The sequence below is a fragment of the Canis lupus genome, chromosome X (assembly GCF_011100685.1).
Source record: "Canis lupus familiaris isolate Mischka breed German Shepherd chromosome X, alternate assembly UU_Cfam_GSD_1.0, whole genome shotgun sequence".
NCBI lineage: Eukaryota > Metazoa > Chordata > Mammalia > Carnivora > Canidae > Canis > Canis lupus.
In genome coordinates, this window is record NC_049260.1 from 74,258,021 (window position 1) to 74,546,378 (window position 288,358).

Sequence of the window (288,358 nt, forward strand, 5' to 3'; positions counted from 1 at the left end):
GAAGGAACTAGAGAATGAACAATGAATAAAGCCTAAACCAAGCAGCAGAAGAAAGATGATAAAGTTTAGCAGAACTCAATAAAATAGAGACCAGAGGAACTGTAGAACAGATCAACAAAACCAGAAGCTGGTTCTTTGAAAGAATTAATAAGATAGATAAACCCCTAGCCAGACTTATTAAAAATAAAAAAGACTCAAATTAATAAAATCATGAATGAAAGAGGAGAGATCACAACCAACACCAAAGAAATACAAACGATTTTAAAAACATATTATGAGCAGTTATATGCCAACAAATTAAGCAATCTGGAAGAAATGGATGCATTCCTGGAAACCTACAAATTACCAAAAGTGAAAGAAGAAGAAATAGGAAACCTGAACAGACCTATAACCAGCAAGGAAATTGAAGAAGTCATCAGAAACCTCCCAAGAGTGGCGGGCACTGAGGTGGGCACTTGACGGGATGAGCACTGGGTGTTATTCTGTATGTTGACAAATTGAACACCAATAAAAAATAAATTTATTAAAAAAAAAGAAACCAAGACACAAAAGTCCAGGGCCAGATGGCTTCCCAGGGAAACTCTACCAAAAATTTAAAGAAAAATAATACCACTATGGAAGCTATTGCAAAGGACAGAAATGGAGGGAATACTTCCAACTCATTCTATGAGGTCAGCATTTCATCGGTTCCAAAACCAGACAAAGAACCCATGAAAAAGAAGAATTAGAGACCAATAACCCTGATGAACATGGATGCAAAAATCCACACCAAGGTATTAGCTAATAGGATCCAACAGTACATTAAGAAGATTATTCACCACAACCAATTGGGATTTATCCCTGAGATGCAAGTGTTATTCAACATTCATAAAGCAATCAATGTGATAGATCACATCAATAAAAGAAAAGACAAGAACCATATGATCCTCTCAATAGATGCAGAGAAAGCATTTGACAAAACACAGCATCCATTCCCAATTAAAATTCTTGAAATTGTAGGAATAGAGGGAACACTTCTCAAAATCATAAAAGCCATTTATGAAAGCCCACAGCGAATATCATCCTCAATGGGGAAAAACTGAAAGCTTTTCTCCTAAGACCAGAAACATGACAGGGATCACCACTCTCACCACTGCTATTCAACATAGTATTAGAAGTCCTAGCCTCAGCAATCAGACAACAAAAAGAAATAAAGGCTTTCATATTGGCAAAGTCAAGCTTTCCCTCTTCACAGAAGACATGATCCTGCATATAGAAAACCCAAAAGACTCCACCCCAAGATTACTAGAACTCATAAAGCAATTCAGCAATGTGTCAGGATACAAAATTAATGCACAGAAACCACTTCCATTTCTGCACACTAACAATGAGACTGAAGAAAGAGAAATTAAGGAGTCAATCCCATTTACAATTGCACCCAAAGCATAAGGTCCCTAGGAATAACCCTAATCATAGAGATAAAGGATCTATACCCTCAAAACTTCATTACACTTTGAAAGAATTTGAGGAAGACACAAAGAGATGGAGAAAACGTTCCATGCTCATGGATGGGAAGAACTAATATTGTGAAAATATCTATGCTACCCAGAGCAATTTACACAATCAATGCAATCCTTATCAAAATATCATGGACTTTCTTCACAGAGTTGGAACAAATAATCTTAAGATTTCTATGGAACCAGAAAAGACCCCGAATAGCCAGGGGAATATTGAAAAAGAAAACCAAAGCTGGGGGCATCACAATGCCTGACTTCAAGCTGTAGTACAAAGCTGTGATCATCAAGACAGTGTGGTATTGGCACAAAAACAGACACATAGATCAATGGAATAGAATACAGAACCCAGAAATGTGCCCTCGACTTTATGGTCAACCAGTATTCAACAAAGCAGGAAAAACTATCTACTGGAAAAAGGACAATATCTTCAATAAATGGTGCTGGGAAAATTGGACAGCCATGTGCAGAAGAATAAACTCAAAATGGTTGAAAGATCTAAATGTGAGACAAGAATCCATCAATAGCCAAACTGTGGAAGGAGCCTCGGTGTCCAACGAAAGATGAGTGGATAAAGAAGATGTGGTTTATGTATACAATGGAATATTACTCAGCTATTAGAAATGACAAATACCCACCATTTGCTTCAACGTGGATGGAACTGGAGGGTATTATGCTGAGTGAAGTAAGTCAGTCGGAGAAGGACAAACAGTGTATGTTCTCATTCATTTGGGGAATATAAATAACAGTGAAAGGGAATATAAGGGAAGGGAGAAGAAATGTGTGGGAAATATCAGAAAGGGAGACAGAACGTAAAGACTGCTAACTCTGGGAAACGAACTAGGGGTGATAGAAGGGGAGGAGGGCAGGGGGTGGGAATGAATGGGTGACGGGCACTGGGGTTATTCTGTATGTTGGTAAATTGAACACCAATAAAAAATAAATTAAAAAATAAAATAAAATAAAATGGTAAAAAAAAAAGAATCCATCAAAATCCTAGAGGACAACACAGACAACACCCTTTTTGAACTTGGCCACAGCAACTTCTTACAAGATACATCTATGAAGGCAAGGGGGAAAAAAGTAGAAATGAACTATGAAGAAGACAAACCATGTGAAACTCCTAACTCTGGGAGAGAAACAAAGGGTTGCAGAAGGGGTGGAGAATGAGCAAATGGGATGACTTGGAGATGGGGACTTAGGAGGGCACATGATGGGATGAGCACTGGGTGTTATAGTATATGTTGTTAAATTTAATTTAAATAAAATAAAAAAGTAAGATATAACATTTGTAATTCTTAAGCCACCCAATAAAAGAGCACTCAAATATATAAATCCCAATGGAAAACAAAAAAAGGAATTAATTATTAATACATAATAGTAGGGGACTTTAACACCCTACTTACATCAGTGAACAGATAATCTAACCAGACAATCAATATTAAATCGATGTCTTGAATGACACACTGGAACACATAGATTTGATGATATATTCAGAATATTTCATCCTAAAATCGCAAGATACAAAGTCTTTTCAAGTGCATAAGGAACATTCTCCAGAACAGATCATATATTAGGCCACAAAAGAAGCCTCAACATATTCAAGAACATTGAAGTCATACCATGAATCTTTTCTGACCACAACACTATGAAACTAGAAGTCAACAACAAGAAAAAATCTGGAAAGATCATAAACAAATGGCAGTTAAATACCATTCTACAAAACAATGAATGAGTCAACCAGGAAAAAAGAAAAAAAATAAAAATAAATGGAAAAAAATAAAATGAAAACACAATGGTCTAAAACTTTTGGGATACAGAACAAGCTGTACTGAGAGGGAAGTTTAGAGCAAGACAGGCCTACCTCAAGAAACTGAAAAATCTCAAATAAACAACCCATCCTTACACTAAAAAGCTATAAAGAGAACAAAAATACTAAAACCAACAGAAGGAAGTAAATAATAAATATTAGGACAAAAATAAATAAATAGAAACTAAAAAAATAATAGAATAGATCAATGAAATCAGGAGATGATTCTTTAACCTGATAAAAATTTCAATACAGTTGATAAACCTTTCAAGAAAGAAAGAGAAAGTCTCAAGTAATTATAATCACAAAATAGAGAAGGGAAGATGACCACAACAGAAATACAAACAACTATAAGAGAATGTTATGAAAGACTATATGCAAATAAATTAGAAAACTGAGAAAGAATGCATAAATTCCTAGAAACATATAAACCTCCAAAACTGAAATGGAAAGAAATAAAAAATTTGAACATACTCATAGCAAGCAAAGAAATTGAATCAGTAATCAAAATTTCCCAACAAACAAAAATCCAGGACTAGACAGCTTCACAGACGAATTCTTTCAAACATTTAAAAAGGAATTAATAACTATTCATTTCAAAGTATTCCAAAAAATAAGAGGAAGGAAAACTTCCAAATTCATTCCATGAGACCAACATTACTCTAATAACATGATTAAAGAAACAATAACTGCAAGCCAATATTCCTGATAAACATAACTATAAAATCCTCAACAAAACACCAACAAATTGGATTCAATATTACATTAAAAAATTATTCACCACTATTAAGTGGGATTTATTCTTGGATTGCAATATTTGCAGTATGTCTGGATTCAAGATTTGTAAATCAAACACATGATACATCAAATCAATAGGAGAAAGAAAAGAACCATATGACCATTTTGACAGTCGTAGAAAAAGCATTTGACCAAGTACAACATCCATCAGGATAAAAATCCTAAACAAAGTAAGTTTAGAAGGATCATACCTCAACATAATAAAGGACATATATAAGTAACCCACAGCTAACATCATATTCAAAGGGGAAAAACTGAGAGCTTTTTCCCTAAGGCCAGGAACAAGACAAGGATATCCACTCATCACTTTTATTCAATGTAATACTGAAAGTAATAGCCACAACAATTAGAAAACAAAAAGAAATAAAAGCATCTGAATTGATAAGGAAGAAATAAACTTTTGCTATTTGCAGATGGCATGACATTATATAGAGAAAACTCAAGACTCCACCTGCTAGAACAGATGAACAAATTCACTAAACTTGCAGGAACAATATCAATGTGGAAGAATTTATTGCATTGCTACACTAATAATAAAGCAGCAGAAAGAGAAATTAAGAAAGCAATCTCATTTACAATTGTGCCAAAAATAATAGATACCTAGAAGTAAATTTAAACAAAGAGGTGAAAGACCTCTACTCTGAAAACTATAAAACACTGATGAAATAAATTGAAGTTGACAGAAATAAATGGAAAAATATTATATGCTATGGATTAGAAGAACAAATACTGTTAAAATGTCTCTACTATCTAAAGCAATTAATGCTTTGAATGCAATCCCAAACAAAATACCACCAGCATTTTTCACAGAGCTAAAACATTCAATCCTAATTAGTATGGGATCACAAAATACCCCAAAAAGCCAAAGCAATCTTGAAAAAAAAAAAAGAAACTCAAAGCTAGAAGTATCACAATTTTCGACTTCAAGTTATATTATAAAGCGTTAGTAATCAAAAGAGTATGGTACTGGCACACAAAAAAAGACACACATGGTTCAATAGAACAGAGAAGAAAACACAGTTATAAACCTACAACTATATGATCAATTAATCTTCAGCAAAGCAGTAACGAATATCCAATGGGAAAATGACAGTCTCTACAAGTGGTGTTGGAGAAACTGGAAAACAACCTGCAAAAACTGGACCACTTTCTTACACCATACACAAACATAAATTCATAATTTATGAAATATCTAAATGTAAGAGCTTAAACCATAAAAATCCTAGAAGAGAGTACAGATAATAATCTTTTTGACATGAGTGGTAGCAACTTTTTTCTAAATATATATCCTGAAACAAGGGAAACAAGCAGAAATAAACTATTGGGTCTTCATCAAAATAAAAAGCTTCTGTACAGCTAAGAAAACAAACTAAAAGGCAACCTCGGAATGGGAGAAGATATTTGCAAATGACATATACAATAAAAGATTAGTATCAAAAATATATAAAGAACTTATACAATCAACACAGAAAAAGACAACTAATTCAATTATAAAAATTGGCAGAAGACATGAAAAGACATTTCTCCAAAGAAAACATGCAGATGGTCAACAGACACATGAAAATGTGTTCATCATCACTTACCATCAGGGAAATACAAATCAAATTTCAATATCATATCAGCTCACACCTGTCAGAATGGGTTAAATCAACAACACAAGAAACAACAGGTATTTGTGAGGATGTGAAGAAAGGGAACCCTCTTACGCTGTTGGTGGGGATGCAAACTGGTACAGCCACTGTGGAAAACTGTATGGAGATTGCTCAGAAAATTAAAAATAGAACTACCCTACCATCCAATAATCTTATTCCTGGGTATTTACCTAAAATATAGAAAAATATTAATTCAAAGTGATACATGCACCTCAATGTTTATAGCAGCATTATTTACATAGCCAAATTATGGAAGCAGCCTAAGTGTCCATTGATAGAGGAATGCATAAATAAGATGCAATATATACATATATATACATATATATATATATATATTCAGCCATAAAAAATAATGAAATATTACCATTAGCAATGACATGGATGGAGCTAGAGAGTACAATGCTAAGTGAGATAAGTCAGTCAGAGAAAAACAAATATACTATGATTTCACTCATATGTGGAATTTAAGAAACAAAACAAACAAGCAAAGAGGAAAAAGAGAGAGAGAAACAAACAAACCAAGCAACAGACTCTTAATTATAGAGAACAAACTGGTAGTTACCAGCAGGTAGCTAGGTACTATGGGGAGATGGTTTAAAAAGTGATGTAGTTTAAGAATTGCACTTGTCATTATGAGCACCAGGCAATGTATGGAATTGTTGTATCACTATATTGTACATCTGAAACTAATATAACACTGTAAGTTAACTACACTGGAATTAAAAGAAAAGCTTTAAAAAATGCATTTAAAAAATAAAGACACAAACATTAAAAGGAATTGAACTGATGATATATACTCCTTGAAGAATCCCAAAAACATTACTGTAAATGAAAGCAGCCAGATACAAAGGACTAAATATTATATGATTCCACTTATATGAAATTTCCAGAAAAGACAACTATATATAGGAAATCAGCGTTTGCCTGAGATTGGAGAGGGACTGAAGATTGACTGAAAATTGGTATGAGGGAACTTTTGGGGATGATGGAAACACTCAAAAACTGAATTGTGGTGATGGTTGTACAACTTTAAATTTATCATTGAATTGTACCCTTTCAGTAAATTTTATGGCACATAAGTTATACCTCAGTAACTTTATTAAAGAATTATGTACGTTTAAAAAAGAAAACTACAGGGGATCCCTAGGTGGCTCAGCGGTTTAGTGTCTGCCTTCGGCCCAGGGCGTGATCCTGAAGTCCCAGGATTGAGTCCCGTATCGGGCTCCCTTCATGGGACCTGCTTCTCCCTCTGCCTGTGTCTCTGCCTCTCTCTGTCTCTCTGTCTCTCTGTCTCTCTCTGTGTCTCTCATGAATGAATAAATAAAATCTTTAAAAAAGAAAACTACAAAATATTATTTTTTAAGATCTTTATTTATTCATGAGAGACACACAGGGAGAGGCAGAGACAGGCAGAGGGAGAAGCAGGCTTCCCTCAGGGAGACTGATGCAGGACTCAGTCCCACAACCCAGTGATCATGACCTGAGCCAAAGGAAGACAGTCAAACACTGAGCCACACAGGTGCCCTTAGAGATTTAAATGTTCTTTCAATATTGTTTAAATAATTTTGAAATGAAAATATTAAAAAACAGATATACATTGAAATTAAGCAAAACAACAAAACTAAAAGAGCATAGCTTAATTCTAGCTAAAGTATAAATAAGAAAAAACTAAAATCTGTCTCACTACTTTAAAAAATCTGAATTTTTTTGTATACCACATATTTTGGGTAAAGTGTTATATCTGTGTGTTGTCCATCTGAAAAAGCATTTCTTTGTGTCCTCACCTTTTCCTCACTCACACTTTAAAGGCATTCCATAAGTTCACAAATTTTATCTCACTTTTCTACCTTATTTAAATTTGTCATCTCCCCTCTTAGACTTTGACATTTCAGGAAGAGTGTTTTATAAAGCTTTTGTGACAGCTTGCTTTTGTCTTCTTCCACTATTTGACTTTAGATGTTCAGTTTGCCAAACAAAACCCTCCACACTATCTTTTTTCACAACTTATGATACAAGTTTCAAATGTAGGGTACTAAGAGAATCTTGTTTAATCAGTTGTTTCTTCAATCTTCCATTTTAATGCTCTAGGGCAAACTGCACAATTATTTTAATCATTCCAAAACACTTTAGCATTAACTTTCACCTACAAATCTAATACCTTACTACAGTCTTGCTAACAGAAACCATGGGATCATTTCACTATTAAAAATCATATTCCTGTGGTCAATTAATTTTTGACAAAGCAGGAAAGAATATCCAATAGGAAAAAAGACAGTCTCTTCAATAAATGGTGTTGGGAAAATTGGACAGCCAAACGTAGAAGAATGAAATTGACCACTTTCTTACACCATACATAAAACAAACCCAAAATAGATGAAATACCTAACCTATGAGACAGGAATCCATCAAAATCCTAGAGGAGAACACAGGCAGCAACCTCTTTGACCTTGGCTGCAGGAACTTCTTCCTAGACATGTCTTCAAAAGCAAGGGAAACAAAAACAGAAATATTGTGACTACATCAAAGTAAAAAGCTTCTGCACTGTAAAGGAAACAAAAAAAAACCTAAAAGGCAACCTATAGAATAGAAGAAGATATTTCCAAATGGGATATCTGATAAAGGGTAGTATACAAAAATCTATAAAGAACTTATCAGGGATCCCTGGGTGGCGTAGCGGTTTGGCGCCTGCCTTTGGCCCAGGGCGCGATCTTGGAGACCCGGGATCGAATCCCACGTCAGGCTCCCGGTGCATGGAGCCTGCTTCTCCCTCTGCCTGTGTCTCTGCGCCTCTCTCTCTCTCTTTGTGACTATCATAAATAAATAAAAATTAAAAAAAATTTTAAAAAAAAAAGAACTTATCAAACTCAACACCCATAAGACAAATAATCAATCAAGAAATGAATAGGGGATCCCTGGGTGGCGCAGCGCTTTGGCGCCTGCCTTTGGCCCAGGGCGCGATCCTGGAGACCCGGGATCGAATCCCACGTCGGGCTCCCGGTGCATGGAGCCTGCTTCTCCCTCTGCCTGTGTCTCTGCCTCTCTCTCTCTCTCTCTGTGACTATCATAAATAAATAAAAAAAATTTAAAAAAAAGAAATGAATAGAAGACATGAACAGATATTTCTCAAAGAAGACATCCAAAGGGCCAACTGACACATGAAAAAATGCTCCACATCACTTGGCATCAGGGAAATGCAAATCAAAACCACAATGAGATGCCACCTCAACACTAGTCAGAATGGCTAAAATTAACAAGACAGAAAACAACAAATGTTGGTGAGGATGCAGAGAAAGGGGAATCCTCTTATGCTGTTGGTTGGAATGCAAGCTGGTGCTGCCACTCTGGAAAACAGTATGGATGTTTCTCAAGAAATTAAAAATAGAGCTACCCTACGACTTAGCAATTGCACTGCTAGGTATTTATCCAAAGGATACAAACCAAGTGATTTGAAAGAGTACATGCACCCCAATGTTTATGATAGCAATATCAACAATAGCCAAAATATGGAAAGAACCCAGATGTCCATTGACAGATGAATGAATAAAAAATAGGTCATATATATGTATATCTATATATGTATGTGTGTATATATGTATATGTATATATAGTGGAATATTACTCGGCCATCAAAAAGAATGAAATCTTGCCATTTGCAATAATGTGGATGGAACTAGAGGGTATTACGCTAAGTGAAATAAGCTAGTCAGAGAAAGATAATTATCATATTATTTCACTCATGTGTGGAATTTAAGAAACAAAGCAGATGAACATAGGGGAAGGGAGAGAAAAATAAAATGAAATCAAAGAGGGAGACAAACCAAAGAGATTGTTAACTCCAGGGAACAAATTGAGGATTACTGGAAGGGAGGTGGGTGGGGGATGGGGTAGCCTTTATACTAGTGTTCAATTGCTTCCCCTTTCCATCCAGATTGAAAAGCGGAGGCACGTGATTTTTTTCCTATTTAAAAAAACAGGGATGCCTGGGTGGCTCAGCGGTTGAGCATCAGGGCGTGATCCCAAGGTTCTGGGATCGAGTCCCACATCGGGCTCCCTGCATGGAGCCTGTTTCTCTCTCTGCCTATGTCTCTGCCTCTCTCTCTGAGTCTCTCATGAATAAATAAATAAAATCTTAAATATAGATATAGGATAGATAGATAGATAGATAGATGATAGATAGATAGATAGATAGATAGATAGATAGATAGATAGATAGATAGATGATAGCAATTTGTCTACATATCTGGTTCTTGATTCCTGGGTCACCAGTTCTACTGTGCTTGAATTATAACATACAACTACAATCTTGGCTCTACTGCTCCATACTTGGCTCCTATCTTTCTTCTAGGAACTCTAATGAATTTTGGAGGCAGGTACAGTGACATGATGGAGGTTAGTAAGAATCTAGTGGGCCCATGATCTTCTTTCAGGTCTCAACTCAAATATTTCTTCTTCTGTGAAGCTTCCCTTGCCTCTCTGACAGGCCAGGTGCCACCTGCCACATACTCTTATAATACCCTATACCTTCCCTTTACACTATTTTAATTTTACATATATTTGTGTGATTCATTGTTTTAATGTCTACTTCCTCCACTAAATTTACATTTCTATGAAGGAAAGTCTCATATATGTTTTTGTATGCTACTGAATACCAGCACTTAACATAGTACCTAGAACATAGTATGTGCTTAATAAACATTTTTAAAAACATTTTATTTATTTATTCATGACACACACACACACACACACACACACACACACACACATACACACAGAGGCAGAGACACAGGCAGAGGGAGAAGCAAGCTCCATGCAGGGGTCCCCATGTGGGATTCCATCCCAGGTCTCTGGGATCATGCCCTGAGCCAAAGGCAGATGCTCAACCACTGAGCCACGTAGGTGTCCCATTGATAAATATTTTTGAATAAATGCCAAATAAATCAGTGAATAAATAACCTTATACTTCTTATATAAAAGATTCAGAGAAACAGAATATTGGTTCTTCATAAATGCTCTTCATCTCCAGAATGGCATCTGATCACAGCAGCAGGCTTACCTCAAAATTTGCTAAGACTGGAAACCAAGCTCAAGCTATGAAGTAGCTGTATTATCCAAGGCAGCATGCTACAAGAAGCATAGTGCCATATACATTGTTTAGAGTTTTAAAATCTTTGTTGAATCACCAACTTGGCAGACAGTAAAGAGTTATTTGAATATTGTCCAAAATAATATAAATTAAGAAAATATGTAGTACAAATTCTTCTTTTCTGAAGGAGTTTAAAAAACTGGAAAGAAAAAATAGCCTATATCCAGACTTGACATTGAGGAGTACTAAAGCAAGAACTGGTATTGGCAGAAACTATTTTCTTCTCCATATAATTGGATTTCAGCAGTTTGGGGCTGGTCTAGATGGTAAAATGCTTTGGGGATTGAGATTTTGAGATGGAATTCCTTCCCACCCACACCATCTCAGGGTACTGTGTCCAAAGTTGGAATACACATTTATTTATTTATTTTTATACTTTCAGGGATCATTTCTATAGTTTGTTACTAGAATACACATTTAAAAGAGATATAAAAAATTTTAATAGCATCTGAAAAAGAGTGACATATGTGACTAAAATATAGTGAAATAAGGCATACATAAGAGTTTAAATTCTTCTAGACCAGACAAGATAGGGCTAAGGTGATTTCATAATTGTTTTCAGAGTTTTTATTTTATTTTTCCCAGAAAAGTAACAATTGCCCATATTTATTATGGCAGATTAAAAGGACCTGCTCTAACCAGAAACATGAAAACCCTGTTCATCATAAAGATAAATTCTCTGACAATAAGGATTACTAGTTACAGAAATGAGTAAATTATGGGATTCAAGAATCTTGTTTACCAAGGATCTTTTAAAAAACAGATCAGCTCCTCATAAGTTGAGAGCCTTTGTGGTGCTACTTAAAAGCAGGAATAGGGCTGATGTGTTTGCTAGGTAGACTGTATGACCTATCAAGTCCTTTCTAGCTTTGGATATCTTTAAATAATGAAAAGTTAACCAAAGAACAGAGCAGATTAAAATGCCTAACAGATACTGCCCTCCATACAAAAACATCATGCTGGTTTTATGAAATGCTCAGATATTGCTTCTCAGCATCAGTCAATAGCAAATACTTATTGCATCCTGATAAGAGATAGAAGTCATATTTCACTATACATTGCTATAAAATATGGAGGTATTGTAGTCAAGCCTTAAAGAAATTGTATAGAACATGAACTCAACAGGTTGAACCTAAGATGTATGGCCCATTTTCACAACCTGGTCACAGTGCAAACATGAAAGAGAATATGTGATATTACATTTGCCAAATATATTACATTCAACCAGATGAGGTAACTGGATTGATACATTTCCAAAAAAAAGTAAATACGGGATCCCTGGGTGGCGCAGTGGTTTGGCGCCTGCCTTTGGCCCAGGGCACGATCCTGGAGACCCGGGATCGAATCACACGTCGGGCTCCCAGTGCATGGAGCCTGCTTCTCCCTCTGCCTGTGTCTCTGCCTCTCTCTCTCTCTCTCTCTCTCTCTCTCTCTCTCTCTCTCTCTCTCTCTTTCTGTGACTATCATAAATAAATAAAAATTTTTTAAAAAAGTAAATAGCCATAGGACTACTGTACAACAGTGAGATTCAGCCCAGACTCAGTGGCTGCTTACACAAACCATCACCAAAAAAAAGAAAATAATTTTCAAATGATCTCTTTAATGTATCATCAACAGGTTTTGATTTTTTACATAAAGATTTTATTTATTTATTCATGAGAGACACAGGAAGAAGCAGAGACATAGGCAGAGGGAGAAGTAGGCTCCCTGCAGGGAGCCTCATATGGAACTCGATCCCAGGACATCAGCATCATGACCTGAGCCAAAGGCAGATGCTCAACCACTGAGCCACCCAGGTGCCCCTAATAGGTTTTTCATGTTACCCTCAATTCACATTCATAACTTGTTTCAGTGTACACTAAGTTTCTGCCCATGTGGGCTGTATACAACATATAATCCTTATTATTCATAGCAAGGATGTCACATTGTAGTAAGTGCACTATATAAAAGCCTACAGTTCTGAGTTAAATTGCCAAAGAAAATTTATTTCGGGGATCCCTGGGTGGCTCAGCGGTTTAGCGCCTGCCTTTGGCCCAGGGCATAATCCTGGAGTCCTGGGACCGAGTCCCACATCAGGCTCTCTGCATGGAGCCTGCTTCTCCCTCTGCCTGTGTCTCTGCCTCTCTCTCTCTCTCTCTCTGTCTTTCATGAATAAATAAATAAAATCTGGGATCCCTGGGTGGCGCAGCGGTTTGGGGCCTGCCTTTGGCCCAGGGCGCGATCCTGGAGACTCGGGATCGAATCTCACATCGGGCTCCCGGTGCATAGAGCCTGCTTCTCCCTCTGCCTGTGTCTCTGCCTCTCTCTCTCTCTCTTTCTCTCTCTCTGTGTGACTATCATAAATAAAAATAAATAAATAAATAAATAAATAAATAAAATCTTAAAAAAAAGAAAATTTATTTCAGTACATAAAGGATATATGTGTATACATTTATATATATGTATATATATAAGTAATCATTTTCTCATAATTTTACACACAGTAAATGATTAATATGTATAATAAAATAAAGAAAAATATGAAATGGACAATCTTAGGGGACTCATGTAATATTGCCAAACTAAAAATATCAGCTCAGGGGAACCATATAGCTAATCAGCTCTAATTTTAGGATATTTTGCCAGTCATATCGTTATTTGGAAAGCCTCTTACAAACCTCTGCAATACTGTGTTTGAAAAATTTCCATGTGTTTATTTTTGGCCATTTGACTCTAAAACATCTCATTTTGATGAGGCCAAAGAGATCAAACAGACTAGTGAGTGAAAATGAAAAAAAAGTTTTCAAAAGCTCTAAATCTTATTTTAAGCTCCAGTAGCAATTCACCAGATCCATCTGTAATACAGAATTCCCTCTAAAGGACAGTAATATTCAGGAACATGTTGGTGTACCTTACTGGCTAATGATTTCCAGATATCTGGTTCTGAAAGATAAATTTCAATGAGGGTGATCTATGAGTGAAAATTATATAGGGGAGTTTAGGGGTTAAGTGTACATTTTCTAGATTTAACTTTTACTTTAACAGAAAAACCCATTCCCCCACACCCTTGACTTCTTAATCTGGTGATTTATTATTTAACAGGAACTTCCGTAACTGTATTAGGAATTTGTATCCACGGTTCCAATGACCTGGATCCCTTACAAATTCTAACTGTAGCCAATTAGACCCAAGTCAAAGAGGTATCAAACAGTGAGAGTACATCTGTGACCACTTCTCACCAGAATAACCCTAAGACAGGTCCATGGTATTCTAAAACACTGGGGCCTTCTCCAGGAATAAGAAGCAGCCCTATGAAGTCCTTATCTTAGTGTATAGTTTCCTGAAGGCTCAAAGGAATTAATGCTGCTTCCAACATCATTTATCTTCCACACACTGAGTAATTAATACATTTGGAGAAACCATTAGCAATATGAAAGCAAGCAATGCAAATCTATGGAACTGCCTCATCTATACTTTTGGATAAATCTTTTTAAACAAGGAGAGACACAAAGATTGGTTTAATTTAAAGACTGCAGTATTCAGTCTCTGCCATCCTTTGTTGGCAGGAGAGAAACTCAAATTAAACCAAGTTTTCTCTAAAATCCCTGCATTATAGAAGAGACACATGTACACAATTATCACAAAGACAACTTTAGCTCATCATAATCTGGAAATGTGGCTCAGTATATCAAAGAAAAATTGCTCTAGTAAACTAATGTTGTAGATCAAAATATATGAAAGAGAAGGAAGTAGAGGGAAGAATGTCAGGGTACTAAACATATAGCTCAGTGATATTTTCCCAATTCTCTAGATGTTCTAAGTTGGTATCAAATGTACCTGGAAGCTCTGATTGCCCTTCTACTGATTGTGTTTAGCTGTCTTCCAATATTTTAACGCTAAGGTCTTGGTCTCATGCTGTGCCAGCCTCCCACATATTCTGTATACCAAGAGTAATGTATGAATCTATCTATAAAGGCAATCACAGTGCATGCAAGAAAGTTTTATGTAAATCTCTAAGACTGCAATAAGTAGCTTCAATAAACTCAGTGAATGGGGATGCTGGGTAGACTCTATGACCTATAACTATTATATTTGAGCTGATTTACAAATCTCACAGATCTTTGTCTGGTAATCCATAACCTTTGTGAAGTTGGAAGACAGAACAAAAACTTTATTGGAGTAATCTCTACATAAATTTCTAGCTGCTGCAATTCCTTTACCTACTGCCTCATATTCATTAAACAGCCTTAGAGGGTGAGAACGGGCACTGGGGGTTATTTTGTATGTTGGTAAATTGAACACCAATAAAAAATAAAGTAAAAAAAAATTTTTACCCAAATTCTATTTCCTTTTGAAAAATATTCAGATCGTCATCCCAAATTTTAAAAAATAAAGTATTTTCTCCTTAAAAAAAAAAGACAGAATCTGAAACAGCAGTAAAAATGATGGCCACTATGGAATTAAGCCAGTGCCAACCAGGTGAAGCATAAGATGAAACCTCCAAAATGCCTTTGCAATTTTTCTCAATTTTACATCTGAAAAATTTACCTCAAAACTCATCCTAAAGTCCCACTCAAAAAAAAAAATGGTTATAATTTTAAGAAGTGTCCCTAAAATGGCTCAGAATGCCCTTTTAGGACTGTTACCAGTTTTTTGTTACCTGGGCCTTTTCTCACTCAGTTCCATCTTCATCCTCTTGCCATCAATGGCAGCTTAGCTCTTTCCTCCAATATGTGATCCTGCTTTTAACAGAGAAAAATTTCACCTCGAGTTACTTTGGCTCTCTCTTCTGTCTGTTCGCATCTTGTATTTAATTTTCTCTTCCATTCCTACTTTAAACTCTTTCCATTATCACCACTTACAAGTCTCTTAATGCATGTCCTGCTGCTCATGTTCTGAATACACTCTAGCAATGCACTATAGGAAAGTCCCTGTGTTTACTCTGATTTTAAAACTTTCAATACCAAAAACCTGGGAACTATTTCCACTTGGGTAAATTGCCATCAGTTAATACATACTGTGAACAAGTGCAGTACCTTGACTGGGAATTTGGTCTGAAAAACCTCCATGAGGTTAAAGATCATGATGCAAAAAGATGAATGGGTCAACCAGGAAATTAGAGAAGAATTTAAAAGATTCATGGAAACTAATGAGAAGGAAGATACAACCATTGAAAATCTTTGGGATACAGCAAAAACAGTCCTAAGAGGAAATAAATCACAATACAAGCATCCCTCAAAAAATTGGAAAAAAAACTCAAATACACAGCTAACCTCACACCTAAAGAAATGGGAGAAAGAACAGCAAATAAAACATACACCAAGCAGAAGAAGAGAGTTAACAAAGATTCGATTAGAACTCAATGAAATAGAAACCAGAAGAACAGTAGAAGAGATCAACAAAACCAGGAGTTGGTTCTTTGAAAGAATTAATAAGATAGATAAACCAGTATTCAGGCTTATTAAAAAGAAAGGAGAAAAGACTCAAATTAATAAAATCACAAACAAAAAAGGAGAGATCACAACCAATACCAAGGAAATACAGACGATTTTAAAAATGTATAATGAGCAGCTTTACGCCAATAAATTAGGCAACCTAGAAGAAATGGACACATTTCTGGAAAACCACAAACTACAAAACTGGAACAGGAGGAAATAGAAAACCTGAACAAGCCAATGACCAGGGAGGAAATTGAAGCAGTCATCAAAAATCTCCCAAGACACAAAAGTCCAGGGCCAGATGGCTTCCCAGGGGAATTCTATCAAACATTTAAAGAACAAATAATGCCTATTCTACTAAAGCTGTTTCAAAGGATAGAAAGGGATGGAATACTTCCAAACTCGTTCTATGAGGCCAGCATCACATTAATCCCCAAAACAGACAAAGACCTCACCAATAAGGAGAATTATAGACCAATATCCCTGATGAACACAGACGCACACATTCTTGACAAGATACTAGCCAATAGGATCCAACAATACATTAAGAATATTATTCACCATGACCTAGTGGGATTTATCCCCGGACACAAGGCTGGTTCAACACTCACAAAGCAATAAATGTGATTGATCATATCAACAAGAGAAAAAACAAGAACCATATGATCCACTCAATAGATGCAGAGAAAGCATTTGACAAAATACAGCATCCATTCCTGATCAAAACTCTTCAGAGTGCAGGGAGAGAGGGAACATTCCTCAGCATCTTAAAAGCCATCTATGAAAAGCCCACAGCAAATATCATTCTCAATGGAGAAACATTGAGGGCCTTTCCCCTAAGATCAGGAACACGACAGAGATGTCCACTGTCACCACTGTTATTCAACATAGTACTAGAAGTCCTAGCCTCAGCAATCAGACAACAAAAAGAAATAAAAGGCACTCAAATGGGCAAAGAAGAAAACAAGTTCTCCCTCTTCACAGAGGACATGATACTGTATCTAGAAAACCCAAAAAACTCCACCCCAAGATTCATGGAACTCATACAGTAATTCAGCAATGTGGCAGGATACACAATCAATGCACAGAAACCACTGCTATTTCTGCACACTAACAATGAGACTGAAGAGAAATTAAGGAATCAATCCATTTACAGTTGCACCCAAAAGCAGAAGATACCTAGGAATATACCTAACCAAAGAGGTAAAGGACAAATCCAAACCACAATGAGATACCACCTCACACCAGTGAGAATGGGGAAAATTAACAAGACAGGATACAACAAATGTTGGAGAGGATGTGGAGAAAGGGGAACCCTCTTGCACTGTTGGTGAGAATGTGAACTGGTGCAGCCACTCTGGAATACTGTGTGGAGCTTCCTCCAATAGTTAAAAATAGAGCCACCCTATGACCCAGCAATTGCTCTACTGGGGATTTACCCCAGATACATATACAGTGAAAGCCTGAGACACATGCACCCCAATGTTTATAGCAGCAATGTCTACAATGGCCAAACTGTGGAAGGAGCCAGAAGGAGCCTCAGTGTCCATCTAAAGATGGGTAAAGACGATGTGGTCAATATATACAATGGAATATTACTCAGCCATCAGAAGACATGAATACCCACCATTTGCTTCAATCTGGACGGAACTGGAGGGTATTATGCTTAGTGATGTAAGTGAATCGGAGAAGGACAATAATTATATGGTTTCATTCATATGGGGAATATAAAAAATAGTGAAAGGGAGTTTAGGGGAAAGGAGAGAAAATGAGTGGGGAATATCAGAGAGGGTGACAGAACATGAGAGACACATAACTCTGGAAAACGAACAAGGGGTAGTGGAAGCAGAGGTGGGTGGGTTGGGGTGACTGGGTGACAGGCACTAAGGGGGGCACTTGATGGGATGAGCACTGGGTGTTATGCTATATGTTGGCAAATCAAACTCCAAGAAAAAGTATACCAAGAAAATGAAAAACCTCCATGGGTGAATTAAGGATGATATAATAGGCTTATGTTACTCAATTGACTTTTTTTCAAAAGAAAAAATAGAGCTATTCGTACAATCAGCTTAGCACAGAAATAAACTGCTTTTAAAATACTCTTTACAAAATGACAGACAGGGCAGCCTGGGTGGCTCAGCGGTTTAGCGCCGCCTTCAACCCAGGATCGAGTCCCACTTCAGGTTCCCTGCATGAAGCCTGCTTTTCCCTCTGCCTGTCTCTCTGCCTCTCTCCCTCTCTCTCTCTCTCGTGTGTGTGTGTGTGTGTGTGTGTGTGTGTCTGTCTCTCATGAATAAATAAATTTCTTTTTTAAAAAAAGGATGATAGACAATTCAGGGCAAGTTACTGAACTCACCAATCTATTTTGTCATGGCATAATTATTGAGAAATATCACATTGTTTGTAGGGAGTTAGTTCTACTTTGGATTTAACCATGGTTGTAGTAGCAATGTAGCATCAAAAGTTGAGGCAGAATCCTCTCTTATTTTATCAATTTTAGGTAAAACATGTTGTTTCAGCAGACATTATTCTGCTACCCACTACCTTTTTGATACCTTTCTGTGCTACTAGAGAATTTTGTGTACTTAAGGCTATTCTTTTTGTCAAAGGTCATACAAAGTGTTACCCCGCATTCTTCTCCTATTCCCCATATTGGAAAGCTGGCTTATAAGCAGGCTTGTTATTCTTTTTATTCATGCTTAAACACATAATATTGTCCATAATTTTCATAATCCCAACTTCAAGAGAGAAGTCTAACTCCCCTGACGTCTACTCTCTCTTTTACTTTTACTCCTTAATCCAAATGCTCTGCCAGTATCTTATATATAGCACCATTTCAATCACAGGTTTTCCTACACTCTTTCACTGTTAAACAAAGCCAAGAGACCTATATACCGAGATTTTACTAAAATGATGTTCCAACAATTTTGATTCTCCCTCTTAAATTGCCACAGATCTAAATTTCTAAATTTTCGTTAATCTTCTCCAGATCTGGTAACTAGACTATATATATATTTGTTTTTGGAATACCACCACAAAGGTGAAATGCCATTTTTATCTTATTATATGTAAAGTATATATATACACACACACACACACACACACACACACACACATTAAGATCATTCACAAGATGTCAGTCATTTCCACTCTTGGTAAATATGTAATCATTTGTCTAAAACTCTGACATAGCACTCTTTAGTTAATTGGCTTTTTACTGTAGCTTAATTAGACAATCATCCCCTTCCTTCAGTCTGGAACAAAATTAAACTATCAGTTTTCCTTTTCTCCCAAATCTCACCTGCGTATGTGCCTTTTTTTTTTTTTTATGATAGTCACAGAGAGAGAGAGAGAGGCAGAGACAGAGGCAGAGGGAGAAGCAGGCTCCATGCACCGGGAGCCTGATGTGGGATTCGATCCCGGGTCTCCAGGATCGCGCCCCAGGCCGAAGGCAGGCGCCAAACCGCTGCGCCACCTAGGGATCCCCGTATGTGCCTTTTTAAATTGTGTTCCCTTTCCCAATCTCCTCTCTGTAACTATTGGCCCTGACTCTAGCTTTTTCTGTCTTCTATTTATTACAAACATATCACATTGCCAATATTATTCCAAAAGGAGACCATTTTCATTATCTTTCACTCCCTTCCTTCTTACCTCTTTCTACCCCTATTTCCTCCCTTCTCCTTTCTCTCCTTCTTTCCCTCTGTCTCCAACAGATCCTATCCTTGAATTTAAGTCTATAGTCATCAAGTTTATCCAGGGCCTCATTCCATTTGAGACTCTTTTTTTCCTTCCACATACTACAAGTCCTAGAAATGCTCATCATCTCAACAACATCAATTAACTAGAAATTTCATCATCCTCTCTAAGTATTTGCTTAACAGTATTTACCATTAATCAATATTCTGTTACATTTAAAAAAAGACTCAAAATTGGCTCAAAATGACAACTATGACATGTATAAAATTTATGTCTATCCTGTATTCGTTTTGGAAGACCTCATTACCAGTTACTTTTTTAAACAAAATTTTTTTGAAATAACCTTAGATTTATAGAAAAGTTGCAAAATATTGCAGATAAGTACCATTTACTCTTTACTCAGTTTCCTCTGTTGTCAGTGTCTTATATAACCATGCTTGATTTGTCACAATTAAGAAAAATCACATTGGTACATTACTACTAACCAAATTTGAGACCTTATTGAGATTTTACTAGTTTTTCAATAATGTTCTTTTTCCATTTGAGTATCCCATATAACATTTAGTAATCATGTCTTTGGTTTCAATTGGTCAATGACAGTTTTTACTCTTTGCTTGCTTTTCTTCATGATCTTGACAGTTTTGAGGAATACGTGTCTAGTATTTTGCAGTATGACCATCAATTTGCATTTATCTAACGTTTTTTCATGGTTATTTGTTTGGGGAATAACACCACAAAGGTGAAATGCCACTTTTATCTTATTATATGAAAAGTATATATGATCAAATATCTGGCTTAAATAGTAATGTGTGCCATATTTCTCCATTACATACCTTTTAACCCTTTTTTCCGTATACTACATTTTGGAAGTGAGTAATTAAGCTAAGCCTTCACTCAAGGAGGTGGAATTAAGTTTTACTTTCTGGAAGGAAAGTTATCTCCATAAATTATTCAGGGGAGATTTGTCTAGTCTTTATTGATTCATCTGTGTTTTTATTTATTCAATACTTTATTTATGTCCATTTGTTCTCATGTATACTTATTCTATGCTTCATTTTTAATTCAACACTACACTATTTTGTTGAACAGAGTTCTCTGGCTTCGGCCACTGGGAACCCTTTTAAGTTGGTTCGTGTGTTCCTTTCACATAGCTCTATTTTTTTAGCACTTCCTTAATTTATGGCATTACAAATTTGTACTGGGCTCACCTTGTATATCCTATGCCTCAGCCCTAAACTTTGCCATTTCTCCAAGAAACCATATCTATTTTTATTAAAGAACAGTATTGAAAACCAAGATCTTGCCTACCATTATTTTTTTCATTTCCTCTAATAAGCCCTGTCCTAGACCTATTCAATCTTCATAAGCCCAGTACCTTCATGTTCCTTCCATTTTACCCCCATGTCTGTCAACTCCTTTGAAAAGGTGTGCTACTCCCAGTCGTACCCTTAACATAACCAACTGGAGCACTACTTTGCCTGAAAGTAGTAAGAAAAGACCTTTAAGGGAAAGCAAGAAACACAAAATAACACATTTTTGTCCTAAAGCACAATTATAAGCAAAGAAAAGGATCAGAGGTAAATTAAACAAAAATCCTTATGGGAGAATTTTGATTACTTCATAAAACATCATCTCTCACAAGACAAATGCAACATAAACAAGTTTAACCCAAGCAGGCAACTAACACAGACTCAAATAAGCTGAAGTATTCAAATGACAAATAAGTGTGAAAACTGATAAGCAGAAGAATCTTAGATTTTCACGTATCGATAGCAATATTTTCAGAATGTCTTTGCCAAACTTTTTTTTTATCTTGTGAAAGTACAGACATTGTTGAAAGACCAGATGATCAGTAATTTGTGGTTTTTAAAAAAGGCATAGCTAAGGTTTTATTGCCATTAACACAAAGTCATGGATTACTAGTTATCCTGACTTTCATCAAGCGGCATGCCTATTGAACAAGCCTATCAAAGTATAATCACGATAGATTAATAGAAGAGAACCAAAACTCATCAGGATACTTTCTTAAAAATAGCTTTCTTTGCCAGTCCAGGTACCTCAGCGGCTTAGAGCTGCCTTCAGCCCAGGGCATGACCCTGGAGACCTGACATCTAGTCCCACATTAGGCTTCCTGCATGTAGCCTGCTTCTCCCTCTGCCTGTGTCTCTGTCTCTCTCTCTGTCTCTCTCTCTGTCTCTTATGAATAAATAAAATCTTTAAAAAATAGCTTTCTTAAAAAAAGACTTTCTTACTGTGAAAGTTCCATCTCTTTATGGAAATTTCAAGCTTTCTTTGTTCAATTTAACACCCATGGTTATGAAACAAAGGAAGATTTTTTTTTTAGGGGACACAATGTTCTTCATTTTAAAAATACTCCTCTTAGACAATTACCATATGGATGTTAACAAATATTTACTAAATCCACGTTGTATAAAAGCCAAAATGAGCTTTCATTTATGCCAAGGATCTTGATCAATCCTATGAATCTAATTTTACTTGTCTTAATCATAAAAATTAAAAACAAAAAGGAAGTCAAACCTGTTAGAATTTTTTAATAATAAATTTATTTTTTATTGGTGTTCAACTTGCCAACATACAGAATAACACCCAGTGCTCATCCCTTCAAGTGTTCCCCTCAGTACCCGCCCTCCTCCCCTTCCACCACCCCTAGTTCGTTTCCCAGAGTTAGGAGTCTTCGTGTTCTGTCTCCCTTTCTGATATTTCCTACCCATTTCTTCTCCCGTCCCTTTTAATCCCTTTCACTATTATTTATATTCCTGAAATGAATGAGGGATAGAGGGAATATTCCTCAACATCTTAAAAGATATCTCAGAAAAACCCACAGCAAATATCATTCTCAATGGGGAAGCACTGGGAGCCTTTCCCCTAAGATCAGAAACACGACAGGGATGTCCACTCTCACCACTGCTATTCAACATAGTACTGGAAGTCCTAGCCTCAGCAGTCAGGCAACAAAAAGACATTAAAGGCATTCAAATTGGCAAAGAAGAAGTCAAACTTTCCCTCTTTGCAGATGACACGATACTCTACATAGAAAACCCAAAAGCCTCCACCCCAAGATTGCTAGAACACATACAGCAATTTGGCACGGTGGCAGGATACAAAATCAATGCCCAGAATGCAGTGGCATTTGTATACACTAACAGTAAGACTGAAGAAAGAGAAATTAAGGAGTCAGTCCCATTTACAATTGCACCCAGGAGGAGGGGCAAGATGGCTGAAGAGTAGGGTCCCCAAATCCCCTGTCTCCACCAAATTACCTAGATAATCTTCAAATCATCCTGAAAATCTACGAATTTGGCCTGAGATTTAAAGAGAAAACAGCTGAAACGCTACAGTGAGAAGAGTTCGCGCATCTATCAAGGTAGGAAGATGGGGAAAAAGAAATAAAGAAACAAAAGGCATCCAAGGGGGAGGGGCCCTGCGAGGAACCGGGCTAAGGCCGGGGCGAGTGTCCCCTGAACAGGAGACCCCGGCCCTGAGAAGCAGGAGCTGCACCAACCTTCCCGGGCGGAAAGGAACCCGCAGGGAGTTAGAGCAGGACCCCAGGAGGGCGGGGATGCCCTCGGGCTCCCTGGGACACTAACAGACACCTGCGCCCCCGGGAGAGTGCGCCGAGCTCCCTAAAGGGCTGCAGCGCACGGCAGGACCCGGAGCAGCACGGAGGGGCTCGGGGGCGGCTCCGCGGAGGGGGCTGCGCGGCTCCGGGAGCAACTCAGCAACAGCGGCTCCGGCAGACGAAGAGGCTACGTGCGGAGGCGGCTGCGCGGCCGGGAGCACGAATCCAACAGCACAGGCCCCGGCGCACAGGGCGCCGGGACACAGCCCAGGATCCGGCCTCCCCTGGGACAGGCAGAGGCCGGGAGGGCCCAGGACAGCAAGGACGCTCCTGCCCCAGCTGAGCAGATCAGCGGCCCCGCCCCGGAGCATCTAGGCCCTGCAGACGGAGAGCTCCGGAGTTCCTGTGGGGGCTGAATCCAGGGCTGCAGAGCTGCCGCCGCCACTGGGGTTGTTCCTCCTGGGGCCTCACGGGGTAAACAACCACCACTGAGCCCTGCACCAGGCAGAGGGCAGAGCAGCTCCCCCAAGTGCTAACACCTGAAAATCAGCACAACACGCCTCTCCCCCAGAAGACCAACTAGACAGACAAGTTCCAGGGGAAGTCAAGGGACTTAAATATACAGAATCAGAAGATACTCCCCCCTTGTGTTTTTTTTTCTTTTTGATTTCTGATTGCTTCCCCGACCCTTTTTTTTCATCTTTCTTTATTTTTCTTTCTCTTTTTCTTCTCTTTTTCCATTCTTTCTTCCTTTTTTCTTTTTCTCTTTTCTTTCCTTCTCTCTCTCTTTTTCTCCTTTTCCCAATACAACTTGTTTTTGGCCACTCTGCACTGAGCAAAATGACTAGAAGGAAAACCTCACCTCAAAAGAAAGAATCAGAAACAGTCCTCTCTCCCACAGAGTTACAAAAACTGGATTACAATTCAATGTCAGAAAGCCAATTCAGAAGCACTATTATACAGCTACTGGTGGCCCTAGAAAAAAGCACAAAGGACTCCAGAGACTTCATGACAGCAGAATTTAGATCTAATCACGCAGAAATTAAAAATCAATTGAATGAGATGCAATCCAAACTAGAATTCCTAACGACGAGGGTTAACGAGGTGGAAGAACGAGTGAGTAACACAGAAGACAAGTTGATGGCATGACGGAAACTGAGGAAAAAAGAGAAAGACAATTAAAAGACCATGAAGACAGATTAAGGGAAATAAAAGACAGCCTGAGGAAGAAAAACCTACATTTAATTGGTGTTCCCGAGGGCGCCGAAAGGGACAGAGGGCCAGAATATGTATTTGAACAAATCCTAGCTGAAAACTTTCATAATCTGGGAAGGGAAACAGGCATTCAGACCCAGGAAATAGAGAGATCCCCCCCTAAAATCAATAAAAACCTCTCAACACCTCGACATTTAATAGTGAAGGTTGCAAATTCCAAAGATAAAGAGAAGATCCTTAAAGCAGCAAGAGACAAGAAAGCCCTGACTCTAATGGGGAGGAATATTAGGGGAACAGCAGACCTCTCCACAGAGACCTGGCAGGCCAGAAAGGGCTGGCAGGATATATTCAGGGTCCTAAATGAGAAGAACATGCAAACGAGAATACTTTATCCAGCAAGGCTCTCATTCAAAATGGAAGGAGAGATAAAGAGCTTCCTAGACAGGCAGGAACTGAAATAATAGGTGACCTCCAAACCAGCTCTGCAAGAAATTTTAATGGGGACTCTTAAAATTCCCCTTTAAGAAGAAGTTCAGTAGAACAATCCACAAAAACAAGGACTGAATAGATATCATGATGACACTAAACTCATATCTGTCAATTGTAACTCTGAACGTGAACAGGCTTAATGACCATCAAAAGGCACAGGGTTTCAGACTGGATAAAAAAAATTATAATAATTAATAAATGAATATAAATAATTATATAATTATATAATAATTAATAAATTAATATCAATGCCCAGAATGCAGTGGCATTTGTATACATTAACAGTAAGACTGTTAATGTCTGTTAATGGGTCCTAAAAAAGCAGGACCCATCTATTTGTTTTCTACAAGAGACTCATCTTAGACAGAAGAACACCTACAACCTGAAAATAAAAGGTTGGAGAACCAATTACCATTCAAATGGTCCTCAAAAGAAAGCAGGCATAGCCATCCTTATATCAGATAAACTAAAATTTACCCCGAAGACTGTAGTGAGAGATGAAGAGGGACACTATCTCATACTTAAAGGATCTATCCAACAAGAGGACTTAACAATCCTCAATAGATATGCCCCGAATGTGGGATCTGCCAAATATTTAAACCAATTAATAACCAAAGTGAAGAAATACTTAGATAATAATACACTTATACTTGGTGACTTCAATCTAGCTCTTTCTACCCTCGATAGGTCTTCTAAGCACAACATCTCCAAAGAAACGAGAGCTTTAAATGATACACTGGACCAGATGGATTTCACAGATATCTACAGAACTTTACATCGAAACTCAACTGAATACACATTCTTCTCAAGTACACATGGAACTTTCTCCAGATTAAACCACATACTGGATCACAAATCGGGTCTGAACCGATACCAAAAGATTGGGATCGTCCCCTGCATATTCTCAGATCGTAATGCCTTTAAATTAGAACTAAATCACAACAAAAAGTTTGGAAGGACCTCAAAAACGTGGAGGTTAAGGACCATCCTGCTAAAACATGAAAGGCTCAACCAGGAAATTAAGGAAGAATTAAAAAGATTCATGGAAACTAATGAGAATGAAGATACAACTGTTCAAAGTCTTTGGGATACAGGAAAAGCAGTCCTAAGGGGGAAATACATCGCAATACAAGCATCCATTCAAAAACTGGAAAGAACTCAATTACAAAAGCTAACCTTACACCTAAAGGAGCTAAAGAAAAAACAGCAGATGGACCCCACACCCAGCAGAAGAAGAGAGTTAATTAAAATTCGAGCAGAACTCAACGAAATTGAGCCCGAAGAACTGTGGAACAGATCAACAGAACCAGGAGTTGGTTCTTTGAAAGAATTAATAAGATAGATAAACCATTAGCCAGCCTTATTAAAAAGAAGAGAGAGAAGACTCAAATTAATAAAATCATGAATGAGAAAGAAGAGATCACTACCAACACCAAGGAAATACAAACGAATTTTAAAACATATTATGAACAGCTATACGCCAATAAATTAGGCAATTTAGAAGAAATGAACACATTCCTGGAAAACCACAAACTACCAAAACTGGAACAGGAAGAAATAGAAAACCTGAACAGGCCAATAACCAGGGAGGAAATTGAAGCAGTCATCAAAAACCTCCCAAGACACAAGAGTCCAGGGCCAGATGGCTTCCCAGGGGAATTCTATCAAACGTTTAAAGAAGAAATCATACCTATTCTACTAAAGCTGTTTGGAAAGATAGAAAGAGATGGAGTACTTCCAAATTCGTTCTACGAGGCCAGCATCACCTTAATTCCAAAACCAGACAAAGACCCCACCAAAAAGGAGAATTACAGACCAATATCACTGATGAACATGGATGCAAAAATTCTCAACAAGATACTAGCTAATAGGATCCAACAGCACATTAAGAAAATTATTCACCATGACAAAGTAGGACTTATCCCTGGGACACAAGGCTGATTCAACACTTGTAAAACAATCAGTGTGATTCATCATATCAGCAAGAGAAAAACCAAGAACCATATGATCCTCTCATTAGATGCAGAGAAAGCATTTGACAAAATACAGCATCCATTCCTGATCAAAACTCTTCAGAGTGTAGGGAGAGAGGGAACCTTCCTCAACACCTTAAAAGCCATCTATGAAAGGCCCACAGCAAATATCATTCTCAATGGGGAAGAACTGGGAGCCTTTCCCCAAAGATCAGGAACAAGACAGGGATGTCCACTCTCACCACTGCTATTCAACATAGTACTGGAAGTCCTAGCCTCAGCAATCAGACAACAAAAAGACATTAAAGGCATTCGAATTGGCAAAGAAGAAGTCAAACTCTCCCTCGTCGCCGATGACATACACTCTACATAGGAAACCCAAAAGCCTCCACTCCAAGATTACAAGAACTTATACAGCAGTTTGGCAGAGTGGCAGGATACAAAATCAATGCCCAGAAATCAGTGGCATTTCTATACACTAACAATGAGACAGAAGAAAGAGAAATAAAGGAGTCAGTCCCATTTACAATTGCACCCAAAAGCATAAGATACCTAGGAATAAACCTAACCAAAGAGGTAAAGGATATATACCCTAATAACTATAGAACACTTCTGTAATAAATTTAGGAAGATACAAAGAGATGGAAAAATATTCCATGCTCATGGATTGGCAGAATTAATATTGTGAAAATGTCAATGTTACCCAGGGCAATTTACACGTTTAATGCAACCCCTATCAAAATACCATGGACTTTCTTCAGAGAATTAGAACTAATTATTTTAAGATTTGTGTGGAATCAGAAAAGACCCTGAATAGCCAGGGGAATTTTAAAAAAGAAAACCATATCTGGGGGCATCACAATGTCAGATTTCAGGTTGTACTACAAAGCTGTGGTCATCAAGACAGTGTGGTACTGGCACAAAAATAGACACATAGATCAATGGAACAGAATAGAGAACCCAGAAGTGGACCCTGAACTTTATGGTCAACTAATATTCGATAAAGGAGGAAAGACTATCCATTGGAAGAAAGACAGTCTCTTCAATAAATGGTGCTGGGAAAATTGGACATCCACATGCAGAAGAATGAAACTAGACCACTCTCTTTCACCATACACAAAGATAAACTCAAAATGGATGAAAGTTCTAAATGTGAGACAAGATTCCATCAAAATCCTAGAGAAGAACACAGGCAACACCCTTTTTGAACTCGGCCACAGTAACTTCTTGCAAGATACATCCACGAAGGCAAAAGAAACAAAAGCAAAAATGAACTATTGGGACTTCATCCAGATAAGAAGCTTTTGCACAGCAAAGGATACAGTCCACAAAACTCAAAGACAACCTACAGAAGGGGAGAAGATATTTGCAAATGACCTATCAGATAAAGGGCTAGTTTCCAAGATCTATAAAGAACTTATTAAACTCAACACCAAAGAAATAAACAATCCAATCATGAAATGGGCAAAAGACATGAACAGAAATCTCACAGAGGAAGATATAGACATGGCCAACAAGCACATGAGAAAATGCTCTGCATCACTTGCAATTAGGGAAATACAAATCAAAACCACCATGAAATACCACCTCACACCAGTGAGAATGGGGAAAATTAGCAAGGCAGGAAACAACAAATGTTGGAGAGGATGCGGAGAAAAGGGAACCCTCTTACACTGTTGATGGGAATGTGACCTGGTGCAGCCACTCTGGAAAACTGTGTGGAGGTTCCTCAAAGAATTAAAAATAAGTTGCCCTATGACCCAGCAATTGTACTGTTGGGGATTTACCCCAAAGATTCAGATGCAATGAAACGCCAGGACACCTATACCCCGATGTTTCTAGCAGCAATGTCCACAATAGCCAAACTGTGGAAGGAGCCTCGGTGTCCATCGAAGGATGAATGGATAAAGAAGATGTGGTTTATGTATACAATGGAATATTACTCAGCCATTAGAAACGACAAATACCCACCATTTGCTTCAACGTGGATGGAACTGGAGGGTATTATGCTGAGTGAAGTAAGTCAATCGGAGAAGGACAAACAGTGTATGTTCTCATTCATTTGGGGAATATAAATAATAGTGAAAGGTAATGTAAGGGTAGGGAGAAGAAATGTGTGGGAAATATCAGAAAGGGAGACAGAACATAAAGACTCCTAACTTTGGGAAACGAACTAGTGGTGGTGGAAGGGGAGGAGGGCGGAGGGTGGTGGTGAGTGTGTGACGAGCACTGAGCAGGACACTGGACGGGATAAGCACTGGGTGTTATTCTGTATGTTGGTAAATTGAACAGCAATAAAAAATTAATTTTTTAAAAAAAATAAAATGTACTTGAGGTTTTAAGTTCAAAAAAAAAAAAAAACAATTGCACCCAAAATAACTTTTGTTATTAATCGATTGGTGTATTTGGCTGCTCCCACATTCTAGACATATATATTGAGGATTTGTAAGTCGTCTTGTTGGATAAATCCTTTAAGTATGATATAGTGTCCTTCTTCATCTCTCACTACAGTCTTCGGGGTAAATTTTAGTTTATCTGATATAAGGATGGTTACCCCTGCTTTCTTTTGAGGACCATTCAAATGGTAAATGGTTGTCCAACCTTTTATTTTCAGGCTGTAGGTGTCCTTCTGTCTAAAATGAGTCTCTTGTAGAGAGCAAATAGATTGGTCCTGGTTTTTTATCCATTCTGACACCCTGGGCCTGTTGATGGGGCCATTATGCCCATTCACATTCAGAGTTACTATTGAAAGATATGAGTTTGGTGTCATCATGGTACCTATTCAGTCCCTGTTTTTGTGGATTGATCCACTGGACTTCTTCTTAAAGGGGAACTTTAAGAGTCCCCCTTAAAATTTCTTGCAGAGCTGGTTTGGAGGTCACCTATTCTTTCAGTTCCTGCCTGTCTAGGAAGCTCTTTATCTCTCCTTCTGTTTTGAATGAGAGTCTTGCTGGATAAAGTATTCTCGTTTGCATGTTCTTCTCTTTTAGGACCCTGAATATATCCTGCCAGCCCTTTCTGACCTGCCAGGTCTCTGTGGAGAGGTCTGCTGTTACCCTAATACTCCTCCCCATAAAAGTCAGGGATTTCTTGTCTCTTGCTGCTTTAAGGATCTTCTCTTTATCTTTGGAATTTGCAAACTTAACTATTAAATGTCGAGGGTTTGAACAGTTTTTATTGATTTTAGGGGGGATCTCTCTATCTCCTGGATCTGAATTCTTGTTTCCCTTCCCAGATTAGGAAAGTTTTCAGCTAGGATTTGTTCAAATACATATTCTGGCCCTCTGTCCCTTTCGGCGCCCTCGGGAACCCCAATTAAATGTAGGTTTTTCTTCCTCAGACTGTCACTTATTTCTTTAATCTATACTCATGATCAATTGTTTGTCAGTTTTTTCCTCAGTTTCCCTCTTTGCCATCAACTTGTCTTCTATGTCACTCACTTGTTCTTCCACCTCGTTCACCCTCGTCGTTAAGACTTCTAGTTTGGAATGCATCTCATTCAATTGATTTTTAATTTCTGCCTGATTAGCTTTAAATTCTGCAGTCATGAAGTCTCTTGAGTCCTTTATGCTTTTTTCTAGGGCCACCAGTAGCTGTATAATAGTGCTTCTGAATTCGCTTTCTGACATTGAATTGTAATCCATATTCTGTAACTCTGTGGGAGAGAGGACTGTTTCTGATTCTTTCTTTTGAGGTGAGGTTTTCCTTCTACTCATTTTGCTCAGTGCAGAGTGGCCAAAAACAAGTTGTATTGGGAAAAGGAGAAAAAGAGAGGAGAGAAAGAAGGAAAGAAAAGAGAAAAAGAAAAAGGAAAAAAGGAAGAAAAAAGAAAAAAAAGGAAAGAAAAAGAGAAAGTAAAAGAAAGAAAGGAAAAAAAGGGTGGGGGAAGCAAACAGAAATCAAAAATCAAAAAGAAAAAAAAAGAACAAAGACACAGGGGAGAGTATCTTCTGATTTTGTATACTTTAAGTCCCTTGACTTCCCCTGGAACTTGTCCGTCTAGTTGGTCTTCTGGGGGAGGGGCCTGTTGTGCTGATGTTCCGGTGTTAGCACTTGGGGAAGCTGCTCTGCCCCCTGCCTGGTGAAGGGCTCATTGGGTGTTGTTCACCCTGTGAGGCCCCAGGAGGAACAACCCCAGTGGCGGCAGCCAGCTCTGGAGCCCTGGAGTCAGCTCCCGCAGTCACTACAGAGCTCTCTGTCTGCATGGGCCTGGAGGCTGTGGGGGCACGACCACTGATCTGCTCAGCTTGGGGCAGGAGCGTCCTTGCTGTTCTGGGACCTCCTGGCCTCTGCCTGTCCCGGGGGGAGTCCGGTTCCTGGGCTGTGTCCCCCGTGCCCTGTGCTCCCGGGGCCTGGCTGTTGGATTCGTGCTCCCCGCAGGGCAGCCCCCTCTCTGCGGAGCCGCTACCCAAGCCCCTCCGAGCTGCTCCCCGGTCAATGTTTGCCCCCTTCAGTCCTTAGGGAGCTCTGCGGACTCTCCTGTGTGCGCCGCAAGAGCTCTGTTAGTGTCCCAGGGAGCCTGAGGGCATCCCCGCCCTTCTGGGGTCCTGCTCTAACTCCCTGCGGGCGCCTTCCCCCCCTCCCCAGGAAGATTGGTGAAGCTTCTGCTTCTCCAGGACGGGGCTCTCCTTTCCTGGGGACACTCGCCCCGGCCTTAGCCCGGCTCCTCACAGGGCCCCTCCCCCTTGGATGCCTTTTGTTTCTTTATTTCTTTTTTCCCCGTCTTCCTACCTTGATAGAAGCACGAACTCTTCTCACTGTAGCATTCCCCTGCTCTCTCTTTAAATCTCAGGCCGAATTCATCGATTTTTCAGGATGATTTGAAGGTTATCTAGGTAATTTGGTGGGGACAGGTGATTTAGGGACCCTACTCTTCCACCATCTTGCCCCTCCTCTCTCAAACCTGTTATTAATTCAGTTTCCGATTGACTCAATTAATATTTCTGGTTATAGAAGCCATGAAGGCACATTTTATCTTATTTTATTTTTTATTTTTTAAAAGATTTTATTTATTTATTCATGAGAGACACAGAGAGAGAGAGGCAGAGACACAGGCAGAGGGAGAAGTAGGCTCCATTCAGGGTGCCTGATGTGGACTCCATCCTGGGACTCCAGAATCACACCCTGGGATGAAGGCAGGCACTAAACTGCTGAGCCACCCAGAAATCCCACAAAGGCACTTTTTTTTAAATTTATTATAGGCATACAGTGAGAGAGAGAGGCAGAGACATAGGCAGAGGGAGAAGCAGGCTCCATGCACTGGGAGCCCGACGTGGGATTCGATCCCGGGTCTCCAGGATTGCGCCCTGGGCCAAAGGCAGGCGCCAAACCGCTGTGCCACCCAGGGATCCCCACAAAGGCACATTTTAAAGTTATTTAAAAGAAAATAGATTTGTCCCCCTTCAGTCTTCCTGTAGATGAAACAGATGAGTCAGTAAGGGATTTTTACTTGACACCTTGTGTTCTAGGCTAAGAAATAAAGTTTCCAAGGTATTCCCCTGCTAAGAACCATAGAAAAACCTAGAGACTTTTATAAGGACAAAGGGAAGGAAACTTCTGAAAAATTGTATCTCTCTTTTTTAATATGCTTTTCTTAAACAAAAAATGGTTAAATTCAAGATGAGTTTCCCATTTCCTCTTTGAAACTACATGATGACAAGAGATGCATAAAACACAGCATGAGTTTCAGATGGCATGCTGTAAACTAATCCAAGCCAGAAAGATTAAGATGAAAAGAATAATCATGCTTTCATTGAAACCTTCTTTCTGGAAGACTGACCAAAATTATGAATAGTGTTTTGTCTTAAGGAAAAAATGATTTTCATGCTTAGATACTAATAGTGACAACTGCAATTGCAAAGGAGGGTGTAACATGAAGAAAATAGCTATATTGGAGGGAAAAGAATTGAACCTACTGAGGCAGGAAAGCAAACAAAAAGAGAGTAACAGGGCAGCCCTGGTGAAGCAGCGGTTTAGCGCTGCCTGCAGCCCAGGGTGTGATCCCAGAGACCCTGGATCGAGTCCCGCATCAGGGTCTCTGCACGGAGCCTGCTTCTCCCTCTGCCTGTGTCTCTGCCTCTCTCTCTGTGTGTGTCTCTATGAATAAATAAATAAAATCTTAAAAAAAAAAGAGAGTAACAAACTCAACCTCAGGGAAGATATCTTCTGCCAAAAGATGAAGGATTAATCCAAAAAATAATGGTTTTAGGAATAAGAGAAATGACAGTGAAAAGCAAAGATACTTGCAACTAAGTTTACATTGACAGATAACCTGGGAAGAGGATCCAAGTAATAGGAATAAGGCTTATCCTTAATTTTAGTAGCTGGACATCTTTGTTATGGATATAAAATCTAAAAAGAAAAACATCTGACAATTTCAAGGACAAAATTAATCTCTATACATAACTGCTCACATTATTCACATCAAGATAAATATCCAATAATGTGTTGCATATTATAAATGCCACTGGTATTGATATTCCAATTGTACACTTATATTTTTTAATTTTGTTGGTGTCATTTAGAATTCTTAATATAGCTTTAAAAAGTGCTTCTTAAAAAAATAAGCCTTTGAGGAAAATAATAAATATAGAAAGAACATGTCACTTCCCCAGAATTAACATCCACACAGTTCAAATATTCTAAGACCTCCTTAAAAGAATGGGAAAACTAAGTTAAATAATACATTATATTCAGAAAGTGTCATCATGGGCAATGTTTATTCATTTCAGGAGCACCTCCACAAATGTCTCAATCTTCTTCTATTGCTTTACCCAATTCCTTCCCTTACACATACCATAAATGTTTAGGACTTTTTTCTTTACTCATTGAATACAAAAGGTCTTTCTCCAAATTATTATTATTTTTTAAATTGATTTATTTATTCATGAGAGACACACACACAGAGGCAGAGACATAGGCAGAGGGAGAAGCAGGCTCCATGCAGGGAGCCCGGTGTGGGACTCGATCCCAGGTCTCCAGGATCATACCCTGGGCTGAAGGTGGCACTAAACCGCTGAGCTACCTGGGATGCCCCAAATTATTATTTTTGAATAGACAAATCATATACATTATGTCCAATTACAAAAATGTGTTCAGTTTTAGACACATACCCATCCAAAAATAACTATTCCAAACTAAGTCTTTCTAATTGGATTTACATGTCCATATGAGGTAGACAAAAATTTTAGATGTTTAAATTGAGAGACACATATAATCAGAAAACTTCAAATGTTCTACAATGTTTATAAATTTATCTATGTAATGAACATGCAACAACATGTACTTTATTACAGCCAATGTTCAACAATTGAACATTGAACATTGTTCAACATGGTTAATGTTACCCAGATACTGGTTATTATTCATTGTAATCTGTAACCCATTTAATAAATATTTCCCTTTGATGTAAAAATTTATTGTATCAATCATGAAAAGGATACTCATAAAAATACTCTAGAGAGGGATTTTCTCCCCATTGTTCAGTTTCTATTAAATGTAAGAGAGCCTTCCAGCTATTTTTAACATTTAACCTCAGCTAAATATTTCCTATGATGTTTTCCATATAGAATTGTGTATTTGTATGTATATGTGCATATCTTTTGATACACAGTCACATACACATAGACACAAACACACAAAGACGCCTTAAAAGTAGGGTGATATAGAAGGCTTGGAAGAAGGCAGAGTAAAAGGACCCTGAAGCTCATCTTGTTCCATGTTTACAACTAGATATCACTCATATCCCAGTAAATAAACTAGAGAACAATCTGTAGACTGGCAGAACAAACTCCATAACTAAGTGTAGAAAAGAAGCCACATCTGAGAGGCTAGAAAAGGCAGAAACAGTATTCAGGAGCTTCCTACAAGAGGAAGGGAGCTACCTACAACAATGGTAATGGAGAGGGGAAAACACCAGGGTGCCCACATGAAGAAAACAAATCCCCATAACATCTAGCCTTGAAAATGAGAGTGGCTAAATTCCATGAGTTTGTTTAACTAGAAAGACATGGAGCCTAGAGTTTTAAAATACAGGTGACTCAGCACTGGGCTAGTTGGGAGGGCAAGTGAGAGCCCGGTCCCCACTTTTAAAGAGACAATAGCCTGAGAAGAAGCAACAGAAGCAACAGCTTGTCCAACAGGAGGTAAATCTGTTATTACTGACTTTGGAACATGTTGGGGGACTTCTTCAGGAACAAAGGAGCTGGCAATCATCATCTTCCTCCCCTAACCCCAACCATAAACAAAGAGCCACCAGCAGGAAGTGGCTCCACACAGATACTTACTACCTAACCTGCTAGCAATGTACCCCACCCATGAGTTCCCCTGAGGACACACCCACTCCAAGCCCACTGGCCTCTGCACGGGCTCAACAAAACTTTTGTGAATGCCCATATATTCTGCCCAGCTGCTGTCCTACATACCCTGTCCCTCAGTGTCTACCACACTTTGGGGAATCAGGCTTAGAACTAGTGGCTCAGTGCAAATTTTGATAAAACCATACACACACACACACACACACACACACACACACACTGCCCAGCCACCATGCACACAAATGCTATGCACCCCCAGATGCTACCACCACAGCCTCATGCCCACCATTTGAGACCACTGGGCTATGGGAAATCTTGCCTAGGACTAGCAGCTCAGTGCAAATTTTGCTAATACTACCACCCCATGCCCGAGCCCTTCTGTGGTCATGCCCCTTCAGAGCCATCCTGCTGGGTTTCACTAACATCATAGAGAGGAAGCACTGCCAAAAACAGGCAAATAATTAGTGCAGACATCTGGAATGGAAGGAAAAGTGACTCAGACAAAATAGCAGGACACAGGCAACACACATAGGAGACTCCCTTGAAGTGCCAGGTTCTGGTGAACAGGGGACACTGCACTACAGGGTACTACAGGACCTCTTCTTCATAGAGCCAACACTTTTAAAAGCAACAGATGTCCAAATACACAGAAACAAACATAGAGAGGTAGACAAAATGAGGAGACACAGAAATATGTCTCAAATGAAAGAACAGGAAAAAAATCACAACAGGAAACAAAAGCAAAAGAAAAATGAATAACACGACCAATACAGAATTGATTTAAAGTCATGATCATAAAGATACTCAGTAGACTTCAGAAAGGGGTGGAGGACATTAGTGAGACTTTTGACAAAGAGATAAAAAATAACATACAAGAGATGAAGAACTCAAAAAAATGAAATGAAAAATAAAATAAGCGGGAAAAATACAGGAAGCAGAGAAATGTATCACTGACCTGGAATATAGAATAATAGAAAACAATCAAGCTGAAAAGGTGAGAAACAAATAAATATTGTATAATGAGAATAGACATAGAGAATTCGGTGATTTTGTTAAGCATGATAACATTCACATTATAGGGATTCAGGAAGGAGAAGAGAGAGGAAAGAGGGTAGAAAATATATTTGAAGAACAATAGCAAAAAACTTCCAAATCTTGAAGGAAAACAGAGATCTATATTCAGAAGGTACAAGGATCCCTCAACAAATTCAAACCAAGGAGGTCCATACCAAGAATCATAGCAATTAAAAAATGGCAAAAAATAGTCATAAAGAATTTTAAAGATTGCAAGAGAAAAGAAGAGCATTACATACAAAGGAAACCCCATAAGGTTATCAGCTGATTCTCAGCAGAAACTTTGTAGGCCAGAAGAGAGTGGCATGATGTGATCAAAGCGCTAAAAGGGAAGAATATGGAGCCAAGAATACTTTATCCAGCAAGTCAATCATTCAGAATAGAAGGAGAGATAAAGAGTTCCCCAGATAAGCAAAAGTTAAAAGAGTTTATGGCCATTAAACCAGCCTTACAATAAATGCTAATAGGGACTCATGGAAAACAAAATCATAAGTGAAAGTAAGAAAAATAAGCACAAAAGCAAAAAATAAATATATCTGTAAAATCAGTCACAAAAAGTACAGAATAAAAGGATGTGAAATATGATACCAAATATCTGAAATATGGAGGGGAGAAAAGTAAAGAATGAGTTCAAAATTAAGCAATCATCATCTTAATATAGATTGCTATATGTAGAAAATGTTATACATGACTGAATGGTAACAACAAATAAAAAAGAAGTAATAAATATGCAAAAAATAAGAATAGAGAATTCCAGTATATGACTAAAAAAAACCAGTGAAACATGAAAAAAAGAAGAAAGGATCAGAGAAAATTACAAAAATCACCATGAAACAAAGTAACAAAATGACAAAAAATACATATCTATCAATAATTGCCTTGAATGTAAATGAACTAAATGCTACAATCAAAAGACATAGGGTGACAGAGGGGATTTAAAAAAAAGCCTAGATCCACCTGTATGCTGCTTAACAAGAGATTCAATTCAGACCTAAAGACACCTGTAGATTGAAACGGGAAAGAGGAATATTTATAATGCAAATGAATGTCAAAAGAAATTCAAAGTAGAAATACTTCTATTAGACAAAATAGACTTCCAAACAAAGTCTCTAAAAAAGAGATAAAGGGGGAAGCCTGGGTGGCTCAGCGGTTTAGCTCCGCCTTCAGCCCAGGGCCTGATCCAGAAGACCCGGGATCAAGTCCCACATTGGGCTCCCTGCATGAAGCCTGCTTCTCCCTCTGCCTGTGTCTCTGACTCTCTCTCTGTGTCTCTCATGAATAAATAAATAAAATCTTTTAAAAAAAGAGATAAAGAAGTTACTGTATAATAATAAAGGAGGAAATTCAACAAGTAGATATAACAATTGCAAATGTATATGCACCCAACATGGGAAAACCCAAATAAGTAAAGCTGTTAATAACAAACATATAGGAACTAATTGATAGTATACAATTGTCGTACAAACAAAATCAACAAGAAAACAGTGACTGTGAATGACACACAGGAACAGATGTATTCAGAACATTCCATTCTAAAACAGCAGTATATATGATCTTTTCAAGTGCACATGGAACATTCTCTAAAATAGATCACTTAGTAGACCAGAAAACAAGTCTGAACAAATTAAAGATCAAAGTCATACCATGCATCTTTTCTGGCAACAATGCTATGAAATTAGACATCAACCACAAGAAAAAATATCTAGGAAGACCACAAATACATGGAGGTTAATAACATGCTATTAAACAATGAACAGGCCAACCAAGAATTTAAAGAAGAAATAAAAAATTATGTGAAAAGCAAATGAAAACAAAACACAATAGTCCAAATCCAAACTGCAAAGCACTTCTAAGAGGGAAGTTTAAGGCAATACAAGTCTACTTCAAGAAGCAAGAACATTTCAAATAAACAACCTAACCCTGCATCTAAAGGAGGCAGAAAAATAACAAACATTAAAACATAAAGTAGTAAATAATAAAGATAAGGGTAGAAATAAGTTATGTAGATATATTTTTAAAAATATCAATGAAACCAGGAGCTCCTTCTTTGAAAAGGTCAACAAAATTGATGAGCCTGTACCCAGACTTATTAGACACACACACACACACACACACACACACACACAGATGGAGAGAGAGAGAGAGAGAGAGAGAGGAATCAAATAAACAAAATCACCAATTAAAGGGGAGAAATAATAACCAAGACTACAGAAATACAATTAGAAAAGAATTTTATGAAAAACTATATGTGAACAAATTAGAACTTAGAAGAAATGGATAAATTCCTAGAAACATGTAATATCAAAACTAAAGCAAGAATAGAGAATTTGAACAAACCAATTAACACCAAGGAGATTGAATCAGTAATAGTAATTTTTAAAAAAAGCCACAAAAAACAAAAATCTAGGACCAGGTGGCTTCAACAGTAAACTCTACCAAATAGCTAAAGAAGAGTTAATACCTATCCCACTTGAAGTATTAAAAAAAAAAGATAGAAAAGGAAGGGAAAGTTTCAAATTCATTGTATGAGATATCACCCTGATAACAAAACCAGATAAAAAGAGCACAAAAACAAGAAATACAGACCAATACCTCTGATAAACATAGATGCAATAATCCTCAACAAAATACTAGTAAACTGAATCCAACAATACATTTAAAAAGTCATTTACCACAATCAAGTGGGATTTATTCCTGCGAGGCAAGTGTGGTTCAATAGTCTGAAATCAATGTGATGCATATCAATAAGAGAAAGGATTGGGACTCCTGGGTGGCTCAGCAGTTGAGTGTCCGCCTTTGGCTCAGGGAATGATCCTTGTCCCGGGATCAAGTCCCACATTGGGATCCCTGAGAGGAGCCTGCCTCTCCTTCTGTCTATGTCTCTGCCTCTCTCTGTGTGTCTCTCATGAATAAATAAATAAAATATTTTAAAAAGGAGATAGGATAAAAACTGCATGATCCTCTCAATAGATGGAGAAAAGACATAGACAAAATCCAGATCAATTCATGATAAAAAACCCTCAACAAAATACGTTTAAAGGCAATATACCTCAATGTAATAAGAGCCATATACGAAAACCTCACAGCTGACATATTACTAAATAGGTAAAAATTAAAAGCTTTTCCCCCAAGGTCAGGAACAAGACAAGTATGTCCATTCTCACCACTTTTATTCAACATACTACTGGAATTCTTGGCCATATTCATCAGACAACAGAAAGAAATAAAAAGGATCCAAATTGGTAATGAAGAAGTAAAAGTTTCACTACTTGAAGGTGACATGATACTACATGTAGAAAACCCTAAAGACTCCACCAAAATACTAGTATAACTAATAAATAAATTTGTGAAACTACAGGATACAAAATCAATGTGAAGAGTTATGTTGCATTTCTATATACTATTAATGAAGCAGCAGAAAAAAATTAGGATAACAATCATATTTACAATTGTACAAAAAATAATAGGATACATAGGAATAAACTTAACCAAAGAGGTGAAAGACCTCCACTCTGAAAACTATAAAACAATGATGAAAGAAATTGAAGATGACATAAAGAAATGGAAAAACATTCCATGTTCATGGGTTGGAAGAAAAATACTATTAAAATGTCTATACTACCCAAAGTAATCTACATATGTAATGCAATCCCAATGAAGATTTCAACAGCATTTTTCACAGTACTAGAAGAAAGAACTTTAAAACTTATATGGAACCACAAATGGCTCTGAATACCAAAAGCAATCCTGAAAAAGAAACTCAAAGCTGGAGGAATCAACAATTCTGAAATTCAAGTTATATTGCAAAGCTATAGCAATCAAAACAGTATGTTACTGGAAGAAAAATAGACACATAGATCAATAGAAAAGAGTAAAATATCCAAGAAAAAATGCTCAACTATATGCTCAATTAATGTTTGACAAAGCGGGAAAGAATATCCACTGTGAAAAAGAATAGTCTCTTCAACAAATGGTGCTGGGAAAACTGGACATTAACATGCAAAAGAATGAAACTGGACCACTTTCTTACACCATACATAAACATCAATTCAAAATGGATTTAATGACATAAAGGTGAGAACTGAAAAAAAATAAATGTGAGACATGAAACCATAAAAATCCTAGAATAGAGCACAGAAAGTTGTGTATTTAACAGGAACAGGAGCAACTTCTTTTTAAATATGTCTCCTGAGGCTAGGGAAATAAAACAGAAATAAACAGTTCAGACTACATCAGAATAAAAAGCTTCTGCACAACAAAGGAAACAATGAAACTAAAAGCCCACCTCAAAAATGGGGAAAGATATTTGCAAATGACAAATCCAATAAAGGGCTAGTATCCAAAATATATAAGGAGCTTATACAACTCAACGTTCAAAGAACAAATAATTCCATTTTTAAAATGGGCATAACTCATGAACAGACATTGCTTGAAAGAAAATATGCTGATGGCAAACAAACATATTAAAATATGTTCATCATCACTTACCATCAGAGAAATGCAAATCAAATTTCAATGAGACTGTTTCTTTTGCTGTGCAGAAGCTTTTTATCTTGATGAATTCCCAATAGGTCATTTTTGCTTTTGTTTCTTTTGCCTTCGTGGATGTATCTTGCAAGAAGTTACTGTGGCCGTGTTCAAAAAGGGTGTTGCCTGTGTTCTCCTGTAGGATTTTGATGGAATCTTGTCTCACATTTTGATCTTTCATCCATTTTGAGTTTATCTTTGTGTGTGGTGCAAGAGAGTGGTCTAGTTTCATTCTTCTGGACGTTTTCCCAGCACCATTTTTTGAAGAGACTGTCTTTTTTCCAGTGGATAGTCTTTCCTGCTTTGTCGAATATTAGTTGAACATAGAGTTGAGGGCCCATTTCTGTATTCTCTATTCTGTTCCATTGATCTATGTGTCTGTTTTTGTGCCAGGACCACACTGTCTTGATGATCACAGCTTTGTAATACAGCTTGAAATCCAGCATTGTGATGACTCCAGCTTTGGTTTTCCTTTTCAATGTTCCCCTGGCTATTCGGAGTCTTTTCTGATTCTACACAAATTTTAAGATTATTTGTTCCAACTGTGTGAAGAAAGTCCGTGATATTTTGATAGGGATTGCATTAAACGTGTAAATTGCCCTGGGTAGCATAGACATTTTCACAATATTAATTCTTCCAATCACAGAGAATGAGATGTTTTTCCATCTCTTTGTGTCTTCCTCAATTTCTCTCAGAAGTGTTCTATAGTTTTTAGGGTATAGACCTTTACCTCTTTGGTTAGGTTTATTCCTATGTATCTTATGATTTTCGGTCCATTGTAAATGATATTGATTCCTTAATTTCTCATTCTTCAGTCTCATTGTTAGTGTATAGAAAAGCCACATATTTCTGGGCATTGATTTTGTATCCTGCCACACTGCCAAATTGCTGTATGAGTTCTAGCCATCTTGGGGTGGAGCCTTTTGGGTTTTCTATATACAGTATCATGTCATCTGTGAAGAGAGAGAGTTTGACTACTTCTTTGCCAATTTGAATGCCTTTTATTTTCTTTGTTGTCTGATTGCTGAGGCTAGGACTTCTAGTACTATGATGAATAGCAGTGGTGAGAGTGGACATCCCTGTCGTGTTCCTGATCAGAGGAGAAAGGCTATCAGTTCTTCCCTATTGAGAATGATATTTGCTGTGGGCTCTTCATAAATGGGTTTTAATATTCTGAGGAATGTTCCCCCTACCCCTACACTTTGAAGAGTTTTAATCAGGAATGGATGCTGTATTTTGTCAAATGCTTTCTCTGCGTCTATTGAGGGATCATACAGTTCTTGTTTATTCTCTTGATGTGATCTATCACGTTGTTTTATGACTATTGAACCACCCTTGCATCCTAGGGATAAATCCCACTTAGTCATGGTGACTAATCTTCTTAATGTATTGTTGGATCCCATGGGGTAGTATCTTGAGAATTTTTGCATCCATGTTCATCCTTTTTGGTGGGGTGTTTGATTTTGGAGTCAAGGTAATGTTGGCCTCACAGTCACCCCTTTCTATCCTTTGGAACCGCTTTAGTAGAATAGGTATTATTTCTTCTTTAAATGTTTGATAGAATTTCCCTGGGAAGCCATCTGGCCCTGAACTTTATTGTCTTGGGAGGATTTTGCTGATTGCTTCAATTTCCTCTCTGATTATCCGGCTGTTCAGATTTTTTATTTCCTCCTGTTCAGTTTTGGTAATTTGTGGGTTTCAAGAAACGCATCGATTTTTTTCTAGATTGCCAATTTATTGGCATATAGCTGCTCATAATATGTTCTTTTTAAAGGATTTTATTTAATTATTTATTTATTCATGAGAGACACACAGAGACAGAGAGGCAGAGACACAGGCAGAGGGAGAAACAGGCTCCATGCAGGGAGCTCCATGTGGAACTTGATCCTGGGACTCCAGGATCACGCCCTGGGTCAAAGGTGGCGCTAAACCACTGAGCCACCTGGGCTGCCCTCATAATACATTTTTTAAATAGTTTGTATTTCCTTGATATTGGTTGTGATCTCTCCTCTTTCATTTGTAACTTTATTCATTTGAGTCTTTTTTCTTTTTAATAAGGCTGACTAGGGGTTTATCTATCTTATTATTCTTTCAAAGAAACAACTTCTGATTTTGTTGATATGTTCTACAATTCTTCTGGTGTCTATTTCATTGAGTTCTGCTCAAACTTTATTATCTCTCTTCTTCTGCTTGGTTTAGTCTTTATTTTGTGTTTTTTCTCCAACTCCTTTAGGTGCGAGGAAGGATTGTGTATTTGAGTTTTTTCCAATTTTTTGAAGGAGGATTGTATTGCGATGTATTTCCCTCTTAAGACTGCTTTTGCTGTATCCCAAAGATTTTCAATGGTTGTATATTTATTTTCATTAGTTTCCATGAATGTTTCTAATTCTTCCTGATTTCCCGGTTGACCCATTCAGCTTTTAGTAGGATGCTCTTTAACCTGTCTGTGTTTGAGTTTCTTCCAAATTTATTCTTGTGATTGAGTCCCAAAACACTGTGGTCTGAAAATGTGCAGCATACAATCCCAGTCCTTTGGTATCAGATGAAATCTGATTTGTGACCCAGTATGTGGTCAATTCTGGAGAAAGTTCCATGTGCATTTGAGAAGAAAGTGCATTCGGTTGGATTAGGATGGAATGTTCTGTACATATCTGTGAAATATATTTGGTCCAGTGTATCATATAAGGCCCTTGTTTCTTTAGTGATGTTCTGCTTAGATGATCTGTCATTTACAGCAATTGCCTGGTTGAAGTCTCCTACTCTTAGTGTATAATTATCTAAGTATCTTTTTACTTTGGTTGTTAATTAGTTAATATACTTGGAAGCTCACACATTAGGGGCATAAATATTCATGGTTGTTAGGTATCTTCTGTATAGACCCTTTGAGTATAATATAGTGTCCCTCTTCATCTCCTACTATAGTCTTTGGGATAAACTTTAATTTATCTGATATGAGGATTGTTACCCCAGCTTTCATTTGAGGACCATTTGAATGGTAAATGGTTCTCCACCCACTCATTTTCAGACTGGAGGTGTCGTTAGCTCCAAAAGGAGTCTCTTATAGACAGCATGTAGATGAGTCTTGTGTTTTTATCCAGCCCAATACCCTGCATCTTTGATGGGATCATTTAGCTCATTCACATTCAAAGTAACTATTGAAAGATATGAATTTAGTGTCATCATAACACCTATTCACTCCTTGTTTTTGTGGATTGTTTCATTGGGCTCCCTTTTTATTTTATAGGGTCCCCCTTAATATTTCTTGCAGAGCTGGTTTGGTGGTCACATATTCTTTCCGTTTCTGCCTGTCTTAGAAGCTCTTTATCTCTCCTTCTATTCTGAATGAGAGCCTTGCTGGATAAATTATTCTTGGCTGCATGTTCTTCTCATTTAGTGTCCTGTACATATCATACAAGCATTTTCTGGCCTGCCAGGTCACTGTGGAAAGGTCTGCTGTTAATCTGATAGTTCTCCCCATAAAAGTTAAGAATCCCTTGTCTCACGTTGCTTTATGGATTTTCTCCTCAAAGAGTTAAAAATAGATCTGCCCTATGACCCAGAAATTGCACTGCTGGGGATTTACCCCAAAGATACAGATGCAAGGAAACGCCGGGACAACAGCACCTTGATGTTTATAGCAGCAATGTCGACAATAGCCAAACTGTGGAAGGAGCCTCAGTGTCCATCGAAAGATGAATGGATAAACAAGATGTGGTTTATGTATACAATGGAATATTACTCAGCCATTAGAAATGACAAATACCCACCATTTGCTTCAACGTGGATGGAACTGGAGGGTATTATGCTGAGTGAAATGAATCAATCTGAGAAGGACAAACATTTTATGTTCTCATTCATTTGGGGAATATAAATAATAGTGAAAGGGAGTAGAAGGGAAGGGAGAAGAAGTGGGTAGGGAATATCAGAAAGGGAGACAGAACATGGAAGACTCCTAACTCTGGGAAACGAACTAGGGGTGGTGGAAGGGGAAGAGGGCGGAGGGTGGGGGTGACTGTGTGGCGGGCACTGAGGGGGGCACTTGACGGGATGAGCACTGGGTGTTATTCTGTATGTTGGCAAATTGAACACCAATAAAAAATAAATTTATTATTAAAAAATGAATTTTCTCCTTATCTTTGGAATTTGCAAGTTTCAGTATTAAATGTTGAGGTTTTGAATGGTTTGTATTGATTTTTTGAGGGTGTCCTCTATCTCTTGGATTTGATGCCTGTTTCCTTCCCCAGATTAGGGAAATTCTCAGCTATGATTTATTCAAATATACTTTGTGGTGATCTCTCTCTCAGTCTCTTCTGGAATCCCAATTAGACATAAATTCTTCCTTCTCAAGCTATGTCACTCACTCTCTCTTCCATCTCATTAACCCTGGCAGTTAAGACATCCATTTGGATTGCATCTCATTTAATCTATTTGTAATTTGGCCATGATTAGATCTCATTTCTGCCGTAACAACGTGTCTAGAGTCCTTTACGCTTTTTTTTCCCAGGGCCACCAGTAGCGTTGTAATTGTATCTCTAAATTGACTTTCTGACATCGCACTGAAATCCAAATTATGTGGCAGAGAGTACTGTTTCTGGTTCTTTCTTTCGTGGTGAATTCTTCCTTATAGACCTTTTGTCCAGGGCAGAGTGGCTGAATATCAAAAATATCAACCATGACTAAAGTAAAATACACACCAGATGATTCCAAAGAGGTCAGAGATCAGAAAATAAAAGAAAACAAAGATCAGAACAAAATAAAACATAAGGACCACTAACGTGAAAAGCAAATTTTATTTTTTTTTAATTTTTATTTATCTATGATAGAGAGAGAGAGAGAGAGAGAGAGGCAGAGACACAGGCAGAGGGAGAAGCAGGCTCCATGCACCGGAAGCCCGACGTGGGATTCGATCCCGGGTCTCCAGGATCACGCCCTGGGCCAAAGGCAGGCGCTAAACCGCTGCGCCACCCAGGGATCCCTGAAAAGCAAATTTTAAAACAAAGTAGTAAAGATAAAAAGCCATAAACCAAAGCAGAGTAGACAAAAAAAAAAAAGAAAGAAAGAAAGAAAAAGGGAAAAAAGTTAAGAAAAAAAGAAAAAGAGAAAAAAAGGGAGGGATGGTGATGGTGAAGAAGTGGTAATGGAGAGACAATGTAGTATACCTGAGTGGTCCTAGAAGGTGATGATCTTGGTTCCAAGTGTATTTTGTTCTGTATGTTAGAAGATGCTCAATGCCAAATTTATATAAACCAGCAATATTTGAAGTAAGCCCCAACATTAACCTCCAAAACATAAACAATAAGAAGGGGGGGGAGAATGGGAAGGAAGAGAGAATACAATCTCCCAGAATGAACCAGCACAGTATTCAACTTGTTTCTGGGTGTTTGTTGGTCGTGCTTTAGAAGGTATTAACTTCCACCATTATAAACAAAACAAGGCAGAAAAAAAAAAAACAGAAAACAAAAACTCATATCTCATATATCTACCAAAATTAAATTGAATACACTGAAGCAAATCCAGAAATGAGAAATATATTTAAGACATGTAATTGTAGAAATATGAAAGTTAAAAAGGAAAAAATAATTAAAAATGAAGGGCTGGTAAAATATCATAGGTAAGGTGGGAAAAGAGAAAAAATATTGGAAATTTTTAGTGTGATATAAAAACAAGTCATAATGGAAATAGGTAAAAAAAAGAAGAAAAGAAAAAAAGGACCCGCTAGTTCTTTTTTTTTTAATAAATTTATTTTTATTGGAGTTCAGTTTACCAACATACAGAAAAACACCCAGTGCTCAACCCATCAAGTGCCCACCTCAGCGCCGGCCACCCAGTCACCCCCACCCCCGCCCACCTCCCCTTCTACCACCCCTAGTTTGTTTCCCAGAGTTGGGAGTCTTCCATGTTCTGTCTCCCTTTCAGATATTTCCAACTCATTTTTTCTCCTTTCCCCTTTATTCCCTTTCACTATTTTTTATATTCCCCAAATGGATGAGACCATATAATGGTTGTCCTTCTCCGATTGACTTATTTCACTCAGCATAATACCCTCCAGGTCCATTCACGTCGAAGCAAATGGGGGGTATTTGTCGTTTCTAATGGCTGAGTAATATTCCATTGTATACATAGACCACATCTTCTTTATCCATTCACCTTTCGATGGACACCAAGTCTCCTTCCACAGCTTGGCTATTGTGGACATTGCTGCTAGAAACATTGGAGTGCAGGTGGCCCGGTGTTTCATTGCATCTGTATCTTTGGGGTAAATCCCCAACAGTGCAATTGCTGGGTCGTAGGGCAGGTCTATTTTTACCTCTTTGAGGAACCTCCACACAGTTTTCCAGAGTGGCTGTGCCAGTTCACATTCCCACCAACAGTGCAAGAGGGTTCCCTTTTCTCCGCATCCTCTCCAACATTTGTTGTTTCCTGCCTTGTTAATTTTCCCCATTCTCACTGGTGTGAGGTGCTCTCTCATGGTGGTTTTGATTTGTATTTCCCTGATGGTAAGTGATGTGGAGCATTTTCTCATGTGCATGTTGGCCATGTCTATGTCTTCCTCTGTGAGATTTCTCTTCATGTCTTTTGCCCATTTTATGATTGGATTGTTTGTTTCTTTGCTGTTGAGTTTAAGAAGTTCTTTACAGATCTTAGAAACTAGCCCTTTATCTGATACTTCATTTGCAAATATCTTCTCCCATTCTGTAGGTTGTCTTTTAGTTTTGTTGACTGTATCTTTTGCTGTGCAAAAGCTTCTTATCTTGATGAATTCCCAATAAGTCATTTTTGCTTTTGTTTCTTTTGCCTTCGTGGATGTATCTTGCAAGAAGTTACTGTGGCCGAGTTCAAAAAGGGTGTTGCCTGTGTTCTCCTCTAGGATTTTGATGGAATCTTGTATCACGTTTAGATCTTTCATCCATTTTGAGTTTATCTTTGTGTATGGTGAAAGAGAGTGGTCTAGTTTCATTCTTCTGCATGTGGATGTCCAATTTTCCCAGCACCATTTACTGAAGATTTTTTCTTTCTTTCTTCTGATGGATAGTCTTTCCTCCTTTATCGAATATTAGTTGACCATAAAGTTCAGGGTCCACTTCTGGGATCTGTATTCTGTTCCATTGATCTATGTGTCTGTTTTTGTGTCAATACTACACTGTCTTGATGACCACAGCTTTGTAGTACAACCTGAAATCTGGCATTGGGATGCCCCCAGCTATGGTTTTCTTTTTTAAAATTCCCCTGGCAATTCGGGGTCCTTCTCTGATTCCACACAAATCTTAAGATGATTTGTTCCAACTCTCTGAAGAAAGTCCATGGTATTTTGATAGGGATTGCATTAAACGTGTAAATTACCCTGGGTAACATTGACATTTTCACAATATTAATTCTGCCAATCCATGAGCATGGAATATTTTTCCATCTCTTTGTGTCTTCCTCAATTTCTTTCAGAAGTGTTCTATAGTTTTTAGGATATAAATCTTTGACCTCTTTGGTTAGGTTTATTCCTAGGTATCTTATGCTTTTGGGTGGAATAGTAAATGGGATTAACTCCTTAATTTCTCTTTCTTCAGTCTCATTGTTAGTGTATAGAAATGCCACTGACTTCTGGGCATTGATTTTGTATCCTGCCACACTGCCAAATTGCTGTATGAGTTCTAGCAATCCTGGGGTGGAGTTTTTTGGGTTTTCTATGTAGAGTATTGGCCAGTTCAGGTTTTCTGTTTCTTCCAGTTCCAGTTTTGGTAGTTTGTAGTTTTCCAGAAATGCATCCATTTCTTCTAGATTGCCTAATTTATTGGTGTATAGCTATTCATAATATGTTTTTAAAATCGTTTGTATTTCCTTGGTGTTGGTAGTGATCTCTCCTTTCTCATTCATGATTTTATTAATTTGAGTCTTCTCTCTCTTTTTTTAATAAGGCTGGCTAATGGTTTATCTATCTTATTAATTCTTTCAAAGAACCAACTCCTGGTTTTGTTGATCTGTTCCACAGTTCTTCTGGTCTCGATTTCATTGAGTTCTGCTTGAATCTTTATTAACTCTCTTCTTCTGCTGGGTGTAGGATCTATTTGTTGTTTTTTCTCTAGCTCCTTTATGTGTAGGGTTAGCTTTTGTATTTGAGTTCTTTCCAGTTTTTGGATGGATGCTTGTATTATGATGTATTTCCCCCTTAGGACTGCTTTCGCTGCATCTCAAAGACTGAACGGTTGTATCTTCATTCTCATTAGTTTCCATGAATCTTTTTAATTCTTCTTTAATTTCCTGGGTGACCCTTTCATCTTTTAGCAGGATTGTCCTTAACCTCCACGTGTTTGAAATCCTTCCAAACTTCTTGTTGTGATTTAGTTCTAATTTCAAGGCATTATGGTCTGAGAATATGCAGGGGACGATCCCAATCTTTTGGTATCAGTTCAGACCAGATTTGTGACCCAGTATGTGGTCTATTCTGGAGAAAGTTCAATGTGCACTTGAGAAGAAGGTGTATTCAGGTGCGTTTGGATGTAAAGTTCTGTAGATATCTGTGAAATCCATCTGGTCCAGTGTATCATTTAAAGCTCTCATTTCTTTGGATATGTTGTGTTTAGAAGACCTATCGAGTGTAGAAAGCACTAGATTGAAGTCACAAACTATAAGTGTATTATTATGTAAGAATGTCTTGACTTTGGTTATTAATTGTTTGATATATTTGGCAGCTCCCACATTCGGGGCATATATATTGATAATTGTTAAGTCGCCTTGTTGGATAGATCCTTTAAGTATGATATACTGTCCCTCTTCATCTCTCACTACAGTCTTTGGGGTAAATTTTAGTTTATCTGATATAAGGATGGCTATCCCTGCTTTCTTTTGAGGACCATTTGAATGGTAAATGGTTCTCCAACCTTTTATTTTCAGGCTGTAGGTGTCCTTCTGTCTAAAATGAGTCTCTTGTAGAGAGCAAATAGGTTGGTCTTGGTTTTCTATCCATTCTGACACCCTGGGCCTTTTGAAGGGGGCATTAAGCCCGTTCACGTTCAGAGTTACTATTGACAGATATGAGTTTAGTGTCATCATGATATCTATTCAGTCCTTGTTTTTGTGGATTGATCCACTGAACTTCTTCTTAAAGGGGAATTTTAAGAGTCCCCCTCAAAATTTCTTGCAGAGCTGGTTTGGAGGTCACATATTCTTTCAGTTCCTGCCTGTCTTGGAAGCTCTTTATCTCTCCTTCCATTCTGAATGAGAACCTTGATGGGTAGAGTATTCTTGGCTGCATGTTTTTCTCATTTTGGATCCTGAATATATGCTGCCAGCCTTTTCTGGCCTGCCGGGTCCTTGTGGAGAAGTCTGCTGGTACCCTAATACTCCTCCTCATAAAAGTCAGGGATTTCTTGTCTCTTGCTGGTTTAAGGATCTTCTCTTTATCTTTGGAATTTGCAACCTTCACTATTAAATGTCGAGGTGTTGAATAGTTTTTATTGATTTTCGGGGGGGATCTCTCTATTTCCTGTATCTGAATGCTTGTTTCCCTTCCCAGATTAGGAGAGTTTTCAGCTAGGATTTGTTCAAGTACATATTCTGGCCCTCTGTCCCTTTCGGCGCCCTCGGGAACCCCAATTAAACGGAGGTTTTTCTTCCTCAGGCTGTCGTTTATTTCCCTTAATCTGTCTTCATGGTCTTTTAATTATCTGTCTCTTTTTCCTCAGTTTCCCTCATGCCATCAACTTGTCTTCTATGTCACTCACTCGTTCTTCCACCTCGTTCACCCTCGTCGTTAGGACTTCTAGTTTGGATTGTACCTCATTCAATTGATTTTTAATTTTTGCCTGATTAGTTCTATATTCTGCAGTCATGAAGTCTCTGGAGTCCTTTGTGCTTTTTTCTAGAACCACCAGTAGCTTTATAATAGGCTTCTGAATTTGCTTTCTGACATTGAATTGTAATCCAAATTCTGTAACTCTGTGGGAGAGAGGACTGTATCTGATTTTTTTTTTTTTTTGAGGTAAGGGTTCCTTCTAGTCATTTTGGTCAGTGCAGAGTGGCCAAAACCAAGTTGTATTGGGAAAAGGAGAAAAAGAGAAAAGAGAAAGAAGGAAAGAAAAAGAAAAAAGAAAAAAAGGAAGAAAAAAAAGGAAGAAAAGAAAAAAAGAAAAAAAAGGGGTGGAGCAACAAATCAAAAAACAAGGGGGAGTATCCTCTGATTCTGTATACTGTAAGCCCTCGACTTCCCCTGGAACTTTCCAGTTCTGCTTGGTTAATAATTTGTTTTTCCCCTGTCCTTCTAGCTGGTCTTCTGGGGGAGGGGCCTGCTGTCCTGATTTTCAGGTGTTAGCACTTGGGGGAGCTGCTCAAGCCTCTGCCTGGTGCAGGGCTCAGTGAGTGATGTTTAAACTGCTTATCTGGTGAGGTCACTGTGAGGTTCAGTGGGGTTGTTTATCCTTTGAGGCCCCAGTAGAAACAATCACAGTGGCGGCAGCCAGCTCTGGAGCCCTGGATTCAGCTCCTACAGTAACTAAGGAGCTCTCCGTCTGCAGGGTCCTGGAGGCTCTGGGGGCGGGGCCGCTGATCTGCTCAGCCTGGGGCAGGAGTGTCCTTGCTTCCCTGGGCCCTCCTGGCTTCTGCCTGTCCCGGGGGGAGGCCGGATCCTGGGCTGTGTCCCTGGCGCCCTGTGCTCTCGGGCCTGTGCTGCTGGATTCGTGCTCCCAGCGGTGCAGCCGCTTCCCCGCGGAGCCTCTGCCCCGAGCTGCTCGCGGGGTGCGCAGCCCCCTCCGCCCGGAGCCTCCACCCGAGCCCCTTCCAGCTGCTCCCGGGTCCAGCCGTGCGTCTGCAGCCCTTTAGGGAGCTCGGTGCACTCTCCCCAGGGTGCCTAAGGGCATCCCCGCCCTCCTGGGGTCCTGCTCTAACTCCCTGCGAGCCCCTTTCTGTCCGGGAAGATTGGTGAAGCTCCTGCCTTTCCAGGCGGGGCTCTCCTGTCCTGGGGGCACTCGCCCCGGCCTTAGCCGGGCTCCTCGCGGGGCCTCTCCCCCTTGGAGGCCTTTTGTTTCTTTATTTCTTTTTTCCCTGTCTTCCTACCTTGATAGAAGCGCGAACTCTTCTCACTGTAGCATTCCAGCTGTTCTTCTTTAAATCTCAGGCCGAATTCGTAGATTTTCAGGATGATTTGAAGGTTATCTAGGTAATTTGGTGGGGACAGGTGATTTGGGGACCCTACTCTTCCGCCATCTTGCCCTGCCTCCGGACCTTCTAGTTCTATATACTATTTTCCCTCTGTCTTGGAGCTCTTCAGTGCTGCTTGTTCAAGAACTTGCTCTTCGGGATCCCTGGGTGGCGCAGCGGTTTGGAGCCTGCCTTTGGCCCAGGGCGCGATCCTGGAGACCCGGGATCGAATCCCACGTCAGGCTCCCGGTGCATGGAGCCTGCTTCTCCCTCTGCCTATGTCTCTGCCTCTCTTTCTCTCTGTGTGACTATCATAAATAAATTTAAAAAAAAAAAAAAAAGAACTTGCTCTTCCCCTGTTCTTCCAGCTGGCCTCAGGGAAGGGCCTGCTGTCTGATTCTCTCGTGTCTATGCCTGGGTGGAGTTGCCCCACCCCTTGCCAGGTGACGGGCTCAGTGTAAGCTGTTTATTCTGTGAGGTCTTTGTTTCCTAGAGGCCCCACCTCTCCCAGGCACAACGTTGAGCAAAGAGGAAAAACAACAATGGTGGCGGCCAGATTTCTAGCTCTGGAGTCAAGCTCCCTATGAGTAACTAACTGCAGTCTCCCAGTCCGCACTGCCCTAGATACTCCTTGGAGAGGCACACGTGCACTGATCTGCACAGCTTGCAGGGTGCCCAATGGCAGGAGAATTCTTGCTTTCCTGTGCCCTCCCTGCTTCCACCTATTGCAGGGGTAATACATGATCACCGGCTTTGTCCGCTTGGGTACCCTGGGATCTGAGGCCTGTGCCACTGGACCTGTTCTCTCGGTGACTACGTCTCCTAAAGGGAACGAGGTACAGCCACCTCTATCTGACGTTGGCCCGCCTATCCAACTGGCTTCTCCGAAATGCCCTAGAGGGCTGAGGTGTTCCAGCCGTTTTACCGAGATCTGTCTGCAGATTGTGGTAAGCTTTCCCCTGGGTGCACTTCCTCTAATAGTGACTCTGGTAAACTGGAGTCTTCTCTGCGATTCTGCCCGATTTACCTGCTACCTACTTTTTTGTCCGGGGAAAATCTGGTGCGGATTCTTAAAGTTCCTGCTTCTACAGGCCTGGGCTTTCCTGTCCCGGAGGCTCTTGCTGCTCCTCTTTAGCCCAGTTTCTCATGGTGCCCCTTCCCTACTTTTTCTTTTTATATTTTATTTTATTTTATTTTATTTTATTTTACTTTATTTTATTTTATTATTTTATTATTTTATTATTTTATTTTTTCTGCCTTCCTACCTTGCTAGAAGCAAAAACTTTTCTCTCTGTAGCATTCCAGCTGTTGTCTCTTTAAATCTCAGGTTGAATTCGTAGGTGTTCAGGGTGTTTTGAAAGTTATCTAGGTAAATTGGAGGGACCAGGTGAGTTGAGGACACCCACTCTTCTGCCATCTTGCCCCACTCCTTCACCATATAGTTTTGGCTGGAATTGTGATGGCTCCAGCTCTGTTTTTCTTTCTCAAGATTGCTTTAGCTATTCAGGGTCTTTGTGGTTCTAAAGAAATTTTAGGATTATCTTTTCTAGTTCTGTGAAAAATTCTGTTGGTATTTTGATAGGTATTATATTGACTTTGTAGATTGTTTTGGGTAATATGGGCATTTTAGCAATATTAATTCTTCCAATCCATAAGCATAGTATACTTTTCAATTTGATTGTGTCATTTTCAATTTCTTTCATCAAGGTTTATAGTTTTGAGAGTACAGGTCTTTCACCTCTTTAGTTTAATTTATTCATTAGTACTTTATTATTTTTGGTACAATTATAATTAGTGTTATTTTTTAAATTATTTATTTATTTATTCATGAGAGACACAGAGTCAAAGTCAGAGGTACAGGTAGAGGGAGAGGCAGGCTCTCTGTGGTTATCCCATTCAGGACTCCATCCCAAGATCCCTGGATCTTGAACTGAGCCAAAGGCAGACACTCAACCATTGAGCCAACCAGGTGCCCCAGTGTTACTTTTTCTTAATTTCCCTTTCTGCTACTTTGTTATTAGTATATAAAAATGCTACTGACTCTTGGGTATTAATTTTGTATTTTACAACTATGCTGAATTCATTTATTACTTCTAGTAATTTTCTGGTCATGTCTTCAGGATTTTCTATGTGTAACTATCATGTCTTCTGTAAATAGTGATAGTTTAACTTCTTCTTTACCAGTATGGATGCCTCTTATTTCTTTTTCTTGCCTAATTATTGTAGCTAGGACTTCCAGTTCTATGTTGAATACAAGTCATGAGAGTGAACATCCTTGTCTTGTTCCTGATCTTCAGGGAAAAGCTCTCAGGTTTTCATCATTTCACCATGATGTTATCTGTGGGTTTTTTCACAAATGGCCTTTATTATTTTGAAGTATGTTCCCTCTACCCCACTTCTTTTTATGTCATACTTAATAGAATTCTCCACAGAGTGATAAAGGGAGGTCAGTGAAGAGATAGGTTAAATAGTGGATGTAGATTGAGGAGTGCACTTGTGATAAGCATCAGGTGTTGTATGAAAGTGATGAATCTAAAAAAAAAAAAAAAAAAAGAAAGTGATGAATCTGTATATTGTACGCTTGAAATTAATATTACACTGTATGCTAACTAACTAGAATCTCAATAAAAATGTAAAAATAATTAATTGATTTACAATTAAAAGAATGGAAAAAGGAATGGTGGAGAAATCATTTATAATATTACAATATATGCATCAAAACATTCTGAGTTAAGCACACCAAAGCATATAAATTTGTTGAATAACTATGGTGTATACCTGAAACTAATGAAACTGTGTATCAACTATACTTCAAGGAAAAAATATAAACAAAAGTTTCTGAGGTTCTGAGAAAGAATAGAGAAGAATTGGAAAACAGGAACAGATAATAGGGTCAATCTGGACATTGGATGCATGACTTATAGGAATTTATAATGGAAAAAAGTCATTAAAAAAGAAAGAAATGAAATGCTTCTAATTTGTCTGAAAGAATGAACCAAAGTGAGGTTAAGAAATAGGAACAAGCCTTTCTTTGCCACTCATAAAACTTTTCTTAACAAAGACTTTGCCCTCTAACCAGAGATGTGTAAGTTTTTTATCATATCATATCTACACCTCTGCTCCTCACTCATATTCATAGTATCTGCTCCTTTTGTTCTACCAGAAAATAATAATTCAGGGTACATTCCTTAACAGAGTCTTCATTGCTTTTTGCTGCTATTACAAATCTTTTAAATGTGACACTATCTTTGCAAAGTATTTGGCAACCATTAATTAAATTTCATAATGCTCTTGTACTTAGCTTTCTAATAAAAAGAAATATTCATAGAGGCCTGGCCCCAGGCAAAATTTAAAAATGGACAAAGATTGTGCCCCTCCTCTGCTAGGCACAAATAGCCTATAAGCTACTCAAATATAAACCAGGGATTCTTACCACAGATCCTCTTCCTAGACCTAGAAGGTAACCATCCTTTGTTCTCAAATATCTTCTCCTCACATCTCAAAATCTAACCACTGAGGGGTTAGATTAGTGGTATTCATTTACAAAAATAAACACATTTTGTCTAACTTGTTACCAGATGCTACAGAATCTTAAGCTTAAGCTGTTACAGTAAATGACAGGAGATTTCTCATGCACTGTGATAGAAAAGTGAACAAAATCTTTTTCGGGAAAGAAGTTTGTTTCATTTTATTTTTTCCCAAGTCCATAGTATTGGTGATGAGTCTTGGGTATACAGTCTTCAAACATATAGCATAGTTATAATAGTCAATAATTCAAATGCAGGGCTCTGAACAATATGGATAACGCTATCCAGATTAAGCAGTTTGACTATAAATTCCTAACTAGAAAAGAGCTGGAAAACTGACCCATGTGTGCCCACCAACGACGGTTATCCTGAATTATCCATCCTTTGGACAGGAAGGGAAAAGCTAGTGTATTATTGCCTCACTCCTCAAACCTACACCTTCTCCTATAATTTTTATCTTACTAATAGCACTGTCATTCATACAGATGCCTAAGCCAGAAACCTGGGATTTGTCTCAGGCTCTTCCTTTTTCTTATACTTCATACACAAAAAACAAAAAACAAAAACAAAAACAAAAATAAATCCTACCAATTTTTACTGATTCTATCTATAAAATTGAAAATTAAAATTGTCAACTCTCCTTTGTTTCCTTTTCATTGTCTTAGTTTATACTATTATCACCTCTTTCCTGAAACACTGAAATGGTCCATAGGTCTTTGCCTCTACCAATTGCTCCTCTGTTGTCAGAGTAATTTTAAAACTCGAATCTGCAAGTTACTAATAACTTTTTATAACAGTTCAGACTTCACTTCCCTTATGAACTTAATCCCAATTCTTCAGGCAATTAGCCTTCTTCTTCTATGCCCATTTCTCCATTTTACTAATTAACATATCACACTGTTACACATCTACTTATATATCTGTTTCTTTTTGCTTTGAACATTTATTTGAGTATAGTTGACACATAATGTTATGTTAGTTTTAGGTGTAAAACATAGTGATTCAATATCTCTATACATTATGCTATAAGTGTATCTCTGTCACCATATAACACTATTACAATATCATTAGCTATATTACCTAGTCTGTACTTTTTATTTCTTGATTTATTCATTCCATAATTGGAAGCCTGTATCTCCCACTCCCTTTCACCCATTTTGCAACCCCCCCACACACACTTACCCTCCCTCTGGCAACCATCATTTTATTCTCTGTATTTATAGGTCTGATTCTGTTCTTTGTTTGTATATTCATTTATTTTGTTTTTTAGATTTCACATGAGTAAAATCATATGATACTTGCTTTCCCAGTCTGACTTATTTCACTTAGCATAATACCCTCTAGATCCATCAATGTTATTGAAAATCTCATCCTTTTTATGGCTGCATAATATTAATATATGAATTTATATTCATATTTATATCATATCTTCTTTATCCACTTATCTATCAATGGACAGTTAGGTTGCTCCTATATCTTGGTTATTGTACATAATGATGTAAGAGACATAGGGGTTCATATATCTTTTTGAATTAACATCTTTTTCCAAAACTTAATCAGGAGGAAATAGAATAACTAAACAGACCAATTACTAGAACAAAATTGAATCTGTAATTTAAAAAAAAAACAAAATAAAAGTCCAAGAACAGATGGATTCACAAGTGAACTCTACCAAACATTCAAAGAAGAGTTGATGCCTATTCTCCTAAAACTATTCCAAAAAAATCAAAGAGGACGGAAAGGTTCCAAATACACTCTATGAAGCCAACATTACCGTAATACCAAAACCAGACAGACTTTACAAAAAAAGAAACTACTGGCCAGTATTCCTGATAAACATACATATAAAAATCTTCAACAAAATATTAGCAATCCATAGTCACCAATACATTTAAAAGACTATTCACCATGTTCAAATAAGATTTATTCTGGAGATGCAAGAATGGTTCAATATTCAGAAGCCAAACAATGTGATATGCTATATCTCTTCATTATACTTGGAGTGTAGGGACCATGTCTTCTGCATCTCTTTATATCCAGAGTTTTGGCAAAACTCAGAAATTTATTACACATTTGTTGAATATTTGCCATTATCAATCACTCCTTAAGGTTAAGGCTTGGAAGATCTCCTTTAATTTCAAATATTACTTAAGTAATCAGCTGTAATTTGGTCAAAGCATCCCAGTAGCCCCATCACAGAACAGGACTCCAAAAAGTTGAATCCTGGGGCATGTAGGTAATAAAAAGTGATCTGGAAATATCTAGCTCATTGAATTGATGTGTGCTAGAGAAAGTCAGTACACATAACTTTCAAGGAACCAGAATCCTTCGCAAGGACAGACACAAAAGAAATAGAAAAATATGGAAACAGTGTATAAAAATGTTTCTTTTGCCTTCGTGGATGTATCTTGCAAGAAGTTACTGTGGCCTAGTTCAAAAAGGGTGTTGCCTGTGTTCTCCTCTAGGATTTTGATGGAATCTTGTCTCACATTTAGATCTTCCATCCATTTTGAGTTTATCTTTGTGTATGGTGAAAGAGAGTGGTCTAGTTTCATTCTTCTGCATGTGGATGTCCAATTTTCCCAGCACCATTTATTGAAGAGACTGTCTTTCTTCCAATGGATAGTCTTTCCTCCTTTATCGAATATTAGTTGACCATAAAGTTCAGGGTCCACTTCTGGGTTCTCTATTCTGTTCCATTGATCTATGTGTCTGTTTTTGTGCCAGTACCACACTGTCTTGATAACCACAGCTTTGTAGTACAACCTGAAATCTGGCATTGTGATGCCCCCAGATATGGTTTTCTTTTTTAAAATTCCCCTGAGATACACAGAGGAAGACATAGACATGGCCAACATGCACATGAGAAAATGTTCTGCATCACTTGCCATCAGGGAAATACAAATCAAAACCACAATGAGATACCACCTCACACCAGTGAGAATGGGGAAAATTAACAAGGCAGGAAACCACAAATGTTGAGAGGATGCGGAGAAAAGGGAACCCTCTTACAGTGTTGGTGGGAATGTGAACTGGTGCAGCCACTCTGGAAAACTGTGTGGAGGTTCCTCAAAGAGGTAAAAATAGACCTGCCTACGACCCAGCAATTGCACTGTTGGGGATTTACCCCAAAGATTCAGATGCAATGAAACGCCAGGACACCTGCACCCCGATGTTCTAGCAGCAATGTCCACAATAGCCAAACTGTGGAAGGAGCCTCGATGTCCATCGAAAGATGAATGGATAAAGAAGATGTGGTTTATGTATACAATGGAATATTACTCAGCCGTTAGAAATGACAAATACCCACCATTTGCTTCAACGTGGATGGAACTGGAGGGTATTATGCTGAGTGAAGTAAGTCAATCGGAGAAGGACAAACAGTGTATGTTCTCATTCATTTGGGGAATATAAATAATAGTGAAAGGGAATATAAGGGAAGGGAGAAGAAATGTGTGGGAAATATCAGAAAGGGAGACAGAACATAAAGACTCCTAACTCTGGGAAACGAACTAGGGGTGGTGGGAGGATAGGAGGGTGGGGGGTGGGGGTGAATGGGTGACGGGCACTGAGGGGGACACTTGACGGGATGAGCCCTGGGTGTTATTCTGTATGTTGGTAAATTGAACACCAATAAAAAATTAATTTATTACAAAAAAGGAAATAAATAAAATAAAATTCCCCTGAGATAGCCAGACATTTAATTTAATAAATATTGAGGATCCATTTTTTTTAGTTGAGCACTGTCATTCTGGTTAATATAACCTTTATGTTCATTTTAGAAAATGTTGATCAATTATACTTTTGAATATGTTGCATAAGAGGGAGAAGATAATGAATTTGTTTGGGAAGCACATTTAAAGGTAAACCCACAACAGAAAACTGTCCGTGTGACATACTGCTTCTTAATAAAGTAAATATATAAGCATTAGAGCTGCCTTTTCAGTCTTTAGTATGTAAACTTTATATCACCATCAGAAGCAAATATAGTTAGTCAAAATGTAAAAAATTTTAGTATGTTAACACTAAAAGCCTCCGTACATTGTTTTTCTTCCACATAATTGACAGTCTTGTTTATTCATACCATGAACTGAAAAGAAAACTAATGCAACAGAGTGATTTTCTATACTATTAGCTAAACAAAATATTTAAGAACTTATGCTTGAGTATTTTTGTTTGTATTTTTGTCTGAAAGTTTACATGCCTGAAAAGTTGGTAAGTATTGATAATGTGGGGCCATTGTCTCTGGGCAGAATTTTTTGTCTGTGCCACTACTGCCTATGCTTTTCTATTTCCTTCCTCACCTAGTCCATTTTTTTAAACATCATTTGCTTTTTGAGTTCTGATAATTGCAAGAAAGAACTGTGTGGCTCATGCTTCTTTTAATGCTGATCATATATATATATATATATATATATATATATATATATGGTTTGGGCATCATTCATCATGAACCTAAGGATCTTACCTCTATATGTCACAAAAGTTGCTTCATTTCCAGAGGGTTCTTAGGGTTCTCTGTAGGAAAATCAGAAAGGGGTTGATGTATTCAGTTTATAGCCAAAAGCACATCAATTAGGGGTCAGATCACCCATTAAGCAAGTTTGTCCTCTATAGTTTAAAAGTAATGCATGATTCCAAGAATAACTATTAGCCACTTAATTAAACTTCTTGGTGCAGTTTTAATTTTTGGTGTGGATTCCAGCTACCAACATTTGATGATGCTGTCCCTGGGAATTCATGTATATCCTCAAGATGTAAAAAATGAAAGATAAATGTATCTTAATTAAATAATATATCTTTATTTTTTTAAATTTTTATTTAAATTCAATTTGCCAACATATAATATAACACCCAGTCCTCATCCTATCAAGTGCCTCCTTAGTGCCCTCATAAATTTGTGAATTTTATATGCCCAGGGGTATATACAACCCATTGGGTATATACAACCCATTCAGCATTGTGCTTTTGGTGTTTTATCAAACCATAGCTTGGAGCAATTTGAGAACAGATTAGGGAATAGCTCTAAGGTATGGTATAAATAAGAAAGTTTTATTTTTTTAAAAGATTTTATCTATTTATGAAAGACACAAACAGGCAGAGACAAAGACAAAGGAAGAAGCAGGCTCCTCGCACAGAGCCCGATGCAGGATTCAGTCCCTGGATCAGGATCACACCCTGAGCTGAAGGAAGATACTCAACCACTGAGCTACCCAGGTGTCCCAATAAGAAAGTTTTAATTCCTCTAATTCCACAAGCCTAGTTCTGGTTGTTTGAGTGGCTAAAGGGAGTTTCACTGGTCTTTTTTTTTTCTAGAAATAAGTGACCTTAGAAGTGAAATAATGAATGGATGAACAAATGAATTAATAGATTATGGTAATGATAAAACTTTTATCCAGTGCCAGAGAGATAGTATAGCACAGAATGTGGGGCTATTTAGCATTAAAGAGGATAAAGAATCTAGCAATGAGATCCTTTTGGGGGAAAGAAAAGTAGCACCTAGCTGTATTAGAGACAAGCCCTGAGCATGATAGGAAAGGTGGTACAGTTTGACTTGAATCCTCTTTGACAAGATAAGAAGCTTTTGCACAGCAAAGGATACAGTCCACAAAACTCAAAGACAACCTACAGAAGGGGAGAAGATATTTGCAAATGGCGTATCAGATAAAGGGCTAGTTTCCAAGATCTATAAGAACTTCTTAAACTCAACACCAAAGAAACAAACAATCCAATCATGAAATGGGCAAAAGACATGAACAGAAATCTCACAGAGGAAGACATAGACATGGCCAACAGGCACATGAGAAAATGCTCTGCATCACTTGCCATCAGGGAAATACAAATCAAAACCACCATGAGATACCACCTCACACCAATGAGAATGGGGAAAATTAACAAGGCAGGAAACCACAAATGTTAGAGAGGATTGGAGAAAAGGGAACCTTCTTACACTGTTGGTGGGAATGTGAACTGGTGCAGCCACTCTGGAAAACTGTGTGGAGGTTCCTCAAAGAGGTAAAAATAGACCTGCCCTACGACCCAGCAATTGCACTGTTGGGGATTTACCCCAAAGATTCAGATGCAATGAAATGCCGGGACACCTGCACCCCGATGTTCTAGCAGCAATGTCCACAACAACCAAACTGTGGAAGGAGCCTCGGTGTCCATCGAAAGATGAATGGATAAAGAAGATGTGGTTTATGTATACAATGGAATATTACTCAGCCATTAGAAATGACAAATACCCACCATTTGCTTCAACGTGGATGGACCTGGAGGCTATCATGCTGAGTGAAGTAAGTCAATCGGAGAAGGACAAACAGTGTATGTTCTCATTCATTTGGGGAATATAAATAACAGTGAAAGGGAATATAAGGGAAGGGAGAAGAAAACGACTCCTAACTCTGGGAAACGAACTAGGGGTGGTGGAAGGGGAGGAGGGCGGGGGGTGGGGGTGAATGGGTGACGGGCACTGAGGGGGGCACTTGACGGGATGAGCCCTGGGTGTTATTCTGTATGTTGGTAAATTGAACACCAATAAAAAATTAATTTATTTAAAAAAATAAATAAATGTCTGGCTATCTCTGTGACCTATAAAATATATTTGGCATGGCCACCTCAAGTGCTTATTTATTGAGCCCCACATTCAGGTGTTGTGTAAAGAAAGAAGGGATGTGGAAATTAGACAAGGTTCTTTCCTTCAAGAAGTTTACAATACAGGAGATACATACAAATGTTTATCACACAGTGTTATAATAAATGTATGTAAATGCTACAGTGTTGTCACAAAAAAAGCACAATTCATTCTACTGGAGTGACAGACACTTCATCAAAAGGAAACACTTTACCTCAATCTTGAAGCATGAGCATTTTACTAGGTAAAGAGAAGGGATTACTCCGGGAAATATTATATGCAAAATATGAGAAACAAGAACCAGCATAAGTTCTTAGGGACACTGAGTACTCTTTTAAAGCTATGTCATACAACAAAAAGAATTGATGATGGTTGAGAAAAGCAATAAAGATGAAGCTAGAAAAGTATTTAAGAATTAGAGCATGATAAGGCCTGTTTAGACTTCATGCTGTAGTAAGTGAAATAAGTAATAGTAAGCCCTTGAATGATTTTAATAAGACCAGAATTAAATCTTTACAAACCTGCACCCACTCTAATAGAAATGTGGATACTGTAGTAGAAGAGGATTAAAGTCAGAAAGACATATTGTGAGACCAACCCAAGAGGTTATACAAGGGATGATGACAGCTTGAACTGAAGCAGTGGCATTAAAGATGCAGAAAAGGTAATTGGACATAGAAGAAAGTCAGAGCAGAGAATATCCAGCTTTATCCATACCAGGGAGAAAATGAAGAGATAAAATCAACAGAACTAACTTCCCAGTGACTACTATAGAGCAATTAAGTATTGCCTTAAACTTCACCTTGAGGGCCACTTTTGCTGAATGCCAATGTTTTAGAGCATTTTCTTTTTATTTTCATTTGTTTCCATGTATTTTTATTTCTTCTTTGATCTCCTCGTTGATCCATTCATTGTTTAGTAAAATTTTATTTAACCTTTGTGTATTTGTGGTCTTTTCAGATTTGTTGTTGTTATTGATGTACAATATTGTACATTATTGTATAATGCAGCACATTATTATCTTATCAATAACTTCCTCTATGTTCGTTATTAACTGTTTTAGTATTTGAGTCCTCCTATGCTGGACACATAAATATCTACTATTGTTATATCTTCTTGTTGAATTGTCTCTTTTATTTATTTTTTTAAAGATTTTATTTATTTATTCATGAGAGACACAGAGAGAGAGGCAGAGACACAAGCAGAGGGAGAAGAAACAGGCTCCATGCAGGGAGCCCGACGTGGGACCCCATCCCGAGTCTCCAGGATCACGCCCTGGGCTGAAGGCGGCGCTAAACCACTGAGCCACCCGGGGTTAACCGAATTGACCCCTTTATTATTATGGTGTCCTTTTTTATCTCCTGTTATAATTCTTGTTTTAAAATCTACTTTGTGCAATATAAATATTACTACTTAGGTTTTCTTTTGACGTCCATTTGCATGAGAGATGTTTCTCCATCCTCTCAGTTTCACTCTGCAGCTGTCTTAAGGTCTGAAATAAATCTCTAATAGGCAGCATAGAGATGGGTCTTGTTTTTTTTATCCATTCTGTCACCCCATGTCATTTGATTGGTGCATTTAGTCCATTTATGTTGAAAGTCATTATTGACAGATATGTATTTATTGTCACTTCATTACCTATCTTATGTTTGTTTCCAATGATTTTCTCTGATCTTTCCTTCTCTTTTTCACTTCATGATTTGCTGATTTTCTTTAGTGATATATGTGTATTTCTTTATCTTTACTCTTTGCACATTTATTAGCAGTTTTTGATATATGATTACCATTAGATTTTATATAATCTCTTCTGCATTCTATATAGCAGTCTATATTAGGTTGATGATTGCTTAAGTCTGAACCCATATTTGAGGTATATCTTGTCATATTTTACATTCTTTTTTTAAAGATTGTATTTATTTATTCATGAGAGACACACACAGAGAGAGTGAGAGGCAGAGATACAGGCAGAGGGAGAAGCAGGCTCCATACAGGGAGCCTGATGTGGGACTCCATCCCGGGACTCCAGAATCATGCCCTGAGCCAAATGCAGGTGCAAAACCACTGAGCCACCCAGGGATCCCATTTTACATCCTGTCATTTTATTTTGTGAGCTCTTTGACTGATTTTTTTTACAGAAATCTTCATTTTTACTGCTTTGGTGTTTCCTACCTTTATACTGTTACTTTTAGTCTCCCCTTTGCATTTAAAGAGTCCTCTTTAATATTTTTTGCAGGGCTGGTTTAATGATCATGAACTCTAACTTTTTTTGTTTGTTTGTTTGTTTGGGAAACTCTTTATTTATCCTTATATTCTGAATAATAGCCTTGCTAGATAGAGTATTCTTGGATGAAGATTTTTCCCATTCAGCACTTTGAATATATCATGCCACTTCTTCTGGCTTGGAAAGTTTCTTCTGAAATATACCCTGCCAGCCTTATGGGTTTCTCTTGTAAGTTACATGCTGACCTTTAGAAATCCAGGCTTTAAGCCCCTCTGGCTGCAAGAACTCAGAAAATTTGGCCCCTCTTGATTTCTAAGCCAAGGGATTTTTTCCCTTTGTGGGCTTTTCTGTGTGCTAGTCTGTCTCTCACGCTTCTTAAAGACCATGGCTTCCTCCCCACTACAGCAGCCATGATCCATTTTTCTCCCAAACTGTATCTCGGCACTCCCTACTTTCTTCAATATGGCCTTTTCTCTACCTTTAGTTGTGGAGTTTGTTCTGCCAGTCTTCATGTCAGTTTCTGAAGTATTTAGTATGATTTGATATCTAGTTGTATCTGTGGGAGGAAGCAAGCTTAGAGCCCTCTTACTCTACTGCCATCTTCCCAAGATCTACTTATGATGTTTTAAAGAATTTCTGCTTCTCAGTACTAGTTTCACAGATCATGTGACCATTTTTTATTTCTAAAAACTTATTATAAAATACAAGAATTGAGAATATTAGCAATATAGGAAATTTATTGGTTTTTGGATGAGGTGAGGTAGGGTAAAGTCCCAAACTGAGGAATGTAAAGGGTAAAATATATTCATGATTACTTCCTTTCATTTGAATATCTTATTTTCTTAACCCTCTCAGATTCCTGCAGCAAAACTCTGTAAGGATAGAAATGAAATCCCTTAGAAAATGACCATAAGGGAGAATTAACTGGGTCAGGGGATTTTAGCTCTAGCCAGATAATTTTAATCTGACCCAAGTCCATAATGAAAGTTGTTTGGTGTACTATGGGAAATTTGATGGTAGTCTTGGGCTAAACTTAATGGGCAAGTGTATCTATCAGCACAACATATCACCACTGAGCAATCACCATTGTGATCTCTAAAGAGTTAAGAGGGCAACAAAGGCAAAATGTTTATTAGAAAAACAGGTGGATTCTTCTCTGTCAAGGCTGAGATTAAAACCTCTTAGCCAAGATTCTATTTGCTATCTTTAGTGCTAGTGCTGCAAAAGTAAAGTCATGGACTTTTAATTTGATTAAAAACTTAAGTGCCCTGAATTCTAATGCTTTAAGTTTCCATCATGCATCATTGAGTCATAAAATGGGAAACATCTGTTTGAATTTGCAAGAAAGTTTCAAGCAATGGCTTCTTAACACAGTTCATCAAGACCCAGCAAAAGCAGAACAACCAGCAGGTCAAAGGAGTAATAATATTATGACCATCTCCAGATTAAGAAGTTGCTAGAAGTGTCTTGTAATCAAGAAAGTCATGACGCTGCTTGTCACTATAATGCAGGTAATAAGGTCGTAGGAGGGAGACTGAAGTATATATCAAACAAAGGTCTCTTTCAGATGTAATTTGGATTGGGTATTAATTATAAATAAGGCAAAATAAAGTTGGTGGGCAAAATATATTGGTGAGGATACCATAGGACTCTTCATTCTCAAATCAATATGTGAGCAAATATTATAAAGTTTCCATTATGGAATGCAGTATGGCAGGCAAGGAGGGATTGATCCATCTTTCCAAAAATTATAATAAAAGAAGCTCTGAGTTTTCCATTTCTACTTTATTAATCAGTAAGAGTGTGTAAGGAGTGTCTGCTTGCCCAAACTCTCAAATGCTCTAACACAGTAGTTCTCAATCTTGACTGCATATTAAAATTACTTGGTGAGTTTTAAAAACAGAGTCCACTGCCTGGGCTACCTCAACCCCAACAATTGTGATTTAAAGGCTCTAGAATGAGGTCAAAGTACTCATAAATTTTTAAAAAATCCTCAGGTGTTTTTCAAAGCCAGCTATTTGAGAGTGAGATGTAATACTCTCAGGCCCAAATATTAGCTCTATTTACAGGCCAACTAGGGAACGCTCAAATAGTGAGAATTCAAGTGTCCTCAAATCTCCTCCGTTTTTTTATATAATTCTGGCATCAGTGCTGCTACATTGCCTAAAATAACTATATTAGGATTTGTATAACTAGCTAAGATGCAGATGTTATCTGGGAAAGCTGACAAATTTATACCTTAGTTTGAATTTGTCATCAGATTAACTAGCAAAGGGAGCATACATTTTAATAGGGGAGCAGAAGCTCTAAAACATGAAATGCTATCTGATGAGGCAAGCTATGCCTAGGGTGACCAAACTTCCCTGTTTGTCTAGGACTGAGAAATCTTCTAGGATGTAGGAATTTCAGTTTCAAAAGCATAATTGTTCTGGGCAAACCTGTGTGAGTTAGTAACCATAGGCATGGGTTGGTGGGGGATCAAGAACTATGAGGGCTTGGAGTACCTGGGTAGAAGTAAGGAACTCTCGGGCACCTGGGTGGGTCAGTCTGTTAAGCATCTGCCTTTGGCTCAGATCATAGTCCTGGGGTCTTAGGATCAATCCCTTGTTGGGCTCCCTGCTAAGCAGGAAGCCTGCTTCTCCCTCTCCCTCTGTGAGCTGCTCCCCCTGCTTGTGCTCTGTCAAACAAATAAATAAAATCTTTAAAAAAATAAAAAAGTTTTTTTTAAAAAAGAAGGGACTCTATGGAGCAGAAAGCTCAATGAAGGACCCATTTCATTTACTTTACCATTTTGCCTGAAGATACAAAAATAGTGGCACAAGATCATTTATTGGATTATTAAATATTATAGATTATATATTTTTCTGAATTACTAGAAGAAACAAATAAGTTTTACCTGTGTTCTCTCCTGTTTATAGAAGGTAGTTAGGTCATTTTATGCCTGGAGTGGAGTGTAGTTCATGTTGCCAGTTACCACAAACAAAAAACTTCTGACTTTTGAAAAACCTCAACTCTTACTAAAGAGTTTAATTGGAATGAGAGGTCCTGAAGTAAGATCTTTGAAAATGAATAAGATGAAGCAGCAAGATTACAAGAGAATAAATCCTTAAACTAAGTAGTGGATGGTGGATTGGAATACCAAGAAAACTGTCATGCTTGGGTTGTGTGTTTGTGGTGTGTGTGTGTGCGCGTGCGCACGTGCACATGTGTATGTGTAGAAGGATGGGTGGTGTACCTAGAGATGACAAATCTGAGGCCTATTATTTGCTCAGATTTTTATGACCAGTATTGTATAGAAGCTATGAGCTTCCCAACTTCAAAGGACCAATATGAACTTTTCAGTGGTTACTGGTGTAAACCTACAATCAGAGTCTTTCTCCAATGCTATGTACTGTTGGGATGTCCAATTATGGAGCAGATTTAATTTACTGTTGGCCCAGTAGGATGGGAGCTCAGAAAATTTAGTTAAATTTAAACAAAAGGTGACATTTCTAATACACACAAAAGTGTAGAGAAAAATTCATACCCACTACAATATTTGCTATTGAAAACCTACATGTCAGATATTTTATCATGTATATTATTAATGTTTACAGCTGTGAGGCCTGTGTGTATATATATTTATATACATACATCTCATAAGTTGTACATAACATACATAAATATAAGTATATGTGTATAAGTATATAAACATACTTTATAATATATTTGTATATAGTATACACATTTTAAAAATGAAGATCATAGTAGGGTACCATGGTGGCTCAGTCGGTTAAGCATCTGACTCTTGGTTTTGGGTCAGGTCATGATCCAGGTCCTAAGATTGAGCCCCTCATCAGACTCCACTCTCAGTGTGGAGTCTGCTTGAGATTCTTTCCCCTCCTCCCTCTCCTTCCCCATCTGCTCCTTTCCCTGCTCATGCTTTCTCTCTAAAATACATAAAATCTTAAAAAAAATAAGGATCATACAGGTAAAGTTGACTTATCATACAACTTGTAAAAAGTGGCAGAGTTAGGAATTTTTATCCATGCCTTTCCAATTCCAAACCCTGTCCTTTCAACACTCATCATGTTACTTTGGTATTAGACAGAATAAAAGGAAAACAAAATCTTGAAATACTTCTGTGGATACTCATTTCCTCTCTCTAATGGAAAATGTGTACTTACAGATTGAAGAACCAAATGTGTTGCATGTTCTGTGGGGTTGGCCTCACCTCCATGGATGTCATTTTGACAGCTTTTAAACCTAAGGATTGAACTTAGCCTCTGGAATAGGCGGTTCTGTAATGGAATCTTTGGCACAGCTGTTTCGGGGTATGTCTGTGTATCTACCTGGAATAAGCTCTACTTTATTTCTAGACACTTTTAAATGTGTTTCTTATTACTTTTGACCACAATTAATTACCAAGTGATTTTTCTCTTTGCCAGTTTTTATTTATCATTCATCTTCTTCAGCAGGAAAAAAAAGAGAGCAAATCTAGAAAGTGGCATATAGACTAGTAATTATTTTGGTTTCATAGCAACTAGGAGCAATTTTTAGATAAGTGGTGCCTATTTTGGCTTCCCAAGGTTATTGCATATAATTCTGACATGGTCTTAGCAGAGTAAAATTCATGGAGACAATCCAGCTTTAGGCAAAGTTGAAACCATTAAAGATTTACACATCAAAACAAGGATTAAAGTGGATCTGGTCAGGAGTCATGTTCTTAAAGATTCTTGCTATGGTATTATGTTTACTTTACAGGAAAATGTGTTGACAGTCATGTCCTCAAAGGTATCATTAACACAAGTTAAGGGTCAGATAGACCTGGGTTTGATTCCAGCTCCAATATTTGCTCTGAGATTTTAGGTAAGTTACATAAGCTCTTTAAGCTATATTTTCTTTTTCTTAAATGAAGATGACAATATGTAACTCATAAAGCATAAATTAATTAATGTATGTAAAAACTTAGCACAGTATCTGACAAGTAGCAGTCAATAAATGTAAGCTATCATCATCATCATCAACATTTGCTATTGCTATTGCTATCATCATCATCATCATCATCATATTTATTCTGTATTGAACTCCTCACATTTGTTTTTTAAAGGAATTGTACTATTTCCACTTAGGTTTTAGAAAAGCTGTGTCTATACAGCTCTACAATTCAGTAAAAGAATTTAGTCCAACTAGTTTTGAGGCACTGTGTAAACATAAAGTGAAAATCATGTGAAAGGCTGATATTATTATAATTAAAATATTTACCTTAATTTGCAAATAGGTTGGAGGAAAGAGGAAACCTTTCCTTCTAGGTTCTTGGTTTAGCTAATCTTGCATTATTCTCAAAACATGTCTTTGACCTTCAATTCTACCTTTTTTGGTTCAACTAGAATTATTTGTTCCTCATCTGATATATGCTAGGGACACAATGATGAGACAGTCTTTGCATAAAGGGAGTTTTAAGTCTAATAACCATGTTCTTACAGTAGTACAGGGTAGCTTTCATGTGGACTTGACTGTTTATCATTGGAACAATTTGTGAATGGTCAAGCATTGACTGATCTCTCTTGATATATATCTCTATCTCACTCTCCTCTCCATTTTACAATTTTTTTCTCTATGTAAGGCCAATGTAAGAGATATTTGAGTCTCTACCAACTGGAAAGACAATGACAGTGGTCTTTCCTGAATTTTTAAATCATCAACGACTATTAAATGGTGGAAGGATTAGACTTCTCTTTAGTAGCTCCAAAGAGCCAAACTAGGATAGATAAATGTGTATCAGGGAGGCAGATTTTGGTTAGAATACAAAGAATTGCATGGGCTCCTCAGCTTGGAAATATTTGAATAAACACTGAATTACCAGAGATCTGGACGACTATGGAATTCATTCCTGTATTTAGCATGACATTGTCCTAGAAGGTCTTTCTGGTTCCTTTTAGTTCTGAAGTTCTGTGCAACATGGAGAACTCTCTAATGGGTTAGATTTCCATGCTACTAACAAAAATTATTCTTTCAAAATTTTTCTGTTGACATTGTTGAGCAGTTTAATCCCTTAAACTTATCATTTTAATATTGTTAACTATAACTTGGATAGTTTCTTATATAAAGAGTACAAGTGAGACTTTGAGAATCTACTATTTTATTATCAAAAGGAAATGTGTACAATGAGACTTCACCCATAGTAAAAAGCAGGATAGAGGGATACCTGGGTGGCTCAGTGGTTGTGTCTAGCTTTGGCTCAGGGTGTCATCCTGGGGTCCTGGGATCAAGTCTCACATCAGGCTCCTCTTGGGGAGCCTGCTTCTCCTTCTGCCTATGTCTCTGCCTCTTTCTCGGTAGCTCTCATGAATAAATAAATAAAATCTTTTTTTAAAAAAGCAGGATAGAAATCCTCTGCTATGTGCAAAGCACTTTCTCTTACCAGGGAACATATCCTCATTTTAGTTATTGCCAAGGAAAGATATTAGCTCCCACCTCATTTCTCCTGCTTCTGCTTTCTTGAATTCTCCATTTGGCCTAGTGGATTACCCATCTGCAGGCTCAGCTTTGTTCCAGTTCTTAGACCAATCCCATTTGAAGTTTATTATCTTGTGGCCTTCCTGCTGGTCTGACTCAATACACATCCTAGAATCTCTGGTGTCCTACATTGTTCTTAAGTACTCTGTATTAATTTGTATCATGTAGACTAGAGGCATATATAACCAATGATTTGCCACTGTAGTCCTGACATCTGGTTTTCTGTATTGACTCTTGGGTTCCAGCTCTTCCTTTCTGGGTACCCCAATTTGTAGATTTAAACTTTTGCTTTGGATTATACTCTGACATTATGTTCCAATAAATAATGCAGTATATCTTCTTTTTTACTTATGATATAATAATAGTAATAATGGCTGCATATCTTTGTGCTTACTATGGGGCAGCCTTACCATAGTTTAAAAATTAAGATGGAAAGCTCTAATTTTCAAAGAAAAGTAGTATAAAAGTTTAGAGTGGGTTTTTCTTTCATATGAGAACAAACTCCTGTAATGGAGTTTTTTTTAAGACAAGAAGTAATTGGAATCCCATCTTCAAAGAGTGTTGTGGGGAGAAATATTTAATGGTTTTTTTATCATTCAGAGATTAGAAAAATAGAAAAGTGATTAAAACAGAAGCAGTAGGAATTTCAATTGAACATAATGAAAACCTTTATGGTTAGCAGGGTGTAGCAAACCCACTAAGGGGAACCAGACACTGCTAATTAGTTTGTACATGGTTTAAAAATTACTTTAAAGATGTATATAGAAGCCTGTTCAATCAAAAAATAATAATCTTATACAACTGGTTTTCAGGGTCTATGTACACAGAAAATGAAAATTGTGTGAAAGATATTTTTAGAACTAAAATGCTTTCCTGATTAACTCCAAGAAGAGACTAAATAACTGGTCCTGAAATGTTTTGCTATTCAGCTGCCTGAAGGCTGGCAAATAGAACCTCTAAAGTGCATTATAATTTTCAGATTCTCATCATTTTCTGAGTCGCAATTGAGAATAAAACAGTTTTAGATCAGGTAGGAAACATTTAGTTGTTTCTCTTTCCACCAGAATCTTAAAATGCACATTTTTCATGATTTTTGTAATGAACAGGTAATTATATATTTTGATTTATCTCTTTCAATGATCATAATTAAATATGATTCATCACTGTAATTTCATCAATAAATCAAAGTAGTTCACAAGGCAAAGTTATCTGTCATATACAACCATTCATGCATTGTTTTTAATGAGAAAAAAATTATTTAAGAGGAGAAAGACTGCACTTACATTCCAGTGTCACAACATCTTACTCTTTAAGACTATTGTAGTTATTTTCTCAATATCCACCCTGTATTAAACAGACATGAATTCAAACAGCCTACCACCTCAGAATAAATACTTTCTGAGATACTTTCTGTTAATACTCTAACCCTATCAATGCAATGTTGTTTGTTCTTAGTAAAGACTGGTGGATCAAATATCATGAAGGTTGCACAAGTACCTGAATGAGCAGACCCAGTTGCAGGAAGTTAGAGTTCAGCCAGGAGGATAAAGCATTATGACCAAGGGGTGAGTCAATCTGCACGCATAGTAAAATGAACTGGGAATGTGATAGGAGAATGATCAGTAGTCCATAATGAAGCTGCATGATATTTCAATGGGTAGATAGAGTGAAAAACCAGGAAATATGAAAGAATATAGTTTATGAAAGAGTTGAGGAAGTCTGAGATCTCTGTTTTCTCATCTACAAAATGGAGCTAAATATTATCTGTAGGATTGAATATTGGGAGGATTGAATGAGATGTGTATAAAACATTTAACACGTTGCCTGACACCTAAAAAGACTCCATAAATGTTAGTTCTTATAAGACTATGACTAGTAAGGGGTGTGAATCTCTTGCCTGATGTATATTTTTTTCTGCACATTTCTGGGTTGTCTTTGCAATAGTATTGCAATATCGACTCTTAAATAGCTTGTAGTCAGTTATGAATTCCAAGGCTGTAAGCCATACTTAATTTTAGTGAGGTCTCCTTTGTATTTCTGGGTATCTTTTTGTTTTTCATTTTTAAGCTTGTTTCCTAATACTATGTGCTTTCTCTTGGTGAAAATATTCCTGCTTCATAGGACAATTTATAGTATATCAATGTTCATTTTGCAGGTTATTTCTGTTCCATAACCATGCCAGTTTTAACATAATGTGGACATCTGATTAACACATCTTAAGTTTTTTTAGTACAAAAGCCCTGTCCCCTTGTCTTTGTCCAACAAAGGTGCTGGCTCTGTTTAAAGGTCCACAGACACCAAATAAAAGACTGTCAAAGAAGATGGAACATAATAGACTTAAATTTAAAACTTAAATTTTTATCTGAACTACTTTTGGGTTCTGGAGCTCCCAGTTCCAGTCTTACCTCTATAGCTGAATTACATTGTTTATAGATGGTATCTGTTTCCCAGACTCCCAAGATTTATTAATGGAAATTTTACTCCCACACCAAGGAGACAACAGCATTCCTTGGAATGTGACTGTTATCACAACTCAGTGAAACCCTTTCATTAACATATAATAAAAAACAAATTCAAATGGGATGAAATTTAGTGATTCAGTTTTATTATTTATTATTTTTTATTTTTTTATTTATTCATGAGAGACAAACAGAGAAAGAGAGAGAGGCAGAGACACAGGCAGGGAAAAGCAGGCTCCATGTAGGGAGCCTGACGTGGGACTCGATCCCTGGTCTTCAGGATCAGGCCCTGGGCTGAAGGCAGCACCAAACCGCTAAGCCACCTGGGCTGCCCTGGTTCAGTTTTAATATCTTGGTTGAAGAATTCAAGGAAATTAATTTGTGATGTTTTCTAGGTTCTGTGAAAGGTAAATATTTTTAAATAAATATTTTTCATTGTAGATAGCTTGTGTTTAACATATCTTCTGAAATACAAATTGTTTTTATAGAGACAATAGAAAGAAATTAAGAAAAAATAATTGAATTTAGCTATAGCATGAAGCTGTCCAAAAGTTTCTCAATTCATATTACATGAAGAAATTGGGAAACTAAATGGGTATCAATTGGTTTAGCCTTCAGAGTAATTATTCTTCAGTTGATTTACCATGCTAGATAAAAATGAAAGTTAATGCCTATGCTAATTAGGAAAAAAATGTGTTCGCTTTTTTATTGAGTTTTGAAATGCACATAGATTGATTCTAAATTTTATTATATTGCATTCAGATCACTATCACACATAAGTTACCTAGATCAGAACATGTCAAAATTTAGCTATAATATGAATTAATGCAAGACACATTTGATCTATGTTAGAGAAAATAATCTCACTGGAGAATAATAAATAATGAGGGAGATTGCTTCTGAAATATTATTTAGGATTATTAGGGGCCACAGGCAAAGAAGGTGACAGTCCCACTTCTCCCTTGTGAGAAATGAGAAAATAATTGTTGGAGGGTCTTTAATTCCAAGCAAAATCCCATTTGGGAGGGCTTTGAAGATCTGCTCTTCATACCCTTTGAGAGAAGAGAGCACTAAAAAGACCCTAGAAAGATGTTAATCAAAATTGTTAAATTTCCAGCATTCTAAATCTCCTTCACTAGGGTAAAAAAAATCAAATAAACTTCCTTCTCCATACAGAATCTTATGTTGCTTGTTGAATTTGTCACTGTGGGTGCTTTGTAATGTATTTAATGTAGATCCATCTTGAATTTCCTAAGAACCTGGATTTTACTTTATCAGACAGCAGTTGACTTCTGCCTCAGCATACCAGTGTGGCTCTAGTGTTGTCCTCACAACACAACCCCTTCTACCCTAGTCCTCTCCATAGTAGAGTTGATGCCTATGTAGATGTTTCAAGAATCTAGACAACTCTGTAATTTTCTTCTCCAGAATAAGTGAAAACTTCATCTAATTCCTCCAAGATCTTTATAGAAGATTCCAACAAATGGGAGTAATTTTCATTTGACCTATAATTTTTAAATATTTTACATTTTGTTCAGTCTGATGACTATTGGCTTTGTGTTGAGATGTGTTGAAAGGGAGAGCAACTTACACTAAAGGATATTTATATATTGCAGTAAAGATTCAATTCAAGATCTCTAACAGATTTGTTTTCTTTAACTTGAATTCAGGGAAAAGAAACAAATAAGACAATAAGTTCTCATCAGTGCATTATTCTTTTTTTAATAATAAATTTATTTCGTATTGGTGTTCAATTTGCCAACATACAGAATAACACCCAGTGCTCATCCCGTCAAGTGCCCACCTCAGTGCCCACCACCCAGTCACCACCCCCCCCCCCCCCCGCCCTCCTCCCCTTCCTCAACCCCTAGTTAGTTTCCCAGAGTTCGGCGTCTTCCATATTCTGTCTCCCTATCTGATATTTCCTACCCATTTCTTCTCCCTTCCCTTCGACTCCCTTTCACTACTATTTATATTCCCCAAAGGGATGAGACCATATAATGTTTGTCCTTCTCTGATTGACTTATTTCACTCAGCATAATACCCTCCAGTTCCATCCACGTCGAAGCAAATGGTGGGTATTTGTCATTTCTAATGGCAGAGTAATATTCCATTGTACACATAAACCACATCTTCTTTATCCATTCATCTTTCGATTGACCCCAAGGCTCCTTCCACAGTTTGGCTATTGTGGACATTGCTGCTAGAAACATCGGAGTGCAGGTGTCCCGGAGTTTCATTTCATCTGGATCTTTGGGGTAAATCCCCAACAGTGCAATTGCTGGTTCGTAGGGCAGGTCTATTTTTAACTCTTGGAGGAACCACCACACAGTTTTCCAGAGTGGCTGCACCGGTTCAGATTCCCACCAACAGTGTAAGAGGGTTTCCTTTTCTCCGCATCCTCTCCAACATTTGTTGTTTCCTGCCTTGTTAATTTGCCCCATTCTCACTGGTGTGAGATAGGTATTTCATTCTGGTTTTGATTTGTATATCCCTGATGGCAAGTGATGCAGAGCATTTTCTCATGTGTGTGTTGGCCATGTCTATGTCTTCCTCTGTGAGATTTCTCTTCATGTCTTTTGCCCATTTCATGACTGGATTGTTTGTTTCTTTGGTGTTGAGTTAAATAAGTTCTTTTTTTTATGATAGCCACACACACACACACAGAGAGAGAGAGAGAGAGAGAGAGAGAGAGAGGCAGAGACACAGGCAGAGGGAGAAGCAGGCTCCATGCACCGGAAGCCCGACGTGGGATTCGATCCCGGGTCTCCAGGATCGCGCCCTGGGCCAAAGGCAGGCGCCAAACTGCTGCGCCACCCAGGGATCCCTAAGTTCTTTATAGATCTTGGAAACTAGCCCTTTATCTGATAGGTCATTTGCAAATATCTTCTCCCATTCTGTAGGTTGTCTTTTAGTTTTGTTGACTGTATCCTTTGCTGTGCAAAAGCTGCTTATCTTGATGAAGTCCCAATAGTTCATTTTTGCTTTTGTTTCTCTTGCCTTCATGGATGTATCTTGCAAGAAGTTACTGTGGCCAAGTTCAAAAAGGGTGTTGCCTGTGTTCTCCTCTAGGATTTTGATGGAATCTTGTCTCACATTTAGATCTTTCATCCATTTTGAGTTTATCATTGTGTATGGTGAAAGAGAGAGGTCTAGTTTCATTCTTCTGCATGTGGATGTCCAATTTTCCCAGCACCATTTATTGAAGAGACTGTCTTTCTTCCAGTGGATAGTCTTTCCTCCTTTATCGAATATTAGTTGATCATAAAGTTCAGGGTCCACTTCTGGGTTCTCTATTCTGTTCCATTGATCTAGGTGTCTGTTTTTGTGCCGGTACTACACTGTCTTGATGACCACAGCTTTGTAGTACAACCTGAAATCTGGCATTGGGATGCCCCCAGCTATGGTTTTCTTTTTAAAAATTCTCCCGGCTATTTGGGGTCTTTTCTGATTCCACACAAATCTTAAAATAATTAGTTCTAACTCTCTGAAGAAAGTCCATGGTATTTTGATAGGGATTGCATTAAACGTGTAAATTGCCCTGGGTAACATTGACATTTTCACAATATTAATTCTTCCAATCCATGAACATGGAATATTTTTCCATCTCTTTGTGTCTTCCTCAATTTCTTTCAGAAGTGTTCTATAGTTTTGAGGGTATAGATCCTTTACCTCTTTGGTTAGGTTTATTCCTAGGTATCTTATGCTTTTGGGTGGAATAGTAAATGGGATTGACTCCTTAATTTCTCTTTCTTCAGTCTCATTGTTAGTGTATAGAAATGCCACTGATTTCTGGGCTTTGATTTTGTATCCTGCCACGCTACCAAATTGCTGTATGAGTTCTAGCAATCTTGGGGTGGAATCTTTTGGGTTTTCTATGTAGAGTATCATGTCATTGGCAAAGAGGGAGAGTTTGACTTCTTCTTTGCCAACTGGAATGCCTTTAATGTCTTTTTGTTGTCTGATTGCTGAGGCTAGGACTTCTAGTACTATGTTGAATAGCAGTGGTGAGAGTGGACATCCCTGTCTTGTTCCTGATCTTAGGGGAAAGGCTCCCAGTGCTTCCCCATTGAGAATGATATTTGCTGTGGGCTTTTCGTAGATGGCTTTTAAGATGTCGAGGAATGTTCCCTCCATCCCTAGACTCTGAAGAGTTTTGATCAGGAATGGATGCTGTATTTTGTCAAATGCTTTCTCTGCATCTAATGAGAGGATCATATGGTTCTTGGTTTTTCTCTTGCTGATATGATGAATCACATTGATTTTTTTTCGAGTGTTGAACCAGCCTTGTGTCCCGGGAATAAATCCTACTTGGTCAAGGTGAATAATTTTCTTAATGTACTGTTGTATCCTATTGGCTAGTATCTTGTTAAGGATTTTTGCATCCATGTTCATCAGGGATATTGGTCTATAATTCTCCTTTTTGGTGGGGTCTTTGTCTGATTTTGGAATTAAGGTGATGCTGGCCTCAAAGAACGAATTTGGAAGTACTCCATCGCTTTCTATCTTTCCAAACAGCTTTAGTAGAATAGGTATGGTTTCTTCTTTAAACGTTTGATAGAATTCCCCAGGAAAGCCATCTGGCCCTGGACTTTTGTGTCTTGGGAGGTGTTTGATGACTGCTTCAATATCCTCCCTGGTTATTGGCCTGCTCAGGTTTTCTTTTTCTTCCTGTTCCAGTTTTGGTAGTTTGTGGCGTTCCAGAAATGCGTCCATTTCTTCTAGATTGCCTAATTTATTGGCGTATAGCTGTTCATAATATGTTTTTAAAATCGTTTGTATTTCCTTGGTGTTGGTAGTGATCTCTCCTTTCTCATTCATGATTTTATTAATTTGAGTCTTCTATCTCTTCTTTTTAATAAGGCTGGCTAATGGTTTATCTATCTTATTAATTCTTTCAAAGAACCAACTCCTGGTTTTGTTGACCTGTTCCACAGTTCTTCTGGTCTCCATTTCGTTGAGTTCTGCTCGAATCTTTATTAACTCTCTTCTTCTGCTGGGTGTAGGATCTATTTGCTGTTTTTTCTCTAGCTCCTTTAGGTGTAAGGTTACCTTTTGTATTTGAGTTCTTTCCAGTTTTTGGATGGATGCTTGTATTGCGATGTACTTCCCCCACCCCCAGGACTGCTTTTGCTGTATCCCAAAGATATTGAACGGTTGTGTCTTCATTCTCATTAGTTTCCATGAATCTTTTTAATTCTACCTTAATTTCCTGGTTGACCCTTTCATCTTTTAGCAAGACGGTCCTTAACCTCCATGTGTTTGAAGTCCTTCCAAATTCTTGTTGTGATTTAGTTCTAATTTCAAGGCATTATGGTCTGAAAATATGCAGGGGACGATCCCAATCTTTTGGTATCGGTTACGACCAGATTTGTGACCCAGTATGTGGTCTATTCTGGAGAAAGTTCCATGTGCCCTTGAGAAAAATGTGTATTCAGTTGAGTTTCGATGTAAAGTTCTGTAGATATCTGTGAAATCCATCTGGTCCAGTGTATCATTTAAAGCTCTCGTTTCTTTGGAGATGTTGTGTTTAGAAGACCTATCAAGTGTAGAAAGGGCTAGATTGAATTCACCAAGTATAAGTGTATTATTATCTAAGTGTATCTTGACTTTGGTTATTAATTCATTGATATATTTGGCAGCTCCCACATTCGGGGCATATATATTGAGGATTGTTAAGTCCTCTTGTTGGATAGATCCTTTAATATGATATAGTGTCCCTCTTCATTTCTCACTACAGTCTTCGGGGTAAATTTTAGTTCATCTGATATAACGATGGCTACCCCTGCTTTCTTTTGAGTACCATTTAAATGGTAAATGGTTCTCCAACCTTTTATATTCAGGCTGTAGGTGTCCTTCTGTCTAAAATGTGTCTCTTGTAGACAACAAATAGATAGGTCCTGCTATTTTATCCATTCTGACACCCTGGGCCTTTTGATGGGGTCATTAATCCCATTCACATTCAGAGTTACTATTGACAGATATGAGTTTAGTGTCCTCATGATATCTGTTCAGTCCCTGTTTTTGTGGATTGTTCCATTGGACTTCTTCTTAAAGGGGGATTTTAAGAGTCCCCCTTAAAATTTCTTGCAGAGCTGGTTTGGAGGTCACATATTCTTTCAGTTCCTGCCTGTCTTGGAAGCTCTTTATCTCTCCTTCCATTCCTAATCAGAGCCTTGCTGGATAAAGTATTCTTGGTTGCATGTTTTTTCTCATTTAGGACCCTGAATATATCCTGCCAGCCTTTTCTGGCCTGCCAGGTCTCTGTGGAGAAGGTCTGTTGTTAATCTAATACTTCTCCCCATAAAAGTGAGGGATCTCTTGTCTCTTGCTGCTTTAAGGATCTTCTCTTTATCTTTGGAAGTTGTAAGCTTAACTATTAAATGTCGAAGCGTTCAACGGTTTTTATTGATTTTAGTAGGGGATCTCTCTATCGCCTGGATCTGAATGCCTGTTTCCCTTCCCAGATTAGGAAAGTTTTCAGCTAGGATTTGTTCAAATACATATTCTGGCCCTCTGTCCCTTTCGTCGCCCTCGGGAACCCCAATTAAACGTACGTTTTTCTTCCTCAGGCTGTCGTTTATTTCCCTTTATCTATCCTCATGGTCTTTTAATTGTTTGTCTTTTTCCTCAGTTTCCCACTTGACATCAACTTGTCTTCTATGTCACTCACTCGTTCTTCCACCTCGTTAACCCTTGTCATTAGGACTTCTGGTTTGGAATGCATCTCATTCAATTGATTTTTAATTTCTGCCTGATTAGATCTAAATTCTGCAGTCATGAAATATCTTGAGTCCTTTATGCTTTTTTCTAGAGCCACCAGTAGCTGTATAATAGTGCTTCTGAATTGGCTTCCTGACATTGAATTGTAATCCAGATTTTGTAACTCTGTGGGAGAGAGGACTGTTTCTGATTCTTTCTTTTGAGGTGAGGTTTTCCTTCTAGTCATTTTGCTCAGTGCAGAGTGGCCAAAAACAAGTTGTATTGGGAAAAGGAGAAAAAGGGAGGAGAGAAAGAAGGGAAGAAAAGAAAAAAAGAAAAGAAAAAAGGAAGAAAAAGAAAAAAGAGAGAAGAAAAAGAAAGAAAGGAAAAAGAAGGGGGTGGGGAAGCAAACGGAAATCAAAAAGAAAAGTAAAACAAGGGGGAGTATCCTCTGATTGTTTACACTGTAAATCCCTTGACTTCCCCTGGAACTTTCCAGGGCTGCTTGGTCAATAATTTGTTTTTCCCCTGTCTGTCTAGCTGGTCTTCTGGGTTAGGGGCCTGTTGTGCTGATTTTCAGGTGTTAGCACTTGGGGGCGCTGCTCTGCCCCCTGCCTGGTGCAGGGCTCAGTGGGGGTTGTTTACCCTGTGAGGCCCCTGGAGGAACAACCACGGTGGCGGCGGCCAGCTCTGGAAACCTGGATTCAGCTCCCGCTGTAACTTCAGAGCTCTGTCTGCAGGGGCTGTGCCCTCCTGGCCTCTGCCTGTCCTGGGGGGAGGCCAGTTCCTGGGCTGTGTTCCCTGGGCCCTGTGCTCCCTGGTCTGCGCTGTTGGAATTGCGCTCTGGGCCGGGCAGCCCCCTCTCCGCGGAGCCGCCCCCCGAGCCCCTCTGAGCTGCTGCCGGGTCCAGCCGTGTGCGCGCTGCAGCCCTTTAGGGAGCTCCGTGCACTCTCCCCGGTGCGCTGGTGTCTGTTAGTGTCCCAGGGAGCCTGAGGACATCCCCGCCCTCCTGGGGTCCTGCTCTAACTCCCTGGGAGCGCCTTTGTGTCTGGGAAGATTGGTGAAGCTCCTGCTTCTCTGGGACGGGGCTCTCCTGTCCTGGGGACACTCGCCCCGGCCTCAGCCCGGCTCCTCCGGGGCCCCTCCCCCTTGGAGGCCTTTTGTTTCTTTATTTCTTTTTCCCCGTCTTCCTACCTTGATAGAAGCGCGAACTCTTCTCACTGTAGCATTCCAGCTCTTCTCTCTTTAAATCTCAGGCCGAATTCGTAGATTTTCAGGATGATTTGAAGGTTATCTAGGTAATTTGGTGGGGACAGGTGACTTGGGGACCCTACTCTTCCGCCATCTTGCCCCTCCTCCTCAGTGCATTATTCTAATAAGTTCCTTGGTATGTCTTGAAGTCCGTATAAATTTGGTTTAGAATCCTATACTTTTACTTATACTCCTAGACAACTAATTATAACCAGAATACTGGTTTTGAGACTCTGCAGGTTGTCAATCAACAAATACTTGTTTCACTTACTATGTATACCACTAAGATTCAAATATTTTTCCATATCCTTTATTTACTATGCTATAAAAATAGTTGAATATACATCATAATGTTATTCAACAAAACATATTGAAACAAAACAATTTCTATAACCAGAAGACTCAATTTCCTGAGCATTTCAGTCAAGTATCCTTAAATCTAGAATTCTCACCAGTCCAATTATCCAGCTTGCTGCTCCATAACTAGTTTAGATGAAGACTAATTTTTTCTGAACAAAAATTTATGATCAACATGGTAGCTGAGGTATAGGAACTGGATCTGGCACCATAAGAATTAAGTTCAAGTACAAATTTTGCTATTAATCAGTTGTGTGGTCTGGTTAATAAGTGTCCTCAAGCCTCAGTTTTCTCCTCTGTAAAATGAAGTTGAAGTACACAAGGTATGAGGCCACTAAAAAGGTTAAATGACATAATACTTTGTAAACTATAAAATGTCAGATATCATCTTATTATTCATACAACTGGTAGTTTAAAGGTTGGGGAGTTGTCATATTGTTTTATACTCTCTAGAATATCAAATCACTCTGGTGCTTAATCATCATTTTTTAAGCATATGAGCACTCTCCTTCTCAATCTGCCTTTAACTATTATACCAATTTCCATGTGATTGATAAAGATAAGGGGTAAAGAAAGATACAAACATACTTTGGCATTTGGTTCCAATTAACAAAACGCCCAAAAGATAATGTATTTGTATGTGGCAAAGCCTCATACTCCATAAAACTGCACTTTTGACTAGATATCCAGATACCACATGTGTTGGTTTAGTTCCCAAATGCAGATTTCCTACATAATTTCCTTTCTTGCTTACTCCAGAGTGCCAGCTCAGACTTCCCAATAATTTATATTTCTTAAATAAATTATATGGGCAAATGACATATAGACATTCTGTTTCTTTTTATTTGGGCTCTTTATTTGTTCATTTAGGTTTTCTTAAGGGAAATTGATTAGTTTCCTGAGGAGCACAGAAACTTCCATTGCTCCTACCTACTCCCTCTGCACAATAGCTAAGCATTCCATCTGAGCATTACTAGCCCATTGCACTGTATTCCAAAATAAATAGTTAAGACAATCATAGTCCAAATAATTTTAAGCTGGAGAATGTTTTGTAGGGAACAATGCTATACCATTATTTTCACACAAAGAAATAAAATTGATCTTTATTATGATTTTTAAACATTTATTTGAGACAGAGAGAGGGGTGCCTGGTTGGCTCAGTCAGTTAAGTGTCTGCCTTTGCCTAAGGTCAAGATCCCAGGGTTCTGGGTTGGAGCCCCAGGAATGACTCCCTGCTCAGTGGGGAGTCTGCTTCTCCCTATCCTTCTTCCCCATGTGCGTGGTCACATGTACACACGCACACACTCTTTCATCTTTCTCTCTCAAATAAATTCTTCAGCTTGTCCCAGGGAGAGTGAAATTTTTTTAAAAGAGAGAGAGAGAGAGAGAGAGAACACATGGGTGCTGAGGGGCAGAGGGAGAGAATCTCAAGCAGACTCCCTGCTGAATAGGGAGACCACATGGTGCTTGATCCCATGACCCAAGGGATCAGGACCTGAGCTGAAATCAAGAGTTGGAGGCTTAAATTACTGAGCCACCCAGGTGTCACAGTAAAATTGATCTTTAAATGAGCTTTTATGTTGTTTTCTATCTGCTACAATTTTTATTTTTTTATTTTTTTCAGGTTTTGGATCCTCAATTTTATTTTATTTTTTTATAAATTTATTTTTTATTGGTGTTCAATTTGCCAACATATAGAATAACACCCAGCGCTCATCCCGTCCAGTGCCCACCTCAGTGCCCGCCACCCAGTCACCCCCACCCCCCGCCTACCTCCCCTTCCACCACCCCTAGTTCTTTTCCCAGAGTTAGGAGTCTCTCATGTTCTGTCTCCCTTTCTGATACTTCCCACTCATTTTTTTCCTTTCCCCTTTATTCCCTTTCACTATTTTTTATATTCCCCAAATGAATGAGACCATATAATGTTTGTCCTTCTCCGATTGACTTATTTCACGCAGCATACAAGTTTTAAAGTTCACTTTCACACTGTTTTAATTCCTTACAAGTAAGTTATGATATTAAATTGTAAGTAATCTGCTGGAATAGTACTAACCTGTGTAATTAAAATCCACTGATAATCACAAAGTATTGTTTTCAGTTTATATCTCCAATATTTTTCCTTTTTTTTTTTTTTTTTTTTTTTTTTTTTTTTTTTTTTTTTTTTTTTTTTTTTATTGGTGTTCAATTTACTAACATACAGAATAACACCCAGTGCCCGTCACCCATTCACTCCCACCCCCCGCCCTCCTCCCCTTCTACCACCCCTAGTTCGTTTCCCAGAGTTAGCAGTCTTTACGTTCTGTCTCCCTTTCTGATATTTCCCACACATTTCTTCTCCCTTCCCTTATTTTCCCTTTCACTATTATTTATATTCCCCAAATGAATGAGAACATATAATGTTTGTCCTTCTCCGACTGACTTACTTCACTCAGCATAATACCCTCCAGTTCCATCCACGTTGAAGCAAATGGTGGGTTTTTCCTTTTAAATCCACTTGAAATAAGAAGACAAAATTGCCAATAAGCAGCAAAATGAAGTGCTTGTGCTTTCCTCTTTCCCTTCTCACTCTACATTGGAGATGTTAATAAACAAAGACATGCCTAAAAGCCAGGCAATCAAGAAAAGGAGAAGTAGAGGTCACAAATAATCTGGAAAATAAATAGTCAGTGCTTGATAATAAGGGGTGACTACACTCCTGTTTATGTGTGATTCTTCTTTTTTTAAGATTTTATTTATTTATTTGACATAAAGAGTTCAAGAGTACGAGTGCACATGAGTGAGAGTGAGGGGAGGGGGAGGGGCAGAGAGAGAGGGAGAAGCAGGCTCCTTGCTGAGTGGGGAACCTGACATGGGGCTTGATTCCAGGTCCATGAGATCATGACCTGAGCTGAAGGCAGATGCTTAACTGAACCACCCAGGTGCCCCTCTATGATTCTTTTTACGTAACACATGTCTTCCATTTCACCTGCTACTACAGGGATTTGATTTCTTCTTTTCCTTAGGTAAGGGAGTTATCTATGGAAGTAGGGTGTTATCTAAGTTAGAAAATGCCTCCCTTCTTGTCTCAAAATCATTCATAGAGCCAGAGAATGACAGAGATAGAAAGGATGTCACAGGTCATCAAGCAACTCCTTACATTTTGCAGATGAGGAATTAGGATCCAGAGAGAGAAAAATAACTCCTTCAAGGTAACATAAGTGGTTAATAGCAGAGCTGTGACTAAAAGCCAGGATTTCTGACTCTTAATTGTAGAGTTAATTCCATCACATCACACCTGTCACAGGCCTACCTCAAGAAGAAGAAAAATCTCAAAAAACAATCAAATGTTACACCTAAAGAAGCTAGACAGAGAATAACAAAATGTACAACCAGGAGAAGGAAGAAACTAATAAAGATTAGTGCAGAAATAAATGCTATAGAACTTAAAAAAAAATAAACAATAAAGCAGATCATTGAAACCAGTAGCTGGTTCTTTGAAAAAATCAATACAATTGATAAACCTTCAGCCAGATTTATTTAAAAAAAAAAAAGGAGAAAGGGCTCAAATAAATAAAATCACAAATGAGAGAGGAGAAATAAAAAACCAATACCACAGACATACAATTATAAGAGAATATTATGCGGCAGCCCAGGTGGCTCAGTGGTTTAGTGCTGCCTTCAGCCCAGGGCATAATCTGGAGACCCAGCATCGAGTCCCACATCAGGCTCCCTGCATGGAGCCTGCTTCTCCCTCTGCCTGTGTCTCTGCCTCTCTCTCTGTGTGTGTGTGTGTGTGTGTGTGTGTGTGTCTCATGAGTAAATAAATAAAATCTTTTTAAAAAAAGAGAATATTGAAGGAGGGGCAAGACGGCTGAAGAGTAGGGTCCCCAAATCACCTGTCCCCACCAAATTACCTAGATAACCTTCAAATCATCCTGAAAATCTACGAATTCGGCCTGAGATCTAAAGAGAGACCAGCTGGAATGCTACAGTGAGAAGAGTTCGCGCTTCTATCAAGGTAGGAAGACGGGAAAAAAGAAATAAAGAAACAAAAGGCATCCGAGGGGGAGGGGCCCCGCGAGGAGCCGGGCTGAGTCCGGGGCGAGTGTCCCCAGGACAGGAGAGCCCCGTCCCGGAGGAGCAGGAGCTGCACCAACCTTTCCGGGTGGAAAGGAACCCGCAGGGAGTTAGAGCAGGACCCCAGGAGGGCGGGAATGCCCTCAAGTGCTTGGAAAATTCTCTTTAAGGAGTTGCCAGAGCTTGGTATGTAAAGAGGCCAATGGCAATGCTAATCTGTGGGTGTGGCTAAAAAGATAATAGGGAGATTAACAATCCCTTTTACGTTGAGTTAGCTGAAAAACTGTTTATTCATTGACTAGTGGCAGCAACCACTAAATTGAGAACTAGAATTATTTGTCACTCTTTGTCTTGGATTCCTAGCCAGTTCAAATCCTTGACTGAGCTGCTTTCCTAGCTCTCATTCAAAAGGTTTGACCTGGAGGATAGAATACTTGGCAGCTTTTAATTAGTGCTCTGTGAGTGCTAGTGACAGGCAACCCTAATCACCACTTTCCAGGACATTCACCTGTTCCCCTTTTTGGACATTTACCTTGTTGAATAGACTTGGAACCCTTGCCTCGTTTAGCTATTGTGTGATCTAATTCTGGCCTTTGAACCTATAGTATCCACCTAAAAACCATGTTCCTTTATGATGAGTCACAAATACCTATTTAATTGATGGATTCGCCCATTCTCATTCTGAGCCTTTGCCCTGTTTCTTTAAGTTTTGAACCTTGCTTTAACCTGCCTTTGTTCTCTAAATTTAGCTTTTGTCATTATAATACTTGATACTTTTGTCATTATAACCTCAGTTTTCCCTTCAGTTCCTTGTTCCTATGCTATCTTCAACTGATGCCCCCTCTAAAGATTTAATCCTAAAAACCCCGAAAATAATTCTCATCTTTTGATTAGCACCATAACCATTAGTTCCTCAGATAGTTCAGTTCCCTGGAAAAGCAGAAGTTATGGATACATCTGTCACTGTATTCTCCCTCCATGTCTAAATTTATTCCATCACTTACTTCCTTGAAAAGAACTCAGGTCTTGGAGTAAAGTTACCTGAAAGTTTAAATAGTAATTCCACCTTTGCATAACTACATGGTCTTAGACAAGATACTTCACCTCTATGAGGCTGTGGTTCTGTAAAATGAGGAGGTGATTCTGTCTTATCAAGATCAAATGACAGTTTGAAATATTTTCAAAGCATCTGGTATGTTGTAGGCAATGAATAAATGTTAGTGCTCTTCTCTGAGCTAATACTATAGTATCTGCCCCACCTCTGGAATGCATGCAGACTTTAAAATTCATCCTTCTGGTGCTCGACCCCTCCACCCCACCCACAGATAAAAAAGGTATAATTCTAACACCATCAGAAACCTGGAATTTTGTAGATACTGAAGGATCAAAGAAAAGGATTCCTAACAGAAGTACACAGAAAAAAAATTGACAACCTAAGTAATGAGTTTTTATACACTGCCTGTTTGAATAGTAGCCAGCCCCAAGCATAAATAATCTGGGGAGTGTAAATAAAGGTAAGTGGGAGCAAATGGATGAAATGAAGACCTAAGAGAAAAGGACAATGATAGTGATAGTAGGAAATTAAAAGGATCTTGATACCAACTGTGTCTGGATGAGCTGAGGAGGCCCCTCTCATTAAGTTTACTTACATAAATATATCAACAGGTTAAAATTTAAAATCTTAAGTAGTAAGATAAAGTGATGATTGCAAATCCATGAACTGCTCAGTGTTAAGCAAGAATGATTATTGCACATGCTTCAAAGTCAATATATAGGAACCCTAGTCACATTACTGTTAAACCAGGGATTTTCCATTGTAAATCAAGTGACATAATTTTAGAGAGTTAGGGAGTTTTGTAAGTTATGTAAAGTTAAATTAATTGCAACTCTTAGGTTATATTAAGCTGGATGCTGCAGGAAGGCATATCTGTTGTTTGCATAACATGTATTTGCTGAACATCATAAATAAAAAAAACTTGAAATAAACAAATAAATACCTCATTATAAGCCAGATCATTCCCAACCATTCACTGGACATTTATTCAATAGATATTTCTCACAAAATTTTGGAATCTTGTATATTTTAAGCATTTAGAATGTGGCTACTTAAGAATAAATTATGACTTCTGCTCCTAACCAAAACAGAGTTGCATGTAATAAACTAACTTCCCCATTAAATATAATATAGTCAGGATATGAGGGGGGCAAAGATCCCAGAAAGAAAGGAAACTCACTGAGGTGGGACCAGTATTTTGTATGCTTCAAATTATTTGCTGATTCTTATGTTGAATAGAGCTAGAAACTAAACTGACCTGAGAGCAGTTAAGGCACTCAGTAAATTGTCATCTATTTCATGGATCTGGGTAGACAAATTTGAAATCCAATGCCTTCAAAAGAGGAGCTCTAAGAAACTCACCAGACTCAATTAGGACACCTTGAGAGAAAGACCATAGGAATGACAGCAAACCAGAAGTAGACCAAACCTATAATATTTGAAATCCAGTCTTGATTCAGCTCAGTTCATGACCAGATTAAGTAATCAGGTCCTACTCTGGCTACTAGTCAAAAGATAAAGTTTATCCTCTCTTGAAGAATATCAGCTTATACAGAACTTCTATAGTTTTTCACAAATAATGTCTAGCATTAAATCAAAAATGGATTTAATGAAAGCATGGAAGCAGCTGAATAGATTAGTGCACCAGGAGATAAATCAGTAAGAAATATCCAGGCTGAATTATGGTAAGAATAAAGAATGAAAAATACAGAAATTTATAAGAAACATGGAATATGACAAAAAGACCGAATATATACCTAATTGTCATCTCAGAGAGAGAGGAGAAAAAGAATTGGGCAGAAGCAATACTCAAAGAAGTAATGATCAGGAATTTTATAAAGATTTGGCTGAAAATATCAAACCAAAGAGTTAAGAAGTACTTCAAATTAAGCAGAAATAATACAAGGGAATGCCCAACTAGGCATACTGGAGTAAAACTGTTTAAAATTAGGGCCCGTGGGTGGCTCAGTGGTTGAGCATCTGCCTTTGGCTTAGGTCATGATCCTGGCCGGGGTCCTGGGATCGGATCCCACATTGGGCTTCCTGCAGGGACCTGCTTCTCCCTCTGTCTATGTCTCTGCCTCTCTCTTTGTGTCTCTCATGAATAAATAAATAAAATCTTAAAACAAACTATCTAAAATTAAAGGAAAAGAATATACTAAAAGCATCTAGAGAAGAAAAGCAGAGTCATTGTTTTCAAATAAACAGTAAGCCTGACTGCCAATTTCTCTGTAGAATGATGGAAGCCAGAAGATAATGGAATGTTATCTTTACAGTACTAAATGAAAATTCCCATTTTAAGATGCTATGAGCCAACCTAGAATTCTATATCCAGAAAAAAGTAGCCTTCAGAACTGGAAACAAAATTAAGAAATTTGAAGACAGGGCAGCCCCGGTGGTGCAGCGGTTTAGCGCCGCCTGCAGCCTAGGGCATGATCCTGGAGACCCTGGATCGAGTCCCACGTTGGGCTCTCTGCATGGAGCCTGCTCCTCCCTCTGCCTGTGTCTCTGCCTCTCTCTCTCTCTGCATCTCTATAAATAAATAAATAAATAATCTTTAAAAAAAAAAAGAAATTTGAAGACAAATAAAACAGGCTTTGTAACCAATATACTCACACCAAAAATTCCCAAAAGGGTTTCAGATGGCTACTCAGAAATTAAAAAAAAAGAATAAAAAGCAATTGAAAGGTTAAATGTGTGGATAATTATAAATCATATTGGATATATGAAACAATAATAGTACATTGTTGAGTTTTAAACCTACATAGAATTAAAATAAATGACAATAATTCAAATGTAAGAGAGGCAATTGGAATTATATTAGTATAAATATTAAAAGTACTATAAGATCCTATGATTGCTGAGAATTAGGCAATTGGTAAATTATATTAGAGTCTATATGATGAATGATGTAATCATAGTGTATGTACTAAAAGAACAGTAAAAGGCTATATAAATGGCAGGAATTAGAGGGTGAAATGTAGTAATAAAAATATTTAATTGATTCAAAATAAGGCAAAGAGGAATGAAAATATTATAGGCAATACTGAATAAATAAAAATATTAACAAATTACAAGATTAATATTTAAACCCAAATATATCAGTAATTACATTAATTGTTATAGGACTAGATACTCCAATAAAAGAATAGTGGAGAAATATAGGTGCTCGATATGGAAAACTATTAGTATTTCTAAAATGGTCCACTGCAGTTGTAGGTGGCCTCAGAGATGGGTCTAGGGTTTATGAAACAGCATTGACATTTGATACATTAGCAAGTCCAGTCTTTCTTATATATACGCATATGTGCACCAAAGAAATGCATATATGCAGCAGAGTTGAACAAGAATGCTCATGAGACAAAATCTGGAAACAACCCAAATATCCATAAATATCCCAATACACATTTATCTATAAATTCACTAGGGTGAATAAGTGAATTGTGGTAAATGTTAGTTACACCCAACAATATGGTTAAATCTCACAGATAATATTTGGCTTTAAAAAGCCTGATACAAAAGAGTATATAATATATGATTTATTTCAATGAATTGCAAAAAACAGACAGAACTAATCAATTGGAATATGTCAGAATAGTGATTTGAGCAGAAAGAGTAGTGACTGTGAGGGGACATCAGCTAGTAATGAACTATTTTTATTTCAGTAGTGGTTTTGTGTTTTAATTTTGCTAGGAATTCACACCCTAGCTGTACATTAATGATTCATAATTTGTCAATATGTATATTACATTTAATATGAAGCTTACTAAAACAAGAATCATTCATCATATATGGTAGGGCATTTCAACCAATCTTTTATCCTTTCAATAATTATTTATGGAGCACTTATTATAGCCAATTAGTACAATAGCATTAAGAAACAAGTATAAATACTGGTTCAGGCAATTTTATTTTTGTGATTTTTCCAAGTAAGTTCTCTAAACTTATCTTCTGTAAAAAGAAGTAGATTATGCCTAATGAGTTCTAGAGTCTTTTCCCATTTTAAGGTGCTAAACATAAGTAATATGATCAAAATTCTGGGGGTGACTGGGTGGTTCAGTTAGTTAAACATCAACTCTTGATTTTGACTCAGGTTATGCTCTCAGCATCATGAGATGGAGCCCTGCATTGGTCTCCATGCTGGATGTGTAGCCTGCTTAACATTCTTTCTCTCCCTCTTCCTTTACCATCCCCCTTCTTGTGTGCATACACATTCTCTCTCTCTCTCTCTCTCTCTCTCTCTCTCTCTCTCTCAAAAAAAAAAAAAAGAATCTGTAATGGTAGTTTTATTATATCATTAGCAACAGGCTGAAGTTTTCTATGTCCACCACTACAAAAACACTCTGCTCCTTGCCTTTCTTCAAGAGAATAGAAGGAAAAGCCACTTCCAGGGTCTTTGCTCTTCTTTCTGAAAAATTATTGAAATATCTGTGCTTCTTTTCATCCTGATAATCACCACCTCAGGCTTGTCACTGTTTCCATACAGCAGACAGTCAGTGGGTCTTCAAAGATATATATGCTCACTGGAAAGAATGCACTCAAAATATGTTATTCTTTCTCTTTTGTGTAACTAAGAAACAAGCTAATTGATTTAATTTTAACTTTCAATGGGTTTTAATCTCTGGGTTAAGACTAAGAGCTATTAAGTTTAGTCCAAATTTAAACAATGTGTTATTGGTGTGTGAATTAAACTGGTAAGCTAAATGAAACTGCCTTTATAAATGGCATTCTCATTTGTGATCCTATATCTCATGATATGCATTTGCAGCCAGACCAAACACAGCAGCATGTGTTATATACATTCAAAGCAATGGTTCCGTTAAAGAGGAGACTTCTATAGGTCTGTGGTGCCAGACTTACTTTTAGAGAAAATAGGGAACTGCAAATATAGGACAGCCCTCTATGAGAAGGTATGGGAGTAGAAGGCAGTCATTGATGTTGTAGTCTATGGGGAGGTACCTGATATGCCTAGGTTGGCCCCACTAAGAGTGGAAAATTGCCATAGCATCATCAGGGTGAAGCTAAACGAGTAGTACTGAGTCTGGATCTCTGACCATTAGCAATTCCCAGCTGTTCCACACAGACCCCACATGCAAGATGGGAAGGTCAATCTTCCCTTGGGACAATACCAGGTCAATGTCAGGCCATATATGATTTGAGGTCCCCTAAAAAAACCTTTAAATCAACTCAAAATACAGCAGTTTGAAAATAAACCCATTAACCAATCTAGAGAAAAATCTGAGGTCAAATTCAAGGTAATGGCTTACACTGGAAAAAGAGACCAAATGCAGAAGCCAAGTAATGAAGCTAGAGTAGATGTTCATGGAGCTAGACTGGGAAAGCAGAAACTAAAAGTCTCAGCATACAGGCAAGATTTGCATCAGTACAGAGTGTTTCTCTTCTAGAATACATTCCAGAGTGAGAGGTCAGACTATCATCTTTATAATCTAGTGAGATCTACTTAACAAAATAAGTAGACTTTAAAGGAAATTCAAGGGAGAACATAATGACTTAGGAAATGCCTGCCTTTGTGGCTTTTTTTCCCTAATGAAGTCATCTTTCTAGGTGGAACTGATAAGATTGGGCAAATATATGCTACTTTCTGCTGTACACAATTCTTCGTAGATATCTTGTATTTCTGCACATCTAGCAAGCAAAAGCATGAGCTGCCATTGTTCAATACTGTTTTAACATGCATGCTTGTATAGTTAACAGTGTTAAAAGACAGACTAGTGTCTCCTGCTGAAACAAAGTTAATTTATACTTACTTCCAATTTTAAAATATTTGGGTTCCCTAAGCTCAGGATTCCTCTTCTGTCACCAATCGACTATATGTGCAGATATTACCTAACTCTTTTTATATTGCCCTATGGGAATTGGGACTTAGGAAAATGGTGTAAGGAAATGTTAGTACTCTGACCACCACTATTGCTGTGAGTAATAAAATCCCTTGTCTCTGACCTAGGAATTTTGTGTCTTTTAACAGCATATATGAAACTGTAGCACCTTGCAAGTAGGATAAAATCTCAGACACACAATTCTTGATAATTCCTAAGAGAAGTCTCTATCAGTGCTGTAGTCGGGATCCATTTTACCCACCTAGGCAATAATAATAATAACAACAACAACAACAACAATAATAAAAGAAGCTACTACATTTTAAACATTTATTATATGACAGATTGGTGGCTGTGGTTCTGGCTGTGGTGGTTACTGCATGGATGTTCTTGGTAAGGTGAGTTATCTGATTAATTTTACCAGTGAACAAAACAAGATTGAATCTTATAAACAATAGAAGATAGATCAAATTAACTATTTGGGGGAGTTTTGATAAAATAACAATCCCCTAGAGGTACCTGGATGGCTCAGTTGTGTCTGCCTTTGGCTCAGATCACAATCCCAGGGTCCTGGGATGGAGCCCCACACTGGGCTCCCTGCTCAGCATGGAGTCTACTTCTCTCTCTCCATTGCTTGTGCTCTCTTGTGCTCTCTTCTCTCTCTCAAATAAATAAAATCTTAAAAAATAACAATCACCTAGAGTTGAATAACTACTAAGTGCCAGGTCCTACACTGATCATATTATATGTTATATATTATGTAATTTTATATTAGATTTTGTTTGATCTTCACAGAAACCTCGTGAGGTAGGTACTATCATTGTTCCCATTTTAAGCTTGTGGAAACTGATACTTAGTTAAATAGATAGACAAAGATCATGTAGATTCTAAGTGACAAGGATCTGACAAATGTCAATTTTGTCAAGGTAGGTATTACCTATTACTTATTAGCCGTTAATAATAAGTCAGGTGTTCAAATAATAGACTACTCTCATTTTGACTCCACTTGTTTACTGCTACATTTAAATTTTGTATCCAAGGCAAATCTCTCACTTGCCTTGCTGTGGTCTCATCATTTGATATAATTACCATTTAATAAATATTTGTTTCCTGAACAGATAAATGTATGAACAGCCTTGACACATTGGATGCATTGTCTGGCTCAATAAATAATTGTTACTGAATGAATGGATGAATGAACATTTGCTGAATGTCATGCATCAATATTGAAATTTTATATACTTTGTCCAGTCTCTTAGCCACATTCCTAAGCAACCCACTATACAGGTACATTTGTAAAAAGATCTGATCAGGATTAATGTGAGTGGTAAGTTGATATCATTTATAACCTGATATCATGTGAATAAAAAACAGCACATCACCTCTGTAGTATTCTTCTCCAAAATCCATAACTGCAATTCAATTATGGAAATCATCAGGGACCCCTGGGTGGCTCAGCGGTTGGGCTTCTGCCTTTGGCTAAGGTCATGATCCCAGGATCCTGGGTCAAGTCCCAAGTCCCACATTGGGCTCCCTGCAAGGAGCCTGCTACTCCCTCTGCCTGTGTCTCTGCCTCTCTTTCTCTCTCAGTCTGAGTCTCTCATGAATAAATGAATAAATCTTTTTAAAAAAAATCATGGAAATCATCAGCCAAATTTCAAATTGGCCATTTTACAAATTACCCTATTCAGTCAGTACTCTTCAAAAGTGTCTATCATTAAAAAAAAGAAAAGAAAAGATAGAAAAGGCCACAGATCGTAGGAAACTAAGGAGACATGATGACTAAAATAGGAAACCTTGGATATCATCCTGAAAGGAAAAAATATTGGATATCATTCTGAATGGAAAAAAGACATTGGCAGGAATACAAGTAAAGTCCAAATAAAGTCTACAGTTTGGCTAATAATAATGTACCAATGTTAATTTTTTAGTCTTGATAAATTCACCATGGTTATATAAGGTGTTAACGTGAGGGGAACCTGGATGAAGGCTATACAAAAACATTCTTTACTATTTTTACTATTCTCTTATAAATGTGAAATTATTTCAAAATAAAAAGTTTAAGGAAGGAAATAGGCAAAAAAGGACCACTTTACTAGCAGTTAGAGATTCAGGTGGGAAACATAAAGATCTCTAAGAGAGATAGAAGAGTGTATAAATCAACACACAGTGCATCAGTCTGTCTGGAGTTACTATGTTTCTGATCTACAAACTTCTGAAATCGATTTTTAGAGGGTGTTAGGCTTCCTAAACTCTCTTTTCCCAGTTCTATAACTATGGTCATCGTGGTTCTCCCTGTAGTGATTTAGTCAAAGACAAAATCAATGAAAAAGCAGACAACAAAGTGCAATCCCAACAACACCCTCCTCCCAACACATTCCTGATAATTATCAAGTTGCTCCACATTTTTTTTAGACTTTGAATGTGCATACTGGCTTTCTGAGTTCTGAGAGGTATTAGATCTTCCTGAGAATCCTAAAGGCAGTTGTAAGAAAAAGAAGCATGTTATAGAATCTCCCAATGAAGTGTGTTTTGCTTCATTTATGATACTTTGTGAATTCGAGTTGTTGTAAGACGTAATGCTCTGAAGAAAAATAAAAGGTTGGCCTGTAGCTGATTTTCCACAGTAGCTGTGTGGCCATCTGGTTTGGTTTTGAATCATCCTTATTAATTCGCGGAAAATGATATACTGAAATCACTATGTAGCAGGTAAATTCCAAATCCATGTCAGCTTTGCCAAGTGTTGTCCCATCTGTAAAAGGGAACAGCATGCAAGCAGCCTGGCTCCAGCCTGACTCAAGCTGTAGCATATTTGCCTGTGCCTGTTGACAGTTCCATTACCAAGCTTATTTTGTTAAGTCAGATTGCAACCTTTAATGTAACCCATGTCTTTCACGGCACAGGTCTTTAGAAAAAGAAATTCTTACAGAAGTAACAACCAAGACAACATTAATTATTCTTGTCTCAGGAAGTTATTAACTAGAGACCAAATCTTCTATAAACCATTCCCAAAGCCTCAGCTTGCCTGTAGCTTTATGGGTGACTGAAATGTTTTCCCATTGGCTTCCTCTTAACCTCTGATCTCCCTAGCACGAATACCAAATATAAGCTCTTCATTTCCACAGTAATGGATTTTCAGTCTCCTCCATCTTTAAAAGGGAAGAGATCAGCCCAACTTTTAGAATTTCTGCCTTTTGCATGGAGAGGCATTGCTGTGCCTACTTAAAGAAAAGCAACTTAAGAAGATGGCGGAAGAGTAGGGTCCCTAAGTCACCCGTCCCCACCAAATTACCTAGATAACCTTCAAATCATTCTGAAAATCTACGAATTTGGCCTGAGATTTAAAGAAAGAACAGCTGAAACGCTACAGTGAGAAGAGTTCATGCTTCTATCAAGGTAGGAAGACGGGGAAAAAAAAGAAACAAAAGGCATCCAAGGGGGAGGGGCCCCGCGAGGAGCCGGGCTAAGGCCGGGGCAAGTGTCCCCAGGACAGGAGAGCCCCGTCCCAGAGAAGCAGGAGCTGCACCAACCTTCCCGGGCGGAAAGGGGCTCCCAGGGAGTTAGAGCAGGACCCAGGAGGGGCGGGGATGCCCTCGGGCTCCCTGGGACAGTAACAGGCACCTGCGCCCCGGGGAGAGTGCCCTGAGCTCCCTAAGGGCTGCAGCGCTCACGGCGGGACCCGGAGCAGCTCGGAGGGGCTCGGGCGGCGGCTCCGCGGAGGGGGCTGCATGGCCGGGAGCGCGAAGCCAACAGCGCATACCGGGAGCACAGGGCGCCGGGACACAGCCCAGGATCCGGCCTCCCCCCGGGACAGGCAGAGGCCGGGAGGGCCCAGGACAGCAAGGACGCTACTGACCCGAGCTGAGCAGATCAGCGGCCATGCCCCGGAGCCTCCAGACCCTGCAGACCGAGAGCTCCGGAGTTCCTGCGGGGGCTGAATCCAGGTTTCCAGAGCTGCCACCGCCACTGAGGTTGTTCCTCCAGGGGCCTCACGGGGTAAACAACCCCCACTGAGCCCTGCACCAGGCAGGGGGCAGGCAGCTCCCCCAAGTGCTAACACCTGAAAATCAAAACAACAGGCCCCTCGCCCAGAAGACCAGCTAGACGGACAAGTCCCAGGGGAAGTCAAGGGACTTAAAGTATAGAGAATCAAAAGATACTCCCCCGTGTTTTTTGTTTTTGTTTTCTTTTTGATTTCTGATTGCTTCCCCACCCCCTTTTTTTCACCTTTCTTTCTTTTTCTTTCTCTTTTTCTTCTCTTTTTCCTTTTTTTCTTCCTTTTTTCTTTTTTCTTTTTCTCTTTTCTTTCCTTCTCTCTCTCTCTTTTTCTCCTTTACCCAATACAACTTGTTTTTGGCCACTCTGCACTGAGCAAAATGACTAGAAGGAAACCTCACCTCAAAAGAAAGAATCAGAAACAGTCCTCTCTCCCACAGAGTTACAAAATCTGGATTACAATTCAATGTCAGAAAGCCAATTCAGAAGCACTATTATACAGCTACTGGTGCTCTAGAAAAAAGCACAAAGGACTCCAGAGACTTCATGACTGCAGAACTTAGATCTAATCAGGCAGAAATTAAAAATCAATTGAATGAGATGCAATCTAAACTAGAAGTCCTAACGATGAGGGTTATAGAGGTGGAAGAACGAGTGAGAGACATAGAAGACAAGTTGATGGCAAAGAGGGAAACTGAGGAAAAAACAGACAGACAATTTAAAGATCATGAAGACAGATTAACGGAAATAAACAACAGCCTGAGGAAGAAAAACCTACGTTTAATTGGGTTCCCGAGGGTGCCGAAAGGGACAGAGGGCCAGAATATGTATTTGAACAAATCCTAGCTGAAAACTTTCCTCTGGGAAAGGAAACAGGCATTCAGATCCAGGAAATAGAGAGATTCCCCCCACCCCCTAAAATCAATAAAAACCGTTCAACACCTCGACATTTAATAGTGAAGTTTGCAAATTCCAAAGATAAAGAGAAGATCCTTAAAGCAGCAAGAGACAAGAAAGCCCTGACTCTAATAGGGAGGAATATTAGGGTAACAGCAGACCTTTCCACAGAGACCTGGCAGGCCAGAAAGAGCTGGCAGGTTATATTCAGGGTCCTAAATGAGAAGAACATGCAAACGAGAATACTTTATCCAGCAAGGCTCTCATTCAAAATGGAAGGAGAGATAAAAGCTTCCAAGACAGGCAGGAACTGAAAGAATATGTGACCTCCAAACCAGCTCTGCAAGAAATTTTAAGGGGGACTCTTAAAATCCCCCTTTAAGAAGAAGTTCAGTGGAAAAATCCACAAAAACAAGGACTGAATAGATATCATGATGACACTAAACTCATATCTGTCAATTGTAACTCTGAACGTGAACGGGCTTAATGACCCCATAAAAAGGCACAGGGTTTCAGATTGGATAAAATAGCAGGACCCATCTATTTGCTGTCTACAAGAGATTCATTTTAGACAGAAGCACACCTACAACCTGAAAATAAAAGGTTGGAGAACCATTTACCATTCGAATGGTCCTCAAAAGAAAGCAGGGGTAGTCATCCTTATATCAGATAAACTAAAATTTACCCCAAAGACTGTAGTGAGAGACGAAGAGGGACACTATCTCATACTTAAAGGATCTATCCAACAAGAGGACTTAACAATCCTCAATATATATGCTCCGAATGTGGGAGCTGCCAAATATTTAAACCAATTAATAACCAAAGTGAAGAAATACTTAGATAATAACACACTTATACTTGGTGACTTCAATCTAGCTCTTTCTACCCTCAATAGGTCTTCTAAGCACAACATCTCCAAAGACGAGAGCTTTAAATGATACACTGGACCAGATGGATTTCACAGATATGTACAGAACTTTACATCCAAACTCAACTGAATACACATTCTTCTCAAGTGCACATGGAACTTTCTCCAGAATAAACCACATACTGGGTCACAAATCTGGTCTGAACTGATACCAAAAGATTGGGATCGTCCCCTGCATATTCTCAGACCATAATGCCTTGAAATTAGAACTAAATCACAATAAGAAGTTTGGAAGGACCTCAAACACGTGGAGGTTAAGGACTATCCTGCTAAAAGATGAAAGGGTCACCCAGGAAATTAAGGAAGAATTAAAAAGATTCATGGAAACTAATGAGAATGAAGATACAAACATTCAAAATCTTTGGGATGCAGCAAAAGCAGTCCTGAGGGGGAAATACATCGCAATACAAGCATCCATCCAAAAACTGGAAAGAACTGAAATACAAAAGCTAACCTTACACATAAAGGAGCTAGAGAAAAAACAGCAGATAGATCCTACGCCCAGCAGAAGAAGAGAGTTAATAAAGATTCGAGCAGAACTCAACGAAATCGAGACCAGAAGAACTGTGGAACAGATCAACAGAACCAGGAGTTGGTTCTTTGAAAGAATTAATAAGATAGATAAACCATTAGCCAACTTTATTAAAAAGAAGAGAGAGGAGACTCAAATTAATAAAATCATGAATGAGAAAGGAGAGATCACTACCAACACCAAGGAAATACAAACGATATTTAAAACATATTATCAACAGCTATGCGCCAAAAAATTAGGCAATCTGGAAGAAATGGACGAATTCCTGGAAAGCCACAAACTACCAAAACTGGAACAGGAAGAAATCGAAAACCTGAACAGGCCAATAACCAGGGAGGAAATTGAAGCAGTCATCAAAAACCTCCCAAGACACAAGAGTCCAGGGCCAGATGGCTTCCCAGGGGAATTTTATCAAACGTTTAAAGAAGAAACCATACCTATTCTCCTAAAGCTGTTTGGAAAGATAGAAAGAGATGGAGTACTTCCAAATTCGTTCTATGAAGCCAGCATCACCTTAATTCCAAAGCCAGACAAAGACCCCGCCAAAAAGGAGAATTACAGACCAATATCCCTGATGAACATGGATGCAAAAATTCTCAACAAGATACTGGCCAATAGGATCCAACAGTACATTAAGAAAATTATTCACCATGACCAAGTAGGATTTATCCCTGGGACACAAGGCTGGTTCAACACCCGTAAAACAATCAATGTGATTCATCATATCAGCAAGAGAAAAACCAAGAACCATATGATCCTCTCACTGGATGCAGAGAAAGCATTTGACAAAATACAGCATCCATTCCTGATCAAAACTCTTCAGAGTGTAGGGATAGAGGGAACATTCCTCGACATCTTAAAAGCCATCTATGAAAAGCCCACGGCAAATATCATTCTCAATGGGGAAGCACTGGGAGCCTTTCCCCTAAGATCAGGAACAAGACAGGGATGTCCACTCTCACCACTGCTGTTCAACATAGTACTGGAAGTCCTAGCCTCAGCAATCAGACAACAAAAAGACATTAAAGGCATTCAAATTGGCAAAGAAGAAGTCAAGCTCTCCCTCTTCGCCGATGACATGATACTCTACATAGAAAACCCAAAAGTCTCCACTCCAAGATTGCTAGAACTCATACAGAAATTTGGTAGTGTGGCAGGATACAAAATCAATGCCCAGAAATCAATCGCATTTCTATACACTAACAATGAGACTGAAGAAAGAGAAATTAAAGGTCAATCCCATTTACAATTGCACCCAAAAGCATAAGATACCTAGGAATTAACCTCACCAAAGAGGTAAAGGATCTATACCCTAAAAACTATAGAACACTTCTGAAAGAGATTGAAGAAGACACAAAGAGATGGAAAAATATTCCATACTCATGGATTGGCAAATGACATGAAGAGAAACCTACAGAATGGGAGAAAATATTTGCTATGATGTATCAGATAAGGGGTAGTTTCCAAGATCTATAAAGAACTTGTTAAACTCAACACCAAAGAAACAAACAATCCAATCATGAAATGGGCAAACGATATGAACAGAAATCTCACAGAGGAAGACATAGACATGGCCAACAAGCTCATGAGAAAATGCTCTGCATCACTTGCCATCAGGGAAATACAAATCCAAACCACAATGAGATACCACCTCACACCAGTGAAGATGGGGAAAATTAACAAGGCAGGAAACAACAAATGTTGGAGAGGATGTGGAGAAAAGGGAACCCTCATACACTGTTGGTGGGAATGTGAACTGGTGCAGCCACTCTGGAAAACTGTGTGGAGGTTCCTCAATCAGTTAAAAATATACCTGCCCTACGACCCAGCAATTGCACTGTTGGGGATTTACCCCAAAGATACAAATGCAATGAAACGCCGGGACACCTGCACCCCGATGTTTCTAGCAGCAATGGCCACAATAGCCAAACTGTGGAAGGAGCCTCGGTGTCCAACGAAAGATGAATGGATAAAGAAGATGTGGTTTATGTATACAATGGAATATTACTCAGCCATTAGAAACGACAAATACCCACCATTTGCTTCAACGTGGATGGACCTGGAGGCTATCATGCTGAGTGAAGTAAGTCAATCGGAGAAGGACAAACAGTGTATGTTCTCATTCATTTGGGGAATATAAATAATAGTGAAAGGGAATATTAGGGAAGGGAGAAGAAACGTGTGGGAAATATCAGAAAGGGAGACAGAACATAAAGACTCCTAACTCTGGGAAATGAACTAGGGGTGGTGGAAGGGGAGTTGGGCAGGGGGTGAGGGTGAATGTGTGTCGGGCACTGAGGGGGACACTTGACGGGATGAGCACTGGGTGTTATTCTGTATGTTGGTAAATTGACCACCAATAAAAAATTAATTCATTAAAAAAAAAAAGAAAAGCAACTTGAATTGCCACAAGAAACAGGAACCTTTAAACTTTATTTATTCAAGACAGGAAGAAGAAGCTTTGTGGATTTTAATAAGGCGCTTTTTCCACTAATTTTAATAAACTTGTGACAAACTCCTCTTGCTGCTTCTGTTCTACTTCAGAGCCCCTTATTAATTTTTTCCACTTTCCACACTAAGAATTATAAAAAAGAAAAAAAGTCATTATGACCACCACCCATCTCAATTCAATTCCTGGATGCGCCAGTCTAAAGCTCACACAACCAGCAAATAGGCATCAAGTGACCCAAATGTGTAAGACACTGAGCTCAGTGCTAGGGATACCAAAACTTTAAAGTAGAAGTGAGCCATACTTAAGGATTAAGAAAGAAAAACAACTACCCACTTGGCTCATAGTGCTTAATTATGGATCCTTAAACGGGCTAAACTTACAGGCTGAGGCATCATTTCTCATTCTAGTAGAGTACAGGTTAAAAGCCCTCAAAGAAGACAGTGCTGATAGAAATACTTGAAGCCCAGACTTTAACTTACTATGAAGTTAATTCAAAAATAATTTTGAAGAGCCTGAAGAGGTAGTAGCAAAGAACTTGAGCTCTATAGTGAGACAGATCTGAATATTTTTCTCCTGGCTTTAAGATTCTGCTGCTGTGTATAATAACAGACAAGTCAGTTAGCCTTTATGATTTGGTTACCTCAATAGGGATAATGACTGTTACCTATCTCATGTTTGTTGTAAAGAAAAAGTGAAAAAATCCATGTGAAGTATGTGGCATGATGCTGGGCATCTACCATAGCTCACTAAATGTTGGTTTTTTTACTACTAACATTTTAATTATTAACATTGGAATCATCATTTTCATTAACAAGCCTCAAAAGTAGACTCTAGCTATTGTAGCACAAATCAAATAAAATAAGCAACATCCAAGTGAGTTGTGAGTTTCAGTTGAGACTAGGTCATAGAAAAGAAAATGAATCTGACAAACTATCATAGCATTACACTTTACGGTCAACTGATTTGAATTCACATCCTGGCGTGACCAGTTAATAACCAGTAGTATGACCTTGAGCAAATGATTTAAGTTTTCTGAGCCTCAGTTTTCTCACTTACACAGTGATATTAATAATATTCCTTCACACTGTTTGTAAGGTAATACTCTGTATGTAAGCCGTTTGGCATAAAACCCAGTGTAGAGTAGGCATGCAGTAAATGTAATTTCCCTACACTATATCACCAGCACCGTCAAATCTTTTCCACTCTCATTTTCTCTGCTCACCTCCAGATACTGTAATAATATTAGAAATTTCATCACTCGAGATTTCACTTTATATATTCAATTAAGAAGTTTATAGACTATTTATACATAGTCTTACTGTAAGACTATGTATATACACATTTATACATAGTCTTACATAAGACTATGTATATACATATATGTCCTTCATTCCAAGGAGTTGACTATTTTTAGAAGGTTCAAACTGATAAATTATATTGCAGGTACATCATACAAATCTAGCCCAATCATCAAGAATGCTCAAAGAGAAAGGTAATTTTTAAAAAAACTATATATATAATTCTCCCAGGCAAATTTGGCTTGTGATCTTACCTGGTCTCATTAGCTAAAGAGAATTAGGATTATCCAGTACTTGAAGATCACAGTAAACATTAAGATTCATTGAGTTAGAAGGCAGCAAATTTCTTTTTTTTTTATTTTTATAAATTTATTTTTTATTGGTGTTCAATTTGCCAACATATAGAATAACACCCAGTGCTCATCCCATCAAGTGCCCACCTCAGTGCCCGTCACCCCCACCCCCCACCTACCTCCCCTTCCACCACCCCTAGTTCGTTTCCCAGAGTTAGGTCTCTCATGTTCTGTCTCCCTCCCTGATATTTCCCACTCATTTTTTCTCCTTTCCCCTTTATTCCCTTTCACTATTTTTTATATTCCCCAAATGAAGGAGACCATATAATGTTTGTCCTCAAATTGACTTATTTCACTCAGCATAATACCCTCCAGTTCCATCCACGTCGAAGCAAATGGTGGGTATTTGTCGTTTCTAATTCCATTTGAAAATGTGAACTAAGCTAACATTCCAGCATGATTCTATGGATGATATTATAGGTGAGGGCTCACCTACAAGTTTTACAACCATTTGACTCAATGAATATGATAACACTGGAAGACAGTAAAATAACAAATACTAGTGCCAATATTCTAATAGGAGGTGGTTAGGCTTCCACTTCTGCTTCTCTGCTTTTTTGCTTTCGTGGTTCCTCATAGCTAAGTTCAGTAGTGACTGAAATTGCAAATCCAAGCTGTTCCAAGCTTCTGAGACAATTCAAACTGAAGAGAAAATCAGCAGATTCAGTCTCACCATTCAGTTTAGTTTAGTTTTACATCAGCCTCCCTGAGATTTAATGGGTCAAGAAACATCACCCAAAGCTTCTACATTTTCTCCTAAGTCTTTTTGCTACCAACCAAAAATAAAAAGTCAGTAGTATATAGAGGTTATATGCATGAATTCTTAAGTTAGACTGCCTGAGTTCAAATGCTAGCTCTGTCCATTACTGGCTGTGTAGCTTTGGGCAAATTATTTCACTTTTAGCTTTGTTTCATCATCTATAAAATGGGAGTAATGATAGTATCTAACTAATTAACTTCTTAAGAGAATTAAAGGTGAGAAAGATTACAAGGTTCTTAGTGGTTGGCACATAATGAGCACTTTAGGTTCATGTTCATGTTTTTAAAAATCCCAAGACCCATTTCACCAAGAAAATGTTTCCCCTTATTTTTTTGACATGAAGTTCTTTAAATCTTTCCCTTCAAACCCCACACCCATGTTGATCTGGTTCACTAGGCTTCTGTCTAAACTACTACCTCAGTCACTAATCTGAATCTCTATTCTGTTACCCAATCTAGTACCTCATTTCTATTTCAGGTTTGGGCATATCTGGACAGAAATATAAAATGATGACCACTGAGCTACCTAACATCTGACCCTTCCATAGGTATGATCCACCAGACTAACCACATCTCCCAGTACCTACAGGTTTTCCAAATTGTGACTAAGATAGAATATCTATCTCTGGAACCCAATGTCCAATCCACCTAGCTGAACTTCAGGAACCCACTATGTCTTCCTCCCTTAACTGCCCCTAGATGACAGAAAGAGACAAGTTGCCAAATTTCGGGATACAAAGCAATGTCTAGATAAAAAAGAAATCCTGCCCTCCTTATGGTAGCCTTCCTTTTCAAAAATATTTATTTATTTATTTATTTATTTATTTATTTATTTTAGAGAGAGAGCATGCATGCCAAGTTGGGGGAGGGACAGAGGGAGAGAATCTTCAAGCAGACTCCCCCCAATGGTGGAACTTCACACGGGGCTCAATCCCATGACCCATGAGACCTGAGCCAAAACCAAGAGTCAGAGGCTCGACTGACTGAGTCACCCAGGCACCCCATTATGGTAGCCTTTCTAAAACCAAACAGGAAAAAATCTTATTTGGGTATGATTCCTGCATGATTGAACACCAAAAGGCAAATAGTGATTTTATCCTATATGGACTACAAAAGTAGAGAGTACCACTCAAAGACTTGAAAAGATTAAACGAATATGAAAAATAATTAAAATGTTCTTATTTGTTGAAGAGAAATTAAGAATAGGGAATTAAGAAAGGGTTTTAACTACTGAGTCTTCAGTATGAATAGGCCTATTGTAATAAATTAAAATGTCTCATGTACATTGTGCATTTTTTAGAGCCATTTCTTTCCCAGGATCTCAAAGCACTTTGCAAATATTAATTATCCATCAGTATCTATTTATGGTATGACCATTATCAATGCCTCCTATATGATGAAAAAAAAAAGAAAGAAATTTGCCCAGAGCCACATGGGGCAAACTGTGAACAAGAACCATTTGTTGTTCCTGTGTTTATAATAATGAGCAAATTAAAAGTGCAATGATTTTCTCTGTAATTCAGGAAAAAAATCACTCTGTTAACAGTTGTCCCTAACCATAAGAAAAAAAGTCCTTTTACAATCCATGGACAAGACCTCAAGGCAGCTTCTCATTTTTCCATGGCCAGAGGTTGCTGCTATGAATAAATGATTCTCTGAAGCCCCACTTTAGTGGAAAGATGTATGGATGGTTAGAGAAATATCTGCAAATAAATCTTGTTGATTAATATTTGAAAAAGAAAAGAAAAAAGTCCTTTTAACTTTCTTTAATGTGGATGGATATTTTTTATTTTTCAGATAGTACCTAATTATGGTAAATTGCTTCATTCTCTAATTGTTACTGAAAGGAAACTAAACATTGTTATGTTGACTACTCAAAAGTGGATTGTTAATGGCGCTAATCATCAGATAATCTGGCAATATAATCAACATTACTGGGAGATGCCTTGTGGAAACAACAGGCAAAACAAGTATGAAAGATAGACTTATAAGTGCTCAATGCTATTGTTTTATGCTTAGTATGAGAGGTAAAAATTCCCACTTCACAAAGAAACAGAAGGTGATGTTAACCCTGTTTTATATGCTGAACAACCAGAACCCCAAATGCCTTGGTGTATAACGTTGGACTCTCATCACACCAACTTTAAACATCCTCTCCACAGGATATGAAACATAAACATTTTCCGAAGAGATATTTTACCAGAGGAGAACTTTTTTACCTGCATCTGCTCCTAACCTAAATACCTTAAAATGGGGGATAGCTTTTCCACACCTCACCAGCTCTTGAGTTAAAAGGATAAGAGTAAAAGCGAGTTTTATTTGTTCTTGCCATTCTTCGTATTTTGAAAAATTAATTCACATTAATAAAGATAATAGTGGGAGATGGTGGAATCTAGGAAAAGAATAACTAGAACAAAGATCATCAAACTTTTATTTTCTTGAAAAAAATCGGATATGATTGCAAGGTTTTCAGTAGCTCATGCTGGGAATTAATTCAACTATAATTAATTGAATTGAAGATAAATATCTACTTGATATATTAAAAACAGGACCACCTGGGTGGCTCAGTCGGTTTAAATTTTTATTCTCTTCCTTTTTTTAGTTTTGAAAAATATAAAACATATGACACCACAAAAGGACTCAAAGATCCAAAGCAACTTGAAAAAGAAAAACAAAAGTGGAGATATCACAATTCCAGACTACAAGTTATATTACAAAGTGATAGTAAATAAAACAGTATGGTACTAGCAAAGGAATAAGCATACAGATCAATGGAACAGAATAACAGAATAGAAAACCCAGAAATATACCCACAATTATATGGCCAACTAAAATTGACAAAAGAGGAATGACTATACAGTGGAAAAAAGTCTCTTCAACAAATGGTGTTGAGAAAACTGGACAGCAACTTGGAAAGGAATGAAACTGGACTGCTTTATTTCACCATACACTAAAATAAATTCAAATTGGAGAAAAGAGCTAAATGTGAGACCTGACATTTAAAAAATCCTTAAAAAGAACACAGGCAGTAATTTCTCTGACATCAGCTATAGCAATATTTTTTCTAGATATGTCTTCTGAGGCAAGGGAAACAAAAGTAAAAATGAATTATTCAGACTACATCAAAATAAAAAGATTCTGCACACGAAGAGAAAAATAAAAAAACTAAAAGGCAAACTTCAGAATGGGAGAAGATATCTGCAAATGACATACCAGAAAAAGGGCTAGTATTAAAAATCTATAAAGAACTTATACAACTCAACATCCAATAAACAAATAGTCCAATTTAAAAATATGCAAAAGAGATGAACATTTTTCCAAAGAAGACATCCAGATGGTCAACAGATACATGCAAAGATGTTCAATATCACTCTTCATAAGGGAAATGCTGTCAAACCTACAATGAGATATCACCTCACACCTGTCAAAATGCCTAAAATTGAAAACACAAGAAATAGCAAGTGTTGGCAAGGATGTGGAGAAAAAGGAACTCTTACACTATTGGTGAGAATGCAAACTGATTCAGCTACTGTGCAAAACAGTGTGAGGATTCCTCAAAATTTTTTTTAAAAAACTACCCTACCATCCCGCAATTGAACTAATGGGATATATCCAAAGAATACAAAAACACATTCAAAAGGATACACGTATGCTAATGCTTATTGCAGCATTATACAGTAGCCAAATTACAGAAGTAGCCCAAGTGTCCATTATAGATGAATAGATAAAGAAGATGTGTTTTATATATATATATATAATGGAATATTATTCATCCATTAAAAAAATGAAATCTTGTCATTTGCAATGACATGGATGGAGCTAGAGAGTTTAATGCTAAGTGAAGTAAGTCAGTCAGAAAAAGACAAATACTATATGATTTCACTCATATGGAATTTAAGAAACAAAATAAATGAGCAAAGGAAAAAATAGAGATAAAGAAACCAAGAAACAGACTCTTAACTATAGGGAACAAATTGTTGGTTACCAGATGGGAGGTGGGATGGGGGATGGGTGAAATAGGTGGTGGGGATTAAGGAGTGCACTTATCATGATGAAAAAAATTGTGGTTGTCAAGAGCATTTGACAGACATTTTCTCAAAAATGAACAAAGTAAAACAGTTACTTCAAGGGAAAATTAGAATTTTATCAAACTTGATGTATCTCCTTGAGCCTGATAGCTTCCCAACACTTAAAGGCCATTCTGATAAAATTGGTAGTGGTATTAATATGATTGTTCCATTGTGTAATAAAATCGGTCAATATTTAGAAAATCTGAATAACTTAATAAACCAACATTTTCCAACTTAAAAAAAGAAAAACATAAACTATAACTGGAAATATATTTTTCTATAATCTGTATTTAAAATAATGTAACATTTCATGTGGTGCATTCTATATTATTTCATAACATGAAAATGTTTGTTGGTTCTGATATAATCAATGGCTTTTAATCAATTCATCCCCTCAAACTACTTTGAATATATTAGGGTGGCTGTCAAGCTCTTCTCTATTTTGTTGTCAAGAAAACTAAGTCTGATTTGCAAAGCAAGAAAATTTTGTTCTATCGTAAACTTATAATTATTCAAATTATAAGAACTGACTTAATTCTTAAATTATGACATATTTAATCTCATTCAGTTATATCTATATCAAGAAGATTTTAGTGTGTTATTTTAGTGTGTTTATTTTAGTGTGTTATTTCATAAATTATATAATCATAAAATATTTAATTTGCTAAATAGATTGGTATTAGATGCACATTGTTCAAATAATAAAAAGAAAAAATGTCTTTCTCCTAACCCTTTCTCTCTCTTTTTTCAAGTATAAAATTCCAAGTTATTATTATATTTGTAGAGTTATATAACCATAATCACAATCATTTGTTTGTTTCTTGGTTTTGGGGGGGGTTTGAGAGCTTTGTTTGTTTCAAGTTTTTATTTGAATTCCAGTTAGTTAACATATAGTGTAGTATTGGTTTGGGGAGTAGAATTTAGTAATTCATCACTTACATATAACACCTAGTGCTCATCACAACTGCCCTCCTTAATACCCATCATCCATTTAACCCATCCCCCTACCTACCTCCCCTCCAGCAACCCACAGTTTCCCCTTTATCATTAAGTCTGTTTTATGGTTTGCCTCTATTTTCCCCCTATGTTCATCTGCTTTGTTTCTTAAATTCCACTATGAGTGAAATGATGTAGTATCTGTCTTATTCTAACTGACCTATTTCACTTAGCATGAAACACTCTAATTCCTTACAAGTCATTGTAAATGCCAAGATTTCATTATTTTATGACTAATATTCATATATATATGAATATATATGCATGCATACATACATAGTGCCACATCGTCTTTATCCATTCATTAGTCAATGGACATTTGGGCTATTTCCATAATTTGGCTATTGATGATAATGCTACTATAAACATAAGGGTGCACATAACCCTTCGAATCAGTATTTTTGGGTAAATACTCAGTAGTACAATTGCTGGATCATAGAGTAGTTCTATTTTTAACCTTTCCAGAATCCTTATACTATTATCCAGAGTAGATGAGCCATTTTGCATCCCCATCAATAGTGAAAGAGGGTTCCACTTCCACTATATCCTCACCAGAAGCTGTTGTTTCCTCTGTTATTAATTTTAGCCATTCTGACAGGTGATATATGAGGTGATATGTCATTGTAGTTGTGATTTATATTTCCTTGATAATGAATGATGTTAAGAATTTTTTCATGTGTCTGTTAGCCAGCTGTATGTCTTCTTTGGAAAAAATGTCTATTAACAGCTTCTGCCCATTCCTTAATAGGACTTTTTTTGGGGGGTGTTGAGTTTGACAAGTTCTTTATAGATTTTTGATACTAACCTTTTATCAGATATTTCATTTACAAATATCTTCTTCCATTCCAAAGGTTATTTTTTAGTTTTGTTGATTATTTCTTTCACCATGCAGAAGCTTTTTTATCTTGATGAAGTCCCAATAGTTAATTTCTACTTTGGTTTCACTTGCCTCCAGAAATATGCTTAGTAAAAAGCTGCTACAGCCGAGGTCAAAAAGGTTGCTGCCTGTGTTCTACTCTAGGACTTTCATGGTTTCCTGTCTTCCCATTTAGATATTTCATCCATCTTAAATTGATTTTTGTATATGGTATAAGAAAACGGTCCAGTATCATCCTTTTGCATGTTGCTGTCCAATTTTCTCAACACCATTTTTGAAGAGACTGTCTTTTTTCCCACGAGATATTCTTTTCTGCTTTGCCAAAGATTAGTTGAACATATATTTGTGGATACATCTCTGGGTTTTCTCTTCTGTCCCACTGATCTATGTGCCCGTTTTTGTGCCAGTAGTGTACTGTCTTGATCACTACAGCTTTGTAATATAACTTGAAGTCCAAAATTGTGATGTCTGCAGCTTTGCTTGGTCTATTTCAAGATTGCTTTGACTATTCAGGGTCTTTTGTGGTCCTACGGAAATTTTAGGATAGTTTGTTCTAGTTCTGTGAAAAATATTGGTGGTATTTTGATAGGGATTACATTAAATGTGTAGATTGCTTTGGGTAATATAGACATTTGAACAGTATTTTTTGTTCAATTCTATAGGCATGGAATGTATTTCCATTTTTTTGTGTAATCTTCAATCTCTTTCATAAGCCTTCTATAGTCCTCAGAGTACAGTGCTTTACCTCTTTGGTTAGGTTTATTTCTAGGTATCTTATGGTTTTCAGTACAATTATAAATGAAATTAATTCCTTGATTTCTCTTTCTGGTGCTTCGTTATTGGTGAATAAAAATGCAACAGATTTCTGGACATTGATTTTGTATCCTGTGACTTTACTGAATTCATGTATCAGTTCTAGCACTTTTTTGGTGAAGTCCTTTGAGTTTTCTACATTAAGTATCATGTTGTACGTAAAGATTGAAAGTTTTATTTCTTCCTTAACATTTTTTTCTTTTTTTTTTGTCAGATTGCTGAGGCAAGGTCTTCCAGTACTATGTTAAATAACAATGGTGACAATGGACATCCATGTCTTGTTCTTGACCCTAGAAGAAAAGTTTTGTTTTGCCCATTGAGGATGATATTAGCTGTGGGTCTTTCATATATGGCCTTTATGATGTGGAGTTATGTTCCCTCTATTCCTACTTTGTTGAGGGTTTTTATCAAGAATGGATGCTGTGCTTTGTCAAATGATTTTCTGTGTCTATTGACAAGATATTATGGTTCTTATCCTTTCTTTTATTAATGTGGTGTGTCACATTGATTGATTTGGTAATACTGAATCGCTGTTGCAGTCTAGGAGTAAATCCCACTTGATCATGGCGAATGATTCAATGTACTGTTAAATTCAATTTGCTGTTAACTTGTGGAGAATTTTTGCATTCATGCTTATCAAGGATATTGGTATGTAATTGTCTTTCTTTTTTTAAAAAAATTTTTTTTTAATTTTTATTTATTTATGATAGTCACACAGAGAGAGAGAGAGAGAGGCAGAGACACAGGCAGAGGGAGAAGCAGGCTCCATGCACCGAGAGCCCGATGTGGGATTCAATCCCGGGTCTCCAGGATCGCGCCCTGGGCCAAAGGCAGGCGCCCAAACCGCTGCGCCACCCAGGGATCCCGTAATTGTCTTTCTTAGTTAAGTCTTTGTCTGGTTTTGGAATCAAGGTAATGTTTTACTAGACAGTACCAAATGACCTTTTCTTAACAATAGCTAGCCCCTCAAGGCTCTAGAAACCTTGCTTCCAAATTCCTTAGAGACTTTTGGTATACCTAGCCCCCTCCCAACTTCGAAGTATATAATCAGCCACTCCTCACAATCCCAGTACTCTGCCCAGGGGTCCTATGCCTATGCCTTAATAAAGATGCCTCAAGGGCAGCCCACGTGGCTCAGCACCACCTTCGGCTCAGGGTGTGATCCTGGAGTCCCAGAATCAAGTCCCATGTCAGGCTCCCTGCAGGGAGCCTGCTTCTCCCTCTGCCTGTGTCTCTGCCTCTCTCTCTCTCTGTGTGTGTGTCTCATGAATAAATAAATAAAATCTTTTAAAAATAATAAAAAATAAAGAAGCTTCAAGAATTCTTTCTTGACTACTCACTCCCAAACCCCAACATTTTCACATCATTGGAACTCATCAGTCTCAGTAACATATATTCCTCAAAACCACATGTAGAAATTGCAGTACTATAGATTAAATACACCCTAGGTCCAACAGTTGGTCCTAGGAAGGAAACAGCTGTAAAGTGTCACCAGAGGTCCCTCTGAATTTACATGGGCAAGAAACACATGTTTTTGTTCAGCTGTCTAGAGGAGAGGAAGATGGCAGTGGAGTAGGAGCATCCTAAGCTAGTTTCATCCCATAAACACAACTAGGTAACTGTCAAATCATCCTAAATACCACAGAAATTGGCCAAAAGACTGAAGACTGACAGAACAAATTCCCCAACTAAAGGAAGAGAAGAGGCCATATCAAAGAAAATAGGAAGTATGGAAATAGAGTTTAGGAAAAAATGGATTGTGAGTGCTGCAAAGAAGAGGAAGCCATGGACACAGAGAATGGCAAAAGAGATAAGAGTATACCGGGGAATGCACAAGGAGAGTTTCCCAAAGCCATTGGCTTGGAAAATGAGAGGCCTGAATTATATGAGTTCTTTTAACCAACAGGGCTTAAAGCCTAGAGTTTTAAAGGTCAGCAAGCTTTGCTGGGATAGAGCCCAGAGGGCACTGCACTGCTCCTGGAGAGAGGGAAAGCAAACAAACCAGGAGGTTAATACTGCAGAAATGGCAATCTTGGAAAAAGTTGGGACACACAAGAGGAAATTGTTTTCTCTTCTTGAATTGTGTCCTCGAGAGGCAGCATTCACAGAGATGCCTCTCCAGGAGCATAAGAGTTGGCTGGGTCCATTTCCCTCCACCACCCAACAGCATGAACACAGAGCCACCAGCAGGAAGCAGCACAACACTGGCACTGGCTGCCTAACTTGCTTACACCAAGCCACACACACATGGGCTCTGGTGGGACTGCATTTTTCAGACTGACCTAAACAACAGAGCAGCCAAAACACAACAGTAGAGCACACACAGCACACACCAGAGATATCCCTTAAAGCACCAAGCTTTTGGCAACACTTGGCCTCTTCTTCATAAGACCATTACTTTCAAGAGCAGGAGACATAACTGGTTTTCTAACACAGAGAAGAAGGTAGAGACCTAGACATAATGCAAAGATGGAAGAATTTATCCCAAATGAAAGAACAAGAAAAGGCTGTGTCCAGATATTGAAGCAATACAGATATAAGTAACATACCTGATGGAGAAATTAAAGCAACAATTATAAGGATACTCATTAGGATTGAGAAAAAGTAGAAAACATCAGTGAGACCCTTACTGTAATGATAAAAGAGTTAATAAAGAATCAGAGATGAAGAATGCAATAAATGAGATCAGAAATAGGCATGATGCAATGAACAGCAGGATGGAAGAAGGAAAGGAAAAAATTAGTGATATAGAAAACAAAATAATTGGGGTGCCTGGGTGGGTCAATCAGTTGAGTATCTGCTTTTGGTTCAGGTCATCCCAGAGTCTAGGTATCAAGCCCCACATTGGGGCTGAGTGGGGAGCCCACTTCTCCCTCTCCCTCTGCTGTTCTTCCTGCTTGTGCTCTCTGGCTCTCTCTCTCTCACTCTCCTTCTTCAAATAAATAAATAAATAAATAAACAAATAAATAAATAAATAAAATCTTTTAAAAACCCAAAATAGTGGAAAGTAATGAAGCTAAACAAAAGAAAGAGGAATTATGCAACACGAGAATAGATTTAAGAAACTTATGACTTCAATAAATGCAATACATTCATATCATAGAAGTCCCAGAAAAGAAGAGAGAGGAAAGAGGGCAGAAAATTTATTTCAAGAAACAATAGCAGAGAGTTTCTCTAATCAGGGGAAGGAAACAGATTCAAGAGGCACAAAGGGCTCACATCAAAATTAACAAAAGCAAGTCAACACTAAGACACGTCGTAGTTAAATTCACAAAATACAGTGGTAAAGAAAACTCTTAAAAGCAGCAAGACAAAAGAAGTCCTTAACTTTCAGGGGAAGACCCATAACTTGCTAGAGAATTCTCAACAGAAACATAGCAAACCAGGAGGGGCATGATACATTCAACGTGCTGGGCAGCTCAGGTGGCGCAGCGGTTTAGCAACGCCTGTGGCCCAGAGTGTGATCCTGGAGTCCCCGGATCGAGTCCCACGTCAGGCTCCCTGCATGGAACCTGCTTCTCCCTCTGCCTGTGTCTCTGCTTCTCTCTCTCTCTGTCTCTCATGAATAAATAAAATCTTTAAAAAAAACAAAGTGCTGAATGAGGAGATTATGCAGCCAAGAATATTCTATCCAGCGAGGCTATCATTCAGGATAGGAGAGATAAACAGTTTCCAGAAAAAGAAAACTAATGGAGTCCATGACTGCCAAAATAGCCCTGCAAGAAATACTAAAGAGAAATCTTTGAGTGCTAAGGAGAGACCAAAATGACAAAGATAAAAAATATGAGAGAAAATCCCCAGAAACAACAACAAAACAAGTAACAAAATGGCAATAAATATATATCTTTCAATAATGACTCTGAATTTAAATGAACTAAATGCTCCAATCAAAAGGCAGAGGGTGTCAGAATGGATTAAAAAAAAAAAAAAAAATAAGGGGGGAGGAGCAAGATGGCGGAAGAGTAGGGTCCCCAAATCACCTGTCTCCACCAAACTACCTAGAAAACCTTCAAATTATCCTGAAAATCTATGAATTCGGCCTGAGATTTAAAGAGAGACCAGCTGGAATGCTACAGTGAGAAGAGTTCGCGCTTCTATCAAGGTAGGAAGACGGGGAAAAAGAAATAAAGGAACAAAGGCCTCCAAGGGGGAGGGGCCCCGCGAGGAGCCGGGCTGAGGCCGGGGCGAGTGTCCCCAGGACAGGAGAGCCCCGTCCCGGAGAAGCAGGAGCTGCACCGACCTTCCCGGGCGGAAAGGGGCTCGCGGGGAGTTGGAGCAGGACCCAGGAGGGCGGGGATGCCCTCGGGCTCCCGGGGACAGTAACAGAGCAACTGCGCGCCCAGGAGAGTGCGCCGAGCTCCCTAAGGGCTGCAGCGCGCACGGCGGGACCGGAGCAGCTCGGAGGGGCTCGGGGGCGGCTCCGCGGAGGGGGCTGCGCGGCCCCGGGAGCAGCTCGGAGGGGCTCGGGCAGAGGAAGAGGCTCCGTGCGGAGGGGGCTGCGCGGTTCCAGGAGCAGCTCGGAGGGGCTCGGGCGGCGGCTCCGCGGAGGGGGCTGCGCGGCCCGGGAGCGCGAATCCACCAGCGCAGGCTCCGGAGCACAGGGCGCCCGGACACAGCCCAGGATCCGGCCTCCCCCGGGACAGGCAGAGACCGGGAGGGCCCAGGACAGCAAGGACGCTCCTGCCCCGAGCTGAGCAGATCAGCGGCCCCGCCCCGGAGCCTCCAGGCCCTGCAGACGGAGAGCTCCAGAGTTCCTGCGGGGGCTGAATCCAGGTTTCCAGAGCTGGCCCCGCCACTAGGGCTGTTGCTCCTGGGGCCTCACGGGGTAAACAACCCCCACTGAGCCCTGCACCAGGCAGGGGCACAGCAGCTCCCCCAACTGCTAACACCTGAAAATCAGCACAACAGGCCCCTCCCCCAGAAGATCAGCTAGACGGACAACTTCCAGGAGAAGCCAAGGGACTTAAAGAACACAGAATCAGAAGATACTCCCCTGTGGTTCTTTTTTTTTTGTTGTTGTTGTTGTTTTTTTGTTTTGTTTTGCTTTTTGATTTGTTTCCTTCCCCCACCCCCTTTTTTTCTCCTTTCTTTTTCTTTCTCTTTTTCTTCTTCTTTTTTTTTTCTCGTTTTTTTTCTTTTCTTCCCTTTTTTTTTCTCTTTCTCTTTTCTTTCCTTCTTTCTCTCCTCTCTTTTTCTCTTTTTCCCAATACAATTTGCTTTTGGCCACTCTGCACTGAGCAAAATGACTAGAAGGAAAACCTCACCTCAAAAGAAAGAATCAGAAACAGTCCTCTCTCCCACAGAGTTACAAAATCTGGATTACAATTCAATGTCAGAAAGCCAATTCAGAAGCACTATTATACAGCTACTGGTGGCTCTAGAAAAAAGTATAAAGGACTCAAGAGACTTCATGACTGCAGAATTTAGAGCTAATCAGGCAGAAATTAAAAATCAATTGAATGAGATGCAATCCAAACTAGAAGTCCTAACGACGAGGGTTAACGAGGTGGAAGAACGAGTGAGTGACATAGAAGACAAGTTGATAGCAAAGAGGGAAACTGAGGAAAAAAGAGACAAACAATTAAAAGACCATGAAGATAGATTAAGGGAAATAAACGACAGCCTGAGGAAGAAAAACCTACGTTTAATTGGGGTTCCCGAGGGCGCCGAAAGGGACAGAGGGCCAGAATATGTATTTGAACAAATTCTAGCTGAAAACTTTCCTAATCTGGGAAGGGAAACAGGCATTCAGATCCAGGAAATAGAGAGATCCCCCCCTAAAATCAATAAAAACCGTTCAACACCTCGACATTTAATTGTGAAGCTTGCAAATTCCAAAGATAAGGAGAAGATCCTTAAAGCAGCAAGAGACAAGAAATCCCTGACTTTTATGGGGAGGAGTATTAGGGTAACAGCAGACCTCTCCACAGAGACCTGGCAGGCCAGAAAGGGCTGGCAGGATATATTCAGGTTCCTAAAGGAGAAGAACATGCAACCAAGAATACTTTATCCAGCAAGGCTCTCATTCAAAATGGAAGGAGAGATAAAGAGCTTCCAAGACAGGCAGCAATTAAAAGAATATGTGACCTCCAAACCAGCTCTGCAAGAAATTTTAAGGGGGACTCTTAAAATTCCCCTTTAAGAAGAAGTTCAGTGGAATAGTCCACAAAAACAAAGACTGAATAGATATCATGATGACACTAAACTCATATCTCTCAATAGTAACTCTGAATGTGAACGGGCTTAATGACCCCATCAAAAGGCGCAGGGTTTCAGACTGGATAAAAAAGCAGGACCCATCTATTTGCTGTCTACAAGAGACTCATTTTAGACAGAAGGACACCTACAGCCTGAAAATAAAAGGTTGGAGAACCATTTACCATTCGAATGGTCCTCAAAAGAAAGCAGGGGTAGCCATCCTTATATCAGATAAACTAAAATTTACCCCAAAGACTGTAGTGAGAGATGAAGAGGGACACTATATCATACTTAAAGGATCTATTCAACAAGAGGACTTAACAATCCTCAATATATATGCTCCGAATGTGGGAGCTGCCAAATATATAAATCAATTATTAACCAAAGTGAAGAAATACTTAGATAATAATACACTTATACTTGGTGACTTCAATCTAGCTCTTTCTATACTCGATAGGTCTTCTAAGCAAAACATCTCCAAAGAAACGAGAGCTTTAAATGATACACTGGACCAGATGGATTTCACAGATATCTACAGAACTTTACATCCAAACTCAACTGAATACACATTCTTCTCAAGCGCACATGGAACTTTCTCCAGAATAGACCACATATTGGGTCACAAATCGGGTCTGAACCGATACCAAAAGATTGGGATTGTCCCCTGCATATTCTCAGACCATAATGCCTTGAAATTAGAACTAAATCACAACAAGAAGTTTGGAAGGACCTCAAACACGTGGAGGTTAAGGACCATCCTGCTAAAAGATAAAAGGGTCAACCAGGAAATTAAGGAAGAATTAAAAAGATTCATGGAAACTAATGAGAATGAAGATACAACCGTTCAAAATCTTTGGGATGCAGCAAAAGCAGTCCTAAGGGGGAAATACATCGCAATACAAGCATCCATTCAAAAACAGGAAAGAACTCAAATACAAAAGCTCACCTTACACATAAAGGAGCTAGAGAAAAAACAGCAAATAGATCCTACACCCAAGAGAAGAAGGGAGTTAATAAAGATTCGAGCAGAACTCAACGAAATCGAGACCAGAAGAACTGTGGAACAGATCAACAAAACCAGGAGTTGGTTCTTTGAAAGAATTAACAAGATAGATAAACCATTAGCCAGCCTTATTAAAAAGAAGAGAGAGAAGACTCAAATTAATAAAATCATGAATGAGAAAGGAGAGATCACTACCAACACCAAGGAAATACAAACGATTTTAAAAACATATTATGAACAGCTATACGCCAATAAATTAGGCAATCTGGAAGAAATGGACGCATTCCTGGAAAGCCACAAACTACCAAAACTGGAACAGGAAGAAATAGAAAACCTGAACAGACCAATAACCAGGGAGGAAATTGAAGCAGTCATCAAAAACCTCCCAAGACACAAGAGTCCAGGGCCAGATGGCTTCCCAGGGGAATTTTATCAAACGTTTAAAGAAGAAACCATACCTATTCTCCTAAAGCTGTTTAGAAAGATAGAAAGAGATGGAGTACTTCCAAATTCGTTCTATGAAGCCAGCATCACCTTAATTCCAAAGCCAGACAAAGACCCCGCCAAAAAGGAGAATTACAGACCAATATCTCTGATGAACATGGATGCAAAAATTCTCAACAAGATACTGGCCAATAGGATCCAACAGTACATTAAGAAAATTATTCACCATGACCAAGTAGGATTTATCCCTGGGACACAAGGCTGGTTCAACACCCGTAAAACAATCAATGTGATTCATCATATCAGCAAGAGAAAAACCAAGAACCATATGATCCTCTCATTGGATGCAGAGAAAGCATTTGACAAAATACAGCATCCATTCCTGATCAAAACTCTTCAGAGTGTAGGGATAGAGGGAACATTCCTCGACATCTTAAAAGCCATCTATGAAAAGCCCACAGCAAATATCATTCTCAATGGGGAAGCACTAGGAGCCTTTCCCCTAAGATCAGGAACAAGACAGGGATGTCCACTCTCACCACTGCTGTTCAACATAGTACTGGAAGTCCTAGCCTCAGCAATCAGACAACAAAAAGACATTAAAGGCATTCAAATTGGCAAAGAAGAAGTCAAACTCTCCCTCTTCGCCGATGACATGATACTCTACATAGAAAACCCAAAAGTCTCCACCCCAAGATTGCTAGAACTCATACAGCAATTCGGTAGCGTGGCAGGATACAAAATCAATGCCCAGAAGTCAGTGGCATTTCTATACACTAACAATGAGACTGAAGAAAGAGAAATTAAGGAGTCAATCCCATTTACAATTGCACCCAAAAGCATAAGATACCTAGGAATAAACCTCACCAAAGATGTAAAGGATCTATACCCTCAAAACTATAGAACACTTCTGAAAGAAATTGAGGAAGACACAAAGAGATGGAAAAATATTCCATGCTCATGGATTGGCAGAATTAATATTGTGAAAATGTCAATGTTACCCAGGGCAATATACACGTTTAATGCAATCCCTATCAAAATACCATGGACTTTCTTCAGAGAGTTAGAACAAATTATTTTAAGATTTGTGTGGAATCAGAAAAGACCCCGAATAGCCAGGGGAATTTTAAAAAAGAAAACCATATCTGGGGGCATCACAATGCCAGATTTCAGGTTGTACTACAAAGCTGTGGTCATCAAGACAGTGTGGTACTGGCACAAAAACAGACACATAGATCAGTGGAACAGAATAGAGAATCCAGAAGTGGACCCTGAACTTTATGGGCAACTAATATTCGATAAAGGAGGAAAGACTATCCATTGGAAGAAAGACAGTCTCTTCAATAAATGGTGCTGGGAAAATTGGACATCCACATGCAGAAGAATGAAACTAGACCACTCTCTTTCACCATACACAAAGATAAACTCAAAATGGATGAAAGATCTAAATGTGAGACAAGATTCCATCAAAATCCTAGAGAAGAACACAGGCAACACCCTTTTTGAACTCGGCCATAGTAACTTCTTGCAAGATACATCCACGAAGGCAAAAGAAACAAAAGCAAAAATGAACTATTGGGACTTCATCAAGATAAGAAGCTTTTGCACAGCAAAGGATACAGTCAACAAAACTCAAAGACAACCTACAGAATGGGAGAAGATATTTGCAAATGACATATCAGATAAAGGGCTAGTATCCAAGATCTATAAAGAACTTATTAAACTCAACACCAAAGAAACAAACAATCCAATCATGAAATGGGCAAAAGACATGAAGAGAAATCTCACAGAGGAAGACATAGACATGGCCAACATGCATATGAGAAAATGCTCTGCATCACTTGCCATCAGGGAAATACAAATGAAAACTACAATGAGATACCACCTCACACCAGTGAGAATGGGGAAAATTAACAAGGCAGGAAACAACAAATGTTGGAGAGGATGCGGAGAAAAGGGAACCCTCTTACACTGTTGGTGGGACTGTGAACTGGTGCAGCCACTCTGGAAAACTGTGTGGAGGTTCCTCAAACAGTTAAAAATAGACCTGCCCTACGACCCAGCAATTGCACTGTTGGGGATTTACCCCAAAGATACAAATGCAATGAAACGCCGGGACACCTGCACCCCGATGTTTCTAGCAGCAATGGCCACGATAGCCAAACTGTGGAAGGAGCCTCGGTGTCCAACGAAAGATGAATGGATAAAGAAGATGTGGTTTATGTATACAATGGAATATTACTCAGCTATTAGAAATGACAAATACCCACCATTTGCTTCAACGTGGATGGAACTGGAGGGTATTATGCTGAGTGAAGTAAGTCAGTTGGAGAAGGACAAACATTATATGTTCTCATTCATTTGGGGAATATAAATAATAGTGAAAGGGAAGGGAGAAGAAATGTGTGGGAAATATCAGAAAGGGAGACAGAACATAAAGACTGCTAACTCTGGGAAACGAACTAGGGGTGGTAGAAGGGGAGGAGGGTGGGGGGTGGGAGTGAATGGGTGACGGGCACTGGGTGTTATTCTGTATGTTAGTAAATTGAACACCAATAAAAAAATAAATTAAAAAAAAAAAAATAAGACCCATCTATATGCTACCTATGAGAGAGTCAGAGTCACTTTAGACCTAAAGACATCTGCAGATTGAAGGTGAGGGGGTAGAGAAATATTTACCATAGAAAGAGATGTCAAAAAGAAAATCAAAGTATCAATACTTGTATCAGAAAAACTAGATTTCAAAACTAAGACTGTAAAAGGAGACAAAGAAAAGCATCATCATATCCCCATCATAAAGGGGATAATCCAACAATTGCATATACTTATGCATCCAACATGGGAGCACCCAAATATATAAAACAGTAACAAACACATAGGAATTCATTGAAAACACAGAGATAGCAGAGTGGTTAATACTTTACTTATATTGATGGACAGATCATTTAAACAAAAAATAAAAAATGAAACAGTGGCTTTGAATGACATACTGGGCCAGATGGACCTAACAGAAATATTCAGAACATTCCATCCCAAAACAGCTAAATACCCATTCTTTTCAGTGCACATGGAGCATTCTCCAGAATACATTACATGTTAGTCCACAAAAGAAGTTCAACAAATACAAAAACATTGAAACATACCATGCACCTTTTTTTTACCACAATTCTGTGAAACTAGAAGTCAACTATAAGAAAAAATTTGGAAAGACCTCAAATATATGGAGGTTAAACAACATGTACTATACAGTAAATGAGTCAACCAGTAAATCAAAGAAGAAATAAATAAACACAGGGAAACAAATAAAAATGAAAACGCTATTGTCTAAAACCTTTGGGATGCAACAAAAGTGGTCATAAGAGGGAAGTAAACAGTATACAGGCCTAAATCAAAAGCAAGAAAAACCTCAAATAAACAACCTAACCTTATACCTAAAGGAGCTAGAAAAGGAACAAGAAACAAAGGCTAAAACCAGCAGAAGGAAGAAAATAATGAAGACTAGAGCAAAAATAAATGATATGGAAATATTAAAAAAAAAAAACAATAGAAGAGATAAGTGAAACCAGGAGCTAGTTCTTGGAAAGAATACAATTGATAAACCTCTAGCCAGGCTGATCAAGAAAAAAAGAAAAAAAAACACAAATAAGAGAAAAGAAATAACAGCCAATACCAAAGAAAGACAAGTATAGGGGAATATTACAAAAAGCTATATGCCAACAAATTGGACAACCTGGATAAATTCCTGAAAACATATAAATTACCACAACTGAAAACAGAAAGAAATACAAAACTGGAACAGACAACAACCAGCAAAGAAATTGAATCAGTAGGGGATCCCTGGGTGGCGCAGCGGTTTGGCGCCTGCCTTTGGCCCAGGGCGCGATCCTGGAGACCCGGGATCGAATCCCACATCGGGCTCCCGGTGCATGGAGCCTGCTTCTCCCTCTGCCTATGTCTCTGCCTCTCTCTCTCTCTGTGTGTGTGACTATCATAAATAAATAATAAAAAAAAAAAAGAAAAAAGAAATTGAATCAGTAATCAAAAATCTCCCAACAAACAAAATTCCAGGGCCAGATGGCTTCAGAGGCAAATTCTACCACACATTTAATGAAACGCCGGGACACCTGCACCCCGATGTTTATAGCAGCAATGTCCACAATAGCCAAACTGTGGAAGGAGCCTCGGTGTCCATCGAAAGATGAATGGATAAAGATGTGGTCTATGTATACAATGGAATATTACTCAGTCCTTTGAAATGACAAATACCCACCATTTGCTTCGACGTGGATGGAACTGGAGGGTATTATGCTGAGTGAAATAAGTCAATCGGAGAAGGACAAAAATTATATGGTCTCATTCATTTGGGGAATATAAATAATAGTGAAAGGGAATAAAGGGGAAAGGAGAAAAATGAGTGGGAAATATCAGAAAGGGAGACAGAACATGAGAGACTCCTAACTCTGGGAACTGAACAAGGGGTGGTGGAAAGGGAGGTGGGTGGGTGGTGGGGGTGACTGGGTGATGGGCACTGAGGGGGCACTTGATGGGATGAACACTGGGTGTTATGCTATATGTTGGCAAATTGAACTCCAATTAAAAAATATGTAAAAAAATAAATAAATAGAATAAAATATTTAACAATTTAAAAAAATAAAGAAGAGTTAATACCTCTTCTTCTCACCCTTGTCTAAAAAATAGAAAAGGAAGGAAAACTTCCAAATTCATTCTATGAGGCAAGCATTACCCTGAAATCAAAACTAGATAAAGACTCCACTAAAAAAGAGAACTGCAGGCCAATATCCCTAATGAACATAGATGTGAAAATTCTCAACAAAATACTAGCAAATGAAATTCAACAATACATTAAAAGAATCATTCACCATGATTAAGTAGGATTTATTCCTGTGTTACAAGGGTTTTTCAATATTCTCAAATTACTCAACATGATACATTACATCAATAGGAGAAAGGATAAGAAACATTTGATCTGGGCAGCCCAGATGGTTCAGGGGTTTAGCGCCACCTTCTGCCCAGGGCGTGATTCTGGAGTCCCAGGATAGAGTCCCACATCAGGCTCCCTGCGTAGAGCCTGCTTCTCTGCCTGTGTCTCTGCCTCTGTGTGTGTGTGTGTGTGTCTCTCATGAATAAATAAATAAAATCTTAAAAAAAGAAACGTATGATCCTCTCAATAGATAAAGGAAAAGCTTTTGGCAAAATACAGCATCCACTCATGTTTAAAACCCTCAACAAAATATAGAGGGAACATACCTCAACATAATAAAATCCATATACAAAAAGCCCACAGCTAATATCATCTTCAATGGGAAAAGCCTGAGAGGTTTTCCCCAATCAGGAACGAGACAGGGATGTCCACTCTCACCACTGTTACTTAACATAGTACTGGAAGTCCTAGCCACAGCAATCAAACAAAACAAAACAAGAAATAAAACCTATCCAAATCAGTAAGCAAAAAAGTCAAACTTTCACTATTTGCAGATGACATGATACTCTATATAGAAAACCCAGAAGATTATACCAAATAACTGTTATAAGGGATACAGGAAATTCAGTAAAGTTGCAGGATACAAACTCAACACACAGAAATCTGTTGCATTTCTATACACCGATAGTGAAGCAGCAGAAATAGAAATTAAGGGATCTATCCTATTTAAAATTGCACCAAAAATAATAAGATACCTGGGAATAAACCTAACCAAAGAGGTAAAGATCTGTGGTCTGAGGACTATAGAACACTTATGAAAGAAATTGAAGAGGACACAAAGAAACAGAAAGAGATTCTATGCTTATGGGTTAGAAGACACATATTGGTAAAATGTCTGTACTACCCAAAGCAATCTACACATTTAATGCAATCCCTATCAAAATACCACTAGCTTTTTATACAGAACTAGAACAATCCTAAAATTTGTATAGAACCACAAAAGACCCAAAGAAATGTTGAATCAGAAAAGCAATATTGGAGGTATCATAATTCTGGACTTCATATTACAAAGCGATAGTGATCAAGACAGTATGGTACTGGCACAAAAATTGACATAGATCAATGAACAGAATAGAAAGCTCAGAAATGAGCCCACAATTATATTGTCAATTAAACTTTGACAAAACAGGAAAGAATATGCAATGGAAAAAGACAGTCTCTTCAGCAAATTGTGTTTGAAAACTGGACAACAACATGCAAAAGAATGTAAGAAACCACTTTCTTATACCATACAAAAAATAAATCCAAAATGTATTAAAGACCTAAATGTGAGATCTGAAACCATAAAAATCCTCAAGGACAACACAGGCAATGATGTCTTTAACATTAGCTGTAGCAACTTTTTTGCTGGATATATCTCCTGAGGTAAGGGAAACAAAATAAAAATGATCTATTTGGACTTCATGAAAATAAAAATATTCTGCAGAGCAAAACAATCAACAATATTAAAAGGGAACCTTTGAAATGGGAGAAGATATTTGCAAATGACATACATGATAAAGGTTAATATGCAAAATATATAATCAACTTATTAAACTCAACACCCAAAAAAACAAATAATCCAGTTAAAAAATGGGCAAAAGACATGAGTAGACATTTTTTCAATGAAGACAACCAGAAAGCCAACAGACACATGCAAAAGTGCACATCACTCATGACCAGGGAAATGCATATCAAAACCACAGTATCATATCACATCTGTCAGAACGGCTCAAATCAATGGCACAAAAAAATCAACAGGTATTGATAAGGATGTGAGAAAGTGGAATCGTCTTACACTGTTGGTGGGAATGCAAACTGCCACAGTCACTCCGGAAAAAAGTATAGAGGTTCCTGAAAAAGTTAAAAATAGAACCACCCTACTATCCAGCAATTGAATTACTGGGTATTCACCCAATGAATACAAAAATACTAATTCAAAGGGATAGACGCACCCAATGTTTATAGCAGCTTTATTTACAATGTCAAAAATGTGGAAACAGGCCTAAGTATCCACAGATAGATGAATGGATAAAGATGTTGCTTTACATTTATACAATGGAATATTACTTAGCCATAAAAAATAATGAAATTTTGTTATTTGCAATAACATGGATGAAGTTAGAGAGTATTATGGTAAGCAAAACAAGTCAGTCAAAGAAAGAGAATACTATGTGATTTCACTTATATGTGGAATTTAAGGAACAAACAAAGGGGGAAATGATAGAGGCAAACCAAGAAACAGATTCTTAACTATAAAGAACAAATTGATGGTTACCAGAGAGAGGTGGGTGGTGGGATGGGTTAAATAGATGATGGTCATTAAGGAGTGCACTTGTAATGAGCACAGGGTGATATATGGAAGTATAGATTACTATATTGTACACCTGAAACTACTAACACTGTATGTTAATTAAGTGAAATTAAAAACTTAAGAAAAAAGAAAGGTTGAAAATTTCTCAACTCTAGGGAGACAAATATCTAGATTTAAGAAGCCCAAAATATTTCAAGTAGTATGAATGTAAAGGGGTCTTTTTTTAAAGATTTATTTATTTATTCATGAGAGACACAGACTGAGAGAGAGAGACAGAGACAGAGACAGAGACATAGGCAGAGAAAGAAGTAGGCTCCTTGCAGGGAGCCTGATGCGGGACTCGATCCTGGATCCTGGGATCATGACCTGAGCCAAAGGCAGGCACCCAACAGTTGAGCTGCCCAAGAATCCCTCTAAAGGGATCTACACTGAAATATATTATAATTAACCTGGCACATCTCAAAGATAAAAGGTAATTTTTAAAGCAACAACAGAAGGGTGACTTGTTATATACAAGAAAATGACCATAAGAGTATTAGTGGATTTCCTAGCCAAAATCTTGCAAGCCAGAAGAGACTAGTATGATATACCCAGACTGCTGAAAGAAAAAGGAAAACTGCAAACCAGGAATTCTATACTAGGCAGAAATTTAAAGATGAAAGATACTTTCCCAAACATTAAAAAAAAATAACCTACAGAAGTTTAAACCACTAATCTTGCCTTACAAAAGCGCTGAAACATTTTTAAGTTGAAAATGAAAGGATGACAAATGGAAACACAAAAATAAAGAAAATATAAATCTCAGAGGAATTAAGATGGCAGAGAAGTAGGGAAGCCCTGGCCTTTTCTTGTCCCTCGAACATGGCCGTCTTAAGGTCAGATCAGGTGGAACACCCAGGAGATCAAGCTGAGGATTGGAAGAAAGATCTCCACAGTTGAAGGGAGATAGCATAACAAGTGTCATGTGTGTGTAAGTGAATTGGGGGAGAGAAAACCTGCCAATGTTGCAGAGAGGAGGAAGCCCTTTCCACAGGCCAAGAAATGGAAGAGAAAGAGAGAGGGGTTGACAGAGTGTGGCATTGAGTCTGCACAAGAAAATCTATCCAGATCACAGACTGGGATGCTGGGTGGGGGGCGGGGAATAGAACTGAGCATGGCAGGTTTTTTGCAGGGTATGGAGCTCCAACAGGTTTTGGAAGTGCACAGACTTTATGTTCTCTGAAGCAGTGCTCTTGCACTCCCTCCTGGGAAGAAGGAAGGCACTAACTAGAGAGTGTACAAAGTGGTATAGGGATCTTCTGAGTCATAGTAGGAGAGAAAATTCCTTCCTAGAGTACATTTGGAAGAGGACATATTGCCTCTCCAAGGACAAAAGATGGTCTTTCATTGACAGGGGACAGAAGCACGTGCATAGGGTGGATAACCTGGTTGCTGCTTTTCTGGGTGTTACACCATAGATTCCATGCACCACTCAGGTATGGGATTATTTTCCTGGAACAAAGGACACTAGACACAGCTCATCAGGAAAGCTCTACTCCAGAGGAGGGAGTGGATCCACCTAGATCAGGGTCCTTTATGATTGGGAGTTTTGAATCCCAGCTACATGCCGAAGATAAAATTCAGAAGAACTGTGGTGCTGGGTGCACTGATGGCCCTCACTTTTCTGTGAGGGCTTCCTGAAGAGTGGGGGTGGTGTTAGATCACCTATGTAAGGAGGAGAGAGTGTGATCATGACATTTTCCCCTTGACAACAACATATTTAGACTTCAGAGAGCAACACTGTGGCCCCCAGTGGAGATGGGTACCACTCATACCAAACCCTGTTCCCCTGTACCTAAGAAGTGCATATTTACTGGGGCAGGACTGACTCTGAGCCAACTCAGTAGGCCTCTCTCCCAGAAGACCAAAACAAGCAGCACCCCACATACACCAATCTATTGATCATACAGTGTTTCAAGGTGTCACCTTCAGTTCTGGTGGAAATAGGACCAGGTTGTATTTTTTTTCCTTCTTTTCTTCCCTTTGAAATCAGGCTTATAGGGGCACCTGGGTGGCTCAGTGGTTGAGCAACTGCCTTTGGCTTGGTTTGTAATCCTGGGGTCCTGGGATTGAGTCCCATATCAGGGTCCTACAGGGAGCCTGCTTCTCCGTCTGCCTATGTCTCTGTCTCTCTCTCTGTCTCTCATAAATCAATCAATCAACCAATCAATCTTTCAGAAAAATCAGGCTTATAGTTTTATGTATGTTTGTTAGTTTTTTCATCTCTTTTTCTCTTTTTTTTTTGGATCAGGCTTCTTTTGTACTTTTCTTATTTTTTTTCCTCCTTTTTCTTTAGAATCAGGCTTATAATTTTTTGATTATCCATTTGTTTTTTTTTTCCTTTTTCTTTTCTTTCTTTTTTTATCAGTCTTTCTTTGTTTTCTTTTTTCTCTTTCTTTTTTTTCCAGGCTTATTTAAACAAACAAACAAAAAAAATCAAAGCACATCTAGTTAAATTCTAAACACCCCCACCACAAGCAAGGAGGAACTCTGCAAAAACTGACCAGTGGGAAAGAGAGCCCAAAACACAACAGCAGAATGCACACAGCACACACCAGAAACACTTCCTGAATGCCAGGCCCTGAATAGTGTGTGACTCTTTTCATATAGCATTACTCTCAAGCATAGGAAACATAACAAGCATTCATAACACACAAAAGACAGAAACTTAGCCAAAGTGACAAGACAGAGGAACTCTCCCCAAAAGAAAGGTCCAGAAGAAATCACAGTCAGGGACTTGCTGAAAACAGTTATAAGCAATATATCTGAACAAGAATTTAGAACAACAGTCATAAGACTACTAGCTAGGCTTGAAAAGGCATAGGGGCTCCTGGGTGGCTAGTCAGTTGAGCGTCTGACTCTTAGTTTTGGCTCGGGTCATACTCTCAGGATTATGAGATCAAGCCCCATGTCAGGCTCTGTGCTCAGCCAGGACTCTGCTTAAGATTATCTCTCTCCATCTCCCTCTGCCTTTCCCCCTACTTTCTCTCTCTCTCTCAAATAAATAAAGACATATTTTTTAAAAAGAAAAAACATTGAAGACACCAGAGAAACCCTTGCTGCAGAGATAAAGTACTTAAAAACTAGTCAGGCTGAAATAAAAGATGCTATAACTGAGATGCAAAACAGACTGGATATAATCACAATGAGAATTGAAGCAGAAGAGAGAATAGGTGATATAGAAGATAAAATCATGGAAAATAATGAAGCTAAAAGAAAGATGGAAATAAAACTATTAGATCATGAAGGTAGGCTCAGGAAACTCATTGATTCCATAAAGCAAAATAATATCTGCATCATAGGAGTCCCAGAAGAAAAAGAGCAGGAGATGGGGCAGAAGGTTTATTTGAACAAATTATAGTTGAGAACTTCCCTAACTTGGAGTAGCAAACAGACATTCAAATCCAAGAGGCACAGAGAACTCCCCTCAAAATCAATAAAAACATGTCAACACCATGACATACCATAGTGAACTTTGCAAAATACAAAAATAAAGCAAAAATTCTGAAAAAAAGGTCCTTAACCCACAGGGTAGATACATATGGTTAGCAGCAGATCTGTCCACTGAAACTTGGCAGGCCAGAAAAGAGCAGAAGGAAATATTTGATGTGCTAAATAGAAAAATATGCAGCAAAAAATACTTCATCAGGCAAGGCTGTCATTCAGAGTAATAGGAGAGAGAGAGTTTACAAGACGAGAAAAAACTGAAGGAGTTTGTGAACACGAAACCAGCTCTACAAGATGTATTAAAGGATAACCTTTGAGCAGGAAAGAGAGACCAAAAGCAACAAAGACTAGAAAGGAACAGAGATGATCTAAAGGAACAGTGACTTTACAGGTAATACAATGACATGAAATTCATATCTATCATGATATGATAGAGACATCAAAAACAGTAGAATAGATCAAAAAAATTAGGAGCTAATTCTTTGAAAAAAATATTAAGGTTGATAAACTCCTAAGTCAGACTTATCAAAAAGAAAATAGAAAGGACTCAAAATCATGAATGAAAGGGAAAGATCACAATCAAGACCACAGAAATACAATTATAAGAGAATATTATGAATAATTATATGCTAACAAACTAAGCAATCTGGAAGAAATGGATATATTCCTAAAAACACATAAACTACCAAAAGCAAAGAAGGAAGAAATAGAGAATCTGAACAGATGCATAACCAGCAGAGAAATTGAATCGCTAATCAAAAATCTCCCAAGAAACAAAAGTCCAGGGCTATAAGGCTTCCCAGGAGAATTCTACCAAACATTTAAAGAAGTTATACCTATTCTTTTCAAACTGTTCCAAAAAATAGAAATGTAATGAAAACCTCCAAATGCATTCTATGAGGCCAGAATTATGTTGATTCCAAAACCAGACAACGACCCCACTAAAAAGAATTACAAACCAATATCCATGATGAATACTGTTGTAAAAATTCTCAACAAGACACTAGCAAATTGAATCAACAGCATATAAAGAAGGATTATTCAGTACAATGAAGTGGGATTTATTCCTGAGTTGCAGGGGTGGTTCATACTTGTAAATCAAAGTGATGTATCATATCAATAGGAGGAAGGATAAGAACCATATGATCCTCTCAATAGATGCAGAAAAATCATTTAACAAAATACAGCATCCTTTCTTAATAAAAATCCTCAACAAAGTAAGGATAGAAGGAACATATCTCAATGTCATAAAGGCCATATACAAAAGAGCCACAACTAATATCTTCAATGAGGAAAAATTGTGAGCTTTTCCCCTAAGATAAGGAACACCATAGGGATATCAGCTCTCACCACTGTTGTTCCACTCCCACCACTGTTGTTCAACATAGTATTGGAAGTCCTAGTCTCAGAAATCAGACAAAGAAATAAAAGAAAAGGCATCTGAATCAACAAGGAAGAAGTCAAAGTTTCACTCTTCACAGACAATGTGATATTCTAGAAAACCCAATAGATTCCACCAAAAAATTGCTGAAACTGATAAAAGAATTCAGCAAAGTCATAGGATATGAAATCAATGCAACAGAAGTCAGTTGCATTTCTATACACCAATAATTTAGCGGCAGAAAAAGAAATCAAGCTATTGACCCATTTATAATTGCATCAAAAATATAAGATACCTAGGAATAAACCTAACCAAACAGGTAAAAGCACTCTGAGAACTATAGAACACTTATGAAAGAAATTGAGGAAGACACAAATAAATGGAAAAATATTCCATGCTCACGGATTGGAAGAACAGATATTGTTAAATGTCTAAACTTCCCAAAGCAATCTACACATTTATACAATGCTTGTCAAAATACAACCAGCATTCTTCACAGAGCTAGAACAAACAATTCTAAAATTTGCATGGAAACAGAAGAAACCAAATAAGCAAAGTAATCTTGAAACACAAGAGCAAAACAACAGGCATCACAATTCCAGACTTCAAGTTGTATTACAAAGCTATAGTCATCAAGATAGTATGGTACTGGCACAAAAACCAACATACATATCAATGGAACAGAATAGAGAACCCAGAAATGGACAAACAACTGTATGGTAAATTAATCTTCAACAAAGTAAGAAAGAATATCCAATAGAAAAAAGACAGTCTCTTCAACAAATGACATTGGGAAAATTGGACAGCAACTTGCAAAAGGATGAAACTGGACAACTTTCTTACACCATACACAAAAAGAAATTCAAAATGGATAAAAGACATAAATGTGATACAGGAATCCATCAAAATCCTGGAGAACACAGGTAGCAACCTCTTTGACCTTAGCTGCCACAGCAGCTTCTTGCTTGACACATCTCTGGTGGCAAAGGAAACAAAAGCAAAAATGAACTATTGGTACTTCATCAAGATAAAAAGCTTCTGCACAGCAAAGGAAACACTCAACAAAACTAAAAGTTAACACAGAGAATGGGAGAAGATATTTGCAAATGATATATCTGATAAAGGGCAGGTATCAAAACTCTACAAGAACTTCTCAAACTCAACCCCCCAAAAATAAAAAATCCACTTAAGTGAGCAGAAGACATGAACAGACATCTCTCCTAAAAAGACATCCAAATGGCCAAGAAACACATGAAAAGATGCTCACCATCACTCAGCATCTGGGAAATACAAATCAAAACTACAATAAGATTCCCCCTCACACTAATCAGAATGGCTAAAATTAACAACTTAGGAAACAACAGATGTTGGCAAGAATGCAGAGAAAGGGGAAACTTCTTACAGTTTGGTGGGAATGCAAACTGGTGCAGCCACTCTGGAAAACAGTATGGAAATTCCTCAAAAAGTTAAAAATAGAGCCACCCTATATCCCAGTAATTGCACTACTAGGTATTATCCAAAGGATACAAACCTAGTGATTCAAAGGGGCATATGCACCCAATGTTTATAGCAGCACAATCCACAATAGGCAAAACCTGGAAAGAGCCCATGTATCTATCAACTGAGGAATGGATAAAGAGGCGGTATGTATATGCAATAGAATATTACTCAGCCACCAAAAAGAATGAAATCTTGCCATTTGCAACAATGTGGATAAAACTAGAGGGTATTATGTTAATCGAAATAAGTCAGAAAAATAGACAAATACCATAGGATTTCACTCATATGTGGAATTTAAGGAAAAAAACAGATGAACATAAGTAAAGGGAAGGAAAAACATAAAATAAGACAGGGAAGCAAACCATAAGAGAGTCTTAACTATAGGGAATGAACTGAGGGTTGCTGGAGGAGAGATGGATAGGAGGATGAGGTAACTGGGTGATGGGCATTAAAGACAGCACTTGATGTAATGAGCACTGGATATTATACGCAACTGATGAATCACTACATTCTACCCCTGGAACTACTACTGCACTATATGTGAACTAACTTGAACTTAAATAAAATCTTTAATGAAAGCAAAAAATGAAAAATAATGAGAAATAAAAAACAAAAAGTACAAAAACTATGGTAAAGTTAAATATATGGAAAAATGCATAAGAATTCAATAATGTTATGATGGTACATAAGTCAATTATAGCCCTAGCAAAAAAGAGACAAACTTATTAAGAAAAACTATAACCACAAAAATATGTTAGTGTATACATTTCAGAAAGAGTAAATTCTGACATCAATAACTTGACATGGAGAGGGGAAGGAGTAAAAATAAAAAAGTTTTTGTATAATATTGAAGTTTTGTTGTTATCAGCTTAAAATTGACTGTTATAATTACAAAATGCATTATCTACATATTATGGTACCCACAAAAAAAACCTATAGTAAATATTAAAAGGTAAAAAGAAAAGAATCAAAGTATACCACTACAAAAACATCAAATAACAAAGGAAGACAGCAAGAAAGGAACAGAAAAACTATAAACAGACGGAATACATTTTTTTTCGATTTATTTATTTATTTATTCATGAAAGACACAGAGAGAGAGAGGCAGAGACATAGGCAGAGGGAGAAGCAGGCTCCATGCAGGGAGCCTGAAGTAGGACTAGATCCCCGGTCTCCAGGATCAGGCCCTGGGCTGAAGGTGGCACTAAACCGCTGACCCACCTGGGCTGCCCCAGACAGAATACAATTAACAACATGACAATAGTAAACTCTTACCTATCAATATTTACTTTGAATGTAAATGGATTACATTCACCAATCAAAAGATATGAAGTGGCTAAATGAGAAAAAAACCATATTTAAGGACATGTTGCCTATAAGTAATTCAGTTGAGATTTAAGGACACATATAGACTGGAAGTGAAGGGATGGAAAAAGACATACTATGAAAATAGTAATCAAAAGAGATTTGTAATGAGTGATGTAAGTGCTTCACTACACTTACATCAGACAAAATAGACCCTAAGTTGAAAATTGTCAAAAGAGACAAAGAAGGATATTACATAATGATAAATTTTTAATAATTCAACAGTAAGATATAGGAATTGTAAACCCATATGTACCCAACATCAGAACACCTAAAACTATAAGGGAAAAATTGAAAGAACTGAAGGGAGAAAGAGACAGCAATACAATAATGGTAGGAAAATTTAATACCCATTTCAATAATGAATAGATCATATATAGGCAGAAAATCAATAAGGAAACTCCAGGCTTGAACATTATAGACCTAATGGATCCAACAGACAAATATGGAACATTCCACCCACCAACAGCATACACGTTTTTCTCAAGCACACACAGAATATTTTATAGAGTAAGTTAAATACTAGTCCACAAAACAAGTCAACAATTTTAAATTAGTAAAATCACTCCAAGTATCTTTCCAGCCACAATAGAATGAAATTGAAGTCATTAACTAAAGTAAAACAGAAAAAAATCACAAATACAGAAAATTTAACAATAAGCCCTTGAACAAGAGTTGTGTCAAAAAGAAATAAAAAGGGAGATCAAAAAATATCTTGGGATACACAAAAATGAAAACAACATACCAAAATCTATAGAGTGCAAGAAAAGCAGTTTTAAGAAGGAAATTTATAGAAATATGTACTTACATGAAAAAAATGGTGAAAAGCTGAAAGATTTTCCTCTAAGATCAGGAACAAAACAGGAATTCCCACTCACTATTTTTATTCAACACAGTATTGGAAGTTCTAGCCAGAGAAATTAGGTAAGAAAAAGAAATAAAAGATAACCAAATTAGAAAGGAAGTAGTAGAACTATCACTATTTACAGATGATACAATATTATATATAGAAAACCCTAAAGACTCAACCAAAAAACTATTAGAACTAGTAAATGAATTCAGTAATGCTGCAGGATATAAAATCAATATACAAAAATCTTTTGTATTTCTATATACTAATAAACTATCACAAAGAGATATTAAGAAAACAATCCTATTTACAGTTGTATCAAAAAGAATAAAATACCTCGGAATAAATTTAACCAAGGTGATAAAAGACTTTTATACTCAAAACTATAAAGACACTGATGAAAGAAATTGAAGATGATACAAACAAGTGAAAAGATATTCCGTGCCAATCAATTGGAAGAATTAATATTGTTAAAATAGCCATACTACCCAAAGCAATCTACAGATATAATGCAATTCCTATAAAAATTCTAAAATCATTTTTCACAGAAATAACACAAACAATCCTAAAATTTGCATAGAACCACAAAAATAGCTGAAGTAATCTTGAGGAAGAAGAATAAGCTGAAGGCATCACGGTCCCTATTTTCAAACTATATTACAAAGCTAAAGTAATCAAAACACTGTGGTATTGGCATAAAATGCAGATATATAAATGAATGGAATAGAATGGAGAACCAGAAATAAACCCACTGATGTATGGTCAATTAATTTATGACAAAAGACTCAAGAATATATAATGGAAAAAGGACTATATCTCTAATAAATAATGTTGGGAAAACTGGACAGCCACATGCAAAAGAATGAAAATATGCCACTTTCTTACACCATACATAAAAATTAACTAAAATGGATTAAAATACTTTTTTTAAATCTGAAACTATAAAACTCCTAGAAAATATAGATGGTAAGATTTTTGGCATCTTACCTTAGAAATGGTTTTTTAGTTCTAACTCTAAAAGCAAAGACAACAAAAGCAAAAATAAAGCACGAGTGGTGCTAAATTAAACTAAAAAGCTTCTAGCAACAAAGAAAATTATCAACAAAGCAAAAAGGCAAAAAATGGACAATGACTTGAATAGATGTTTCTCAAAAGAAGACATAGAAATGGCAAACAGGTATATGAAAAGGTGTTTAATATCACTAATCATCAGGGAAATACAAATCAAAACCACAATGAGATATCACTTCATAGACTTTAGGATGGCTGTTAGCAAAAATAAAATAAAATAATGAAATAATAAAATAAAATAAAATAAAAAGATAACAAGTGCTGACAATGATATGGAGAAAAGAGGACTCTTCTATACTGTTGGTAAGAATGTAAATTGATGTACCTGCTATGAAAAACAATATGGTGCCTCTGCAAAAATTAAAAATAAAATTACCATACAATCCAGCAATCTTTCTTTTGGGTATATGTTCCAAAATAGTTGAATTGGGATCTCAATAAAGATATTTGCACTCCATTGTCCATTGTAGCATTATCTGCATTAGTTAAGAGGTTAAAAAAACTAAATGTTATTCTACCTTAAAAAAGAATTGTGACATTTACAACTACACAGATGAATCTACAGCACATTGTTAAGTGAAATAAGCCAGACAGAAAGACAAATACTACATGATAACACTTATATAATAAATCATAAATATCTGGGCAGCCCGGGTGGCTCAGCAGTTTTGCACCACCTTCAGCCCAGGGTGTGATCCTGGAGACCTGGGATTGAGTCCCATGTCAGGCTCCCTGCATGGAGCCTGCTTCTCCATCTCCCTGTGTCTGCCTCTCTCTCTCTCTCTCTCTCTCTCTCCCTCCATGTCTCTCATGAATGAATGAATGAATGAATGAATGAATGAATAAATCATAAATATCCAAACTCATAAAAACAGAAAGTAGAATGGTAGTTGAATGGGAAAAAATAGGAGGTAAGAGCCAAGGGTATAAATTTTGCTATATAAGATAAATAAGTTCTACAGATCTATTTTGCATGTTAGAGACAACAGTTACCAATACTGTATTGTATACTTTTAATTTTCTCATGAAGATAAACCTTATGTTAAATGTTCCTATCATAAAAATAAACAAGTCTAAAAATTTCTGCTTTGCAAACTACACTGTCAAAAGAATGAAAAGAAAAGCCAGATTTGGAGGAAATATTTGCAAAAAACACATCTGATAAAGAACTATTAATCCAAAATATACAAAGATTCTCAAAATCCAACAGTAAAATAAACAACTAAAAATGGGCCAAAGGCCTAAACAGACACCTCATCAAACATGTTATACATATGACAAATAAGCATATGAAAATATACTCATATCATATATTATCAAGGAAAGGCAAATTTATTTTTTAAAGATTGATTTGTTTGTTTATTTATTTATTTATTTATTTATTTATTTATTTATGACACAGAGAGACTCAGAGGCATAGGCAGAGGGAGAAGCAGGTTCCCTGCAGGAGCCTGATACAAGACTCAACCCCAGGACCCCAGGATCACAACCTGAGCCAAAGGCAGATCCTCCACCACTGAGCCACCCAAGGAAATCTAAATTTAAACAATAAAATACCACTACATACCTATTAAATGGTTAAAACCACAACACTGGCAATACCAAATGATGGTGAGAATGTGGAGCAATAAGAATATAGGAACATTTTCCTACTGCTGATGGGAATGCCAAAAGGGTACAGCCACTTTGGAAGATAGTTTGCATATTTTTTACAAAACTAAACATAATCTTACCATATACTCCAATAATTGTTCCCTCTGCTATTTACTTAAAGGAGTTGAAAACTTATGACCAAAAAACTCCTGCACACGAATATTTCTAGCAGATTTATTCATCATTTCCAGCCTTGGAGACAACTCAGATGTTCTTCAGTAGGAAAATAAACAAATGTGGCACATCCAGACAATGGAATATTATTCAACCCTAAAAATAAATGAGCAATCAAGCCATGAAAAGACTTGAAGGACCTTTATTGCATGTTATTAGTTGAAAGAAGTCAATAGAAAAAAAAGGCTATCTACTATATTATTTCAATTATATGATATTCTATAAAAGGCAAAATTATGAAGAGTAAAAAAATAACTGGATTCCAAGGGGTTGTGGGAGAAAAAGGGTAGAGGAATAAGTGAAACACAGACGGGTTCTAGGGCAGTGAAAATACTCTATGTGATCTATAATGACAGATGCATGTCATTATACATGTTCAAGCCCATAAAATTTACATCAAGAGTGAACTCTGATATAAGCTATGAAATCTGAGTGATCATGATGTGTCAATGTAGGTTAATCAATTGTAACAGATGTATCACTCAGGTATAGATGTTGATAATAAGGGAGGCTATGCATGTGTAGAGGCAGGGTATATATATATATATATATATATATATATATACAGGAAATCTGTAATTTTCTCTTAATTTTATTATAAAACTAAAACTTCTCTGAAAAATTATTATAAATAAACAAATGGGGGTAGAAGGAAACTTTTGAATGATATGGATATATTTAGGGTATAGATTGTGATGATGCTTTCATGGTCATATGCTTATCTCCAAACTCATTAAGTTGTATACATTAAATATATGTAGCTTTTTCATAAATCACACCTCAAACAAGTGCTTTAAAAAATGTTTCATGGTATTTCATTGTATCAGTATACTGTATTTGGTTTAGTCCTCTACTGATGGAAATTTAGGTTTTACCCTACTATTCCCTATTACAGTCACTGCCACAATGACTAAATACAGCATATGTGTCATTTTACAAATGTCATAGTGTATTTGTATAATAATTTCATAGAAAAGACACTGTTAGGGGATCCCTGGGTGGCACAGCGGTTTGGCGCCTGCCTTTGGCCCAGGGCACGATCCTGGAGACCCGGGATCGAATCCCATGTCAGGCTCCCAGTGCATGGAGCCTGCTTCTCCATCTGCCTCTGTCTCTGCCTCTCTCTCTCTCTCTCTCTCTGTGACTATCATAAATAAATAAAAATTTTTAAAAAGTTAAAAAAAAGAAAAGATACTGTTAATTTAAGGGATATATACATTGTGATTTTGATGGATTGTCTTCCATAAGTATTGAATTAATTACATTCCACCAATATTGTCTATTTCTCCACAGGCATACTAACAAAATGTTATTAAACTTTTTTTTATATCTGTCAAAGAGTTGAAAATAGTATCTCATTGCAATTCTATATGAGATTGAATATGTTTTCCTGTGTTTAAGAGCATTTTCAATGAAATGTCTATCCATATTTTTTTCATATTTTTCAATTGAATTTTATATTTTCTAATCCAATTGTGGAACCTCTTTGTATAATAGAAAGATTAGCCCATCATGGATATAAATTGTAAGTAAATTTTTTAGTTTCTCACTTAACTTTTATATTTTGTTTTAGTGGTTTTGCCATGAATTTTTTGTTTCATCTAATATAATTACTTTTTTAATTAGAGATTTCAAGTTAGCATTTCAAACACACATTTGAGAAAACTTAAACATCTTTTCCCTCATGATTTATATTCCTTTCCAGGGCTTTGAAATAGCAATTACACTGCCAGTTGAAGTTTCTTCTCTTTGATAGGCTGATTTTATTAAACACGTGAGAATTATGCTAAATTCTGAGTTTTTCTCCTCTGGAATCCAACTCCAAAACTGGAGTTAGATTGGCAACATTTGCAGTATTTGTGAACAGTCTCTCAATCAGTCATACAGCAGCCCCCTCTCCTATGGGGGCTCCTAACACATGCAGGTACTTTACATCATTGACCTTGAGGTTTTCAATCCTCACAAGAGGCAACTGATATAAACTAGAGAATATGTTATATAACAAAATGTTTAAGAATCTGGATCCCGGGATGCCTGAGTGGCTCAGTGGTTGAACGTCTGCCTTCAGCTCAGGGCGTGATCCCAGGGTCCTGGGATCAAGTCCCGCATGGGGCTTCCTGCAGGGAGCCTGCTTGTCTCTCTGCCTAAGTCTCTGCCTCTCTCTGTGTGTCTTTCTTGAATAAATAAATAAAATCTTTTAAAAAAGAATCTGGATCCCTACCCCAAAAAGAATCTGGATCCCAAGTTATGCCACTGGATATAGATTCTTTATTTCCTTATAATTCTTTAATTAAATAAAATTATAATACTATAATCATATATATAACATATATATATACTACCAACATATACATGCCACCTGCATATATAATAAAAGTACCTTACATTAATTTAATTAAATAAAAGAAACACAAAGATCAACAACAAGTATTAAGGATAGCAAGCAAAAAATCTCTCCATCTAGTTTTCAGAAGAAATTGAAAAAAACAGGGAGGCTGGGCAAGATGGCAGAAGAGTAGGGTCCTCAAGTCACCTGTCCCCACCAACTTACCTAGATAACTTTCAAATCATCCTGAAAACCTATGAATTCGGTCTGAGATTTAAAGAGAGAACAGCTGGAATGCTACAGTGAGAAGAGTTCTCGCTTCTATCAAGGTAGGAAGACGGGAAAAAAATAAAGAAATAAAAAGCATCCAAGGGAGAGGGGCCCTGAGAGGAGCCGGGCTAAGGCCACAGCGAGTGTCCCCAGGACAGGAAAGCTCAGTCCCAGAGAAGCAGGAACTTTACCAATCTTCCCAGATGGAAGAGCACTGCCAAGGAACTCAGGCAGGATCCCAGGAAGGGATCTTCTGCTTGGTGTAGGTTTTAGTTGCTGTTCTTCCTCCAGTTCCTTTAGGTGCAAGGTTAGCTTGTGTATTTGAGTTTTTTCAATTTTTGAGGGATGCTTGTATTGTGATGTATTTCCTTCTTAGGACTGCTTTTGCTGTATCCCAAAGATTTTGAATGGTTGTGTATTCATTTTCATTAGTTTCCCTGAATCTTTTAATTCTTCTCTAATTTCTTGGTTGACCCACTCATGTTTTAGTAGGATACTCTTTAAACTCCACTTCTTTGAGTTTCTTCCAAATTTCTTTTTGTGATTGAGTTCTAGTTCCAAAACATTGTGGTCTGAAAATATGCAGAGGACCATCCCAGTCTTTTGGTATTGGTTGAGTACTGATTTGTGACCCAGTATGTGGTCTATTCTGGAGAAAGTTCCATGTGCACTTGAGAAGAATGTGTATTCAGTTGCGTTTGGATATAAAGTTCTGTAAATACCTGTGAAATCCATCTGGTCCAGTGTATCATTTAAACCTCTTGTTTCTTTGGAGATGTTGTGCTTAGAAGATCTGTCATTTGCAGAAAGTGCCGTGTTGAAGTCTCCCAGTATAAGTGCATTATTAAGTATGTCTTTACTTTGGTTATTAATAGATTGATATACTCGGCAGCTCCCACATTCGGGGCATAAATATTCATGATTGATAGGTCCTCTTGTTGGATAGATCCTTTAAGTAGGATATAGTGTCCCTCTTCATCTCTAACTACCGTCTTTGGGATAAATTTTAATTTATCTGATATAAGGATGGCTACCCCTGGTTTCTTTTGAGGACCATTTGAATAGTAAATGGTTTCCCAACCTTTCATTTTGAGGCTGGAGGTGTCCTTAGGTCTAAAATGAGTCTCTTGTAGACAGCAAATAGATGGGTCTTGCTTTTTTATCCTGTCTGACACCCTGCATCTTTTGATGGGATCATTTAGCCCATTCACGTTCAGAGTTACTATTGGAAGATATGAATTTAGTGTCATTGTAGTACCTATTCAGTCCCTGTTTTGTGGGATTATTTCTTTGGGCGTCCTCTTTCTTTTACAGGGTCCCCCTTAATATTTCTTGCAGAGCTGGTTTGGTGGTCACATATTCTTTCAGTTTCTGCCTATCTTGGAAGCTCTTATTTCTCCTTCTATTCTGAATGAAAGCCTTGCTGGATAAAGTATTTTTGGCTACATGTTCTTCTCATTTAGTGCCCTGAAAATATCCTACCAGCCCTTTCCAGACTGTCAGGTCTCTGTCGAGAGGTCTGCTGTTAATCCCCATATAAGTTAGGGATCTCTTGTCTCTTGCTGCTTTAAGGATTTTTCTCTTTATCTTTGGAATTTGCCAGTTTCCCTATTAAATGTCGAGGTATTGAATGTTTTTTTTTAATTGGGGGAGGGACCTCTCTATCTCCTGGATCTGAATGTTTGTTTCCCTCCCCAAATTAGGGTAGTTCTCAGCTATGACTTGTTCAAATATGCTTTCTTGTCTTCTGTCCCTCTCGGCATTCTCTGGAACCCTAGTTATACCTAGACTTTTCCTTCTAAGGCTGTCATTTATTTCCCTTAACCTTTCCTCATGGTCTTTTAATTGTTTTTCTGTTTTTTTCCTCGGCTTCTTTCCTTGCCATCAACTTGTCTTCTATGTCACCCATTCTTTCCTCTACCTTATTAACCTTCATCGTTAGGACCTCCAGTTAGGATTGCATCTCTTTTAATTGATTTTTAAGATCAGCCTGATTAGATCTAAATTCTGCAGTTGTCAAGTCCCTTCATTCCTTTATGCTTTTTTTCCAGAGCCACCAGTAGCTTTATAATTGTGTTTCTGAATTGGTTTTCTGAAATCGAATTGTAATCCAAACTCTGTAACTCTGTGGCAGAGTACTCTTTCTGATTCTTTCTTTTTTGTGTGTTCTTCTTTGTAGTCATTTTGCTCATATGAGCGGACTGAGTCAACAATATCAAAGACGACCTAAGTAAATTTCACCCTAGATGATTCTCCCGAGGTGAGAGACCAGAAATTGAAAACAAAGATCAGAACAAAATAAAGCAAAAGGCCATTAAAGTGAAAAACAAATTTTAAAACAAAGTATTAAAAAATAAAAGGCCAAGAATCCCAAAGAAGAGAAAAAGAAAAGAAAGAAAAAAAAAAAGGAGAAGAAAAAGGGGGGGCCTGGGAGATGGTGGTGGTGAGGTAGTTGTAGTGGAGGGAGAATATAATCTACCTAAGGGGTTCTAGAGGGTGATCCCATTGTTTCTGAGTATATTAAGTTCTGTATATTAGAAGATGCTCAATCCCAAATTTATGTAAACAAGAAATATTTGTAGAGAACCCCACCATTGACCACGAAAACATAAACGAGATAAAAGAGGGGGGCAGAATGGGAATGAGGAATCTCACAGAATGAACTAGCATGGTTCTGGGAGCATGCTGGTCATGTTTTAGAAGGTATTAACTTCCACCATTGTAGAACAAAATGAGGCAGTGAAAACAAAAAACACAAAACAAAAAACTTATCTTGTATATCTCCCAAAATTAAGTTGAGTATGTTGAAGGGAATCTAGAAGAAGAAAATATATCTAGGACCTGTAATTATAGAAATATGGAAGTCAAAAAGGAAGAATCTTAAAGATGAAGAGGTGGTAATATATGGTAGTTAATGTGGGAAAAGAGAAAAAAACTTGGAAATTTATAGTCTTATATAAAAACAAGTTGTATTGGAAAAAGGAAGGAAAAAAAAAGGAGGGGTATCCTCTGGTTCTACATACTGTAACTCCCTCGACTTCCCCTGGAGCTTCCAAGGCTGTTCAGCCTGGAACTTGGTCTTCCCCTGTTCTTCTAGCTGGTCTTCTGGGGGAGGGGCCTGCTGTGCTGACTCTCAGGTGTGTGTGTACCTGGGGGAGCTGCCCCGCCCCCTGCCAGGTGCCAGGCTCAGTGGGAGCTGTTTACCCCATGAGGCCTCCGTCCCCTGGTGGCCCCACCCCTCCCAGGCACAGGTGACACAGGGAGGAACAACCACACTTACGGTGGCCAACTCTCCAGCTCTGGAGTCAGCTCCCCACAGTAACTACCACACTCTCCCAGTCTGCATTAGGCTGGATGCTCCCAGGGCAGGGGGTGCTGTCTGGCAGCAGGAAGAGTCCTCATTGTCCTGGGCATTTCCCACTTCCGCTTGACCCGGGGAAGCGCAGGATACTGGGCTGTGTCTGCTTAGCGCCCTGGGTTCTGGGGCCCTGTACTGCTGGAATAGAGCTCCCGGGGGCATGGGTCCCACAGGGAAGAGGCGGCAGATGCCTCCATCTGGAACCACCGGCCTGACCAACTGGCTTCTCCCGAGGCCCTGAGGGGCCTGCTTCCAGCCCTTCACCGAGATCGGCCCACAGTCCGTGGCACAGTTTCCCCAGCCGCACTTCCTGTTAGTGACCCCAGGAGACTGGAGGCTCCACTGCCCCTCCTACGGTTCTGCCCGGTTTCCTTGTTAAGTGCCTTTCCATCCGTGAATAATCCAGTGCAGATTTTTTAAAGTTCCTGCTTCTCTGGGGCTGGGCTTTGCTGTCCCGGAGGATTTCACCACCAGGCCTTATCCTGGCTCCTGGCAGGGCCCCTCCCCCACTTGATTGTCTTTTATTTTTTTTCCACCTTCCTACCTTGCTAGAAGCAAAAACCCTTCTCTCTGTAGTGTTCAGGCTGTTATCTCTTTAAATCTCAGTTCGAATTTGTAGGTGTTTAGGATGGTTTGAAAGTTATCTGGGTAAGTTGGTGGGGCGAGGAGAGTTAAGGACCCTACTCCTCTGCCATCTTGTCCTCGATCCAGTGTGTGAATGTTATTCTAAAAGAATCTTTGGGGGATCCCTGGGTGGCTCAGTGGTTTAATACCTGCCTTTGGCCCAGGGCGCGATCTTGGAGTCCCAGGGATTGAGTCCTGCATCACGCTCCCAGCATGGAGCCTGCTTCTCCCTCCTCCTGTGTATCTGCCTCTCTCGCTCTCTCTCTATGTCTATCATAAATATATATATAAATAAATAAATAAATAAATAATAAATAAATAAATAAATAAATAAATCTTTTAAAAAAATAAATCATTGACAGGGCAGCCACCCAGTGGCTCAGCGGTTTAGCACCACCTTCAGCCCCGGTTGTGATCCTGAAGACCTGTTGGGCTCCCTGAATGGAGCCTGCTTCTCCCTCTGCCTGTGTCTCTGCCTCTCTCTCCTTCTGTGTCTCCCATGAATAAATAAATAAAATCTTAAAAAAAAATAAAAGAACCTTTGACAATCAAATGAATAAAGATGCCAACATATAAGTTAATTATCTGAGGTAACATAACCACTAAACTGACAGAATTTAGATCATGGATTTCTGGCTCCAAACCTCATGGCTTTGTTTTGTTTGTTTTGTTTTGTTTTTCCCACTAAAATGTTGCTTCTTTGTTGTCTAATTATATCAAAGAGTTTGCACCAGATAATTCAAATCAAATTCTATTTAAAAAAAAAAAAAGATTCCAACATGCTTTTGCAATGCCAAATACCAAGTGCTAACGTCTTTCTAATGAAGTGCTCTTAAATTCACCTAGTCTCTCTCTCATAGTTATTTTCACCTACTGCCAGCAGCAGTCCCCCCCCTCATAAATTTTTCTTAATTTATTTTTCTTATACTCAAAAGTTGCAGAAGTAAAAGAGGGTGATGCGTAGCTGCTATGAGCTATTACAATGAGTGACAAGGCTCAGAAATGGAATCATAAACTTTGACAACTTCCTTTAGCAACTACATACTCCTAAGAGTGGTGGGAATCAATCCAGCATTCTTCAACTAGTACTTTTTCTTTTCTCCTTTTTTTTTTTGTAGATTTACCAAGTTCTGATACAAATATAAATGTGTTGGAAATGCAATAAAATATTTTGCAAAGACAGGGTCTCTTTTAAGATTTGCCTGAAAAAAAATAGACCAGGTAATATCTTGCATGATTGCCTTTATACAATAAGTCAGACACAATGTCACAGGCTTAGAGAGTTAGAGATTGACTTTAGGGTAATTGTAGTTTTTCACACGCTATGGAAGATGCCATGATTTGAACACCTCTACTCCCTGAAATTCAGCTTTTGTTCACCAAATTGTGTCCCCATTAAATTAACTTTACTATGAAACAAAAGGACTGATATAAAATTTAAGAGATTTTAAACCAAACTAAGAAAATCAACCACATATTGCCCCAGGTTTGAATTATATTTTCTCTTTGATTCCCAAGTTATAATCCTTTTCTTTCAGGATATTCTTTTTGATGTTGAGTCCTAAGCCTTTACACAAAATACAAATGTCACCAATGAAGAGTCACCCTGAATTAAGATTCAAGATAAAATCATGTGCATTCCACACATTTTCTTTTCTTTTTAAGAAAGTATCTCAAATATAAGAACAAAACCTGATAAAAGTAGAACAGGGATATAATTCCTACATTATTTAAATTACTTAAGATTTTAATTAGAAAACTTGCAAGTCTCCAGTAGATAAATGGCCAACATTAAAAAAAAATGAAGAGGCAGTACTCACAAGAGAAAATGTAACAAATGAACAGGAATATGTCCAATCTTCAAAACAATCAGAAAAGTTTAACTTTAAACTATAATGAGGTAACATTTTTACCAATTTAATTTAGTTTTTTTCCAATTTTCTAGCAAGGTTGTGGTGAAATTAATCAGTTATTTATGATTTTGGAAATTGGCTTGGCAATATTTATTGAGAAAAATGTAAATGTTTAAATCCTTTCACCCAGTGATCTGCCAGTAGGATAGGTGAAGAAAGAATTTGAGAAGTTACAAAAACTGTATGCAACAATATATTCATTACAACATTCATATAATAGCAAAAAATTAGTAACAACCTAAATGACCCATGATAGACTAGCTAAATCATGATGAATTGCCCTAAAGGAATATTGTTCAGCCACTATGAGCCCCATTATGAGAAACATATAACTACACGACAAGCCATTTATAAAGTTACATAAAGAACAGAGCACATAAAAGTACTTCCATTATTTTTACAACTTTGTAACATTAAGTATATATGTAAAGGTCACATTAAAAATTGATACATTATGTAGTGACATTGGGAGTGATTTTTTATTCCTATGTTTTTGTTTTTGTAATATCATTTGTATACTAATAAAAAATTTTTAAATATTCTTCTATCCCCCCCTTTTTCATCAGTTTAACAGGCACCTGATTTATGATCATACCTAGGATTGTCATATGGACTCCAGACAACTTGCTGAAGTACAGAGGTCACCTCTGGAAAGTCTGGCTGCTTGGAAAGGTCAGGCCCAGTTCTGAAAGGCTTTTTGCATTTCGTTTCCCAGTTTCCCTGCCAATGGATCAACCCTTCCTTGGTTTGTCTTTCAAGTAGCTATAATCATTTGAAAAAACACACTTAAAATGAACTGACTTTTTGGGTTTTAAAATTTAATGTATTTGATGTGATAAATATGTCTCCTTTATTACCATTAAAGTTAGAGAGAGAAGAGAGAATAATAAAAGTGGAAATGAGATTCTGAAGTATCCAGGATGAAACATTTTTAAGCAAACTGCACTAGATCTTGAACGTTTCAAAGGTTGATTCCTCAGACAATTTATTTCAGAAGATTTGGCTTCTGAGATAATTGGTCTTCCTTTTTTTTTTTTTTTTTGATAATTGGTCTTCTTAATCCTTATTGTGGGGTACTGCTATAGCTCTCCTGAAACTGTCAACTTCCCCCATCTGGATTCACAACATGGACAAGTGTTTTGTGTCTGGACCAAAATTACTTTAAGTATTACATTTGTGGCCTAAATTGCTCTATGTCTATTTAAATTCAACAGATTTTTTTTCTCTGTGACCTTTAGTAGGTCTAATTCCAATTCTGATAGAGATGAGAAAAACACAGTAGAGAAGGTCCTTGCCCTTTGCTGAATGATGTGTATTGAGACTTGCAAACAAAAAGCACCCTGTGCTATGAGACAGAAGATAAAAGGGGAAATGAACAAGGGGCAGTGGAAGGGGAGGTGGGCGGGGGTAGGGTGACTAGATGAAGGGAAATGAGGGGAGCACTTGACTGGATGAGCACGGGGTGTTAGGCTATATGTTGGCAAATCAAACTCCAATAAAAAATATACACAAAAAGAAAATCAAAACAGAGACAGAGAGAGACAGAGACAGACCAATTACAGACACTATTCTAATAAATTAGATACTTTTTATAACAACTGTTGACAACCTATGCTTATTTGTATAACCCCCTTCTTTTGGCTACACTACATTTTTCTGTGTTTGTGTGATTTTGTGTCTGTGTCCTTCTTTGTATATTTTTTATTGTAGTTCAATTTGCCAACATATAATATAGCACCCTGTACTCATCGCGTAAAGTGGGCCCCCTCAGTGCCCATCACCCAGTCACACCATCCTCTCTACCACCTCCCCTTCTGTAGTCCATTATTTGTTTCCCAGAGTTAGGAGTCTCTCATGGATTGTCTCCCACTCTAATTTTTCCCAGTCAGTTCCCCACCTTTCCCCTATAATCCCTTTCACTATTTTATTATTCCCTGTATGAGTGAAACCATATAATGTTTGTACTTCTCTGACTGACTTACTTCACTCAGCATAATACCCTCCAGTTCCATCCACGTCGAAGCAAACGGTGGGTATTTGTCATTTCTAATGGCTGAGTAATATTCCATTGTATACATAAACCACATCTTCTTTATCCATTCATCTTTCGTTGGACACCGAGGCTCCTTCCACAGTTTGGCTATCGTGGCCATTGCTGCTATAAACATCGGGGTGCAGGTGTCCCGGTGTTTCATTGCATTTGTATCTTTGGGGTAAATCCCCAACAGTGCAATTGCTGGGTATTAGGGAAGATCTATTTTTCACTCTTTGAGGAACCTCCACACAGTTTTCCAGCGTGGCCCACCAGTTCACATTCCCACCAACAGTGCAGGAGATTTCCCCTTTCTCCACATCCTCTCCAACATTTGTGCTTTCCTGCCTTGTTAATTTTCCCCATTCCCACTGGTGTGAGGTGGTATCTCATTGTGGTTTTGATTTGTATTTCCCTGATGGCAAGTGATGCAGAGAATTTCCACATGTGCTTGTTGGCCATGTGTATGTCTTCCTCTGTGAGATTTCTGTTCATGTCTTTTGCCCATTTCATGATTGGATTGTTTGTTTCTTTGGTGTTGAGGTTAATAAGTTCTTTATAGATCTTAGAAACTAGCCCTTTATTTGATATGTTATTTGCAAATATCTTCTCCCATTCTGTAGGTTGTCTTTTAGTTTTGTTGACTGTATCTTTAGCTGTGCAAAAGCTTCTTATCTTGATGAAGTCCCAATAGTTCATTTTTGCTTTTGTTTCTCTTGCCTTCATGGATGAATCCTGCAAGAAGTTACTGTGGCCAAGTTCAAAAACGGTGTTGCCTGTGTTCTCCTCTAGGATTTTGATGGAATCTTCTCTCACATTTAGATCTTCCATCCATTTTGAGTTTATCTTTGTGTATGGTGCAAGAGAGTGTTCTGGTTTCATTCTTCTGCATGTGGATGTCCAATCTTCCCAGCAACATTTATTAAAGAGACTGTCTTTTTTTCCAGTGGAGAGTCTTTCCTCCTTTGTCAGATATTAGTTAACCATAAAGTTGAGGGTCCACTTCTGGATTCTCTATTCTATTCCGTTGATCTATGTGTCTGTTTTGGTGCCAGTACCACACTGTCTTGATGACCACAGCTTTGTAGTATAACCTGAAATCTGGCATTGTGATGCCTCCAGATATGGTTTTCTTTCTTAAAATTCCCCTGCCTATTCGGGGTCTTTTCTGATTCCACACAAATCTTAAAATAATTTGCTCTAACTCTCTGAAGAAAGTCCATGGTATTTTGATAGGAATTGCATTAAAAGTGTAAATTTCCCTGAGTAACATTGACATTTTCACAATATTATTTCTGCCAATCCATGAGCATGGAATATTTTTCCATCTCTTTGTGTCTTCCTCAATTTCTTTCAGAAGTGTTCTATAGTTTTTAGGATATAGATCCTTTGCCTCTTTTGTTAGGTTTATTCTTATGTATCTTCTGTTTTGGGGTGCAGTTGTAAATGGGATTGACTCCTTCATTTCTCGTTCTTCAGTCTCATTGTTAGTGTATAGAAATGCCACTGATTTCCGGGCATTGATTTTGTATCCTGCCACGCTACCAAATTGCTGTATGAGTTCTAGCAATCTTGGGGTGCAGTCTTTTGGGTTTTCTACGTAGAGTATCATGTCATCGGCGAAGAGGGAGAGTTTGACTTCTAATTTGCAAATTTGAATGCCTTTAATGTCTTTTTGTTGTCTGATTGCTGAGGCTAGAACTTCTACTACTATGTTGAATGGCAGTGGTGAGACTGGACATCTCTGTCTTATTCCTGATCTTAGGGAAAAGGCTCCCAGTGCTTCCCCAGTGAGAATGATATTTGCTGTGGGCTTTTCAGAGATGGCTTTTGAGATGTTGAGGAATGTTCCCTCTCTCCCTACACTCTGAAGAGTTTTGATCAGGAATGGATGCTGTATTTTGTCACATGCTTTCTCTGCAACTATTGAGTGTATCATATGGTTCTTGTTTTTTCTCTTGTTGATATGATCAATCATATTTATTGCTTTGTGAGTGTTGAACCAGCCTTGCATCCTGGGGATAAATCCTACTTGGTCATGATGAATAATCTTCTTAATGTATTATTGTATCCTATTGGCTAGTATCTTGTTGAGAATTTTTGCATCCATGTTCATCAGGGATATTGGCCTATCATTCTCTTTTCTGGTGGGGTCTTTGTCTGATTTTGGAAATAACGTGATGCTGGCCTCGTAGAATGAGTTTGGAAGTACTCCATCTCTTTCTAAGTTTCCAAATAGCTTTAGTAGAATAGGTATGGTTTTTTCTTTAAACGTTTGATAGAATTCCCCTGGGAAGCCATCTGGCCCTGGACTCTTGTGTCTTGGGAGGTTTTTGATGACTGCTTCAATTTCCTCCCTGGTTATTGGCTTGCTCAGATTTTCTATTTCTTCCAGTTCCAGTTTTGGTAGTTTGTGGCTTTCCAGAAATTTGTCCATTTCTTCTAGATTGCCTAATTTATTGGCGTATAGCTGTTCATAATATGTTTTTAAAATCGTTTGTATTTCCTTGGTGTTGGTAGTGATTTCTCCTTTCTCATTCATGATTTTATTAATTTGAATGTTCTCTCTCTTCTTTTTAATAAGGCTGGCTAATGGTTTATCTATCTTATTAATGCTTTCAAAGTAGCAACTCTGGTTTTGTTGATCTGCTCCACAGTTCTTCTGGTCTCTATTTCATTGAGTTCTGCTCGAATCTTTATTAATTCTCTTCTTCTGCTGGGTGTAGGATCTATTTGCTGTTGTTTCTCCAACTCCTTTAGGTGCAAGGTTAACTTTTGTATTTGAGTTCTTTCCAGCTTTTGGATGGATGCTTGTATTGAGATGTTTTTCCCCCTCAGGACTGCTTTTACTGTGTCCCAAAGATTTTGAATGGTTGTATCTTCATTCTCATTAGTTTCCAGGAATCTTTTTAATTCTTCTCTAATTTCCTGGTTGACCCTTTCATCTTTGAGCAGGATGCTCCTTAACCTCCATGTGTTTGAAATCCTTCCAAACTTCTTCTTGTGATTTAGTTCTAGTTTCAAAGCATGGTCTAAAAATATGCAGGGGACGATCCCAACCTTTTGTTATCGGTTAAGACCTGATTTGTGACCCAGTAAGTGGTCTATCCTGGAGAAAGTTCCATGTGCACTTGAGAAGAATGTGTATTCAGCTGCATTTGGATGTAAATTTCTGTAAATATCTGTGAAATCCATCTGGTCCGGTGTATCATTTAAAGCTCTTGTTTCTTTAGAGATGTTGTGCTTAGAATATTTATCGATTGTAGAAAGTGCTAGGTTGAAGTCACCAAGTATAAGTGCATTATTATCTAAGTATGTCTTTACTTTGGTTATTAATAGATTGATATACTTGGCAGCTCCCACATTCGGGGCCTAAATATTGATGATTGTTAGGTCCTCTTGTTGGATAGATCCTTTATGTAGGATATAGTGTCCCTTTTCATCTCTAACTACAGGCCTTGGGATAAACTGTGATCTATCTGATATAAGGATGGCTACCCCTGGTTCGTTTGAGGACCATTTGAATGGTACGTGGTTCTCCAACCTTTTATTTTCAGGATGGAGGTGTCCTTAGTCTAAAATGAGTCTCTTGTAGACAGCAAATAGATGGGTACTGCTTTTTTATCCAGTGAAACCCTACGCCTTTTGATGGGGTCATTAAGCCCATTCATGTTCAGAGTTACTATTCAAAGATATGAATTAGTGTCATCATGATACCTATTCAGTCTCTGTTTTTGTAGATTGTTTCATTGGACCTCCTCTTTCTTTTACAGAGTTCCCCCTTAATATTTCTTTGTGTGTGTGTGTGTGTGTGTGTGTGTGTTTAATATTTCTTGCAGAGCCTGTTTGGTGATCACATATTCTTTGTTTCTGCCTATCTTGAAGCTCTTTGTCTCACCTTCTATTCTGAATGAAAGCCTTGATGGATAAAGTATTCTTGGCTGCAGGTTCTTCTCATTTAGGACCCTGAATATATCCTGCCAGCGCTTTCTGGCCTGCCAGGTCTCTGTGCAGAGGTTTGCTGTTATCCTAATGCTTCTCCCTATAAAAATTAGAGATTTCTTGTTTTTGCTGCTTTAAGGATCTTCTCTTTATCTTTGGAATTTGAAAGTTTCACTATTAAATGTCGAGGTGTTGATTGGTTTTATTGATTTTAGGAGGGGGGAATCTCTCTATCTCCTAGATCTGAATGCCTGTTTCCCTTCCCAAGTTAGGCAAGTTCTCAGCTATGATTTGTTTAAATACATATTCTGGACCTCTGTCCCTTTTGGCGCCCTCAGGACCTCCAAGTATATGTAGATTTTTCCTTCTGAGGCTGTCATTTATTTCCCTTAACCTATCCTCATGCTCTTTTTTTCCTTTTTTCCTCAGTTTCCCTCCTTGCCATCAACTTATCTTCTACATCACTCACTCTTTGTTCTACCTCATTAACCTTCATTGTTAGGACCTCCAGTTTGGATTGCATCTCATTTAATTGATTTTTAATTTCAGCCTGGTTAGATCTGTTTAATACGTTCTTTATAGATCTTGGATACTAGCCCTTTATCTGATAGGTCATTTGCAAATATCTTCTCCCATTCTGTAGGTTGTCTTTTAGTTTTGTTGACTGTTCCTTTTGCTGTGCAGAAGCTTTTCTTTTTCAATATTCCTCTGCTATTCAGGGTGATTTCTGATTCCATAAAAATTTTAAGATGATTTATTCCAAATCTCTGAAGAAATTCCAGAGATTTTGATAGGGATTTCATTGAACATGTAAATTGCCCTGGGTGGCATAGACATTTTCACAATATTAATTCTTCTAATCCATGAGCATGGAATATTTCTCCATCTCTTTGTGTCTTCCTCAATTTCTTTCAGAAGTGCTCTGTAGTTTTTAGGGTATAGATCCTTTTACATTTTTCTGTATGCCAAGAGGCTCAAAACATAAAAGAAGTCTTGGCCTCTTTCAATATCTTATTTCTGACTGCCTTTTTTTGGTTTCCTTCCCACCACCACTCAACTCCCTAAAGGCATCATAAACGTTCATTTCAACCTGATTTTGTCCACATAGAAATGATGAATGAAGATATACATTCTGATTTTCCCCAAGTACTATGTCCCCCAGGGATAACCTTGGGTCCAGAAGCCCCAAAATGTAGATACGTACCGAATGACTGCCACCAACTCTTAGTTATCTCTTTTTTTAAGATTTATTTATTTATTTATGATAGAGAGAGAGAGAGAGGCAGAGACACAGGAAGAGGGAGAAACAGGCTCCATGCCAGGAGCCCGACACGAGACTCGATCCCGGGACTCCAGGATCGTGCCCTGGGCCAAAGGCAGGTGCTAAACCACTGAGCCACCCAGGGATCCCCAACTCTCAGTTATCTTATGCTTTCTTCACTTGACTGCCTCAGCACAACCAATTATCTGCAGCATGGTGTTCATTGGCATTCATAATGCTGATTTCATGGCCCTGACCGAGTTAGAAAATCTCTTCTGTATCTTCACAGAAAGAAATTTTCTTCAGCCTAATCTTGTTGGATATATTTTTATCACATTGTAATTCATTGGAAAATGAAGCATGAATTTTATAAACTACTAACTTTCTATTTCCTCAGCCATGCTGGATACAGAAGAATTTACCTTGTTCTCTAAGTACAATGAATGGGAAGCAGCCTGGTAAATCACCCAAATGGTTGGAGTTTTTGCTTCTAAGACTCTCCTTAGAGTTGCAGGGTTAATTCAGAAATAGGCAAGCCCCACCATCTCAGAAATAGGCAGGACTCGATAGGAAGACCATATCTTGAGGGATTATCCCACCTGGACTCTATTCCCAGCTGTAGCATCTTTTGGTTGTGCATTTCCTTTCCCTGTGACAGTGAGATCTCATCATATAGCATTTAGAGAGCATCACATAAAAGATGTTAAAAAGGGAGAAGTTATTATTACTATTGGAGCCACTATTGTGTCTTTTCCAGCATCAATACCTAAAGTGAAATAAGCTTTAGTCACCAAAAGGAGGAGAAGGATAATTGTATGCAGTTCCTTTGAAGCTGCTTTTAAAAAGGTGAGATTTAGACAAAGATAAGAATTTCTTGTTATTAGAAGAGAGTGCTTAGAGCAGTGGATCCACATTTTTAAGCTTTGTGGATCTCTTAAACTTAAAAAATATATATCTCTGTCTGTCTTTCACTCATACACAAACACACGATAGAAATCATATATTTGTCCATCGAAAGATGAATGGATAAAGAAGATGTGGTTTATGTATACAATGGAATATTACTCAGCTATTAGAAACGACAAATACCCACCATTTGCTTCAACGTGGATAGAACTGGAGGGTATTATGCTGAGTGAAGTAAGTCAATCGGAGAAGGACAAACATTGTATGTTCTCATTCATTTGGGGAATATAAATAATAGTGAAAGGGAATATAAGGGAAGGGAGAAGAAATGTGTGGGAAATATCAGAAAGGGAGACAGAACATAAAGACTCCTAACTCTGGGAAACGAACTAGGGGTGGTGGAAGGGGAGGAGGGCGGGGGGTTGGGGTGAATGTGTGACGGGCACTGAGGGAGGCACTTGATGGGATGAGCACTGGGTGTTATTCTGTATGTTGGTAAATTGAACACCAATAAAAAATAAATTTATTATTAAAAAAAGGAATCATATATTTGGGATATTTGATTGAAAAAAATTCTCAATAACAAAAACCTGCAATAAATTCAGCAACACTTATAAACTTATATTTATTCATAATATTTATATTTTTTGTGAAATGGTAGTACATAGATATCCAAAGTAGATTATTTACTCACTCTATAAGCAATATTTGATGAGCATATATTCTTATATCCCTTGCTATAATTCTATGCAACCCCTAGACAAAAGGCAGATAGTCAAGAACTATTTAGAGTATATTGTGTAAGGGCCCAGACAAAAAACAGTGGTAAGCTCCAGAAGGCCACATATCCACATCTAGGAAATAGTACCCCTAGGATTAGTAATGCTCTTTACTTTTTTCTTTTGTATATTGTATAAGCCTCATTTAAATACAAAACAAAATACTGTTATTCACCATCAATGAGTACTAACTATGGCACAAGGCAAACAAGAGACCTATTGTCATTTTTCTTGACCAATGCTTCTTTGGGCTGTATGCCTTTCATGACAATATAAAGTGTACTTTTTAACAATTTCTCTATTATGATTCAGACTAGAATCTGGTGGCATCCTTATAAGAAACAATTTAGTGTTTACAAGATCATCTTGTTTAATTCGTGCAGCTGCCATTGTACACTCCCTTTATACTCCTGAGAAGAAGAAGGTACTGGGGAAAGCGATTGAGGCCTTAGTGTTTCTTTAAAGCACATCTGGGAATGTAAGCCACCTGCCTTTCATTTTTATTGTTTCATTGTCTAGCACCACTTTTAGCAAGGTTTCCTATAATGGACCTCCAGAAGAACTGTGGTAGATTACAAGCATTTGCTATACTGAGAGTTTGCCCACAGGGCAGAGAAATCCACAGGTAGACTAGCAGAAGAATATACAATATTATAGCATAGTCTGGTTGTTCTTGAACGTTCTTTTCAGGCATTGTAATGCATCTATGCCAATCACTCTTTATTTATTATTTATTAATCAACATGTATGTTCATTTTACAAACACATTAAAGAGTTTTCAAACAAATACAAAGCAGGGCACCTGGGTGGCTCAGTCTGTTAAGTGTCTGCTTTCAGCTCAGGTCATGAGCCCAGGGTCCTGAGATCGAATGAAGCATTGGGCTCCCTGTTCAGAGGGGAGTCTGCTTCTCCCTCTCCTTCTGTTCCTCCCTCTGGTTGTGCTCACTCGCTCTCAAATAAATAAATAAAATCTTTAAAAAGAATATGAATGAAAAACACACTAAAAAAAATGACTCAAACAGTTGAGATAGCAAGAGGGACATCTTCATGACATTCTGTGTTATAAGGCTTTACCAAAGTGGTGGAATGAAAAGTATCATTTAAGGCTTCATCCTATGAAAATTTCAGCTTTTTATCCTCTAGCTATGATTGGAAGGAAGCTCGCTAAAAAAATTACATCTTCTATTAGCATGTACTGAAGGAGGCTTTAACAAATTTGTTTATATTTTTAACTGCTCTAGTCTCAGTTATAAAATGAAAAGAATGGATGTATTCAATGTTAGCTCAGTGAGTGAGGTGTCTTTAGTGAGAGTATACCTAGATGGAAAAGAAAAGCAAACTGTTGAAAAAGACAAGCTAATAAAATTAGAGGCAGTCTTTTACCTGTTCATATATACTCTGATTCAAGTCATGACTTTGACTTTTAAAATCACTTGACTATCTTAAAAGCACATTATCATCCTCTCTTATCAGCAGCTTGAAAATAATGGACATACCTAGGGTAACCCCCAATGTGTAATCCCTTGTACAATCCCCTCCCATAGAGTGGGGGGCAAAACCTGCAAACTGCTTCTAATCAATAAAATATGTCAGAGATATGCCTGACTTGTGGAGTGTCATTCCTTCATATTAATCTGTTATATAATAGGGCAAAGGTGAATTTCTCAGAAGTAGTAAAGCTGCCGAACTTTTAATTGATCAAAAAGAGATTTTCCTAGTTGGACCTGACCTAATAAGGTGAAGCCTTTAAAATCAGGACTAGGCCCTATATGGATGAGAGACTCCAAACAGCAGAAATTCTCTCCATTTCAGCCTTTGAAGAAGCAAGCTTCCATGAGTTCTATAGCCACAAGATACTAGATTCCACCAAAGACCTGAATGAGCTTGGAAGTAGATCCTTCCTTAGTTGATCCTCAAGATGAGAATGCAGCCTGGCTGACAGCTTTGTGAGACTCTGAGTAAAGGATCCAGCTAAGTTGTGCCCAGGCTCCTAACCCATTAAAACAATGAGATAATAAGTGTGTGATGTTTTAAGTGGCTAATTTGGAAATTTTCATGTGCAGCAATAGAAAACAAATATAGGCAAACATGATTATTTTTCTCAGGTGTCTAAGGAAATTCTAGGAAGAAATGTGGGCCCAGTGACAAATATGACCAAGTGGAAAGAGTACTGAATGAGGCTTGAAGGCCTTGTTCAAGAGCTGCCTCTTCTTGACCTGGAGCAAGCTACTCACCTTTGAGCCTTTAATCTTATCTATCAAATGGAGTTTCTATAATCTGCATAGTCCTTACAAGGTTCTCAGAGAGAACTTCGAAATCTATAAAGTGCTGGACTCATAGTATATGGCACTTACCATGTTTCAAGTAGTACTCTAATTTTCATATGTGTATTTACTTACTTACTTAATCCTTAAACAACTTATAAGGTAGATAGTTTTCTTGATCATCATCTCCATTTTATAGATGAAATAAATGAAACACAAGAAGGTGAAAAATCCTACCCAAGATTGCACAATTGTTAGTAAAAAGAAGCATTTAAACCCAAGCAGTCTGGTCCTATATTATTAATCATTATACTATGCTACCATTCATAGATTTAATAAGTACAGGAAATCCACTTCTGAAACAAGCTGATCTTTGATACCATCATACTCTGAGAGTCAAGATCCTCAGATGAGACTAACCCTTATAAGCCTCTACTTTGATGCATTCATACAGATTGATTATCTTGGTTTCTCTATCAAGACCACATATTTGTTTTCAAAAGAAACTCACTAGGAGGCAACAATTTTCTTTTTTTCTGAAAAGTGTATTGGTACTATCCACACTGTTCAATCTCACTGCCTCATATCCAGCACTCTCTCCTTTTACTGTTTCTTATTATTACTTAGATGAGAGCACATGAACATTTGCTTACAACAAGCACACTTAATTTTTTCCAAATACAGATTCACATAAAATTTGAGCATACGGGGAATAGAAACATTTTTACTGAATTACTTTCAGGTGCACTGCATTATTCTCATTATGTCTGCTGACTGATTTTGTAAATCTCTGGGAATGCAGGATTAGTTCCTAATTTATCAGAAAAACACCAGCACTAGAAGAGGTCTTGCTTAAAGGATCATGTAGTATATTCCCCTACTTTGGGGAAGAACATCCTTAGCCTTTAAATCTTCCTGAGGTAAAAAAAAAAAAATCTTACCTCTTTTAAGGAAACAATATACTTCTTAACCTAATATTTTAAAGTACTTCCTAAAATGTAACTGAAATCCTCCCTGCTTCAACTTATACAAGCAAGGTTCTTTAAAGTTTCAAAATCAGTTTTAAAAAAGGGGGCATCCACAGCAAATATCATTCTCAATGGGGAAACACTGGGAGCCTTTCGCCTAAGATCAGTAACATGACAGGGATGTCCACTCTCACCATTGTTATTCAACATAGTACTAGAAGTCCTAGCCTCAGCAATCAGACAATAAAAAGAAATAAAAGGAATTCAAAATGGCAAGGAAGAAGTCAAACTCTCCCTCTTCACAGATGACATGATACTGTACATAGAAAACCTAAAAGACTCCACCCTAAGATGGCTAGAACTCATACAGCAATTGGGCAGTGTGGCAGGATACAAAATCAATGCCCAGAAATCAGTGGCATTTCTATACACTAACAATGAGACTGAAGAAAGAGAAACTCAGGAGTCAATCCCATTTACAATTGCACCCAAAAGCATAAGATACCTAGGAATAAACCTAACCAAAGAGCTAAAGGATCTATACCCTAAAAACTACAGAACACTTCTGAAAGAAATTAAGGAAGACACAGAGATGGAAAAATATTTTATGCTCATGGATTGGAAGAATTAATATTGTGAAAATGTCAATGTTATCCAGGGAAATTAACACATTTAATGCAATCCCTATCAAAATCCCATGGACATTCTTCAGGGAGTTGGAACAAATCATCTTAAGATTTGTGTGGAATTAGAAAAGACCTTGAATAGCCAGGGGAATATTAAAAAAGAAAACCAGAGCCAGGGGCATCACAATGCCAGATTTCAGATTATACTACAAAGCTGTGGTCATCAAGACAGTGTGGTACTGGCACAAAAACAGACACATAGATCAATGGAACAGAATAGAGAATCCAGAATGGACCCTCAACTCTATGGTCAACTAATATTAGACAAAGCAAGAAAGTATCCACTGGAAAAAAAGTTTCTTTAATAAATGGTGCCAGGAAAATTGGACATCCACATGCAGAAGAATGAAACTAGTCCATTCTCTTACACTATACACAAAAATAAACTCAAAATGGATGAAAAATCTAAAAGTGAGACAAGAATCTATCAGAATCCTAGAGGAGAACACAGGCAATACCCTTTTTGAACATGGCCACAGCTACTTCTTGCAAGATACATCCATGAAGGCAAGAGAAAAAAAAGCAAACATGAACTATTTGGACTTCATCAAGATAAAAAACTTCTGCACAGCAAAATAAACAGTCAACAAAACTAAAAGACAACCTACAGAATGGGAGAAGATATTTGCAAATGACCTATCAGATAAAGGGCTAGTTTCCAAGATCTATAAAGAACTCATTCAGCTCAACAGCAAAGAAACAAACAATCCAATCATGAAATGGGCAAAAGACATGAACAGAAATCTCACAGAGGAAGACATAGATATGGCCAACATGCACATGAGAAAATGCTCTGCATCACTGGCCATCAGAGAAATACAAATCAAAACCACAATGAGATACCACGTCACACCAGTGAGAAGGGGGGAAATTAATAAGACAGGAAACAACAAATGTTGGAGAGGATGTGGAGAAAGGGGAACCCTCTTGCACTGTTGGTGGGAATGTGAACTGGTGCAGCCACTCTGGAAAACTGTGTGGAGGTTCCTCAACGAGTTAAAAATAGATCTACCCTACCACCCAGCAATTGCACTGCTGGGGATTCACCCCAAAAATACAGATGCAATGAAATGCCGGGACACCTGCACCCCAAAGTTTATAGCAGCAATGTCCACAATAGCCAAACTGTGGAAGGAGCCTTGGGGTCAATCGAAAGATGAATGGATAAAGAAGATGTTGTTTATGTATACAATGGAAGAGGGATCCCCGGGTGGCGCAGCGGTTTGGCGCCTGCCTTTGGCCTGGGGCGTGATCCTGGAGACCCGGGATCGAATCCCACGTCGGGCTCCCGGTGCATGGAGCCTGCTTCTCCCTCTGCCTGTGTCTCTGCCTCTCTCTCTCTCTGTGTGTGTGACTATCATAAATAAATAAAAATTTATTAAAAAAAAAAAAAAAAAAAAAAAAAACAATGGAAGATTACTCAGCCATTAGAAATGACGAACACCCACCATTTGCTTGGACGTGGAGGGACCTGGAGGGTATTATGCTGAGTGAAAGAAGTCAGTCAGAGAAGGACAAACATTATATGGTCTCATTCATTTAAGGGATATAAAAATAGTGAAAGGGAATAAAGGGGAAAGGAGAGAAAATGAGTGGGAAATATCAGAGAGGGTGACAGAACATGAGAGACACCTAACTCTGGGAAAGGAACAAGGGTGGTGGAAAGGGAGGTGGACGGGAGTTGGGGTGACTGGGTGATGGGCACTGAGGGGGCACTTGACAGGATGAGCACTGGGTGTTATGCTATTTGTTGGCAAATTGAACTCCAATAAAAAAATAAAAATAATTTAAAAAGAACCTAGCACCTTTCTAGGTGAGGAGATTCCATTTAAAAAGGGGCGAGAGGGTATCTGGGTGGCTCAGTGGTTGAGCATCTGCCTTTGACTTAGGTCGTGGTCCTGGAGTCCTGGGATTAAGTCCCACATCGGGCTCTTGGCAGGGAGCCTGCTCCTCCCTCTGCCTACGGCGCTGCCTCTCTCTCTTCCTGTCTCTGCGTTTCTCTCATAAATAAAATCCCTTTAAAAAATCAAATTAAAAAAACTTTCTGTGAACCATTTCCTGACACACCTAGGCTAGCTCCCTAACCCTGAAGCATTCTGGGCACATATGCTTTTGTTATGATATATCGTAATGTTGTTGTTTATACATCTGCCACCAATCCCAACTGAGAGCTCTTGAGGGCAAGGGCAACGTTCTACTTATTTTTGTGTCCCCCAAACCTGACAGAGTGACTAGCACATATTAGAACATTGAAAGTAAAATTTGAATGAATGAATAAATGAAGCAGATTTCATAGCATTCTATCTGGGAGTAGAGAAAAGAACTTAGCAGCTTTCTATTTATAAACCATTCTTACAAAGACAAAAATTAGTTCTTTCTTTTTGTTTCTTGCTAATTAAATGACCCCAAGATCTTTTCTATATATGATATGATATATGATATAAATCATATATGATATGATATATGATGACTTTTATCTATATGTTAAAAGTCAGAATCACAATTATAATACATAGATAACTACATTTAAATGCACTTCACTTTATACAGTCAAGATCAGAATCATAATGTTATATACATTGATAACTGTGTGTAAATGTCCTTCCCTTTATCCTTCTAAAAAATTGGTTGTAAATTATCACAAATCCATTTCTATATAAAGTTTACCAGGGCATTCTATTATTTGAAGAGTAGCCAAATAATTTTAAAATAATTTTAAAATTAAAATTTTCAGTATAGGTAATCTTCCTTAGGAGGGACTATGGTGTAGTGGTTATCACATCACATTTGAAGTCAAAAGACCTGAGTTTAAAACTAGATTTTTCTGTATTCCCTTAAGCATTTAATTTAAATTTCCTGAGTCTGTTTTCTCTTCCATTAAATGAAGATTGCAATAATAAATAATCCAAAGGGTCATTTTCAGGGCCCAATAAATTTGTAGTATACATGAAAGGGTTTTGCTCAATGTAAAACAATTACTGATGATTATAAGTAATAATAATTTTATATGCATTTTTCTTAGATTCCTCAGTCTAATAAAAAATTACTTCATACCTTTAACATATTGATTTTTTTCAACATGGCACTATGTCCCTTCTTCATATTTAATTTGAAATCAACTATAACTCTCAGATTTTTGTGATGCTTGAGACTAATCTTTTAAAACTTTATTTTTGTGAATTTGAGTTTTCATCTTGCTGTGATAGTCCATCCTTATATCTTTCATTATTGTGGCAAGATATTTTTTTCTAATTTACCAAGGTCATTTAGAGTTTTTCTTACTGATATCTGTCAAAATAGTGACAGGCACCCTAGAAATATAAAGATCAGCCAACATTCTGCATATTCTTCCTCTGCACAGGAAATAAATGGCTATGCAGGCTGTCTCTGTAGTAGTGCCAAAGATACAGGAACTGAAACAGTATTTGGATAACTCTACTTATGACAGATGGAAGCAGGAAGCATTGTTCTCTGTTAGTGAGCATAGCACAACCTTCCCAGATACACATAAAAAGGCCAAGTCAATACCCAGATACTTTTCTGTAACTGTGCTTTATTGGTAAATGAACTTTTATCTGATTTTCATAGACCACTGTTTAAAGCACCTACAAGTAGAAGGCACACCAAGCCCCAGTATAATTTAAGAAAGAAACTCAATGAATTTCTTAGAGGAAGGTAGTGATCTGAACTACTACCATTTACATATTTTATAAAATTAGCTATACATTGCTAGAAGGCCAAAAACAATCACTCTGGGGCTCATGGTAAGGGACAACTAAATCATAGTCCATTATTTTAGCAGTGAGATTAAAGCAAAATGGATGGATAAACCTATAAATAAATAAGTTAGGGCCTAGATTTAGTAAGAACTGGAACTAAGATAAGAAAAGAGAAATAAAGCAGAAGAGGAGGTGGGTGAGGGGTGGGGGTAACTGGGTGACGGGCACTGAGGGGGGCACTTGATGGGATGAGCACTGGGTGTTATTCTATATGTTGTCAAATTGAACACCAATAAAACATAAATTTATAAAAAAAAGAAAAAAGACAAAATGTGTTCTGAAGATGGGTTATAGGGAGGTTGTACAAAGCTACTAATGCATTTAATACGCTTAAAATGTACTCCATGAACTTAAAGTAGTTAATGAAATATATAAATGGTTGATTTATAGATGGTAGGTTTTTGATCATGTGTATTATTGTACATCAATAAAGTATATTTTATTTAAAAGCTGCAAATACGGAGAAAAAATAAATTTTAATATTAAAAATTCAAAAACAAAACCAGAGACCAAATATCTTGAGGTAAAGTTAACAGTTGATAGTGAGAAAGAGGAAAGAAAAAAAAAACTATCAAATCTCAGTTAATACATAATAGGTTCCACTTTGTAAGGATATTGGTCTGCATTCCACAGGAAGAATTTGTACAGAATTAACATTTATTAAATGTGTGACATGACATTGGAAGAAAAAGGCACCCCAGAAAACCAGAGCTCTTAGAGTCCAAAAGAGCACTCAGACTAAAACATAAGAAGTGTTTAAGAAATACCATACATATTAAGCTGAATATCAAAGATCCTAAGGTGCAGAGATGGATTTGTGTATTCAGAACACAATTATAAGAACAAAAACTTAGAACCTATAAAATGTGAAGTCTGAAAAATTGAATCAAAATTAATTGTGCAAGGCACTATACTGGCCAAAATGGTAGTGGGGCTATTAAATAGATGAATAGGACATACTTTTTGGCCTCAAATAGCCAAAAATCTATTTTGGACATGGATATAAAAGTATCTAACTTTTGGGGAAAAAAAAACAGAATAATGACAGAAAGTTTATTTTACTGTTTAATAAAACACACTCTAACATTATAATAATGAAAATAATTTGGGCTTGATGTAAAAGTAGACAGTCATATGAATAACAAAAAAAGCATACAATGAAATCTTTAACAAGAGGTTGGGGGGGGGCACCTGGGTGGCACAGTGGTTAAGCATATGCCTTTCGCTCAGGTAATGATCCTGGGGTCCTGGGATCAAGTCCTACATCAGGCTCCCCAGAGGGGGCCTGCTTCACCTCTGCCTATGTCTCTGCCTCTTTCTCTGTGTCTCTCATGAATAAATAAATAAAATCTTTTTTAAAAGCATATAAATAGATTCAAACTCTAGAGTTAAGATACATAAGAATTAAATAAATGCCTAAAACAACATTAAAAAATGTGTAGAAAAAGCACAGGTTATTTTCTAAAGACAGAATGTAAGTTGTCAGGAAAAAATCCCTTCAAAACTTTGTGTCATACACCGACATAACAGATTAAAGACTTAAGTATTTTTAAGTGTTTTTAACTAGAAAAAACTATGGCAATATTAACCTGTTCTCAGGATGAGGCAGAATTTACTGAGCTTAAGAAAAATAGAAGAAACCACATTGGAAAAGATTGAATAACTTTAACAACATAGAAAATATTCTAATTTTTCCTTTGAAAAGGATTATGGAAAAAATTTGAAATAAGCTGCAATATTTAAAGATATTTTTCAAGGACAAATGATCTTAATATATAAAGAGCTCATTTGAATAAATAAGAGCAATTATAAAAACCTTAATGGATTCATGGGCAGAGAACATCATCAGACAATTTACAAAATAAGATACACAAATGGCTAATAAATATAGAAAAGCATCCAAATTCAGTGATGTTGAGGCAAATGTCAATAAAGACAGTCTCTATCAAAATTTCAACAGCCTTCTTCATAGAAATGGAAAAGCTGATTCTCAAATGCACATGGAATTACAGGGGGTCTTGAATAGCCAAAACAATCTTGAAGAAGAAGAATGTTAGAGGACTAACATCTCCTGACTGAAACTTACTACAAAGTTACAATAATTAAAACAGTATGTTAGTAGCATGAGAACAGTTATATACACCAATTAAATAGAATAGAGAGTTCAGAAATAAACTCATATATATGGTCAATTAATTTCTGACAAGATCATTCAATAAGGAAAGGACAGTCTTAACAAATAGTGCTGGAAACACTATATCTACATACAAAAGAATTAATTTGGACCCTTACCTTACAGCATATACCTTACAAAAATTAACTCAGCATTAATAACAAATCTAAATATAAGAGCTAGAACTATCAAACTCCCAAAAGAAACATTAAGGAAAATCTTCATGACATTGGATTTGGCAATGATTTCATGGATGTGACACCATGAAATCAATAGCACAGGCAACAAAACAAAACAAAAAAAAGGTATATTGGCTTCATAAAAATAAAAAACTCTCGTATCAAAAGACACTAGCAAGAAAGTCAAAAGACAATCTATAGAATGGGGGAAAATATTTGCAAATCATGTACCGTATCTGATAAAGGACTAATACACAAAATGTATAAAGAACTCCTAAAACTCAACACAACCCAGACAACCCAAATAAAAAATTTCCAAATTTAATAAATTGACATTTCTCTAAAGAAGATATATAAATGGCCAATGAGCACATGAAAAAAATTTCCAACATAGTCATTAGGAAAATACAAACCAAAAAAACCAAAAAATAAAAAAAAATAAAAAAATAAAAAAAAAAAAAAAAAGGAAAATACAAACCAACACCACAATGAGCTACTACTCTACAGCTACTAGGATGACTATAGTCAAAAGAGAGAGAGAGAGAGAGAGAGAAATAAGCGTTGACAAAGATGTGGAGAAATTGGAATCCTTATGCATTACTAGTGAAAATGTAACATGGTACAGCCACTATGGAAAACAATTTGACAGTTTCTCAAAGAGTTAAACATAAAATTATCATATGACCAGGAAATTCCCCTTCTAAGTATATATGCAAAAGAATGGAAAGTAGGAACTTAAACAGATATTCATATACTAATGATCATAACAATATTATTACCAATAACCAAAAGATGGGGAAAAATAAGTGTCCCCTGAAAGATGAATGGATAAACAAAATGTGGCATCTACATACAACAGAACATTAATCAGTTATAAAAAGGAATGGAATTGTGGTATATGATACAACATAGATGAGCAATGAAAAATATTGTACTAAGTGAAATAAGCCATAAACAAAAAAGACAAATATTATATGATTCTACTTATATAAGCACCTAGAATAGGCAAATCCATACAGATAGAAGTAGAATAAAGGTTACTGGGAACTGCAGGGGAGGAAGATATGAGAATTGCTATTTAATAGTGAAAAGTTATGTAGGGGTTGATCAATGATCTGAAGAGCCAGAGGGTTAAAAACCCCACACCTTTAAAGAGATAGCATAACAAACAGTGCCACAGAGATACAGAATAGAAGAGTTTGAAAAGTGCACGGGGTATACAGGAAGATTTATTTACTAATCTCAGAACATATACTGAATGTTCATCTCCAAGAACAAAAGAGCTAGTGAGCACCATTTCTCTCCCTGACCCAAAGCCTAGATACCCAGACACCTGCAGAAACTAACATGAACACTCACTAACTCGATTGCTAACACCATGCACACTCCCTCTACATTCTCCTGTGGAGTGTTCCATCCTACACCACCTAGCAGAAGTCCCTCCAAGATAACTCCAAGTCCAATACTCCAAGCAGACCAGCCTATACCTTGATAATATTGTGCACCCCACCTCCTTGTTCACTTGTGGACTACTGCATCCAACCCACCATATTCAGTAGGAGTTCATCCACAACAGTGCCAAAATTCTCATTGTGCAAGCAGCTCCAAAAGTAGACAGCACCACTCCAAAGTGACTCTTTCCCAGAGGAAGAGGGGAAGACAACCACACATGCACCAGTTCAACTGTTCAAATACACAATCAGACTTCTGGCCCTGCCCACCAACAAAAACATCACAGGGGATGCACAAAAAGAAAGTCCAGTAGTTCCAGGTCACTGCAACCCAACAAACAGCCTGAAGGCAAACATCTGGTCTGAATGCAAGCCCTGCCCAACAACAAAAATCTCTCAGGGTATAACACTCCTACAGTTCTGTGTGACCTACATTCTGGTAAATGTGCTGAAGGCAAGCATCTAGTTGGACACAATTCAAGCCCAAGGCATCCCCAGATAGGCTCCTTAACAAGGACTATACTCTTTCCATAACAGGCAAAGAGGGCCATTGCAGATGATTAGACTGAAGGTAAATATGGCTCAACCACAACAGTAGGGTGCATGCAACACACAGAAGACATCCCTGAAGTGCCAGGTTCTGGTGAATAGGGGACATTGCACTATAGGGCACTGCAAGAAACCTTCATAAGGCCATTACATTCAAGATTAAGAGACATAGCTTATTTTTCTAATACATAGAAACAGAAACAGAGCATTAGACAAAATGAGGATATAGAGAACTATGTCCCAAATGAAATAACAGGACAAAATCACATCAAAAGAGCTAATGAAATGGGAAAAGCAATATGACTGATACAGAATTCAAAGTAATGGTTATAAATTAATTTACTGTCCTTGAGAAAAGAGCAGAGGATCTCAGAGAGACCTCCAAAAACAAGATAGAAAATATAAAAAAGAAGCAATCAGAGATGAAATACCTTGAAGTTAAAAATACACTACATGGAATATATAGTAGACTAGAGTAATAGTAACAGATAAGCAAGCTGGAAGACAGAGTAATGGAAAGCAACCAAACAGAATAGGAAAAAGAAAAAATATTTTAAAAATGGGAATTGTTTAAGAGAACTCAGCAACAGCATCAATCTTAATAACATTTGCCTAATGGGATCCCAGAAGGAGAAGAAAGAGAAAAGGAGGAAGAAAATTTATTTGAGGAAATAATAGCTGAAAACTTCCTTAATCTAGGGGAGGAAATGGACATCCAGAACCAGGAGGCACAAAGGGACCCAATAAAATCAACACACAGAGATCAACACAGGACACATAATAGTTAAAATGGCAAAAAATGGTGATAAAGTGAGAATTTTAAAAGTACCAACAGAAAACAGTTACATACAAGGGAAACCCCATAAGGCTATCAGTTTATTTCTCAGCAGAAATTTTGTAGGCCAAAAGAAAGTGGCATGATATATTCAAAATGCTGAAAGGTAAAAAAAAAAAAAAAAAAAAAATCTCTGCAATCAAGAATATTCTATCCAGCAAGAGTACCATTCAAAATAGAAGTAGAGGGGATCCCTGGGTGGCGCAGCGGTTTGGCGCCTGCCTTTGGCCCAGGGCGCAATCCTGGAGACCCGGGATCAAGTCCCACGTTGGGCTCCCGGTGCATGGAGCCTGCTTCTCCCTCTCCTTCTGCCTGTGTCTCTGCCTCTCTCTCTCTCTCTCTCTCTGTGTGACTGTCATAAATAAATAAATAAATTTAAAAAAACAAAATAGAAGTAGAGATAAAGTTTCCCAAACAAATAAAAATTAAAGGTACTCATTAACACTTAACCGACCTTACAAGACATTAGAGGGAATACTTTTAGGAAGGAGATAATCAAGAGTAAAAAACATAGAAAAGGAAAAAATTTTCACAGGTACATATAAGCAAAATAAAAGTAGTAGATTAATCACTTACAAAACCAGTGCATAGATGAATGCAAAAAATCAGTAAAATCTATTATATCTATAAAAATCAGTCAAGGGTTTCACAAAATTAAAGGTTATAAAATATGATACCACGTATGTAAAATGTGGGGGAAAGGAGTAAAAATGTATTGCTTTTACAATGGATTCAAACTTAAATAACAATCAACCTAATATACACTGCTATATGCATAGCATATTATATATAAACCTAAGAGTAACCACAAATCAAAAAGCTGTAATAGATATAAAAAAAGAGAAAGGAATCCAAGCATATCACTAAAAAGGTCATCAAACCACAATGAAAGAAAGCAAGAAAATAAAGAAATACAGAAGAACTATATAAAGAACCATAAAACAAGTAACAAAAAGGTAATAAGTACATACTCACAATAATTAGGTTGAATGTAAATGGAATAAATGCTCCAATTAAAAGACATAGGGTGACAGAATGGACAAAAAAGCAAGACTTATCTGTATGCTGCCTATGAGACTATTTCAGACCTAAGACATATGCATATTGGAAGTGAATGGATGGGAAAGCATTTATTATGCAAATGAATGTGAAAATGAAAAAAAAAGCTGGGGCAGCAATACTTTAATAAACTTTAACCAAAATAAACTTTATAACATAATAAACTTTTACCAACAAAATAAACTATAACAATAACAAAATAAACTTTAACCAAAGATTCTGGGACAACTGGGTGGCTTAGTGGTTGAGCAGTAGCCTTTGGCTCAGGGTGTGATCCCGGGTTCTGGGATCAAGTCCCATATCAGGCTCCCTGCTTCTCCCTCCACCTGTATCTCTGTCTCTCTCTGTCTCTCTCTCATGAATTAATAAATAAAATCTTAAAAATAAAATAAAACAAAGATCCTAACTAGAGACGAAGAGAGGGGAAAGATGGCAGAAGAGTAGGGGTCCTCAACTCACCTGGCCCCACAAAATTAACTAGGTAACTTTCAAAGTATCCTGAACACCTATGAATTCGACCTGAGATGGAAAGAGAGAACAGCTAGAATGCTACAGAGAGAAAAGTTCACACTTCTAACAAGGTAGGAAGGTGAAAAATAAAAAAGAATAAAGTAGGGGAGGCTCATGAGTAGCTGGGGTAAAGTGGAACTACAAAAGGCACTGGGGCACAAAAGCCCAGCCCTAGAGAAGTGGGAACTTTAAAAATCTGCACTGGAGTTTTCCCTGACAGAAAAGTGCTTAGCACAGAAATTGGGCAGAATCGCAGGAGGGGCAATGAAGCCTGAAGATTCCCGGAGTCACTAAAAGAGGACCGGCAACCAAGGGGAAGCACACCACAAACAGAAGTCTGATATTGGTAACGGCCTGGAGTGCAAGGCCCTCCAGGGTATTTTGGAGAAGCCAGTTGGTTAGGCAGGCTGATTCCCAACAGAGGTAGCTGTGCCCCATTCCCTTCAGAAGAGGTGGTCCCCGGGAGACCAGGTCCAGTAGCACAGTGCCTTGGATCCCAAGGCACCCAAGCGGATAAAACCAGCAATCATACATTCCCCCTGGGATAAGTGGAAGGGGGGAGAGCACAGTAAAGTGAGAACTCTCCTGCCACTGGGCACCCCCACAAGCTGTGCAGATCAGTGGAACTGCACCTGCCTTCAGGAGCATCTAGGCCAGTGTGAACCTTGTCGTTTCCAATGGCTGAGTAATATTCCATTGTATACATATACCACATCTTCTCTATCCATTCATCTTTTGATGAGGCTCCTTCCACAGTTTGGCTCCTTCCACAGTTTGGCTATTGTGGACATTACTGCTATAAACATTGGGGTGCAGGAGTTCCGGTGTTTCACTGTATCTGTATCTTTGGGATAAATCCCCAGCAGGGCAATTGCTGGGTTGTAGCCTAGCCAGCCTTATTAAAAAGAAAGGAGAAAATAATAAAATCATGAATGAAAGAGGAAATATCACAACCAATATCAAGGAAATACAAATGATTTTTAAAACGTATTATGAGCAGCTATATGCCAATAAATTAAGCAATCAAGAAGAAATGGATATATTTCTGGAAAACCACAAATTACAAAAACTGGAACAGGAAGACATAGAACACTTGAACAGACCGATAACCAGGGAGGAAATTGAGGCAGTCATCAAAAAACTCCCAAGACACAAAAGTCCAGGGCCAGATGGCTTCTCAGGTGAAATCTATCAAATGTTAAAGAAGAAACAATACCTATGCTACTAATGCTGTTCCACAGGATAGAAACTGATAGAGTACTGCCAAATTTGTTTTATGAGTCCAACATCACCTTGATTCCAAAATCAGACAAAGGCCCCACCAAAAAGGAGAATTAAATACCAATATCCCTGATGAACACGGATGCAAATATTCTCAACAAGATACTAGCCAATAGTATCCAAAAGTATATTAAGAAGATTATTCACCATGACCAAGTGGGATTTATCCCCGGGATGCAAAGGTGGTTCAACATGCATAAAACAATCAATATGATAAATCACATCAACAAGAGAAAAAAACCCTATGATCCTCTCAATAGATGCAGAGAAAGCATTTGACAAAACACGGCATCCTTTCCTGACCAAAACTCTTCAGACTGTAGGGATAAAAGGAACATTCCTCAGCATCTTAAGAGCCATCTATGAAAAGCCCAATAATTGCTTAAAAGCAATTATTCTCAGTGGGGAAAAACTGAGCATTTTTTCCCTAAGATTAGGAACAGAACAGGGATGTCCACTCTCACCACTATTATTCAACGTAGTACTAGAAGTCCTAGCCTCAGCAATCAGACAACAAAAAGAAATAAAAGGTATTCAAATTGGCACAGAAGAAGTCAAACTCTCCCTCTTCATGGATGGCATGATACTGTATGTAGAAAACCCAAAAGACTCCACCCCAAGATTGCTAGAGCAATCTCATATGGCAATCAGCAATGTGGCAGCATACAAAATCAATACCCAGAAATCAGTGGCATTTCTATACACTAACAATGAGACTGAAGAATGAAAAATTAAGGAGTCAATCCCATTTACAATTGCACCCAAAAGCAGAATATACCTAGGAATAAACCTAACCAAAGAGGTAAGGGATCTATACCCTAAAAACTACAGAACATTTATGAAAGAAATTGAGGAAAACACAAAGAGATGGACAAATATTACATGCTCATGGATTGGAAGAATTAATATAGTGAAAATGTCTATGATACCCAGGACAATTTGCATGTTCAATGCAATCCCTATCAAAATACCATGGATTTTCTTCAGAGAGTTGGAACAAATCATCTTAAGATTTGTGTGGAATCAGAAAAGACCCTGAATTGACAGGGGAATATTAAAAAAAAAAAAAAAAAAAACATAGCCGGGGGCATCACATTACCGAATTTCAAGTTGTACTACAAAGCTGTGATCATCAAGACAGTGCGGTACTGGCACAAAAACAGACACATAGATAAATGGAACAGAATAGAGAACCCAGAAATGGGCTCTCAACTCTGTGGTCAACTAATATTCGACAAAGCGGGAAGACTATCCACTGGATAAAAGACAGTCTCTTCAATAAATAGTGCTGGGAAAATTGGACAGCCTCATACAGAAGAATGAAACTAGACAATTCTCTTACACCATACACAAAGATCAACTCAGAATGGATAAAAAATCTAAATGTGAGACAAGAATTCATCTATATCCTAGGGAGAACACAGGCAACAACCTTCTTGAACTTAGCCACAGTAACTTTGTAAGATTCATCTATGAAGTCAAAGGAAACAAAAGAAAAAATGAACTATTGGGACTTGATCAGGATAAAAAGCTTCTGCACAGCAAAAGAAACAGTCAACAAAACTGAAAGTCAATCTACAGAATTGGAGAAGACAATTGCAAATGACATATCAGATAAAGGGCTAGTGTCCAAGATTTATAATGAGCTTATTAAACTCAACACCCAAGACACAAACAATCCAATCATGATATGAACAGAAGACATGAACAGAAATTTCACCAAAGAAGACAAACACATGCCCACAAGCTCATGAGAAAATGCTCTCCATCATTTGCCATCAAGGAAATACAAATCAAAAGAACAATGAGATACCGCCTCACACCAGTGAGAATGGTGAAAATTAACAAGAAAGGAAACAACTAATGTTAGAGAGGATGTGGATAAGGGAGAACCCCTTTGCACTGTTGGTAGGAGTGCAAAGTGGTACATCCACCCTGGAAAACAGTGTGGAGGTTCTTCAAAGAGTTAAAAATAGAGCTACCTTGTGACCCAGCATTTGCACTACTGGGTATTTACCTAAAAGATACAGATATAGTGAAATGCCGGGATACCTGTACCCCAATGTTCATAGCAGCAATGTCCACAATAGCCAAACTGTGGAAGGAGCCATGATGTCCTTCAACAGATGAATGGATAAAGAAGCTGTGGTATATATATACAATGGAATATTATTCAGCCATCAGAAAGGATGAATACCCTCCATTTTCTTCAACGTGGATAGAACTGGAGGGTATTATGCTGAGTGAAGTAAGTCAATCAGAGAAGGATAATCATTATATGGTTTCATTCATATGTGGAATATAAGAAATAGTGAAACGGGTTTTAAAGGAAAGGAGGGATATGAGTGGGAAAAATTAGAGAGGGTGACAGAACATGAGAGACTCCTAACTCTGGGAAACAAACAAAGGGCCTTGGAGGGGAGGTGGGTGGGGGGTTGGAGTAATTGAGTGACGGGCACTGAGGAGGGTACTTGATGGGATGAGCACTGAATGTTATACTATATGTTGGCAAATCAAACTTCAATAAAAACAAATAGAAAAAAATAACAAGAGTCAAAGAAGGTCAAAAACCTATAACAATACAATCAGAAAGTATAACAATTATATATATTTATACACCAAATATGGGACCCCCTAAATATATAAACCAATCATTAAAAGAAAAAATTGATGTTAACACAAAAATTAAGGAATTTTACAACACCACTTTTCTCAATGGATAGATCATCCAGTCAGTAAATTAAAAAATGAAACAGTGGCTTTGAATGATACATTGCACCAGTTGGATATAACAGATATATTCATAAAATCCCATCCAAATAGAACAACATACACATCCCTTTCAAGTTCACATGGAACTTTTTCCAGGATAGATCACATAGACCACAAAACAAGTTTCAACAAATTCAAAAAGATTGAAATCATATCACGCATCTTTTCCAAATACAACACTGTAAAATTATAAATCAACCAGAAGAAAAACTCTGAAAAGAATACAAATACATGGAGGCTAAATAACATGGTACTAAACAATGAATGAGTCAACCAAAAAATGAAAGAAGAAATACAAAACTGTATGGAGACAAAGGAAACTGAAAACTTAATGGGCCAAATCTTTGAAATGAAACAAAAATTGATATAAGAGGGAAAAATATAGCAATAGAGCCCTACCCCAATATTCAAGAAAACCTCAAACAACATACCTTTTATCTAAGGAAAATGAACAAAAGAAGACCAAAGCCAATAGAAGAAAAGAAATCATAAAGATTAGAGTATGAATGCACAAAATAGAGACTAAAAACACAATATAAAGAATCAATAAAACCAGGAGCTGATTCTTTAAAAAGATCAACAAAACCGATAAATCTTTAGCCAGACTAATCAAGATAAAAGAGAGAAGACTCAAATAAAATCAGAGATGAAAGAGGAGAATTAACAACCAATACCACAGAAACACAAAAAATCATAAGAGAATATTATGATAATGTGCCAACAAATTGGACAACTTAGATGAAATGGATAAATTCCTAGAAAGAAATCATATTCTAAACTGAATCATGCAGAAATAAAAATATAAAGAGATTTATTACTAGCAAGAATATTGAATTAGTAATCAAAATCTCCCAACAAATGAAAGCCAGGACTGGATGACTTTACAGGTGAACTCTACAAAACATTTTTAAAAGTTCTTACCCATTCATCTCAAACTACTCCAAAAAAAATATAGAAAAAGAAAGAAAACTTCCAAATTCATTCTACAAGGCCAGCATTATCTTGATCCCCAAACCAGATAAAGAGAAAGAAAGAAAAAGAAAGAAAGAAAGAGAGAGAGAGAGAAAGAAAAGAAAGAAGAAAGAAAGAAAGAAAGAAAGAAAGAAAGAAAGAAGAAAGAAAGAAAGAAAGAAAGAAAGAAAGAAAGAAAGAAAGAAAGAAAGATAAAAGAGAGAGGGAGGGAGGGAGGAAGGAAGGAAGGAAGGAAGGAAGAAAGAAAGAAAGAAAAAGAAAGAAAGAAAGAAAGAAAGAAAGAAAGAAAGAAAGAAAGAAAGAACACTACAGGCTAATATCTCTGGTGAATATAGATGCTAAAATTTTCAACAAAATATTAGCAAACCAACTCTAGCAATACATTAAAAAGTAATTCACCTTGATCAAGGGGGGATTTATTCCTGCTATCCTAGGTGGTTCAGTATGCTCAAATCAATGTGATACATCATATCAATAAGAGAAAGGATAAGAACCATATGATCATTTCAATAGATGCAGAAAAGCATTTGACAAAGTACAGCATCCATTTATGATTTTTAAAAAACTCTCAACAAAGTAGGTTTAGAGAAAGCATACCTCAACATTATAAAGGCCATATACAAAATTCCACAGCAAACATTGTACTCAATGAGGGAGTACTAAGAGTCATCCTTCTAAGATCAGGAATGATACAAGTGTGTCCACTTTAATTCAACATAGTACTGGAAGTCCTAGCCACAGCAATTAGACAAGAAAAGGATAAACGGCATCAATTGCTAAAGAAGAAATAAAACTTTCACTATTTGCAGATGATATGAAACTATATATTAATCCCAAAGATTCCATCAAAAAGTTACTAGAACTGATAAATGAATTCAACAAAGTCACAGGACACAAAATCAGTATATAGATATTTGTTGCATTTCTATACACTATTAATGAAATACCAGAAAGAGAAATTAAGAGAACAATCCCAGACTCCTAACTCTGGGAAACAAACAAGAGGTGGTAGAAAGGGAGGTGGGCGGGGGGTGGGGGTGACTGGGTGATGGGCACTGAGGGGGGCACTTGATGGGATGAGCACTGGGTGTTATGGTATATGTTGGCAAATTGAACTCCAATAAAAAATTTAAAAAAAGAAAACAATCCCGTTATTTTATAATAAAACACCCAAGAATAAACTTATCCAGGGTAGTGAATGACTTATATTCTGGAAACTCGAAAATCTGATGAAAAAAATTGAAGATGACACAAACAAATAGATATTCCATGCTCATGGATTAGAAGAACAAATACTGTTAAAATGTCCATACTACCCAAATAAATCTACAAATTTAATGTAATCTCTAACAAAATAGCAACAACATTTTTCACAGAACTAGAACAAACAATCCTAAAATTTGTATGGAACCTTGAACAGCTAAAGTTATTCAAAGTTTTGTCAAAGAAGACACAACTGGAGGTATCACAATTTTATATTTCAAGATATAATACACAGCTGTATTAATCAAATCAGTATGGCAGTATGGTAGTATGGTACTGGAACAAAAATAGTCACATAGATCAGGGGAACAGAATAGACACCCCCAAAATAAACCCATGATTATTATATGGCCACGTAATCAATGACAAAGGAGATAAGAATATACAACGGGAAAAAGTCTCTTGAACAGATTTTGGGAAAACTGGACAGCTACATGCAAGGGAATCAAACTGGACCACTTTCTTGCACCATACACAAAAATAAAGACAAAATGGATTCAAAACCTAGATGTGAGACTTGAAGCCATAAAATTCCTACAAGAAAACATAAGCAGTAATCTCTTTGATATCATCTGTAGAAACATTTTTCTATATATGTCTCCTGAGGCAAGGGAAACAAAAGCAAAATCAAACTATTGGGACTCCACAAAAATAAAAGGTTTTCATACATGAAGGAAACCATCAACAAAACAAGAGGAAACCCCCTGAATGGGAGAAGATATTTGCAAATTATATATCCAATAAGGGGGTAGTATCAAAAATTTAAAATAAATTTTACAACTTAATACCATAAAAACAAATAATCCAATTAAAAATGGAAAGAAGACATGAATAGACATTTTTCCAAAGAAGACACACAGATGGCCAGCAGATACATGAAAAAATGCTCAACATCACTCATCATCAGGGAAGCACAAATCAAAACCAAATGAGATATCACTTCACATCTGTCAGAATGGCTAAAATCAAAACCACAAGAAATAATAGATATTGGTGAGGATCTGGAGTAAAAGGAACCCTCATTCACTGTTGTTTGAAATGCACCTGGTGCACTTGCTATGGAAAATAGTAGGGAGGTTCCTCAAAAAATTACAAATAGATTTATCATATGATCCAATAATCCAACTACTGGGTATTTACTCAAAGAATACTAAAACACTAATTCAAAAAGATACATGCACTCTTATGTTTATTGTAGCATTATTTACAATAGGCAAGATATGGTAGCAACCTATGTCTACTTTGCTATATATATAATATATATTAGATATATATAATCTAATATATATTATATATATATAATCTTGCCATTGGCAGCAAAATGGATGGATATGAGGGGGATAATGAGGGGTATAATGCTAAGTGTAATAAGTCAATCAGAGAAAGACAGTCATATATAATTTCACTGATAAATGGAATTTAAGAAACAAAGAAAAAAGATAAAAGCACCTTCTTAAATATAGAGATAAAACTAGTGGTTTGCAGAGGGGAAGAGGACAGGGATATATGTAAAATAGATGAAAAGTTTTAAGAGCACATTTTTCTTGGGGCACCTGGGTGGCTCAGTCAGTTATTTGTCCAACTCTTGATTCTGGCTCAGGTCATGATTTCAGAGTCAGAGATGGAGCCTGCCTAAGATTCTCTCTCTCTCTCTATCTGCCCCCTCCCTCCCATCACCCCCACTCTCTCTCTAAAAATATTTTTTTGAAATAGTACACTTATCATGATGAGCACAGGGTAATATATAGAATTGTTGAATCATTATATCATACAGCTGAAACTAATATTACACTGTATGTTAATTATACTTGAATTTTAAAAAATAATTTAACAAAACAGTGATGAGGAAATCATATCCTCATATATTGTTTATAGAAATGTAAACTTGTACAAGCCTTAGGAAAGGTAAATTGGAGATAGATGGAGAGAAATAGAGGTAAAAGGAGAGATAGATAGAGAGCTTTCACAGTGCCTAGAAAGAAATAAGGGCATATAATGCTGTTTACAGTATTTTTGTTTAGTGGTAAGACAAAGGGTCATTAGTTTAGTTGGATAATTTATTATGCATTAACAAATTTTTATAATGAATTTATACTGTTTGTATAATCATAAAACTGTTCTAAGAAACATAGGAACAGGAAAGAAAGTCAGCAATAATAAGGCATTTTTAAATGTCAAATTACTATAAGACATAATAAGTGCCTACAAAATCAGGTTTTCTAACCAGGGAAAGTTTCCCAAAAGAGCTAAGTTATAAAATATTCTGATAAGCTGAGTATGGCTGAAGACATTTTAGGCAGGCAAAATAGAGGTGAAAATCCAAATGATGAATCAGGCTGGCTAGAATTTACATAGGGCAGAAGCCATAAACTGGCAGCCCTTAGCCATGTGTTCTTTTGACGAAACAGGGTTTTGTTAGTAGCCAACATCTAAAAATGCAAAGATTTATATAAAAATCTGAATTTCTGGCTTCTCTTGAAAACTCTGGCAACACTGGGATTGCAATTCCCACATAGCAATAATCAGCTTAAGTTTAGCCTTGAGCTGTACACTTTAGGTGAAAAATTTGCTTCCCAGTTCACCACAGTCCTCACTCAGCCAGATTCCCTAATTTATATTACATTCCTAATGCTTAAGGTTATTGAATTTGCAAATCGTCCACAGGAAATCAGTGACAGGAGAGAAGTTTGAAGAGAGAGCTCTGGGTCAGACTATATAGCCCTAAATGTAATACTATGGAATTTAGATCTTATTTAATAAGCATCAAACAGTGATTGAAGCTTTTTGAGTGGATGAATAACAGCAATGTTAAGAGCTGAATATTGGAAAGCTTAAACAGTATACAACTTGCAGAGTGAATTTGAGGTTGAAAAAAAGAAATTTTTGTAAGAGCCTCAGTGTGAAGAAAGGAGATCTTTGAAGAGTGGTTTTAAGGGGAAAAAAGAGAAAGGTTACACACAAAAGTGAAGAACTGAGTAAATGTAGTAACTGAATCTTTATGTGGAGCAAAAGGAAAAGATAAAAAACCAAAGGAGTAAGAATTCTTAGGGAAAAGAAAGGCTAAGATAAATGAATGAGCCGGGGTAAAGAGGAAAATGCTGGTGTTATAGAGGCAGAGGGAATCTAGGAAAATGCAATAAACTCATTTAAAATTTCATTCAAGTTTGCACATCTGTTTTTCTATCAAAATGCAGGACCATATTCTATTCTTCCCTGAATCTATAGCATCTAGCACAGGGTCTGGAATTTGAAAAAAATCATATCCATTAAATGCTATTTAAATCTAATATAATTTAAGGTACTATAGCAAGATATATAAGTAAAATTATTGCAGATGATAGGCTAGAGTTCAACAAAGAGGTTACAGGTAGAAACATAGTTCTGAAAGTCATCCACTTGAATAAGAGAATAGAAAATATAAAAGAGGGTTAATATCACTTAGTGGAAAATAACATGAAGAACAGAGCACAGTGGACTAAAACTCAATGAACAGCCAGACCAAAGAGATAGGAAGAAATCAGGAAGGGAAACAAAAGAGGAAAAGTGAACAAAGTAAAAAAAATCCAGGATGATAGAAAGCTGATGGTAAAAAGACTGCTAAGATGATGGACTTGGGTATATCATCATGGACAAATTAAACAAACATAATGTAAAAGCAAGTCATAGAAGAATGATTCAATTTACTTAAAGGTTAAAGAAAACAGATAAAATCTAGAAATGTATATAAAGATATATGATTAAGTATGCTATATATATGGTAAAATGATTTTTTTTAATGCAAGAAAATGACTAATACAAAATTCAAACCAATTATTACTTGGGGGATGAGGATGGAGGAGGATGTAGGGAAGAGGAATACAAGGTGGGCAAATGTTCCATTTCTTAATCTGGAGATTACATGGGAATTTGTTTTGTAATTTATTTAAACTGTTCATATTTCAAACAAGAGGGAGCTCAGTAGCATTTCCAAATCCAGAAATTATCCTATGAATATATACACACAATCAAATGCAAATACATTTGCTTTTATAAGCATGTTCACTACAACACTGTGATTTAGATACAACCAAAATATCCAACAGTGTGAGACTAGTTAAATAAGCTATGATTCATCCTTACAAGGGAAAACTGCTCGGTCCTTTTTGAATGAGGTAAATCTTTATATACCAATATGGAAAGGTCTACAAGACATCTTTTTAAGTGGAGAAAGCAGTGTACATAAGAAATTACATAAAATATGATCCTGTTTGTATTAAAAGGTGTTTGATTATACACAAAATTCTGGAAGGTTATAAATTAAACTGTTAAAGTTATTACTTTCTGGAAGTAGAAATGAAGAACCCAGAGTATGGCTGGGAAACATTGACACTTTTTATTTTACACTTTTCAAAATAAATGAAGTTTGGTTTAACTGGAACAAAGTTGAAGAAGGAGTGAAGAAAAGGAGAAAGGAAAAGGAAAGGAGAAAGGAAAAGGAGAAAGGCAAATCACTATATTTGATTATTTCAAAGTCACTGGAAACACTGACGAGAATAGTTTCTCTAGAGTGGTGGGAACAAAAGAAAGACTGCAGATAAAGGAAATCACAGTTAACAAGATTTAAATTTTCAATTTAAAAATAGAAGATGAAAGGAGAAAGAAACAGGATGGTTGCTAGCAGGAATAACAAAGATAATTTAGGAGCTTGTTTAGGCCAGGGTTCCTATTATTGTGATTTTAAAGGGCTTATAGAGCTTATCTTGCTGATATGTAATAGGAAAAAGTGGAGAGAGAGAGATATTGAAGATGGTAAGGAGAAAGCCTTAAAGACTCAAAACAAAGTCAAGATCAGGGAGGGAATAACCTGAAGCTTCTAAGGGAGCAACTGAAAGAAGACACTGATGGACAGGCTCTCCCTGAAGAGGAATGCTGCAAGAGCATGAACTTGAAGACCCCTGGGAAGGACATCTGATGTCTGGGTCAGCAGGCTATCAAATAGGATGAGCACAAAAAAGCATTCTCTTGACATGGACAAAAGTTTTTTTTTTAATGTAAAGAAAAAGTTTCATAAGGAAGAAAGGTGAACTCTAAGAGATCAAAGAGAAAATCAGAAAAAAAGGAAATCTAGGTTCAGAAACTCAAAAGTATGTCATTGATCTTGGAAGTAAAGGGGAAGGGAGAAATACATGTATCTACAAGTGACACTTGATTTAGAGGAGAATCAAAGGCACACCAGGTTAGATTCCAAACTATATGTTATTATTATTATTATTATTAATTATTATTATTTATATTTTGGAGAGAAACATGCACGCAAAAATGGCTTCCCACAAGGTTTCCTTCAAGTCTTCTGATATTTTTAACACCGTACTGCTTATATGTCTCCCAAGGCACTTTGATATGAGCTCCTGTGCAGGCCCTTGGAGTCTGGCTCACAGAGAGGTTTTAGCTCCAGATATAAGGAAATCTAAGTTCAGAAAGGAGCAAGCTCTGTTTAAATGAAGCTTTCCACATTTTCCTTTCTTTGTCCAAAAGGCTAGAAGATAAACCCAAATGTCCATTTTTTATAGAAACAATCTCCTCCTTGGCCTCTGAAGACAAGCTTCTGCCGAAAACTGTGTCAAGGCTGCCCTCCCTGGTCTTTGTTTCTCAGATTCAGGATTTATCTTCCAAAAACTATTTTTACTTCTGTGACCAGTTTTTCAACAAAATTCATCTTTCCCCTGTTATTTTCACATATAGTGGCTTTATTTTCATGATAAACTGTGTCTCCTCACAATATCATGCATGGTATGATCCTCGAAATAAATCTAATGTGACATGACAGCACAGCCAGAAAAAGCCAAAAAGAAAATCTCAAAGTGAACTTTCTTAACCACTGACAGAAAACCACAAAATTTCTTTAAACCTAAAGAATTTCATCAGATGAAAGAGGCTTAATAGGTAGAGTTGGGGTGCCTGGGTGGCTCAGTCAGGTTAAGTGTCTGCCTTTGGTTCAGGTAATGATCCCGGGGTCTTGGGATTGAGCCCTGCATTTGGCTCCCTGCTCAGCAGGGACCCTGCTTCTCCCTCTCTCTCTGCCCCCCTTTATAAGTCTTCTCTCTCTCTCTCTCTCACTCACACACACTCTCTCAAATCAATGAAATCTAAAAGAGAGAGAGAGAGAGAGGTTAATAGGTACCGTAAAACTGACTAGTCCATTGCGGTGGGGAAAGGGCCCTGAGGAGTCCATACACTCCCTAATGATATATATATCAACAAAACGCACTTTACTTATACACTAAAAATGGTTGATTACAGGCAATAAAATGCATAATTGGGCCAAAAGGATATGAAGTACATCTGTATATCACATTCATTTTGTCAAGAATGAGGGAAGGTAGGTCCAACTAGTCAGTACCAGAAGCAGCTGTTTGTGCTACAACATGGTGAAAGTACCATAAAATTCTAAAGTAAAAGTCCCCAAATCCTTTTTAAATTAGAGTCACTCCCTGGCTTTTTGAGTTTTTTATGGTAAAGATAGTTTTTGTTTGTTTGTTTGTTTGATATATCCTTTTTATTTATTTATTTTTTTATTGGAGTTCAATTTGCCAACATATAGCATAACACCCAGTGCTCATCCCATCAAGTGCCCCCCTCAGTGCCCGTCACCCAGTCACCCCCACCCCCCACCCACCTCCCTTTCTACCACCCCTAGTTCATTTCCCAGAGTTAGGAGTCTCTTATGTTCTGTCTCCCTTTCTGATATTTCCCACTCATTTTCTCTCCTTTCCCCTTTATTCCCTTTCACTATTTTTTATTTTCCCCAAATGAATGAGACCATATAATGTTTGTCCTTCTCCAATTGACTTACTTCACTCAGCATAATACCCTCCAGTTCCATCCACATCGAAGCAAATGGTGGGTATTTGTCGTTTCTAATGGCTGAGTAATATACCATTGAATACATATACCACCTCTTCTTTACCCATTCATCTTTCAATTGACCCCAAGGCTCCTTCCACAGTTTGGCTATTGTGGACATTGCTGCTAGAAACATCGGGGTGCAGGTGTCCCGGCATTTCACTGCATGTGTATCCTTGGGGTAAATCTCCAGCAGTGCAATTGCTGGGTCGTAGGGCAGATCTACTTTTAACTCTTGGAGGAACCTCCACACAGTTTTCCAGAGTGGCTGCACCAGTTCACATTCCCACCAACGGTGCAAGAGGGTTCCCCTTTCTCCACATCCTCTCCAACACTTGTTGTTTCCTACCTTGTTGATTTTCTCCATTCTCACTGGTGTGAGGTGGTATCTCATTGTGGTTTTGATTTGTATTTCCCTGATGGCCAGTGATACGGAGCATTTTCTCATGTGCTTTTTGGCCATGTCTAGTCTTCCTCTGTGAGATCTCTGTTCATGTCTTTTGCCCATTTCATGATTGGATTGTTTGTTCCTTTGGTGTTGAGTTTAATAAGTTCTTTATAGATCTTGGAAACTAGCCCTTTATCTGATAGGTCATTTGCAAATATCTTCTCCCATTCTGTAGGTTGTCTTTGAGTTTTGTAGACTGTTTCTTTTGCTGTGCAAAAGCTTCTTATCTTGATGAAGTCCCAAAAGTTCATTTTTGCTTTTGTTTCTCTTGCCTTCATTGATGTATCTTGCAAGAAATTACTGTGGCCAAGTTCAAAAAGGGTGTTGCCTGTGTACTCCACTAGGATTTTGATGGAATCTTGTCTCACATTTAAATCTTTCATTCATTTTGAGTTTATCTTTGTGTATGGTGAAAGAGAGTGGTCTAGTTTCATTCTTCTGCATGTGGATGTCCAATTTTCCCAGCACCATTTATTGAAGAGACTGTCTTTTTTCCAGTGGATAGTCTTTCCTGCTTTGTCGAATATTAGTTGCCCATAAAGTTGAGGGTCCACTTCTGTGTTCTCTATTCTGTTCCATTGATCTATGTGTCTGTTTTTGTGCCAGTACCACACTGTCTTGATGACCACAGCTTTGTAGTACAACCTGAAATCTGCATTGTGATGCCTCCAGCTATGGTTTTCTATTTTAAAATTCCCCTGGCTATTCGGGGGTCTTTTCTGATTCCACACAAATCTTAAAATAATTAGTTCTAACTCTCTGAAGAAAGTGCATGGTATTTTGATAGGGATTGCATTAAATGTGTACATTGCCCTGGGTAACATTGATGTTTTCAGTATATTAATTCTTCCAATCCATGAGCATGGAATATTGTTCCATCTCTTTGTGCCTTCCTCAATTTCTTTCAGAAGTGTTCTGTAGTTTTTAGGTTAGAGATCCTTTAACTCTTTGGTTAGGTTTATTCATAGGTATCTTATGCAATTGAAAATGGGATTGACTCCTTAATATCTCTTTTTCAGTCTCATTGTTAGTGTATAGAAATGCCACTGACTTCTGGGCATTGATTTTGTATCCTGCCACACTGCCAAATTGCTGTATGAATTCTAGCAATCTTGGGGGGGAGTCTTTTGGGTTTTCTAGGTACAGTATCATGTCATCTGCAAAGAGGGAGAGTTTGAATTCTTTGCCAATTTGAATGCCTTTATAGATCTTTTTGTTCCCTGATTACTGAGGCTAGGACTTCTAGTACTATGTTGAATAGCAGTGGTGAGATTGGACATCCCTGTCTTGTTCCTGATCTTAGGGAAAAGCTCCCAGTGTTCCCCATTGAGAATGATACTTGCTGTGGGGTTTTCATAGATGGATTTTAAGATGCTGAGGAATGTTGCCTCTATCCCTACAGCTGAAGAGCTTTGATTAGGAACCAATGCTATATTTTGTCAAATGCTTTCTCTGCATCTATTGAGTGGATCATATGGCTCTTGGTTTTTCTCTTGCTGATATGATCAATCACATTGCTTTATGAGTGTTGAACCAGCCTTGTATCCCAGGGATAAATCCCACTTGGTCATGGTGAATAAATCTTCTTAATGTATTGTTGGATCCTATTCACTAGTATCTTGTTGAAAAGGTTTCCATCCATGTTCATCTAGGATATTGGTCTATAATTCTCCTTTTTGGTGGGGTCTTTGTCTGCTTTTGGAATTAAGGTGATGCTGGCCTCATAGAACGAATTTGGAAGTATTCCATCTCTTTCTATCTTTCCAAACAGCTTTAGTACAATAGGTATGGTTTCTTCTTTAAACGTTTGATAGAATTCCCCAGGAAAGCCATCTGGCCCTGGACTTTTGTGTCTTGGGAGGTTTTTGATGACTGCTTCAATTTCTTCCCTGGTTATCGGCCTGCTCAGGTTTTCTGTTTCTTGCTGTTCCAGTTTTGGTAGTTTGTGGTTTTCCAAAAATGTGTCCATTTCTTCTAGATTGCCTAATTTATTGGCATAAAGCTGCTCATAATAAGTTTTTAAGATCGTTTGCATTTCCTTGGTTTTGGTGGTTATCTCTCCTTTCTCATTCATGATTTTATTAATTTGAGTTTTTTCTCTTTTCTTTTTAATAAGGCTTGCTAATGGTTTATGTATCTTATTAATGCTTTCAAAGAACCAACTCCTGGTTTTGTTAATCTGTTTCACAGTTCTTCTGATCTCTATTTCATTGAGTTCTGCTCGAATCTTTATTAACTCTCTTCTTCTTTTGGGGGTAGGATCTATTTGCTGTTGTTTCTCCAGCTCCTTTAGGTGCAAGGTTAGCTTTTGTATTTGAGTTCTTTCCAGTGTTTTTGAGGGAGGCTTGTATTGCGATGTATTTCCCCCTCAGGACTGCTTTTGCTGTATCCTAAGGATTTTGAATGGTTGGATCTTCATTCTCATTATTTTCCAGGAATATTTTTAATGCTTTTCTAATTTCCTGGTTGACCCTTTCATCTTTGACCAGGATGGTTCTTAACCTTCACATGTTTGAAATCCTTCCAAACTTCTTGAGTTAGTTCCAATTTCAAAGTATTATGGACTGAAAATATGCAGGGGACAAACCCAATCTTTTGGTATCAGTTAAGACCTGATTTGTGACTCAGTTTGTGGTCTATCCTGGAGAAAGTTCCATGTGCACTTGACAAGAATGTGTTTTCAGTTGCATTTGGATGTAAAGTTGTGTAAATATCTGTGAAATCCATCTGGTACAGTATATAATTTAAAGCTCTTGTTTCTTTGAAGATGTTGTGCTTAGAAGATCTGTCGATTATGGAAAGCGCTGTGTTCAAGTCACCAAGTATAAGTGTATTATTATCTAAGTATGTCTTAACTTTGGTTATTAATTGATTGATATACTTGGCAGCTCCCACATTCGGGGCATAAATATTGATGATTGTTAGGTCCTCTTGTTGGATAGATCCTTTAAGTATGATATAGTGTCCCTCCTCATCTCTTACTACAGTCTTCAGGATAAACTTTAATTTATCTTATATAAGGATGGCTAACCCTGCTTCTTTTGAGAACCATTTGAATGGTAAGTGGTTCTCCAACCTTTTATTTTCAGGCTAGAGGTGTCCTTAGGTCTAAAATGAGTCTCTTGTAGACAGCAAAGAGATGGATCTTGGTTTTTTATCCAGTCTGAAACCCTGCGCCTTTTGATGGGGTCATTAAGCCCATTCATGTTCAGAGTTACTATTGAAAGATACGAATTTAGTGTCATCATGATACCTATTCAGTCCCTGTTTTGTGGATTGTTCCCTTGGACTTCCTCTTTCTATTACAGAATCCCCCTTAGTATTTCTTGCAGAGCTGGCTTGGTGGTCACATATTCTTTCTTTTTTTGCTTACCTTGGAAGCTCTTTCTTTCTCCTTATATTTTGAATGAGACCCTTGCTGGATAAAGTATTCTTGGCCTCAGGTTCTTCTCATTTAGGACCCTGAATATATCCTGCCAGCCCTTTCTGGCCTGCCAGGTCTCTGTGGAGAGGTCTGCTATAATCGTAATTCTTCTCCCCATAGAAGTCAGAGATTTCTTGTCTCTTGATGGTTAAAGGATCTTCTCTTTAGTTTCACTAAAGTTTGCAAGTTTGCAAGTTTCACTATTAAATGCCGAGGTGTTGAGAGGTTTTTATTGATTTTAGGGGGGATCTCTCTATCTCCTGGATCTGAATGCCTGTTTCCCTTCCCAGGTTAGGAAAGTTCTCAACCATGATTTGTTCAAATACATATTCTGGACCTCTGTCCCTTTCGGCACCCTCGGGAACCCCAATTAAAGGTAGATTTTTACTTCTGAGGCTGTCATTTATTTCCCTTAAACTATCCTCATAATATTTTAATTGTTTTCCTCTTTTTTCCTCAGTTTCCCTCCTTGTCATCCAATTGTCCTCTATGTACTCACTCATTCTTCTACCTCGTTAGACCTCATTGTTAGGACCTCTAGTTTAGATTGCATCTCATTTAATTGATTTTTAATTTCAGCCTGATTAGATATAAATTATGCAGTCATGAAGTCTCTTGAGTCCTTTATGCTTTTTTCTAGAGCCACCAGTAGCTTTATAATAGTGCTTCTGAATTGGCTTTCTGACACTGAATTGTAATCCAGATTTTGTAACTTTGTGGGAGAGAGGACTGTTTCTGATTCTTTCTTTTGAGGTGAGTTTTTCCTTCTAGTCATTTTGCTCAGTGCAGAGTGGCTAAAAAGTTGTACTGGAAAAAGGAGAAAAAGAGAGAAGAGGGGAAAAAAGAAGAAAAAGGGGGGGGCGAGAAGCAAACAGAAAACAAAAAACAAGGGAGATTAACCTCTGATTCTATATACTCTAAATCCTTGGACTTCCCCTGGAACTTTCCAGTGCTCTTTGGTGAATAACTTGCTTTTCCCCTGTCCTTCTGGCTAGTCTTCTGGGGGAGGGGCTTGCTGTGTTGATTCTCAGGTGTGAGCGCCTGGGGGAGCTGCTCAGCCCCCTGCCTGGTGCACGGCTCAGTGGGAGTTCTTTATCCTCTTTATCCTGTGAGGCCACTGTGAGGCTCAGTGGATGTTGTTTATCCTGTGAGGCCCCGGGAGGAACCACAACAATGGCTGAGGCCAGCTCTCCAGCTCTGGTGTCAGTTCCCGCAGTAACTACCGCAGCTCTCAGTCCAGGGGCCTGGATGCTCCGGGCGGGGCTGGTGATCTGTACAGCTTGGGATGCCCAGAGGCAGGAGCGTCCTTGCTGTGCTGGGCCCTCCCAGCCTCTGCCTGTCCCGGGGTGAGCGCAGGATCGCAGGATCTTGGGCTGTGTCCCCCAGCGCCCTGGGCTCCCGGGCCTGCGCCACTGGAATCGCACTCCTAGAGCCGCCCCAGAGCTGCTCCCGGGGCCCGCCGGGCGCGTTCTGTACCCCTTTAGGGTGTGTAGCGCACTGTCCTCTGGGTGCAGGTCCTCTGTTAGTGTCCCTGGGAGCCTGAGGGCATCCCCGCCCCTCCTGGTATCCTGCTCCGACTCCCTGCGAGGGCCTTTCAGTCTGGGAAGATTGGTGAAGCTCCTGCTTCTCTGGGTCAGGGCTTTCCTGTCCCAGGGGCACTCACTGCCGGGCCGGGCTCCTCGTGGGGCCTCTCTCCCTTGTATGCTTTTTTTAATTTATTTCTTTTTTTTTTTTCCTGTCTTGCTACTTTGATAGAAGCGCGAACTCTTCTCACTATAGCATTCCAGCTGTTCTCTCTTTAAATCTCAGGCCGATTTGTAGGTTTTCAGGATTATTTGAAAGTTATCTAGGTAATTTGGTGGGGACAGGTGACTTGGGGCCCAACTCTTCCGCCATCTTTGATAAAGATAGTTTTTGATTTTCATAGGTCTTATGAAGAGGTAAGTATAATTGGGAATGTGCCAACTTCCAGGCAGCATACCCTTTGAGTATTATTGGGTAAGAAAAGGTGAGTGGAAAGAAACAAGTCATGTATCAGAACAGTCAATACCCAACACATGTAGATACCATATTTTCAAATTTGAACCCTCACTTAAATTTATTTGTAACCCCAAATCAATATTCATAGAGCCTTTTCAGTCATTTGCAGACATGTGCATGCATAGAGCAGTGAAATATTTGAATTTCACACACACATGTTCCTTTCTGAGGTCAAACAAAGTGGCATCCAACCTTCTTGTTTCAGCTCTCCCATAAACAATGTCCATGTTATGTATAATTTCACATCTTTTGCATTTTTGATGTGTTTTTTTCTAACTTCACTGTTTTATATGGCCCCTAAATATAGAACTGATGCTGTGCAGTGTGCCTAAGCTTAAGAAGACTGTGATATGCCTTACAGAGAACATACATGTGTTCAATAAGCTTCATTAAGGTATGGGTTATAGTGCTATTGGCCTTTTGTTCAATATTAATGAATCAATAGCATTTATTACATAAGGTGTTTTTAAACTGAAACTTGCATAAAATAAGTTTATTGATCTATTGCAAAAAAGGTGGCCAGAGGCTCACAGGAATTTAATCCTGTATTTCCTCTAGAGGCATAACTAAATATTCAGTAATTCAGTGTGCAGTAACTTTATAGAATTTAACTCATAAATAATGAGAAATGACTACATTTCCCAAATTTTGATCCTATCCAAGAAACACCATAGAGAAGAGGTTGGCTATAAAAGTCAAGAATCCAACATCACTTATTTTCTTATTGGTCTGGTAAATGAGAATACCAGTTATAAAGACACATTGCAAAATATTCATGACAAGGAATATCTGTAAGAGATGATTGATGAAAGGAAAAAGGTTTAGGTCAATGTTTGACACATATTTTAATATGAATGTAAAAACATTTCAAATTTCACTACCAAGATTCACTAGAAATAAATAGACTGAAAAATTGGAATACACGTAGAGCCAGCAACAGCTTACATTACCACCAGCAAGAATAGAAAGACCTAGTGATATATAGATCATAGGATGATCCTCAGAAAGCTATTGCCTTAGTATTGTGTCTAAATTATGTCTATAGCCATGCTAGCAAAGCTGGAAAGCAAGACTCATAATGATCAAACTGATTCCATATAACTTTATGATGGAAAAAATATCCCAAGGTTTTTTTAAATAAATACAATATCTACCACTTAGCAATATAAAATTCACAAAATCTGGCAAGAATTGTGTTACAATAAAAAATTGCTAGCTTTACAAAAGAAGCAGAGAAATATAACCCATGACCAGGAGAAAAAAATCTATCAAAAGAATGCAAAAAATTTTACATAAAGTAATGGAAATAACACACAAAGATTTTTTAAATGCTTTTGTATGTATACTCCACATTTTCAAGAAGACAAAAGCTACCATGAACATACAAAGGAGAGAATGGAAAATATTTTTAAAAACCCAGATGATATTCTTTAGTAATAAAAAAGGCAATAATACACTGGATTATATAGATAATTAGTCACTGTAGAAAAAAATAGATATGTGAACTTAATGACATAGTAAAAGAATCTATACAAAATAAGGAACAAAGAGCAGAAAAATAAAAAGCAAATATATCTTCAGTGACTTATACAACAACATCAAGTAGTCTAATATATGCATAATTGGAGTCTCCCCAAAATTGGACAGATAAGAAAATATTTAAAGAAGTAATGGTCAAAATATTTCCAAATTTTATTAAAATCATAAATGCAAAGAACTAAGATGCTCAAAAAAGTCCCAAGTAGAAGAAACATAAAGGCACATCATAATCAAATTGCTGAAAACCAGAGATAATGAAAAAATTCTCATAAAAAGCCAGAGAAAAAAGATACATACATTGTATGTATATATCAAAGACAAGAATTACATCACACTTCTAGTCAGAAGCCCTGGAATCCAGAAAATAATGAAGAAGCATTTCCAAAGCACTGGAAGAAAACAAACAAGGGAAAAATGTCAACTTAGAGTTCTATACCAAGAGTAATTTAAAAAAAAGAACAAATGGTGACTTTTTAGACAAACAAAAGTTGGAAGAATCCATCACCATTAAATTATATAAATATACAAGACATATTATACGAACGTCTTCAGCCAGAAGGAGATTATATCATATTGAAATCTGTATCCACCTAAAAAATGAAGAGTGCAGAAATGGTAATATGGACAAATAGAAAATATATTATTATTTAAAACTCCTTATAGGTAATTGGATAAACCAAAAACAATGTATTGTGGGGGTGATAATATAAATAAAAATAAAATGTACAAAATAATAGTATAAAGGATGGGAGGAAAATAAAAGTATACCCTTGTAGATTTTTATAACTTACATAAAATTATACATTATTTGAAGGTAGATTATAATAACATAAAATGATATTTTTAAACACTAAAAGCATGACTAAAAAAACATGTGAAAGAGATATAGCTAATTAAAAAGGGCAAATAAAGTGGAAATGTAAAAAAAAAACACATAATCCAAATAAGTCAGAAGAAAGAAAAATGGAATAAAGAAGAGAAATAGAAAGGAAATAAAGAAGATGATAGTTTTAAGAGAAACTGCACTGATAATTATTATATTTAAATTGTCTAAATACTCCAAATAAAAGACAGATATTCAGATTAATTACATAACAGCTAATTATGTGGAGTAACTTCATATAGAGACTGGGTGGCCCAGGTGGCTCAGTGGGTTAGCGCTGCCTTCAGCCCAGCGCATAATCCCGGAGACCCAGGATCGAGTCCCACGTCGGGCTTCCTGCATGGAACCTGCTTCTCCCTCTGCCTCTTTCTCTCTCTCTCTCTCTCATGAATAAATAAATAAAATCTTAAAAAAAAGAACAGAGAAAAAAAATAGAGAGACAGATGTGTTAAAAGCAAAACAGACAATTTCATGCTAATGCAAATCAAAAGAAAGCTCGAGTAGATTTTAGAAAAAGAAATATCACTAGGTATATCATCAGGATATAAAAGAGGAGCATTTTATAATGACAAAGGTGTCAATTTCTTAAGAAGATATAGGGGTCCAAAAAAAGAAGATATAGAGGTCCTAAATGTGTATGTACCTAATTACAGAGCCTTAATTAAAGCTAAAACCAATATAATGGAAAAAGAAAAAAGAAATTAATTTCAGCTGAAGATTTCAACACTCTTATTTCCATCACCAGCAGAACAAGTAGACAGAAAATCAGTAAGGATATAGGTGGCTTAAACAATACTATTAACCAAGTTGACCTAATGAACATTTATAAAATATTCTACCAAACAATAGCAAAATACACATTTTCCCATTTTTTTATATTTTATTTATTTTTTTTGAAACAGAGCCTGCCTGCATACATGCACAAGTCAGGGAAGGGGCAGAGGGAAAGGGAGAAGCAGACTCCTCACTGAGCACGGAGCCTGACATGGGGCTCAATCCCAAGACCCTGAGATCATGACCTAGCCACAGTCAGATGCTAAACTGACTGAGACACTCAGATGTCCCAGAAATACACATTCTCTTCAATTGCACATGGATTATTCATAAAAATAGACCACGTTCTGAGTCATAAAACAAGTCTCAATAAATTTAGGAGGATTAAAATCATGCAACATGTTTTCTCTGATGACAATGGAATTAAATAAGAAACTAATAACAAAGATTTCCTAAAAATTTTTAAAATTAAACATATTCGTAATTAATCCATGTGTCAAAGTGGAAATCACAAGGAAAATCTAACACATTTTGAACTGAATGAAATTGAAAATGCAATCAATCAAAATTTATCAGATGCAATTAAAGCAGTGCTTAGAAGAAAAATTATACCATTAAATACTTACCCTAGAAAAGAAAAATCTCAAATCTAAGTTATATATGCTTCCTAAGGAACTAGAAAAGGAAGAGTGGATAAAGCAAAACATGCAGACTAAAGAAATAATAAAAAAGAAAGGGAAAATTAATGGGAAAAAGCAGAAAAATAGAGAAAAATCAATTATACTACAAGCTAATTCCTTGAAAGAGTCAGTAAAAGTGATAAAATTCTACACAGACTCAACAAGAAAAAGGAGAGGAAAGATACAAATTACCAATATCAGAAATAAAGAATGGAACATCACAACAAATCCTACAGAAATTTAAAGGGATAATAAGGACCTCACTCCTAGAGTGAAAGAAAAGTACAGGTCAAAACTTCCAGATATATCTCCTGAAATAAGGGAAATAAAAGCACATGCCAATCTTTCTCTCCATTTGAACATACTATTTTACTCTATTTTAATACTCTATTATTATACTCTCTAGCTCCATCCATGTAATGGCAAATGGCAAGATTTCATTCTTTTTTATGACTGAGTAACATTCTACTATATATATATAGTAATATTCTAATATATAATATATATAAATAAAGATGTGGTCTTTATGAATTCATCAATCAGTAGACACTTGGGCTATTTCCATAATTTGGTTATTGTAAATAATGCTGCAATAAACATATGGGTGCATGTATCCCTTTGAATTAGTGTTTTATATTTTGGGCATAAATATTCAGTAGTGCACTTACTGGATCATAGGATTCTTCTATTTTTAACTTTTTGAGGAATGTTCATACTGTTGTCCACCAGTTTGCATTTCCAACAGTGCAACTGGATTGCTTTTTCTACATATCCTCACCAGAACTTGTTATCTATTGAGTTTTTTTATTTTAGCCATTTTCAGTGGTGTGAGGCAATATCCCATGGAAGTTTTGATTTGCATTTCCTTCATAATGAGTGAGGTTGAGCATCTATTCATGTGTCTGCTGGACATCTGGATGTCCATATCATCTGCCCATTTTTAATTGGACTACTTGTTTTTGAGTACTGAGTTGTATCAGTACTTTATATATTTGGGACACTAACTTTTTATCAGATATGTCATTTCAGATGTGTCTTCTCCCATTCTATAGATTGCCTTTTAGTTTAGATTGTTCCCTCTGCTGTTCAGAAGCTTTTTTCTCAGGAGACATATCTGGAAATTTTTACCTGTACCTTTATTTTTCTGTACTGTCTTTATATGGCTTTGGAATCAGGATAATGTTGACCTCACAAAGTGATTTCAGGGATGTTCCCTTTTCTTCAGTATTTTGAAATAGTTTGGGAAGGATTGATGTTAATTCTTCTTCAAATTTTTGATAAGATTTACTGGGAAATCATCTGATTCTGGGCTTTTCTTCACTGGAAGGTTTTTTATTACTGATTCAATCTTCTTGTTATCTGTTTACATTTTATATTTCTTCCTGATTCAGTAAGTTGTATGTTTCTAGAAATTTATTAATTCTTCTTGGTTATCCAATTTGTTTGTGTTTAAGGTTCATGGTAGTCTTTTATGATCCTTTGTGTTTCTGTAGTATCAGTTGTAATATTTCTTCTTTCATTTCTGATTTTATTTATTTATGTCTTTGTTCTTGTAGCTAAAGGTTTGTCAATTTTGTTTATCTCTTCAAAGAAGCAACTCCTAGGCTTGTTGGTCTTTTTTTTTATTATTGTTTTCCTGATCTCATTTTCATTTATTTTTGCTCTGATCTTGTTATTTCCTTCCTTTTGTTACTTTGATTTTAAGTTTGTTTTGCTTTGCTTTGCTTTTTTTCCTTGAGCTGTAAAATTAGGTTGTTATTTGAGATTTCTCTTTGCTATAGGAGTAAAGACTATAGTGAACTTTCCTCTTAGAACTGCCTTTGCAGCATCCGATAGGTTTTGATGTATTGTATTTCCATTTTCATTTGTTTCAAGATATTTTTTAGTTTCTATTTGATTTCTTCTTTGACTTATTGGTTGTTCAGAAGCATGTTGTTTAATTTCTACATATATATGAATTTTCCAGCTTTCCTCCTGTCATATATTTCTAGTTTCATGCCATGTGGTTGGAAAAGATACTTGGTATAAATTAAATCTTCTTAAATTTTATAGGATCTGTAACAAGGCAAGAGTGCCCACTTTCACCATTTTTACTCACCATAGTTCTGGAATTCCCAGTGAGAGCAGTTAGGCAAGAAACATAAATAAAGCCATCCAAGTCATTAATGAAGTAAAATTGTCTTTGTTTGTGGATTATATGATCTTGTAATGAAATCTAAAGACTCCAAAAAAAAAAACCCTGTTAAAATTAATCAATTAATTTGCAGGATACAAAATCAACATATAGAAATCAGATGCGTTTCTATACACTAATAATGAAATATCTAAAAAACAAAAGAAGTAAAAAAAAACAATCAATTCAAAATAATATCCAAAAAATAAAATATTTAGGAATAAATTTAAATAAGAAGGGAAAGATCTTTACACTGACAATTATAAGACTTGATGGAATAAAATGAAGAAGACACAAGTAAATTGAATGATATACAATATTAATAGATTAGAAGAATTAATAGTGTTAAAATGTCCATTCTACCCAAAATGATCTGCAAATCTAATATAATTCTTATAAAAATTCTAATGGCATTTTTCATAGAAATAAAAAAAAGATCCCAAAGTTTTTAGGGAACAAAAAAGACCCCCAAATAACCAAAGCAATTATGAGAAAAAAGAACAGGGGATCCCTGGGTGGCTCAGCGGTTTGGTGCCTGCCTTTGGCCCAGGGCGCGATCCTGGAGACCCGGGATCAAGTCCCATGTCGGGCTCCCTGCATGGAGCCTGCTTCTCCCTCTGCCTCTCTCTCTCTCTCTCTCTCTCTCTCTTTCTCTGTGTGTGTGTGTGTGTGTGTGACTATCACAAATAAATAAAAATTTTTAAAAAAAGAGAGAAAAAAGAACTGTTATAGGTATCACACTTGATTTTAAAATACACCACAAAGGGACACCTGGGTGGCTCAGTAGTTGAGCATCTGTCTTTGGCTCAGGGCATGATCCCAGGGTTCCAGGATCAAGTCTTGCATCAGGCTCCCTGGGAGGAGCCTGTTTCTCCCCCTGCCTGTCTCTGCCTCTCATGAATAAATAAATAAAATCTTTAAAATAAAATAAAATATACCACAAATCTATAGTAAGCAAAATAATATAATACTAACATATAAATACATGAACTCATCTTTTCTCCTTTTCCCTTTATTCCCTTTCAAAAGATGAGTGGGAAATATCAGAAAGGGAGACAGAACATGAGAGACTCCTAACTCTGGGAAGTGAACTAGGGGTTGTGGAAGTGGAGGTGGGTGGGGGTGGGGGTGACTGGGTGATGGGCACCGAGGGGGGCACTTGATGGGATGAGCACTGGGTGTTATTCTATATGTTGGTAAATTGAACACCAATAAAAAATAAATTTATAAAAAAAATACATGAACTAATGAAATAGAACCCAGAGTCTAGGGGGGACCCCTGTATGGCTCAGCGGTTTAGCGCTTGCCTTCGGCCCAGGGCGTGGTCCCGGAAACCCGAGATTGAGTCCTGCATCGGGCTCCCTGCATGGAGCCTGCTTCTCCCTCTGCCTGTGTCTCTGCCTCTCCCTATATATATATGTCTCTCATGAATAAATAAATAAAATCTTAAAAAAAAAGAACCCAGAGTCCAAGAATAAACCCTCACATACACAATCAACTAATATTTGAGAAGGGAGCCAAGAGTACTTAATGGGGGAAAAAGGTCTCTTCAGTAATAGCATCGGGGTAACTGGAAAAGCACAGGTGAACAATGAAATTAGACTCTTATTTTACACCTCTCACAAAACTTACTTCTAAAAGGATTAAAGAGTTAAACATAAGACTTGACACCATAAAACTCCTAGAAGAAAACATGGGGGGAAAGTTCCTTGACATTGGTCTTGGCAATGCTTTTTAGATATAACAACAAAAAAACAAATAAGAAAAGCAAAAAATCCGTAAGTGGCACTATATCAAACTAAAAAGCTTCTGCACAGGAAGAGAAACATTAACAAAATGAAAAGATAACATATTCAGTGAGAGAAAATATTTCCAAATCATATATCTGATAAGGGGCTAATATCCAAAATAAAAATTTAAAAACTTTATACACTGAGTAGCAAGAAAAAGATCTGATAAAAATAGAGAAACTAGATAGACATCTCTCCAAAGACATACAAATGGTCACAGGTACATGAAAAGATGTTTAACACCACTAACCACGAAGAAATTAAAATCAAAACCACAATGAAATACCACTTCACACCTGTTAGAATGGCTGTTATCATAAAGACAAGAGATAAGTATTGGAGAGGATATGGAGAAAAGGGAGTCCTTGTTTTCTGTTGTTGGGAATATACATTGGTACACTACTGTAGAACACAGTATAAAGGTTCCTCAAAATATTAAAATTAGAGCTATCATATGATTCAGCAATCCCATTTCTTTTTTTTAAGATTTTATTTATTCATGAGAATACACAGAGAGGAGAGAGAGAGAGGCAGAGACACAGGCAGAGGGAGAAGCAGGCTCCATGCAGGGAGCCGGACGTGGGACTCAATCCCAGGTCTCCAGGATCACGCCTGGGCTGAAGGTGGCGCTAAACCGCTGAGCCACCCGGGGGCTGCCCAGCAATCCCATTTGGGAATACATATCCAAAGGAAATGTAATTAGATCTTAAGATATATCTGCACTCGCATACTAATTGTAGCATTATTCACAATAGTCAAGATATGGGAAAAACCTAAGTGTCCATCAATGATGAATGGATCAAAAAGATTTGGTGTGTGCATATATATATCATATATATCATATATATATACACATATTAATTCACATATATATATGTGAATATATGAAAGAAGGAAATCTTGCCATTTGGAACAACATCGATGGACCTTGAGGCCATTATGCTAAGTGAAATAAGTCCAACTTAAGAAGATAAATACCAAACAAAATCACTACTTGTGGAATCTAACTAAGCCAAACTCATATAAATAGTTTCGAATGAAGTTTACCAGTGACTGAGGGGTGGAGGAAATGGAGAGATATTGATCAAAGTGTAAAAATTTTAAGTTTTAAGATGAATAAGTCTGAGTGATCTAGTGATTATATATAAAAATACTGTATTATATACTTGAAGGTTTCTGAGAGAGTAGATATTAAATGTTCTCAACACAAAAAAAGAAATGGTAATTAAGTGAAATGATGGATGTGTAAGCTAAAGTTACACTCGCAATCATTCACAATATATGTGTATCAAATCAATATGTTGTACATCATAAATGTGCACAATGTTATATATCAATTATATCTTAAAAATTTTATTTAAAAAGACAATATAGTATAGAAGGAGGAAGAGAAAAGGGAATAGATATTGACAAGCTTTCATTTTTATTTTATTTTTTATAAGTGTACTGTAGTGGACATACAATGTTATATTTTCTGGTGTGCAACATAGTAATTCAACAGTTTTATACATTACACAGTGTCATCAAAGTGGTAAAATATTAATTTTAAATAAACTATACAAAGTTAACTTTGTAGTTTGTAATCCCTAGGTTAACCAATAAAATAATTATACAAAGACATAGTTAAAATCACAACATAAAAATTGAAATGGAACATTAAATGTACAAATAATCAAAAAAAGTTCTGAAAATGAGAAACAGGATGGACTAAAAAGCAAACATATAAAAATTTATTTCAAATAGAAATGATCTAAGCACAGTAATTAGAAAACAAATCATTTGTAAAGATGAAAATGGTATGATTTAACTACATATTGTCTAGAAGAAAGTCATTTCAAATATAATAATATAGGCATGTTAAAAGCAAAAGTTATACTATACAAGCATAAATTAAACATAATTGATGTGCTTATATTAATATCAAAGTGAGGAAACAAAATTGAAAGATAAAAACACATCACATATTGATGAATGGGTCAATTCACCAAGAAGTCATAACAATCCTAAAAACATATGCACCTAACTACAGACATTGAAAAACATGAAGCAAAAATGAACAGTACCAAAAATAGAAACAGACAAATCCACGATTATGGCTGAAGACTTCAACACTCCTTTCTTAGTGATAGAACTAGTAGACATAAGATCAGGAAGAATAAAAAAGAACTGAGGGACACAATCAAACAACTAAATCTAATTGACAGTTGTACAATTCTCTAAAACAATAACAGAGCTCACATTCAGGTAAAGGGCATATGGAACATTCACCAAAATAGACCATATTCTAGGTCATAAAAATCCTTAACAATTTATAAAAATTGAAATCATGCAAATTATGTCCTGTGAATATGGTGTAATTAAACTAGAAATCTAAAAAAGAGATACAAAGTTAGAATTTCCATGCAGGCGTGCCTGGATTGAGCATCTGCCTTTGGCTCAGGTCATGATCATGGGGTCCTGGGATCGAGTCCCACATCAGGCTCCACACAGAGAGCTTGCTTCTCCCTCTGCCTATGTCTCTGCCTCTCTCTATATATCTCTGTGTCTCTCATAAATGAATAAATAAAATCTTTTAAAAATTATAGTTAGAAACTCCATCCAGTTCAAAATTAAATACACTGCTAAATAAGACAAGGTTCAAAGAGAAAACCACAAGAGAAATTTTTAAATATTTGAAATAAATATCAATTGAGATACAACCTATCAAAATTTGTGAGATACAGCAAAAGTAATGCTTAGAAAAAAATGTATTAATGATTATATTAAAAAAGAAAACATCACAAATCAATAATCTAAGTTTCTACCAAAGAAACTAGAAAAAGAAGAGCAAAATAAATCCAAGGTAAGAACAAGGAAATAATCAGGATAAGAGTTGAACTCAATAAAATCAAAACAGAAAAACAACAGAATATTACAATTAAACCACAAGCAATTTCTTGGAAAAGTTCAATAAAATTGATAAAACTCTAACAATATCAATAAAAAATGAGAGAAGACACAAATTACCAATATCAGGATTAGAAAATGGGATATTACTACAGAATGCATAGATACTAAAAATAGAATAAGAAAGCCCCTGGCTGGCAGTCAATAGAGCATGCAACTCTTGATCTCAGGTTCTTGAATTCAAGACCCATGTTGGGTGTGGAGTACATATATATACATAAATATATGTTGTGTATATATAAAATAAAGAAATATATATTTTGCAGTGTATTATATATAAGAAAATATTTCAAATAATTCTACATACATAAATTTAACTATTTAGATCAAATATATCAACTCCTAGACCATTACAAACTACCAAAACTCACCCATGATAAAGCAGATAATTTGCTAGCCCTGAACTATTAGAGAAATAGAATTTGTAGTAAAGGAAAAAAGAGGAAGAAATTTCTAGGCCAAGACTTTTTTTTCTGGTAAATGCTAAGCATTTAAAGAATGCTCAACATAAATACAATACAATATCTTCCATAAAGTAATAAAGGAACTATTTCTCAACTCATTTTACAAGGCCTACACTATTTTAATATGAAAGCCAAAGATGGATAACATACACACAAAAGAATAGGCCAATATCCTTCATGAACACAGACTTTAAAACTCTCAAAAAAATATCAGCAGACTGAATCCATCACTATAGAAAAAGTACAATAATACCTCAAAACCAAGTGGGTTTTGTCCTACAAATGCAAGGCTAGATTAATATTTGAAAAATCAATGAATTCAACACACTAACAGTCTAAAAAAGAAAAATCACATAATTATATCAACACATGCAATTTTTGCTTTACAAAATAAAATATCCACTAATGAATAAAAAAAAAAAAACTTTCATGAGCATGGAATGTTTTTACACTTCTTCATGCCATCTTCAATTTTCTTCACCAGGGTTTTATAGTTTTCAGAGATCTCTCACCTCTTAGATTAGGTTTATTCCTCAGTATCTTATTGGTTTTGATGCAATTTTAAGTGGGATTGACCCCTTAATTTATTTTTCTCGTGTTTCATTATTGGTGTATAGAAATGCAGTGAGTTTCTGTATACTGATTTTGTGTCTTTTGATGTTACTGATATCAGTTCTACCAGTTTTGGGTGCAGTATTTTGGGTTTTCTATATAGAGCACATGTCATCTGCAAATGGTGAAAGTTCGTCTTCTTCCTCGCAGATTTGTATACCTTTTATTTCTTTCTGTTTTCTGATTGCTGTGGCTAGGAATTGCAGTACCATGTTAAATAATAGTGGTAAGAGTGAACATCCCTGTCTTGTTCCTATGGTCATAGGGGAAGTGCTCTCAATTTATCCCCACTGAGGATGATATTAGGGGTTGGTTTTCCTATATGGCCTTTATTATATTGAGGTATATTCCCCCTAAACCTACTTAGTTGAGAGTTTGTATCATGAATGGATATCATACTTTGTCAAATGCATTTACAGAAAGGATCTGCATTTACAGAAAGGATCAGATGATTCAGAAAGGATCAGATGATTCTAATCCTTTCATTCATTAATGTGATGAATCACATTAATTGATTTGTGAATATCAAAATCACCCTTGCAACCCAAGAATAAATCCCACCTGATCATGGGAATGATTTTTTCTAATGTTTTGTTGGATTCAGTTTGATAATATTTTATTGAGAATTTTTGCATCTATTCATTAGAGGTATTGGTCTGTAATTCTCTTTTTTTAAGGGGAATCTTTATCTAGTTTTGGTATTAGGGTAATGTTGACCTCATATACTGAATTTGGAAGTTTTCCTTCCTTTTCTGTTTTTTGGAATAGGCTGAGAAAAATAGGTATTAACTCTTCTTTAAATGCTTGGTAGAATTTGTGAATCCATCTGGCCCTGGACTTTTGTTTGTTGGGATATTTTTTTTATTACTGATTCAATTCTTTCCTGGCTATCCATCTGTTCAAGTTTTCTATTTCTTTCTGTTCTATTTCTTCCTTCAGTTTTGGTGCTTTCAGGTTTTTCAACTTATTGGCATATAGTTTTTCATAATATTCTTTTATAATTGTTTGCATTTCTATGGTTTTGATTATTATTTTCCTCTCTCATTTGTGATTTTATTTATTTGGTTCCTTTCTTCTTTCTATTTTGATAAATCTGACTAAGGGCTATCAATTTTATTAATTTTTTTCAAAGAACTATCTACTGGTCTCATTGATCTACTGTTCTTTTAGTTTCTGTAACATTTATTTCTGCTCTAATTTTTATTATTTCCTTTCTTCTGATGGATTTAGGCCTCATTTCTTGTACCTTTTTTTAGCTCCTTTGGTTGTTTATTTGAGATTTTTCCTAATTCTTGAGATAGGACTATATTGCTATACACTTTCCTCTTGGGATTCCTTTTGCTGCATTCCAAAGGTTTTGCTTTTTTTTGTTTTTTTATTTTTTATTTTTTGTTTATTCCAAAGGTTTTGGACCACTGTGTTTACATTTTCTTTGTTTCCATGTACCTTTTCTATTTCTTCATTGATTTCTTTGTTGACACATTCATTGTTTAGTAGCATGTTGTTTAACCTCCATTATTTGTATCCTTTCCAAATTTCCTCTTGTGTCTGACTTCTAGTTTCATAGTGTTGTGGTCAGAAAAGGTGCATGGTATCATTTAAATCTTTTTTTTTTTTTTGTATATGCTGAGACCTGTTTCAGGACCTAATATGTGATCTACTCTGGAGAATGTTCCATGTGCACTTGAAAAGAATGTGTATTCTGCTCTTTTAGTGTGGAATGTTCTGAGTATATCTGATAGGTCCATCTGGTGCAGTGTGTCATTCAAAACTATTGTTTACTTGTTTATTTTTTGTTTAGATGATCTGTCCATTAATGTAAGTGGCGTGTTAAAGTCCCCATATATTATTAGGTTTTTATCAATTAGTTCCTTTATACGTGCTATTAATTGTTTTATACATTTGGGTGCTCTCTTTTTTTTTTTAAATTTTTTATTGGTGTTCAATTTACTAACATACAGAATAACCCCCAGTGCCCGTCACCCATTCACTCCCACCCCCCGCCCTCCTCCCCTTCCACCACCCCTAGTTCGTTTCCCAGAGTTAGCAGTCTTTACGTTCTGTCTCCCTTTCTGATATTTCCCACACATTTCTTCTCCCTTCCCTTATATTCCCTTTCATTATTATTTATATTCCCCAAATGAATGAGAACATATAATGTTTGTCCTTCTCCGACTGACTTACTTCACTCAGCATAATACCCTCCAGTTCTATCCACGTTGAAGCAAATGGTGGGTATTTGCCATTTCTAATAGCTGAGTAATATTCCATTGTATACATAAACCACATCTTCTTTATCCATTCCTCTTTCGATGGACACCGAGGCTCCTTCCACAGTTTGGCTATTGTGGACATTGCTGCTATAAACATCGGGGTGCAGGTGTCCCGGCGTTTCACTGCATCTGTATCTTTGGGGTAAATCCCCAATAGTGCAATTGCTGGGTCATAGGGCAGATCTATTTGTAACTCTTTGAGGAACCTCCACACAGTTTTCCAGAGTGGCTGCACCAGTTCACATTCCCACCAACAGTGTAAGAGGGTTCCCTTTTCTCCTCTCATATCAGGTGTATAAATATATATACACAATTGTTAGATCTTCTTGTTCAATTGTCCCCTTTCTGATTATGAAATGCCCTTATTTGTCTCTTTTTAGTCTTAGTTTTAAAGTCTAATTTGTCCAATGTAAGTATTGCTCTGGTTTTCTGACATACACTTGCATGATACATGTTTCACCACCCCCTCACTTTCAATCTGCAGGTATCTTTACATCTAAACTGACTCTCTTGTAGATAGCATATAGATCTGACACCCTATGTCTTTTTATTATTTAGCCCACTTACATTCAAAGTAATTATTGAAAGATATGTATTGAAAGATTGTGATTTTATTTCTTGTTTTGTTGTTATTTCTGGAGATTTTCTCTGATCCTTTCTTGTCTTTGTCACTTTTTGTCTCTCCTTTGTACTCAAAGAGTCCCCTTTAATATTTCTTGAATTGCTGGTTTAGTTAGTGGTCATGAACTCCTTTAGTTTTTGTTTGTCCAGGAAATTTTGTATCTCTCCTTCTATTCTGAATGATAGCCTTGCTGGATAAAGTATTCTTGACTGCATATTTTTCCCATTCAGCACATTGAATATATCATGCCACTTTCTTCTGGCTTGTCACATTTCTGTGGAGAAATCTCTCTTAGCCTAATGATCTTCCCTTGAAAGTTACGGACTTTTTTGTCTTTCTGCAATAAGGATCTTTTATCACTATATTTTGCAAATTTAATTACAATATTTCTTGGTGTTGGCCTGCTTTTGTTGACTTTGATAAGAATTCTCTGTGCCTCCCAGATCTGGATATCTGTTTCTTTCCTCCAGATTAGGGAAGTTTTCTATTAATTCTTGAAATAAATTTTCTTCCCTCTTTTCTCTCTCTTCTTCTGGGACTCCTATAATACTAATGTTATTACATTTGATAGAATCACTGGGTTCCTTAAATCTATTCTTGTGTTCCATAATTCGTCTTTGTCTCTTTTGTTCAAATTCTTTATATTCCATTATTTTGTCTTCTATAATCACCAATTCATTCTTCTCTTTCTTCCAGCCTGCTGTTAATTGCATCAAACCTGCATCCAATCTCAGTTATTGCATTCTTCATCTCTGATTGAACCTTTTTTAACTCTTTTGTCTCTGTGTTAAGGGTCTCACTGATGGCTGCTTTTCTTTTCTCAAGCCCAGTGAGTATCCTCATGATTGTTCCTTTAAATTTTCCATCAGGCACGTTACTTATATCTGTTTCAATTTGATCTCTGGTCATGGCCTTATGTTGTTCTTCATTTGGTATAAATTCCTCTGTGTTGTATTTTTTTCTAAGTCTCTGCCTTCTTCTCTGTGTTAGAAAATCTATTTATGTCTCCTGCTCTTGAAAGTAATGGTCTTATGGAGAAGAAGACATGTAGTGCCCAGGGCCTGGAACCTCAGGGAGTTCCTCCAGTGTGTGCTCCATATGCTCTGCTGTTGTGTTTTGGCTGTTCTATTCTTCAGGCCAGTTGTCTGCAGAATATCTCCTTGCCTGCTTCAGGCAGTGTCTGCTCTCTGGCTTGAATATGACAAGTTTCAATTTAGCTGTGCTTGTGAAATAAGACCTGACACCAAATCCACAAGAAATGAGGCCCTGCGGAACTCTCTACTCATGAGACAACACATGGGCCAGGGTCCACGCTGTCCTCTGTGGAGCAGGGAAATCCACACTGGAACTGATTCAAGCTTGACTGAGAAGAGCAGTGCTGCCAGAAAACAAGGTGAGGCTTGGTGTAAGCAAGTTAGGCAGATACTTTTGGTGCTGAGCTGCTTCCCTCAGTTAGCTCTGTGTTTCTGCTGAAGGGAGGGAAATGGAGCCAGTTATCTTTTGCTCCTGGAGGGGTATCTCTGTGACTGCTGCCTCTTAGAAGACGAATAATCACCCTATGTGCCCCCAGGCATTTTTCAGTTCACTGTTTCCATTACGTCTGCCTGCTAGTTGTTTGTCTGCCTTGTCTCCAGGAGCAGGGCAATGCCCTCCAGGCTCTATCCTAGCCAAGCCCACTGACCTTTAAAACTTCAGGCTAAGCACTACTGGTTGCAAAAACTCATGAAATTTGCCTCTCTCATTGTCCAAGCAAACAGCTTTGGGAAACATTGTCCTTGTGGATTCCCCTGTGTGCTCCTCTCTCTTGTACCTGTTAGCATGGCCATCGTCAAAAAGACAAGAGATGAGGCTGGGCAAGATGGCAGAAGAGTAGGATCCCCAAGTCACCAGTATTCACCAACTTACGTAGATAACTTCAAATCATCCTGAAAACCTACGAACTGGGCCTGATGTTTAAAGAGAGAACACCTGGAATGCTACAGTGAGAAGAGTTCGCTTCTATCAAGATAGGAAGAAGGAAAAAAATAAATAAAAAAGCATCCAAGGAGGAGGGGTCCCCGTGAGGAGCTGGGCTAAGGCTGGGCGCGAGTGCCCCCAGTACTAGAAAGCCCAGGCCCGGAGAGCCAGAAACTTTACCAATCTTCCCGGATGGAAAGGCACTTGCAGGGAGCTCCAGCAGGATCCCAGGAGGGGCAAGGATGCCCTCAGGCTCCCAGGGGCATTAACAAAGGAACTGCGCCCTGGGGGAGAGGGTGCCACATACCATAGGCCAAGCTCCCAAAAGGGCTGCAACACGTGGCCCACAGGGCCCTGGGAGCAGCTCGGGCAGCGGCTCTGCACAGAAGGGGCTGCGCTTCCCAGGAGCCTAATTCCCGCGGTGCAGACCCCAGAGCCCAGGTCGCCAGGGGACACAGCCCAGGATCCAGCGCTCCCCCCAGGAGAGGCGGAGGCCGGGAGAACAAAGGGCAGCAAGGATGCTTCCGCTGGCCGCTGGGAGGCCCTGAGTTGTGCAGATCGGTGCCCCCGCTCCCCGAGCATCAAGGCGCCTACAGTCCAGGAGCTGCGGTAGTTACTGAGGGAGCTGACTCCAGAACTAGACAGCTGGCCACCGCCACTGTAGTTGTTTCTCCTGGTGTCACCTTGTACCTGGGACTGAGCAGGGCCGAAAGGGAGGAGGGACCTCACAGGATATAACAGCTCCCACTGAGCCCTGCACCTGGCAGGGGGCTGGGCAGCTCCTCCAGGTGCAAACACCTGAGAATCAGCACAACAGGCCCTTCCGCCAGATGACCACCTACACGGACAGGGGAAAAGCAAGTTCTTAACCAAGCAACACAGGAAAGATCCAGAGGAAGTCTAGAGACTTACAGTATATAGAATCAGAGAATACCCCCTCCTTGTTTTATTTTTCTGTTTGTTTACCCCCCCTTCTTTTCTCTCTTTTTCTCCTTTTTCCAGTACTTGTTTTTTAACCACTATGCACTGAGCAAAATGACTAGAAGGAAAAACTCACACAAAAGAAAGAATCAGAAAGAGTACTCTCTGCCACAGACTTACAGAATTTGGATTACAATTCAATAACAGAAAGCCAATTCAGAAGCACAATTTCAGAGATACTGGTGGCTCTAGAAAAGACCATAAGGTATTCAAGAGACTTCAGGACTGCAGAATTTAGATCTAATCAGGCTGAAATTAAAAATAAATTAAATGAGATGCAATCCCAAATTGGAGGTCCTAACGATGAGGGTTAACAAGGTAGAAGAATGAGTGAGTAACATAGAAGAAAAGTTGATGGCAAGGAAGGAAGCTGAGGAAAAAAGAGAAAAACAACAAAAAGATCATGACGATAGGTTAAGGGAAATAAATGACAGCTTCAGAAATAAAATCTACATATAATTGGGGTTCCAGAGGGCAGCGAAAGGGACAGAGGACAAGAAACTGTGTTTGAAAAAATCATAGCTGAGAACATTCCTAACTTGAGAAGGGAAACAGGAATTCAGATCCAGGAGAGAGAGAGATCCCCCCTAAAATTAATAAAAACCTCTCAACACCTCAACAGTTAATAGTGAAACTTGCAAATTCCAAAGATAAACAGAAGACCCTTAAACCATCAAGAGACAAGAAATCTCTAACTTTTATGGGGAGAAGCATTACGATTACAGCAGACCTCTCCACAGAGACCTGGCAGGCCAGAAAGGGCTGGCAGGATATATTCAGGGTCCTAAATGAGAAGAATATGCAGCCAAGAATACTTTATTCAGCAAGGCTCTCATTCAGAACAGAAGGAGAGATAAAGAGCTTCCAAGATAGGCAGGAACTGAAAGAATATGTGACCTCCAAACCAGTTCTACAAGAAATTTTAAGGGGGACTATGTAAAAGAAAGAGGAAGTCCAATGGAACAATCCACAAAAACAGGGACTGAATAGGTATCATGATGAAACTAAACTCATATCTATCAATAGTAACGCTGAACGTGAATGGGATTAATGACCCCATCAAAAGGCACAGGGTGTCAGACTAGATAAAAAAGCAGGACCCATCTATTTGCTGTCTATAAGAGACTCATTATAGACATAAGGACACCTACGGCCTGAAAATAAAAGGTTGGAGAACCATTTAACATTCAAATAGTCTTCAAAGGAAAGCAGGGGTATCCATCCTTATATCAGATAAACTAAAATTTACCCCGAAGACTGTAGTGAGAGATGAAGAGATACACTATATCCTACTTAAAGGATCTATCCAAGAAGAAGAATTAACAAGCATCAATATATATGCCCCGAATGTGGGAGCTGCCAAGTATATCAATTAATAACCAAAGTTAAGACATACTTAGATAATAAAACACTTATACTTGGTGACTTCAATGTAGCGCTCTCTACAATCGATAGGTCTTCTAAGTACAACATCCCAAAAAAACAAGAGCTTTAAATGATACACTGGACCAGATGGATTTCACAGATCTCTACAGAACTTTACATCCAAATGCAAATGAATACACATTGCTGTCAAGTGCACATGGAACTTTCTCCAGAATATACCACATACTGGGTCACAAATCAGGTCTTAACCAATACCAAAAGACTGGGATCGTCCCCTACATATTCTCAGATCATAATGCGTTGAAATTAGAAATAAATCACAACAAGAAGTTTGGAAGGATTTGAACACATGGAAGGTTAAGGACCATCCTGCTAAAAGAGGAAAGGGTCAACCAGGAAATTAAGGAAGAATTAAAAAGATTCATGGAAACTAATGAGAAAGAAGATACAACCATTCAAAATCTTTGGGATGCAACAAAAGCAGTCCTGAGGGGGAAAAATATCACAATACATATATCCATCCAAAAATTGGAAGGAAATCAAATACAAAAGCTAATCTTGCACCTAAAAGAGTGGGAGAAAAAACAGTAAATAGATCCTACACCCAGCAGAAGAAGAGAGTTAATAAAGATTCGAGCAGAACTCAACTTAATTGTGACCAGAAGAACTGTAAAACAGATCAACAAAACCAGGAGTTGGTTCTTAGAAAGAATTAATAAGATAGATAAACCATTAGCAAGCCTTATTAAAAAAAAGAGAAAGAAAAGATTCAAATTAATAAAATCATGAATGAGAAAGGAGAGATCCCCACCAACACCAAAGAAATACAAATGATTTTAAAAACTTATTATGAACAGCTATACGCCTTAAATTAGGCATTCTCGAAGAAATGGACACATTTCTGGAAAACCACAAACTACCAAAACTGGAACTGGAAGAAATAGAAAACCTGAACAGGCCAAAAACCAGGAAGGAAATTGAAGCAGTCATCAAACACCTCCCAAGGCACCAAAGTCCAGGGCCTAATGGCTTCCCTGGGGAATTCTATCAAACTTTTAAAGAAGAAACCATACCTATTCTACTAAAGCCGTTCGGAAATATAAAAAGAGATGGAATACCTCCAAACTCGTCCTGTGCAGTGAGCATCACCGTAATTCCAAAATCAGACAAAGACCCCACCAAAAAGGAGAATTATAGACCAATATCCCTGATGAACATGGATGCAAAAATTCTCAACAAGATACTAGCCAATAGGATCCAACAATACATTAAGAAGATTATTCACCATGACCAAGTAGGATTTATCCCAGGGATGCAAGGCTGGTTCAACACTCGTAAAACAATCAATGTGATTGATGGTATCAGCAAGAGAAAAAACAAGAACCATAGGATCCTCTCTATAGATGCAGAGATAGCATTTGATAAACTACAGCATCCATTCCTGATCAAAACTGTTCAGAGCATAAGGATAGAGGGAACATTCTTCAACATCTTGAAAGCCATCTACGAAGAACCCACAGCAAATATAATTCTCAATGGGGAAGCACTGGGATCCTTTCCCCTAAGATCAGGAACAAGACAGGGATGTCCACTCTCACCACTGCTATTCAACATAGTACTGGAAGTCCTAGCCTCAGCAATCAGACAACAAAAATACATTAAAGGCATTCAAATTGGCAAAGAAGTAGTCAAACTCTCCCTATTCGCCAATAACATGATACTTTACATAGAAAACCCAAAAGACTCCACCCCACGATTGCTAGAACTCACACAGCAATTGGGCAGTGTGGCAGGATACAAAATCAATGCCCAGAAGTCAGTAGCATTTCTATACACTAACAATGAGACTGAAGAAAGAGAAATTGCACCCCAAAGCGTAAGATACCTAGGAATAAACCTAACCAAAGAGGTAATGGATCTATACCCTAAAAACTACAGAACACTTCTGAAAGAAATTGAGGAAGACACAAGAGATGGAAAAATATCCCATGCTCATGGATTAGAAGAATTAATATTGTGAAAATGTCAATGTTACCCAGGGCAATTTACACGTTTAATGCAATCCCTAACAAAATACCATGGATGTTCTTTAGAGACTTGGAACAAATAATCTTAAGATTTGTGTGGAATCAGAAAAGACTCCGAATAGCCAGGGGAATTTTAAAAAAGAAAACCATATCTGGGGGCATCACAATGCCAGATTTCAGGTTGTACTACAAAGCTGTGGTCATCAAGACAGTGTGGTACTGGCACAAAAACAGACAATGGAACAGAATAGAGAACCCAGAAGTGGACCCTCAACTTTATGATCAACTAATATTTGATAAAGGAGGAAAGACTATCCACTGGAAGAAAGACAGTCTCTTCAATAAATGGTTCTGGGAAAATTGGACATCCACATGCAGAAGAATGAAACTAGACCACTCTCTTTCACCACACACAAAGATAAACTCAAAATGGATGAAAGATCTAAATGTGAGACAAGATTCCATCAAAATCCTAGTGGAGTACACAGGCAACACCCTTTTTGAACTTGGCCACAGTAACTTCTTACAAGATACATCCACAAAGGCAAAAGAAACAAAAGCAAAAATGAACTATTGGGACTTCATCAAGATAAGAAGCTTTTGCACAGCAAAGGATACAGTCAACAAAACTAAAAAACAACCTACAGAATGGGAGAAGATATTTGCAAATGACCTATCAGATAAAGGGCTAGTTTCCAAGATCTATAAAGAACTTATGAAACTCAAAAGGAAAGAAACAAACAATCCAATCATGAAATGGGCAAAAGACATGAAGAGAAATCTCACAGAGGAAGACATAGACATGGCCAACATGCACATGAGAAAATGCTCTGCATCACTTGCCATCAGGGAAATACAAATCCAAACCACAATGAGATACCACCTCCCACCAGTGAGAATGGGGAAAATTAACAAGGCAGGAAACCACAAATGTTGGAGAGGATGTGGAGAAAAGGGAACCCCCTTACACTGTTGGTGGGAATGTGAACTGGTGCAGCCACTCTGGAAAAATGTGTGGAGGTTCCTCAAAGAGTTAACAATAGACCTGCCTTACGACCTAGCAATTGCACTGTTGGGGATTTACCCCAAAGATACAGATGCAGTGAAACGCCGGGACACCTGCACCCTGATGTTTCTAGCAGCAATGTCCACAATAGCCAAACTGTGGAAGGAGCCTCTGTGTCCCTCAAAAGATGAATGGATAAAGAAGATGTGGTTTATGTATACAATGGAATATTACTCAGCCATTAGAAATGACAAATACCCACCATTTGCTTCAACATGGATGGAACTGGAGGGTATTATGCTGAGTGAAATGAATAAATCAGAGAAGGACAAACATTATATGTTCTCATTCATTTGGGGAATATAAATAATAGTGAAAGGGAATATAAGGGAAGGGAGAAGAAATGTGTGGGAAATATCAGAAAGGGAGACAGAACATAAAGACTCCTAACTCTGGGAAACGAACTAAGGGTGGTGGAAGGGGAGGAGGGCAGGGGGTGGGGGGGGGTGACTGGGTGATGGGCATTGTGGGGGGCACTTGTCGGGATGAGCACTGGGTGTTATTCTGTATGTTGGCAAATTGAACACCAATAAAAAATAAAATTATTATTAGAAAAAAATTTTACCTTTATTACAGAGATCTTAAGACAATGTTCATATTTTTTAAGAAATATTTACACCCAGGGACACCTAGGTATCTCAGGGGTTGAGCAACTGCCTTTGGCTCAGGGCGTGGTCCCGGGGTCCTGGGATTCAGTCCTGCATCAGGGTTCTTGCATGGAGCCTGCTTCTCCCTCTGCCTATGTCTCTGACTCTCTCTCTCTCTCTCTCTCTCTCTCTCTCTGTGTGTGTGTGTGTCTTTCGTGAATAAATAAATAAAATCTTAAAAAAAGAAATATGGGGCTTGAATTCATGATCCCTGAGATCAACAGCCACATGCTCTACTGACTGAGCCAGCCAGGTGTCCCAACAATGTTCATATTGAGTACTGGTTACATTAGTATTTCAGAAGGATATTTTGGGCTTCATGGTCTTTAGCTTTCTTTTATAACTTATTCTGAAAGACTGATGGTGTTCCACCCCTTGGATAGAAATAGAGAGCCCCATAGCATATATCTTAGGGCATGTTAGAAGACTCTCCTAGTATTAAACATCCTGAGAGAGCTGATTTTTAAATCCCCACCTTGTGGTTATGCTTTGCTCCATAGATACTCAGGACTATCTTTGAAGTATGGGATCAAATTTGGTATTAAATTTTTATTCTAAAAGATGATAATCATCTATTTTTCCAGGAATATAGAAACGCTGAAAAAAGAAAAAGCCCATGTTCATAGAACTATTTTCAGTTTCCAGAAGCCAATTCTGCATGGCATATTTAGAGTACATTGATGATTGAAAGACAAAGTGATCTTCTCAATTTTCTCATTTGACCATATGAAAGATGGTAATGTAGAGTAGAAAAATTATAAATTTGTAGTGCAACAATTTGACCACTTATTAACTGGGAACCAACATTTGAGTCACTTAATCTTTATGTTTCAGTCACCTTGTCTGCAAAATAGAGATAATATATATCTGGCAGTACTATTGTAATTATTAAAATTAGAAAATGTATATATGGTGTATATATATATATATATATATATATATATATATGCTTATCACACATAGCAAATAACCAAAACATGGTACCTATTATTACAATTATGATTGGTATTCTTGAGAATGCCATTTATAAAATTCTGCAGAGATAAAGGACTCATTCTAAATTGTCAAACATAAAATTCATGTTATTAATAAAAGCTAACTTTGGACTCAAAAAAAGTCTAATCCAAACTTCAATTCTTCACTTATTTTCTATTTCCAGTCTTTAGGTCTTTCTACTCTGATGTTCAAAATTAAATGTCATGAAAGAGGCTCTGTTGCACACAGGTTGGTCAATATCTCAAAAACAAATCTATAGCCGTGAGATGTAGAATTCATTTTTGCAAAATGAAACAAAATTCAAGCAAAACTAAATTTTTCTCTGAGCTGAATCCTTGGAAATTAATCTTCTCAAGTCATTCCCAGCATTTCTATGCTATTTCTTATAAATGTCTGCAAACAAATTCCCATTCAAAAATGAAAATGGAAGACTACAAAGTTTTGGAAAACAAAAATAAATTGAATGTGGAAACAACAACAACAAAAACTCTCCCTTATTTGAAAAAATGTCCCATTATGACTCAGGGAAAAAGAGAAGGGCAAGGCAGGGAGTCAGGGAGTGAATGCAGTCATCAGTAAGATTTTGAAAATAAAACTTTTCTTGAAAATATAATCCCCCAAATCTACTGCTATATTCTCAGAAGCAGATAATAAAACAGAATGAAAACAGATTTTTATCTTACTACTGAATCTATATGTAAAGCAGCTATTCAATGCACTGGGAAAAAATGCATTCTTCATCATTGTTCCTGACTCATTCTGTGATTTCTCTCAGTAGGTGATCACAATAAGCCTGGAGGTACAGTTCACTCTTACAAAAGAACTATTAGAGTCACTCCTAAATGCCTGCCTCAGAGCTACCATTTTTAAAAACTCTAGGTTTTCCTTCATCCTCTAAGCAGCTGTAACCCATACCTTTTTCTGCTTGGAGAAAGTAGGAGAAAGAGAAAGACTAATAATTCAATGAAGTCTCAAAGGAAGCTAAGTCAGTGGTCTCAGCTGGGGTCTGGAGTGGTAGATTAACTTTTCATTTCCCTTGAGAAGCTTAAGATCCACTTATGAGGGATTCATGATGTGAATCCCTGCACTGACCCGGCAGGGCCCAATTTGTGTATTCCATAGAGAATAGCAGGCCAGAGAGATGACAGAGGTATAGCTTTGTTATGGGCTGAAATGAAAAAGTAATAGCAGGGAAAAACGCTAAGCATCCCACCATCCTTATTCTGACTCATTCTCTGAAAGGTGGGGTTTTGTTTGTTTAATTGTTTTTTTTTATTTACACTCAATTTAGTTTATATTTACTGTATTATTAGTTTCAGGGATAGGATTTAGTGATTCATCAGTTGCATATAATACCTAGTGCTCTTCTGGTTGTTTACCAATGCCACAGACTGTCAACAGAGAAGTCTGCTCTTTGCTCTGATCTCTCTCAGACTCACCCCAGAGGTACAGTGCAGAGGCTGAAGAAGAAAAGAGAAAGTTAAAGTTGTTTTAAAAAAAGTATTGATTTCACCAATATATAAAGCAGAGATGTACATAGCTAGCTACCTTCCAGGTTGGAATGCTACCAACTCAAAATTCGTCACAAAGTGACCTGGAGGAAAAAGCAAGATAGATGAGCTGAGAGAGTCCCTCAGCCCCCTCTTCCCAATAAGCAGGCACTAATTACTAAGGACATTTCCATGAGCAATGCAGGATTTTTTCCATTGCACATAACCTTTAAAACTACCTGATAAGCTATTTGCACTGCCTACCTTAGAAGTTTGAATAGACAGAGAGAAGATGAACATTAACCTTAATGGCTAAATTACTGAGTGTCACTCTAAAGGCCTTTCCCCTTGAAAGAAGCCTTTGCAGCAACCAAACACTGCTTTAAAAGTTAACAGAAAGACTCCATTGAGATCAACACTGCAGAGTTTTCCAAACTTGGGCACTTTAAAAGTCAACATTACCTTTTAGAGATGACCATTCTTTTTCCAAAAATAATCTGGTCAAGTAATTTTATTATAAAGATTTTATTAAAGCTTTCTGAAAAGAGCCTGGATACTCAAATGTTAGAGTAGAACCTGAAAAAAAAGTTTTCAAAGTAATGTTGAGAAGACTGATATACATATATTTTTCCTAGTCTAGAAAAATCACGCACACACACACAAACAAGCTGGCATGACTAAAATAAGCATGTTAATGTTTCCAGCCATTTATTCATTTATGGAGTTCCTACTCCTTAGACAGACACTGTATTAGATCCCGTGATGGTGAACAAAATCAGAAGTATTTACCTTCCATCACTGAACTCACAGTCTAGTGGAAGATGCAGGCCTGAATCAAATAAAATTACACAAATAGAGGAAAAAAAATCAGTAACAACTGTGATGGTTCTAATGAATGAGAGGTTCAGGGTGTTATGCTTGCACTCTAGTAAAAGGTTTTGGAGAAGATAACAGCACAGAAATAGCCATCTTTTTCAAAGAAATAGGACATGGATACCTCTATGGCCATAGAACAAAAGATGGATGCCCAGGCCTAAAAGCACTGTTTTAAACCCTAGGAAGTCAGGTATCATGAAACAAGTAGTCTTACAAGTGTTGGAATCTTGGTCTCTGGCCTCATAGCCTGGATGAACATTTTTCACTCATTCCTTCATTGAGTACACAAGCCATTTATTGAGTTTTCACTGTGTTCCAGAAACTATGCTACATCCTGAGTATACAAAGATAAATAAGACACAGTTCCTCCCATCAAGGAACTCACAGTCTACTGGGAAAAACAGACACAAATAATTACAATACAGCACAGTAGTAATTGCTCTACTAGAGAAGTACAAAGTACTATGATGATTCAGGAGGAAAAAAAGCTGCTTTTCTAATACTTTCTGGGGCTTAATCTATCAGTGAAATCCTTATTACACAGGACTAACAGGAAAACACTGTCAGATCATTTGTTGTGTCACCTGGCATTCCAGTAGCAGTCAGAGGCTCCCACCCAAGAAAGGTGGGCAGGCAGTTGAAAAGGAAATGGACATTAACCAACATAGAATACCATTTTAAACTCCGTGCACAAGTGAGTTTACTGCCTGGCAATTCATCTTTGACACATCACTGCAGAAAGAAAACAAGCCCCCCAATTCATCCTACAACTGGGAAATTTCTAAAGATAGATCTGTGTCTTTGAAGCAATTTCTCTAACACATCTGTCTTAAGTGCACTTACCTGCCACCCACAGCCTTTCATAGCCTTATTTTTTCCCTTTTGAAATAGTTGGAGGCGTAATTTATGTCAAGCAGCCGATGAGAGTTACTGCTTCACCTCAGTCTACCCTTCATCAAAACACTTAACTCCATCTAGGGAGATGCAAGTATGAAGAGGTAAGCATTTTGGGGGGAAAATGAAATAAATACTGCATAAAGAATATACACTATAACTTTTTTTCAATCATCAATTATAAGAGAAGGAATAAAATTCAAATAACAATTAGCTATTGAAATGGCCATATTCCCTATTGCAGTAAGTAAGTAGTTCTAATAAAAGGACATTTAGTCCTTTAATTCTTCCAGGTCATACCTGCAGCAATATGTTAAAGTTCTAAACTACCCAAAAATCCTGAAGGAATGAAGTAAATGCCAAGGGTCTTTTAAAGGGAGCTCAAGCCTAAAGTTTGTCTGATGAAAGGCAAAGGGTCAAGAGTTTCTACTGCTAAAAGCTATTCCCAATAGAAATAGAATGATTTTGGGGGAAATGATATCAATGTCTTCAAGCCAGTTCCCAAAGGGAATCCACACTGGAAGAATCTAGCGATAATACACCTTTTTAAAAAAGATTTTATTTATTTATTCATGAGAGACATACAGAGAGAGAGAGAGAGAGAGAGAGAGAGAGAGGCAGAGACAACAGGCAGAGGGAGAAGCAGGCTCCATGCAGGGAACCCGACCAATTCCAGGTCTCCAGGATCATGCCCTGGGCCGAGCTCAGCGGTAAACCACTGAGCCACCTGGGCTGCCCAATACACACATTTTCCATCAGCACATGGTATACATTGAGATTTACATGGATAAATATGCCATCACACATGATCATTATATGTCATACCTGTGCAATTCACATAAACAGTCCAGGTATTCAGCATATATTCATTCAAAAATGTTGTGTCCCTTCACTCCAAATCACATCTAGTACCAATTGAAGTCTTCTTAATTTCTCTCCATTTTCTTTCTCTATTCCATTTGCAGGATTAAATAGACTTATTCCAGCATGGTAAAAAGAACCAAAATACCCCCACTTTTGCAAAGGTCACTCTTCTCCTTTGAGCTGAGGTTATTTTTAATCATGGGTTATATATCTTAAAGTCAAGGCCTTTATTGAAACCTCCAGCTCATTCTTCAAAAAGTCTCTGGACTTATGGAATAAATCACATCTCAGAAATAAAATGTAGCAATAGGCTCTCTACCTCCTTACATGCAAGGCTCTAGGGAGCCAGTTCCCAACCATCCCTACCTCCAATGCAAATTAGCTCTTCACCCAGCCAAGATCAAGATGATAGTGTTCATCTCTGCATACACAGACTAGGAAACCTCAACCCATTGGGGGTCATGGTACTGGTTTTCAAAAAGATGTAGAACAAAAGGAGCTGAACTTTATGAGTCATTTAAAATCTCCTAGAAACTTTTTAGGAAGAGAAGCAGAGAGATAATTAATGTCCTGGCTAAGTTCCAGGCTAAAGAACAGGACAGAAGTTGGAATCTATGTTCATTTAACTGCATAACTTCTATTCCTCATTTTAAATGCCTCACTCTAAGATTGTCTCAGTTTTTGTTATAATGTCTCTGTCACAGAGATAACTGAATTTCTTTGGTGACTGAAACCAAAGAAATCATATGGATAAAGCTTGTATTTTTTGAGACTTGCAAAAGGTAATATATAAATAACTATTTGTGGATTTTATTTTTCTCAGGCTCTATTCTTTGGATTTGACAACATTGTTTATACTACTGTTTAAGGTTAAAGCTGTGTTACATACCTGGAAATTATATACGAATAGGCCAAATTTTGAATCAGATTAAATATTCAAAAGATAAAGTGGCTACCAGAATTTTTATTTGCTTTAGACTGAATGCCAAATAACAAACAGCTTTCTCTCGATCTCAAAATCCAGCATAACGAATCAACTTTCCCAGTTCTGTCATATTTTATATTTAATATGTTAATACACATTTGTTTCTTAGTTTCAAAAAAAATTGAGCTGGAAGGTTTGATGTAGGAAGTAAGAGGCATAAGCTTAGATTCTGCATATGTAGTAGCCTCCATTCTCATCTTACCATCAGCAACAGAGTTCAAAAAAAAAATGAAGCCCAATGTCACTGGACAGTAACAAATATACTCAGCCTATCCATAGAACATTCTATGTGGATGTCAACATACTCTGCTATCCCATAATGACCTCTAATGAGGCCTTTTCATGAGATTGTCAACCTGTCATAAGGGTTAAAAATTAGAGTATAACAAGTAAATTTCTGCACAGATGACCTTTTTTTATGTATTATCACCATTATTAATATAGTAACTACATCTGGCTTATTCTTTAGACATTCAAAACAGGGTGTTTCAAAAAAAGATGAGTTTAAAATAAAGAGTGTGAGGTGCCTGGGTGGCTCACTCAGTTAAGTGGCTGACTCGATTTCAACTCAGCTTATGATCTCAGGGTCATGGGATTGAGGCTGGGGTCAGGCTCTGCGCTCAGTGGGGAGTGTGTTTCAGGATTCTCCCTTGCCTATTCACTCATTCTCTCTCTAAAACAAATAAATAAATCTTTAAATAAAATAAAATGAGGAGTGCATGTACACTGTTGGTGGAAATGCAAACTTGTGCAACCATTCTGGAAAATAATATGGAAGTTCCTCAAAAAGTCAAAAATACAACTATCAAAAAAAAAATACAACTATCCCACAATCCAGCAATTGAACTACTGGGTATTTACCCAAATAATACAAGAACATGAATTCAAAGTGATACACTCACCCCCATGTTTATAGCAGCATTATTTACAATGGCCAAATTATGGAAGCAACCCAAGTGTCCATCAATTGATGAATGAATTAAGATGTGATATAGATATATAGATAGATGTAATATATATATATGCAATTGAATATTATTCAGCCATGAAAAACTGAAATATTGCCATTTGCAATGATATGGATGGAGCTAGAGAATATAATGCTCAGCAAAATAAGCCAATCAGAGAAAGACAAATACCATATGATTACACTGATATGTGAAATTTAAGAAACAAAACAAACAAGCAAAGGGAAAAAATAAGAGAGAGACAAATCAAGAAACAGACTTAATTATAAAGAACAAACTGATGGTTACCATAGGGGAGGTAGATGGCAAGATGGGTGAAATATGTGATGGGGATTAAGGAATGCACTTGTGATGAACAAGTGTACGGAAATGTTGAATCACTATATTGTACACCTGAAACTAACACTGTATGTTAACTAACTAGAATTAAAATAAAATATAAAAAATAAACAAAAAAGAGTGTAGTTTTATTAAAATTATTTTCGTAAAATATTTGAAGATAGTTTTAAATTAAGACATGTTTGCTCTACTGAAATGGAGAATAAAACTTAAATTAGATAGCACTTGAGATAATAAATTCACACACCTTTTTCAGAAACATTTTAGACATCACAACAGACCAGACGCCATATTTATATTCTCAGTCTTCTTCACTGAGGTCAATGATTGTTTGTTGAATAATAATTTAATCTAACAGAACATCAAGCAATCATCCTTTCATTGTATCATAATATTTCAAAACTAATACAGAACCTTTCAAAAATATTTTTTTCGCTGAGGTTTTTAAGAAAGTCATCCTGTAGCAGATATCACCTCTGTACCAAAAATTAGTAGAAACTATTAAAAAAAATCCAGGCATTTATTGCTTGATGGTTTGTTTTATTTTGTTTTACTTTAAACAATAGTCACCAGTTCAGAAAGTCTAGAAATATGCTCCCCCTGGCTTGATTTATTCTCAACTATTACATTGATTGTTAGTGGAAAATAAATTAAAGCTCACTGATCTTTTCCACAGCATGAATAAATAGGAAGAGTAAGAATTCTAGGTTAAATAACAGTTTCTCTTTTGCATCTGGCTAAAAATGTTTGGGTTTGTTTATTAAAACATTTCACAGAAGTAAAACAATTCAAATTTTAAACTGTCCATGCTTATTTTGAAAAATAATAATATAAATGTATTACTAAAGAAAAATATCCAGGACACTATGTCTTCTTGCATTGGCTAAATAAAAAAAAAATGTAAGTACCTGTGATATTCAATGATGGTGGCTGTCTTAAAAGTCTATGAAAACCAAAAAAAATATTATCCAAATATGCATGATTCACTGCCTGAATTGGAGATGTTTCACTTCCAGAGAGCTTCACAAATAAGTATAATTATTAGTTTGATAAATACAATATCATCTCTAGTTTTCTTACAAAGTTGCAAATTTAGTCTCAGAAAGTATCACATGAATCACTTTGAAAATATACAGCATATATCTTCTAAAAATGAAGTGTTACTAACTGTACATATTATATGTTTGTAAAATATGCACAGTTATCTCCAGTGCTGTCATCTTTTGGTCATGCCCATCTAAAATATAAGGGTTCTTTTTTAATAAAATAAGGAACTATGTCTTTGGTGACAATAAAACATGTTTGAAGTGCTTCGACACTCTTCTCATTAAAAGATGGAATTTAAGGTCCCTCTGCTTTAAACCTGGGTGGGCCTCTGTGACCACCTCAACAAACAATACAGAATAACTGACATCTGAGGCTAGGTTTCTGCTGCTTTCTCCTGGGATGTTCACTCTGAGATCCGTTAGCTACCATGTAAGAAATTCAGCTACATGGGGAAATTACACAGAAATAGTGATGTCTGGGGCACTCTAGGTATTCCAAACTCTAGCTGTATTGTCTTGCCAGCACAGCACAAGACACAGTAAGGAAGTAGTTGAAATAACTCCATCTTCAACCACCATCTGATTATAACCATATCTCTAGTTCAACCAGAGACCTGGAAAGACCTGCCTAGCTGAGTCCAGTTAAACCTCATATTTATGAGCAAAATGAATAACTGTTATGGTTTTAAGTCATTGTTTTGGGGATGGTTTTTATATAATATCCTTCTTTTATGTCCTCAATGATGCTTAGTATAAGCTGAGTAGTTGTAGACATGTAATAGGTTGATCATTAATTTAATCAAGTAAGTTAAGTAAATCAAGATTTTAGCTAAATATTTAAAAGAATACCATCCAAATTAAAAATACTTAACTCTTTTAAACTACTATTTATCATCATCTACTAAATACATTTAAAATCCTCAGACATCATTGGATTCTGAGAGGATATGCTAGTCTATATTAATATATCTACTCAACAAGATCAATACTGGGTTGAGTACCCTGGGAGTCTCACCCAACTTGGCCCTTGCACTGAATACATAATATTCATGTGGCACAGTAAGGAGTGATATATCAAGTTGATCTTCTGTCCTCAAACTTTCTCTGTCTCAACTTTCCAAATAAGGGAAAATAATATAGTATCCACCTTTCTCACAAAGATGCCATAACTGCCTCTCCCAAATTTGACCTTTCTTCCCCATACTATTCTATTTTTTTAAAAGATTTTATTCATTTATTCATGAGAGACACAGAGAGAGACAAGCAGAAACATAGGCAGAGGGAGAAGCAGGCTCCATGCAGGGAGCCTGATGCAGGACTTGATTCCAGACCCTGGGATCAAAACCTGAGCCAAAGGCAGACACTCAACAGCTGACCCACCCAGGCGTCCCTCCCAACATTATTCTAGTTCAAGTTTCAATCATTTCCCTCTTATTCTACTCAAGTATTTTCTTAAATGATCTGTTTTCTGCCTCCTACACATTCTCTACAGAACAGACTGAATTTATTAAAACATAAATCATGTTGCTCCTTACTTAAAGTACTTCGATGTCTTCTCTTTGAATTTAGGATAAAATTTACATTTTGACATTTACAAGAACCCACATAGCCCTATGTGATCTGGTCATTGCCTATCTTTCTAGCCTTTTTATAAAACCTCATTCACTTGATCCAGTCATAGTGGCTTCCTTTCAGGTCCTAGACCATAACAAGCTTTTCCCATCTCACATGCTTCACACATATTTTCTCTGCCTAGGATATCCCTAGCTCTGTCTTCCTTTTGTTTTAACAGACTACTTTGTAGCATATCTAAGCTGAAATATTACTTCCCCAAAATAGGCTTTCCTGCTCAACCTGTCTAAAGTGGTACCACAACCTTCATCATTACTCATTCAGAGCATACTCGTCCTTCAAAGTGCTGACCATAGTTTGTAATTATGCATTTATTTGTGAGTTAATTTTCTAAATATATATCCCTGTTATTAGATTTTAAGCTTCCACAGGGCAGAGATAATACCTATTCAATTCCCTTTATATTCAGTTCCTAGAGCATTGCCTGCTTTACATTAGACCATGGATAAATATGAGTTGAGAACAAATGAATAACCACAGATACATTTTGAAATTCTATAATAAAATTTATTAAATGGTTGACAATAAAAGAGAATCATGAATTATACAGGATTCTTAGCCCAGTACCTTTTTATCTAGCAATGATAGTGAAAAAAACTAGGACACAAAAGAAAATACCACCTAGGATACTCTCAGGTGATAGAGTGGAGGTACTGTCCATAGATTCACACTGGGCTATCCTACACATAGTACATCTCCCTAAAGACCTAAGTTCTTTTCTAAAGCTTGGTCTCCAGGGGCACACTTACCTACTGTGATGGTTAAACTTATGTGTCAATTTAACTGGGCAAAGGGATGGCCAGAAAGCTGGTTAAACATTATTTCTGAGTGTCTGTGAGAGTGTTTCTGGAAGAGATTAATGTTCAATTAGATAGACTGAGTAAAGAGATTGGCCCTCACCAATGTGGGTGGACATCATTCAATTATTTAAGGGCCTAAATGGAACAAAAATGCAAAGGAAAAGCAAATTCTTACTCTGTCTTCTGGAGCAGGGATGCCCATCTTTTCCTGACCTCAGACATCAGAACTCCTGGTTCTCAGGACTTCCGCTTCAAATTGAAAGTTACACCACTAGCTCCCCTGGTTCTCAGGCTTTGGGACTCAGATTGAATTGTATCACTAGCTTTCCTGGTTCTCCAGTTTACAGATGTAAGATTGGGGGACTTCTAGCCATCTATAACCATATAAGCCAATTCCTATAGTAAATCTCCCTCTTTTTTTATCTATATGCATCCTATTGGCTCAATTTCTCTGGAGGACCCTGAATAATACCTCTACTTCTTGTTTTCTTCATCTCTATCTTATGAGATTGACTTGGTATTTTTTCAAAATCCAGAACATCCAAATCAAGTTGATCTAAGAAAGACAAGTATAATTATGTTGACCATGAAGAAGGAAAACCTTGTTCATATTTAAGACCAAAAATTAGGCATATAGGTATATAGATTTAAACTTACAACATAGAAGGACAATTTTCATTTGGCCCTTAGCATATGACTTTGTATTGTCATTGTTTTAGCCCTCTGGATCCAGGTTTTTCTTATATGCTAGGGCTTCTTCACCTTTGCCTTACTAACTGCACCTAACACAGTTCTTTATATATAACACTACACAAAAAATGTTTAAGTAAAAATGATATTCTTTTTTAAAAAAATTGTATTTATTTATTCATGAGAGACACAGAGAGAGGCAGAGACATAGGCAGAGGGAGAAGCAGGCTCCCTGCAGGGAGCTCGATGCAGGACTCGATTGATCCTGGATAACCACCTGAGCCAAAAGCAGACACTCAACCACTGAGCCACACAGGTCCCCATAAAAATGATCTCCTCCTTCTTCTTCTTCTTCTTCTTCTTCTTCTTCTTCTTCTTCTTCTTCTTCTTCTTCTTCTTCTTCTTCTTCATTTCTTCTTCTCCTCCTGCTCCTCCTCCTCCTCCTCCTCCTCCTCTTCCTCCTCCTCCTCCTTCTCCTTCTCCTCCTTCTTCTCCTTCACAAAACTTTTATATACTTTCTAGGCTTTACCTTTTTTATTGTTTTCTCTTATACTTGGAACAACAGATACAATTGAATATTTTATCAGTGTCACAGGACAAACATCTCACTGATACTCAAAACATAGTGACCAATTGCTTTTGGGTATATAGAAACCCATTTCATGGGATGGAGAGGCTTACTCTTGGTTCTGTGAACTAACATTCTCTACCTTGTAGTATTATAATCAGCCTTAGTAAAACCTTAAAGTCTTAAACAGGATGAATCAGTGTAAAACAAATGCTAATAGACAAAAATTCCATCCCAAAGCTCTAATATACTATACCACCATCTTTCTTTTAGACTAGCTCTGTTGTAGGGTATAATGTAGAAGTTAAATATCCCTTCCCTTTTATTCCACTTGGAGTCCCAAAACAAACTCAAACACAACAGAAGCCAGTTTTTGTAAATAAAGATTTTATTATGTAAGTCTAGTTTCTTCATTTATTTTTAAGGAAATAGTTTTTTAGTAAAACATTGAGTACTCAATGTGCTAGCTTAGTTGAGGGTAAGAATTTTTGGAAGCATAAACAATTTAATTTGCCTCCAGTTCAGAAAGCAAGAAAAGGAAGGGTTTCTAAATGACCCTATTGTAGAGAAGCACATTAAAAGATATAAACATTGAGGTGAAGTTAACCAAATTTTGTCTTCCCATTAGGACTATAAGCTCCTTAAGGACAAATTCTGTGCTTTACACATCTCTCCATTAACCAGCCTATAAAAATGGTTGTAATACATTGCCTCAAATATACTAAAGCACTGAATATTCATTTGGTTATTTCTACATCCCTCCCTTGACAATATTTCATCCTGGATTTTCTAGGAGGTCATAAGATTACAAACACTCATGCAGCTAATATTTACCAGGAATTTCCTATATGCAAGCCACAATTTGGGTTTGGGGCAGGGGAATATAGGCTACAAAATATATAAAATGTAACAACTGTTCTCAGAAAATTTACAATCTAATTGAGAAGATAAAACATATATACAAATAACTAGAATACAATGTAAGAAGCAATAAGAGCCATAAAAATCTTTTAGATAAAATGTTAGCTAAGTTGAAGAATTGTAAAGATGTTTGAGATAAAGACTTCCTAAGGAAGATGGTAATTAAATTGGAACTGCAGTGATTAAGTAGGTATATCCTGAATATTTGGAGATAAGGAGAAGGAACATTTCTATTGCATACCATGTTTCACTGTGCTGGACACATAATGAGTACTATATTGGTTACCCATATCTGTTATAATAATCTGCCACAAACATACTGTTTTAAAACAATGCAAATGTAATATCTTACAGTTCTGGAGGTTCAGAAGTCTATAATAGGTCTCACTAGGCTAAATCAAGGTATCAACAGTCCTGCATTCCCTCTGGAGGATCTAGGAGAAAATGTTTCCTTGCCTTTTTCAGCTTCTAAAGGCCACCCACACTCCAGCTTTTTGTCCTCATATCACCTAGTACTCATTCTCATCTCCTGCCTCCCTCTTACAATCATCCTTGTGATTATCTCAGGCCTAATCCAGGATAATCTCCTCATTTCAAGATCTTTAACTTAATCACATTTGCAAAACTATTTTTCTTGTGTAAGGTAACATATTCACAGAATCCAGGAATTTGGATGGGGACATCTTTGGGAGGCCATTATTTAGCCTACCACAAGTACATAATTCAGTATTTGCTTATTGATTTTCATGCCTTTAAATACTTCATGTTACTGCCACAGAATTAGGGATTTGGGAGGGTTTTTTAGTTTTATTGATGCATATTTGAAAAAACTGATATTTATAAAGTACCAGAGTGCCCAATACGGTGATATAGGAAGATTCTGAACTCCTCTCCTCCATGAAAACACTAAATCTATACCTATTCATAGAGTAGTTCCTCCTGAAGAACTGAGGGCTGACTAAACATCTTCTGCATAACAAAAGATAGACTAGAGAGATAGACACTCAGTAAGTAAAGGAACCTTCACACCCAATGCTGCAAAGTATAATGAGGAGGGATAGTGCTGACGGACCAGGAACAGATTTGTCTGCCCTGGGGCACAGGAAAAAAGCTACAGTTTAAAAGGACAACTAGAAAATAAAGGAACCAGCCCTAAAACCATACCAAATGGTAGAGGAACGCCTGGAACACTCTTCCAGGTTGGAGGGGCTCAGGAGCACCATGGTTTATTTTCCCTGTCTGCCTTGATAGCACAGATGGGAGCAAGGTCCAGGTGCCATAGCTGGCCTGCTGCCTCTGTGAGCCCTGAGAATGCTATATCATACCAGTTCCAGATGCCTGGGGCACAGAACAAATTTCATGGTTTAAAAGGGAAACTAGAATATAAAGTATCCAGCCCTAAAACTCTGCCAAATGGTGGGACAGCTGCTGACACTCTTTGGGTCAAAGGACCTGGTGAACATCATGGTTTACACTTTGCTTCCACCTTGATAGTATGGCTGGGAGTAGGGTCCAGGATGCTAGCTGGCCTACTGCCTCAGGGATCCCTGTGCCCCTACCTCACCTTAGCTCCAGTCATTCCACCAAGGCAACCCCAGAGTGATGTACACCAGTGTAGACACCCCCAGTCAGCACTCACTACAGCTCCAGCTAGATACTGTGCTGGGTGCTAAAAAGACAATGGAAGACAAAACATACAGGATCCCTTGCCCTCATATGACTTAAATACTAGTGAATGAGAAAGATGATGAACCAATAAATAGACATATAATACAGTATCAGATAATTTTAAGTGCTATAAGAAATATATCTCTTGGGGAATCCCTGGGTGGCTCAGCGGTTTAGCGCCTGCCTTTGGCCCAGGGCGTGATCCTGGAGTCCCGGGATGGAGTCCCACATTGGGCTCCCTTCATGGAGCCTGCTTCTCCCTCTGCCTATGTCTCTGCCTCTCTCTCTCTCTCTCTCTGTGTGTGTGTCTCATAAATAAATAAATAAAATCTTTTTTTAAAAAAAAGATATCTCTCATAGGCAATAATAGGGAAACCTATATTAGATTGGATAATCACCATTTTGTCATTGACAAATCACAATCCACATATATTCCAGAATACTTTGTTATCATTGCAGAAAGCACCAGTATCATGGGTATACAGGATACTAAGAAAATAATTATTCTCCAGGATCAAACACATAGTCAGGCTAGTTATATAAAGTATTTGGTTTCTGGGACCAATGCTATTGTGAAACCAGGTGATTGATTCCAGCATTCCAAAAGAACCACACAGCCCTATCAATACACTTAGTGCTTCTAATTTCCAGTTACACCCATGGGTGGAGTATTATTCCCAACTTTTAACTCATGGGTACATAGCAATTTTATCTTCCTAAAACTAGTATAGGAGTGGGGCTTTTACTAACATAAATGTGGGCTTTTATTCTCATTGCCAGTGCTATTTAAAGCACTCACACAAATTATTTCACAAGCTTTCCAAATATTTTAGAAAAATAAGGCATGTTAGGCTTGGAAGACAATTCAATATCAACTTTTTATTGAAAAAACACAGCATGAATGTATTTTTTTAAACTCTTCATTGAGACTCTATGTTAAACAATGCAAAGACATTAAGGTAGTACGGCTCCCAGATATCATGTAGTAGCTAAAGAGGCTTTTATATAAAGCAAAATATTGTTGCACGTAAGTTTTTTCCCCTATCCCTCACTCCCAGGTTGTTGCTGATAGCTATTCAGTGGCCAATCAATAATATGGAAAACCATTGTTTAATTCACTTTTTAGTGAGCTGTCTGTCATGAAGGAAAAAAAAAAAGCATGTTTTCACAGAGCATGGAATTAGGCAGTTAAAAGGAGTTCAGTTAGTTATATGACAGATTGGGTTTTATTTTTCAAACATGCAAAAAGCCATCAAACAGTGAGAGGAACTGCAGCTTTCCTCTCATGCTGAAGTCACCAATGTCTCCATGGCTCCCTGCCAGCCTTGTGGGCTCAGCTTGGCTTGCTTCTCTTGTCTCCATGTCCACTTCTCAAAACCCTTCTCAATACCTAGATGTAATAAGGGAAATATAACCTGGCCTAGGGTCAAGGTAGGGGTTAAGAATGCAAGGAGGGACTTTTTTGAGGTACTTAAAAATGTAAACAATCACAAAAGAATACCAGGTCTTTCTGACCTGAAAGTCTCCATGTTAATAGTCACACCCTTTTCCACCCTCAGAGCAAATAAAACCTATTCACCAAAGCTCAAAGGAAAGTTCACAAAAAGGGCATTTTGCAACAATAGGCAACTCATCCAGGCCCAGCCTTCAAGGAATTTATCATCAAAATACATTACTACGGTTAACAATGACACAGACACATAAACAGCATCATATTAAAAAACAAAATAGAAACAGTTGGCAATTATTATTATTAAGCTTTCACTGTGTTCTATACACTGTTAACAGATTACTATGCATTATTTATTTTAATCCTTATAACAATACACTATGAGGTAAAAACTACCGATGTTCTCATTTTACAGATTGGGAAAATGAGGCCCAAAATAGAATTTGTCCAAGGTCACGCAGCTAGTCAATGACAAAAGTAGGGTTTGATCTAAGGGACTATACTTCTAGATCCCACGCTCTTCTCCCCTCTTCACACTCCACATCTGTACGATGGTATAGTGCCTTACTACGTATCCACAGAAGCATTAAGACAATATAGCACATATACTAATAAGGAAACTTATACCATCTCTTCCACTTAAATTGAGGAAAATTTAATGTTTTACTTCTACTCCTCTTTTCTCCTCCCAGAGGATACTTTTCTTTTATCAGTTTTGTTCTGTCATCTTGACTCCCTATCTTCTGACAAGAGCTTCTTTCTGCTTTCTGTCCCCAAACTCAAATTCTTATGTTGACCTTTCTTGAGGTCTTAATGCCCTGATGGTATCAGTGTGTTTTATAAAACTTGATCCATGTTTCATGTGTGTTTTTATAGGTTTCCTAAGATGAGTTTACCTCCTTGCCCTTCATATTTCTTCTTGCTACCTGGTACCACAGAATTTTTCTTACAAATGAACCCATGAACGTATTATCCATGTTTTTCTTCCACTTTCAGCCATGCAAGTCCAATGACAATCTCTCACAGGGCTCTGAAATAGGCACTTGTGTACTCGAGCATTTGTTTTAGGCGTCTAAATATAAACGTTAGCACTTCATACTCTGCTACATCTCAGCTTGTATAGAGCACTTAATCAACAAGAGTCATAGTGTACCGGATTTTTCCCTTAGTGATTGGTGACTATGATTATAAAGCTATGGAGGGAATTCCTTAACTGAATTACTTTAGTTTCAAGCCAAAAGTTAAATCCACATGTTTGTACAGCTGAATAATTCCTATCTGGGCAGGAAGGTAGAAGTGATGATGAAAGGTTCTTCTGCTTAAAATTTATATTTGTAAGTTCCATTTATGAACCTGTTCCTGAGACCTACTTCTAGGCATTGGCTTCCCAGGACATATAAAATCCATGCTATCATAGTAGTGAGGGGCACAAGCTTTGGCAATGAATTTTGATTTTAATACCTATTCCACCATGCATTGACTATGACCTTAGACAAGTCACTTTACCTCCCTAAACCTCATGTTCTCATCTATATATGGATATAGTATCTATCCCATAGGTTCACTGTGAGCTTTAAATGAGATGTTATATAAAGTATTCATGCAATAGTAAGCAGCCAATAAATAGTATTTATTATCCACCTTCTAGTCTGCCAATTCTACATAAGTATTCTACCTTGAAGATTCAGGAAAAGGGGTATATAGATAGGGCAGAGGGCAAGTCTTAAGCCAGGAGTCGCTCCAACAACAATATTAGGAATCTCCTAAGGTAAAGGAAGAAACTGAGGCCACTGTGTTTGTCATGTGGTCCAGTCCCTTTCAGGTTGATGTCAGAATAGGTAGGCTCACCTTTTTGGCATTTGGAATAAAGAGCAGGAGGAGGAAATTACAAGAGAGTGAGCATGCACAACAAATGTTCTTAGTTTTCTTTGTAATGAAACAGAATGAAAGTAGATCATTAAAATCTTTCATTGGGAAATCAAGTAACTCTCATATTAACACAGGCAAAACAATGACAATTTTGGCATGATTTTAGAATGAGAATGTGAGTGGCAAAATGCAAATGCCAAGGGGAAAATCAGTTGCCTTATTTTTTCATTATTAATGTCTTTCTTTTGTCTACTGCATTCTGGAGTTATTTTATTTAAATTCAATGTTTGTATGTAATCTTCCCTGTGCTTGGCGTTCTTCAATAAAAATGGTTCAGCAGAACAAAAACAAAATCTAGTAATTATGGCTGTAGCTACAATGTTTGTTAAGACTGGAAAGGAGACAATAGAAATGGTCGTTTAATCATCGAAATTCAAAGAACAAAAACATTTCCCCATTACCCTTTTATTGAACCTGGCCCAGTGAAAGAGAATTACAGCTGAATGAACTAATGCAGATGTGTGTCTCTTTTAAAACTATTTCTGAAGATGCAAAACAGATTGTCCAAAACAAGTTTGGTGCTGAGTTTCTTCATTGGTAAGTATTCTCTACCAGCCTTCAGTTGCCAACAGATGAGACAGGTGAAAATATGATTGTAAGAGGTGTGATGACAGTTCCCTCACTATACGTTATTAATTCTAAGATGCACTTGTACAGGTGTTAAGTACTTTTTTGTGCCTCTTGCTAAAACATTTCAGGATATTTTGAGCAGGTGCACCTAAAAGGTGATAAATATGGCTGTGTTTTACTGCAATGTAATACAATGGCAGTCTTGTGCCACCATGGGTAGTGGTCACTCAATCATTTATTCACATTTTCAGTAAATACTTATTGAGAGCCTACTATGTGCTGGGGAATCAGCAGTGGATCTCAGGGCTATGATCCATAAGTCATAGAGCTTTTAATCTAGTAAACATGGACAGTTAACAAGTAAACAACATAGTAATTCCAAGCTGTGGATAATACTATAGAAGAAAATAAAGCAGGGGCCCACTGTTACAAGTTCCTAAGGGAGATGAAATATTCCTAGAGAGGACGGAGTCCACTGGGGAAATTGTTTGGTTTGACCACTTCAAGGATGAATTGACCACCCTGAGGATAGAATAATGGCCCTGGTAAGTTTAGCCCAGCTACTGTACCTGCTCATGGCATTCAATTTACCTAAGAAAAGCCTACCAAAAGGAAAATAATATGTTGACATGCTATGTTAAATAAATGTAACATAAATGTAATGGATGTTCTCATTTATTTTACATGACACATGGAAAAAGATAGACTTTGAGCTTTTTTTTTCATAATGGTTACTGTTTAACCTCACAAAACATTCTCTTATTCCCATAACATAGGAATGTGTAAATAAAGGTGCCACTCTGCCATCCTTCTATTGTTACTCGTGTTTACACATGACTCGCCCATATTCTCCTTTCTTTTCAAAATGGAAACAGTCTAGAGTGTTCCCTCTTCCAGATACTTCTCATTTTCATTATAATTTCTATTGTTGGACTTTTTAAAAATATATTCTCTTTCTTTTGAAAGGATGCTGAACATGAAATAAAGCATTTCATTTTGTTACCTCATTTTCTGCAGCAGAGGAGTCTTCCTTGCCCTGTTGACAATATTCCATGAAAATGTTAAAGTTTAACCATTTATGTCATTAGCCAGTCCCAGATCTTCTCAGAATAGCACAAAAGAACATAGGAAGATTGGGGTAGGTAATGTATCTGTTTGACTGCTAGAAGGAGTGGAGTTGCCAAAAAACCTTGCCCTCCTTGCACCTGTTTACATTGTCAAGAACATCTCTGCTTTCAAAAGGACTGTTCATTGTGATAGTGGTTTGCTTGATTCTTAGAGCAGCAAAATGATCAAATTTTTACAAATCCATAATGTTATATAAAACCATGGTAATTCATCAACTCGGGGCACATTTTCTGAAACTCACACAGGGTCACTACCCTGGTCTGATCTCCTTTGAACTCTGTCAAAAAACAGGGAACATATTGTTTATTACTATCACTCCAGGAAAGTGTAGCTTTCCCTCAGTCCCCCCTCCCAAACCTATCCCAAACTAGTTTGTTGCTTCTATCCTTTATATGATACCAAATCAATAGCTTCTTATTGGAGGAGGCTGCAGTGACCTGTGAAGAATGCCAGGAAAATTGTGGTATAAAAAAGAGCAAAATTATGGTTCCTCCACTAACTCTTGGGGTACAGAAAAGGGCATGCAACCAAGGGGAAACCAAGAAATGTGATTATCAATGCACTCTCTTCCCTGCCCCTTTTCAAAATTATTTGAAAAGTATAATCACAATAATGTCAGTTTTCACACAGATGAAGTTCTAAACTCTTAACTTTGGTGTTGTTTTTGTGGAAATATTTTTAGTTGGCTGTTGTACGTATTTGAAACATAAGGATACACTTACTAAAAATGTGTCCAGCTACAAATCTGTTTCTCTGAGTAATGGAACAGGTACAAAAGAAAAGGATTTGTGGGATTTCTCAACTGCAAAGCAAGTTCTTGCATTTCAACAAGGAGCTATTAAGATCCAACTGTGTACTCAACAAATTGGCCTTTTAATAATGTGATCTTTTTTTAAGATTTTATTTATCTATTCATGAGAGACACAGAGAGAGAGGTAGAGACATAGGAAGAGGGAGGAGAAGCAGGCTCCATGCAGACAGCCAGAATCAGGACTCGATCCCGGGACTCCGGGATCACACCCTGAGCCAAAGGCAGATGCTCAACTGCCAAGCCACCCAGGCGTCCCTAATAATGTGATCTTAAGAACTTTCTTCAATCTTGTTCCTTCACCCACATAAGAGAGGGGGGGATATCCCAAGTTCCATTACCCAGCAATGTACCAACTTCCTATACAAGTGATTAGTACTGAAAGCAAGTTGAAATCATGACTCTCACACAAACCATTCACTGGGACTTGTGTATAAATAAGGTTCTTCAAAAAAAAAAAAGATTCTGCGACTCTTCATTAACAGTATCATTGGTTACAGAGAGCACTGTTTTTAATATACTTGTAAATGGATCTATTTTCTTAGATCTATTTTCTTCTTGTAACATTGGTATTACAAATAATTATAAGCATCTGTCCTTGCAAGCAAGGTAATTGGACAGCAGTTCTCTTTGTGTAATCAGGTCTTTTTGAATGTGTCTTAAGAATCCGTGAAAGAAAGACATATTTCTCATTTTAATTCACATAATATTCATCAAATTCTGGAGTTGGTGATGTAAGGAAAACCTGCACATGGGCACGGAAGAGTTTCCTTTTTAGGCTTTCCAAAATGTGTGTGTGTGTGTGTGTGTGTGTGTGTGTGTGTGTGTGTTTAAAGATTTTATTTATTCATGAGAGACACACAGAGGCAGAGACATAGTTAGAGGGAGAAGCAGGCTCCCCATGGGGAGCCCAATGTGGGATTCAATCTCAGGACCCTGGGATCACGACCTGACCAAAAGGCAGATGCTCAACCACTGAGCCCACCCAGGGGCACCCAAAATGTGTGTACTTTTACGAAAGTTTAACAGGAGGCCAGCCTAAGAATCAAAGAAACAGGGAGGCTCTAAATGATCTTTTGAAAACGGGTCCTTTCCACCAAAAAGCCAAAATTGATGAGAAAGGGGAATAGAGAGACATACATGCATACTCAGTAGGGTGTTAACACAATCACTTTACAAAGAGTAGTAGTATCAGGTTTCACAGGAAGCAGAAGTCAAGGGATTAAAAACCTTGTCCATCCACACATGGAGCTATAATACAAAGCAAGTTCTAGCAAACTAATTAAGGTTTGAGGATGCCCATGATATCACCAAAGAAATGGGTTGGGCAAGTCATTCCCCAAGGCACTCCAAATAAAATTAGAAAAAAATAAGAAGAAAATCTCATATCATTTGAATGAAAATGCCTTTAGAAGACTTGGGAATTTTTAAAACTGATATACATACAATCTAAATAAAAAGAGTATACTGCTAAACACAGCTTTAAGGCAAGACTTCTAGACCCACAACCAATTGCTCCTTAGCAATTCCTATAGAGAAATTTTGGAGCCCCACAGAGGTTGAGAGCTAGAAGGTGGGGGTAGGCTTAGGGATAAGGTTTCACTAAAGTTACTAGGGTTTGATAAACCTGGTTTGCATAAAATTAGATGAATGGCAGCCACAAGAGAGATCTAAACCAAATTTTAAGCATGACCTTTAACTTTGTCCCTGATGCCTCATTGAATTTGCTATCCTGAGGCCTCAACTTACTAAGATAGAATGGGAGGATGCTAGGTACAGTTTCAAAGTGGCCATTTATTTCTTGTGAACCTCAACATTCAATGAATTTTGAATTGTCTAAAATATCAAGGTATTTTACATCAGATAATACTAGAGAATAAAAAGAAATACTAGAGAATACACTTTGAAAGTGAAAAATTATTAGACAAAGCTAAAGGTTTATTTTTACAACTTTACATATAGCTTTGCCATAAACAGTATTTTAAGGAGTCCACACAATTTTATTGCATATTAGCATTGATGGTCAAAAGATGCATTTGAGTGCTTCTTTAGACAACCCTTGGCAAAATAAAGTGGGCTATGCATCCAAAGCTTAATAATCTACCACTCCCAACCACTCTGCAGTATAATATATCAGTGATCTCCAAATGGCCAAAGTGGGAGACCGCCTCTGCAGAATGTTAATGTTTAATTATCAAACTCCCGTTAGACTAAAGAAGCTGTTCTAGGAAGATGCTATGCAGTTGCACTGTTAGTGACTTTAGTGACTATTTAATATTAAATTGGGCCTCAAATGGGCTTTTTAGTACAAAAGTCACCTTTGTGAGTGACAGTCCAGCTGGCCAAGGTTTACCCTTAAAGACTCATTTAGGATTTTATTTTTCCACTGTGTGCAATGTATTAAATTCATGAGTATCCTAGTTGACATGAAATTCACTGAGTTTAGATACATAAAAATAATCATTCCCTTGCATTTAAACATTCTTTCCAAACAAATCTCCCCAAACTGATGTCATGAAGCTGATTGAAGGTTATATCAAGTACTGAAAATTAGTATTAGTGCATTTCTACAAAATTGGTAGGATTAGTGAACTCTAATTCAGAGATTCCTTATGTTCCTTAGTATGGAGAATTTCCTTCAGGCACTTGAAGGTCAAACCTACAAACGATCAGTTAACGTAATGTGACTGATCAAATCAAACATAGTAGTGTTTAAGGTATAAGATGTATCTCTCAAGTAGCCTGGGAAACAAAATTAAAAAAATATATATGTAGTTTCAAAGTTACTCAAACTCTAAAAGTTCTAGGGTTTGAGTTCCCGCAGGAGCATATCTTGAGATAAAATTCAAATACAATAAGTTTTTTGGAGAGCTGACCACAAAAAACAGCCATAGAAGAATGGAGAAGTGAGGCAGGGAAGGGAACAAAGAGCATAAAGGATGGCAATAGGAGCTCAATCTTGGTGTGAAACTCTGAAGAAATTTATTCTGACTGAGAGACAAGGAAACTGGAATATTTATCCACAAAAATTCCCATCAGACTTTGGTTAAGGATTGCTTCCAGGACCATTAATTTTCTGGCATTTCAGTCTTTCCCTGCATACAAATAAGTGATCCCACACACAAAACAACAACAGCAACAACTGAAAACCCTCAGAGAGTCAAAGGTATTAGTAGTAAGCAATCTCCAATGCATAGAAGTGAGTGTCAAGAAACACGGATGGGTCACCAGCAAGCTCTTTTACACCCTTACTGACCAAAGTGTTGCCCATTGAGGACAACATCAGAATAAACTGGGTTCTTTTGAGAAATGCAGAATCTGAGACCCCACTTCAGATCTACGCATATTAAAGTTTGAGAACCATGATGGTACAACACATGTGGGCAGGGGGAGAGAAAAACACAGAGAGAGAGAGAGAGAGAGAGAGATTGAGAAAAGATAGTTGCAAACCTCTCAAAATAAAATCAAGGGTATCAAAGTACAATTTTTAGCCAAAAGAAACAAAAGTCCTCTGGAATTCTTTTTTTTTAAAGATTTTATTTATTTATTCATGAGAGACACACACACACACACACACAGAGAGAGAGAGAGAGAGAGTCAGAGACACAGGCAGAGGGAGAAGCAGGCTCCATGCAGAGAGCCCCATGTGGGACTCCATCCCAGGTCTCCAGGATCAGGCCCTGGGCTGAAAGTGGTGCTAAACCGCTGAGCCACCCGGGCTGCCCAGTCCTCTGGAATTCTAACTAAGAAATCCCTTCTCTGTTGTCCACTAACACCCTTTGTCAAATCAACAAATCTAAAATTTCATAGACAAACTTCAACAGGAAAAAAGTGCCCCTCCCAACAGAGGTACTCGTAAGATAAGACTCCTGTGGCTTTATTATTTTTTTTATTGGAGTTCAATTTGCTAAAATATAGCATATCACCCAGTGCTCATCCTGTCAAGTGCCTCCCTCAGTGTCCGTCACCCAGTCACCCGCACCCCCCGCCCACCTCCCTTTCCACTACCCCTTGTTCATTTCCCAGAGTTAGGAGTCTCTCATGTTCTGTCACCCTCACTGATATTTCCCACTCATTTTCTCTCCTTCCCCTTTATTCCCCTTCACTATTTTTTATATTCACCAAATGAATGAGACCATATAATGTTTATCTTTCTCCGATTGACTTATTTCACTCAGCATAATACCCTCCAGTTCCATCCACATCGAAACAAATGGTGGGTATTTGTCATTTCTAATGGCTGAGTAATATTCCATTGTATATATAGACCACAGCTTCTTTATCCATTCATCTTTCGATGGGCACTGAGGCTCCTTCCACAGTTTGGCTCCTGTGGCTTTAATATGTTAAGGGTATAGGGTCATTGCTTAAAAGCTGCCTAGAGCTTTAGCACTCAAGACTATCCAAACAGAGAGTTAGTGAAGACCATAATAAGTGTTTCTTCAATACACCATTTCCACGGTGATGGTTATTCTGATCCAAATCTGATTAAAGATGTTAGACAATGCATCATAATGAGAAAATGTCTATTGGACTACAAAATCAGAAGCAGTGATGAATATTAAGCTCTTTAGTCCCCCTAAAGCAACCCCTTGAAGGACCATGCTGCAGACCATCCAGAAATAATTGTCAATGTTAGGCCTTCCACATATATACAAGGAAGGTGGGGGTGGAGAGAAGGTTCTTCTCACCCTAAAATGTTAACAGAGTCTAAGAGAGATTAAGGGTTGGAAATTTGCATCTAGAAACCATATTGAGTTAACAAGCCCAAGATCATAAAGTAAGAAGTATCAGGGGGAAAAAATCTGTTACACAGGCAACCAGCCATCCGAGAATTTTATTATCACGTTCACAAGAAAGACACATTCTACTGAAATCTGAATTGTAATTTCAATTACAAATTTCAGCACATTTTAATTGCATCATAATGTATTATTACCTCCATGAGGAATCTATAAAATTATCAGAAACATGATATCTAAAACGTATCAAGTATATATGTGCCACACATAGGCATTTATATATTTTCACCCATATAACTCTCAACCCTGTAAAATTAAATACTATAATTAATTTCCATTTTACAGATTGGCAAGCTGACTAAGAGAAGATGGTTAACTCACTTACACAAGGCTGCATACCTAGAAAGTTGCTGAGTTCAGATTTGAATGTAGACCTATGGTAACTTAGAAATCCACACTCTTATCCCCAAGGCTCTTCTATTTTATTATGAGATACTCTATCCCTTATTGTCTAGCCAGACATATTAAGAAACCAACCCCTCTGAAGTAAAAACATGTTTAAAAATCACTAGACTATCAATTAGATTAGAACTAGAGGATTTTCTTTTCTGCTCATTACGTTTATTTTTTAATATTGAAAGCAGATGATATCTCTTCAGTGCACACTTACCTCTGGATACATAAAATATTATCCATAACAAAATTCATATTATAAAATGTAGAAGGTTGGTGGGTACTTCTGTTTAGAGGCTGATGATTCCCTTAAGGCTAAAGTCCTTTGAAATCTAGCCCTGCGTTTAGTTGAAAAAAGTCTAGATTTTCATGGCAATCCAGGGGAAAATATTGAAAAGATAAATAAAGCATAAAATTCTTGGAATTATTAGGTTTGGTGTACTATTAAAGGTCACCTGTTAAACTGCAGGAAAAGAAAGAAAGAAAGAAATGAAGAGAAGACACATGAGGGCTCTGAGGAGAGAGCAGTGGTGCAATCAACATTTCACCATGGAGAAGGTGTCAAAATAAGAAAAATACCAAGGAAACCACCAATGTAAAATAACAGACATTTAGAAAGAATAATAAAAAATTCTGGATAGAGAAACATTACTGGAACAATGCAGGTAAAAGACATGCATTTATCTTTAGCTTTACAACTTTGCTGACTCAGAACCTGGTCAAACAAATTTAATCTTTTCACAACAAAGAGAATCAGAAAAAATGTGGAAAAGATCCAGCTGAAAACTTATAAGAAAGGGAGAGTAGGGGGTAGGAAGAGGGGAAAGTAAGAGAGCAAAGGGGGAAATGAGTCAAAACCAAAAAAAAGGTAGAGAGAAAAGAGTACATTCAATTTTATAACTTTTAATAAGGTTGTCCAACCTACAATTTAGCAATGTATTTGAGCACAACATCAATTTGTCAAAGCAAATATTTTTGTTTAAAATTATCATTACGTTTAAAGTGTATTTTTTTACATCAAGAAGAGTAAATTGAGGGAAAAAATGTTTAAAGGTGTTGCAGGAGAAAAGTGAAACTCCTTGGACACCTGATGAAATGGGGATATATGTGGTTATGGGCACAGGTCTTAGAACAGAATAAAGACCTAGCAAACAAAACAGTAAATAGCTATCTCTGAAAGGTCAAAAGGCACAGAAGGCAATATTATAGAAACTTGACCTAGAAGTGCAAGTTGATTCAAATTGATATTTAATGGTCAAATTCAGCATAGAGCACATGACATTGCCTGCATTTGTTCTGATGTTGGTAAAGGGTCCAAGCTACCAATCCAAATACAAGCCCATTAAGTCTCATGATCATGACAGGACTGAATGTAAGAAGCAAACACTGATCCAGCCCATCAGTCCCTAAGGCCCCTAGCACACCTAGACATTTCACTATGTCTCTTAGCCTCTCTGAAGGGAACTTTGTAACAAAAGCTCCATCCTATCCGTTTGTTTTTCTTATCTAAAGGACAATAGAAGGAAGAAAAAAAAAGGGAAAGAAAAGAATTCTTGGAAACAGATCAAAACAAGTTTCCCTCTTAGAGAAGAAGAAAAAACTTTATCTATAGCTGGCTACATAGAAACCCCTAGAGTAGACACTCCATTCCAGCATTCCCTATACATATGTCAGTATCGCAACTATATTGCCTTACTAATTGTCCAGGATACTATTCTTCCAAAATAGCTTGATCCTGACAGTGCCCAAAACCATCACTGACTGTAAAGTCCAAATTGAACTCTGGAAATGAATTTTTTCTTTTAAAGCATAAGCCAATGTTGATAATTCAACAAAGGGAGGAATATGATACTTTCGAAGGTGATAAATAGATAAACACAGAAGGGATAACACCATTTTATATATACCAAATATAAATGTTTATCATCCAGGCATCTCAATGCATAGTATCCTTAGATATGAATAAGCATAGAACCAAATACAAACAATATGTTAATTGAGCTTTAGTGATCAAAATGACTGATAATGCAAATATTTCAATGTCCTTAATTGGAAGTACTAGAAAAAGGCCCATGTAACAGTCCTATAGAGTTAGCCTAGTGGCTGCCCTTAGCCAATAAACAAGGTTATTCAAGTTATCACTTACCACTACTGTGCAGCCTGGATTCCTGCGAATTCTCTTGGGAGTTTTGAGTGGCCTGTACATCATCAGCCAATTAGAAAGTGATAGCCAATTAAAGGGAGCTCAATCAATAACTTTGTTTTAAGCCTCACCACAGAACCATTGTCTATTCCTTCCTTTGCAAATAGGAATAATTGAACTCCCTTATCCCACGGGACCAGCATGAAGAATCATTGCAAATTACTGTTACATTCTACATTAATAGTTGCAAGGATAATGATTGTATTGCTTTATAGTGTGAACATCAAACCTAGTGTTTTTCCAAGGATGCTCTCACAAGCCACCAAATCATTTCCCTATCTCACAATTACTTAATTTAAAAGGTGATGGGCACTGAGGGGGGCACTTGACGGGATGAGCACTGGGTGATATGCTATATGTTGCAAATTGAACTCCAATAAAAAAATAATTTAAAAAATCAGAAGTTTCTGTTCTGGCCCTTAAAGTAGCTAAAATATTTTAACAATTAATTACCCTAACCTCACGGGGCTGGCTTTCCACTCTTTTACAGAAGACCTTCCTTTCTGTGGGATAAGGATATATATTTTTCCATGTTTCTTCATCACTTTCTTCTCTTACCCCCTAGGCCACTCACCCACATTCTCCAAGGTCTTTGGCACAACACTCTCAGTTTGTCTATTTCCACTCCAGTCATTAACCCGTGTGTCTTAATCATGGTGCAAACCCACATTGCTGCCCGAGGTTCTTTGACTTCTTTTACTACAAGGACTTTCTCCTCCATTCCATTTTAAAAACCTGCTCCCAGAGCCAAACATTAGACTTCATCTCCCACCAGAACTTCTCCATTTCATAACTCTTAAATGCCAATAGCTCTTTCTTTGAGCACTATCTCATGATTGTTAAATTCACTCTGTTACTCCCACTTCCTTTGTTCTTCATTTTCATTGAGTTCTCCATTTCTGTGCCTTCCATTCTCATCAGTCTATTGGTCCATTTCTGGCTTCACTTTCTTCCTTCCCCAGCTTCAAGTTTGTGATCTAATCTGAAACACTCTTTAACCAATACCTTCAAATCCATTATCTCCTTAGGCAATTCTACCAAAATTGTCTGGAAAATCTTTAGCCTTTAATTAACCCATCCATTTACCTTCTCTGTTCCTACATCCAGGCCATTGACCACAATTGGATTTTTTTTTCACTATGCAGATTTTACTTTATTTGCTTCAGTTTTTTTCAAATAAACAAAAAGCTCTGGATAAGTTTTAAGTACTACCTTTGTATCAGCCACAAGCATATACTCACTAACCTTTCATTTAATTTTTCCTTAACCTCTTCTTTCCGGCTTACCTCCTAACTCAGGCAAATGAAACCTGAAGCCAAACATCAGGTGATGGCTACCGCCCTGACATGACCTCTAGTTGACACAGAACACCCAGACTGGTTGAGCTAAACCCCTGAATCACGCCTATGCAGATGGATGATGGAGTGACCCCTGGAATGACTGGCAATTGCCTTTACCTCATTATGCTACTAAACTCTCCAACCAAGGAGGAGCATCAGCCTCATTTACAAAACATGCAATGTATGTATAGGCATTTTTCCTTAAGGTGCATGTATGACTTTATGCCTATCAGGACAAGGCTTCATTATTTAAATATTAATCCTAATCCTTTTTTAAAAAATAAATTTATTTTTTATTGGAGTTCAATTTACCAACATACAGAATAACTCCCAGTGCTCATCCTGTCAAGTGCCCCCCTCAGCGCCCGTCACCCATTCACCCCCACCCCCCGCCCACCTCCCCTTCCACAACCCCTAGTTCATTTCCCAGAGTTAGGAGTCTATGTTCTGTCTCCCTTTCTGATATTTCCCACACATTTCTTCTCCCTTCCCTTATATTCCCTTTCACTATTATTTATATTCCCCAAATGAATGAGAACATACACTGTTTGTCCTTCTCCGATTGATTTACTTCACTCAGCATAATACCCTCCAGTTCCATCCACGTTGAAGCAAATGGTGGGTATTTGTCGTTTCTAACGGCTGAGAAATATTCCATTGTATACATAAACCACATCTTCTTTATCCATTCATTTTTCGATGGACACTGAGGCTCCTTCCACAGTTTGGCTATTGTGGACATTGCTGCTATAAACATCGGGGTGCAGGTGTCCCGGTGTTTCATTGCATCTGAATCTTTGGGGTAAATCCCCAACAGTGCAATTGCTGGGTCATAGGGCAGGTCTATTTTTAACTCTTTGAGGAACATCCACACAGTTTTCCAGAGTTTTCCAGTTCACATTCCCACCAACAGTGTAAGAGGGTTCCCTTTTCTCCGCATCCTCTCCAACATTTGTGGTTTCCTGCCTTGTTAATTTTCCCCATTCTCACTGGTGTGAGGTGGTATCTCATTGTGGTTTTGATTTGTATTTCCCTGATGGCAAGTGATGCAGAGCATTTTCTCATGTGCGTGTTGGCCATGTCTATGTCTTCCTCTGTGAGATTTCTCTTCGTGTCTTTTGCCCATTTCATGATTGGATTGTTTGTTTCTTTGGTGTGGAGTTTAAGAAGTTCTTTATAGATCTTGGAAACTAACCCTTTATCTGATAGGTCATTTGCAAATATCTTCTCCCATTCTGTAGGTTGTCTTTTAGTTTTGTTGACTGTATCCTTTGCTGTGCAAAAGCTGCTTATCTTGATGAAGTCCCAATAGTTCATTTTTGCTTTTGTTTCTTTTGCCTTCCTGGATGTATCTTGCAAGAAGTTACTGTGGCTGAATTCAAAAAGGGTGTTGCCTGTGTTCTCCTCTAGGATTTTGATGGAATCTTGTCTCACATTTAGATCTTTCATCCATTTTGAGTTTATCTTTGTGTTTGGTGGAAGAGAGTGGTCTAGTTTCATTCTTCTGCATGTGGATGCCCAATTTTCTCAGCACCATTTATTGAAGAGACTGTCTTTTTTTCCAGTGGATAGTCTTTCCTGCTTTGTCGAATATTAGTTGCCCATAAAGTTGAGGGTCCACTTCTGGATTCTCCATTCTGTTCCATTGATCTATGTGTCTATTTTTGTGCCAGTACCACACTGTCTTGATGACCACAGCTTTGTAGTACAACCTGAAATCTGGCATTGTGATGTCCCCAGATATGGTTTTCTTATTTAAAATTCCCCTGGCTATTCGGGGGTCTTTTCTGATTCCACACAAATCTTAAAATAATTAGTTCGAACTCGCTGAAGAAAGCCCATGGTATTTTGATAGGGATTGCATTAAACGTGTAAATTCCCCTGGGTAACATTGACATTTTCACAATATTAATTCTGCCAATCCATGAGCATGGAATAATTTTCCATCTCTTTGTGTCTTCCTCAATTTCTTTCAGAAGTGTTCTATAGTTTTTAGGGTATAGATCCTTTACCTCTTTGGTTAGGTTTATTCTTAGGTATCTTATGCTTTTGGGTGCAATTGTAAATGGGATTGACTCTTTAATTTCAATTTCTTCAGTCTCATTCTTAGTGTATAGAAATGCCACTGATTTCTGGGCTTTGATTTTGTATCCTGCCACACTGCGAAATTGCTGTATGAGTTCTAGCAATCTTGGCGTGGAGGCTTTTGGGTTCTCTATGTAGAGTATCATGTCATCGGCGAAGAGGGAGAGTTTGACTTCTTCTTTGCCAATTTGAATGCCTTTAACGTCTTTTTGTTGTCTGATTGCTGAGGCTAGGACTTCCAGTACTATGTTGAATAGCAGTGGTGAGAGTGGACATCCCTGTCTTGTTCCTGATCTTAGGGGAAAAGCTCCCAGTGCTTCCCCATTGAGAATGATATTTGCTATAGGCTTTTCATCGATGGCTTTTAAGACGTTGAGGAATGTTCCCTCTATCCCTACACTCTGAAGAGGTTTGATCAGGAATGGATGCTGTATTTTGTCAAATGCTTTCTCTGCATCTAATGAGAGGATCATATGGTTCTTGGTTTTTCTCTTGCTGATATGATGAATCACATTGATTGTTTTATGAGTGTTGAACCAGCCTTGTGTCCGGGGATAAATCCTACTTGTCATGGTGAATAATATTCTTAATGTGCTGTTGGATCCTATTGCCTAGTATGTTGTTGAGAATTTTTGCAACCATGTTCATCAGGGATATTGGTCTGTAATTCTCCTTTTTGGTGGGATCTTTGTCTGGTTTTGGAATTAAGGTGATGCTGGCCTCATAGAACGAATTTGGAAGTACTCCATCGCTTTCCATCTTTCCAAACAGCTTTAGTAGAATAGGTATGGTTTCTTCTTTAAACGTTTGATAGAATTCCCCTGGGAAGCCATCTGGCCCTGGACTCTTGTGTCTTGGGAGGTTTTTGATGACTGCTTCAATTTCCTCCCTGGTTATTGGCCTGTTCAGGTTTTCTATTTCTTCCTGTTCCAGTTTTGGTAGTTTGTGGCTTTCCAGAAATGCATCCTTTTCTTCTAGATTGCCTAATTTATTGGCGTATAGCTGTTCATAATATGTTTTTAAAATCGTTTGTATTTCCTTGGTGTTGGTAGTGATCTCTCCTTTCTCATTCATGATTTTATTAATTTGAGAGTTCGCTCTCTTCTTTTTAATAAGGCTGCCTAATGCTTTATCTATCATATTAATTCTTTCAAAGAACCATCTCCTGGTTTTGTTGATCTGTTCCACAGTTCTTCTGGTCTCGATTTCAATGAGTTCTGCTCGAATCTTAATTAACTCTCTTCTTCTGCTGGGTGTAGGGTCCATCTGCTGTTTTCTCTCTAGCTCCTTTAGGTGTAAGGTTAGCTTTTGTATTTGAGTTCTTTCCAGTTTTTGAATGGATGCTTGTATTGCGATGTATTTCCCCCTTAGGACTGCTTTTGCTGCATCCCAAAGATTTTGAATGGTTGTATCTTCATTCTCATTAGTTTCCATGAATCTTTTTAATTCTTCCTTAATTTCCTGGTTGACCCTTTCATCTTTTAGCAGGATGGTCCTTAACCTCCACGTGTTTGAGGTCCTTCCAAACTTCTTGTTGTGATTTAGTTCTAATTTCAAGGCATTATGGTCTGAGAATATGCAGGGGACGATCCCAATCTTTTGGTATCAGTTCAGACCCAATTTGCGACCCAGTATGTGGTCTCTTCCGGAGAAAGTTCCATGTGCCCTTGAGAAGAATGTGTATTCAATTGAGTTTGGATGTAAAGTTCTGTAGATATCTGTGAAATTCATCTGGTCCTTATCATTTAAAGCTCTTGTTTCTTTGGAGATGTTGTGCTTAGAAGACCAATCGAGGGTAGAAAGAGCTAGAATGAAGTCACCAAGTATAAGTGTATTATTATCTAAGTATTTCTTCACTTTGGTTATTAATTGGTTTAAATATTTGGCAGCTTCCACATTTGGGGCATATATATTGAGGATTGTTAAGTCCTCTTGTTGGATAGATCCTTTAAGTATGAGATAGTGTCCCTCTTCATCTCTCACTACAGTCTTCGGGGTAAATTTTAGTTTATCTGATATAAGGATGGCTACCCCTGCTTTCCTTTGAGGACCATTTGAATGGTACATGGTTCTCCAACCTTTTATTTTCAGGTTGTAGGTGTCCTTCTGTCTAAAATGAGTCTCTTGTAGACAGCAAATAGATGGGTCCTGCTTTTTTATCCAGTCTGAAACCCTGTGCCTTTTGATGGGGTCATTAAGCCCGTTCACGTTCAGAGTTACTATTGACAGATATGAGTTTAGTGTCATCATGATATCTATTCAGTCCTTGTTTTTGTGGATTGTTCCACTGAACTTCTTCTTAAAGGGGAATTTTAAGAGTCCCCCTTAAAATTTCTTGCAGAGCTGGTTTGGAGGTCACATATTCTTTCAGTTCCTGCCTGTCTTGGAAGCTCTTTATCTCTCCTTGCATTTTGCATGAGAGCCTTGCTGGATAAAGTATTCTTGGTTGCATGTTCTTCTCATGTAGGACCCTGAATATATCCTGCCAGCCCTTTCTGGCCTGCCAGGTTTCTGTGGAGAGGTCTGCTGTTACCCTAATACTCCTCCCCATAAAAGTCAGGGATTTCTTGTCTCTTGCTGCTTTAAGGATCTTCTCTTTATCTTTGGAATTTGCAAACTTCACTATTAAATGTCGAGGTGTTGAACGGTTTTTATTGATTTTCGGGGGGGGGGGGGGTGTCTCTGTATTTCCTGGATCTGAATGCCTGTTTCCTTCCCAGATTAGGAAAGTTTTCAGCTAGGATTTGTTCAAATACATATTCTGGCCCTCTGGCCCTTTCGGTGCCCTCAGGAACCCCAATTAAACGTAGGTTTTTCTTCCTCAAGCTGTCGTTTATTTCCCTTAATCTGTCTTCATGGTCTTTTAATTGTTTGTCTCTTTTTTCCTCAGTTTCCCTCTTTGCCATCAACTTGTCTTCTATGTCACTCACTCGTTCTTCCACCTCGTTAACCCTCGTCGTTAGGACTTCTAGTTTGGATTGCATCTCATTCAATTGATTTTTAATTTCTGCCTGATTGGATCTAAATTCTGCTGTCATGAAGTTACTTGAGTCCTTTATGCTTTTTCATAGAGCCACCAGTAGCTGTATAATAGTGCTTCTGAATTGGCTTTCTGACATTGAATTGTTATCCAGATTTTGTAACTCTGTGGGAGAGAGGACTGTTTCTGATTCTTTCTTTTGAGGTGAGGTTTTCCTTCTAGTCATTTTGCTCAGTGCAGAGTGGCCAAAACAAGTTGTATTGGGAAAAGGAGAAAAAGAGAGAGAGAGAAGGAAATAAAAGAGAAAAAGAAAAAAGAAAAAAGGAAGAATAAAGGAAAAAAGAAGAAAAAGAGAAAGAAAGGGGAAAAAAGGGTGGGGGAAGCAATCAGAAATAAAAACAAAACAAAACAAAACAAAACAAAAACACAAACACGGGGAGTATCTTCTGATTCTCTATACTTTAAGTCCCTTGACTTACCCTGGAACTTGTCCGTCTAGCTGGTCTTCAGTGGGAGGGGCCTGTTGTGCTGATTTTCAGGTGTTAGCACTTGGGGGAGCTGCTCTGCCCCCTGCCTGGTGCAGGGCTCAGTGAGGGTGTTTACCCCGTGAGGCCCCTGGAGGAACAACCCCAGTGGAAGCGGCAGCTCTGGAAACCTGGATTCAGCCCCCGCAGGAACTCCGGAGCTCTCCATCTGCAGGGCCTGGAGGCTCCGGGCTGGGCCGCTGATGTGCTCAGCTGGGGCAGGAGCGTCCTTGCTGTCCTGGGCCCTCCCGGCCCCTGCCTGTCCCGGGGGGAGGCCGGATCCTGGGCTGTGTCCGGTCGCCCAGTGCTCCCGGGGCCTGCGCTGTTTGATTCGTGCTCCCGGCCGCGCAGCCCCCTCCGCGGAGCCGCCCCCGAGCCCCACCGAGCTGCTCCGGGTCCCGCCGTGCGCGCTGCAGCCCTTAGGGAGCTCAGCGCACTCTCCCGGGGCGCAGGTGTCTGTTAGTGCCCCAGGGAGCCTGAGGACATCCCCGCCCTCCTGGGGTCCTGTTCTAACTCCCTGCGGGCGCCTTTCCGCCCGGGAAGGTTGGTGCAGCTCCTGCTTCTCTGGGGCGGGGCTCTCCTGTCCTGGGGACACTCGCCCAGGCCTTAGCCCTGCTCTTCGCGGGGCCCCTCCCCCTTGGATGCCTTTTTTTCTTTATTTCTTTTTCCCCGTCTTCCTACCTTGATAGAAGCGCCAACTCTTCTCACTGTAGCATTCCAGCTGGTCTCTCTTTAAATCTCAGGCCGAATTCGTAGATTTTCAGGATGATTTGAAGGTTATCTAGGTAATTTGGTGGGGACAGGTGATTTGGGGACCCTACTCTTCGGCCATGTTGCCCCTCCTCTCCATAATTCGATTTTTTAAAAAATCAAATGCATGTGTCTTTTGTTCTGAAAACCCATAGTCTCCAAAAGAAAGCCCTAATAGATATGCCTGCAGGTACAAAACAATCCTCCCAAATGTCCCTTGTCTACAATTTCACCTCTTTAAAAAGTAGACAACAGTTACCATCTCTACTTTTTCACCTCCTGTACAACCCTTCATCTTGCCACAATCTCACTTTCGTCCCCAGAAACAGCTTCTGTTTTGCTCATGATACTTGAAAGCAAGAACCAGAATTTCTTTGTCCTTCAGAGTATAGCATAATAGTATCAGTGGACCTCACTGACATTTTATCAAATAGTGAATGGAGACCAAGAGAAGAGATGTGACTTTCTCAGAGTATGTGAACCTTTCATGAGCTTCAGCAAATATGTCAATGTTTTGGGACAACAGATGGAGAACAAAACAATGGAAAGGGCCTTATATTTCTTAGTTTGTGCTCCCAACACCTAGTGGGAGTGACCAGAGCCAGATTAAAAGAATACAATTATGGCATGAGTTCTGAGTCCTAATCAATCAGAGAAAATTAGTCTTATCTGCTTGGAAATGCATTTTGCTTCACTTAGCCATGTTACCAAGATCTCAGTAAAGCAACAAAATCTCCAGATTTCCCTTGATCGTTTTGTTACAATAGAATTATCTTACTTCATCCGCTCATTGACCAATAATAATGGGAAAGTATCCTGGAATAACTTACATGAAAGTTTACTTGCTTTCTGTCATGTCAGTCTAGAGCATTCTGAAGTTCTAACAGCATCTATTACATATGTAAATTATTAAAACTCCAATAATCAGGAAATCATGCCTGAGAAGGATATGGAATAAGTCTCTCCAGATCTACATCAAATCAGCTGTTAACTGCATCTCAGAGGATGTAGTTAAATGTAGTAAAATGTAGGAATACATTTTGTTTGCAAAGCCAGTTGGAACTCTCCCCCTTTGCTCTTAAAGAATTTTTTATTTGGAATCCCACTGTTCAGCACACCATCCAAAGGCACAGGTACACTTCCTTTAAGCAGGGTAAATCAAGTCCATTTATAAGCTCTTGAGCCAATGAACTTTCCCAGTAGGTTGCCACAGAGTCATTTAGCTCAAGCCTGTGTAATTGTGATACATCGAGACAATTTTCTACTGGAACACTGGGGTTCACTACAAAGTGCATGCCGGCACAGGTGCTGATGTAAGATTTGAAGGACTGGATGGCGTTTAAGTGAAATTTCTCCACAGGAAAATGTTTCTCTAAAGCTTGGAGTCATCCAAAGTTGGGAGAGTTTCAAAGGATGAGGAGTAAAGAATAACAGAGTTAATTAGGAGGGCTATTACCACTGGAAGCTTTAGGCAGGCAGAAACCTCAGTTAAACAGACTCCCAGACATAAATCATCAGCTCTTACCAGCTACATCGGCAATCTGCCAGGCTTTACAAAAGACACGGTTGGCTCCCCAAGTCACACCTCTTGAGACTCAGGAATAGAGGAAAATGAGGCACAGTAGCAGCTGAGATAGCCAAACTACTAGAGCAAAGGCTCCCAGGAGACTCAGTTATGCAGAGGAGGAAGCAAATAGCAGTTAAATCATTCTCCAATGGGGGTTTGTGCTGCACTATGTAGTGCACTTAAAATTGTACATATTTTTACAAATTTTCAATTAAGCAACTGGTTTCTTTGCTTCCCAATTTGGTACTCTTCAAGTGCTAGTTTCTCCTCTGGAAATTCTTCTGCCATATGTCTGTCGGTAGGGGCCATGACTATAGGAGCCACCTGGAGGTAGATAGGACTGCTGTAAGCAGGTTTAGGATTCTAGGCACACCCTTGTAGGAGATTACTTTGAGATTTGTTTACTACTTTCCTCAGATTTATTCCTCTTGGGAAGTTGTAGGCTGCCTCCTACCCCCAGGGCCTTCTTGTGACTGGGCTGTAGGACAGGCTTCTTTGAGCAGGCCTGCACTTGCTTTCATGTCACTAATAGCAGGATTGAATTTCTTCATGCTCTGTAAGAGTAAGAGTCTTCTAGAAGGAAAATGCTTGGCCCTCCCTCCTAGGCCCCTAAACACACACTACCCTTCCTTCTTTATCCTAGCTTCCTACAAACATTCTTTTTTTCATTATTCTTTTTCAACCTCAAGTATTACAACCATAATGAAGCCTTGAGCTCACATAGACATCTCCCCCTCTCTTGAGCAGCTATGGCACTTAGGGGAGCAATGTGGCATAGTGAGAAAAAAAGTTTAGAGTCAACAAGCTCATACATGAATGCCAGATTCAGAATTTACTACCCAGGTAACTTTGGAAAAGTCATTTAATCTCTTTGAAGCTCACGTCCCTCATCTGTAAAGTGAACATAACCACAGTCCCTACTTCATAAAGATTTAAAAGTATTAACAAAAATAGTAACAACTATCACTTATATTTGACTTACAATGTGCCAAACTCTTTTATAAATATGTTGCATGTATTAACTCACTTACTTCTGAGGCACAGAGAGGTTAAGATCACATAGCTGATGGGTGGAGAGAAGAGTTGAATCTAGGAAGTCCACAACCTTAACCTCTACATATAATGATATGCTATATGTACAAGACTTAACAAGGAGTCTAGCAAATAATGTGTGATAGAGAGGGATAAAGGGGCCCCACTGTGTTTGACCACAGGAAAAAGTATAATACATACCATAGAAGAATATAGAATTTGGAGCAGAAAGCAAAATCCCACATATGTCAGTTACTACCTATGTGACTAGGACAGAATTACTCTACTGCTCTGAACTTCAGTTTACTCGTCATTAAAGGGAAATAATGATAGCACTAACCTCTTATGATTGTTATGAGGAATCAGTGGCATGTAGTAAATGCTCAGAAAACACTGGTTTACTTCCTCATTGTTTGCATCCATCATTTGACATTACCTACACTGCCTCATATTGCTGCTTCTCTCTTCATCTCTGGGTCCTATCTCACCCAGTTTACAACAAGCGAAAGCTTATTGTAAGGACTAAGACTATACAGTAAACTTCTCTATAACCCTTTAGAACAATGCTATGCCAATACAAAGTTCTCATTTAATTAGATTTTTAACGTTCATTGAGTGTGTGCTTGGCCGGGCACTATGCTGGGTACTCAAATGCGTTATCCCCTTGAAGTCTCATAACTATTTCTTGTTTGTTGATGGATTTTATGCTTCCTGGCATATAATTCTACTGAAAAATGGAACATGTCCTGTTTGTTGAGACTAATTTCAATAGCTGAGGATAATTTCAGAATTTCCCAAGTTCTTTTGTTGGCTGGTAGAAATGAACCTTTCCTCAGCCTCCTTTCTAAATATCCTTGATTGGTGACATTTTCCAAACAATTGTCAGTGTTTGTGCAGGTGGGAGCCAGGTTCTTCCTCTGAGGCTCAGCTGTATGAATCACCTTGAGGTTCTTTTTCCTGGAAACTTCTACCTTCAGTTTTTTCTCACCCTTTTGTTTTATTCATCATATTCAAACCTCAGAGGACATTGAAAGCAGGGCTGCGTGACAATACTGACTCTTAGCATACATGGGGCCAAAGAGGACAAATTGCAAACTACATGTAAAGATATTAACCCTAGAGCTTTATTTGAATCAGCAGAAAAGCTGTAATGCAGACATGTTGAACCATGTATCTGTGCTCATTATTTTCATAATTGTAGCCTCATAATTGCTTCAGATAAAAAGCAGGGAGATAAAAATTCAACCATTGAATCATAAATAACCAACAAACACTGACTGTGTGGGAAATGCACTATACTAAGGATTTACTTTCCCAGACAAAAGAGTGAAAAGTGGCTTTGCTGCTACTGAATTCAAAGAAATTGAATTCAGCTTTTTCTGTAGTTCAGATTCCCAGCAAATAATTTACAGTGTAAATGCAGCAGAGATTTTTGCTGAAAAAATGGTTGTGTATTATGAATGGGGTATAAATTAAAAATACTCTGCTTTTTCTGAACCTACAAATAACTTCTTATCATGTCTCCCTCTGCAGTACAGTTTCATTTCCATGTATGGAAAGTGTTGCTTTGAAACAAAGCCATGGAAACTGGCATCTATTTGAGTGGTGTGAAATCACAAATGGGTGAAGGAGTGCAGCAATGCAATATGGTGCTTTAATTGAGTTTAGGCTAATACCACAACTTAGGAATATCAAATTCTATTACTTACATTAAGACTAATCTATTGGATGTAGCAGTTAGAGGAAGGAGAGATTAGAAGCCACACATTGAACTGGACCTGCATAAAGAGCTACCTACAGTTGCTGTCTTTATCCCCTTGGCTCCAGATGAAGATGTTAAGTACCTATCACCAGAATATCTGACAACTCAATAATCTAATTGGACCACTTCTAATTACTGAAACAGCCACCAATATTGGGTACCTATGATCCAACAGACACTATGTTACACATTTTGCTTTTTTTATTGCATTTAATCCTCACAACAGCCTTGCAAAGTAGATATTATGACCTTTACTTTATAGATTTGGCAACTGACAGGGAAGTTAAGTCACTTATTTATGATCACATGGCTTTAAATTGTACAGCAAGGATTGGACCAGGTCTGTGTGAATATAAAACCTATGCCCTTTCCAATGTCCAGTGCTGCCTCTCAGCTGTGTGAGAGGTAGAGACAGGAAGTGACAACTTTCAGCAATACTGCTGACCTATAGACTAAAAGAAGGTTCCACACCATCTCAAGAATCCCTTCCTCTGGGATGAAAGGGTGGTGAAAGGACAACATAATGATTACCTACATGAGCTCAGCTTTGGAAACACCTGGAAAAGCCCCACTTCTATCACTGCTAGTTGTGGGATCTTGGATAACGTACTTATCTCTGGGTCTTTGGTTTTCTCACCTGTAAAATGAGGGCAATAATGTTAGTAAATACCTCATAAAATTATAGTATGAACTAAAAGAGATCATACATGTAAATTATCTGACATAGTGTTTGGTATATACCAAGTGCTCAATAGATCTTTGCTGGGATCCCTGGGTGGTGCAGCAGTTTAGCGCCTGCCTTTGGCCCAGGGTGTGATCCTGGAGACCCGGGATCGAATCCCACGTCGGGCTCCCGGTGCATGGAGCCTGCTTCTCCCTCTGCCTATGTCTCTGCCTCTCTCTCTCTGTGTGTGTGACTATCATAAATAAAAATAAAAATTAAAAAAACATCTCAATAGATCTTTGCTATCATTATTAGCATATTATTTAATATTTTCACATATAAAGTAAAGAAATTCTCTATGCTCCATTTAGAGGTAAGCATGACTTGCACTCTAGCAAAAATGCAGCTGTGGCCTCTACCCATAGCACACCACGAGCTATGTTCCAACTATAAGACACAAGCTGTAGTCACAAGCTATATGCCAGGTATAAGGCTTACCAGAGGTAATAAGCTTCAGATTCTAAAAGATCTTCAAATGTGCCATGCCAGGGGAGAAAAACAAGTCTCAGATTTTTTAACTGAACATAAGATTTTTCTCCCAAAATAACCAAATTCACCTCATCAGCCCTTCAATTCATCTGCCTTAGGCATGTACTTAAATTCCAGAATCCTTTACTTTAGCCATGGTCCCTGAGAACCTCTTCATTTGGTCATACCTAAAATGGGTTTTTAAAGTCCCCTTCACATTAGCCTTTTTTGTTTTTATGAAACTCTGTTCCATTTCAAACACTTTGCAAATAATCAAATGGTTAGATAACTTACCTCATATTGTATGAACACCCAAGTTTCTCGCCCCCACACTGAAATATTTAGTGTGCATGTACTGCACAGTCATACTTATCATTTATTTTTAATCACAATAGGCTTATTTTTGCCATAAAGCAATTGTAGCTTTTATTTCAATAAGGTAAGCAGAACCAGTGCTTATAAAGAATTAATTCCATCCCCAGGGTCAAACAGCTTAGCAAGATAGAGTCAAATGGCCAATTTATGTTTAAAAAATATGTTTTAAAAATATCCCACATGTTAAAGGAAACATAAGAAGAAATGTAAAGTACTTGGAAAAGTGAAGGATTTCTCTAATTTTATTACAGCTGGAACCAGACATTAAGTCTTTAGGAAAGGGGAAGTCATTTTATGATACCACCCCTTCAAAGCTGTAGAACCATTTAAGTAGTGATCTGTTTTCCATAGCAGCTCCCTAGAAATAAAGAGGGGGTGTCATATGACACTTTGGTACCCTAAAAGTGGTAGGCAAACCAAATTTACTTAATGGGAATCCCCACAACCTCACTCTCTGGCCCAGCCCAAAGAACATCTTTCAGTTGTTCCAATGTTCTGTACTCTTTTATTCATCCAAGACTTCACATTAGCTATTCCCTCTGCCTACAATATTCTTATCCTGCTATTTCATTTGTTTTACTCTTTATCATCTTTCTCACCTAAAATGTCATTCTGTCAAAAAGCTTTCCCTGACTGCCCCCTCTCCATAAATCTTGGTTGTTTGATACTGCTATATGTGATTAGAAAACCATCCCTGAAAAAAAAAAAGAAAACCATCCCTGTCAAAGAACATATCATATTACACTGATAATAATTGTTTATTTGCTTGCTTAATCATTTGTATTAAACTATAAGCTCAATACAATAGAGACAATGTGTTTCTTTTTCACCATTGTATCTCAGTACCTAGCACAATGCCTAGTAAATAAGTATTTATTGAATCAAATTGAAAATAATTGTTTTTGAACTTCCATAGATACAAAAATAGTAAACTTATGATTTGGAAATTTAGCCTTCTCTGGCTATATAATGTTGCAGTTATGAGCTAGATTGTAGAGTTAGCCAACTACACTATAAGTTTTCTAAGAGCAGTTACCATGACTTTCATATACCCAGCAAATTAGTGTTGAAGACACAATGGGAGCTCAGTAAATATTTAATCAATGAACGAATGAAAGAATGAACAAATAGCTCTCATTTTAGACTTTCTCCCAATCAGGAAAATCTCATGTCCTTTGTGTGTAAGATAATCTCCACTAGGATCCTAACACAAAAAATTTACTTCCTCCATTAACCCTCCTTTAATCCCCACTATGCCCTTAAACAGAAAGCTTAATCCCAACCCAAATGAATACAGAAGGCAAACCTATAAAATGTGAGTACTACATGAAGTTTAGAAGGAATAGTCAATAGGATAGGCAACCAAATCAGGATTCAAAATGATCTCAACAAACCAGATAAAATGTCTAAACCAGAAAGACTCAATTGAACTGAAATATGTATTAAATCCAGATTTAGATTCAAAATAACAATTTCACAAGTATAGGATAGAGAGAGACTGGTCCCAACAAATATACCTGGGGATTTTAGTTGGCCTCAGGATCAATATGAGCCAGCAGTGGGATGTGACTGCTAAAGATGCAAGCGCAATCTAAAGGTACACTAAGTATTTTGTCCAGTTCACAAAAAACAATGGTCCCATCCTACCTTGTTCCAGTACAACCACATCTGTGGTATTATTTTTCAACATTTTAAGAGAAACATGTACAAACAAGAATAAGTTCAGAATAAATTAACTAGAGTGGTGAAAGAGTACAGAAAACACAGTATATGATAGGTAGGTGAAGGACCTGGGGACATTTGCACTGAGAACAGAAAATATGGGATCAAGGAATGTAGAAACTCTGGGCAGAAGGATAGGAACAAGAGGTAAGGAGTGGGGAGGGGATATATAATTTCAATAAGTCCCACAAATGAATCTAATACACACACAGTCTACCATGCCCATCCCCTATAAATAGTTGAATCCCCTGCTCAACCCCCTACTGCATCACTGGAAAAATTTAAACAGAAACTGGACACCCACTGTCAAGAATGTTAAAAACCAAAGTAATTTTTAGAATCAGATGTTGGAGATGTCCTGAATAATGCCTCCAGGTTGTGAAGATACTATGATTTTATGTTCTTCGCTGAGTTCCTAAATCATCTAGCTTATCCTATTCCTCTGGCAATTACTATTCATTTCCCCAGACAGTATTTATATAAGAACTTTGTGAGAGTGGATTCTATGCATACAATTTGAAGCAAAGTATGTTGTCAAATATTTACTGAGTAAATGAATCCTTCAATTGTAAAAAATATTAAGGCTTCAGAAAATCAAATGTTAAAAACATTTACTGGGAAAATACAGGATGTGGATTAAGAATGCCTGGATTCGGGGATCCCTGGGTGGCTCAGTGGTTTAGTGCCTGCCTTTGGCCCAGGGCGTGATCCTGGAGACCCGAGATGGAATCCCACGTCGGGCTCCCGGTGCATGGAGCCTGCTTCTCCCTCTGCCTCTCTCTCTCTCTCTCTCTCTCTGTGTGTGTGTGTGTGACTATCATAAACAAATAAAAAAAATTAAAAAAAAAGAATGCCTGGATTCTAGACCTAGTTCAATCATATATTAGCTTTTTGTCCTTGGGAAAGTCATTTAAGAAATTAAGTAATATCTGTTTTTTCATCTGTAGAATAATAATAATAATGACTACCTTAGCTATCACATGAAGTAATAATTAAATGAAGCAGAATATGATAAACTGTAAGGTGTAGAAGTATTTCAAAAACTAAGAACCAGGCACCATTTAACCCACTGGCCTATGAATAAATGGTTAACTACCTCTTTCAGATTTCATTGATATCAATACCAAAATTACTCCTTTTTAAAATATGTATATTTTTTATTGGAGTTCGATTTGCCAACATATAGTATAACACCCAGTGTTCAAACCATCAAGTTCCCCCCTCAGTGCCCGTCACCCAGGCACCCCATCTCTGTACCCGCCTCCTCTTCCACCACCCCTTGTTCATTTCCCAGAGTTAGGAGTCTCTCATGTTCTGTCACCCTTGCTGATTTTTCCCACTCATTTTCTCTCCTTTCCCCTATAATCCCTTTCACTATTTTTTATATTCCCTGTATGAGTGAAACCATATAATGCTGGTCTTTCTCCGACTGACTTACTTCACTCAGCATAATACCCTCCAGTTCCATCCATGTTAAAGCAAATGGTGGGTATTTGTCATTTCTAATGGCTGAGTAATATTCCATTGTATACATAAACCACATCTTCTTTATCCATTCATCTTTCGGTGGACACCGAGGCTCCTTCCACACTCTGGCTATTGTGGACATTGTTACTATAAAAACTGGGGTGCAGTTATCTTGTTTTTTTCACTGCACCTGTATCTTTGGTGTAAATCCCCAGTAGTGCAATTGCTGGGTCATAGGGTAGCTCTATTTTTAACTCTTTGAGGAACCCCCACACAGTTTTCCAGAGTGGCTGTGCCAGTTTACATTCCTACCAGCAGTGCAAGAGGATTCCCCTTTTTCCACATCCTCTCCAACATTTGTTGTTTCGTGTCTTGTTAATTTTCCCCATTCTCACTGGCATGAGGTGGTATCTCATTGTGGTTTTGATTTGTACTTCCCTGATGGCAAGGGATGCGGGCATCTTCTTATGTGTGTGTTGGCCATATGTGTCTTCTTTGGAGAAATTTCTGTTTATGTCTTTTACCCATTTCACGATTGTATTGTTTATTTCTGCGGTGTTGAGTTTAATAACTTCTTTATAGATCTTGGATACTAGATCTTTGTCTGATGTGTCATTTACAAAACTCTTCTCCCATTCTGGAGGTTGGCTTTGAGTTTTGTTGACTGTTTCTTTTACTGGGCAGAAGATTTTTATCTTGATTAAGTCCCAATAGTTCATTTTGGCTTTTGTTTCCCTATCCTTCATAGATGTATCTTGCAAGAAGTTGATATGGCCAAGTTGAAAAACGGTGTTGCCTGTGTTTTCCACTAGGATTTTAATGGATTCTTGTCTCACATTTAGATCTTTCATCCATTTTGAGTTTATCTTTGTGTATGCTGTAAGAGAATGGTCTAGTTTCATTCTTCAGCACGTGGCTGTCCAATTTTCCCAGCACCATTTTTTGAAGAGACTGTCCTTTTTCCAGTGGATAGTCTTTCCTGCTTTGTCGAATAACAGTTGACCATAGAGTTGAGGACCCATTTCTGGATTCTCTATTCTCTTCCATTGATCTTTGTGTCTGTTTTTGTACCAGTACCACACTGTCTTGATGATCATAGCATTATAGTACAACTTGAAATCTGGCATTGTGATGCCCCTGGCTCTGGTTTTCTTTTTCAATATTCCCCTGGCTATTCAGGGTATTTTTTGATTCGACACAAATCTTATTATTTTTTCCAACTGTGTGAAGAAAGTCCATGGTATTTTGATAGGGATTGCATTAAACGTGTAAATTGCCCTGGGTAACATTGACATTTTCACAATATTAATTCTGCCAATCCATGAGCATGGAATATTTTTCCATCTCTTTGTGTCTTCCTCAATTTTTTTCAGAAGTGTTCTGAAGTTTTTAGGGTATAGATCCTTTACCTATTTGCTTAGGTTTATTCCTAAGTATCTTATGCTTTTGGGTGCAATTGTAAATGGGATTGACTCCTTAATTTCAATTTCTTCAGTATCATTGTTAGTGTATAGAAATGCCACTGATTTCTAGGCATTGATTTTGTATCCTGCCACATTGCCGAATTGTTGAATGAGTTCTAGCAATCTTGGGTTGGAGTCTTTTGGGTTTTCTATGCACAGTATCATGTCATCTGTGAAGAGGGAGAGTTTGACTTCTTTGCCTGTTTGAATGCCTTTTATTTCTTTTTGTTGTCTGATTGCTGAGGCTAGGACTTCTAGTACTATGTTGAATAGCAGTGGTGAGAGTGGACATCCCTGTCTTGTTCCTGATCTTAGGGGAAAGGCTCTCAGTGTTTCCCCATTGAGAATGATATTTGCTGTGGGCTTTTTGTAGATGGCTTTTAAGATGCTGAGGAATGTGTCTTCTGTCCCTACACTCTGAAGAGTTTTGATCAGGAATGGATGCTGTATTTTGTCAAATGCTTTCTCTGCATCTATTGAGAAGATCATATGGTTCTTGTTTTTTCTCTTGTTGACGTGATCTATCACATCAATTGTTTTAAGAGTGTTGAACCAGCCTTGCATCCCAGGGATAAATCCCACTTGGTCATGCTGAATAATCTTCTTTTTTTTTTTTTTAAATTTTTATTTATTTATGATAGTCACAGAGAGAGAAAGAGAGAGAGGCAGAGACATAGGCAGAGGGAGAAGCAGGCTCCATGCACCGGGAGCCTGATGTGGGATTCGATCCCGGGTCTCCAGGATCGCGCTCTGGGCCAAAGGCAGGCGCCAAACTGCTGCGCCACCCAGGGATCCCTGAATAATCTTCTTAATGTATTGTTGGATCCTATTAGCTAGTATCTTGTTGAGAATTTTTGCACCTGTGTTCATCAAGATATTGGCCTATAAGTCCCTTTTTTGGGGGTCTTTGTCTGGATTTGGAATTAAGGTGATGCTGGCCTCATAAAACAAGTTTGAAAGTATTCCGACCCATTCTATCCTTTGGAACAGCTTTAGTAGAATAGGTGTTATTTTTCTTTAAGCATTTGATAGAATTCCCCTGGGAAGCCATCTGTCCCTAGACTTTTGTGCCTTGGGAGGTTTTTGATGACTGCTTCAATTTCCTCCCTGGTTATTGGCCTGTTCAGGTTTTCTATTTCGTCCTGTTCCAGTTTTAGTAATTTATGGTTTTCCAGAAATGCATCCATTTCATCTAGATGCCTAAGTTATTGGTGTATAGCTCTCATAATACATTTTTAAAATTGTTTGTATTTCCTTGGTACTCATTGTGATAGCTTCTCTTTCATCCATGTTTTTCTTAATTTGAGTCTTTTTTGTTTTTAATAAGGCTGGCTGGGGGTTTATCTATCTTATAAATTCTTTCTAAAAACCAACTTCTGGTTTTGTTGATCTATTCTACAACTCTTCTGGTCTCTATTTCATTGAGCTCTGCTCAAATATTTACTGTCTCTTCTTCTGTTTGGTGTAGGTTTTATTTGCTGTTATTTCTCCAGTTCCTCTAGGTCTGAGGTTGGTTTGTGTATTTGAGTTTTTCCCAATTTTTTGAGGAAAGCTTGTATTGTGAAGTATTTCCCTCTTAGGACTGGTTTTGCTGTATCCCAAAAATTTTGAATGGTTGTATCTTCATTTTCCTTAGTTTCCATGAATCTTTTTAATTTTCTCTAATTTCCTGGTTGACCCATTCATCTTTTAGTAGGATGATCTTTAACCTCCACGTGTTTGAGTCTCTTTGAAATTTCTTCTTGTGATTGAATTCAAGTTTCAAAACATTGTGGTCTGAAAATATGCAGGGGACAATCACAATCTTTTGGTATCAGTTGAGGTCTGATTTGTGACCCAGTATGTGGTCTATTCTGGAGAAAGTTCCAATGTGTGTTCATTGCATTCAGATGGAAAGTTCTGTATATATCTGTGAAATTTATCTGGTCCAGTGTATCATTTAAAGCCCTTGTTTCTTTGGTGATGTTGTGCTTAGAACATCTGTCATTTGCAGAAAGTGCTGTGTTGAAGACTCCCAGTATAAGTGTTTATTATTATCTAAGTATGTCTTTACTTTGGTTATTAATAGATTGATATAATTGGCAGATCCCACATTAGGGGAATAAATAGACATGATTGTTAGATCTTCTTGTTGGATAGACCCTTTAAGTGTGATATAGTGTCCCCTTCATCTCTTACTACAGTCTTTGGGATAAACTTCAATTTATCTGATATAAGGATGGCTACCCCTGCTTTCTTTTGAGGACCATTTGAATACTAAATGGTTCCCCAACCTTTCATTTTGAGGCTACAGGTGTCCTTAGGTTCTAAAATGAGTCTCTTGTAGACAGCAAAGAGATGGGTCTTGGTTTTTATCCAGTCTGAAACCCTGCATCTTTTGATGGGATCATTTAGCCCATTCATGTTCAGAGTTACTATTGAAAGATATGAATTTAATGTCATCATGATACCTATTCAGTCTCTGTTTTGTGGGATTATTTCTTTGGGCTTCCTCTTTCTTTTACAGGGTCTCCCTTAATAATTCTTGCAGAGCTGGTTTGGTGGTCACATATTCTTTCCGTTTCTGCCTATCTTGGAAGCTGTTTATCTCTCCTTCTGTTTTGAATGAGAGCCTTGCTGGATAGAGTATTCTTGGATGCATGTTCTTCTCATTTAGTACCCTGAATATATCATGCCATCCCTTTCTGGCCTGCCAGGTCTCTGTGGAGCGGTTTTCCGTTAACCTGATATTTCTCCCCATATAAGTTAAGAATCTCTTATCTCTCACTGGTTTAAGGATTTTCTCTTTATTTTTGGAATTTGCAAGTTTCATTATTAAATATTAAGATGTTGAATGGTTTTTATTGATTTTGGGGAGGAGACCTCTCTATCTCCTGGTTCTGAATGCCTGTTTCCCTCCCCAAATTAGGGAAGTTCTCAGTTATGATTTGTTCAAATAATCCTTCTGGCCCTCTGGCCCTCTCGGCATTTTCTGGAACTCACATTATACGTATTATGATTTCTCTCTTTTTTTTTTTCCTCAGCTTCCTTCCTTGCCATCAACTTGTCTTCTATGTTGCTCACTCTTTCTTCTACCTCATTAACCCTCATTGTTAGGACCTCCAATTTGGATTGCATCTCATTTCATTGATTTTTAGTTTTGGCCTGATTAGATCTAAATTCTGCAGTCATGAAGTTTATTGAATCCTGTATGCTTTTTTCCAGAGCCACCAGTAGCTCTATAATTTGCTTCTGAATTGACTTCCTGACATTGAGTTGTAATCCACATTCTGTAACTCTGTGGCAGAGAGTACTGCTTCTGCTTTTTTTTGTGGTGAATTCCTCCTTCTAGTCATTTTTGTCAGTGCAGAGTGGCTGTATAAGTTGGCTGAGTCAAGAAAATCAACCATGACCTAAGTAAATTTCACCCTATGTGATTCTGATGAGGGCAGAGACCAAATAATGAAAACAAAGATCAGAACAAAATAAAACACAAGGACCACTAAAGTGAAAAACGTATTTTAAAACAAAGTAGTAAAAAATAAAAATCCAAGAATCCCAAAGATGAAGAAAAAAAGTAGGAAAGAAGAGAAAAAAGCAAAAGGAAAAAGGAAAAAAGAAAAAAGACGAAAAAAGAAAAAGAGGGGACAGATTTGTGGGTGGTGGTGGTGTAGAAGTTGTAGTGGAGGGAGAATGTAGTCTACCTCAGGGGTCCTAGAGGGTGATCCTCTTGGTTCTGAGTGTATGACTTCTGTATGTTAGATGCTCAGTCCCAACTTTATATAAACCAGCAATACTTGTAGAAAGGCCCACCATTGACCACCAAAACATAAAAGAGATCAAAGAGGGGGGCAGAATGGGAATGAAGAGAGAATATAATCTCACAGAATGAACCAGCACGGTATACCACTTGTTTCTGGGTGCATGCTGGTCATGTTTTAGAAGGTATTAACTTCCGCCATTGTAGAACAAAATGAGGCAGAGAAAACAAAAAGAAAACAAAACAAAACAGATTTCATATATCTCCCAAAATTAAATCAAGTATGTTGAAGGAAATCTAGAAGTGGAGAATATATGTAAGACATGTAAATATAGAAATATGAAAGTCAAAAAGGAAGAAACTTAAAAATGAAGATGTGGTAAAATATTGTAGTTAAGGTGGGAAAAGAGAAAAAATATTAGAAATTTTAAGTCTAATATAAAAATGAGTTGTAATGGAAAAAGGAAAAAGAAAGTGGGGGTACCCTTTAGTTCTACATACTATAAATCCCTCAACTTCCCCTGGAGCTTTCCAGTGCTGTTTGGTCAAGAACTCGCTCTTCCCCTGTCCTTCCAGCTGGTCATCTGGGGGAGGGGCCTGCTGTGCTGATTCTCAGGTATATGTGCCTGGACAGAGCTGCCCCACCCCTGCCGGGTGCCAGGCTCAGTGAGTGCTGTTGACCCCGTGAGGCCCCTGTTCCCTGGAGGCCCTGCCTCTCCCAGGCACAGGGTGAAACAAGGAGAAAGAACAACAAAGATGGCGGCCAGGTCTCCAGCTCTGGAGTCGGCTCCCACGGCAACTACCGCAGTCTCCCAGTCCGCACTGGCCTAGATGCTTCCGGGCGGCAGGGTGCGCTGATCTGCACAGCTCCGGGGTGCCCCGCGGCAGGGGAGTCTTCACTGTCCTGTGCCCTCCAGGCCTCCGCCTGTCAGCGGTGGGGAGCGCAGGATCCTGGGCTGCGTCCCCTCGGTGCCCTGGGATCCGGGGCCTGTGCTGCTGGAATCGCGCTCCCGGGCCACCGTTCCCGAAGGCAGCAGGGCGCAGCCACCTCCGACTGGAGCCCCCTCCCGAGATCCTGAGGCCCCGCCTGGGCGCGCTCCAGCCCTTGACCGAGATCGGCCCAAGGAGTGCAGCGCGCTCTCCTCCGGGGCAGCACTTCCTCTATTAGTGACTCCGGGAGACTGGAGGCTCCCCTGCCCCTCCTGTGGTTCTGCCCGGTTTCCCTGCTGAGCGCCTTTTCATCCGGGAAGAATCCGGTGCGGATTTTTTAAAGTTCCCGCTTCTCCGGGGCTGGGCTTTCCTGTCCCAGAGGCTTTCACCACCCGCCCATAGCCCGGCTCCTCGCAGGGCCCCTCCCCCACTTAATTCTTTTTTATTTTTATTTTTTTCTGCCTCCTACCTTGCTAGAAGCGAAAACTATTCTCTCTGTAGTGTTCCAGCTGTTCTCTCTTCAAATCTCAGGTCAAATTCGTGGTTTTCAGGATGGTTTGAAAGTTATCTAGGTAAGCTGGTGGGGATAGGTGACTTGGGGACCCTCCTCCTCCACCATCTTGCCGCACCCTCTCAACATAACTCCTTATACCGCCCACCTCCCACCCTCATTCCAAGAGTACATAACCCTTTCTGATGCCATTTGGACCTTCCTATGAGGCCCTATTCTCCCTGCTTGTAAATATGAGCACAAGGAACCTCTTAACAGTGTTTTGAGATAATAGAAACCATTTGGTAATGGAAGATGGCTGGTACCTAGGTAACCTTTGTAGCCTTTTAAGAACTCCTTCCTACCTTCCTACCCTCTTAACTCCTAGCCAAGGTCCCAAATTTCTTCCTCCTACCTCTATGGTAATGAGGACAGCCATTACAACATCCCACAACTTTCCTCTCTCAAACAGCCCCCTTGAGCCTCACTCCCCTTCCTCTTTATTTCAGTAATTTACTTTTTTCAGCTGGCTTCTGAATAACTATTGCCCTAAAATTCTGTGAACAAAATCTGGACTAAAGTGCTAAAAGTTGATACTGTGTCTCTTCCCCTTCCTTCCCTGGGAGAGAAGATAAGAAACAAACACCTTATTATCTCAAAGGAATGAATTACTGGGGTATAAAATTACCATTATTTGGGGATACTGAACCCTTTATGGAATCCTTCACATATTTTCACTTAGGCAACAGACTATTCTGAAAAGAAATGCCTCCTCCAGCCCATCTCTGCTCTGTGAGCCAGTCACCTTTTAATCTGTGATTAGGTGTACATAGTTGGCCACGTAATTCAGTCTTGCACTTGAAAAAGTAGGTAGCTGATAGCACTGAGTTCCCAGGGATCTGTAGGTTGTGGTGTGAACACTGATAATAAAGTGAGGATGTGTGCCCCTTCAATTCCTCCTCTTCATGATTTTCCTAGGTAAAGGTGGCACATATTGAGTCATTTGTAATGCAATGTAAATTTGTGCATTTGAGGCTCCACATAGTAACTGGATTCTCTGACTGACTCTAACTCAACAAAAATATTTAAAGTGATGTGAAGAGGCAACCTCTTCACAAAAATTTTGTGCTAAAAAAATTAAAAACTGTGCTAAAGCCCCTGGCAAGGTTTCATATTTAGACACTAATACAATTTAAACAATTTTCACAACCATTTGACTTAGGAAATCATTCTTTGTATTTAACTTCTCCCTCCACTTATTCTTTTAAAGTCAAATAGATAATGGAAGAATAAATTAAATCAATGCAACCAGTCATATACCTCAAATCACATTCATCTCTTTATATAGACAGGCACAGCCCTAAACTTACATAAGTTGTTCCAGACAAATTTATTAAGCTAGAGTTTGCAGTAGCATCTGCTATGAGAAAAAAAATCATGTTTCATTTAAAATTTTGCCATAAATCATATTTTAAAGTCTTGTCATAATATATGGACTGTGATATAAAAAAGTCCTTCTCATTTCATGTTCTATGGTAGGACTGTAGGGAATCATGAACCAAACTTACAAGATCCCTATTCTAGCTTCACCTCTATCACAAACCAGTTGCAGGTCCCAAAGCAAATTATTTTCCCTCTCTGGGCCCCCATTTATTTATTCAACTGTAAAATGAATATAGTTGGATTAAATCAACTGTTCCCAAGTAGCAGTCCATAGACAGGTACCAGTCAGTGATGGAATATTTACCAGTCATTCCTGAGCAAAAATGAGATAAAGACAACGAAGTAAGTTTTTCATTAAGATAAATTTATTCAGTTTTTAAAATTCTGAACTTAAGCATTTATTGGTATAGGACCACATAAGGCCATTATTTTTTTTACCTGGTGATAATAGAAATGGTAATATTTTTCTTTAATAATGTCTCTAGTTGTAAAAATTCAAAGTTAGCAAAACTTCTTAGTTCTCATGTTTTGATTTTTTAATATTGTTGGTATATTACAATAAAAAATTGTATGGTATCTAAAATTCCTTCAAGCTCTAAAATTCCTAGGATTATGCTTCCTATAATCCTTTCTTGCCCAAACTTTGCCATCTCTTTAGAGCCACATTCAAGTTTTGTCTTAGGATCCACACTATTGAGTACCCATTTCAGAAGTATTTCTAAGAGATATTAGAGGAATTTGTTAAAACCTGGTGGATCTTGTTTACTACCTCAGGCCAAATCCCAATGAACTTCAATCTATAATATCCAAATGTTGGTCACTTTCAATATTTGAGGATCCAACTGTGGTTAATGTTATTTTGAGAGAGGGAGAAAGAAAGTGAAAGGAGAGGAAGAAAGCGGGAGAGAGAGATGGAGAGGGAGAGAAGACAAACAAGAAATTCACATTCCATCTATCCAAGAGATTTTGGGATGCCAGGCATCCCTCCCTGCAACATGAAGCTTTGCCTTTCTTGGTACCAATCTAAAAAGTTTACCCAAGCTACCCTCACTGCTGTCATCACAGATCCCTTTTAATCCACAGTGATGCCACTACCGCATGTAGATGCAAAGGTTTGTGATTTTCAGAAACCTTTTCTAGACTTCATCTATTTAGAGCTATTCTATATAAGCTGAGATTACTACCTGAGGAAGACAGATCATTGGCATCAAATATATTGCATAAAATCAAAAAATAGTAACTACTAACACAGAAAGAGTCTATATTATCCTGATTTAAAGTAGTCTTTATAAAAATGCCCAAGATAATGAGTTTTTATTGTGGTTTTTTTTGTGTGTGTATTTGTTTGGTTCATGTGTGTTTGCATGTGTGTGTATGTATGTGTGACATGGCACATTTTTTAAAAACATAGTTCCTGGTCAAGATTTTCCTGGCTGTATTGGTGACAAATTAAGCCTGAATGTTTTTTGTTTTTGAGAATACTTCTCCCAAAGAGAATTTCTAGAAAGTTGGAGAACATTAGGCTCATGGATGGGCCAAGGAGTTTAAAAAAAAAAAAAGAAAGAAAAGAAACCTGAAATGAGGTAATACTGGGAGTGAAATTGGCAGAAAAAGGGGCTCTTTGATGTCATGTTTCAAAGACATTTGAAACGATCAGGAGTCTCCTTAATGCAGAGCCTTTGAAACCAAAATTGCACTTCAGGTTGGAAGCAATATTATAAAAGAAAGAGCTTCCATGAATTACCCTGTTCTGAGGCAGTGAAGATTATCTTAAAAGCTAGTGAATAGTAGAGTTTCTTGCCAGTGACTGCAACCTGTCAGCTTTTCATTCTTTGCTCCCTTCTGCCATACAGTGAAGGAAAGAATAACCAGAATCAACAGGGTATTTTGTTACAAGGTGGCCCTATAGAATATCAGCCAGCACAGTATTAACTGTCCCCACGCAAACTAGCATGTCTGATCACTGTAGCTAATTCAGAAAGTGAATTTAATTTCAGACATTGGTGACTAAATAAAGGCTATAACAGTCTATAGATAGAGTGCAGTCAGGTTGGGGGCTACTGCTTGACTCAGAAGTCAGGTTATTGTTCAGAGATAGCCAGTGTTCTCCAAAGAGAGCTCAAGTATGTCTGATTGTGTCTCCAATTTAAGGTTTATAATGTTTTTAATTATGCAAAACTACTGATTAGAAAGACAACTGTCGCAGCAAAGAATAAAAAGCATGTTAACAACTTGACTGTATTATCATATTACCAGGAGTATATAACAGACAAAAAAAACTTTCCATTGAAGATCCAGTGATCTCAAGAGAACAAGAGAATTGTTTCTCCCACAGGAACCCTGCCAAACAGATCAATCCACTGCCCATAAGCTAACTTATAACAAAATGTAAGTGGTTCTTATTGAATATCCATGAATCAAGTTTTCAGGCCCAACCTGATTGCTCAAGTTGAAGGATGGGTCCTTCCAGCCCTTCTTATAAGAAACTGAAAAGTGCAATGGACCCATAATACAGCTTTTATAACATCTGACCCTCTTTCAGGATATATCCTATAAAAATCTTTCTGAGTTAAGAGTCTACCATCCAGTCATGAAATAGAGATTTTTCTTAAGTAATCTTTTCAGCTTCCTCAGAAAAGAAACTTGTCAGTCAGGTTGATCAAAGTATCTACTATGCCAGCAAAGTCCACTTTACCATCAAGCAGCCACTTGGCAACATTTCAAGGCTTGTTCCAGAATAGCTGGAAGCAATACTACTCTTGGATTATAAAATCAGAGAATACTTACAGTTCCAATGAAACTGGAGTTGGCTATCCCAGATCCCTTAAGGAGAAGAAATTACCATTTATTAACGTCAATGAATCATGTTGTTCAAACAACTCTGAGGACATAGAAAAATGCACCTACATCTGTACACCCAGAAAACGTCTTCAACTCTATGCTGTAAAAAAAGATTATTGGTAAAGAAAATACTTAAATTACCCCTATAGCATCTCAGCAAAACACCAAATGGCTAAACTAATGGAAACTAAAACATTTCAATGACTAAACTAATGGAAAAAAAGATATATCAACATGTGGTCATGAGATATGTATTGAGCTAATTATTATAACCCCTCTCACCAACACTTTTATCATATATTGAGCAACTATCAAAGTACCAAAAAAAAAAAAAAACACCCAGAAGGTAAGCAGCAAAACAAGGTGTGGTCTGGCTAGTCAGAAGTCTGGGTGGTTATTCCCAAGTAATTAAAAGCTGGCTTAAACATTCATAGATTATAACTTTACATGTAAGGCCAGCTCCTGACTAACTTTAACTAGCTTTTTAATTCTCTTCTTCTAGCCAGACTCTCACCCAGTCACTTGATGCTATGATAAAGATGCTAAAGACTTTTTCATTTCTGATTAACTAAATGCTAATATACTACCTCTCTACTTCTGCATATTTTGAAATATTTTGAAAGAGGATTTTAGTGGACAACTTACCTTCAAAGATAAGCACACCAATAGTGGGATAGGAGATAGCCTAGTTTAAGTAAATGTCTCTAAAAATGAACCAAAAATTTAGCTTTATCTGCAACTCACTGATGTACCTTGAGAAAGTTACTTTTCTCTCATATTTTCTTCTCAATGGAAGCAATGGAAGTTTTGAACTAAATGACTTATAACTACACTTCCAGTATAGACAGTCTATATTAACTTTGGTCAGAAGAGACTAGGAGTTAAGATGGTAGTGAAGTAGGGAGACGCTAAACTTGCATAATCCCTCAAATACAGCTAGATAAATATTAAATCATTCTGAACACCCAAGAAATAAATCTGAGGACTAAGAGAACAAACTTCACATCTACAGGTAAAAAAACAAAACAAAACAAAAACAAAAAACAGCCACATGATGGAAGGTAGGAGCTGTGAAGAGTTGCTTTGAGGGTACAAAGGGAGAAAATATGAGAAAGAAAAAGTGAAAGCAGCATGTAAGGGATTGCACTAGAAAACTCTTCCCCAAAACCATTGGCTGGGAAAAGGAAAGAGGCTTTAAAAAAAACTTTTTTTAAAAAAAACTTGTGGTTTTTATAAGCAACAGAGCTCAAAGTCTGAAGTTTAGAAATCTGCGTCATCACTGGGTACATGCCTGGTGGGTTTAGCGGTGCTCCAGTGGGGAAGGAGTGCAGAGGCCTGGGAGTGGGCAGTATGGTCTGAGGATCCCCTGGGTCACATAGGGAGAAACAGTTCCCCTGCTTGGAATGCATCTGGGAGAGGTGGCACAGCCTCTCCAGGAACAAAAAAACTGGTGGTGCCAATGTGCTGCCCTGTTGACTAGCATAGGATCAAAGACACTGGCTGAGGGCAGCAAACATTGGTGCTAGCTTTCTGTTGTGGCTTACCATAAACTCTGAACCACTGTGGGACATGCAACCACTTTTCTGGGACAAATCAGACCCAGCCACAGCACAAGACCCTTCCACAAGAGGATCAGCACAGGTCCCTAAAATCTGAAGTTTTGAAACCCAGTCACGCACCTAAGAAAAAACAAAGGAGTACTATGCCACCTGGCAGGCAGATAGCTCAGACGCAGGGTGAAGGCAGGGACATGACAGAAGCTTGGGACAAGCAGGATGATTGCCTGCTCTTCTGTGAGGGCTTCATGAAGAGTAGCAGGCACAAACTCCCCACTCCCAGGACAAGAGAGCAGGGTGGCACCATTTCCTTCCTCCACCCATATGCACTGACCAAATTCAGTGAAAAACACAGCACCTCCCAGTGGAGGCTGGAGAGGCTCACACCAAGTCTTGCCCCACTGTGCCCTGCAGGTGTATCTCTATTAAGGCAAGTCTGCCTGAGAATCCGTGTAGCAGTCCCCTCCCTCAGAAGATCAGCACAAACCCCTCACATGCACCAAGACTACTAATCATAGAGTGCTACAGAGCTTCAGCTCTAGGGGGAATAGGATCTAGATTCTTTGGGTTTTGTTTTGTTTTGTTTTTTGGAGAGATCTGGCTTCTTTAAACAAACAGACCAAAACACAGCTAGTTAAAACTTGCCACATGGTGGACAAGGTCTGAACAACCCCCACTGCGGGTAAAGAGAATCTCTGCAAAGGTTTGACCTGACAGAAGGAGCAGCCAAAACACAAAAGCAGAGTGCACATTCTGAAAATCTGAAAAACCTCCTGAAGCACCAGGCCCAAGACTGGTATAGGTATTCTTCTTAATACAAGCATTAATCTCAGGAGCAGGAATATAGCAGACTGTCCTAACAAGCGCACGCGCGCGCACGCACACACACACACACACACACACACACACACACAGATACCTAGACAAAATGACAAGATGGAGGAATTCACCCCAAAAGAAAGAACAGAAAGAAGTAAATGCCAGGGATTTAATCAATACAGATATAAGTAAGATGTCTAAACCAGAACTTAAAACAACAATCATAAGGATACTAGCTGGGCTTGAGAAAAGCATAGAAGACATTAGAGAATCCCTTACTGCAAAGATAGAAGAACTCAAAACTAGTCATGCAAAAATAAACAATTGATAAGTGAGTTTCAAAGCTGACTAGATGCAATAACAATGAGGATGGACAAATCAGAGGAATGAATCAGTGATATGGAAGGTAAAATTATAGAAAACAATGAAACTGAAAAGAATAGAGAAAGAAAGGTATTGGATTGTGAATGTAGACTCAGTAACTCCTTAAAGTGTAATAACATCTGAATCATAGAAGCCCCAGAAGAGGAAAAAGAAGGGGGGGGGGCAAAAGGTTTATTTGAGCAAATGATAGCTGAAAACTTACCTAAGGTGGGAAAGGAAACAGACATCAAAATCCAAGAAGCATAGAGAACTCCCGTCAAATTCAACAAAAATCAGCAAACACCAAGACATACTGGACTCAAATTCACAAAATACACACACAAGGAAAGAATCCTGAAAACAGCAAGGTGAGGGGGAGTCCTTAACCTACAAGAGAAGACAGATGAAATTTACAGCAGATCTGTCCACAGAAACTTGGCAGGCCAGAAACTAGTGCCATGATATATTCAACATGCTGAATGGGGAAAATATGCAGCCAAGAATACTTTATCCAGCAAGGCTGTCATTCAGGATAGAAGGAGAGATAGAATTTCCCAGACAAATAAAAACTAAAGAATTTTGTAACCACTAAACCAGCCCTGCAAGAAATATTAAAGAGGACTCTTTTGGGGGGCGGGAAACACCAAAAGCAACAAAAACTAGACAGGAGCAGAGAACATCACCAGAAACACCAACTTTACAGGTAATATAATGGGACTAAATTCATATCTATCAACAATCACTCTGAATGTATATGGACTAAATACTCCAATCAAAAGACATAGGGTATCAGAACAGATAAAAAACAAAACCCACCAATATGTTGCTTACAAGAGACTCATTTTATTTTTTATTTTTATTTTTTTTGCTTTTTTTTTTTCAAGAGACTCATTTTAAACCTAAAGACATCTGCAGATTGAAAGTGAGGGGATAGAGGGACACCTAGGTGTCACAGATGGTTAAGTGTCTGCCTTTGACTCAGCCCTGTGTCTGGCTCCCTGCTCAATGGAGAGTCTGAGTCTCTCTCCCTCTTCCCCCCCTCCCTACATGTTCACACACTCTCTCTCACATGTTCTCAAATAAATAAATATTTAAAACCTTTAAGAAAATGAGGGGATGGAAAACCATCTATCATGCATTACAATGTATATCAAAAAAGCTGGAGTAGCCATACTTATATCAGACAAACTAGATTTTATTTCATTTTTTAAATATATATTTATATATTTGAGAGAGAGAGAGAGTGAGCGAGAGAGCACATGAGCTGAAGGGGCAGAGAGAGAGGGAGAAAGAATCTCAGCCAGACTCCACACTGAATGCAGAGCCCAACACAGGGTTTGATCTCAGGATCCTGAGATCACAGCCGGAGCAGAAACCAAGAGTCAGAGGGTTAACTTGCTAACCTCCCAGGCACCCAGGACAAACTATATTTTAAACCAGACTGTAACAAGATATGAAGAAGGGTATTATATCATAATTAAGGAGTCTATTCATCAAGAAGATCTAACAATTGTAAATATTTATGCCCCCAACATGGGAGCACCCAAATATATAATCCAATTAATAGGAAACATTAAAAAAACCTCATTAATAACAATACAATAACAATAGGGGACGTTAACACCACAGTTATAGCAATAGACAGATAATCTAAGCAGAAAATCAGAAAGGAAACAATGGCTTTGAATGACATAATGGCCCAGATGGACTTCACAGATATATATTCAGGGCACTTCATTCCAAAGCAGCAGAATACACATTTATTTTGAATGTACTAGGACAATTTCCAGAACAGATCACATACTGGGTCACAAATTGGCCCTCAACAAGTACAAAAAGATAATGATTATACCATGCATATTTTCAGACCACAATGCTATGAAACTATAAGTCAATCACAAGAAAAAATTTGGAAAGACCACAAATACAAAGAGATGAAAGACCATCATATTAAGGAGTGAGTGGCATAACCAGGAATTTTAGAAGAAATTTTTAAAAATACATGGAAGCAAATGAAAATGAAAACACAACAGTCCAAAAATTTGGGGATACAGCAAAGGCAGTCCTAAGAGGGAAGTATATTGCAATACAGGCCTACTCAGGAAGCAAGAAAAGTCTTCAATACACAACCCAAACTTACACCTAAAGAAGCCAGAATATGAACATCAAATATAGCCTAAAGCCAGCAGAAGAAGGGAATTAATAAAGATTAGAGCAGAAATAAGCAATATAGAAACAAAAAAAACAATAGAACAGATAAAAAACAAACAGCTGGTTCTTTCAAAGAATTAATAAAAATGATAACCACCTAGCCAAACCTATAAAAAAGAAAAGAGAAAGGACCCAAATAAATAAAATCACAAATAAGAGAGGGGAGATCACAACCAGCATCACATAAGCACAAACAATTATAAGAGAATATTATGAAAAATTATATGCCAACAAACTGGGCAATCTGGAAGAAATGGATAAATTCCTAGAAGCATACAAACTACCAAAACTGAAACAAGAAGAAATAGAAAATTTGAATAGATCCATAACCAGCAAAGAAATTGAATCGGTAATCAAAAATCTCCAAATAAGGAAAAGTCCAGGGTCAGAAGGCTTCCCAGAGGGAATTCTACCAGACATTTAAAGAAAGGTTGATATCTATTCTTCTCAAACTGTTCCAAAAAAACAGAAATGGAAGGAAAACTTTAAAACTCATTCTACAAGTCCAGCATTATCTTGATTCCAAAACCAGACAAAGACCCCACTAAAAGGGAGAATTACAGGCCAATATCCCCAATGAACATAAATATAAACATTCTCAACAAGATACTAGCAAATTGACTCCAACAGTACATTAAAGAAATTATTCACCATGATCAAGTGAGATTTATTCCTGGGCTGCAGGGGTGATTCAATATTTACAAATTGATCAAATTGATACACCACATTAATAAAAGAAAGGATAAGAGCCATATGATCCTCTCAACAGATGCAAAAGAAACTTTTGATAAAGTACAGCATCCATTCTTAATAAAACCCTCAACAAAGTAGGTATAGATGGAACATTTGTCAACATCATAAAGGCCATATATGAATGACCCACAGTTAATATCATCTTCAATGGGGAAAAACTGAGAGCTTTTCCTCTACATTCAGGAACAAGATACAGATGTTCACTCTCACCATTACTATTTAACACTGTACTGGAAGTCCTAGCCTCAACAATCAGACAACAAAAAGAAGTAAAAGGCTTCCAAATTGGCAAGGAAGAAGTCAAACTTTAACTATGTGCAGAAGATGTAATATACTAATGCAGAAAAAAAAATATACTAATGCAGAAAACTGTAATGACTCCACTGACAAATTGCTAGAATGAATGGATGAATTCAGCAAAGTTATAGGATACAAAATCAAAGCACAGAAATCGGTTGCATTTCCATACCCCAATAATAAAGCAACAGAAAAAGAAATCAAGTAATTGATCCTATTTACAACTGCACCAAATACAGTAAGATACCTGGGAATACACCTAACTAAAGAGGAAAAAGGTCTATATTCTGAAAAGTATAGAATATGTATGAAAGAAGTTGAGGAGGACACAAAGAAATAGAAAAACATTCCATCCTCATGGATTTGAATAATAAATATTATTAAAATGTCATACTAACCAAAGTAATCTACACATTTAATGCAATCTTTATCAAAATGCCACCAGTATTTGTCACAGAGCTCAAACAAACAATCCTAAAATTTGTATGGAACAAAAACACCCCAAAGAGCCAAAGCAATCCTGAAAAAGAAAGTCAAAACTGGAATCATTACAATTCCAGACTACAAGCTATATTACAAAGCTGTAGTCATCAAGACAGTATGGTACTGGCTCAAAAACAGACACATAGATCAATGAAACAGAATCGAAAACCCAGAGATGGGCCCACAACTATATGGTTTACTAGTCTTTGATAAAGCAGGAAAGAATATCCAGTGGGAAAAAGACAGTCTCTTTGACAAATGGTGTTGGAAAAACTGGACAGCAACATGCAGAAGTATGAAACTGGACCACTTTTTTACACCATACATTGAAAGAAATTCAAAATGGTTGAAAGACCTAAATGTGAGACAGGAAACCATCAAAATCCTAGAGGAGAACACAGAGAGTAACCTCTTTGACCACAGCCATAGCAAATTCTTACTAGACCTATCACCAGATGCAGGGGAAACAAAAGCAAAAATGAACTATTCAGACTTCATCAAGATAAAAATCTTCTGTACAACAAAGGAGTCAATAAAACTAAAAGATGGCCTATAGAATAGAAGAAGATATTTGCAAATGACATTATCTGATAAAGGGTTAGTATCCAGAATATATAAACAACTTATACAACTCAATACCCAGTAAACAAATAATCCAGGTAAGAATTGGACAGAAGACATGAATAGATATTTTCCAAAGAAGACATCCAGATGGCTAACAGACACATGAAAAGATATTCAACATCACTCATCATCAGGGAAATAAATCAAAACCACGATGAGATACCACCTTGCACCTGTCAGAAAGGCTAAAATTAACAACACAGGAAACAGCAAATGTTGGTAAGGATTTGGAGAAAGGGAAACCCTCTTACACTGTTGGTGGGAATGCTGAATGGTACAGCCACTCTGGGAACAGAATGGAGGTTCCTCAACAAGTTAAAAATACAACTACTGTATGATCCAGCAGTTATACTACCAGGTATTTACCCAAATGATACAAAAATACTGATTCAAAAGGACACCTCCACCCTGATGTTTATATCATAAAGGAGCTGTGGAGTGTGTGTCTATAATGGAATATTACTCAGCCTGAGAAAAGAATGAAATCTTGCCATTTTCAATGACATGGATTGAGCTAAGTGAAATAAGTCAAAGACAAATACCATATGATTTCACTCATATGTGTAATTTAAGAAACAAAACAGATGAACATAAGGGAAGGAGAAAGAGAGAGGTAAGAAAACCATGAAAGATTCTTCATGATAGAGAACAAACTGGGGGTTTATGGAGGGAGGTAGGTGGGGGATTGGCTAAATGGGTGTTGAGTATTAAGGAGGATACTTGTTTTTTGTTTGGGTTTTCTTTGTTTTGATTTGTTTTTTAGGAGGGGTATGATTGAGCACTGGGTATTATATGTCAGTGGTGAATCACTAAATACTACTTCTGAAACTATATGTTAACTAACTAGAATTTAAATAAAAATTTGAAAAGAAATAAAAACTTTGATCAGAAGAAACTTCATCTACCAAGAAGGCTGACCTTATTTACAAATTTTATTTGTTTGGACATTAGGACCACCCTGGCCCACATACACTCAAATCCAGATACTTGGGTTATAACTTCAGTCATGTCACTGGATTATTTTGGGTAAATCATTTAACTTTTCTGCGTCTTTATTATTCTCTTTAAAAGTAAAGAAATGAAATATACCAGTAATTTTCCCTTTTTTAAGATTGTATTTATTTATTAATGAGAGACACTGAGAGAGAAAAGTAGAGACATAGGCAGAGGAAGAAGCAGGCTCCCTGAGGGGGGCCTGTTGCAGGACTTGATCCCAGGACCCTGGGATCATGACCACAGCCAAAGGCAGACGCTCAACCACTGAACCACCCAGGTGCACCTGTACCAGTAATTTTCAAATGACATTCCATGGAGGCCTTAGATTTCATATGCCTATAGAGCTATGAATCCTTAAGAAATGCCAAGAGAGAAGGCAAAAGGAAAGACCAACAGGAAAGCCAGTCATGTAAGAATCTTGGACACCTGTCCCTATCATGACACCGATCAGAGAAGTTCTGCTTTTATCTATATTATAGTTGGGGTTAGGTAATATTTCACTCAAAAAGGGGGTTCAACAAATGAAAGAAAATTTGAAAATCATAGAACCAAGTTGTTCCCTGAGTATTGTCTGATAAAGAATAAGTACCTATTTGTTAGATGACTGATTCTGTAGTTCTAAAACAAGTACCAGCAAACTTTTTCTAGGAAAGGTCAGAGTGTAAATATTTTAGGATTTGTATGCCATTCAGTCTCTGTCACTAACACTCAACTCTGCCATTATGGCATTAAAGTAGCCTCATTGGATGACATATAAATGAATGGTCATGGATGGCCGTGTTTCAATAAAAATTTATCTATAGACCCTAAAATTTGAATTTTATGAAATTTTATGTGTCACAGATAGTATTCTTTTGTTTTTATCCAATCATTTTTAAATGCAAAAACCATTTTTAGGTTGCAGGTCAAATAAAACAGGTGGTGGGCCAAATTTAGCCAATATACTGTAGTTTGCTCAGTCTTGTTCTAGATCATATGATACAAAAGAGAAAATCAGATGGAAACAATCACATTATTAAAGGTTATGATCAGTAAATGAACTTAAAATACTTACAACTAAACAATTTCTCTTTGCTGTTATTTATAATGTAGTCTGTAAAAATGAGAGCTCTAGAGTTAAACAGATAGTGTGCAAAACCACATCTACTATTTACTAGCTTTATGACCTTGAGCAGTTTACTTAACCTCTCTAAGCCTTAATTTCTCCATCTGTCATATAGAAGTAAAGGCCTTTTACACTCTGTTGGAGGAAATGTAATACAAAGTATTTGGAGACAATTTAGCAAAATCCATCAAAATTGTAACTGTTCCTACTCAGCAATTCCACTGCTAGAAATTTAACCTAAGGCAATATTCACAAAAGTACACCAAGAGAAATGTATATGATTGTTCACTGAAGTATTATTTATACTAGCACAAAACTGGAACAGTTCAAATGTCCTTTAATAGGGAACTGATTAAATAAATGATATATCTACCTAATCATCTGCCATACAATCATTAAAAGAAAGAGGTAGATCTATATGAAATGCTAAGAATCCATCTCCAAGGAAGATTATTAAACAGAATAAAAGGTACAAAAATATGGTAATTTTATTTGTTAAAAATTGTTTAATGGTGATAATTGTTCTACTTCATAGAGTTGTTAAAAAGATTAAATGAGATAATGCATATAAAGAAGAATGATTTAACTTCTTAAAAGGAAGGGACTTTTTTCCTTGCATTCCCTGCAGCAATCTGCAGCTCTATGTCTGACACGTAGAAGTCCTAAATAAAGATGTGAGAGGAAGTGTCTCATAGTAGATTGAGGGCATAGCATTTTGTGTTAGACAGACTTGGGTTTGAATCCTAGTTTTACCATATAATTATGCTACCTTAGATATTAACCTTTCTGAGCATCACATCTCTCATCTGTAAAATAAGGAGGGGGTGGATAAAATGTAACTCAAAGGCTATTATAAAGCTTATGTCTGCTAACATTCATAAAATGTCTGATATATAGGATTTGGTGGATATTTTCTATTTATGCTTCCATATTCATTCTCCTCTCTGTGCTCCACTCTGGGCCTTAAGAGGAAAAATTCTATTGACTATGTTGGCTGGGTGCCTTTTCCCTTGGGCTTTCAATTGAGTCCACCTAATGAGCAGTACTGGCAAGAAATAAGATAGGAGAGAAAGCTCAGATTATTTATTCCACCCACTCCCCTCTCTGTCAGGTTGTGACTTGGCAGTTCCCTTCATGTGGCTCTCTCATTATGGATCCCCTTTCCAGTTTATAGTAGCATCATTTTCTCCCTTTTGTCCCTTAAAGTCTAGGATGGTGATCACCTTCTACTGTTACTAGTCTCAGGATACTTCATCATCCCTTGTTGGTTCCCATAATCCTGTTCACACCTTTGTAAATGTTCCCTTCATCAGTGTCTTTTCAGTGGTCCTTTGAGTGTGTAATCTGTTTCCTACTAGAACCCTGACTATCATGTAAGTGCTAAGTAAATATTCATTACATTACTCCATCCTTCTGGATACACATTTCTTAATATGCTGCTTTCATTTTTTTTTAATGCAGGAATAACCATTCTAAAATATAATATAGGTCCAGATCAGTTTTTTAAGCAGAAAGCTTTCTTTGCCCAAACCTGAATGATCCTTCATTGAAGAACTGTCAAATATAACAAACCTCATAAAGTCCTACCTTTACATTTGCAAATATCTTGCCGTTTGTTGAAACAAAGAAAGAAGTGGGAAATCTGTCTAGTAGATTTAATAGGAAGTTCTTGGTGTAAATTGGTTGACTTCTCCAAAGTAAAAAAAAAAAAAACTATTTCCCTTCATCTTTGGGAGTTGTCTTTCTGCTCTAATGAATCTACGGACCAGCCCAATGACAACACATAGTTGCAAAACTCCTGAGCAAATTTCTAAAAATAGCTGTTGATAAAAGAAAGAATGGAGGTACGACATACAAAACTAATGAGGATTTTTGTTTGTTTTTGAATAGTATAATGTGTTGGTAAAGGGATGGGGAAATGGATATGCTCATTGAAATTGGTGAGAATACATATTGGTAAATACTTTCAAGAAAGTCTCTTAAAAATAAGTTATTAGCATTCAAGATGAGTGAGACATATGACAGATTTGTCCAAGTAATTTCAGAAGAAATAATGAGATACCCAAAGATATATGCAAAAAGATATTCTTGCAGAACTACTTCTTAAAATACTAGTGTTAAAATAAGGGAATTAATTGAACAAAATATTATAATCCATGTAATTAAGTACTATGTAGTCATTAAAAAGTATGTTTTCAAGTATATTTGAAATCATAAAAAAAGTTCATGACCTATCATTAAATGTAAAGAAATGTTTATGTATATATAAATGTGTGGATAGATAGATATAGATACATAGAGAAGTATGGATGTATTGTGGCAGGCACAATAATGGCCTTCCAAAATGTCCACCTAAATGCTAGAACCTGTGAATATATTTATGTGACAAAAGGAATTTTGTACATGTGATTAAAACATGTGATCAAGCAACATAACATGGGGAGATTATCCTGGATTATTCGGATAAGTCCAATCAAATCACAAGTCCTCATGTAGGCATGACTATAGAAGAATTGTCGGAGGGATGTGACCTTGCAGTCTTGAAAGATGGAGGAAGGGGATCATGAGCAGCCTCTAAAAGCAAGGAAACGGATTCTTCCTGAGAGTCTCTAGATAGGAACACAGTCCTGCTGTTACCTTGACCTTAGTCCAATGAGACTCATTTCAGACTTCTGACCTACAGAACTTTTAACATAATAGGTTGGTATTAAGTCACAACTAAACATAATAGGTTTGTATTAAGTCACTAAGTCACCAAATGCATGGCAGTTTCTTACTGCTGCTACACACACGCATGTGCAAACACGTGCGCACACACACACACACACACACCAATTAGCCCTGCCACAGATTCTGAGAGCCTCTTTCTACTAGTCCAAATTACCATCTTTGTTCTAGTAGCCCCAGGTTTCTAGAGTATGCCAGGTCCTTGTCAACCCTCTGAGACAGGCAAGGCAGAAATTTATTTCTTGGAAAACTCCTGAAAAAGCTGGAACTTTGGACATGTGTTCCAACTTTTTCAATTCTCCAGGAGAATCTGGGATCTGGACATTTTTCACCCACTTATTCTGTGCTGATCAGGAGGAGGGGCAATGGCAAATGATTTCATGTACTCATTCAAACTACCGTCTTTGTTCTCACTGGCCTCCAAGGGTTTAGGAGTGTGCCAGGTCCTGTCCATGCTTTCAGGTGAAACAGAAGACAGTCCCATGGTCACCCTTGGAAAATTGGAATGTTAGACATGTGGTCTAATTCTTTCCCTCTCCAGAGAAATGCTGGGGGCTGTTAATTTCCCTCCAATCATATAGTGCTGTTTCAGTGATAGGGATTATAATGAAAGAATGCCTTGAATATACCTACTGGCTTCAATGTGGCTGGTTTTGCATTCACCTGGGGTACAGAAGCCCTTCAACTAGTTTCTGGATTTCTCACATAGGGAATTTGTTCAAGTATTAATGTTGATTTGGTGTGTTGAGGGAGAGGAGGGTGTAAGGCCTTTTATTCTGCCTTATTGCTGATATCATCCCTGCTGTCTCCTTCTCGATAGATATAGATAGATATAGATGATAGATAGATGATAGATGATGATAGATAGATAATAGAGGGCTTTTTTCTGATATATTGTTGTTTGACATATAGTTCTAGAGTATTCGTTTTCTTTTTTAAGATTTATTTATTCATGAGAGACACACACAGAGAGAGAGAGAGGTAGAGAGAGGTAGAGGGAGGCAGAGACACAGGCAGAGGGAGAAGGAGGCTCCATGCAGGGAGCCTGACGTGGGTCTAAATCCTGGGACTCCAGGATCATGCCCTGGGCCCAAGGCAGGCACCAAACCGCTGAGCCACCCAGGGATCCCGAGTATTCAGTTTCAATGAAGTTTTAGTTTTTGGTTCTGACCACACTACACTATTGTGTCATTTTATCAGAATGTATTTAACTATTCTCTTGTTCATGTATATTTAGGATGTTTCTAATATTTGACTATTAAAACAATGCTTCAGTGAGCAAACTTACAAAGATCTCTCTGTGTTTATCTAAAGAGGTTTATGATATATACCTAAATGTGGACTTGCTGTGTTATAGAGCATGTGAATCTTTACTACTTACTGCCAAATTGCGTTCTACAGTATTTGTACCAATTTACATTTATATAAAATGAATTGCATTTGATATACTTTTTATATCTTGCATCTTTCACTCAATGTTGCTGTAAAATCCTCTATTCATTTTTTGTTTAGCTATAACACATTTATTTTTACAGCATTCTTAATTTTCCATTATGTGAATATACCACACTTCATTATCCCTTTATCAGTAGACGGATACTTGGATGGTTTCTAGTTTTGAGTATTGAGAACACTACTGGCCTGAACATTCTTTTATATATATCCTGATGTTCTTATGCACAAGTACCTTTATGGTATATATCTAGGATTGAAATTGACCTACACTCTGCTATCCATATAACCAACTTTGCTACATAGTGCAAACAATTTTATTAAAAGATTGTACCAAAAAAAAAAAAAGATTGTACCAATTTATGTTCTCACCAGCCCTGAGAATTCCTGTTGCACTGTTCCTTGTCAACAATAGTTAATGTAAAATTTTAATTTGGTCCATTTTTGTAGTATCTCATTAAGGCTTAATTTTTCTCCCTTATTTCCAATGTGGTTGGTCATTTAGATTTTCTCTTTAGTGGTATGTGCATGCAGATCTTTTGACCTTTTTCTTTCTTTTTTCAATTTTTATTTATTTTTTTATTTGAGTATAGTTGACACACAATGTTACATTAGTTTTAAGTGTACAACTTACTGATCTGACAAGTTTATACATTATTCTAAGTTTACAAGTGTAGCTACCATCTGTTCTGTTACATCAGTATTACAATATCATTGATTGGATTCTCTATGCTGTGACTTTTACTCCTGTAACTTACTCATTACATAACTGGAAGACTGCATCTCTCTCTCCCCTTCACCCATTTTGCCTAGTGCCTCCTCCTCTCCATGGCAACCATCAGTTTGTTCTGTGTAGTTACAGGATTGTTCTGATTTTTGTTTGTTCATTCACTCATTTCTCTTTTTCTTTTAGATTCCAGTAATGAATGGAATCATATGGTACTTATTTTTCTTAGTCTGACTCATTTCATTCATCTTAATACCATCTAGATTCATCCATGTTGTCGCAAATGGCATGGTCTCATCCTTTTTATGGCTAATATTTTATTCTGTATATATACCACATCTTCCTTATCCATTTGTCTACTGATGAACACTTAGGTTGCTTCCATATCTCGACCATTGTAAAAAATGCTGCAACAAACAGGAGCACATATATCTTTTAGAATCAGTTTTTTTTTTCTTGTTGTTTTCTATGTATCAATGTCCAGTAGTGGAATTATTGGATCATCTGATATTTCTATTTTTAATTTTCTGAGAAACCTTCATATTGTTTTCCACAGTGGCTGTACCAATTTACATTCCCACCAACAGTGCATGAGGGTTACCTTTTTCCCTTTTTCTTTTTTTTTTTAGAATTTAGATATTAGTCTTTTATTAGACACATTATTTGTAAATATTTCTCCCATTTGTTAGATTGTTTTTTTTTTATTTCATGGTTATTTCTATTGCTGTGCAGAGCTTTTTTTAATTTATTTTAGTTTGATGAAGTCCCATTTATTAATTTTCCTTTTGTTGCTTGTGCTTTTGGCATTATGTCCAAAAATCATTGCCAAGACTGACGTAAATGAGCTTTTCCCCTATATTTTCTCCCAAGAAGTTTTATGATTTCAGTTCTTAAGTCTTTAGTCCATTTTGAGTTAATTTTGTTAGTGATGTAAGATAAGGGTCCAATTTCGTACTTTTGCATGTGGTTATCTAGTTTTCCCAGCACCATTTCCTGAAGAGACTATCCTTTCCCCTTTGGGTATTCTTGATGTCCTTGTCAAATATCACTTGACCATATGTGAGGGTTTATTTCTGGACTCTTGGTTCTTTTCAATGGTCATCTATGTGTCTTTTATGCAAGAGGCATACTAGTTTGATTACTATAGCTTTGTAGATGGTTTGAAATCACAGTGTGCTGCCTCCAACTTTATTCTTCCTTCTTGAGGTAGTTTTGGCTATTCAGCATCTTTTGTGGGTCCACACAAATCTTTTTTCTATTTCTGTGAGAAATGCCGTTGGAATTTTGTTGGGGATTGCTTTGAATCTGGAGAATTTAGTACATTTACATTTAGAGTGATTATTGATATTTAAAGAGTTATTTATGCCATCTGATTAACTGTATGGGCCAAAACTTTAAAGAGGAGGAAACTTATTTTATGAGACCAGCATTATCGTGATATTAAAATAAGGAAAAGAATATAAAAAAGAAAACTAGAGAATATCCTCAATGAATATGCTAAAATTCTCAACAATAAAATATAAGCAAATTTGAAGGGCTTATTTCCCAATAAAATATTTTATGACTTTTTGAGTATAGATTTAGAACACACATACACCAATACCCACAAATGCATTCACCACATACAGCATTTTCTAGGATATTTTGAAGTTTATTACTGTCAATGTAGTACTGTATATAGAGATTGACTATTATTGATCATCTTTTTTTTGTTTCCACATTAAATACAATTATTAATTCTGCACAAAATCATAGAAAAAGAAAAAACAGTGAAAGATGAGAATTTATATACTATTTTTTTTGGTTTCTAATTCTTTTTTTTTAATTTTTATTTATTTATGATAGTCACAGAGAGAGAGAGAGAGAGAGGCAGAGACAAAGGCAGAGGGAGAAGCAGGCTCCATGCACCGGGAGCCCGACGTGGGATTCGATCCCGGGTCTCCAGGATCTCGCCCTGGGCCGAAGGCAGGTGCCAAACCGCTGCACCACCCAGGGATCCCTAATTCTTTTTTTTTAAAAATAAATTTACTTTTTATTGGTGTTCAATTTACCAACATACAGAATAACACCCAGTGCTCATGCCGTCAAGTGCCCCCCCCAGTGCCCATCACGCATTCACCCCCACCCGCCACCCTCCTCCCCTTACACCAACCCTAGTTCGTTTCCCAGAGTTAGGAGTCTTCATGTTCTGTCTCCCTTTCTGATATTTCCCACACATTTCTTCTCCCTTCCCTTATATTCAATTATACAATTATTTATATTCCCCAAATGAATGAGAACATATACTGTTTGTCCTTCTCCAATTGACTTACTTCACTCAGCATAATACCCTCCAGTTCCATCCACGTTGAAGCAAATGGTGGGTATTTGTCATTTCTAATGGCTGAGTAATATTCCATTGTGTACATAAACCACATCTTCTTTATCCATTCATCTTTCGATGGACACCGAGGCTCCTTCCACAGTTTGGCTATTGTGGACATTGCTGCTATAAACATCGGGGTGCAGGTGTCCTGGCATTTCATTGCATCTGTATCTTTGGGGTAAATCCCCACCAGAGCAATTGCTGGGTTGTAGGGCAGGTCTATTTTTAACACTTGGAGGAACCTCCATACAGTTTTCCAGAGTGGCTGCACCAGTTCACATTCCCACCAACAGTGCAAGAGGGTTCCACTTTCTCCCCATCCTCTCCAACATTTGTGGTTTCCTGCCTTGTTAATTTTCCCCATTCTCACTGGTGTGAGGTGGTATCTCATTGTGCTTTTGATTTGTATTTCCCTGATGACAAGTGATGCAGAGCATTTTCTCATGTGCGTGTTGGCCATGTCTATGTCTTCCTCTGTGAGATTTCTCTTCATGTCTTTTGCCCATTTCATGATTGGATTATTTGTTTCTTTGGTGTGGAGTTTAAGAAGTTCTTTATAGATCTTGGAAACTAGCCCTTTATCTGATAGGTCATTTGCAAATATCTTCTCCCATTCTGTAGGTTGTCTTTTAGTTTTGTTGACTGTATCCTTTGCTGTGCAAAAGCTTCTTATCTTGATGAAGTCCCAATAGTTCATTTTTGCTTTTGTTTCTTTTGCCTTCGTGGATGTATCTTGCAAGAAGTTACTGTGGCCGAGTTCAAAAAGGGTGTTGCCTGTGTTCTCCTCTAGGATTTTGATGCAATCTTGTCTCACATTTAGATCTTTCATCCATTTTGAGTTTATCTTTGTGTATGGTGCAAGAGAGTGGTCTAGTTTCATTCTTCTGCATGTGGATGTCCAATTTTCCCAGCACCATCTATTGAAGAGACTGTCTTTCTTCCAGTGGATAGTCTTTCCTCCTTTGATGAATATTATTAGACCATAAAGTTGAGGGTCCATTTCTGGGTTCTCTATTCTGTTCCATTGATCTATGTGTCTGTTTTGGTGCCAGTACTACACTGTCTTGATGACCACAGCTTTGTAGTACAACCTGAAATCTGGCATTGTGATGTCCCCAGATATGGTTTTCTTTTTTAAAATTCCCCTGGCTATTCGGGGTCTTTTCTGATTCCACACAAATCTTAAAATAATTTGTTCTAACTCTCTGAAGAAAGTCCATGGTATTTTGATAGGGATTGCATTAAACGTGTATATTGCCCTGGGTAACATTGACATTTTCACAATATTAATTCTGCCAATCCATGAGCATGGAATATTTTTCCATCTCTTTGTGTCTTCCTCAATTTCTTTCAGAAGTGTTCTGTAGTTTTTAGGTTAGAGATCCTTTAACTCTTTGGTTAGGTTTATTCCTAGGTATCTTCTGCTTTTGGGTGCAATTGTAAATGGGATTGACTCCTTAATTTCCCTTTCTTCAGTCTCATTGTTAGTGTATAGAAATGCCACTGATTTCTGGGCATTGATTTTGTATCCTGCCACGCTACCGAATTGCTGTATGAGTTCTAGCAATCTTGGGTTGGAGTCTTTTGGGTTTTCTACGTAGAGTATCATGTCATCGGCGAAGAGGGAGAGTTTGACTTCTTCTTTGCCAATTTGAATGCCTTTAATGTCTTTTTGTTCTCTGATTACTGAGGCTAGGACTTCCAGTACTATGTTGAATAGCAGTGGTGAGAGTGGACATCCCTGTCATGTTCCTGATCTTAGGGGAAAGGCTCCCAGTGCTTCACCATTGAGAATGATATTTGCTGTGGGCTTTTTGTAGATGGCTTTTAAGACGTTGAGGAATGTTCCCTCTATCCCTACACTCTGAAGAGGTTTGATCAGGAATGGATGCTGTATTTTGTCAAATGCTTTCTCTGCATCTAATGAGAGGATCATATGGTTCTTGGTTTATCTCTTGCCGATATGATGAATCACATTGATTGTTTAACGAGTGTTGAACCAGCCTTGTGTCCTGGGGATAAATCCTACTTGGTCATGGTGAATAATTTTCTTAATGTGCTGTTGGATCCTATTGGCTAGTATGTTGTTGAGAATTTTTGCACCCATGTTCATCGGGGATATTGGTCTGTAATTCTCCCTTTTTGGTGGGGTCTTTGTCTGGTTTTGGAATTAAGGTGATGTTGGCCTCACAGAACGAATTTGGAAGTACTCCATCTCTTTCTATCTTTCCAAACAGCTTTAGGAGAATAGGTATGGTTTCTTCTTTAAACGTTTGATAGAATTCCCCTCGGAAGCCATCTGGCCCTTGACTCTTGTGTCTTGGGAGGTGTTTGATGACTGCTTCAATTTCCTCCCTGGTTACTGGCTTGTTCAGGTTTTCTATTTCTTCCTGTTCCAGTTTTGGTAATTTGTGGCTTTCCAGGAATGCGTTCATTTCTTCTAGATTGCTTAATTTATTGGCGTATAGCTGTTCATAATATGTTTTTAAAATCGTTTGTATTTCCTTGGTGTTGGTAGTGATCTCTCCTTTCTCATTTATGATTTTATTAATTTGAGTCTTTCTCTCTTCTTTTTAATAAGGCTGCCTAATGGTTTATCTATCTTATTAATTCTTTCAAAGAACCAACTCCTGGTTTTGTTGATCTGTTCTACAGTTCTTCTGGTCTCGATTTCGATGAGTTCTGCTTGAATCTTAATTAACTCTCTTCTTCTGCTGGGCGTGGGGTCCATCTGCTGTTTTTTCTCTAGCTCCTTTAGGTGTAAGGTTAGCTTTTGTATTTGAGTTCTTTCCAGTTTTTGAATCGATGCTTGTATTGCAATGTATTTCCCCCTTAGGTCTGCTTTTGCTGCATCCCAAAGATTTTGAACAGTTGTATCTTCATTCTCATTAGTTTCCATGAATCTTTTTAATTCTTCCTTAATTTCCTGGTTGACTCTTTCATCTTTTAGCAGGATGGTCCTTAACCTCCACGTGTTTGAGGTCCTTCCAAACTTCTTGTTGTGATTTAGTTCTAATTTCAAGGCATTATGGTCTGAGAATATGCAGGGGACGATCCCAATCTTTTGGTATCGGTTAAGACCTGATTTGTGACCCAGTATGTGGTCTATTCTGGAGAAAGTTCCATGCGCACTTGAGAAGAATGTATATTCAGTTGAGTTTGGATGTAAAGTTCTGTAGATATCTGTGAAATCCATCTGGTCCAGTGTATCATTTAAAGCTCTCGTTTCTTTGGGGATGTTGTGCTTAGAAGACCTATCAAGTATAGAAAGAGCTAGATTGAAGTCACCAAGTATAAGTGTATTATTATCTAAGTATTTCTTCACTTTTGTTATTAATTGATTGATATATTTGGCAGCTCCCACATTCGGGGCATATGTATTGAAGATTGTTAAGTCCTCTTGTTGGATAGATCCTTTAAGTATGATATAGTATCCCTCTTCATCTCTCACTACAGTCTTCGGGGTAAATTTTAGTTTATCTGATATAAGGATGGCTACCCCTGCTTTCTTTTGAGGACCATTCAAATGGTAAATGGTTCTCCAACCTTTTATTTTCAGGCTGTAGATGTCCTTCTGTCTAAAATGAGTCTCTTGCCAGAAGAACTGTGGAACAGATCAACAGAACCAGGAGTTGGTTCTTTGAAAGAATTAATAAGATAGATAAACCATTAGGCAGCCTTATTAAAAAGAAGAGAGAAAGACTCAAATTAATAAAATCATGAATGAGAAAGGAGAGATCACTACCAACACCAAGGAAATACAAACGATTTTAAAAACATATTATGAACAGCTATACGCCAATAAATTAGGCAATCTAGAAGAAATGGACGCATTCCTGGAAAGCCACAAACTACCAAAACTGGAACAGGAAGAAATAGAAAACCTGAACAGGCCAATAACCAGGGAGGAAATTGAAGCAGTCATCAAAAACCTCCCAAGACACAAGAGTCCAGGGCCAGATGGCTTCCCAGGGGAATTTTATCAAACGTTTAAAGAAGAAATCATACCTATTCTCCTAAAGCTGTTTGGAAAGATAGGAAAGAGATGGAGTACTTCCAAATTCGTTCTATGAGGCCAGCATCACCTTAATTCCAAAGCCAGACAAAGACCCCACCAAAAAGGAGAATTACAGACCAATATCCCTGATGAACATGGATGCAAAAATTCTCAACAAGATACTGGCCAATAGGATCCAACAGTACATTAAGAAAATTATTCACCATGACCAAGTAGGATTTATCCCTGGGACACAAGGCTGGTTCAACACCCGTAAAACAATCAATGTGATTCATCATATCAGCAAGAGAAAAACCAAGAACCATATGATCCTCTCATTGGATGCAGAGAAAGCATTTGACAAAATACAGCATCCATTCCTGATCAAAACTCTTCAGAGTGTAGGGATAGAGGGAACATTCCTCGACATCTTAAAAGCCATCTATGAAAAGCCCACAGCAAATATCATTCTCAATGGGGAAGCACTAGGAGCCTTTCCCCTAAGATCAGGAACAAGACAGGGATGTCCACTCTCACCACTGCTGTTCAACATAGTACTGGAAGTCCTAGCCTCAGCAATCAGACAACAAAAAGACATTAAAGGCATTCAAATGGGCAAAGAAGAAGTCAAACTCTCCCTCTTCGCCGATGACATGATACTCTACATAGAAAACCCAAAAGTCTCCACCCCAAGATTGCTAGAACTCATACAGCAATTCGGTAGCGTGGCAGGATACAAAATCAATGCCCAGAAGTCAGTGGCATTTCTATACACTAACAATGAGACTGAAGAAAGAGAAATTAAGGAGTCAATCCCATTTACAATTGCACCCAAAAGCATAAGATACCTAGGAATAAACCTAACCAAAGATGTAAAGGATCTATACCCTCAAAACTATAGAACACTTCTGAAAGAAATTGAGGAAGACACAAAGAGATGGAAAAATATTCCATGCTCATGGATTGGCAGAATTAATATTGTGAAAATGTCAATGTTACCCAGGGCAATATACACGTTTAATGCAATCCCTATCAAAATACCATGGACTTTCTTCAGAGAGTTAGAACAAATTATTTTAAGATTTGTGTGGAATCAGAAAAGA